At 43.0% G+C, this 255,932-nt stretch overlaps 1 protein-coding gene across 1 annotated transcript; it reads left to right on the forward strand.

Moving 5' to 3' along the window:
• Positions 1-1,101: 1,101 nt before the first annotated feature.
• TAF4 (TATA-box binding protein associated factor 4) lies at positions 1,102-158,251 on the forward strand. The gene is made up of 16 exons (XM_030213018.1): positions 1,102-1,339; positions 1,443-2,492; positions 92,356-92,510; positions 93,421-93,519; positions 96,325-96,444; positions 100,514-100,636; positions 110,335-110,424; positions 119,260-119,496; positions 120,059-120,206; positions 137,466-137,580; positions 137,836-138,005; positions 139,338-139,468; positions 145,786-145,911; positions 146,574-146,630; positions 147,641-147,760; positions 156,350-158,251. Exons 1-16 carry the CDS (start codon positions 1,102-1,104, stop codon positions 156,515-156,517), a joined length of 3,147 nt encoding a protein of 1,048 aa, XP_030068878.1. The 3' UTR covers positions 156,518-158,251.
• The last annotated feature ends 97,681 nt before the right edge of the window (positions 158,252-255,932 follow it).

Raw genomic sequence — 255,932 nt, forward strand, 5'->3', positions numbered from 1 at the left:
TTTTCTAACTGCTCCATTAAAGAATGAGCAATACTCAGACACACCGTTTCCCTGAGCCTTTCAGTTTTATCAAAGCTACCGCCCCCCCTCCTCCACACGCATACATGACATAACTGGGAAAAACTGTAAAATGAGAGACAAACCCTTAACGTAAAGGTAGAAGCCAAAAACTGCACTTGTACGTTCTGATACTTTACAGGATCTCAAGCTCTTTACACCTCTAATAGGCGCCAAAATTGCAAGAAAAGGTTTTCCCGAGTTTCTTTACAAACAGGAACAAAAACGCGAAGGCATTAAAAGTGCGGCACACCACAAGTTATATATCCACATTGCCTTTTCAATAATAAAAAAAAAAAAAAATCCAAAAACGAAACAAAAAGAAAAAAATAGTAGTTAGAAACCAGCTAGAACTGCACTACCTGCTGCAATATCCTGAAGCGTATTAGTATTTACCAGCAACAGAGCCAAGCTTCCTTCCCAGGGGGGAGGAATAGGAAAGGGGAAAAAAGGGGGAACACATGAGAATAAAAATATGTTGTCTCCATCACCTCTCTCCTAACCTTACCGTGGCACAAGACACTTGTCCCTAGATAAGCCCTGCATAATGTAGGAAGAGAAGAAAACAGCTGTAAGACAGAGAAAGATAAGAGGCTATTCCATCCACGATGCCCTATCCTGAAGAGCTGTGGGTCAGGAACAGTAGTAATCTCCTAGGCTAAGCAGTGAACACAACCCAGACCCAGCGGCAGACAGCCCAGGTGTGGCGCCCTCCGGACCCACAAGCGCAGCCATCTTAGGGTTCGGAAAGAACAAAAGACTCCCGCAGCAACACCCACACTCAGTCCCCGCAAGCTTGAACCTCTCCATTACAAGCCCCGTCCCATGCCCCATCCCAGTCCCACCACCATCCGCACTTCGTTCTCATGATGGAGCCCTCTGGCCGCCCGGGCTCCCCAATAAAGCTCGTAGCCATTTGCCCCCGCTTTAAAACGGAAGCGCCGGCCAATCAGTGGTGGCCGGAATCCCCCGTCGGCGTGATGTCACGGGACTGCGCATGCGCGCTGCCGTCGGGCCCGCCTCGGTGGAGCAGCGGGAGTAAAGATGGCGGCGGGTTCGGACCTGCTAGATGAGGTTTTCTTCAACACGGACGTGGACGAGAAAGTGGTGAGCGACTTGGTCGGCTCCCTGGAGTCCCAGCTAGCAGCCTCAGGCCATAACGCGCCGGAGCTTGGCAGGGCCCAAGGTGTTGCCAACCACGTCGCCGGCCCGGGGCTGGGAGGTAGCGCGAGCGTCCAGACGGAGAGCAAAATGGGACTTGCACAGGAGATGACAAAAGCAGGTAATGTGGGGAGGGGGGTCAGGACGGGGCGCGCGACAGGGCGCGAGGGGGGCCCTGGCTCTCACTAATGTGTTCCCCTCTCTCCCTTTTTCTCTGTCTGCAGCAGGGGCTGGAGTGCAAGCGGGGGTGATTAATAACAACGGCGGAGGTGGTGGCGGCAGGTCTCAGGCTTCAGCCCTGGATGGCACCGTGTCGGCCGGCACTGAAACGCCCGGGACCCTCGGCCAGAGCAAGTCGGTGGTGATCAGCGCCATGGCAACGAGCACCATGCCCAACCACGGCTCGGGTAATGGCAAGAGCGGCCCCGCCGCCCTGCAAACTTTGAATGGGAGTAACGTGCTGATGAACTCGCACCATGCAGGAAGTGCTTCTGCCGTTTTTCCCGGCGCTCACACCGCTCCTCCTGCTGTCACCCTGGTCAACAACGGGCCCGGCTCCGTGGCCAAAGGTAACGGGAACACTGCTCTGCCTTCTGGGGCTAGTACTGTCATCCAGACTTCTTTCCTGAGCACGCCGAATGTCTCCTGTACAGTCATCTCGTCCTCTTCGTCCTCCTCTTCATCATCCTCCTCACAGCCGGCGACGGGTGGACTGGGATCCGGACCCACGACCACTACCCCCACGACCACCACCACAACCACCTGCGCCATGGTCAGGCCGCACCTTCACCTCGGACCTGGTATCGCCACCCAGAATGGCAGCAATACTGTGATCAATTCCACCCTCAGTGTGCCCAGTCTGCCCTCTTGCGTGGGCTCAGGGGTTGCCCTGCAGACATCACTTCTGAACAGCCAGCCTGGGGTGGGTTTGTCTACTGCCTCCTCTACCCAGGTGATCAAATCCGAGTGTCCCAAAACCATCATCCAGGTGCCCCAGCAGCCAGGGCAGCCCAACCCAGGGAACATGGTGATTGGGCAAACTATGCAAACCGGGCTGCCCAGCGTTGGCCCAAATCTGGGTGGCATTCCTCCTCCTGGGACCCCAACTGGAATGGGCAAGAGCACTGCCAATACAGTGGCTTCAAGTTTGCCAAGAACTCCAAATGTGACCACAGGTTGTCTCCGAGCCACTATTACTCCTCCGGTTTTAGCACCTCGTTTGCCTCAGCCTCCCCAGAACCCTCCTAATATTCAGAACTTTCAGTTGCCACCAGGTGAGTAAATACATCAATAACAGTGTTTTTGCTGCCCTCATTGACTGGTGGTTGTTTGCTGAATATGACACATGTTTCCTATTTAAGATGTCCTGACACTTTATAACTGAATGTACCTGTTCTGAGCAATACTCGAGATCGAACCATGTTATAGCATCTGGACTTTAGAAACGTCTTGCAGTCATAATAGTGCTTAGGAAACGAAAACTAAACATAAGCAGGGGAAAGTTGGATGAGAGAATGTTGCTGTTAAAGGGGATATTTGTTTAGTTAACATATTGTGTTTTGAAGTATGTAAGTAACACTGACAGCTGGGTGGCCTAGCATAGCCTCTTTCCCTGTCCCTGCATGTCCTTGCCTTGAAAGGAAAACTACTTGGTAGCACAGTAATAGAAACTTTGAGTGGCTTTATTCTTCCCTTATGCAATAATTGGGTTTTGTTTTTGTTTTTTGGAAAACATTGTTTCTAAACTAAGAACAATTGAGGGAGTGCACAAGGTTTTCATTTAAAAGCCTCATCTGCGAGTAAACAACTTTAAGAAGACGTAGGGTTGTTAAAATACCATATGTGGTAAGAAATGGTTTTATAAATGATTCTTTCATGAATCTGTATGCTAAAGTGAAAACTTTTTTTATGTGATTGATGATTGTAGTGCAAAAACAAGGAATATAGTGGAATTAGAAAAGGTGCAGAGAAGGGCAACGAAAATGATAAAGGGGATGGGACAACTTCCCTGTGAGAAAAGGCTAAAGTGGCTGGGGCTCTTCAGCTTGGAGAAAAGACGGCTGAGGGGAGATATGATAGAGGTCTATAAAATAATGAGTGGAGTGGAACGGGTAGACGTGAAGCGTCTGTTTATGCTTTCCAAAAATACTAGGACTAGGGGGCATGCGATGAAGCTACAAAGTAGTAAATTTATAACGAATCGGAGAAAATGTTTCTTCACTCAACGTATAATTCAACTCTGGAATTCATTGCTAGAAAATGTGGTAAAGGCAGTTAGCTTAGCAGAGTTTTAAAAAAGGTTTGGACTGCTTCCTAAAGGAAAAGTCCATAGACCATTATTAAATTGGACTTGGGGAAAATATTTCTGGGATAAGCAGCATAAAATGTTTTGTACTTTTTCTGGGATCTTGCCAGGTATTTATGACCTGAGTTGGCCACTGTTGGAAACAGGATGCTGAGCTTGATGGACCTTTGGTCTGACCCAGTATAGCAATACTTATGTACTTATGCTCACTTTCTCCACTCTTTACTAAGCCGTGCACTAATGTCAACATACCTATTCACTTTGAATGGGCTGTATCGGCATTGCCGCGCAGCTTTAAGGAGGGTTTATTTTGAAAGGTTTAAATCTACTAATGCAAAATAAGTGATTTAGAAGAACATACACGTTGCCATACTGGGACCAGATGGAAGGTCCATCAGACCCAGTATCCTGTTTCTGACAGTGGCCAATCCAGGAGGTCACAAGTACCTGGCAGTATCTCAAAACAGTAAGGGCTCTGTTTACTAAGCCGTGCTGTAGGCGGGCTAACATTTTAGTGCACGGTAACTATCCTAGAAATAAGCAGTAGCTTTTAGACTTTTATTTTAGGAAATTATCTAAACCTTTTTAAAACCCTGCTAAGCTGACTGCTTTCACCACATTCTCTGGCAACGAGCTGCGGAGTTTAACACATTGAGTGAAAAAATTATTTTCTCCATTTTGTTTTAAATTTACTAATTAGTAACTTTGTTGCCTCTCCCTTAGTCCTAGTATTTTTGAAAAGAGTAAATGTCTACCCATTCCACTCCACTCACTATTTTGTAGACCTCTATCCTATCTCCCCTTAGCTGTCTCTTCTCCAAGCTGAAGACCCCTAGCTGTTTTAGCCTTTCCTCATAGGGAAGTCATCCCATCTCCTTTATCATTTTCATTGCCCCTTTCTAATTCTATTTTTTTTTTTTTGAGATGCATTGACCAGAATTGCAAACAGTATTTGAAGTGCTGTTCGCACCATGGAGCGAAACAAAGACTTTATAATATCATTTTTGTTTTCTATTCCTATCCTAATAATTCCTAACATTCTATTTGCTTTCTTAGCTGCTGCAAACTGATCAGAGGGTTTCAACTTATCAACGATAACACCTAGATCCCTTTCCTGGGCAATGACTCCTAATGTGGAACCTTGCATCATGTAGATATAGTTTGGGTTCCTCTTTCCCAAATGACTACCTTTGCACTTGCTCACGTTATACATCATCTGCCATTTGGATGCCCAGTCTCACAGTCTTATAAGCTCCTCTTGGGATTTAACAACTTTGTATAACTTTTTGTGTTATCAGCAAATTTTAATTACCTCACTAGTTATTTCCATCTCTAGCTCATTTATAAATATGTTAAAAAGCAGTGATCCCAGCACAGGCCTTAGGGGAATTCCACTATCTATCCTTCTCCATTGAGAATACTGACCATTTAACCCTACTCTCTGTTTTCTATCTTTTAACCAGTTTTTAATCCACTACCTCCTATCCCATGACTTTCTAATTTCCTCAAGACTTTCATGAGGTACTTTGCCAAATGCCTTTTGAAAATCCTTTATCCACGTTATCACCCCTTCAAAGAAATTTCCTGGATCACCTCTGAAAAAGTTTTAAAAAATTGTCGTTACATTGGCCTCCTGCCAATATTTTGGTACCTTGCTTGATTTTAAAGATAAATTACATATTACTAGCAATTTTTCTGCAAGTTCATTTTTCATTTCTATCAGTACTCTAGTATGTATACCATCCAGTCCAGGCGATTTGCTTCTCTTCAGTTGTCAGATTGCCCCATTACATCTTCCAGGTTTACAGAGATTTGTTTGATTCATCAGCATTGAGTATCATTTCTGGCACTGGTATCTCTCCCACATCTTCGTCCGTGAAAACTGAAGCAAAGAATTCATTTAATATCTGTACTATGGCCTTGTCTTCCCTGAGTGCCCCTTTTACCCCTTGATCATCTAGCGGTCCAACTGATTCTTTTACCTGCTTTTTGCTTCTAATATACCTAAAGTTTTTACTATGTGTTTTTGCCTCCAGTGCAATCTTTTAAAAATCTGTTTGCTTTCCTTATCAGTGCTTTGCATTTGACTTGCCATTTCTTATGCTGTTTTCTATTATTTTCACTCGGATCCTTCATCCATTTTCAAGGTTCAAGGTTGCATTTATTTGATTAATCGCCTAGTGCGGTGCCGTCAAAGTGATTTACATACATTAAAATCTAAATTACGTCAAAATACAGCGTGTTAGGATAATTACAATATAAACAGGAAACAGGGAGGAATAATCCAAATACAATAAAAACAATCCTACAGTATCTCACAAGATCCTAAGGCAAAGAAGTCTGACAATTAGAAAAAAGAAATCAGCTAATGAAAGCTGACTGAATCTGAAGGATTATTATTATTATTATTTTTTTAGCCCTAATAGTTCCTTCACCTCACTTTTTAACCATGCTGGCTATCATTTGGCCGCTGTCCTCCTTTTTTTAATACATGGAATATATTTGGTGTAGACCAGGGGTAGGTAACTCCAGTCCTCGAGAGCCGCAGGCAGGTCAGGTTTTCAGGATATCCACAATGAATATGCAGGAGATAGATTTGCAAGCACTGCCTCCATGGTATGCAAATCTATCTCCTGCATATTCATTGTGGATATCCTGAAAACCTGATCTGCATGTGCTCTTGAGAACCGGAGATGCCTACCCCTGGTCTAGACCTCCAGGATGGCATTTTTGAATAGCATCCATGCCTGATATAAGTTTTTGACCTTTGTAGCTGGTCCTCTTTGGCCATTCTTATTTTATCATAGGGGCTCATTTTCAAAGCACTTAGACTTACAAAGTTCCAAGGGTAAGTCTAAGTGCTTTGAAAATGAATACCATAGTGTCCTTTGAAAATGAAATGCTAATGTATTGGATTTCTTTTGTGTGCTTAATCCAGAGATTATATCAAATCTGATCGTTATGACCACTTGTTATCAAGTGTCCCAGGGCCATTAGCTCCTGTACCAGATTATGTACTCCACTAAGGACTAGGTCTAGAATCGCTCCCTCCTCATGTTAGTTCCTGAACCAGCTGCTCCATAAAGCAGTTCTTGATTTCATAAGGAACTTTACCTCCCTAGCATGCCCTATGTTATATTTACCCAGTCAATATCAGGGTAATTGAAATTGCCCATTATTACTGTGTTACCAAGTTTGTTTGCCTCCCTAATTTCTGATAACATTTCTGCATCTCTCTGTTCATTATGGCCAGGTGTTCGGTAGTATATTCCTATTATACTATCCCTTTACACATGGAATTTCTGTCTATAGGGATTCCAAGTTGTGTTTTATGTTCTGCAGAATTTTTAATCTATTCGATTCAAGGCTCTCATTAACGTATAATGCTATTTCTCCACCAATTCGATCCACCCTGTCACTGTGATATAACATGTACCCTGGTATGAGTGTGTCCCATTGGTTATCTAAAAAGATTTCAACAATGGATATATTTTCTTTTTAGTCAGATGTTTCATTTTGTGAAGGACAAATCATTTTCCTGAAGCATTTTGTGGTACAGTAAATATTTGGTGAGACAGTTTTATAATGTATTAACATAGTGCAGATAGCTTTTTAATCTAGCTTAAGATTTGAAGGCATATATGGATATTGGAAAGTTTCAGGCACAAAACATATGCAGCAGGTTTATTTTTTCAGTGAACCATAGAAAGAAGCTGATTCAGAGCCCAAATCTTCTGTTTACTAAGAACATTTACACTTTTTGTTCAAAGTTTGTAAAGTTGAGTTATTATCTACTTAAGTCATTCCTTGGCATATTATGATAATTGTGAGTTTTGTCATGGTTCCCCCTGTTTGTTTTCTTTTTCTTGTTTTCTTTTTACACTTTAATGAAATATAATTCATTACTAAGCATCACAATGAATGGATACTGTCCTTGGTGACAAGGGATGGAGGGGGTTTACAGAACCTGATGTTGCCTGTCTGAAACATTCAACATGATACATTTGCTGAATAAGGGAGGATGTTAATGTAAATATTCCACTTAAATTATATATTTAACTTGGTGCATTAAGTAAAATCACCCTTGACTTCAACTCTACAAGGTAAACAACAGTTTTTTTTTGTTCTGTTTTGTGTTTGTTGTTGTATTAAGGGTAGTGGTGTTTTAGTGTAGGTAATCAGGAGAATGCTAACCAAAGTGTCTGTTTTTTTAAAGCAAAGCTAATGTGATGTCTCCCACCCCTTCCCTCTGTTCTCTCTTCCTCAACCCACTTTTAGTTGAACTGAGCAGAAGGTGTATGTCTGTCATTGTGAAATCCACAGCATTAGTACACATAATTGTGAAGTGGCTTACGCTAGGATGTGAGAACCTGAAAATGTTTTTCATATTACAGCATAATTATTAAAAGGATATGATTTTAGTTAGGATCACTGTCAAACTTTATCACAGTACAATGACTGACGTCTGTTATAATCTTATAACAGGCCTCCAAGTACCTTTATAATGAATAATACAATACATATTCTTTTTTAATTTACTCAGCCTTTGAAGCATTTTAAAGAATATTGGAACCAATGTAGCAGTTTACTAAAACATGATTTTGTATCTGATTTTACTAATAATGATATATATAATAAATACTGAGGTTACATGTTGCAGAGAAAATTCCTAGTTCTTCTGTGGACGGGGCAGAGGATTGGTTGCTTGATTTGTAAAGTAGAAAGGTCAAGTTAACCAACTTCAAGGTTTGCCACACTCAGTCTTTTTCACTTTTCTTTGCTGATGTAAAGCACTAAAGTGTGATGCTCTATACCTGCAAATGGAGTTTGTACTGCATGCTTTCTAATCTGAGTCAGTAAGGTCTGGGTGCACCCCAGAGAAGAGGCCAATGCTCATCAAATTCTAAACCATTGAGGGACTACGTTATTTTTAAATCTCCGGTTTTCTCCACTTGTTTTAAATAGCTTTCCTAAAAAATTAAAAAAAAACTCCTCTCCCCCACCCCACACACCCCCACCAGCTAGATATACTTTCAGAGCAGAAAGGAAGTATCAGCCTCATGTGGGCATTGCTCTTTCTGCTGTTAAGGGATGCCACATTAGCAGCATCTGTCTTCCCTTCCTCCCTTGGGTTGGGCATTTGCCTCCGCAGTGTGCCCAATCCCAGTTGTCCTTGTTGGACAAAGAGCTCAAATGCTCTTCTGGCTTGAGCTCTGGGACTAGCCCAGAAGTAATGTATTACAGTTACTTTTTCCATATGCTTGTGTGTAGTTCTGTAGCTGAGCACTATTCACGCGTATAGTTAGTGGAAAGAGAAGCATTTCAACCTTGTCATGTTTTGAGTTGTCAAAGCTGTAGAGGCTTTTCTAAGGGAATAAGTGCAAATGTATAAATTAGTCTATCAACAACTGACCTGAAAATTCCTATGAATAATGGCTCTGATACTTTTGTTTAAGTTTTTATCGAAACATGTTCTGAATAATCTTTATAATTGTATTGCTTCACAAACATGTAAGGGAAAAGGATTTGGATTTATCTGATGTCTTTCCATAGTAGTTTAAGGTGAGTTACATTCAGTTACTGTAGGTATTTTCCTGACTACCGGAGGGCTTTCAATATCAATTTGTACCTGTAAACAGCCACCCCTGATGTAGGTGCCATAGCAGCTTTTTTAGCCCAGGATCTTCATTGTCTTTGTTATTCTTCCGAGGTAGTTATCAGTATGTGTTACAGCAACTTAACTGGGAAAAAAAATCTGTGCTAAAAGGACTGTCTTTCTGTGTAAATAGGTCTTGTTTTAGTAGACAGAAATACAATGTGAAACTGAATTCCTCCTTCTGGGTCTATGGGAGAGAGTGACTAGGAACAAGGATTGGAGATTATACTGCGGTTTGCAGGTGGACCATTCTGTAAGGGTATGGGATGGGGGATTTTGATGTTATAATTAGAGATGGAATGAAATATTGTGATCCTAAATTGTATCCTACACTCCAGTTTATCTTTGAGAATGATTTATTAGGTTTTGAATCAAGATGCGAATTAAAATGATCCTCAAATATTGTGAAATGTCAACAACTTCCTAACTGTATTGAGACCAACATAATTCCTTCATCCCACTGCTGTCCACATTGTTTGTGGATTTGCTGAGAAGACTGAAAATATATAATCTTATCTTAGTGTCAGGCACCTGTATGCAACCCTATTAGGGGTTTCTATGAGGATTTGTCTGATCGGACCTTGACCTCTACTTCTCTGTGCCTTTTTAATCCAGTATCTGAAGTCACTCAGCGAGTCATTATCCTCCATAGATCCTGTACCTAGCTGACTCATTTCTTACCCAACATTTATTTGTTATTCACGACCTGGTTAAAAGTAGTACCATCAACCTGGAAAGAAGCTAGGGTGGGCCGCTACTTAAGTCCAGCCTTTTCACTCTTCAGGCTATTGCAGTATTTCCATCTTGCTTTCTGTTACCAAGATCACAGAGGAAATAGTGGCAGATCAACTTATATACTTTCTGATTTAAAGCTAGTGGTTTTCATCCAAAAGAATCCAGTTTCAGATAAGTCTGAGAATTAAGCAGCTCTAGTTGCAATACATAGTGAGCTCTGGTGCTTCAATGATTCTTGAATGGATATTTTTTTATCCTATTGGATATGACTGTTGATTTTTTAAATCTTGTTTATCATACTCTTAATAAACAGACTGAATTTTGGTATTACTGGCCTAGTCCTACAATGGTTCCAGTTGTATGCATTGAATGTTTTTTGTATCCTTTTGTGAAACAAACTTTCTCCCCCCCCCCCCATTCTTTCCCCGTAAGAACATAAGAATAGCTATGTGGGGGCAAGACCTGTTGTTCATCTAGCCCAATATTCTGCTTAAAGCAGTGGCCAATCCAGGTTACAAGTACCTGGTAAAATCCCAAAAAGTAGCAAGATTCCATGCTTGTGATACCAGGGACAGCAGTGGCTTTCTCCATTTCTTTCTCAATAGCAGACTATAGACTTTCCTTCAGGAACTTGTCCAAACTCCAGCTCTTGTCTTTTCCTAGCTTTCCTGACTAACCTGATACAAGCTTTTGATATTGGTGTTCATGTGTACAGATGATATTCAGCTGGTATGTCCATATGACCCCAATGGATCACTTTCTGTCAGCAAGGATTACATTTAAGATTTAACCTTGGTCCATAAAATATTTAATACAGGGCTTCCAGACTTTCTATCGCAGTTTTTGATTCCTTAACCTCCATAATGTCTCTTCGGACAATCAGAATTCTTGTAATCCCTTTCTTTAGAGTTCAGTGTCTTGATACTTTCCAACAAGCTGTTTTTAGTGTGATAAGACTGTACTTTTGGAATGTTTTTCCCGTGCATCCTTCACTAACCCATTTAAAGAGTGCTTTGGAAAATTATCTTTTTCAAGAAATATGGTAACAAAGATCTGGGTTTTCTAGCCCATTGTAAACTGGAATGTTCTACTTCTTTGTCACCTTTTTATCAACCATCCATTTTCCCCTGTCCTTTCATCCACCCAGTTCTCATTGGATTGCTTTTGTGTTTTACTTATATATTTTGATATTTGTCAACATTTGTTTATTTCTGATCTGAAGAAGGGCTATCTTCGAAAGCTAATCAAAAATGTACTAAGTCCAGTAAAAAAAAGGTATCACCCTATTTTCTTTTATATGTTTTGTTTTTATTTCTATTTATTACCAATAAATATGGGAAACTTAAAAGTTCCAGTTTTCCATGACTACTTTAGCAGGGTACAGCTTCTGAAGAAGTTTAAGCCCAGATGTTTCTTCTTGTCCTCTGCTGTCTATCCATTTCTTAAAAGTGTCTTCCTGTATTCTCTTACCCTAAACATAGTTTTGTTTGAGATTATTTTAATATATTATAGAACTTGATCTCTGTTTTCCTCTTTTATCTCAGTTTTCTATACTTTTACAAATTGTAATCTGCTGAGTTGGAGTCTTGATCAGTAGTATATCAAAAAATAAATGAACTTGAACAGCAACTCTCCAAAACCTCAGGTTCTGTCTTGATGTGGCTTCTTCCTTGCTTTTATAAACTAAAACTTACACTGCAAAAATCTAACATTCTGAAGCAGTGTGGTTTTCCCTATTTATTCCAACAATAACTGATACCTTGCTTCTACACAGGGGACATTCAGCAACTGAGTATGTCCTGCAGTAAACCATTTTAAGCTGTGATAAGAGTACGCTAACTTAGTAAAAGAGCCTCTTAAGTTATTTGATTGTGTCTTGTCTCTCTATATGCTTATAAGTTATTATGAACTCGAGAACATCTCCCTCTGAAAGCAGAAAGTTTTACTATTTTCAGAGGGGAGATGTTCTGAAGTGAGCATATTAATATCCCCCTGTTTTTTAATAGTTTACGATATTTGATTTACCACCCTTCATATGACCAGAGTGGTTTACAATACAAAATTAAAACAGAAAGGAATGGAAGTAAAAGAAAAGACGATAATCAAAACATTCAACCCAGAAATTAGTTGATCTTTCATATAAGGAATGGCAGTGCTGGTTACTTTATTTTTATAAGTTATTATAAACACTCCCAGTCTTTGAGGGCCACAAGTGGCTCAGGATTTCAGGATATCCCTAACGAATATGCATGAAAGAGATGTGCATGCCTACTGTCTTCATTATATGTAAATCTCTGTCATATGTATTCGTTAGGGATATCCTGAAAATCTAGCCCTTGACGACTGGAAGTGAAAACTAAGGGCCTAGTTAGTTTTCACTTAATTATAGTTCCTATAATTATGGGTAGCATAACAGATTGTTCTAAATAAATATGAAGAAACTGAGGGCCAGATATCAAGAAAATTTTAAGACAGAATCCTCTGGGTGACCACTGACTCTACAGGAGACCCTTCTTCGTAGTCTCATAATTTAACTGTGACTTTTCTGTATTATCTGACATTTTAAATTCACTAAGAATGGCTAGACTGCCTAATGCTCCCATAAAAAAGTAGTATGCATTGATTCCTGAACTACCTGGTCTGTCTTTATCCAAAGTGGTACTGTGCATATCTTTACTCTTGCTTGCATTAATTGAGCAGCATAAAATTGTATTGTTTTGGGATCTTGCTGGTACTTGTGACCTTCATTGGCCACTGTTGGAAACAGGATGTTGGGCTTGATGGACCTTCGGTTTGTCCCAGTATGGCAGTACTTATATACTTATGAGTGGAAGATGGGGAATGAAGAAACACTTTATGATTGGGCTTGTTTTGGGGTTCTGGACATGGTGTGGATGGCATGATGGAGAAAATAAATATTACTTTTCAAGCAGGTCAATTAGTTAATGATCCATACATCTTGGGCAGTTTTCCTCAGACTGGTCCTTTTTCTCTTCCCTCACCATCAGCTTGCCACACAACTTTTCAGGGCATCCCTAAGTAATGTGTATGAGAGATTTGTGTATTGGAAAGAATACACGCATATTATATGTTTTGTATTTATATATTTGTATGTTTGTCTAGTATGTGTTTTTAATATGGTTGTTTTCATTAGATTTGTATTTGACTAAATTGGCAAACCAGTACAAACTTTAATTTTGTATATGTATTTAAAATATCATGCTTATTAAGGATTATTATCTAGAGAGGTCCATCTAGTGTGCTCAGTAAGATGGTTAGTATTGTTACCGCTGCATATTGCCACCACTGACCCCGCAGCACCTCCTCATGTCTGCATTTAGTCTGTCTTCTTCAATCCCACCTCCTCAAAATTCCTATATCTTGATTTTTGTCTTTCCAAAAGTTTGGAGGGAGTTTCTTAGTTTCCACATATAACTAGAACTTAATGTAAATGTTTTATATTTTGTCTTCTCATTTGCTGGAATGTGCAAAGCATATTACATCAGTAAAAACAAATAATTATTAAGTTAATGAGTGCAGCAGAGTCCCATTGCCTTAGCGTTCACACATGGTAAGCAACTTGTTTCCATGTGTACTTTTTTTTTTTTCCCATTGCTCCCATAGACCTTATATGACCCCAATGAGTTTGTTTACACTGTATATTAAGGGATTTAAAAAATATCAAGACACTTCTTCTTAACTGGATTCTGTACATGTTTTCTTTACTGGAGAATTTTCACATTTTCAGGGGCTTTTCTAATGAAACGTTATTTACTTTAATATGAAACTTTGAGGTCTCGTACTGATAGCTTGATAACTTTCTGGTAATATTTGGTCACCCATCTTGTTAAAAGTTTCAAGAGCTTTGTTCTTATGATGTGAAAATGATTTCCTGGAGTAATATCAGTCTAAGTGTCTGATATCATTAGACAATGGCTATTTCATAAACTTCACAAGAACGTATCCTGAACTTTGTGTCCTGTTTGTTGTCATCAGTCATGGAATGTACAGTCAGTAGACCGCTCTGTTGTCTGGCATGCCTCTCAACTTCTTAAATAGTGCTGCTTGATCTGACCAGCATGGCTGTTGTCTGGAGGTAGTCGCCTTGCCACCCCCCTTCAGCCTTCTCCACCTTTGCTCTCCCTGTTTATGATCATCTTCTATTTTCATGTTTAACCAAAATGTTAATCTCTTTTTCAGCTGTTACTTGGGAGAGGAGTTAAAAGATGTAGCCCTTAACTGAAGTTCCTTTACTCCATTTTCCCTCTGTTAAAAGTTCATATCGCACTTTATATTACAGATTATGCTGTAATATTAATGGTGGAAGGGAAGACAAAAGAGCATGAGAACTGCCATAATGGGTCACAATAAATGTCCATCAGGCTCACCGTGATGTTTGCAAACTAGAGAGCTGCATGGGAATGGGGATTGTGGGAATCATGCAGAACCTGTGGGAAACCCATGAGTATGATTCCCAAGTCCATGGGAATACCATAGGAGTGTACTCCAAATCTTTGGTGACACCAAAACAAGGCTTGGAATACACCGAGAAGCTATTGGAGCCACCTGAATGAGGCTTGGAAAATACTGAGAAGAAGCTATTGGAGCCCCAGTATGAGGCTTAGATTACACTGAGAGAGGCTATTGAAGCACCGGCTCGCTCCACTGCTGCTTAGAAATCAAGGCTTTGCCATTTTGCAGGTATAATACACGTTTGCTCTAAGCTATTTCATCAAAAATGTTGGTGTCAAAAGATTAATCTGAAATAGTTTGAACCTTTTAAGAATAATTGAATCTGCTCTAAAATATATTCCACATCTCTTAGTACTGAAAGTACCTGCGGGTATGAGTGGGAATGAAATGGATCTTAACTGGGTATGGGTGAAATTTCTGTGTCTATGCAACTCTATTCAAAATGTGAAACATCACAAGTTTTTGGCACATCTGAAAAAGTAACTAGTTTTCCATGAATAAATCCACATCGGATTTCCCCAGGTCTGCTTTAATAATGATTTACGGACTTTTCCTCCGGGAGCTTGGCCAATCCTCTCTTAATCCAAGTTATATAAACGGATTTTACCAAATTGTCTGACAGTATTGTGTGCTGAGTGAAAAACTGTTTTCCTCAGTTTGTTTTAATTCTGCTACTTAGTAACTTCATGTAGTATCCCTTAGTTTCTGTACTTTTTTGAAAGAGTCAATAACCCAGTGTTCTTCAGTGCAAGGGCTGGAGGCCAATGGCGGCTCCTGGAGCCTCTGTGGTGGCCCTCATCATTTTGGGGTTCCCCCCCCCCCCCCACTACTCTGCCTTTGTTTTCAAGGTTATGACAGAAAATGGAGGAGGGGGGGAGAGCCACTTGCATGAAGGACGAGGCATTTCTCAGTAGAAGAAGATAATGCATTTGGAAACGCCCACACCCTTGAGTTATACCTCCAAATGAAAAATTTGAAGGTGGCCTAGTGGAGATGTATGTCATTGACACACACTGGTTAGCATCACAGCCTTGCATGGAAAGAGTTGGTGGCTTTCAGTTCATTTGAATCCAAAGTGGCCTCAACTTAAGTAAATTAGCGAAGACCAGGGCATTTTCTGCAGCACTGTGAAGCGGCCACGGAACGTCAGCACTCGCATGGTCCACATGAGAACCTTGACCATCACTCATAGCTACCTCAGAGCCTCTTCATACCTCAGAACCCCCCCCCCCCCCCCCCGGTGTAAAAATCATATATATATATATATATTAGTGACATTTATATCCCACATTATCCCAAACAAGTTTTGAGTTCAATGTGGTTTACAATAAACAGTATAGGATGCATAAGAAAGTAATTTGTTGTAAGAATCCAATTTTACATTATAGTATCATAACATACTGGGATAGCTATGGATTCTTAACATTTAGAAAATCTATTATGAATGAGAAATTGTACATGAAGTAAAGAGAAACGTAACAGTAAATAGAGTAATAACCAATTCAGCTAATAATTGATTGTTTGAGATATGGTTGTTCTTTGTGAGGGTTTGGTTGAATAGGAATGGTTTGAGGATTTTGCGGAATCTAGTATATTCCTGTATATTATTTTGGGTGGTAAGGAGTTCCATCATTTAGTTCCTAGGTAAATGAAGTCTGCAGAGTGGACAGCTTTGTAGATCATTTATTTGCAATTTGGGAGGTGTAGTCTGAGATAGTTTCTTGCCTCATATTTATTGTTTCTTTGAGGTAAGTTGATTAATGGTACCATATAGTCTGGGAGCTGTACTATTTAGTATTTGAAAGATAAAGGTACATAATTTGAAAGTGATTCTTGTTTTGATGGGGAAACCAGTGTAATTTGATAAAGCGGAGAGAATTTGTATATGAACCTGGCTGCAGTGTTTTGAGCTGTTTGAAGTTTTTTCAACAGGTACTCCTTACAGCCAACATATATGGCATTATAATAATTGAATTGGGATAATGTTAATGATTGTACCAATAGTCTGAATGGGGTCTGATACTTTTTAGCTTCCAAAGAGACCTGAAAGATTTTGTGATTACTGAGGAAACTTGAGTATCAAATAAAATGTTGGTCTATAATTATACCTAGAATTTTCAGATTGTCAGTGGGGAATGAACTGCTTTCAATTGTGAAACTGTTGGTAATGACTATGAATTTAGTTTTTTCTTTTTTAGCTTTAGTTTGGTTTTGAGACCCAGGTTTCCATCCAATTTAAGCCAAGTTTTGCCTTTTGTAAGATGTCTCGAATGTTCTTTTTGAAGGTTATGTATATGGTAACATCGTCAGCATATATGAATGTTTTGAATACTGCTTTTTCTAGTCTGTTACCTAGTGGTGACATCATTACATTAAACAGAATGGAAGATATAATGGAGAGCCCTGAGGGACGCCACAGTCTGGTGACCAAGGAGAGGATAAGGTTCATTTCATTAAATCGGACTTGGGGAAAATCCACTGCTTATTTCTAGGATAAGCAGCATAAAATGCATTGTACTTTTTTTGGGATCTTGCTAGGTACTTGTGACCTGGATTGGCCACCTGTTGCAAACAGGATGCTGGGCTTGATGGACCTTCGGTCTGTCCTAGTATGGCAATACTAAGACCCCCTAAATGTCAAGATAACTATTTAAACTTCCAATATGTGAGAATTTAACTGTTTATGGGGTTGTTTAACCAAGCCAAGCTAAGATGTGGCTGGCACTGTTGTCAGCATATGGGTTTTCCCAAGCACTGTGGCCAATTTTAGCGCGGCAGTAAAATGACTGCATTTCCATATGTTTCTTTAATGGTCACACACTAATTTCCCAATGGCCATTACTGCGGGAGCCTATATTGATGCCTATTTTGTTGGTGCTAATAGCTCCCATGCTGACCCCACAGTAATTGGGCTGTGTGTAGCAATCTACCTGCGCTACCCGATTTAGTGCAGAGCACGCCACCCATAGTCATGCCTCCTGCTCTGAAAACTAAAAATGTTTCAGCATGGGATTAGTGCACTCTGATGGGCACACTACCATGGGATGCCTCAGTGTGTCCTGGGGCAGTGCTTTTTGCTATGTGGTAGGCACATGCTAAAGCCTACCATGGCTTAATGAAGGGCCCCTAAATGATAAATGCATGGAAGAGCTGCTTACAGTAATGAGGGGCTCACCTTTCCCTGGACTGGCCAATAGTAGTTCAGCCTAGCCACATATGTGCAACTGTAAGGATTCTGAGAAAGTGGAGTACCCTCATAGTTAAAGCAGCAAGCTGAGAATTAGGTAAACCAGAGTTCAAACCCTATGTCTCCCTTCTGTTTCAAAAGAATGGACAAATTATGTTCTTACCTGATAATTTTCTTTCCTTTAATCATACCAGACCAGTCCAGACTAATGGGTTATGTCCTTCTACCAGCGGAAGGAGACAGATAAAATAGTTCCAAGTAAACCGCCCTTTAAGGGTATCGTGCAGCCTGGAATGTTCAGTATTTCGAATAGCCAAGCAATGGTGCTCTGAAGTTTAGAAGAAAACACAGTTAATACCAAACAGGCAAACTCTTGGAGCCAATATGCAGAACCTCACTGTTCCTGCTTGGCCAAAGGCAACTGCAACCTCCCCTAACAGTAAAGTAAGCGGGAGGGAATGGTCCATACTGAGCTTGCTCAAGCACATAGAGATCTACCCCTGAATCCAGGGAAAGAACTCCGTGATGCCAAGTAACAGGAATCAAACAGAGCTGGCACAACAACAAGTGGCAGGAGATTGAATAGAGAAGATGAAGTAGGCAGTTCTATAGGACATCCGAGCGTATTGAAGCGTCGTGGAACAGCCATGGATACCTAAAGGGAACAACACTCTGACAGACTTTAGCCAGGGAGGGCATCTGGACTGGCCTGGTATGATTAAAGGAAAGAAAATTATCAGCTAAGAACATAATTTTTCCTTCCTTGTCATCTATACCAGACCAGTCCAGACTAATGGGATGTAGCAAAGCAGTTTCCCAAAGAGGGGGAGAGGGAGAAAAGAAGAATGCAGAAGGTTGAAAAATCAACAAAGCTATACACACAGCAAAAAACTGATCAGCAGGAAAGGATTTGAATATCCGAACCACCAGGCTACCAAAATGGAACAGAGTTAGACACTAGAAAAGGAACTGAAGCCGTAGGACGAAAAACAAACGTCCTGAGCAAAAGAAAAATTACTTACCCCTGTCTTGAGTCCAGTATGGTCGGATGAAGCGACCCTAACAAGTACTAGGAGTATGCAACCCCAAACAGTGTGTCACACTTCGTAGAAGAAAGGAAGAAAGGCCCAGGAGCCACCCAGCCCCGTGCCTAGTGAGAGAATCAAACTCTACAGAACAAGAAGAGACTCCAGAGTCGAGAGAACCAACTAACTGGAGCGCTAGTCTCCAGGAGAACCATGAAGAAAAGGGCAGCAGCATACCAGGGTACAACCGTAGAAAGAGTACTCCTTAACCAGCTTGCTCTGGACTTAGTGATGAAAGAACAGAGCCGATAGCACAAAAGGAGACAAAAAGAAAGACAGTCAAGAGCCACACTGTGGAGAAAAGACCCCCAAGGTGCCAAGTAGCCACAAAAGGAGCAGAGACTAATTCAAACTCCAGCAATGGAGAAGCTTCTCGCCAGCCACCAAGAGGCTACGGCAAGAAAAGGTGCCAAAGGAATGGTGGCTAACAGGAGACAAGACAGCCTTGTCTAGCAGTCTAAACTGCGGTATGCCACAACTGCTGAAAAGTTACTGTATCCAACCCGTAGAAAAAAAAGCTGGGGTTGACCAACAAGGTGAAACAGTGCCCAACAGGCAAAGGTGAAAATATGCTCCACAGAGACTGAATTGTGCTCAAGGGACAGAAAAGAAGCTGCACTCATCAGACAGGCAGAGAAGGATCCGTGCTCAACTAGAACAAACGGAGTTGCACTCAAAGCACACAAACTGAGCCACACACCACGGGCAGAGAAAGAGTTGCACACATCTAGCAAAGATAAAAATGCCCTGAACAAGCAGAGACGAAGCTGAGAGTTACAAACAGGATGAGCAGTGCCCCACTGAAAGAGCTGGATGTTAGAGGTACCTGCAAAACTGAAGCTGCGGTAGCAATGGAACTGTGTATAAAACGCAGACAAAGAGCTGCTTTCCACACACAAACAAGGAGCTGCGCTCCAGACGCCAGCAAGGAGCTGCACTCCACACGCCGACAAGGAGCTATGCTTCCTAAGCAGACATGAAGCTGTATAGCACCTGCAGTCACAGAGCTGTGCTCCACTTCACCCAATTTGAAGAGCTGTGGTAAACATACAGAGATGGAGCTACACTCAACAGTGTAGCGCGCTCTGCATGCAGACAGGGAGCTGTGTTCCATATACAAAGAGAGCTGCATGCCACACACAGGCAAGGAGCTGCGTTCCACAGGCAGACACAGACTGTGCCCCATGCTGAGACCTGCAGAGAAAGAACTACACTCAACATGTAGCGATGGAGCCACGCTCAACAAGCAAAATGCATAGATGGAGTCCCGGGGAACAGCCAGAGAAGAAGGTGCTGCCAGGAGGTCAACAGGAAAGGAGCACAACTTGTGGAAATGCAGACCTGGCGCTGCACTCCCCTGGCCCAGAGGGACTAAAACTACAAGAAGAGAAAGCCCCGTGCCCCAACAGTCACTTTCGGCCCTCAAGTGGTCTCTCAGCCACAATGACCGACCTCCTAGGCAACCGATACGGAGCAGCAGTCAACATAGAGAAAGAACTCCCGCCAAGAGGGAGGTAAGCAGCATGGAGCTGGAATCCTCAGACCATAGGGAGCAAAATGCAGCCGCAAGGCAGTGAGGAAAAAAACAACCCTCGCCAGGCCAGGAACAAAGAGGAAGCTGGCCACTAACACCAAACTGAGGAAAAAACATTTAAGGGGGAGTCAAACTCCAGATGCATAGCAATAGAACTGCGTCCCTTACAGAAACAGGAAGGAGTGCCAAATGTGCCAGGAGAGAGGCGCCTGAAACTAGAAAAGGCAAAATCCACCTGTGCGAGGCTAAAACTCCCGCCCAAAAGCAAGGAAGAGCTGTGGCAAACTAGTCCTAAAAAGGCACATTCCCGTAAAGAGACAATGAACTGAGTCCAAGCAAAAGACTGGCAAGAATGGCACTCCCGAGGGAACTCAGAAGAGGGATTTGAGCTAGTAGTTGCACACCAAGGGCAACTCGGACCCCCACCAGAAGGAAAGTACCCTGCAGACAAACCAGAGCAGACAGGGAGGGATCCATGGGGATGAGAGAACCAGAACCTTCCTAAGGAAGGGAGGAAAAACTGCTGCCAAAACAAGAATCAAATAGTAGGGGCGTCTCAAGCAAGATGCCAGAAGCAGCAGAGACCGGACGGTCTGAAAAAGAACTGACCAACAGCCGTGTAAGGCTGACAGGAATGAAAAAATAGCCCTGGATTAAAAAGACCAAGCCTGCAGCCAAACAGAGCCAGCAAGAGACTTCCCCCACTTTGGAAATGGCAGACTAAGACCTCCGAACCGCAAAGGTACAAGTTCCAGCAATGGGGCCGCCCTCTGAACCAGCCGCCGTCTAGGACCGTGAAGAGGAGAAAAACAACTGAATTTCGTGATCCAGGCACGAGCTGTGCCCCACAAAAAAAAAAAATCAAAGCAACTGGTACCAGCTCAGAAGGGTCCAAGATCAGAATCAGACGCCGGCCAGCGAAATTCAAAGAAACTTTGCAAGCGGCTCCCTAGAATACATTGCCAAAGGTGGGAAAATAAATCAGGTAACAGGCAAGAGAGAGAATGAAAAACAAAGTTGTTTCTTCTTTTTTTTTTTTTTTAAACAACCTTCTTCATTAGAGTCAGGAATTAAAAAAGGCTTACCTCAGAGGCAGAAAAGGATGGAAAAAACAAAGTTTCCTTTTTTTTTTCTTTTATAAACAACCTTCTTGATTAGTGACAGGAATAAATAAAGGCTTACCTGAGAGGCAGAAATTCAGATATACAGAAGAGAAGAACCCCACAGGGGAGAAAAGTTATTCCATGTCACAATTAACCATCACCCTGCTAGAAAGACAGCCAGGGGAGGAGGGGGAGGGAAAGAAACCAGAGTCACTGGATATCACCCAAGCTGGTAGATGAGGAACTCAGGACCACTGAGTATCATCTAAAACTAGCCCCAACACAGCTACCCGGACACCCCTGGCTCCACTGTCGCCAGAAGAATCTGGGACAGGAGCTACCAGCCAGCAATCCAGAGCAGCTGCACGATCCGTCCACCATCCGCTAGGAGACAGAGAAAATACTGAACATTCCAGGCTGCATGATACCCTTAAGGGGCGGTTTACTTGGAATTATTTTCTCTGTCTCCTTCCGCTGGTAGATGGACATAACCCATTAGTCTGGACTGGTCTGGTATAGATGACAAGGAAAAATTTGTATACACAGACACATAGGTGAGAGGAGCAATGGTATAATTTTATATATCTTGCCGCTATATTTCAAGGTATTCAAAGATAAACACGTTTTTATTCATAACTCCCCTTAATGTTTGTATCAACTTCAAGTATTTTGTACTTTTGTTGTTATTTATTTATTTATTTAGCTTTCAGCAATACCCATATTGAAAGTCTGTTACCACTAAGCTAACATATAGGGCAAAAAACTTAAAAAAAAATCTTTCAGTGAGATTGACAAAATATATCCTGAGGTTAGCTTCATGTTTTGGTACTTCACACACAGTGCTTGCTTTGGGGGGAAAGGACTATCTTATTCAATTACTCTTGAATCTGTCCCCTTTCACTTTCATCCTATGACTCCCAATGTCCAGAGCTTCTTTTCAGTCAAGATATGATAGAAACATTTAATCAATCACAGTTTTTTTTTAATGTATCTTTCTTTCACAGTGTACATATTTAGATGTTTGTCCCCATTGGCTTTATGATGAACACCGACCATTTTAGTAGTTACTGTCTTGATAGAGTCCATCAGATATGTCTTTGAGGGTGTGATCATCATAATTGTACACAGTGCTCCAAATGAAATCTCACCAATTGCATCTTTCATCTGCCGGATTTGACCGACCTTTGTGCACTTCATTAGCTCAGATTTTGCTAGAAGAGATTCCCAGGCATCCCTAGTGGCATATTACTTGAGTTATCTGAAGTTGTCTCACCCAGCCTACCCATTATGTCGCTTTTGGAGTTTATTCGTTATGGCCTTTGTTTGTTTGTTTTTTCTGCATTCTAAAGCACTGAATGTTCCAATGGAAATAGCATGTGAAGCCCTGGAGTGTGATCTACTCTATTTGTGTGTGTGTGTGTGTGTGTATGTAATAAACTGTATAAATATTATACAAATTTTGTTTGTGATTCTGTAGAGTATAGTGTTTCCTATTATGTGATTGGGCATAATGAATGGAGAAATTGGAATCTAACCTTTTTGGCTACATTTAATGAAGAACGTCGCCTTTTGTTGAAAATAAAGGCCATTCCATGTTTCCACCAGCACTGTATCCCCCAATCTGATAGATACATTGATAGGATAAAACTTGTCATTGGTAAACCAAACATTGCAATGATATAAGCAACATCAGAATACAGGGAAGGCAACACTATCAGCTGTTTTGGTGAGTGGCACTTTTCCCATGGGAAAGGAGAGACATTTTTATAGCATCTATCTGAGTGGATAAAATCGATATGTGTTCTATATGTGAGCAGTTTTATGCACATAGTTAGGAGGTGTTCTGTAGGCAGGGATAGGTCAGGGGGGGGTGCAATAGGGGAAGGGAATGGGACTTGATATACCACCTTTCAGTGGTTTTTGCAACTACATTCAAAGCAGTTTACATAGTATATACAGGTACTTATTTGTACCTGGGGCAGTTGAGGGTTAAGTGACTTACTAGGCTACTCCTCCACTCCGATAGCATTCACAGTTGGCAATTTTCAGAATTATACGTGACATTCCTAGAATATGTACCTGTAGTTTGTTATACGTGTATTTTTCCCCCCAAGGGGTAACAATCAAAAGGACACTATCCCTGTAGTTTTGATTTCATTATTGGTTCAAACTTCTGTTAAAAAGTAACCGCACAGTGTGCACCAATGTGGGCAGTTTGATACTTCCAAAATTCTTTACTATTTGCTTTAGATTATAAACCGCTTTGACATGCTTGCCAGGAAAGGTGGTATAGTAAATACAAATAAAACATAAGCATATTTAGAGATCAGCATTCAGCACCACTGAGCAGCAAAATTAACTAGTGTAGATATACCCAGGGCTTTTATTGAGGGGGTACTCGGGGATACTGAGTACCGGCACCTTTTCCAGTGTCTGCTAAAATTGACCCATGGACCACAAGTTTTAATGAAAGAGCTCAGGCTGAACACACCAATTCTGCCTTGTCATAGATTCTGTGACTGGTTGCAGGGGGCCAGGCTATTGTGGAGTGGGTCCCTCAGTGATCACCTCACACCTGGAGGGTGGCCTGGCGTTTGAGTACCGGCACCTTTTTTGTTAGAAAAATTGCACTGGATATACTTATCTTTGTGTGGATATTCAGTTATGTTTCAGGTGAAATTAACCGCATATCTGGTAAAACTTCAGAACAGACTCTGCCGGCACCCAGAATGAAATTTGGCTAAACTCAACAAGTGGTCTGAAAACTTCTCAAACTGAAACCCTGCTTCTTTGGAAAAAGTTAAATTTAACCAGTTAGTGAACAGGAATTTTATGTTCAGTGATTGATAGGAGTCTCTCCTGAAGTTACTCAGACAAACATTTGATTAATGGCCTATTGGATAATGTCTACTGCATTTAGATTCTGTAACATTGATTGATATCCATTTACATTTGTAAAGGAGAATATGAAGTCTATTGAGGGTCCTAAGACCCATTTCTTCTGTCCAACATAATTCTTTTGCATCGCTGTAGGCCCCAGTTGACCTGACCTTCCCTTCTTCTCTCCTTCCTAATTAAGGATCTTCTGTGCTGTTACGTTATTTGTTTCCCAGCAGCTCACGGAAAGGCCGTTCCATATATCCTTCACTCTTTCTGTGAACAAACATTTGCTAATTTGTCATAGTTTAGACACTACTTCTCCACCTCTAGAAAAAGAGCTTGAATGAAATAAAACTCTTGCTGTCTCTGCTCTTCTGGTATTACTACATTTTTCCAGAATTGATATGCCATCATTTTTTATAGCACCAATTATTATTATTATTATTATTATTATTTTTAACTAAAAGGTGGTTATTGCAGGAGAAAACTTGGCATATTTCTACTCCTGTTTCTACTCCTTCCCCTTTGCTTTACTACTTGCAAATTCTGTTAGTAATGGGGTGACCCTTTATTTTATCTGTTGGAGCACTCAAGGGGTAATACTTGTTTCTCTGCTTTTCTCACCAATAGCAATGCCCTGAATTTTACAGTTCTGCAGCATTTCCACTGTTCAAATTATGTCATTCTCCGAGGACAAGCAGGCTGCTTGTTCTCACTGATAGGGTGACGTCCACGGCAGCCCCTCCAATCGGAATCTTCACTAGCAAAGTCCTTTGCTAGCCCTCGCGCGCCCGCGCGCACCGCGCATGCGCGGCCGTCTTCCCGCCCGAAACCGGCTCGAGCCGGCCAGTCTTCTTTTGTCCGCACTCGGTACGGTCGTATTTTTCGCCGTGTCGAGCCCCGGAGAGTCGACCTCGCGCGTCCATATTGTTGAACGTGTTTTTTTTTTCTTCGGAAAAGCTTTTCTTGTACTCGGGAAGTGCTCCGGAACCCCTCCACCGGGTTTCGTTTCAATCCTCCCCGTATTTCCAGCTTTTGGCCCCGATAAGTTTTCTTTCATCGTCGGGGTAGGCCTCTTTTCGGCCTCGGTCGAGATTTTCTCCCTCTAAAGTTTTTGGTGCTCTTTTTCCGTCATTTCGGACTTTGATTTCGCCGGCGTGATTTCTCCGCCCATGACATCGAAGCCTTCCAGCGGCTTCAAGAAGTGCACCCAGTGCGCCCGGGTTATCTCGCTCACTGATCGACACTCGTCGTGTCTTCAGTGTCTGGGGGCCGAGCACCGCCCTCAGAACTGTAGTCTGTGTTCCCTGCTTCAAAGGCGGACTCAGGTAGCGAGATTAGCCCAGTGGAACGTTTTGTTCTCGGGCTCTTCGTCGGCATCGGCACCGGGATCTTCGAGTGCATCGACGTCGTCAGCGTCCAGACCATCTTCCTCGGCCGCCCTTGCATCGAGTGCATCGAGGCATCGGATAGCTGCATCGACGTCGGTGGTACCGGGACCTCGTCTGCTGATGTCGTCGGACGGTGGTGCATCGTCAGGAGTGCAGGTGAGGGCTGTCCATTCCCCTGCTGGTGGCGGTGAGCCTTCGGGTGGGTCTCCTCCCACCCTGAGGGCTCCTGCGGTACAGCCCCCCCGAGACCGACCTTCTTCGGCCTCGGCCCCGAGGAAGCGACGGATGGATTCTACGTCCTCCTCGTCGGTGCCGGGGAGCTCCGGTGACATGCTTCGGAAGAAGTCGAAGAAGCATCGACACCGGTCTCCTCCCCGCGTCGGCACCGAGAGCTCTGGGTCGCCGAGGGATTCGGCACCCAGCAGGCATCGGCACCGAGAGGACCGCTCACCCTCTGTCCAAGAGGTGTCGATGCGCTCCACTCTGGACAGCCCGGAACAGCCTCCTCGCCCGGAACAGGTCCTGACGTCGACGCTTGCATCGACCTCACAGCCTTTCTCTGCAGCCGCTCTAAACGAGAGCCTCCGGGCCGTTCTCCCAGAGATTCTGGGAGAGCTGTTGTGCCCTACCCCTCCGGTACCGGCGGTGCTTGCGCCTCCGGTACCGTCGAGCGTGGCGCCGGCTGGCCCATCGCCCAGGTTGAGGTCCCCGACGTCGGTACCGCGTGCGGTGCCGGCAGCGGCCACCTCCCAGGAAGGCTCCCCGACTACGTCGGCGGAGGGAGCTTCGCCGATGCGGGCGAGGGAGTCTACCTCTCGACGCCCCCATCGTGGACGTGGCTCCACTGAGTCGAGCAGGGCGAGGTTGCAGACACAGGTTCGTGAACTTGTGTCTGACACCGAGGGTGAGGCCTCGTGGGAGGAAGAGGAAGATCCTAGATATTTCTCTGACGAGGAGTCTGAGGGTCTTCCTTCTGATCTCACTCCCTCTCCTGAAAGACAGCTTTCTCCTCCCGAGAGTCTGTCTTTCGCTTCCTTTGTCCGGGAGATGTCTACGGCCATCCCCTTCCCGGTGGTTGTGGAGGACGAGCCCAGGGCTGAAATGTTTGAGCTCCTGGACTATCCTTCTCCACCTAAGGAAGCGTCCACTGTTCCCTTGCACCATGTCCTGAAAAAGACATTGCTTGCGAACTGGACCAAGCCATTAAGTAATCCCCACATTCCCAAGAAGATCGAGTCCCAGTACCGGATCCATGGGGACCCAGAGCTGATGCGCACTCAGTTGCCTCACGACTCTGGAGTTGTGGATTTGGCCCTAAAGAAGGCTAAGAGTTCTAGGGAACATGCTTCGGCGCCCCCGGGCAAGGACGCTAGAACCTTAGACTCCTTTGGGAGGAAGGCCTACCATTCCTCTATGCTCGTGTCCAAGATCCAGTCTTACCAGCTCTACACGAGCATACACATGCGGAACAATGTGCGGCAGTTGGCGGGCTTGGTTGATGCTCTTCCCCCTGAGCAGGCCAAGCCTTTTCAGGAGGTGGTCAGGCAGCTGAAGGCGTGCAGAAAATTCCTGGCCAGAGGAGTTTATGACACTTTTGATGTTGCGTCCAGGGCCGCTGCTCAAGGTGTGGTGATGCGCAGGCTCTCATGGCTGCGTGCCGCCGACCTGGAGAATAGAATCCAGCAGCGGATTGCGGACTCGCCTTGCCGTGCGGACAACATTTTTGGCGAAAAAGTCGAACAGGTGGTAGAGTCTCTCCACCAGCGGGACACCGCATTCGACAAATTCGCCCGCCGGCAGCCTTCAGCTTCTACCTCTACAGGTAGACGATTTTTCGGGGGAAGGAAGACTGTTCCCTACTCTTCTGGCAAGCGTAGGTACAATCCTCCTTCCCGACAGCCTGCGGCCCAGGCTAAGCCCCAGCGCGCTCGCTCTCGTCAGCAGCGTGCGACTCAGCAAGGCCCCGCGGCTCCCCAGCAAAAGCAAGGGGCGAGCTTTTGACTGGCTCCAGCAGAGCATAGCCGACATCCAAGTGTCCGTGCCGGGCGACCTGCCAGTCGGAGGGAGGTTGAAAGCTTTTCACCGAAGGTGGCCTCTCATAACCTCCGATCAGTGGGTTCTGCAAATAGTCCGGCAGGGGTACACCCTCAATTTGACCTCAAAACCTCCAAATTGTCCACCGGGAGCTCAGTCTTACAGCTTCCAGCACAAGAGGGTACTTGCAGAGGAACTCTCCGCCCTTCTCAGCGCCAATGCGGTCAAGCCTGTGCCATCCGGGCAAGAAGGGCTGGGATTCTATTCCAGGTACTTCCTTGTGGAAAAGAAAACAGGGGGGATGCGTCCCATCCTAGACCTAAGGGCCCTGAACAAATATCTCGTAAAAGAAAAGTTCAGGATGCTTTCCCTGGGCACCCTTCTCCCCATGATTCAGCAAAACGATTGGCTATGCTCTCTGGACTTGAAGGATGCCTACACACATATCCCGATACTGCCAGCTCACAGACAGTATCTGCGATTTCAGTTGGGCACACGCCACTTCCAGTACTGTGTGCTACCCTTTGGGCTCGCCTCTGCGCCCAGGGTGTTCACAAAGTGCCTAGCTGTGGTAGCAGCGGCACTTCGCAGGCTGGGAGTACACGTGTTCCCATATCTCGACGATTGGCTGGTAAAGAACACGTCCGAGGCAGGAGCCCTGCAGTCCATGCAGATGACTATTCGCCTTCTGGAGCTACTGGGGTTTGTGATAAATTACCCAAAGTCCCATCTTCTTCCAGTGCAGAACCTCGAATTCATAGGAGCCCTGCTGGATTCTCGGACGACTCGCGCCTATCTCCCAGAGACGAGAGCCAACAACTTGTTGTCCCTCGTCTCCCGGGTGCGGGCGTCTCAGCAGATCACAGCTCGGCAGATGTTGAGATTGCTGGGCCATATGGCCTCCACAGTTCATGTGACTCCCATGGCCCGCCTTCACATGAGATCTGCTCAATGGACCCTAGCCTCCCAGTGGTATCAGGCCGCTGGAGGTCTAGAGGACGTGATCCACCTGTCCACGAGTTTCTCGAATCCCTGTATTGGTGGACGATTTGGACCAATTTGACTCTGGGACGTCCCTTCCAAATTCCTCAGCCACAAAAAGTGCTGACCACGGATGCGTCTCTCCTGGGATGGGGAGCTCATGTCGATGGGCTTCACACCCAAGGAAGCTGGTCCCTCCAAGAACGCGATCTACAGATCAATCTTCTGGAGTTACGAGCGATCTGGAACGCTCTGAAGGCTTTCAGAGATCGGCTGTCCCACCAAATTATTCAAATTCAGACAGACAACCAGGTTGCCATGTACTATGTAAACAAGCAGGGGGGCACCGGATCTCGCCTCCTGTGTCAGGAAGCCGTCAGCATGTGGACCTGGGCTCGCCGGTACGGCATGGTGCTCCAAGCCACATATCTGGCAGGCGTAAACAACAGTCTGGCCGACAGGTTGAGCAGGATTATGCAACCTCACGAGTGGTCGCTCAGCTCCCGAGTGGTGCGCCAGATCTTCCAAGCGTGGGGCACCCCCTTGGTGGATCTCTTCACATCTCGAGCAAACCACAAAGTCCCTCAGTTCTGTTCCAGGCTTCAGGCCACCGGCAGACTGGCGTCGGATGCCTTCCTCCTCGATTGGGGGGAGGGCCTGCTGTATGCTTATCCTCCCATTCCTCTGGTGGGGAAGACTTTGTTGAAACTCAAGCAAGACCGAGGCACCATGATCCTGATTGCTCCTTTTTGGCCGCGTCAGATCTGGTTCCCTCTTCTTCTGGAGTTATCCTCCGAAGAACCGTGGAGATTGGAGTGTTTTCCGACCCTCATCACGCAGGACGAAGGGGCTCTTCTGCATCCCAACCTCCGGTCCCTGGCTCTCACGGCCTGGATGTTGAGGGCGTAGATTTTGCCTCTTTGGGTCTGCCAGAGGGTGTCTCCCGTATCTTGCTTGCTTCCAGGAAAGACTCCACTAAGAGAAGTTACTTCTTTCATTGGAGGAGGTTTGCCGTCTGGTGTGACAGCAAGGCCCTAGATCCTCGCTCTTGTCCTACACAGACCCTGCTTGAATACCTTCTGCACTTGTCTGAGTCTGGTCTTAAGACCAACTCCGTAAGGGTTCATCTTAGTGCAATCAGTGCATACCATTACCAAGTGGAAGGTAAGCCGATCTCAGGACAGCCTTTAGTTGTTTTGCTTCATGAGAGGTTTGCTTTTGTCAAAGCCCCCTGTCAAGCCTCCTACAGTGTCATGGGATCTCAATGTCGTTCTCACCCAGCTGATGAAACCTCCTTTTGAGCCACTGAATTCCTGCCATCTGAAGTACTTGACCTGGAAGGTCATTTTCTTGGTGGCAGTTACTTCAGCTCGTAGAGTCAGTGAGCTTCAGGCCCTGGTAGCCCAGGCCCCTTACACCAAATTTCATCATAACAGAGTAGTCCTCCGCACTCACCCTAAGTTCCTGCCAAAGGTCGTGTCGGAGTTCCATCTGAACCAGTCAATTGTCTTGCCAACATTCTTTCCCCGTCCTCATTCCTGCCCTGCTGAACGTCAGCTGCACACATTGGACTGCAAGAGAGCATTGGCCTTCTACCTGGAGCGGACACAGCCCCACAGACAGTCCGCCCAATTGTTTGTTTCTTTTGATCCCAATAGGAGGGGAGTGGCTGTAGGGAAACGCACCATATCCAATTGGCTAGCAGATTGCATTTCCTTCACTTACGCCCAGGCGGGGCTGGCTCTTGAGGGTCATGTCACGGCTCATAATGTTAGAGCCATGGCTGCGTCGGTAGCCCACTTGAAGTCAGCCTCCATTGAAGAAATTTGCAAAGCTGCGACGTGGGCTTCTGTCCACACATTCACATCCCATTACTGCCTGCAGCAGGATACCCGACGCGACAGTCGGTTCGGGCAGTCAGTTCTTCAGAACCTGTTTGGGCTTTAGGATCCAACTCCACCCCCCGAGGGCCCTGTTTGTTCTGTTCCAGGCTACACTCTCAGTTAGTTGGTAAATTTTTTTTTAGGTCAATTTCTGTTATGTCCTCGCCGTTGCGAGGCCCAATTGACCATGGTTGTTGTTTTGAGTGAGCCTGGGGGCTAGGGATACCCCATCAGTGAGAACAAGCAGCCTGCTTGTCCTCGGAGAAAGCGAATGCTACATACCTGTAGAAGGTATTCTCCGAGGACAGCAGGCTGATTGTTCTCACAAACCCGCCCGCCTCCCCTTTGGAGTTGTGTCTTCCCTTAAGAGTTTGTCTTGCTACATACTGGACTGGCCGGCTCGAGCCGGTTTCGGGCGGGAAGACGGCCGCGCATGCGCGCGAGGGCTAGCAAAGGACTTTGCTAGTGAAGATTCCAATTGGAGGGGCTGCCGTGGACGTCACCCTATCAGTGAGAACAATCAGCCTGCTGTCCTCGGAGAATACCTTCTACAGGTATGTAGCATTCGCTTTATATTGTTATTTAAATAACTTGCTGCATGTATTTGGAAAATGTTTAATTTACTATTTTGATATGCAACCTTCTTATTAAAGCAGCTTCTATTCGTAGATTGGATATCGTTCAGTTTTTTTTATTTTTATAAGTTTACAAATCAATATCAATCAACAGATTTACAATAAGAAATAAGATTATCAACTCAAATTGCATATCAGAAAAAGAAAACCAAAAATCACTACAGATACTTCCTATAAGCCTGCAATATATGTTTATTACATTTAGGTGGTCATTTTCAAAGGACATAGACTTACAAAGTTACAGAGGGCATCTTTTACTAAGATGCGCTCACGTTTTTAGCGCACGCTAAAATTGTGGGCGTGCTAAATGTTAATGCTTTGGCATCTCTAACGTTTAGCGTGCCCACAATTTTAGTGGGTGTCAAAAACCTGAGCGCGCCTTAGTAAAAGATGCCCATAGTGACCTATGTAACTTTGTAAGTCTGTGTGCTTTGAAAATGAGCCTCTTAGCTGCTGTATTTTCCAAAAGGCAATATACTGATTCTCAAGAACAAAATTTAAAAGGAGAACAAAAGAAAGGAACTCCAATTTGCCATATTCTTTTCTGTACTTTTTCTATCCAATCAGAATGTTATAACGCTTTAGAACCTGACAAAGCAGCAGCTTCCTGCCCTCCCCATCACATGTTAGTTATGTCCAGCCCAAAAGCCAATATAAAGAAATAAGCTATAAGATCAGATTTGAATTTTGCTAAAGGATGATTCTTTGTGAAATTTTCTTCCATTATCCATTCACAAACAGGGTGCCAGGAAAAAGAAAGCTGAGCATTTAGCTGAATTCAGATGAGCCCAAGATACCAACAGAATTGTAAGATACTTCCTTTGCTCCCAGACGGTGAACTATGTAGGAACATAAAGAATAAGAAGCACAGACTGGGAGGAAGGTACTCCAGAGTAGAAGACTTTGGTGGGAAGTTATCATTTAGGTTACTGTTAAGATGTGTTATTTTGCTGTTAACCCCAGTTATTGATAACTAGGTCTCATTGTTTAAAATGGGACCTGTGCAAAAATAGCTTGAATTAGTGGTAAAATAACATGTCTTAACGGTAGCCCATGTTGTTAACTTCCCCCTTTGTGAAGAGTTTCAGTATATTATTATGTCATAATGCCTCATTCCATCAGTGCTTATCAGTGATGTCACAATGACTTGATTTCTCTATTACTTAGCTCACTTATTACATACTAGTAAAAAAGGCCCGTTTCTGTATGAAATGAAACGGGCGCTAGCAAGGTTATCCCCCCCCCCCTCCCTCGCTCTCTCCCTCTGTCCCCTCCAAGTCCCACGGCCCCCTTTCCTCCCCTCCGATTTCCATGCCGTCCTCCCTCTCCTCTCCCACTCCCCTGCAACTCACCACTTTGTCCATAAGTTTCCAGGTGTTCTGTACGGGCCTGATTGTGTGTGCGGTTTTTTTTTTTTTTTTAACAGGTGGTGCATTCCCCTCCCCATCTCCCCTCCCCCTCTGAGTTCCAGGCCCCCTCCTTCTCTCCCTCCCTCTGTCACTCTCCTTCCCTCTGTCCATCCTCCGAGTTCCAGACCCCCCTCTTTCAGTCTCACACACGTCCTTGCGATACCTCCACCTGCGCCCCGCCCATCCCCCAATGTGCACGTCGCCAACCCCCCTCTGCTACCCTCCCCTCTCCCCCTCTTACCGGGTCCCGGCGGCAGCAGTGAAGAGGGAGCAGGCTCGGCGAGTCTGCTCCCTTCCCTTCTCTTCGCTGTCAGCTCTGACTCTGGTCCCGCCCTTGTGGAAACAGGAAATGAGGGCGGGACCAGAGTCAGAGCTGACAGCGAAGAAAAGGGAAGGCAGCAGACTCGGTGACCTGCTCGCCCTTCACTGGTGCCGCTGGGACCCCGGTAAGAGGAGGAGGAGGGGGGGGGGGGTGGTAGGTAGGTGGCGATTTCGGGAGGGCGGCAGTCTCGGTAGGTTTTCCATGAACATTCGATGAAGCTGCCTGGGCCCGTATTGCACAGCCAATCAGAAGCGAGGCACGGTCACAGGCAGCCTCATGGAACGTTCATAGAGCAAATTATTATATAGGATAGCAATAGTTTTGATATTAACATGGGGTATGGTTAAGATATATATTATTTTATTGTTAACACCAGTTTTTAGTAACTAGATATCATTGCATAAAATGGATCTGTGCTAAAATAGCACAAGTTAGTGGTAGCACATGATGATAACTTCCCCCCCCCCACCCCCCCCCCCCCCCCCCCCCCCCCCCCCCTTAGTGAGCAAAAATTTTATTTATTTGGATTTATTAACCACCTTTATGAAGAGATTCACCCAAGGCAGTGTGCAGCTTGACTTAAAACTTTCAATTTTATTAACTGTATAATAATAGTAAAATGACATAGTAACATAGTAGATAACAGCAGATAAAGACCTGTATATTCCATCCAGTCTGTTCAACAAGATAAACTCATAACATAAGGTATTATGTGATACTTCATATATATACCGTAGACGTTTGTCCGGCACTGGCCTTGTTCTCCAACTACTGAAGTTGTCTTCGAGGCTCCACTCCATCCCATCCAAATCTGTCCAGCCAAGATCAGGGCACATACTATAGAAGTCTGCGTGCTTTTATCATTTAGACCCACAAATGATAAGAGCACACAAATTCCCCTGAACAAGCCTTATGGTGAAACGAGAACCCCATTGGGAATTGTGAAGATAAGTGCTGCATAATATATTATTTTTACAGAATTGTTTTTTTCATAAATGTTTCACAAAGTATAAAGAATCATTATAAAAATTCAAATTGAGGTTTTTGGCCAGTGATTACAAGAGAGTCTGTTGTGACTATTATATTCTCAAATGGACAAAAGTCCGCAGACCATTTCTAAGGTCTTTTCCTCCTTTTATTTCCAAGAGTGATTTATTAATGCATGAGATATATTCATTCATTTTTTTTGTTTGAGTGTAATACTACTTTAGTTTTTGAATGAATCCCTCCTTTTGTTTTGTATTAAATTTTACCTGCCAAACTTTTTGACCATTCTTCTAATTTTTGGAGATCTCTTATCATTAATTCTCGTTGTTTCTACTTCCTATATTAACAGCAACCAAAGCCTAAGGTTTTGGAAGTGGGGGGGGGGGATCCTTTTTTCTTAAATTTCCTTGTAAGTACCTTGTCAGTCATGAGGATAATAGTTATGTTTTTTGGGGAATCCAGTTCAATTGCAAAGTTTTCTGGTGGATAAAGAAGATCAGGAAAATATTTAGTTTGTTAATGAAGACGTAAAAAGAATTGTTGTTAGCCTGCTCTGCTTCTTGTTTCTTATTTTACTTTGAATTTTGTTTACTCCACCAGTTGTTAATGGATGATCGCCGTAATGTGGGTAGATTTTTTTTTCCTTTGTAATATTTATTTTTCTTGATACATTTCTTTTTTGAATGTATATTTTAAATTGCAAATAAAATAAAAAAAAAATTTTTAATCTGCCCCAGTACCGACTCCCCCCCCCCCCCCCCAACTTCCCGAGGCACTCCACTGCTCACCTTCCTTTTCTCAGAGCAGATTCCATTTACTACCACCCTCTGCCGGTTTCCCATCCAGTTCACCATTTTGGGTCCTAAGTTCAGCCCTTTTGGCTTATTCATGAGTCTTCTGTGAGGAAATGTATCAAAGACTTTGCTGAAATCTAAGTAGATTACATCTAGTGCATGTCCTTTATTCAGTTGTTTGTTCACCCAGTCAAAGAAATCAATCAGATTCATTTGGCAGGATTTTCCTTTAGTAAAGCCACGTTGCCTCAATTCCTGAAACCCATTCAATTCTAGAAAGTTAACTATCTTTTCCTTCAGCAGCAACTCTATTATTTTTCTTACCACCGACTTGAGGCTTACTGACCTGTAGTTTCCCACTTTTTCCCTGTCTCCGTTTTTATGGACCATATCAGCTTGTTTCCAATCCCTTGGAACCCTCCCATCTGTAAAGATCTATTAAATCCTTAAGAGGTCTCACCAGGATTTCTCTGAGCTTCCTCAGTATCCTGGGATGTATCCCATCCGATCCCCATTGCTTTGTCCACTTTCAGATTTTCAAGGTGTTTATAATGCTTTCTTCCGTGAACACTCCATTCCCAGATATAGCCTCAGAAGCCGACTGTGGTCCTTCCCCAGCATTTTCTTCCATGAACACCAAAGAGAAGTATTTGTTTAGCATGTTTAGTACATTTTCTTTATCCTCGTTACTCTCCACATAGCTATTCTCAGCATCTTGTCTTTCAGTTCCATTCCTAGCTTTTCTCCTTTTCCTAATATATCTGAAAAAGGTCTTGCCACCTCTCTTTACATCTTAGCCATTTTTCTTCCCTTTGTGCTTTTGCTAGCTGTATTTCCCTTTTCTCTTCTTTGACTTTAACCCAGTAATCTTTTCCATGATACTCTTGTTGCATTCTTTCTTGAATGCAGCCTCTTTTGCCATTATTTGTTTCAGCCACTTTGTTTGGAGAATCATATAGGCTGCCTGGTTCTCTTGTTTTTGTTTACTTTCCTTGTATAAAGGTCTGTTGCCATATTTAAAGCAGCTTTCAACTTGGACCACTGCCCTTCCACTTCTCCTATGCCTACCCATGCCATCAGTTCTTGCAGGTATTCCCCCAATTTACCAAAACCAACATGTCTGAGATCCAGTGCATGTGCACTCCGCTTTTGCTCTTATATCAAACTATATTGTATGATGATTGCTATTGCTTAGGTGGGCACCCACCTGGACGTTGGAAGCACTTCCTCCATTTGTTTGCACTAGATTCCAGTGCCAATCCTTTCCTTGTGGGTTTTCAACTCCTTTTGTTTGAGCAAAGCACTTTGACAGGCATCCACAATTGCTCTGCTTCTTTCTGATTCTGCCGATGGGATGCTGAGCGGATTGCCTATGATGCTATTTATGTAAGGGTACCTTACAAGTGTGGAGTTTTCTGAAACACTCCGCTTTCATTCTTCCACAAGTTGTGAAGTTCACTGGTTTAACCTTTAGCGATCCCTGAGGAAGGTTCTGTGCTGAAACATGGCACATGTAGGGTCACCTGCGTCACCTTTGCAGAACCTTGTGGACTATTGCTTCTGAATTTTGGCAAATAAACGCTCCTAGAAGCGCTTACTCCTGGTTTGCCTGTGTCTTTTTGGAACAATTTTTTTCTCTTTCCACCTTTGTTTTGTTCCTTTGGATTTGCTGTGGAAGTTGTGTAGACCCTTTGTTTTGCTTGAACTAATATCCACATTCCAATCCACATCAGGCAAGTTGAAATCTCCCAGCAACAGCGCCACCCCTTTCATTCCAAGTTTATGGATATCTTTGATCAGATCCTTGTCTAGCTTCTCCATTTGTGCCGGAGGTCTGTAGATAATACCTGTTTGGATACAGGTTCCATCTTCTTTCTAGGATGAGTCATATAGCTGCTTCCTTTCCCCAGATTTCCTGCATGTCAGCTGCTCTGATACTATTTTTTTCATACAGTGTCACTCCTCCACTTCTTTGGCCCTCCCTATCCTTCATAAAAAGTTAAAAAGTTTATAGCCCGGTATGGTCACATCCCATTCATGGGAATCATTGAACCATGTCTTTGTAATAGCAACAATAGCCAAGTCTTCCTCAAACATCAGGGCTTGCAAAAATTGAACCTTTTTTACTTAGACTGAGATAATTTGTGCTCATTGCTTTCCATGTGTTAAGTGAGTTTAGATGGTTTTCTATATTAACATTAACCTTCCCCATTGCTGTCATGTTTTTCCAGGGGGGGTTGGGGGGGCGCTTTCTGACTTCCCTTGCTTCCTTTTGTCATCCCCACCGTCTAGTTTAAATGTCTAGAAACATACTGTCTCAATTTCTACCCAAGGAACTTTTTTTCTTGTCACAGAAAGATGTAGCCCATCATTACAGTACTGCTCCATCCTCCTATGTATCTAAAACTTTCCTTCTAAAGGAAAGAAAATTATCAGCAGGTAAGGCATAATTTTACCTTAAGTCTTGAAGTGAATTTCTCTAGTTTGGCCAGCAGGTGGTGCATATTTTATGTTAAAGCTGTTATAGAAAAGTGCATGCCCTCTTTTAGTTTCACTTAGTGGAGAAGTGAATCTGCAGTACTGTGAGCGGTGTACTTTTAAAAATTGTTAGCTGGGCTCTGATTGGCCTGGTGTTTGAAATTGCCCAGCAGTTGTTGCTGGCTGTTGCTTCAGTTTCAGCCCGGGAGAAGAGAGAGACAGATCTCTTTGCTAAGGCTCTGAACAGATATATGGTCTGATCTCCCCAGGTACTTTCTAGGAAGTAAGCAAATGTTTAGTTAATGTTATATTTGATCCATATTTCAGTTACCTGTTATTGTTTGCTGATTGCACATTTTTTTGTTCATTGTTCAATTTTAAGACGATAAACAATATTTAGTTTATTGCTTTTCTGTCTGTACTGATAAAGAATTCTGGTGGTTTGTGTGTTGGGTCTGTGAGTGCTTTCTGAGAACTGTGGGCCCCAGTAACCTATAAATCACTGGGGATAATTTGAGAGCGGGAGACTCGCCCAGAGGCGTTGGGAGGAGGGTGTTAGTATAGAGTACAAGCGGCAGGTGCAGGCAGACCTGAACTGTGCTGGGGGTAGACCCTCTAAGTGGCCATGGGGTAATCCCAGGCAGTGGCTAGGCGTTTTGTGACAAATGATTGATTTATTAGCTATCTCGACAGTTCTTTGTTGAGCTTGACATCCATCTGCAGGTGTCTCTCCTGATACTTTTGTGGTAACTGGTAGATAGTAAACCTTATTTAAAGGAGGAATAACCGTAGAGGAATGTTTTCAAAACATCCATTCCTTAGTGCACGCAGCAGGTAAATCCATGAACTGGTGGTAGGTTGTATCCATCTACCAGCAGGTGGAGATAGAGGTAACTAACTTAAGTGAGTGATACTGGACAACCAGCCCCTCCATAGGTCATCTCCAGCAGGTGGGGGACATCTTCTTACCAGCTCCAGAATTTGGGGCTTCTCCTGGGCTACTGTAGCCAGTTGGGGGTGACTGGCCGTCGGGGCCTTCCTCAGAGGCATACCTCTCTGGGGTCTTTGCCTCCCAGGTTGGGCTGCTAGTTGTAATCTTCCTCACCATTCAAAAAACAAAACAAAAAACAGCTAAAGAGTAAGGAGAAACAGCTTATATGTGCAGCTGGAAAAAAAAAGAAAAGAGGAGCTCGGTATTTCCAGCAGGATGCTGGTGTTATTCTACCTGTCTGGTCAACAGTTTTTAGCCTTGGAGGTTTGGTGTGCTGCGTGCGCCACATCCTGGGAGTACCTTCTTTATTTTCCCCCTTACCGTGGTGTGGGTGTCGGGATGGCAGCTGAGGTGGCGAAACTGTATTCCCGCTGTGGTAAGAAGAAGTCTGCTGCGGGGTTTTGTTTGGCGGGCTGTTCTAAGTCCTTACTGAATAATAGCACTCCCACCATGGAGACAGCCCTTTCCTGCACTGATGGCGCGAATGCGCGTGCCATTTTGTCTTTGGCTCCTGCCAGTCAGATGTTGGTGGTTTTGGAGCCCATTTGCGCAACAGCAGATATTTCAGATGGCTCTAGGGAACTCGTCCTCTCTCTTGGTGGTGGCTCAGGGGACCTTCCCGGGGTCTGAGAGCTCCAGGGAGCCGTTCTCCTTGGAGTTTGTCCTGCTACACCAGGCCTATATGTTTAAGAGAACTCTTTCTCTTAAACATATAGGCCTGGTGTAGCAGAAGGACAAACTGCAGGGTATCTCTGTGCCCGTAGGCAGCTCTATAGAGGGTATGGAGCAGGTAGGGAACTCAGCCCCTGAGGATCATGCTCAGAAGAGGAGGCGGCTTACCTCTTTTTCAGACGGGGTGTCGGGCCCCTTTGCCTTCTATAGCCACATTTTCGGGGGATTCCCTCCACCCCTCAAGGGTAGATGAGTTGGAGGAGGGTGAATTGGTGCAGGAGGAGTTCGATGATCCTACTGCTGTCTGAGTTTTCCATAAGGACGGGCTTCCGTCGCTTATATCTAATGCCTTGGCGGCTTTAAATATAGCTGATCCTGAGGCTCAAGCTGCCTCCATGAGACCATTCAGGAGCTGATTTCAGCTCAGTGGTTGGACCCTGAGGGGTCCCTCAAGGTGTCCAGGGTGATGTCTCGCCTTTATCCAGTAGTTTCTGACCAGGCAGGCAAGTTTGTTCTCCCTACCATGGATGCTTTGGTGATCGCGGTCACCAAGAACACTCCGAGTGGAAGGAGGTGTGGCTCTCAAGGACATGCAGGACCATCGCCTGGAAGCTTCTCTGAAGCGTACCTTTGAAGTGTCTGCATTGGCTCTCCAGGCCTCGATTTGTAGCTCTTATGCAGCCAGGGCTTGCCTTAGTTGGCTGCAACAGATTGAAGAACAAGACCCGGACGAGGGTTTGCGGCTGGAGTCTGTTGCCTCCCACATGGAATCAGGCTTAGCTTATCTAGCTGACTCCCTCCATGACCTGGTACAGACTTTGGCAAAGCAGATGGCGCTGGTGGTTTCTTCCTGCTGGTTGTTGTGGTTACGCCATTGGGCGGCGGACTTAGCTTCTAAGCAACGGCTCACTTGGTTGCCTTTTCAGGGCAAGCTTCTTTTTGGAGAAGATTTGGAAAATACTGTCAAGGATTTGGGTGACTCCAAAGGATAATTCCTCCCGGAAGATAGGGCTAGACCAGCTCTGCGGAGTGGATCTGCGTGACCTCACCTAAGGGAGGTTTGCCATTATCGCCCTGGTCGTCCTGCGAGTAACTTTCAGTGGGGCTGTTTCCAGCAGAGTCCTTCCTTTCAAGGAGATAAATGATCACTGGTCTCCGCTCGTCCAAGAATTACAGGTCGCTTTGCTCAGTGATGGGGCACCGGTCCACTCCTCAGTACATAGGATAGGGGTCGGTTGACTCTATTCTACGAACAGTGGTCCAAAATTACATCAGACTTATGGGTGTTGGATATTGTCGGAGACGATTACAAGCTAGAGTTCGCTTCGCCCATAAGAGATGCATTTTTGGAGTCCCGCTGTGCTTCCGCCTTCAAGCGAGTGGCAGTTGAGGCCACTCTGTTCTCCTTTTTGGATTTCGGGGCAGTGGTACCTGTTCCACCTCTCGAGATACGGACAGGAAGATATTCCATTTATTTTGTAGTGACTCGCAAAGGGGGCTCCTTTCGGCCTATCCTCAATCTGCGCAAGGTAAGCCAGTTCTTGAGAGTCTGGCATTTTTGCATGGAAATGCAGTCTATCATGGCAGTACATAAGTACATAAGTACATAAGTACATAAGTAGTGCCATACTGGGAAAGACCAAAGGTCCATCTAGCCCAGCATCCTGTCACCGACAGTGGCCAATCCAGGTCAAGGGCACCTGGCACGCTCCCCAAACGTAAAAACATTCCAGACAAGTTATACTGGGAGAGTATCTGATGGCATTGGATCTCAAGAAGTCATATCTTCATATCCCCATTTGGCCTCCACATCAACAGTTTCTGCGTTTTGCTATTGTGGACCATCATTTCCAGTTTTGGGCGCTGCCCTTTGGCTTCTCTATTGCTCTGTGGATGTTCTCTAAGGTCATGGTGGTAGTAGCAACATTCCTGTGGAAGGAAGAAATCGGAGTCCATCCCTACCTGGATGACTGGTTGATTCGAGCAGGCTCGGTACAGGAGAGGGTCACAGGGCTGTTGCAGTCTTTGGGTTGGGTTATCAACCTTCCCCAGAGTAATCTAGCTCCTTCTCAACAATTGAACTACCTGGGAGCTCACCAGCACAGCTCTGGGACCAGTCTTCCTGCTAGAGGTGTGGATGCAAAGCTCTGTTCTCAGATTTCCAATCTTCTGCAGTTGTTGAGTCCCCAGGCCTGGGACTACATTCATGTCTTGGGCTTCATGGCAGTGACCCTGTAGGTAGTACCGTGGGTCAGGGCTCACATGCAGCATCTTCAGTTCTCTCTTCTGAGCAGATGGTTGCTGGTCTTTTAGGATTATCGACAATGTCTGCCATGGCTTCCCCGGGCATGGTGCGGCTTCATGGTCCCTACTTGCGGAAGGGCATGTCTCTGGCGGTCCCGCAGTGGGTAGTTGTGGTCATGGATGCCAGTCTTTCTGGTTGGGGAACTCATTGTCTTCGCTGCTATGCACAGGGAACTTTGCTTTGGAAGCAGCTTGGCTGATCAGTTGCCTGGAACTTCGGGCAGTTATGAACACCTTGCAGGTGTTTCAGACCTTGTTGATGGGCAAGGAGGTTCATGTTATCCAAAAACACACAATGGCAGTAACTTATATCAATCGTCAGGGCAGAACTTGTAGCCCAGCTCTGGCAGCCGAGGCGGATCATCTCCGGTGGGCAGAAGCTCTCCTTCTATGTCTGTCAGCAATACACATTGCAGGACAGAGCAATGTGCATGCGAATTTTCTTAGCCGTCATACTCTGGAACCAACGGAATGGGAACTGTCTGCGGAGGCATTCCGGTTGATTTTCTGGAAATGGGGCACGCCATTGATGGACCTCATGGCAACCCAGGCGAATGCCAAGGTACCTGTCTTTCAGCAGATGAAAGGAGCCCGGGTCCGCAGGACTAGACGCTCTTCAGCCTTAGCCAGAGGACACTCCTCTGTACATTTTTTTTCCCTGAGGGCCTTGATCGGGTGGGCTCTGCTCAGAATCTGACAACACCCTGGTCGGGTCATTCTGGTGGCTCCAGATTGGCCCCAGCGCCCTTGGTATGTGTACTTAGTGCGGATTCGTGTGGAACCGTCCTGGGTCTTCCCGGGCTTCTTCATCAGGGGCTGGTTCAGTTAGAGGATCCCTGTCGCTATGGTCTTATGACCAGGCTCTTGCACAAGCACGTTTGAGGATGAAAGGCTATTCAGAGGTGATAACTACCTTGTTGCAGGCTCGCAAGCGGTCTACTTCAACAGTGTATGCCTGTGCTTGGCCAACCTTTGTTGCGTGGTGTGAGTCCTGCGCTTGGTCTCCTTTTCAGGTGTCGGTGGTTCAGCTCTTGGCTTTTTTGCAGGACGAGTTACAAAAATGGTTGGCGTATAATTTGCTTTGAGTTCAGGTTGCAACACTAGAGTGCTTTCGGGACTGAGTGTCGGGTATTTCCCTGGCTGCTCATCCGGATGTGGTGCAGTTCTTGCACTGGGCGCTTCATCTGTGCCCTCCTTTGCATTGGCCCTGTCCGACCTGGAACCTTAATTTAGTCCTCAGGGTGTTGCAGGGTCTGCCTTTTGAGCCTTTACATAAGGCTTAGGATAAGGACCTCACGTTGAAGGCAGTTATGTTGGTGGCTGTGGCGTCAGCTTGTAAGTTCTCTGAGATTCAAGTCTTGTGCTGCGATCCTTTCTTGCAGATTTTGGAAGTGGGGGTGACCTTCAGACTGTGCCTTCCTTTTTGCCGAAGGTCATCTCGGCTTTTCATCTTAATCAGCTTTTTTTTTTTTTTCCTTTCTGGAAGAGGATTATCCCTCGGATTTTGAGAAGCTTAGTTTTTTGGATGTACATTGAGTCCTCCGGTACTTGAGGATGTCTAATGATTTTCGTCAGACAGAATCTGTCTATTCTTCTTTTGGGTTCCCGCTGCAGTTATGTTGCTAGATGGATTAAGAAAGTGATTTCCTCTGCATATCTGTTGTGTAGCTGGGTAGTGCCGGAGGCATTGCATGCCCATTGTACTAGGGCGCAGTCTGCTTCATGGGCGGAGACCTCTGTTCTGGTCCCTGGATGAGATCTGTCGGGCTGCTACTTGGGCCTCGTTGCACACTGTTTGAGGCATTATATCTGACTGCCAGATCCGATGCTGCTTTTGGAGTGGTGGTGTTGGCTCGGAGGTGGAGGGTGATGGGTTTCTTCCCTGGCTAGGGACTGTTTTGTTACATCCCACCAGTTTCATGGGTTCGTCTGCTGCCTGCACTAAGGAAGTACAATTATGTCTTACCTGCTGATAATTTTCTTTCCTTTAGCCACAGCAGATGAATCCAGGATCCCTCCCTGGCTTACTGTTGCGATTCTTTCATCACTGTGTGTTTGTTGTTCCTTCCTGCTTAGATAAAATGCTCTGACATGTACATGGAGATATGGGCACAGTCTTGTGAATCAGACTAAGACTTTGAAATTCAGTTTGTTATAAATCATTAGTTCTGTTCAGACTGCTGTGGTTTCTTTTCGTTTGTGAGGAAGGTTTCTGGTTTGGTGTTGGGTTCTGCTTTGTGATGAGACAAAGCCCTTTGGTTGTGGGAGGGGCCAGGATTCGTAGTGCACTGGTCCCCCTTCACATGCCAGGACACCAACCGGGCACCCTAGGGGGCAATTTAAAAAAAACAAACAAACAAAAAAAAACATTAAAATACCTCCAAAACCCACTCCCCCCCCCAAAAACAAAACCCACTCCCCACAACTCTACACCATTACCATAGCACTTATGGGTGAAGGGGGGGGCACCTAGATGTGTGTGCAGTGGGTTTTGGGGGGGGGGGGTTGGAGGGCTCCCATTTACCAGCATAAGTGGAACAGGTAGGGGGGGATGGGCCTGGGTCCACCTGCCTGAAGTCCACTGCACCCACTAAAAACTGCTCCAGGGACCTGCATACTGCTGTCATGGAGCTGGGTATGACATTTCAGGCTGGCATAGAGGCTGGCAACAAAATGTTTTTAAAGTTTGTTTTTTTGATGTGAGGGGGTTATTGACTACTGGAGGAGTCAGGGGAGGTCATCCCTGATTCCCTTTGGTGGTCATCTGGGCAGTTTGGGCACTTTTTTGGGACTTGGACCTAAAAAAAAAGGGTAAAAAAAAAGCGAATCAAATTCTCGCTAGGGCCGCCCTTCTTTTTTCCATTATCGGCCGAGGGCGCCCGTCTCTTAAGCATGCCATGGCACGCCCCTGTCCCGCCTTCGCTACCCTTCCGACATGCCCCCGGGAACTTTGTTCGTCCCCGCGATGGACTGCAGTTGGGGGCGCCTAAAATCGGCTTTCGATTATACTGATTTGGGCGCCTGCGAGAGAAGGGCGGCCATCTCCCGATTTGGGTCGGAAGAGGGACGTCCTTCTCTTACGAAAATGAGCCTGATACTAACCTATGGAGGGGCTGGTCATCAAGTATCACTCACTTAAGTTAGTTATCTCTATCTCCACCTGCTGGTAAATGGATACAACCCACCACCAGTTCATGGATTCATCTGCTGTGGCTAAAGGAAAGAAAATTATCAGGTAAGACATAATTTTTCCTTAGGTATTTTTTTTTTAAGAAATCAATAGGAGACATTCCAGTAGATCTAGGAAAATTCAAAGCTTGAAGATTTAATCTTCTATTAAAGTTCTCAATTTGTTCAGTTCTTCGGTGAATCATTGCATTGTCCTTAATAGCAGCAATGGAACCTTTCAGCTCTTTAATTTCTGCCTTAGTCTGCTCTGAGGTACATAAATACTCTTGCTTAAAAGAGAAAGCATATTCACTTTTCTGAGAAGTAACTGGGCAAATTTCACCACCATAGCAGTCGGCACCTGTATAACCTTCCAGGTATTATCCAGGGTTACCACTGTTGGGGAGACAAAGTCTTGAGTGCTCCCAAATCCAACAATTGATGTGCACACCATTGGGTTTAGTACCGCCACCAGAGTTCCCCTTAGTTCATATTTCGTAAATGGTATTCGGAAGTCAGGTACCTGTTCACTTAAAAACCCACAGAATCGCTTGTGTTCAGTCAGTTTGTTGTGTTCTGCCCATTCCTAAGTTGCTGTTAGGCAGGCAGTCACTTTACGCACAGCTTTGGCTGCATCTAGTTCAATGGTTATGAATAGCTGGACATCATCGGCATAGATATAAAATTTTGAGTCCATCAACAGTGCTCCTTAATGGGTTTCAAAAGCTTCAGGAAAAAGATGTGTTTTTAAATTGTATTTTAGATTGGTTATAAGACAATTCTGCACAAAGTCCCAGAGGTAAAGAATTCCAGAGAGAAGGTGCTGAAAAAGAAAGCACTCAATCTTGTTGATTGTCCAACGTGCCTGTGAGGGCGAAGAAAGAACCAAACGGTGGTCATTCAGTGATGACAAAATCTACATAGGTGTATACGGTATGACAAGTTTAGACAGATAATCTGGAGAACCCATCCGTTATTTTTGGAAGGTCAATAACAAAATGAATTCTGAACCAAATAGGCAAGAGCAATCTTTCCTCACCAATCTATTAAATTTTTGAAGGGGTGAATAAACATGTGGATAAAGGTGAGCCGGATGATGTTGTGTATCTGAGTTTTCAAAAGGCGTTTGACAAAGCACCTCATGAAAGACTCCTGAGGAAATTAGAAAGTCGTGGGATAGGAGATAATGAGGCTTATTTTCAAAGCACTTAGCCTCCCAAAGTTCCATAGAAACCTATGGAACTTAGCCTCCCAAAGTGCTTTGAAAATATGCCTCAATGTCCTATTGCAGATTAAAAACTGGTTAAAATAGAGAAAAGAGAGAATAGGATTAAATAGTATTCTTAATGGAGAAGAGTAGATAGTGGGGTTCACCGGGGTCTGTGTTGGGACTTCTGCTTTTTGACATGTTTATAAATCATCTGGAGCTGGGAATAACTAGTGATTTGCTGATGACACAAAGTTATTCAAAGTTGTTAAATCGCAAGAGGATTGTGAAAAACTACAAGAGTACCTTACGAGACTGGGCATCCAAATGGCAGATGATGTTTAATATGAGCAAGTGCAAAGAGATGCATGTAGGAGAGAGGAACACATTATTTCTACGTGATGCAAGGTTCCACATTAGGAATCGCAGCCCAGGATAAGGATCTAGGTGTCGATGGTACATTGAAACCCTCTGCTCAGTGTGCAGTAGCAGCTAAGAAAGCAAATAGAATGTTAGGAATTACTAGGAAAGGAATGGAAAGCAAAAATGAGAATGTTGTAATGCCTTTGTATTGCTCCATAGTGCGACTGCACTTCAAATACTGTGTGCAATTCTGGTCACTGCATCTCAAAGATATAGTGGAAATAAAAAGGGTATAGAGAAGGGCAATGAAAATGATCAAGGGGATGGGATGACGTCCCTTGGAGGAAAGGCTAAAGTGGCTAGGGCTCTTCAGCTTAGAGAAGAGACGGCTGAGGGGAGATAATGCTAGAAGTCTATAAAATACCGAGTGGAGTGGCTCCAGTAGAGGTAAATTGCTTGTTTACTCTTTCCAAAAACTAGGACTAGGGAGCATGCAAATAAACTACTAAGTAGTAAATTTAAAACAAACTGGGGAAAATGTTTCTTCACTCAACATGTAATTTAAACTCTGGATTTTATTGGCAGATAATGTAGTACAAGCAGTTAGCAGGGTTTTAAAAAGGTTTGGATAATTTCCTAAAAGAAAAGTCCATAAGCCATTATTAAGATGGACTTGGGAAAATCCACTGCTAAAATCTGTTTTACAGTTCTGGGATTCTGCCAGGTAGTTGTGACCTGGATTGGCCATTGTTGGAAACAGGATATTGGGCTTGATGGACTTTTGGTCTGTCCCAGTATGACAACGCTTATGTTGTGTAACACTAGTACTGAGGCAGATCCCTTGTCATGGTTTCTGTGGAGATTGTCATGCGGGTACAAGGAACTGTCTCTATTCTGTACCCAGTTCTGAAACCAGATTTGACATGGGTCTAGCCAGTTTTCATTTAGCTACTAGTAAAAAAGGCCCGTTTCTGACACAAATGAAACGGGCGCTAGCAAGGTTTTCCTCGGAGTGTGTATGTTTGAGAGAGTGTATGCGAGAGTGACTGTATGTGAGAGAGAGAGTGAATGTGCGAGTGTGTGTGTGAGAGAGAGAGTGAGTCTGGGTGCGAGTGTGTCTGTGAGAGAGAGAGAGTGTGTGTGAGAGAGAGTGAATGTGCGAGTGTGTGTGTGAGAGAGAGAGTGAGTCTGGGTGCGAGTGTGTCTGTGAGAGAGAGAGTGTGTGTGAGAATGAGAGTGTGTGCAAGTGCATATGTGAGACACAGTGTGAGAGAGAGAGTGTGTTTCACACAGATACAGTGTGTGCGAGAGAGAGAGAGAGTGTGTGAGTGACTGTGTGACACAGAGAGTGAATGTGATACAGTGTGAGAGACAGTGTGTGAGAGTGAGAGAGAGAAAGACATTGACTGTGAGAGAGAGAGTGTGTGTGTGACAGAAATACCTCCCCCCCCTCTCTGGTGTCAGCCCCCCCCCTCCCTCCCTCTCTCTGGTGTCAGCCCCCCCCCCCCCCCCTATGGTATCTGAGAGTAACTGTGCAGGATGCAGAGCTCTGGCTGTGTTTCAAGGATCTGACCAATCCTATTTAATAGAATGCACCTCCAACATTCTGAAGCTTCAGAATGTTGGAGGTGCGTTTTATTATATAGGATTTGAGTTGAATGCACACTGTCTGTGAAAGGGACGTTTGAAACTGATCGGTAAATTTCAAGATTATCCTGGTAAAGGGAGCACTTTTTAGTGCTCTGGCTGTGCTTCAAGGATCTGACCAATCCTATTTAATAGAATGCACCTCCAACATTCTGAAGCTGAGAAACCTCGTGTGGTTGGTCACTTCTGCTTGTGACGAACCTGGAAGTACGTGATGTCAATTCAGGAGATGGATACAGAGAGCAGAAATGCCTCAGCCATGCAGTCAGCTTCAGAATGTTGGAGGTGCGTTTTATTATATAGGATTTGAGTTGAATGCACACCGTCTGTGAAAGGGACGTTTGAAACTGATCGGTAAATTTCAAGATTATCCTGGTAAAGGGAGCACTTTTTTGGTAGCGGGTGCACCACAGTCCTTTTTAGTGGTGGCAACTGCCCTGCCATAAGAGAAGAACTAACAATTTTAGTGGCCCCTTCATTAAGTCTTTTGCTCTCTAGTTGTACTGTCTTTGTTGTACAGAGATCAAGAGGGCAGGGTGTTGGCTGTAGGTGTTTCAAGATTATTTTGATTCCTTTATGATATGAAAAATATCCATATTTAAATTTTTGAAACCTCTAATTTTGAGACATTTTTCTGTGCAGTGCATCCAAATCTCAAGGGGACGTTTTGGAGGGGTGGGATTTGGGCATTCCAAAAACCTGGATTTTTTTTTCTGCCGTAATGGAACAAAGCAAAAACATCCAGGGCTAAAGGTTAGATGTTTTGGTCTAGATCTGTTCCAATCTTTCTTAAGTAACTAAGAGTTGCCCTAAATGACCAGATGACCACTGGAGAGATTATGGCATAACCTTCCCTTAATCCCCCAGTGGTCACTGACCCCTTCCCACCCCCAATGATGCGAAAGAACCAGTACATACCAGCCTCTGTGACAGCTTCAGATATTATGGCCAGTCCTATTAGAGCAACAAGCAGGTCCCTGGAGTAGCCTAGTGGTCAGTGCAGTGGACTGTAGAGAAGGGGACCCAGGCCCATATCCCACTCTAGCTGGGTATCCTTGTGGAAAGTGTGAGCCCTCCAAAAACCTGCTGTATCTACATACAGGTGATAGCAGGCATAAGAGCTATTGTAGTGGTGTACAGTTGGGTACAGTAGGTGGTGAGCTTTGGAGGGCTCCCCATACAATATAAGGAGATAACAGTGAGATGTGTACCTGGGACCTTTTATGTGAAAGTCCACTGCAGTGCCCTCTAGGGTGCCCCACTGCTCTACTGGGATGTCTGTGTGGCCAGTCTACTAAGAATGCTAGCATCTCATACATACCAATGGCTTGTCGAAGGAGCTTTGCACCATATTAAGATGATCATGTTTGGTCTGCCTATTGAATGTTTTTAATTTGAACCTGCAGAAGGAATCTCTTAAGAATGGTTTATCTGTTATATGGGAAAAATCGGTCAGTTTTGAGAAATTTTCAGTTATTTTCTTATTTGCTTGTTGGTTATCAATGTATAATTGTGATTTTTGGATGAAAACATATGGAACAGATTCAGCAGCAGTAAACACTCTTATGGTTCGTTCTGCATCTGCAGAATGGCAGAAAACTAGTTGCTTTCACTAGCAATAAAGCATCTGGAAAGATTTCTGTTGCCATGGTACAAAAAAAGAAAAGCCATTTCCTACAAGAAATTCTGTTTCCTTCCCTAATGAAGATTTAAGTTAGACCAGTGGAATATGTTGCAGCAAGCACTTGGGCAGTGAGCTGCTGTTCTGTTTACCTTTAACGCTACAGTTAAGAATAATCATGTGTATTGCTGGTAATGGTTGCTGAAACATAGAGCAGGTTAGTTGGACCTGTAATTGTACAATAAGGGTCAGGGAGCCATTATTTCTTATACGTGCTCAAAATGTAGTTGTCTATAGAAACCAACTTGTCTAGCAAGCATATCAACCTCCAAGTTTTAACCCAGGTCTAATACCAATACAGTGACTTATTGTAACATAGTAAATGATGACAGATAAAGACCCCACATAGTCCATCCAGTCCACCCAACAAGGTGGCCAGAGCGGCACAACAATGTTGCAAACTGGCTATCAAGGTGTTTTCCCCTCCCCCTTTGAGTTACACTCCTAGCATATGACATGTATAGAATACACAGCCCTGGATTAACCATTAAGCAAAATAAGCACATGCTTAGGGCACCACAGGATTCTCCCCCCCCCCCCCCCCCCCGCTATTATTCCCTTAACTCTTTTACTGCCGTCTGCCGCACCTATTAGCCAACATGAATTTCAGTGTTTTTCTAATCATTATAAATATACGTAATATTTCAGCACTTATTGAATCTTCATGTCTTGTCAGTTAAGCAATGGAAGGGCTGAGGGGCACCGTTGTTGGGCTGTGCTTAGGGCATCAATTAGCCTTAATCAGACCCTGAAAGTACGCATACTTGCAGCTTGATCTGTCCTTGTTCTTGGGTCACAGACCATAGAAGTCTGCCTGGCACCAGCCTTATTTCCCTTACTTGTTACAATACCAGTTTGAAGCGGATTTCAGAAGATTCAAACATAGGCATTCCTATGATGTCACAAAAACATACAAAGAAAACCCGCAATTGAGTAAAATTCCAAAATCTTTTCTCTTGAATAGTGATCATCTCTAGCTTTCACACCTGCATGACTTGGGCTAATCTAGACTTTTTCTGTGATAAAACAATAGCTGTTGGCTTTGCAGCCGCCTTCTTATTCTATCAAACGACAGGGTTCATTTGGTGGAGTCTGAGGCTAGAGTCTTGGGAGTGATTCTTGGCTCCTTGTCTTATGGCCCTCATTAATCAACTTTGGGGGAAAAAAAAACTCTGTATGAATTAAGACACTTGCGTTTGATAAGAGCTTTTTTTAAATCAAGATGCATTCGCCTTATTGGTTCAAATGATGCTACCTTACTTGGACTATTGCAGTGTCGTTTTTTTTTTTGTGCATTAGCTCTAAATATTCTAAGAAACTACAACATGTTCAAAACACTGGAGCCAGATTGATTTTTAAGCTTAGCAAATATAGTAATGTTTCATCATGCTTAATTAGACTACACTGGCCTCCTGTTAGGGAAAGAATTAATTTCAGAGCAGCATGTTTGCTCTTTCATATTCTTATATGGGTTTACTTCAGAGCTACTGATTAAAATACAGTTTCTTTTTTTGGATTTTCATTCCGTTTAAGAGACCAGTTGACCCTGTGGCCAATCTGTTTCAAAAATGTTCAATTTTTAATCTATGGCAATCTCATTATGGAATTATTTTCCTAAATGTTTTAAAACAGTGAAGAATTACTATTCAGGAAAAAAGTTAAAATGATTTTGTTCCCTGATAATACTACCAATTAAATTTGTTTTGCTTTTATATTTTCAGCTATTTACATTGATTTTGTAATTTGTTTTGTATCTTCTTAATAATTTTAGCTTTATTTTAATTTTAGCTTCATTGAACCCTGGAAAGGGGAGGTAGCGGTTAATATGAATTATTTTTTATTTGATTTGCAGAGATCTTGAACCATCCCCCTCTTTGGGTTGCTGTCTTTGACTTATTCACCTTTCACAGCAGTGTTCACCACATAAAGTAACCATTTTAATATGTAGACACCACTAATGGAAGGAATATGAAACTTTGTCCTGACTAAACTATATAGCAGCTTTCAATCGGCAGTAGCAATCTCAACAAAATACCAAAACATGAAATTCAATATCCAATCTAAACCTTCTAAATCCTGTTTAACAATAGATCTAGAAGGGTGACATGAGTGGCCTGTATTTATAGCAAAGTGCCAGCAATATAAAGTGTGTATCTTGCTTTAAAATAATGGGAGAAAATTGGAGAGAACTATTACTAGGTTTGAGCCTCATTAATTGAGAGAGGCTATGATAACAAAATATTCCTTTTATATAGAATACATAAACTGGGCACTGTGAATGTGGGAGAGGGAAGTCCTCCTTGCAAATGATCAGATCAGAGCAGAACCTTGCAGATACATGCACTGTTTAAGTTGACAGCAACACAACAGTGATTGAGGAAAGCTAGAATTCCACATGTGTTTTCATCTTTGTTCATCTTTCCTGTGAACCCAGTGAATGGCATGAATGCTTACCTGTTCTTTGATTTCTGCTACCATTTTTTGGATGTCTCCAAATGGGTTAGTTTTTCGGTCTTTAATTCATTGCTAATGCTCGTCTCAATACTTGCGTTGTTCCAAGGAGAGCCACCTCCTGGAGTTCATATGGTGTAATGCACACTTTGCCTAGATAATGTCACTTGTCCCCAGGGATGACAATCAAAACTATTTCTGCAACTAGTGCAGTGTTTTACCCATGAACACAAGCAGTTTGTTAAAGATAAAATTACAAGTGCTGTCTAGAACATATATGATTTTTTTTCTGTATCGATGGGAAGCATTCTGGAGGCTGCAGAGTGAAATATTACAAGTAGATATTGTCAAATTTGCATGCAGTACTTAAAAGAGTAAAATTAATGCAAATCATTGTAAAAGGAGATAATTTGATTACTGCTGCAGAATACGTTCTTTGTGACGTTTTTATTTAAAAGTCTACATATGATACCAACACAAAAAGTACTTTTTGCTGTTGACAGTGGGTGCTGATGACGCACAAGTGGCTCTCTTTCCAAAAATTGCAGGCGTATATATGTTTGATGTAGAACTTGTATACCTGCTTATTATTCGCCTTGAGCTTGGATTTAGTCAAGATATGTAATTAAATCTAAATCCAAGTTATGTGTTCTAAATTGGAGTGGCATTTGGAGTGTTCTGGTAATGGTGCTACGGGTTATATAAAGAATGGTGAAATTCAGCTACTCTCTCACAGGAGTATGTCTGCCTACTGTCCTTTTTGATGCTACTGAATCGCATTCTGTTTTCAGCTTTATGTGCAAAATTGACATAACTATCTCTACCTATGTGACATTTTTTTGACCAAGGCTTCAAGAGTCTGAAGGTGACTTTCAACATCTTGGTGGACTATGCCCTTAGGAATTGCACCCTTTTCTAAAGACATTTTTTTCTTCCCTACAACTCGAAGCAGCATTAAGTATATGTATATGCCTAGTTACGATTTTTAATGCACTACCTGTTGTAGCACAAAGAGCAGGGTTAGATGCATTAGAAAATCACAATTGCCTTTTTCTTTTTTTCCTGTTATTTATATCTGCAGAAGATACTTGGGAGTTGTGCTCGTTATGGCCCAGAATGTTCCTGTCAAAAATGGTGGGATAGTTCCATTAGTAAATCTGGAAGCATTTCTGCAACAGGGTAGAAGTGTACTACATGTATTTCCTCTGTAGCTGAAACATTTTTTGAAAGCTCAGTTGCCAATCTGAATTTGTAGGAGTTACGGTAAAAAATAAATTCTTAGCCTTTGAGATTTTTATGTCTTTGCTCTGCTTGGCTTTGACTGTTTGTCTCCTTATTCTGCTTTTCATTTTTAAGTTTTTGTCTTACTCCCAGCCTGTCTTTTTATCCCCTTTTACCGCTCATCTTTGATGCTCAGCCTTCTTCTGCCATTTCCTTTCTCCCATCTGGATCTGGATTGTATCCCTGCAGGTACCAGTGGTTCTTCCTGGACTGGCTTCTTTTCTGGCCATTGCGCGGAACTCTTCTCCTAGGTGCATTTGCTAATTTTTTGTTGTTGTTGTTACATTTGTACCCCGCCCTTTCCCACTCATGGCAGGCTCTATGCGGCGGGCAATGGAGGGTTAAGTGACTTGCTCAGAGTCACAAGGACCAAAGTCCACCACCCTAACCACTAGGCCACTCCTTCAGACAGTTATCTGGGTGAGTTAAGCCTGCTGTTTTATGGTCCTAACATATGTGCGAGTAGAAAAATCAGTGGCACCATTTTTATGTCTGGTATCGGAGTTATGCACTGCTGCTTTAACTTCATGCATTAGGGAGCCAATTTCAGTATCGGTCTCTAGGGAAGAATAGACCATAGAACAAAAGTAGCAGGTATTTTTCTTGATTACTTACCAATATAAGATCCAATTATTGATCTGAAAAATTTCACAATTTTTAGGTGTTTGCAAAATGTGAAAAGTTCAAACTTAAACCTGTGTTGTGTGACACCAGAGACATGGTCTATATAAATCCAAATCTGATACTGGCCAGCATTTTGCTGATGCTGCTTCAGAGACAATATTAAACTGGGGACAAAACTCACACTTTCCGATTTAAAATTTCAGTGTGTGACTGAAGTTTGAATTCTTCAGAATGTGTCCATTTTGTAGAGCAGGGGTGGACAATCTCTCAAGGGCCACAACCCAGTTGGGTTTTTAGGATTTCCCCAATGAATTTGCATGAGATCTGTTTGCGTACAAAGGAGGCAGTGCATGCAGATAGATCTCATTCATTTTAATTGGGGAAATGCTGAAAACATAACTGGACTGTGGCCTTGAGGACTGAGGTTGCCCACCCCTGTTTTAGAGCTTACAGAGCATTCCCCATTGAGACAGGACAATTGGAGAAGACATCTCTCATATGTATAGTGGGTGTTCTTTATGAATGGTTAATTTGGGTTTAAGTCCTCTGTTATGTTTTATGATTGACTGAGGACTTCAGTTACACATTTTATTTATGATATTTATATCTCACATTATCCAGAGTTCAGTATTGTCCTGATGCAGCTTGAAATGCTGGTCACCTTTGAATAGACCTTATTTCTGGTTTCATATAAATGTTAATTATTTGAGTGTAAGATAAGTTTTGAATTTTGCACATATCTGTGAAAACTCTTAATGATTAGGAGGTTTTCCAGACTAATGATTGGAGTTTACATTGGAAAGGGAAGAACAAGATTTGTTGATTTCTGAATTGCTCCATGGTCTTTTCTTTCCTTAAAGATAATACTGTAGGTTAGATCTTTTTATTTATTAAATTGCTGTATTTACAGCAGTGTTTTATTGTGTGGAGTTCTGAATTTATTATATTATGTGCATGCTTTGAAAATTATAAAACTAATTTTCTCACTAGAAATGACCTAATCCCTTCTTCCTTATTGTGTCTGCTCTGACCTTTTTAGTCTTTATTGCTACCTGGTCCATTCTTTGCCCATTCCCTCAGCATTTCCTGTTCTCCCTCACTGTTGAATTTCCTGCGCTTCTGATGTTGTTGATGTGGTTCTTTTCTTTAATTCTTCAAGCTTTGCTGTGTAAGGAAACTGTGTATTTCCCCATTTCATTTGTTGGACTATAGCAGGCAATAGAGTCTGTAGGCCATTATTTTTTTAGGATTTATTTGCTGCTTTTTTTTTTTTTTTTTTTTTTAAGGAATTCACTCAAGGTGATGTACAGCTAGACAGAGTGGGACGTTACCAGTGGTTTTCTGCTTCCATCCACTAATTCTGATATCAGATGCTGCCAAAGGTCAAATTCTCTCTTTCCATCTCTAATCGCTAGACTGAGAGTGGGGCATTACCAGTGGTTTCCTGCTTTGAGGCATGGGAAGCAAGCTCCGCCCACTAATTCTGACATCAGACTCTGCTGATATTTGAGACATTTTTACTGATTTTATTTCCAGAAATGCGGTTACCTATAGATCAGTGCTACTATTAGGGGATATTTACATTTAGATAAGAAAGATGATTACAAGATTGTGGTTTTTGAAAAATATTTTGGATTGATTTGGTTTAAGAAATTTGACCCTGGATAGATCACACAAAAGAGGTTAAAAAAAATCTAAAAAATGACCTATCTTAGTTCTTCAGATTATAATTTATCTGTTGATGTACCAGATCATTATCTAGTGGAATTTAAAATTAGGTGGCGGGAGATTGAGAAAAAGAAAATATACTCAGTTGAAAAAACACCAGAGGTAGGATTGATAAAGTTAGTTTCTGGAATAGAATGGATGATTTGATTTTTTTTATTTTTTTCAAGATGGTTGTAGGAAGATAATCTCTTATCTGAATGGAATGATAATAGCGAGTTAGTGTTGGATGAAATTTCTCCATTGAATATTAGGAGAGTTAGAATGAGGGAGTCAACCAAATGGTTTGATGAATTAAAATTACTAAAACAGGCTTCCAGAAAGCTGGAACGGATTTGGAGAAAAAAATCCTACGGATGAGAACAAAAAAACTTGGAGGCAGACAATTCATAACTTTAAATGGACTATTTCATTTAAAAGGAAGGAATATTATTCAAAGCTTATAGGTAAAGAAAGATTAGACGATAAGCAATTTTTTAAATATAGTCTGCAGATTGATGTAGATCATTTTATCTAGATCTGATAGTCTTCTTTATCCTCCGTCTAGTGCATTAGCTGCCTTTTCTAGGCGGTATTAGAACACAGGTCTCTGTTTCACGTATTCCTGAACTAGCATATCTCTGAGATTGTTGTTGATAGAAACTGGAGTAGCTTTGATGATGGTATAGATTGTACAGTCAAACACTATGCTAAATCTTTTTGCAGTCTTAATGTTTGTCCATTTAATTTAATGAGGAGTGCTTCTCTTGCATTTTATGTTTTTATCAGATTGGTTAAATCATTGCCTTAGTAAAGGTCTGTTTCCAGAATTATGTGGTACCATCCTAGGGTAGTTTTAATGCGTATTTTCAAAAATCCTAAGTGTAACTTGCCGTAGGTTGGGAATTATAGACCTGTTGCATGTATTCCATTACTGATAAAGATTATGGAGGGTTGGGTGGCGATGCAGCTGGAGGATTATCTGTCTAAATTTGACTTTCTACATTATTCATAATCTGAGTTTTGAAAGGGTCACAGTACAGAGACCATTTTGGGTGCCCTGATTACCCAAGGGAGACATATGTTAAGGTCAAAATTTAGTGGTTATTCAGTTTGATCTGTAGAGTGCCTTTGACCTCGTGGATCATTCTATCCTGATAGCTTTGTTGGACATTTTTCAGGATATCTGGTGCAATGATAAATTGGTTCGAGATTTTTAATGGGCAGGAATTAGAGTTAACATGCAGGGGGTGGCCTCTTGGATAGTTGAGTACCTGTTCGTGGGGTATCACAGGGCCCACCCCTCTCGCCTCTGCTGTTCAATGTCTTGCTACAACCATTAGGGAATCTCTTGGAGCAGCTGAAAATATATGTGTGTGTGTATATATATATAGGAGTAGAAGTTGATTGCTAATTGAGCATGGCAAATCAAGTCAGTAAGGTAATAAAACATTCATTTCAGCTATTAAGTTAAGATCGATTTGCAAAAATTTTGAATTGTTTCCTTTTTGACGTCTACTGTCCTTACTGCTTTTGAAAATGGATAGTTGTAATGTTGTATATGTGGAGTGCACTAACATTTTATTGAAAAGGCTGCAAACGATTCAGAATCTAGGGTTGGAGTGATTTTTTTTTTTTTTTGCCTTATGATTAGATGTTTCCTTGTCATCAAGCAGATGAAGCCATTACGTATGGGTTATGTCCATCAACCAGCAGGGGAGATAGAGAGCACTCAAACTTTCACAGTGCCCTCTTGGCCAGCTAGCTCCACTGCCTCTTCAGTATTCTCTATCTCCCTTAGCAGGGTGGCTGCAGCTTGTTCGAGCTCCAGAAAAATCTGCCGGGAGGTGGTTCCTGGCTTGCCAGTTGTTAACCGGGGTGTTGGAGGCTATAGCAGCTTCACTTTAAAGGCACATAGGTTAGCCCTTTCCCTGCCTTACCCATACCTCTGTGGATGTGGACATATTGCCTTGCTTTCCCTGTCCTTACCCACCAACAGTGGATGCAGGCATATAGGTTAGCCCTTTCCCTGCCTTTCCCACTCATCTGAGCCTCCGGAGTCTTCAATACCTCTGCTTTCCTCACAGCTTAAAAAAAAAAAAAAAAAAAGTTGCGTCGCGTTTTTAAACGCAGAGACGCTGGAACAGAGGTTTTTGACCTGATTTTCAGCAGGATCGTAGTTGTACACTAGATCCTTTGAGGTAAGAGTGTTTTCCAACTCCTCCGGGGTGGGCCCGCGATCGGGGCGATTTTGGCGCGAACCGCCATTTTGGATTTTACCACCGTTTTTTGGCGATGGCTGCGGACAATGTAAAGCGCTGTTCCACTTGTGGCAAGCGCAAATTAGCAGCAGGGCTCTGTAAATCGTGCTGTATTGGCGTAGGAGCCGGCCCGAGCATGGCGAGCGATGTTTCTTCCCGCTCTGAGCTGGCAGCGGGCGCCATTTTGCTTACACCGCATGGCGCAGCCTCCGTGGACACGGAGAGACCTGAGCCGGATGGGGCACCTCGAGATGAGGTTATTTCAGGAGTGGCTAGCACCGGACAGGATTTGGGTGCCCAGGGTGAGATTTTCTCCCCGGATTTTGTGCTTTTGCTGCATAAAGCATACATGATGAAAAGAGCCCTTCCTCAAGGGTCGCCTGAGGCTCCTCTGATTGCCCCCCCGATGGATTCTGGCCTGGGACTGCCCAGTGAGGCTTTTTTCCCGGATGCTTGGCCTAAAGATAAGCGCAGAAGGGTTAATTCCCCTTCAGATTGTGGTGCACCTTTTTCCCCCCGTGGTCGGGGTGTGAGGATTCGGAGAACTCTGACAGACGTTCTTGGTCTGAGGAACCAGAGTCAGGTGCGGATTTACCACAGGATCTGGATGATCCCTCCGCGGTGAGGATTTTCCACCGTGATGAGCTGCCAGCGCTTATTTCAGATACCCTGCAGGCCCTCTCGATTGAAGATCCTGACAGTGGCATGGCCTCATCGGGTAATCCCAGGATGGCTAGTACCAAGAAAGGTGCTCGGGCCTTCCCTTTGCATGACTCCATCCTAGAGCTTGTTTCGGCTGAGTGGGCTGACCCCGAGGGACCTTTGAGAGTTTCCAGGGCTATGGGGCAGTTATACCCTCTGCGTGAGGGACATATGGCTCGTTTTCAAATGCCTACAGTGGATGCCCTAGTCACTGCGGTGACAAAGAGAACTACCCTCCCTGTTGAAGGAGGTGTTGCCCTGAAGGACGTTCAAGACCGTAGGCTGGAAACAGCGTTGAAACGGTCCTTTGAAATTGCAGGTCTCACTGTTCGGGCATCTGCATGCAGCTGTAATGCTGTGAGAGTTTGCCTAGCTTGGCTGCAACAGGCAGTGGCTCAGCCCGGAGATGGAGTGGAGCCCTTCTTGGATGTGGCTCCACGGATGGAGGTGGCCTTGTCCTTTCTGGCTGATGCCCTTTATGACCTTGTCAGAGCTTCGGCTAAACAAATGGCAGTAGCAGTGGCGGCTCGCCATCGTCTGTGGCTACGACACTGGGCAGCGGACATGGCCTGTAAGCAAAGGTTGGTGAAGTTGCCTTTTCAAGGACTTCTCCTATTTGGTGAGGAGTTAGAGAAAATTGTGAAAGGCCTGGGTGATCCAAAACCCCAGCGCTTGCCCGAAGATAGGCAGAGGCCTTCCTCTAAGGACCAGGCGGTCCACTCCTCGTACAGACCTCGCTTCCGTGAAGCTAGAAGTTACCGCCCGGGGCGTTCTGCTGGGTTCACTTCACGTGCCCGTGGTCAGCAGAGGAACTCCTTTCGCTCGGAGAAGCGTTCCGCAGCCGGTGGCTCAAGACCAGGACTTCAGGGGCGACCCTCTCAATGATGGTGCGCCGGCCCTCTCCTCGATGCCTGTCATCGGAGGACGGCTTTCCCTCTTTGTCGAGGAGTGGGCCAAGATTTCCTCAGATCAGTGGGTTCTGGACTTGATCAGAGATGGATACAGAATAGAATTCAACGCCCCAGTAAGAGATGTGTTTGTGGAGTCCCGATGCGGTTCTGCCGTCAAACGGGCAACGGTGGAGGAGACTTTACAAGGTCTGATTCAGTTAGGGGCAGTGACCCCGGTGCCTCCCGCCGAGCAAGGCTGCGGCCGATACTCCATCTACTTTGTGGTGCCGCGAAAAGGTGGGTCCTTTCGCCCTTTTCTGGACTTAAAAGAAGTGAACAAGTCCCTGCGAGTGCGGCATTTCCACAAGGAATCCCTGCGCTCCGTCATAGCGGCGGTTCAGCCAGGAGAGTTTCTCACGTCTCTAGACCTGAAAGAAGCTTACTTGCACATACCGATTTGGCCCCCGCACCAGAAGTTTCTGAGGTTTGCGGTGTTGGGAAAACATTTCCAGTTCAGGGCCTTGCCTTTTGGCCTCGCCACAGCTCCCCGAACCTTTTCGAAGGTAATGGTGGTAGTAGCTGCTTTTCTCAGGCGAGAAGGTATCAGGGTTCACCCGTACCTAGACGACTGGCTCATCAGAGCAGACTCTGCAACAGAGAGCTTACAAGCTACAGCCAGAGTGGTCTCAGTACTGCAATCTCTAGGCTGGGTCGTCAATATGGCCAAAAGTCACCTGTCCCCTTCACAATCTCTAGAGTTTTTGGGGGCCAGGTTCGACACAGTCTCGGGCTATGTGTTCCTACCCGAGCTAAGGCGGTGCAAGCTTCAGAATCAGGTCCGTCTGCTCCTGAGGATGCCCCGCCCGCGAGCTTGGGACTTTGTCCAGCTGCTGGGATCGATGACAGCCACGATGGAAGTGGTACCCTGGGCGAGAGCACACCTGAGACCTCTACAGTATTCCCTACTCCGGAGATGGTCTCCTATTTCTCAGGATTCCCAATGCAGACTTACTTGGCTCCCTGCGGCCCGTCTCAGCATGGAGTGGTGGCTCTCGGACAGCATGCTGCGGCGAGGAATGCCGCTGACGCTCCCCGTTTGGTGCCTAGTGGTAACAGATGCCAGCCTGAAGGGCTGGGGCGCACACTGCAAGGGGAAGCATTCCCAGGGTGTATGGACACCCGAGGAGTCGGAGTGGTCCATCAACCGCCTAGAGTTGAAAGCGGTGTTTCAGGCGCTTCTGGAAGGATTGGCTGTCAGAGTGATGTCGGACAACACGACAACGGTGGCCTATATAAATCGACAAGGCGGAACAAGGTGCAGAGCACTAGCCGCGCAGGCCGAACTGATTTGCCACTGGGCCGAGCTGCATCTTCAGTGTCTGTCGGCAGCTCATATTGCAGGTCAGAGCAATGTGCAGGCCGATTATCTGAGCAGGCATCAGATCGATCCAGCAGAATGGAATCTGGCAGACAAAGTTTTCCTGCAGATCTGTGCCAAATGGGGCAAGCCCGTGATGGATCTAATGGCGACAAGTGCCAATACCAAAGTCCCGTGCTTCTTCAGCAGACGGAGAGATCCTCGCTCGGCAGGGTTGGATGCCTTGGCTCAACCCTGGCCTCCGGGTCTACTTTATGTGTTTCCCCCATGGCCCTTGATAGGGCGCCTGCTCTTGCGGATTCGGCTGCACCCAGGAGAAGTGGTCCTCATCGCCCCGGATTGGCCAAGGAGACCTTGGTATGCAGACCTCCGACAGATGCTCCTGGAGGCTCCTCTGCTGTTACCTCTGGTACCGAACCTGTTGACTCAGGGACCGGTAGCCATGGAGGACGCCGGCCTCTTTGGTCTTACGGCATGGCTATTGAGAGGGCGCAATTAAGGGATAAAGGTTATTCCAATAAAGTTATTTCCACTCTCCTGCAAGCCCGCAAGCGGTCCACTTCCGTGGCTTATGCCAGGATTTGGTGCCTGTTTGAGTCTTGGTGTGCTTCCAGAGCCATTGATCCAATGCAGGCTCCTGTCTCGCCGATTCTGGACTTTTTGCAGGAAGGTGTACAAAAAGGCTTGGCCTATAATTCCCTGCGGGTGCAGGTGGCAGCTTTGGCCTCCCTTCGTGGTAAGGTGGAAGGCGTGTCTTTGGCTGCTCACCCAGATGTGGCACGGTTTCTTAGAGGGGTGCTTCGGCTCCGACCTCCAGTGTGAGCACCCTGTCCAGCTTGGAATCTGGGGCTAGTTTTGAAAACCCTGCAGGCATCTCCTTTTGAGCCGCTTCGGCGAGCATCGGAGAAAGACTTGACACTGAAGGCCGTTTTTCTGGTGGCCATTACCTCGGCGAGACGGGTGTCAGAGCTCCAGGCGCTGTCCTGTAGAGACCCATTTCTGCAATTGTCAGAGTCCGGAGTCACGGTTCGGACCGTGCTTTCCTTTATGCCTAAGGTGGTTTCAGCCTTTCACTTAAACCAGCCTATTTTCTTGCCCTCTTTTTCAGAGGAAGAGTTTCCAGAATCTTTTGGGCAGCTGCACCTTTTGGATGTGCGCAGGACTCTGCTGCAGTATCTGCGAGTTACTAACTCTTTCAGGACTTCTGATCATCTGTTTGTTTTGCTATCCGGTTCTCGCAGAGGGTCTCCAGCGTCTAAAGCCACTATTGCCCGCTGGCTCAAAGAAACTATCTTTTCAGCTTATCTGCTGGCCGGCAGGGTTCCGCCTGTAGCCTTTAAGGCACATTCTACTAGAGCGATTTCTTCCTCTTGGGCTGAAACTGGAGCACTCTCTCTTCAAGAGATATGCAGTGCAGCAACATGGACTTCTAAGCTCTCCTTTGCCCGACATTACAGGCTGGATGTGGCTGCCAGGAGGGATGCGCATTTTGGTGCACAAGTGCTAGCGCGTGGTGTGGCTTGTTCCCACCCTATCTAGGGATTGCTTTGTTACATCCCATACGTAATGGCTTCATCTGCTTGATGACAAGGAAGGGAAAATTAGGTTCTTACCTTGGTAATTTTCTTTCCTTTAGTCATAGCAGATGAAGCCATGAGCCCTCCCTGTATGATTGTATGTATGCTGTGAATCTTTTTTTTTCAGGTTCTGTTCTAATTTCCTGAAGTTCCTTCCTTGGGAGAAAGTTGGAAAACAATCTTCAGGATTCATGTTCAGTTTAAATTTAGGAGGATGTGTTCATTCCCTCCAGCATGTTTTTTTGGAGAATGTGTTGATTCTCTCCAGGAGGCGCGTGTGTTCCCCTCCAGTTCTATAAATAGGAGGATGAGTTCATTCCCTCCAGTGTGTTGGGAGGATGTGTGATTCCCTCCAGGAGGCGCGTGTGTTCCTCTCCACTTATATAATAAGGAGGATGAGTTTATTCCCTCCAGGAGGATGTGCATTCCCTCCTTTATGAGTTCATGCCCTTGTGATGGGCCATCGTTCACTGTGAGGAAAGCTCTTGTGATTCCCATTGCGGTTTGCCATACTGCTTTGGAAGCTTCAAATACTGAAGAGGCAGTGGAGCTAGCTGGCCAAGAGGGCACTGTGAAAGTTTGAGTGCTCTCTATCTCCCCTGCTGGTTGATGGACATAACCCATACGTAATGGCTTCATCTGCTAAGACTAAAGGAAAGAAAATTACCAAGGTAAGAACCTAATTTTCCCATCTATCACTCCTTATTATAAATTACATTGGCTTCTGGTTACAGTGAGATGTTATTTTAAGCTGTGCACTATGGTCTATCAGACTTTGCAAGGAAATATCCCTTTTTATTGGGTAGTTTTTCTTTGTCAGCTGTCGAGGAGGCAAATAATCTCTCTTATTCCCCTCAGTTAAGTCGGTTAAGTATTTTAAACCGCTTCCTGCATCAATTCCATATCAAGCTGTGACAATATGGAATTCCCTTCCTTCATCTATGTGCTCTTTAATTTTCAGTTATTTCATAAACAACTTAAGGCCATTCTGTTCAAATATGTGAAATAATTTTTAGGTTTTGATTTATATCCTGTAAATTCCCAGATGTTTGTTTCTGGTACTCTTTTTGTGATCTGCAGGGAACTGAATAATATTGTGGAATAGAAACCCCAAATGTAATGTAAAGACATACGTAATAGACAATTACAACAGTAAAAATATTCAAATAATACAAAATATGGTGTAGTATTCTACATTACAATGTTAACACAATACGCAATAAAACATTTTAATAGCATATGATGTAAAAAAAAAGATGGAACATATAGATACATAAGACAGAGTAACAGGAGTTAAAAAATGAGGGGACTAATTTAAAGAAAGTTGTACATGAGGTCAGAAAGGTGCTTGAATATTATCTTAGCTAGGGTAGGCATGAATAAACATGTCCTGCTATAGTATGTGCAGCTGGTGTATATGACTAACAAGTTGGTTACGTCTTACATTAAAGGACTGGGTGAAGGGTAAGCAAAGCCTTTTAGGGAATGAATTCCAGAATGTGGGGGCTACTGTGGAGAAGGCTGTCTGATGGGTGTCACATCGCATGTTGTCCTTTGGAGAGGATTTGATTAGGAATACTCCTTGAAAGGACCTTAGTGACCTTGGAGGTGTGTAGAGGGAGATCCTGTTCAAGTATTCCAGGCCATTTCTTTTAAGGGCCTTGAAGATCATAAGTACATAAGTATTGCCATACTGGGAAAAGACCAAGGGTCCATCGAGCCCAGCATCCTGTCCACGACAGCGGCCAATCCAGGCCAAGGGCACCTGGCAAACTTCCCAAACTTCCCAAACGTACAAACATTCTATACATGTTATTCCTGGAATTGAGGATTTTTCCCAAGTCCATTTAGCAGCGGTTTATGGACTTGTCCTTTAGGAAACCGTCCAACCCCTTTTTAAACTCTGCTAAGCTTAACCGCCTTCACCACTTTCTCCGGCAACGAATTCCACAGTTTAATTATACGTTGGGTGAAGAAAAATTTTCTCCGATTTGTTTTAAATTTACTACACTGTAGTTTCATCGCATGCCCCCTAGTCCTAGTATTTTTGGAAAGCGTTAACAGACGCTTCACATCCACCTGTTCCACTCCACTCATTATTTTATATACCTCTATCATGTCTCCCCTGAGCCGTCTCTTCTCCAAGCTGAATAGCCGTAGCCTCCTTAATCTTTCTTCATAGGGAAGTCGTCCCATCCCCGCTATCATTTTAGTCGCCCTTCTCTGCACCCTTTCCAATTCTACTATATCTTTCTTGAGATGCGGCGACCAGAATTGAACACAATACTCAAGGTTCAGTCGCACCATGGAGCGATACAACGGCATTATAACATCCTCACACCTGTTTTCCATACCTTTCCTAATAATACCCAACATTCTATTCACTTTCCTAGCCGCAGCAGCACAGTGAGCAGAAGGTTTCAGTGTATTATCAACGACGACACCCAGATCCCTTTCTTGGTCCGTAACTCCTAACGTGGAACCTTGCATGACGTAGCTATAATTCGGGTTCTTTTTTCTCACATGCATCACCTTGCACTTGCTCACATTAAACGTCATCTGCCATTTAGCCGCCCAGTCTCCCAGTCTCGTAAGGTCCTTTTGTAATTTTTCACAATCCTGTCGCGATTTAGCAACTTTGAATAACTTTGTGTCATCAGCAAATTTAATTACCTCTCTAGTTATTCCCATCTCTAAATCATTTATAAATATATTAAAAAGCAGCAGTCCTAGCACAGACCCCTGAGGAACCCCACTAACTACCCTTCTCCATTGTGAATACTGCCCATTTAACCCCACTCTCTGTTTCCTATCCTTCAACCAGTTTTTTTTTTTTTTTTAATCCTTTATTTATACATTTTGCAAAATTGTACAAAGCCAGATTTAAACATCATTTGTCTCCAAAATACAACATTCTAACACGCATACATATTCTCCTTTTTTGATTCATTTTCCAAAAAATGTCTTCTGATATTTCACTTAGTATCCCCCCTCCCTTTCCCACCTTCCCCCCTCCCTCCCTTACTAATTATGTGGCGTTAGGATTCCACAGAGGTTTCCCTCCAGGCTGTGTAAGATTCCCAAGTCTTTAGGTACTTAGCCATACGTCCTGTCCTCATAGCTGTGAGTTTAGACATTAATTGAATGTACTCCAATTTTCCTAATACAGTTGATACGTCTGGCAAATTCGGCTTCCTCCATGCTGCTGCTAGTACTAATTTGCCCGCCACAAATGTTTGTATGGCAAATTGGTGTATATGCCGTGGTACCTTTGGCGGCCGAAGATGTAGCAAGCAATATTCCATTTTCTGTTGATATTGTATAGCAGTCACTGAGCTGATACAGTCTATGATGCTTGCCCAGTATCTTTGTGCATATATACATGACCACCAAATATGAAACATATCCCCATCTTCCCCACATTCTCGCCAACAACTTGCCGAGCTTGATCTGAACATTTTAGCCAAACGGGTGGGTGTATAGTACCAGCTATATAATATTTTATGGCCATTTTCCACCATCTTGCTGGACACCGATACCCGGAGCAAGGACTTAAATATCTGTGCCCATTGTGGGGGATCATATGTTGTTCCTATCGCTAGCTCCCATTTTTGTGTATAATGTTCTACCGGACATTTCTTTGCCAACAGAGCTCCATAGATTCTAGTGATACTCCCTCAACCACCCCCTCCCGTCATCCCTTTTTCCAGCTGTGTTTCTGTTAACTCCAGTTCCTCTCCCGCTGTTCGTTTAAGAAAGGTTTGCACTCTATAGTAATGAAAAGCCTGAAGCGGGGAAAGCCCATAGTCCTGACATAACTCCTGATATGTGGGGATCGTCTCTTCATTACACATTTGTCCCAATTCAAACAATCCCAATTCTTCCCAATCCTTATATATTCTATCGTATCTGCCCATGCCAAATTGGGGGGCAAATCTAAGGAAAGTGTGTTGAAAGTATGTGCGTTCTGGAAAGAACTGTTCCCTAATCTTGCTCCATACTGTCAAAGGCCACTGTAGGAGAGAGGGGCTTCCTCTAATTACCTCCCTAAGTGTACTCTTAGGCAGCCATAGAATTGCTCTGAGTGGGTACGGACTTAGCCAATGTTGTTCTATGCCCACCCATAACTTCTCTGTGCTCTGGTACCAATTAGCTAATAGTCTAAGATGAGCCGCGCAGTAATAATCATAAAATGATGGAACTCCCATACCCACTTTATCTCGGGGTTGATACATCGTTTCACGCCTCACCCTGGGTGGTCTTTTTCTCCAAATAAAGGAAAAGACTCTACCCTGCAAGCCCCGAAAGAAGCTATCTGGTATCTCTATTGGTAATGCCATAAACAGATAAAGCAATTTCGGAAGTATGACCATCTTAATAGCATTGATTCTGCCTACCCATGATATTGTCAATCCCTCCCATCTTTCTATTTCCTGAAATAGTTCTCGCACCTTCCCAGGGAAATTGTATTCAAATAGATCTTCTACCCGACGAGGTATATTTATCCCCAGATACCTAATATATTTTTTAGCCCATTTATAGGGGAATCGTTTTTTCAAAAAGGTTAAGATAGAGTTTGGTATATTTATGTCGAGTGCTTCAGATTTATCAAAGTTAATTTTAAAGCCCGACAGCTCACCATATTTTTGTATCTCTTCTCCTACCACCGGTAAGGCTACCCGAGGATCTTTTAATGTCAGCAAAATGTCATCTGCAAAGAGAAGTATCTTAGTTTCTATACCCCCTCCCCGAAGGCCCCTAATCTCTCCATGCTCTCGGATTTTAATAGCCAATGGTTCCATCACCAATGCGAATAGTAAGGGCGACAGTGCACACCCTTGTCTGGTGCCTCTGTGTAAAGAAAACGGGCACGTCAGCGTCCCATTGACGCGTACTGCTGCTAATGGGGTCTGGTAAATGAGATGTACCCACTCCATGAACTTCCCTTCTATGCCCATCTTTTTGAGCACACCAAAAAGAAAAGGCCAGCTGACTCTATCGAAGGCCTTTTCTGCGTCTAAAGATAATATACATAATTGGGAGTTAAGTATATGAGCCCCTTGGATCACCTGTAGTGTTCTCCGGATGTTATCGAACGTCTGACGGGTATGGACAAAGCCCGTCTGATCTTCATGTATAAGCTGTGGGAGAATTTTCTGGAGTCGTGTGGCCATGATCTTTGTAAATATTTTGTAGTCCACCCCTAATAAAGAAATGGGTCGATATGAGCTGCATAATTGGGGGTCTTTGCCTGGTTTATGTAGAACCGTAATTGTGGCCATATTCCATGTAGATGGCAAGCTCGTGTTTTTATCTAGTGAGTTAAACACTTGTAGTAACAGTGGGGCAAGTAGCTTTACATAGATTTTATAAAATTTGGGAGTAAACCCATCTGGTCCTGGGGCCTTATCTGGGGAGAGTGCTTGAATTGTCTGCTCCACCTCCTCTAATGTGATGGGTATGCCCAAGGTTTGCGCGGTCTGTTCTGATAACTTCGGGAGGTCTACACTCGCCAAGTATTCCCTTATTTCCTCTTCTCCACCTCCTTCCTCTGCCCTGTATAAGTTTTGATAATATCTTCTAAATGCCGATTCCAGGAACATCGGTTCCGAGTGCAACCCCCCCCTGCATCTCTAAGTCCCCCTATCATATTCCTATTGGTGTGTTGTGCTAATTTGTGGGCCAAAAGCCTGCTTGGTTTGTCGCCAAATTCAAAATACATTTGGCGTACTCTCTGTAATTTTTCCGCTATTTCGGCTAACTCGAGCTCCTGTAGCTGAGTACGCAGTTCATATGCCTGTCCCCTTAATTGTAACGGGTTTTGGGTTGTCCCCTCTTGCAGTTGTCTTTCTACTTGTGTTAACCTCGAACGTAGATCTTTGTCTTTCGCGCATCTTTCCTTCCAACATTTAGAACGCAACGCTATCAAATGACCTCGGATCACTGCTTTGAACCCTTCCCATATCATGGTCGGAGATACCTCCTCAGTATCATTAAATTGGATGTATTCCCGGATATGTTGCTCTATCTGTATTATGTTTGCTGGGTCCGACAACATAGCGTTATCCAAGCGCCATTGCCTCCTTGGCCCCGGCGGGCCCACCCCCCGGAGCCGCAAGAGCACCGGGGAATGGTCCGACCAGGTCCGCGGCAAAATAGAATGTTCTCCTATTGCTCCTAATAAGGATGAGTCTCCCAACCACATATCAATTCGGGATGCGGATTGATGTACTGTGGAAAAGTATGTATATGCCCTCTGGTTAGGATTGTCTCTCCGCCAGTAATCCTGTAGTTGCCAGTGGGTTATAAATTCATGAAATTGCCTTCTATCACTTTTTGCATAGTTTAACCTTTTTACTGTATTGTCTAATTGTGGGTTCAGTGTAAGATTAAAATCCCCTCCAATCAATAGGGACCCTTCAACGTATCTGGTGAGTATTTGGTCTAGTGCTTTAAAAAATTCCCCATGTTGTGAATTTGGGCCATATATATTCACTAAAGTATATGTTCGCCCCACCAGAGCAAAGACAATCAGCAAGTATCACCCCCCTTTATCCTTGATAACTTTTTTAATCTCCCATGGTTTCCCCCTACCAAATGCTATAAGGACACCTTTACTTTTCGTGTTATCTGTGCTCGAGGCAAAGTGCACAATAGGATATGCTTTGTGTGTGCATAGTCGCTCATATTTGGTTTTTAAATGGGTCTCCTGTATCAACCCTATGTCCACCCTGTAGCGCTGCAGTTCCTGGAACAACAGCTGTCTTTTCCTGGGTATGTTTAGCCCCCTGGCATTTAGCACCAAACACTTAATGTCCCCCATGCCTTTTAATATATATGAATCCTTTCTTTATCTTATAATCAGCCTGCATCCTAAGCCATGCTAAACTGTTTCTTCCCCACCCCCCACCCCCCATCCCCAATTCCCCTCTCCCTTCCCTTCTATAAGGTTTAGGCATCCCTTATACCTCCAAGGATGCCTAGTCTAGGAGGAAGGAACAACCTGTCTCAGTCCAGTCCCCCCACCGCAACAAGCAGCTTCTCAACTTTCTCTTATTGTCCTGAGCTGATTAACAGCTCACCATAATTAACCTTGAAACAACTCTTATTTAACATCCTATAACTTTACCAACAATAACGTCCTTGTTTCTTCAGGTAATTCTCGTTGCAGATTGTTGGCGCTGCAGTCTTCTCGGTCCCTTTCCAACCCGTTGCCATTTCGGTGGGGGTGGGTGCGATCCCAGCTTTGGTCTGGTGCTTGTGCCCGGCCCAGTCTCTGTGGTTGTTGTCTCTGGGAAAAGTTCTTGTGCTTCTATCAGTGATCTAATTTGATGCTGCTTCCCATCTTTATAAAATACCAGTGCAAAGGGATGCCTCCATCTGTATTGGATCTTAAGATCTCTGAGATGTCGTGTAAAGGGTTTCAAGTCTCCTCTCCGCTTTAGCGTCGCCGCCGCCAGATCTTGGTATATTTCGATATTATATGAGTCCCATTTAAATTCCTGTGTTTGGCGTGCTAGTTTCAGCACTTTTTCTTTTTGCTTATAGTTGGTAAAACAAGCAATAATATCTTTTGGTTTATTGTTGCGCATTGCTCCCAGTGCCCTATGCGCTCTTTCTATCTGGATAGACTCAGGCTCCACCGTTTCGCCATTCGCTGTGTACAAGTCCCGCACTATTTCCTGTACCACCTTCTCACAGTCCTGGTAGGTTGGGGTTTCAGGGAGGCCCCGAAATCTGAGATTGCTGCGGCGCCCCCTGTTTTCTAAGTCCTCTACCTTGTTCAGCAGCTGTTGTTGGTCGTTCTGCAGCCCCACGACCTGTTGGTCCAGCGACCCAAGAGCCTCACCTTGTGCCTCCACCTGCGCTTCTGTCTCTTCCAGACGTGTTCCCAGCTCTCTGATCTCTCCTCTCAAATCAGCCCCCATTGTCACCACCTCTGCCCTTAGGGCTTTGAGATCGGAGCTGATATTTTGTAACCACTGCTGCAGGCTCAGTTGATCTATCTCAAATGGCTCTGCCGCCGCTTGTTCCCCCAGCTGGCTGCCTTGGGATGGAGCGCTTCCCGCCTCCGTTGCGCTCTTCGTTTTCTTCGCGTCCGCCATCTTGTTTGTATGCTGCGATCCTGCTCCCTCGAATGCAAACCGGGATAAATCCACCCCCGTGGACGGCGGTTGCATGTGCGGATTCTCGTTGTGTTCGCTGTCTGGTGAGTTATATTTTTAACCCTCCAGCTTCGTTTAAATACGCTAATTTCGCCGTTGCCACCGCGGGGAGACCGGAGCTAATCTTTCAGGCGTCCATCTAGGTTGGTGACGTCACTTCCTCCCCCTTCAACCAGTTTTTAATCCACAATACAACATTTCCTCCTATCCTATGACCCTCCAATTTCCTCTGTAGCCTTTCATGAGGTACCTTGTCAAATGCCTTTTGGAAATCCAGATACACAATATCAACCGGTTCCCCTTTGTCCACATGTTTGTTTACTCCTTCAAAGAATTGAAGTAAATTGGTCAGGCAAGATTTCCCCACACAAAAGCCGTGCTGACTCGGTCTCATTAATCCATGTCCTTGGATGTGCTTTGTAATTTTGTTTTTAATAATAGCCTCTACCATTTTCCCTGGCACTGACGTCAGACTCACCGGTCTATAATTTCCTGGATCTCCCCTGGAGCCTTTTTAAAAAATCGGTGTTACATTGGCCACCCTCCAATCTTCCGGTACCACGCTCGATTTTAAGGATAAGTTGCATATCACTAACAGTAGCTCCGCAAGCTCATTTTTCAGTTCTATCAGTACTCTAGGATGAATACCATCCGGTCCAGGAGATTTGCTACTCTTCAGTTTGCTGAACTGCCCCATTACGTCCTCCAGGTTTACCATGAAGTCAGTAAGTTTCTCCGACTCGTCCGCTTGAAATACCATTTCCAACACCAGTATCCCACCCAAATCTTCCTCGGTGAAGACCGAAGCAAAGAATTCATTCAGTCTCTCTGCTACGTCTTTGTCTTCCTTGATCGCCCCTTTTACCCCTCGGTCATCCAGCGGCCCATTTAAAACATGGAGTTTTAAATTTAGCCCTATATTGTACTGGTAGCCAGTGAAGGTTTTGCAAAAATGGTGTGATATGGTCATATTACTTACCTTCTATTAATCTTGCTGCAGCACCCCAAATCAGTTGGAGTTGGTACAGACCCTTTGTAGTCAGACCAGTGTAGAGTGCTTTATAGTAATCCAGTCTTGATGTTGTTATGGCATGCACAACTGTGATAAGACATGCCTTCTCAATGTAAGGAGAGAGGCAGTGTAGCTGTTGCAAATGATAGAAGCAGCTCTTGAAGGTTGTTTGGATTTGGGGGCTCAGCCTAGGTGTTGTCTAGCTGTATTCCAAGGTTCCTGACTTGTGATTTGAGGGGGAGTTTGTATTTCCCAAAAGAAATTTTGATGTCTTGTATGAGCCCACTTGTGGTAGGGACCCATAAAAGCTTTATTTTACTTGGGTTTAGACAAAGTTTGTTCATCCCATTCTTGAATTGATGTTAGACAGGTAGTTAGTTTATTAATGTCTGTGGCTAAGTCAGGTTCAGCGGGTATGAGTAGCTGCACATCATCCGCATATATGTAGAACTGAGTGTCCATTGCCCAAATCAGCTTGGCTACTGGCTTGCGGTAGATATTGAATAGGCAACAGTATCTATCTTTGTGGTGTCCATGGTGGCAATGAGGTGTTTCCGAACAGTATGCCTGTCTGATAGGATCTGAACAAGCAAGTACTGTTCCGTTAATAACCTGTTTCTGCCAGTTGTACTAGTATTGCATCTAGCAGTACTAACACAGTGGCAAATCTCTTGTCTTTGTTTCTGTGAAGATCTAGTAGGGATACAAGGGCTGTTTCAGTTACATAGCTGGGTCTGAATTCAGATTGACATGGATCTAGCTAGTTTCTCTCTTTTTAGGCAATTTTTGCATTGAAGACACTGTTTTTCTATAGTTTTCCTAGAAATGGGATGTTAGATATGGTAACTTTAAAGTTTATCCTGGTCAGTGTGGTGCTTTTCTTTAGTAAAGGATGCCCCACTGCCCTTTTTAATGCTGTTAGTAGTTGCCCATTAGAAAGAGAAGCATTCACAATTTTTGTGGCACCTTCTATGAGGCCCTTGCTTGCCTGCTGCACTATTTTTGATGGGCTGGGGTCGAGGGAGTAGGTAGTTGGTCGAAGGTCTCTTCGGATTTTGTCATGGCCCTCCTCCTGTAATTGGGCTAAGAGTCCCATTTGTCTGTGTCAAGAGGGGGTGAGTTTGTGTTCTCCTGGTTAGCTGATTGAATACTGCCTGTAAATCCTGGTGGAAACTTTTAATTGGGTTGGCAAAGTATGCATCAAAATCATTGCAGTTCAGTTTTGACTGGGCAGTCTGATTCTGTTGTCTGTTGTGGGGGTTGCAATAGGCTGTTTACTATGCTGAACAGGTGCTTGGTTGAATTTGCAGCCTGTTCAATGCATTGAAAGAAATATTGTTTTTTTGGCTGTTAAGGCTTGATGGTACTTTGTCATGCTTTTCCTACAGTTTAGCCTGTCCTCATCCAGGCAATATTTATTTATGCCATCTCCTTACTAGTTTCTGTCTTTTGCACTCAAGGGTCTGAAGTTCTGGAGAAAATCAAGGTGATCATTTGGGAGTGGGGTATAATCTGTAAGGTCATTTTCTGTAAGGTCCTAGCTAAGTGTGTATTCCAAATAGCCTGTTCTGACACTGTAGTTGTCTTCATCTACATATGGACAATCCAAGGTCTCTAGGAAATTCTCAGCAGTCAGTTATCTGTTATCTCTGATCTCCTTCCAAACTCTGGGAGACGCCATTTGTTTCAGGTGGTCACTTAGGAAGACTTAATTAGAAAATGATCTGCCTTAATTAGAAAGTGGTCTATCCATGATAGGGGTATTATTTCAATACTGGTATTCTGGGATGTCAACCCCTTTGTCTAGTATGTGACCCTTTTTATAGGGTGGAGAATTGATCACTTGTGTGAATCCTAGTACTGTCTTTGTGTCTAGGAAGACAGTCATGGTGGTGTAGCGCTATAGAAATGCTAAATAGTAGTAGTAGTAGTAGTATCTGGGGTTATGTAGGTTGAAGTTTCCCATGATTACCATCCTAGGGTAATTCACAGTCACTTATGTAATCAGATCAAGGAGTTCTTGCACAGATGATGTGGTGTAATGAGATGCGTGGTATACCTTGAACAGCCAGATTGGTTTCGCTTCTTCTAGCTGGATTAAAAGATTCCAATTCATTTAGCTGGGGAATGACTATTCTATGCAGTTTCCACTTTTTTTTTCAACTTTAACTTCATTGAAAAATTTTACGTACATATATTGTTCCCTCTCTTTGTGGAGAGAGGAAACGGTAAAAATATTGGAACCACACAGGGAGTGGGGTCACTATAGCAGTGACAACCATCTTCCCTCCTTCTCAGAGTTCACATTCATTCTCTCTATAGTGCCCTGATACTCCCAAGGAACAGCAGACTTGAACCAGAGCCATATAAGAGCAACACAGCCTGAGCAATTTGTTGTATTCACCTCGATGCAGCCATATTGGTGAAATGTGGCCATGTCGGGACTTGTGCAATAAAGACTTTTGGACTTCTTTCCTCTCTGCTTTGGTCTGTTCTTATATTCTGCTGCAGACAACAAGAGCTTCTTCCAGTGTGTTGTGTTCAGATATCAAAGCCATAAGTATAGACACTTATTCAGACATTCACACGTACATAGGCATCCATACACAAATTTCAGAAGTAAACAACAACTTCTACAGAGTGCATCCAAAACTTAATTTTTATGTTTTATTCATAGTTGTTCAAAGCACAACATGTAGGTAGATAAGCTTTATACAGAACAAGAAAAAACAGTGAACCATCCAACATGACACAACATAAACACCCCAATTACCTTTCCCCTCCCTCCTATAAGCCCACCCGACTGTTTCTACCCACCAAAATAACACAACAGATATACAGATCAGTAGGCCCCAAAGTAGTACAAAACAAGTAGCCATAAACACAGTTTATACCAAATTGTTTAACCTCCTTAGGTTTTGCCTTTGGGATTAACAAGCAATACCATGTGCAGGTAGGGTCTGGATAAACAAATTAAAACAAAGTTTAAAGCAAATGCCCAAAGTATGTAGTACTTGGTAGCAATAATGAAACAGTGATATAATATTCACATAGCATGTAACCAACAGATTTATTTTCCACTGAACATAATTAACTTTGTATAAACTTGGTGGCTAATAGTGTGCTGCTTGCTACAGTATTTTGGCAGTGTATATTGTTTGCCTGCATAATAAAATCACACTCATCTATATACAAGCACACAGACGGGAGACAAATATTAAAAAAAAAAAAGAAAATTGCCTTTTACAGCCAAACAGACTTGAAGAAATAAATATGTACAACAGAACTGGAAAATGCTCCTCATTATTCAATACCTCTCTTTTTGAAACAGTAGTAATAATAATAATGATTTAAAAAACCCAAGTGCATTTTTGAAATATATACCACTGCATTTCACAAATCATAGTAACATAGTAGATGACGGCAGAAAAAGACCTGCACGGTCCATCTAGTCTGCCCACGATAAACTCATATGTGTATACCTTACCTTGATTTGTACCTGTCTTTTTCAGGGCACAGACCGTATAAGTCTGTCCAGCAGTATTTCCCGCCTCCCAACCACCAGTCCCGCCTTCCATCACTGGCTCCGGCACAGACCCCGTATAAGTCTGCCATCCCCCATCCTAGCCTCTCAACCACCAACCCCTCTTCCCCCCGCCACCCAATTTCAGCTAAGCTTCTGTGGATCCATTCCTTCTGCACAGGATTCCTTTATGCCTGTCCCACGCATGTTTGAATTCCGTTACCGTTTTCATCTCCACCACCTCCCGCGGGAGGGCATTCCAAGCGTTCACCACCCTCTCTGTGAAGAAATACTTCCTGACATCTTTCCTGAGTCTGCCCCCCTTCAATCTCATTTCATGTCCTCTCGTTCTACTGCCTTCCCATCTCCGGAAAAGATTCGTTTGCGGATTAATACCTTTCAAATATTTGAACGTCTGTATCATATCACCCCTGTTCCTCCTTTCCTCCAGAGTATACATGTTCAGGTCAGCAAGTCTCTCTTCATACATCTTGGAACGCAACTCCCATACCATCCTTGTAGCTTTTCTTTTCAAAAGGAGCAAGTTCCCATATACCATGTTTTTCTTTTGATGTAGGCACAGGAAAAAAAAAGATGTTAAATACAGGTTTCAACCTAATTTTTTTTTTTTAAACCTTGGTACTTAAAAATAGAAACTCTGAATGTTGAGTACCAGATTCTTATAACATGATGTCTGTTTTGGTGGCCCTTTACTAGGTGAAAAATCTCTGCACAAATATAACACCTGCTAGGGTGCTACAGCATCCCATTAACCAGCCCCTTCAGATGACGACACAATGATTACAATTTAGAGCTAATTGCTACTCTAACTGATGAAAGATTATTTCATTGTAATACTTCCTCTGTGTACACCCATATGCTGCACAAGCCTGCATGTTTCAAAATATGTTAGTCCAAATAAATGCTACCAACAATAAATGACAACGTGAGTGAAGGAGCTGATAGGTTTGTTTGCATTACTTTGTTTTGGGTGTATCAAGATCGCGGCTGCACGGGGGAGACAGTTTCATCTTTTTGACATCATGTCTTCTCTTGTTCTCAGTCTAACTTTCTTGGTATACAGCTTCGATGCCACCAACATAGAAAGTCCCAAGCACAAACCAGAATCTCCAAATATGGATACACTTCAAAAAGGTAAAAGCTTGACCTCACATATGATAAACAAACTTTTCTATATATATAATAATTGATTTTTTGGAGGGTTCTCAGAGTAATGACTCACCCAAAATGAGACTTAGTAAAGCAGTGTTACTGTCTCTACGGGTGGTTGAGCTTCTCAATCATTGAACCCCTCCGTGGTTGTGAGTACAGCTTTACATTTTCAATTAAGAAGCACTTCTTGTGCTGTGGGAAGCACAGAGCAGCATCAGGGCAGGGCACTTGCAGTTTTGGCTCAGAATTGACGGTTTCTGAGTTGGAGGTGATGGGGACTGTAGTTTCCCGCACAGGGAAAGTGCTGCCACATTTTTCAGGTCTCTCTCTCGGATGCAGCGCTGCCTGCGGCCATTTTGGAGAGCTGAAGATTTTTTTTTTTCCTGCCAAGCAGGACAGCCATGAACTGACTCAGCTGGCAGGTAATGTTACCATTTTCTCACCTAGGGCTGGGTCCTTGTTTGGCTGGTTTTCAGAGGGATTACATAGTGCAGGAGCCCTTCTCTCCTGAATTTATGCTTAAAGAACTCCTCAGCCTGCTGCTTCTCAGGCTGCATTTCTGGTGGTACAGGGGGATTCTTCAGTCAAGAGGGGAGAGTTGAGGCCATTTCTGAGGTGGACTATTTCTCCTCCTTTGCCTGGGCTGTTGGAAGGCAGTATTTCTGTAGCCTCTGTCTTCTTTTGAGAGGTCAAGTTTGAGAAGGAAGGGATGTTCGGATGCAATTATTACTACTTTATTGCAAGCTCAGAAACGCTCTACTTTGGTCACCTATGCCAGGGTTTGAAGAATGTTTGAGGTGTGGTATTCACAGTTGGTTATTTCACTACAGTAGACCACCTTGCCTTAGATCCTTGGCCTTCTTGCAGGAGGGCCTTTCAAAGGATCTGGCCTACAATTCTTATGGGTGCAAATGGCGGCCTTGACCTATAAAGTTGGTGTTTCAGGTGGTTATTTCTTCAGTGTGTCGCATTTACAAGTTCCGGGCCTTGTCCTGCAGAGATACCTTTGTCCGTTTTTTGGAGGCAGAGGTCATTCTTTGCATGGTGCCTTCATTTCTGCCCAAGGTGGTATCTTCATTTCATTTAAATTAGCCATTGTTTCTCCAGTCATTCTGGGAGGAGGATTATCCCAGGGAATTCCAATTGCTGTGTTATCTGGAAATTCATTGAGTGCTTATGAAGTACCTTCAGGTCACAAATGAGTTTCAACGCTTGGATCACCTGTATGTGCTCTTGGGAGGCCCCAATCACGGTACAACTGCTTCTAAGGCAGCCATAGCTCACTGGATCAGGGAGGCTATTGCCTTGACATGTGCTTGTGGGAAAATCTCCCCTACATTCTCTGTGGGCTCACTTCACCTGAGTGCAGTTGACTTCTTGGATAGAGTCTCATGTTTTTTTTTTCTCTGGAGGAAATCTGTCGATTGGCTACTTGGCCATCTTTGCACACGTTTCCCAAGCATTATCTGGTGGATGTTGCAGCACAAACTGAGGTGTAATTCAGGGCTTCAGTTCTTTCCACGGTGATTTCAGCATACCACCTTACTTAAGGACTGCTTTGCTACATCCCACAAGTCTCTGGATTTATCTGCCATAGATGACAAGGAAGGACAAACTATGCCTTACATGGTAATTTTCTTTCCTTTAATCACAGCAGAGAGCATATCTCATCCTGTCTGTTTCTTTGTTTTGGTTGTTGGTGTTCTTACTATTTTTTGGGATGTTATGGTTCATATGTTGGGTTTCATTTCTGTGAGGAGAGAGAAATGTTTCTTTACTTGTTCCTTCTGCTTTGTTATGAAAATTACTGACTGTCTAGGAAGCATATTGTCCTATAAGACAGAGTTATCGTTTATCATTTATTTCTTTACTATACCATCACTTATTGCATAGCAAACCAGAACTGTTTATACATTAAAAAAGTACAACATGCAACGTAGCTCAAGCTAGGAAATTCATTGTATGATAGGATAGCACAAACAGAACTGCCATACTGAAGATAGTAACAAAGACAATCATTGCATCAGTCTTACACAATTATCTAAAGTTTTATTCTTATGTAGTGTAAAGCATATTTCATACCTGTGTGGTTTTCTGTCTCATCTTAATGTTATATTTCAAAAGCAATTTTGTAAAAGTAAGTTTTCAGAGCTTTACAGAAAAGGTATGATTCTTCTACCCTAATTGATTTTGGAAAGGGAGTTCCACAGTGCAGGGGATAAAAAGAAAAAGGCTGAGGCACGTGTGGATTCCTATCTAGCCTTTGAGGTTGGAGGGATCACTAGTCTATTGCCTGTGAGTGAGCGGAGCGTTTGTGTCAGTGTGTATGAAATGGTAAGGTTCGCAAGGTAAGATGGGGTAGCTAAATGAAGTGCTGTATATGTCAGAGTGAGAACCTTGAATTTTACTCTAAAGTCTTTCAGAAGCCAGTGAAGATGACGTAGAAGAGGCTTGGCCCTGTTGTATTTTGAGACTCGACGGATCATACAACCGGCCATGTTCTGAATTGTTGGTAAACATTTTAAGTTAGTAATGCCTGCATACATAATATTACAGTAATCAAAACGCGTTGTAATGTAGGCATAGGGTAAGATACGTAAAGAGTCTTTATCAATAGAATTTGTGATAGAACGCAATTGTCGTAGGTGGTAAAAGGACTTTTTTTTTTTTACTACATCGGATATTTGATCATTGAAAGAGAGAGCAGAATCTATGATCACACCTATATATTTAAAAGATTGTACCGGAACTATTTGCCTGTCAAACAATGTAGGTATTAAGGATGGCACAGGGCTATGACCCGTTAACCCAGGATGTTATTGTCTTATCAGGGTTTAATATCAAATGATGTTTGGAGAGCCAACTAGCAACCTTGCTGAGACAGTCCTGAACTGGCTTTAAATCTATGTTCAATGGGTTTACATAATGAATCAAAAGGAAATCATCTGCATAGGAGTATGAGCTGATTCCCAAGGAATGAATGAGCAACGCCAATGGACTGACAAACAGATTAAACAGTAGTGGTGATAAGACTGAACCTTGTGGAACCCCACAAGAGATGGAGTGGGATTTTGAAATAGACAAATTCTGTACTACTTTAAAAGAACGATTGCTACAGGAAAGAGGAAAACCAATTGTAAATGGTGCCAGAGATACCCAGTACCCACAGATGTTTGAGTAGTAAGCTATGGTCAATCAGATCGAACGCCACAGATAGGTCGAGTGAGATAATCAGAGCAATATGACCTTGTTCAAGTCTCAAATGTAATTCACTTATGGCTGTTATTACTGTCTCTGTGCTATAGCCTCTCCTGAAACCTGACTGTCTAGGATGTATGTAGTGCATTTATAGATTCTGAGAATGATTGTAGCTGTGAGAACACAACAGTTTCCAATATCTTTGCCAAAAATGGAAGGTTGTAGACTGGATGATAGTTAATTGGAGAGAGAGGGCCGAGTGAGGGTTTCTTCAGATTAAGTTTAACCAGAACCTCTTTAAGAGCTTTCGGAGCAACTCCTTCTATAAGACTTTTTACTATCATTGAGTGTAGGTGGGCTGACAGATCCAGGGAGGGAATTTTAAGCCAATCTGAAGGTATGGGGTCTAGAGGACAATAAGTGACGGATAGGCTTATTTTTTGAAATGATGCGAAAGATGGGGGATCTAATGAGTGCCATGATCCAGAGAGATGTGATATGGATACATCATATAACTTATTTGTCGTACTAGAGAAATGGGTTTGTAGCTTGTCAACTTTTGATCTAAAGTTAGCTATAATCTCAGTCTGTGTGCTTTGTAGCTACCTTTGTCTCTGTCTCTGGTTTTGCTGTCATTTGTTTCGTAATGAAAAAGAGTTGCTTAGGTGAGTTAGTGGCTTTTTGAATTTGTTTGGAGAAGTAAGAAGTCTTAGCTATCCTAATCTAGGTTAGGAAATACCATTGGCATTGTTTACATTTACTTTTCAATTCTTAAGTTTTCCCTTTTTGCCATTGCCTTTCAGCTGTACGCACCTGTTTTTTTTACGTAGTTTTAAGCCAGGGTGATACCAGGGCTGGGACTGTTTCACCCGTGCTTTGATGGTTTTTATAGGGGCAGTGTTGTCCATGCTTGTGAAAGGGCATGATTCTAGACGTTGACCTGCTCCTCCAGTGGTTGATCATTAAACTCTGCAGGAAAGTTATCAGAAAGAGGGGACAAATTGAGAGGATCTAGACATCACAGGCATCTTGTCCAAATGGGAGAATGTGTGGCTGGCTGAGCTGGTTTGGAAAGTGATAATTTGAAATGAAGAAAATAGTGATCAGACCAGGAGACAGGCACTGTCAGGATTAGTACATTGGAGCAAGTTCGAGGAATTGGTCATTACTAGATCCAGGGTATGGCCTGGTGTATGGGTTTGCCCTTTCACATATTGCGTTACCCCAATATCTTGTAAGAACGTAGAAAATCTCAAGGAATGCGGTTTTGTGTAATCATCAAGATGGACGTTAAAATCTCCCCAGGTCAAGAGATTTGGAAACTTCAAGACAGCATCTGCTATTGATTTATATACATTCTACAAATCTTCCACTGTAGAGGAGGGGGCACAATAGAAGAGAAGAGTATGAAAAGTGGTGACTGAATTTATTTCTAATAGGAGACGTTCGGGGTAGGGGAGACTGTGAGCAGGAATTTCGTTTACTTTAAGGGTAGAGGAGTAGATATATGCTGCCCTCTTGTTTGCCAGCCTGAGAGGCGTAGCTTACTGAAATATATATAGGAGTACTTACGTTTTATGGATCAACAATTCGATAAGGTGAGAGAGAGCCGAATATCTTATGGTTGTGTCTTTTTTTTGATAGTGTACATGGAATTAGAACACGAGATCTGCAGAGTTTGGGAACTTTTTGATTTGGACGCCATCCCCATCATACCGGGATCTGAGAAACATCTGGTATCATAGATGGGGAAGTATGGGATGGCAAAAAAGCCCCGTAGTACAATACTGATAAGCAGATAAGAGTTATAAATAACCAACTAAGTTTCCTTACCGGCAAATTTGTGTTCCAGCTCATAGGTTGTAACCGTTGTATACCTACTTACTAAATATGTAACCAAAAACCCAGTTAGGATATGTAAAAGGTCAAACACCCCTTGTCGCTCACCCCAAGGAGCACACCTAAGGAGCAGGACCTGCTCCTCAGGCGCACACCGCAGTGGCACGAGCGCAGCTGGCAAACAGTTTTAAATAGTGGTGGGAACTTGCTTTGTTCCTGGGGAACGCTGGTGCGTTGGTGATGTGACCCCGATCGGAAACGGGACTTTGATTTTTCAGAAAACCACTCAGGTAACCTAAAAATGAGAATAGAAAGAGTAGCAATTTCACAAACATTGATATAGTCTAACAACATTCATAGTTCAATGCTTTCGATCTCCATCTGCTGGTAGATGCTGACAACCCATAAGTCTCTGGATTTGTTTGCTGTGATTTAAAGAGAGAAAATCAGTTAAGACATAATGAGGGGTATTTTTGATATGACGTCTAAATCTGGCTTTGGACATTTTGCAGAAAATGTCCAAAAATCCAGTAGCAAACATGGCCATTTTCAAAACAGAAAAAGGTCTACCTTTTTGTTTTGAAAATGGCCATTTGCTAATGTGCTCAGCGTGCCTATCTTTTTGGACTATTTTCGGGGGGGGGGAGGGGGAGGCCAAGTGAAAACACACAAAATCAAGCTATTGGGATGTACGAGAAGTCTGCATTCTTAGTGGACTGGCTACATAGACATCCCAGCAGAGCAGTGGGGCATCCTAGGAGGCAATGCAGTGAACTTCACATAAAAGGTCCCAGGTACAAATCTCACATTTTACCCCCTTATATTGTTTGGGGATCCTTCCAAAACCCATCAAACTACTACTGTACTCAACTGCCCTATAGGACTGGCTATAACATCTGAGGCTTTTATAGGGGCTGGTATGTACTGTTTGTTTTTCAATTTTGGGGGGAAGGAAGGGGTCAGTGACCACTGGAGGAGCAAGGGGTGGTTATGCCTCAATCCCTTCAGTGGTCATCTGATCATTAAGGGCACCTTTTTCTGACTTAGTCGTGATAAAAACAGGTATAGTCTAAAACATCTAAATTGTAACCCCGGATGTTTTTTTTTTTGTTTTGTTCCATTATGGCAGAAAACGTCCAAGTTATGGGAGCATCCAAATCACACTCTGAACATACCCCCTTTTGATTTGGATGCACTGCATAGAAAAACGTCTTTAAAATGTGTTTTGAAAATAGCAATTTGGACGTTGCTTCTTTTTGGACTTTTTTCTGTTTCAAAAATGAGCCCCAGTTTGTCCTTTTTAAACTGAGAATTGGGGAAGCCAGGAGGTTGCCATTGCAGTAAAATGAATCAGGTCCATGGGCAACTCTGACTGCAACATATCTCACACAGACCAGATGTAACATGTCCAGAAAGTCTGCAAAAAAGTGCATTCCCAACTTATATGATAGTGCCCACCTTCCCACATTCCCTCCAGCACTGCACAGCCTTAGTCAGTGAAAACCTGGAGAGAGGAGTACCACCTCAAATGAGCTGAATAGAAAATTTAAAAGTATTAGCATGAATCTCTGCCCACTCTTACATTAGAGTATTCAAAATCTTGTTCTCACTTAAGCATATAAAGCGACTTTGTCTGGTTTGCCCCCAAAAGCACATTGTAGAGCTTCATTTGCGAGGTCCCAAGCAAAAAGACTCCTCTATAGGTGTGAATCTCCATGTATCAAGGCCTAATTTGTGAGGAGTGCAGTAAGTGAGATGAAAAATAAGATTCTTTTGAGAGAATAGTGTATAAACTTTGTAATTGTCAGAAAGACTTAGTCCCTCCTTCAGAATGGTTTCCTATACAATATATGCCCGTTTGCTTTCATGCAATCATTATAGTGCCATCCCACTGGGGTGCATATAAAAGTGGGGACTTTGTTTCATGAGTAATCTGGGAATACGTGTGACTTGATAAATTCCTAGACCCCTGATGCATGCCAGTAGGGCTGAAACACGAGTTGTATCGGGTTTCCTTTGATGTTTTTGAAGATTGCTGCAATAAAGACTTCTTTTTTTTTTGGACACCATCTGCGAGTGGTTCCTTTTGTTTCTCTACTGTTTGATGCCTGGCATTTTCCTTCAGTGGAGTTCTTTTCTTCTGTTTGTGTTTGACTTGTACATATAAAAGAAGCAAACAAAGTGGGGACATCAGGGACAACCTTTTGTTGCCCACGAAATAGGATCGATCTTTCACAAACACTAAGGTGTTGCAAATATGGGGACGCTCTGCCCAGTATTTTAGGGTCCCAGATTAAGTTAGGCCAGTTGTTTGGGGGTGGGGGTGGGAGGGGAGGTAGTATGCTCCTCTCAGTTCAAACCCAGGAGGATCATACCACTCTTCAAGGACCTTTAGTTGTGATACTATATTTAATTTAGGCATTTGTAATCTGCTTAACCATCAAGTTCAAGGCAGAGGACAGTTGCGCATTATAAGCAAGTACTGTCTCTGTCCCTAGAGGGCTCACAATCTCTGTTTTTGTACATGAGGCAATAGAGGGTTAAGTAACTTGACTGGATCAAAGCCTATTGCACTAACCATTAGGCCACTCCTCCCCATTATTTCTAAGATCAGGAACACCCATCCCTTCCTGACCCTGTCTCCTCTGCAACTTATTCCTAGAGATTCTATGAGGGGCCTCTTCCAGATCTAGTTGAAAATTTTTCTCTGTCAATATAGTAGTTGAGATTTTTGGATCCTTGTTGGTAGATTTTGGCTTAAATAAAGAAATTTTGATAAGAGCATCATCTTAGCTATTCAGCCTAGCCACGAATGGTTTTGTGTGTGCCACCTATCCAGAGCAGCTGGCAATTGTGGAAGCAGCTTGCTGAAATTGAATGTATAAAAGAGGGTCACATGAGCAGATAATTTCACCCCAATTAAATTGGAGGTAATTTTTCACCCATCCAAATGGTAATTTGGTTTTAAGGAATCCAAAGTTCCAATCTGAATTGCTTAATGTAAATGTAAATCTGGACAGTGAACCATAGGTTTGCAGTTTTTGAAGAATGTGTAGAAGGGAAGAACAGGGATTTCCCACAGTAAGGAGGATGCCATCAGCAAAGTGATTTTGAATTCCTTGCCCCCTTATCCTAATACCCTTTATTCATTGGAATAAGCAGGTTCTTGTGACTGGTGGCTCCACAACAAGGGCAAACAGCAGTGGGGATAACAGGCACTCTTGATGTGTACCTCTGAACAGGCCAAATTTATCAGAGTAGCCTCAGTTCACTCTAATTGTCACTGTGGGAAAGGAATATAAAACTGAAAATCATTCTCTAAAATTTTTTTTTTTTTTTTTTTTTTAATGTCAGTGGTTAGAAGGGCTAGTGGCATTTTGTTAGTTTTAGCAAACCACATTATGTTGCGTGTTTGTTTCGCATTGCCCCCTATAGCTTTACCTGGAATGAACAACGCTTGCTCTTCCTCTCCAACTATAGATCCTATCACATCATTAAGCCTATTCACCAAAAGCTTGCTCAGCAGTTTCACATTCAGATTTAAAAGGGAAATTGTCTACGACGCCTCCTTGCCCTGCAACTGCCTTGAGCGGGACGGGGCTTTTCTCGGAACCCGGAAAGGGTTATTCCGAGGAGCTCAGAGGGGAGTCCAACTCTGCAAGGATATCTGCAGCTACAGGAGAGATGGAGGTGAGCCTGGGCAAGATCTGGCTGAAGTTATTGGAAATAGAAAAAACCCTGAGACAATCTTCGGATGAGGTAAAGACTTTGAATTTGAATGTACAGGAGGTGAAAGGCTCCCTAGACATGGCAAAACAAGATTTTTCTTCTAAGATTGAGGCCTTAGAGAGAGAGACAAAGCAAACTGAGGATTTTAAAATGGCTGTGGTAAAAGATAATATGGAAATCAGAAGAAAACTGGAACAAGTAGAGAATTTTAATAGGAGATTAAATCTCCGAATATTGAATTTTCCTAGAATATTGGGAGAAGCACCAAAAGATATGTTCCAGAGATATCTAAAAGAAAACTTAAATTTTCCCCAAGAAGTTTTTCCCCCTTTGAATAAGATTTATTACATACCAAGTACGATGAAAAAAGTTGGAACAGAGAACTCTATAGACTTACAAAATGTCACAGCCATTTTGGAGCAAACAATTGAAGAATCACCTGAAAGGGGGACGTTGATAATTTCCTTTGTATTCCAACAGGATTTAAATGTAGTAATGCGTCTTTACTTTAAATCAACTAACCGTGTTTTTGCTGGCCAAAAGATTTGGCTTTATCCGGATGTGACTAAATCTACACAAGAAAAACGAAAAAAGTTTCTCTCCATGAGGTCAAAAGTATTGGAATTGGGAGGTTCTTTCCTCCTGGCTTATCCCTGTAAATGTGTCATCAGGTTAAATCAAGTCAAATACATATATTATATGCCTGATCAGCTTCAGACTTTCCTAGACAATAAACAACGATAGAGTTGAGATATATATGGGACTAACGGAACCAAAATTTTTCATTTATATGTTATGATTGTGTTATCTTCACTAATTCCTACCCCCCCATTATTGGGGTCTAAGGAAGCCAATATTTTGTCTTTGTTTAGGACAATTTGCTTGATTATTATTTCCTCTGTACTAATTACTTAAAGGCTGTATTACACTTTTGCAGTATGATAATTTCTGTAATAAGTATATAAAAATTAATAAAAATTATGAAACAAAAGGGAAATTGGATAGTAGGACCACCGAGATGTGGGGTCCTTCCCTGCTTTAGGCAAGACTCTGATTCCTGCTTCTAACATGGAGGGAGGCAGTTGTAGGATAGAATTAAAAATATCTACCAGAATAGGGGCTAGATAACTTGCAAATCTTTTATAAAAATTAGAGGAGAAACCATCTAGTCCTGTGGGCTTTCCAGGTTTTAAGATGGCAATAGGTTCCTTGACATCTTGAAGTATCTGCTTTTCAAGAACTGCAATTTGGTCTCTGCTTAGGGGAGATAAGCTAATTCCAGATATCGATGAGTGTGAATAGGGTAAGGGGTGACCTCAGAGGAGTAGCTTCTGATAAAATTAAAGAAAGCAGTGACACAATTTTGTAGGATCTCAATTTAGATCCTTTCAGTGCTGAAACATGTATTTGCAACCTTTTAACTTTAAATTGGTATGCCAGAAGCTTATTTGCTTTATTGCCTTCCTCGAAAATTGCTCTTGTACTAAGTTGCATCTCATGGTGGATTTTATCTGCCCACAGGGCTTGCAATTGTTCTCTAAGGGATGCTAACTTGGCCTTCACTTTATGTGATGATGTACTATAGAGGCTCCATTCACAATGGGCTATTTCTTGCCTCAAGTTCAGATCTTGCTGCTGTTTTTGTTTCTTGAGCTTTGAGGCCCATTTAATAAGGTGACCCCTAGGATATGCTTTGAACCTGTCCCACACTGCCCCCATGGAAGTCTCCTGAGGCTTATTATGTAGAAAATATTTAGGGATTACATTGTTGAGGTCCGCCACAACCTCCTCGTTGTCAAGCAAGCTCTCATTAAGTTTCCAAAATGGCAAGGGTCTCTTACTGGATCTTAATGTGTAAGACACAAATACAGGAGCATGGTCTGACCAAACTATTGCCTCTATTCCCATCTTCTGAACTCCTGACTTGAGTAATTTATCTGAACAGGTAATCAGTCATCTGATATGAATCATGGGGAGAGGAATAGAATATGTTTTTGAGTGGTACAGGGATGTAAGAAGCTCCAAGTATCTATTAGGCTCATGAGGGTCACAAAGGATTTCAAAGCCATCCTATCTTGTCTATGATTTGACCTGTGTGGCAAGGCAGGCTTAACCTATGGACAAGGTGAGGCTCTTGTGCAAGGGCACCCGAGAACAAAGGGTGCCAAATACCTGAGCCTGCCCTATAGGTTAAGCTGGCTCAGAGCTTACCTACTACTACTACTACTTAACATTTCTAGAGCGCAGCGTTGTGGGTGCAGGGAATAAGAACAGCCGGGAACGCCGTCCGTCTCAGACCACCTTATCCCATCTACCTTTTAAAGGCAAATTTTCCCTCCCAAACACAGCATTTCACCTAACTCTACCCACATTAGCTCCGGTGTCGTGTTCTGCTCTGTCCCTCCTTTGACATAACTTCCTGTTGTGGGGTGCAGCAGAGGGAAGATGTAGGGGCTGATGCGGTAATGTTAGGTGAAACACTGTCGGTATTGAAGAGGGGGAAATTGCTGAGTAGTCCCGGGGGGGGGGGGGGGGGGGGGCAGGGTCCCTTGAGCCAGCCCTGTGCAGTTTTATCCAAGGAGAGGAATAGAGTGACATTAAAGTTCCCACCTATTATCCAGTGCCCTACTGTCAATGAGTAGAAAGATGAGAAGGAAGAACCTTGTGACCCAGGAAGTTCTATTAGCTTCTTAATCATATATAGAATAAAAACTGCTTAAACTGAGAAAACAAGCAATTTGCTAAATAGTGAGTGATAGCGCTAAGAGGTAAACGCATGAAAGTGAGAAATAGATCCGGTGTTTGCCATTGATCACAAAACTGCTTAACCGTGCTACTTAAACTTCCAGTAGATGGTGTTCAGGAACAAATAGCACCATGGCCTTCAAGAGAACACTTGAGCAGAGTTGCAAAACTCCGCCGATTCGTAAACAGAAGAAGGCCCAAGTGACAATACAGGCAATCATTTGATGGTACGCTGGTCTTTGCGGAGTTTCTTCTGTTGTGACCGAAGCCTGCCCTTGCTGGATGGACTCTTTGGCGAGTAGACATTTTAGTTAGTCATGAGTCATTCCTCTGGTTCTCACCATCCTAGAGATCTGAGCGCCTTCAGGGGCGGTCGTAGTGGCTGAAAAGAGCTTCATGTTCATTATAAATTGTAGTCCAAAGGGAAAAGTCCAGTGGTATTTCATTTGCTCATCTCGGAGCTTCTGTGTAACATCCCCCACATTGCTCAGGCACCAATGCCTACACAACATAGTTGGAGAGATATCATCAAAAATTGCTATATTGTATGTCTCCCAGATACGTATAATCACGTTTTCAGGCAACTAGGAGGATGGATTCTTTCAAGGTAGAGTTATGGTAACAAATGACAATATCTTACCACAGAACTTTTGTGCATATGCACTTGGCATGTTCCCACTTTTGGTTTAATAGCACTGTGCATAAAATTTGTATATGATTTGCTTTGAGTATCGATTTTTGCTATTTTTCACATTACTGTTGCGTTATTGAGCCATCTGTGTACAGGTTTAGTGCTTGGCTTTGAGCATCAGCCCCTGAGATAGAGAAGTGTTAACTATGCTGTCCCGTTTTATACTCTGGATGCTGGCATCCAAGTTTTCGGTGCCCATAAGACAGGGAATTTCCAGCATTTCTTAAAGCACTTTTCTAAACTGGGTAGCACTTCTGTGGCCAAGCTTCAAAGCGATTTCTGCAGGCAAAAAGCATTTTACCTGCACTAATTAGCTGTCTGAAAATGCCCAAACTTAGTGTGGTTAAATATAGATATACTGCAGACTTTCAGGTACATGAGAGGTTTAGGTTCAGTGGAGGAAAAGTACACATGTAGATGCATTTTAAAGTGTGTGCCTGTACTTTGCCAGTACAAATCGCAAGTGCAAATGACTTGCTGATACTTTGTACCTTTAGACCAAAAACAAGCAAGCAGAAGGGCCCCCTTAACAACAAAGCACAAATAACAAAAAGAAGAACAAAGAAGGGGGTAGACCAATGTGGTTCCAAAACAGCTGATTTATTAAAAAAAGACTCGGTGCAGATCTACGTTTCGGCGCCACATGTGCCTGCCTCGGGCATTCAGCAAATTATCTCAGCCACAGATGATGATTTTAAATGTAAGGGAGTCCAATAATGCAGCATTCTCGATTTTAGCACTTCGTTTGCTAGCGGTTTGGATGCTGCATTATTGGACTCCTTAGTCCTTACATTTACAATTATCTGTGGCTGAGATAATTTGCTTGACTCCTGAGACAGGCACATGTGAGTCCCCCCCCCCCCTTTTTTTTTTTTTTTAAATCAGCTGTTTTCTACTCCCTTATTTGTTCTTTCACTTTGAAAATTGGTTCAAAGCCAACGGATAAAAGATACATGCGATCTTTGTCACAGTGCAGTTTGAAAATCACACTCTGCATTTTTGCTGTTACCTAATCACAGTTGAATAAAGTAGTGCACACTAGTGATAGTGACCTGGCTGATGTCATTCATCGGCAATGTCACGGATTGCTTGACCCCCCCCCCCCCCTTAGGTTTCAATCACTATGCCTCCTTTCTCCCTCATACTTACCTTTTGCAGCTATTAGATGGGACCTCTATAAATTGCTGATGCTTGTAGTGAATATGCTAGAGGAGTTCTATCAGTTTAGGACTGCGTGTTGCAACTAGCACCTGATAGATGGAGGTACAGGAAAATATCTGCCGTGGAAAACACATGTTAAGCTTGCATTTTCACAAAGAAAGTATCCATGATATGTTTGTGAGCTTGGGTTCAAGTTAGTCAAACTTGAGGCGGTTAGAGCGACAGGCAGGGAAGCCAGGTTTCAAATCCTGCTGCTCTCACTGATGCGGCTTGTCACCTTGGGCAAGTTGCTTCAGGTACAGCTTTAAAATGTCAGCTCTCAGGGGAAGGGAAATAACTTGGGTTCCTAAATATGTAACTTTTGGTTTTGGAAAAAGTGCAAAGGATTACTTTGCTTGGAGCATTACTGCTTTGTGTCATTTATCAACTTTCAACGTCACAGTGATATCAGCACATCGTGGTCTGCCTCTGATAGGCATTCAGTGCTGACACTCGGAGTGTAGCAGAGGAGCTGTCAAGAACACCCCTCCTGAGGGAAGCACACTGGTAGCCTTCTCATACCATGTCACCTACAAGTTCCTTCTTCTTGTCTTTAAAATTCAGCCTGGGAGCGAACTTTCCTTTCTCGCTTGTCTCTTACATAGTAACATAGTAGATGACGGCAGAAAAAGACCTGCACGGTCCATCCAGTCTGCCCAACAAGATAAATTCATATGTGCTACTTTTTATTTGTACCTGTCCTCTTCAGGGCACAGACCGTATAAGTCTGGCCAGCACTATCCCCGCCTCCCAACCACCAGCCCCCGCCTCCCACCACCAGCTCGGGTGGATGTGAAGCGACTGTTCACGCTATCCAAAAATACTAGGACTAGAGGGCATGAGTTGAAGCTACAGTGTGGTAAATTTAAAACGAATCGGAGAAAATTTTTCTTCACCCAACGTGTAATTAGACTCTGGAATTCGTTGCCGGAGAACGTGGTACGGGCGGTTAGCGTGACGGAGTTTAAAAAGGGGTTAGATAGATTCCTAAAGGACAAGTCCATAGACCGCTATTAAATGGACTTGGAAAAATTCTGCATTTTTAGGTATAACTTGTCTGGAATGTTTTTACGTTTGGGGAGCGTGCCAGGTGCCCTTGACCTGGATTGGCCACTGTCGGTGACAGGATGCTGGGCTAGATGGACCTTTGGTCTTTCCCAGTATGGCACTACTTATGTACTTATGTACTTATGACCGTATAAGTCTGCCCAGCACTATCCCCGCTTCCCAACTACCAGTCCCACCTCCCACCACCAGCTCTGGCACAGACCGTATAAGTCTGCTCAGCACTATCTCTGCCTTCCAAGCACCAGCCCCGCCTCCCACCACCGGCTCTGGCACAGACCGTATAAGTCTGCCCAGCACTATCCACGCCTCCCACCACCGGCTCTGCCACCTAAACTCGGCTAAGCTCCCAAGGATACATTCCTTCTGAACAGGATTCCTTTATGTTTATCCCACGCATGTTTGAATTCTGTTACCGTTTTCATCTCCACCACCTCTTAACCCCTTACTGTCCTTCTAGAACACTAGGGTCCCCGCACCTTGTTGTTTTCTCCTTTCATAATATTGCTCACTCCTCCATCAGACGTACTGTCTTCTCGGTTCAGGGGCCAGAACTTGGAAACCAACTGCCGAGCCATCTCAGAGTACAATCCTCATTGCATCAGTTCATATCTGACCTGAGAACCTTTGTTTTTACTGAGGCGTATTTCTGAGACCACTTGTTTTGGGTCATGAACTCGGAGAGTACAACTGTCCTACTGCCCTGCTGTGTTTCCCTCTCCCCGCTCTCAGTATTGTAGTTCTTCCCTTCTTTGCATTCATGTCTTTGTTTTACTTCTCTCCTCTCTGTTTTAGTTTGTAAACTGCCCTGACATTTTTATAATGGGTGGGATAGTAAACCACTTAAACTTGAAACCTGAACATCCAGAAAACAGCTACTTTACCTATCTGAGGCTTGTCACTCAGTACCAGGCTTTTGAGTGTCCCCCACGAGAAGCAGCAGTGCAGAACCATGCTCCTGTATGGGCGTCTTACACTTTAGCATCCAGTGAGATTTGTGTCCTGCTTCTAATCTATCTCCCTTCCACCTTCCCTGGAACCTTTTAGCTTCTATTACAGATGGCTGTGTTTTGCCTGAGCTGTACTGGTTTGAGTTGTGTCTTTTTATGCTGTTTGTCTACAGCTGTCCTACTTTGTAATATGTTGATGTCCAGCACTGCCTAAATCTAGGTGGCTATCTAATAACAAATACCAAATGGGGACAGCTTTAGTCATGCCCTGCACCCATTTTATGTAAATGCTGCCTCATTTAGTACCAGGTACATACACACTGCAACACCCTGTTGCTTTTCCAACTGGGCAAAGAGTAGAATCCGCCCTACAGCTCTCGGATAACTACCTCATTTGCCTCCAGTGGGATCTGTATCCTTCCCTCACTTCCAAAACAGTAGAGGACAGTTCAAGCTTTAGAGCCATTTTCACTATTAATGTTTTGTTAAGGGGCTATTAATTTTAAAACATAAAAATTCATCCTCTTACATGAGGAAAAAACCTTCAATACTGGAAGACTGGCTTCGCTTTCCTTGGGTTTTATCTCACTAGGTTCCTGCTTTCATGGGAAACAAGCAGGAGCAGGCACTCTGTTGAAGGGAAGGTGGGAGTGAACTGCTTGAGTTGTAGCAGTGATAGAAGAGCAGCAGCTTGCTGTGATTTTGTGGCACAGAACAAATTCTGCTACAGTTGCTGTGCAGTCATGGCAAAGTTGAAAGACTTAATCATAATCAAAAATGTTTGTGCTTAAATTGGTGACCCTGACCAGTAAAATTACTAGAAATGCGTGAAAGATTTGTCTGTAATCATCATTTTGAAGTCAGCAAGGAAATTAATATTTGAGTGGAAAATGAAATTAGTTGAGCTGTAATAAATAGCATTTGGTTGTTTATGAATATGATTTTTAGCACTTTGTGGTGTGCTCATGCCATGCTCATTACTGGGGGAGAAGGATGGTACATTTTAGGAGAGGAGGATGTGTTTTTCCTGTGCTCTCTGCTTCCCTAACTCTCAGCTCTTTGCTTTTCTCACAGGTATGGTGCTGGTGCGCAGTGAGAATGGCCAGCTGTTAATGATCCCTCAGCAGACTTTAGCTCAGATGCAGGCACAGGCACAATCTCAGACCAGCATGGCTCCACGGCCTGCCACGCCAACCAGCGCTTCTCCTGTACACATCTCAACGGTGCAGGTCAGCTTCCCCTGCAGAAAGACTAATAGGACCTCTTCCAGTGCAGACCCCAGCTTTCAGACTGGGATGGATTGGGGATAGGGAAGGGTTTTGAGAGTGAGGTACAGTGACACCCTCGTTTTGAGATTCTGTGAATTTTATATTTTGTTTACTTTGTCCTAATCCATTTGCTAGTCATTAAAATTGTGTTCAAACGAAACTGTAACTCAAACTGGCTCCCTTTCCTCCTTTTTTGGTTACCATTTTGATTCTCTGGAAAGAAAGGATGGGATAAAAATGCTTATTACTTATATATATATTGTCCAGAAAAAACAGGTCCCTTACATAGTTTCAAAATACTTTGCAATTGTTTAAAAATTTAGTATGACCTTTGAAAATACGTTAGTATAATGTTTTTGTTTCTTAGTTAATTTATCATTTTTTTTCAAAATGTCCTCCTTCAATCTTGACACATTCACAAAGTCTTTGACGCCACTGAGCTGTTGGCTCAATGAATTCTGGAGTTTTATTAAGAACTCAACTGTTTTGCAAGCTTGATGCATTGGAGCTCTATTCTTTGTATTCAGAAATGTCTCTATTCCTTGTCATCAAGCAGATGAAGCCATTACGTATGGGTTATGTCCATCAACCAGCAGGGGAGATAGAGAGCACTCAAACTTTCACAGTGCCCTCTTGGCCAGCTAGCTCCACTGCCTCTTCAGTTTTCTCTATCTATTTCTGCTGCAGTAGGGCATTTTTGGGTTATTTGGAAAACTGTTGGGGGTCCCATTTTTTTCCGGACACCATGTATATCTGTTTCCTATTGCGTGTACTTTATGTTGGTGACTTCTGCCTTGAAATGAATTATTTTAATAGCATAAAAGTCAAAGTAATACTTGGATTATGTTTTTCATTGATAATTTATTTGCAGGCTTCTGGTGCACCTATAATTGCACGACAGGTGGCACCAACGATAATTAAGCAGGTGTCTCAGGCACAGACGACAGTACAGCGGCCCCCTGTAGTACAGGTGAGTGCATGTCATGTGTACATGGTAACACCACAAGATACAGAACAGCAAGGACAGACTCCAGCCAAATCGGGGTGTCTTTTTTTTTTTTTGTTCCCCCTATGAGACAATGAAACCTAGAAATGGAGCCATGCAAAAAGACAATAGACAAAATTCAACAGGCATGCATAGGGTAGTTGCATCAATATGCTGAAGATTTGTGTGAGCAATTTTGGGAATTTCATAGCCAAATCTTTACTTTTTAAAATCCTCTCCCATTGAAGAAGAGGTTAAATTTCAGGTATTTCTGAGATGCAGTTTATGGACAGATCTGGTTGGTTTGAATACCTAGCCCAGTTAACTGGATATTTGTGTCCTGCTAAAGTTATTTGGATATATTCAGCAGCATGTTGACCTGGATAAATTAACTTCATCACTCACAGTGCTACAGAAAATGGACCTTTGTAACAGAGGAAGGGAGATTGAATTCAGTTATATTAATTTGATATACTGCCTTTCATATGTATAAAAACATGCTTTCCAAAATATCAATATAGAATTAATTTAAATTGGCATTTACATTCCACATAATCCTAGTGAGGTCAAAGGTGATTACATTCATTTTCAACACGCTACAGTGAGTTATTTCATTTTATAGCCCTCTAAAGCTAACTGACAGTTCTTAGCAGATAGCAATCTGATAAATCAATTACAGTTTATCAAACAACCAGCATATGTCTGCTGCAGATTATATTTCAATATCCATGATCACGAATCTTCCCCCTCCCCAAGCAAGCAGCCAGTTCTTGTTGTTTTTTTATCATTCAAAAGGATATTTCTGAAATAGCCTGGATGTAAGCTTTTTCCTAAATAAAGTGGAGGAGTGGCCTAGTGGTTAGGGTGGTGGACTTTGGTCCTGGGGAACTGAGGAACTGAGTTCGATTCCCACTTCAGGCACAGGCAGCTCCTTGTGACTCTGGGCAAGTCACATAACCCTCCATTGCCCCATGTAAGCCGCATTGAGCCTGCCATGAGTGGGAAAGCGCGGGGTACAAATGTAACAAAAATAAAATAAATAAATCTCCTCTGAGCTCTGTGGGTAGGTTATTGCAGAGGTTAGGCACCTTATCCTTCAGTGTGTCCCTTCCCTAGTCATCTTCAGTCTACAATAATGTACTGAGGGGTGTTTTAATAATCTTGTTAGAATAAATCTCTACCAAATCTGCAGATATGGAAGAGTCATCCCGTTTAGTAATTTAAAAACTGTTAACATTACTTAATAACTGCCCTAGCCTACAGTGGTAGGTATTGTAGTTGAATTAGGAATGGAGTCACTCTTTCTCAACTCTTTCCCAAATTTTTCCTTTAAAGATCATTTTAGCTGTGGTCATTTGCAATACTTGAATTTTTGTTATTTTTATTTTTCTTTATTCGAGGCCTAGATCAACAAGTGGGCTAACCCATTTTTCACACCTGAGGTAGTTAGCCCAGTTGTCCATGTGGCCAATAGTGATAGCGCCTGTTCAGTCATGGGCTAAAATCTGTGAAATTTGTTGTCTTTTAGCTTAGTCCACTTGTCCATAGGTAAATATTGATTTCTGATGCATTAGATCCAAAAAGCCACAAATTGACAAAATTGAGGGCTAGTCCTCATGTGTTGTAAGACCATCCGAATAATGATAATCCAAAATGGAATGAAGTTACTGCTTGGATCAACAATCTAAGATCCTTCTGCATCAAATATCGTTCATCGTTTATTTATTTACTATACCATTACTTCTTACATTGCAAATCAGAATGGTTTACATCTTTAAAATATAAATGACATATAATAGTATCTTTAACATACAAATAACATACAACAATATTCTAACATAAAAGAAATGCATTTGTAATAGGACAGCTCTAACAGAAACGTCCATACCAAAGAAAACAAAACCAATTACATATATCACTCATACATATCATATCAAATAATGTTGCTACCTTAAAATAGTATATATTCCCTGTTCAAATAAACCACATTTCATTTCATGAGTGGTTGTCTCTAATAAATGACACTCGATTTCTCTTTATAAACAGCAAACACCTTCCTTAGTACAGTTGTCACCTGTATTTCTATGGTTAGGGTTGAACCGCGAATGATCCCAAGGTTTATCACACTTAACAGAAAGATTCTAGAAAGAAACCATGTAAAAAGTAACAAATAGAAACAAGACACAGGGATAACAAAACACGTTTGGAAAAAGTTAAGCAAGTCTTGTGGCAGCACAATGGGCAGTTATTGAGGCAGACTGGCTGCTCCATGTGGCCCTTTTCTTCCAGCATCTTCTTTGTTACTCTTTCATTGGTTAGTGAGAGAAATTGTATAACTAACTGACCCCTGTGGTTTCCAGTGTTTTGGTACTTATTGTTTCCCTGAAACACTTCATGATGTTTACTATGATGTTTACTAATGAATCCAGGTTCTGTTAGCTGCTGGAGCTCCTCTTTTTGTGGCATTTTCTGCCATCCAGTGCCGCTTGTTAGTACTGCAAGAACAGTTTGTAAAACTTTGAACAATTTTTTTTTTGTATCAGTAGAGACTTTTTTTTCTGTATTCTGTAACCTCCCTCTTCCCCCCCCCCCCACCCCCACCCAATCACTGTTGTTTGCCACCTTGATTGTAAACTAGTCAGGGTAGGAAAACTGTAATTGTCTGTGCCGCTTTTTCTGTTCCTCGTGAAACATGTCTGCTTCTGTCTTCTGATATCCAGTATTTTGTAATAAAGCAAATCAGTGCAGTAACTCAAACTTTCCGTTCTTTCTTGTTTGTGTCCTCTGCAGTCTCAGATTGTTCTGGGTAGTACAGCACAAACAACGGCACTGGGAACACCATCAGTGGTACAAACTGGAACTCAACAGAGACCTGTGCAAGGAGCAACGACACACTCCACTGCTGCCACAGTAAGATCACGTTTGCCTTGTCAATCTCCCTAATCTACCATCACTGCTGCCCTCTCAAGTCCCCCATGCTGCTCATTTCTTGTGTATTTGCTACAGTAAGTCCGGAGCATTGGTGTATAGCATCATATGTCTAAAACTTGACTTTATGAAAGCAGGATTCTAATTAAATGTGGCACAAGTGTGTATGTGGAGGAAAAAGCCTCGAAAGTATCAAAAACTTTCAAACTTAGCTTTAATGTCCTTTGGTAATCTTTGGTCTCAGTGTCTCTCTATAAACGTTGTCTGTGATCTACGGCGGCCAGCGTTTCAAATTCCTTCTGTGCCAGGATCACAGATTGCTGGCCAGATTGAGTGGAGAGCACTTGGTCTGTGATCCTGGCGCAGAAGGAATTCGAAACGCTGGCTGCCGTAGATCACAGACAAAGTTTATAGAAAGACACTGAGACCAAAGATTACCAAAGGACATTAAAGCTAAGTTTGAAAGTTTTTGATACTTTTATTCTTGAAATTAAACACCTGGAGGTTTTTTCAGCTGATGATGAGGAAGTCCAACTCCGACTAAAGTATCTGTTAGTATACAAGTATACAAGAGGAGTTTCTCGAGGCTTTTTCCTCCACATACACACTTGTGCCACATTTAATTAGAACCCTGCTTTCATTTTGATTATTCAATTTAACTTGTACAGTGGTTCAATCCCGATTACAATTTTTTAAAACTTGACTTTACCCATAATGTCAGGATAGTGGATATACTGGGGTAGGTGTTGTGTTTCATTTAGGTTTTTATTTGATAGTAATAAAGGGTTAGGTCAGGAATTCAGGTAGTTGCCGTATTTTCATGCATATAGGGGTAAATTCTATAAGTGGCACTTAAAAATCAGTGCTAAACTTTGATGCGCCAATTGCTATTCCATAAAGGGTATGCATCCGTTATAGACTAGTGCTTAGGGCATAAACCGGTAATTACGCCTGCTAAAATCTGGTATAAATGTTGGTGCCTAAATTAGGTGCGGTTCGGCTGAATTCTGCATTTACACGCATAAAATTTTGGAACGCCCACCCCCCCCCTCCAAATTTACGTGCAGATCATTATAGAATATGATCTGCATGTAAAGCCTAATTAAGGTAATTAATGGCAATAATTGGTTAACAGCCAATTATTGGCACTGATTGGCTTGTTAAGCAGTTAAGTAGTGTGCACAGAATTGGCTACGTGTGCTGATTTGCGCAGACAACTTTAGTTGCCATTTATAGAATCCGGGGATAACGTGTGTGTGAGGGTGCGCTAAACAGGTGTATTTTTACTAAGATGCACTAATTGCAAAATTAGCGCATTTGGTTTTTAAGGCTTTTTCTTTTTAGGATTTTTGCAGGTTTCATGCACTAAAAATGCCTGCAAGAACCCAAAAAGAAAAACCCTTAAAAACAAATGTGTTAGTTTGACAATTAGCGTGTCTTAGAAAAATAAACAGGTATACTGTGCATTATGCCACTTTATTTTTACATAGACTCACAATTTGCGCGTGTTATGTGTGCGGGTGTGTTATTTGTAGCCAGGAAATGCTGAAGGTTTTATTAAGTTAGAGTAGGAAAGGAAAGGTTTCGAATAGTGATTTTGTTTGTGAATCGCTTTGTTTTCATTAACATGTAGATGTATAAATGAGTGAGTTTCTTACAGGTCACTGAACTTGAAACAGATCTCTGAAGGGATGTCTTCATATTTTATGGGGCAGTTTTCAAAATTGTCCACAGAGGGCAAAGTCAATGAGTTTTTTTACTCTCAAGCTTTGCACCAGGCATCCTACAGAAAGTACACCTGTATTTTCACTTTGAAACTTGCTGTGGGAGAAAGCACCCATGAATGTTTGCACCTCCTTTTTCTGCAAGAGCTTTTTCAGTGGCACATAGCTGGCATAGATTTGAAAATGCAATCTGTTCATGTTCTTTCCCTCCCTTTCCTACCCCTTGGCACACCGCCTCTCAATGTAGCTGAAATTATGTACTGTAGAACAACTCAAACATTTAAGAGGGCAGTTTTCAGACAGCTAGTCCACAAGGGTAAATCATGCTAAAAGGGTACGTTTTAAAAGTCATTTTCAAAGGTAAAACAGTGTTTTATGTGCAGAAATAGGTGTTTATATGCATATCAGGAAGGTGGTTTTGTAGAACGCTGAGCAGAGGTGTTCCCAGGGCTGGGGAGGAATTAGCATTTATGCACGTAAAGCATCTGCACATATGCTCAAAATAAACTGGGAAATTTGTGCCTGTCGAAGAGCATAAATTCCCTGGGGTAATTTTCAAAGGGGAGGGACCTGCATATTTTTGGTTGTGAAACTTTGCCAGTACTTGGACAGGGAAAAGTACACACATACTATTTAGGCATAGAGAGGGTTGTAAAATTGTGCCCCCCCCCCACCCAAGTGTTTCTATCAGTATTGTTATTTTCACTGAGCCTCCCTGGTTACTTTTTTTTGTAGGTACTTCAGTCCTTTCACATGCCAGGCCAGTGTGTCCCTTATGATACATGTTTATGTTTTTGTTTATTGAGGAGCTTGATATACTGCCTTTCACTGCAAATCAAAGTGGTGCACAATAGAAAAATAAGAGGAACAGGAAAGGAACGCCAAATTTAATAGGACAGAGCAGGGCACAGTGGGCTTGCATTGAGGCAGACTGGCTGCTCCATATAGGACAGAGCTATGGTCTCTGGGGCCCCTTCAAACTATCAGTTGCCCCCCCCCCCCTTCCAGCATCTTTTTCTCTCTTCCCCGCCCCCCCTTTTTCAGCCCAGCACCTTAAAAGGTGAAGAACAAAAGGTTTTTTTTGTTTTTGTTTTTTTTTTACTCGACAGCTTTTTAATGTATTTGAAAGCTTCCCATATGTAAATATAAATATCATGAAATAAAATTGAATATCATTAAAACTGCTTAAACATTTTTGTAGCTGGTGGAAACAGCACTAATAAAGTTTGTATTTGGTGCTCCTTTTTCTACACTGTTCTATACAACACAGTAATATACGGCCAAATTTCAGTGAGGATATCCTTTTTATTGATGGGTTCATCTTAACTGTTGTTGTAATCTGCATTGGGAAGCCTGGTGTTATAAAGATTGGAAGTAAAATTAAACTCTCCTTTCATTGGAGCACATGGAATGACATCTTCACCTCATCTCTTTTGTACAAATGGATTATTCTGTTTTTTTGTACAAATGGATTATTCTGTTTTGAGCATGTTTCAGGGACAAGTGGTTTTCAGAAGTCAAAATAATAAAAATAAATATTTTCTTTCATGCAGATCTCTCATTTGCTTAAACATAACTAAGTGGGCTATAAGCCCCTAATGCAGTCCATTGGTTTTCTTATGTTTTATCCTTGAGATGACTTATACTCTGCCAACCCCCACCGCTGCTGCAGTAATGCTGCCATCCCCCTCCTGCATACTACAATCCCCCTCCCAAGAAGACCCTTTTCCGCTTTGCTCTTCTGTGCTGCAGGCGGTGCCACCGGGTTTTCAAAATGGCTGCTGAGACTTCAGCGGAAATCTTGGCAGCCATTTTTAAAATACAGTGGCAGCGCCCACGTCACAGAAGAGCAAAGCGGAGATGGAGGAGCAGCAGAGGGCAGGAAGGAGTGGGATTTTTTCCTGCAGTCGCAGAGGGCACTAAGCTACCAGGGCAGCCTTCAAGGATCAAGGTAGGTCTTCTTGGGAGGGCTGTAGTATAGCACAGGGTAAGCATGGTAGTTTCTGGTGCCCCTCTGCCATGCATACCCTGCTTACCGTGTTCTGCTGGCCCAGGGACAGAGGAAATGAAAGATTGTGCCATCTGTGTAGGAACAGTGAGCAATATACTCTAACTCTGCCACACCTCAGAACAAAGTTCCCCCAGTCGCAAGAAAGTTTGCATCAGCCAGACAGTAGCATCTTGCACTGACCTCAAATCCATCTAGCCTATCTCAGCTGTACTTTTTGAAGAGGATGGGGTCTTTGGAGTACCAGAGCCATTTCTTGAAACAATTTTTGTTCTTCATGAGAATGCCCAGAGTAAAAAGTGTGTGCTCTTTTAAACAGGAAACCATGGAAAATGTGAAGAAGTGCAAGAACTTTCTATCAACGTTAATCAAACTGGCTTCCTCTGGTAAACAGTCCTCGGAGACTGCAGCTAATGTGAAAGAACTTGTGCAGAACTTGCTGGTAAGAAATAGCACCAGCCACCAGGTTTGTGGCATGCTCATCTTTCTGGGTCAGTTCTGTATTTTGGAAGAGATTTGGGCCCATTCACGTGTAAGTGGATTTCTCTCAATGGTAAGAGTAATGCTGATAAACAGAAGCAGGTTACTATGGGGCTCATTTTCAAAGCACTAAGACTTACAGATTTCCATAGGTTACCATGTTACTTTGTAAGACTTTGAAAATATGCCTCATTGTGTTAGAATAGATTAGGTAAATTAGACATTTTAGGACAAAAGTTGACTAACCTCATGAATCATGGCAGGGAGTGCTGTTCTGCATAGAAATTCAAGTTTAGACCACTTGTTTGTCATGAAACACCAAGCATGTGATTTTTTTTAAAATTTAAATCTTACTTTGAACTAATTTTACCATTTGTACTTTGTGTGGCTGCTGCTTACAGATATCTGGATAAGTTAGTTAGATAATTTGGCTGAAAATACACTTAAAAATATCTGCCAGTATGCTGGCCTAAACTTAACTGGATAAGCCACTTGTTGAAATTATGACTGACTTAATATTTGTGTGGTTCTGCTTAGATAATTTATCAGGATAGTGTCTGAGTAATCATCAGTATTCACGCAAGTTTAAGTCCTGTACTTCTGATCCCTTTCTTTTCAGATCGTATAATGTTCACCCAGATATCAAGATGTCCATCTAAAAGTTATTAAAAAAAAACTCCCACTCCTCTTTACTTTATTTCTTATTAGTAGCATTCCCAAACCGAGTTCAGCTCGACTTACTTTAAGAGATCAAGTACATTGATACGTTTTAGACTCGACACATTTCAAAAAGAAAAACATTGTTACATTTTAGGGTCATAACGGTTGTCGTTGGGGGGGTATTGGGGTGCTGTACACATTATCCCTCATTCCCTAACACATATTTTCTGAATAGTTGAGTCTTCAACTGTTTATGGAAAATTCCGTACTCTGATATTGATCTTATTGTCACTGGTTTATCGATCCACCATTTTGCCGATAGATAGGATAAAGTTGTTACTGTCTTAAATCTGACACCTTTTCTTGATGGAAATACTAGGTCCAAAAGATTTCCTTTCTATTTTTTTTTTTTTTTTTTGTTACATTTGTAGCCTGCGCTTTCCCACTCATGGCAGGCTCAATGCGGCTTACATGGGGACAACGGAGGGTTAAGTGACTTGCCCAGAGTCACAAGGAGCTGCCTGTACCTGAAGTGGGAATCGAACTCAGTTCCTCAGTTCCCCAGGACCAAAGTCCACCACCCTAACCACTAGGCCACTCCTCCACTTTCATTCTCCTCAGTCTCTTTTCGGGTAGTAGTATCCAACGGTTTGGATATTTTGGTATTTTGCCACATTCAAATGAGTGTATCATGGTGCAGAGTTTAAAAATCCCCCTCACTTCAAACGGTAGCCAGTGTAATGTGATGTACAAGTGAGTTACTCTCTCGTGTTTTGATTTAGAAAAGATCAGGCTAGCTGCAATATTCTGTACTGCCTGTATCTTTTTTTCTAATTAATGTTGCAGAGCCTACATATAATACGTTGTAATAATCGATTTGTGCAAGAGTGAGATTGTACAAATAGTTAAAATTGTCTCAGCTTAATCAAGGACGTAGTCTCCTGAGGATTTTATTTTATTTTTTTTTAGTCCACTGAAGGCTTTCTTTGAACCATTTGCTGACATTGTTTATCCAAAGTTAGGTATCTGTCAAACGTTATCCCTTATCTCTAGTATTTTCAGTTCTTTTTCAATTTTCAGTGGTATTCCATTGAATTGTAGTTGTATGTATGACACATCCATGGTATGTGGTGTGATTACTAAAATCTTTGTTTTGCTACAATTCAGTTTAAAGTAGATATGATGCCCATTTGTCAACCAGTCAGACCATTCTTGACCAATATGTTAACATAATCTCTGTCTTTATGAAAGGGAAAATACAGTATTATGTCGTCTGTGTAGGAGAAGCAGTTAATTCCATTCCTCTTCGGGGGGCGTGTTAAAATGGCGGCCGTGAGTGTTTGCTAACGGTCCAAATTTTAGCTGCTGGCGTTTCTTTATTGTTTTCCTAATGCCACATACCAAAAGAAAGGGGCTGGTGAAAGTCCGACTGCCATCAGACAGAACCTCTTCCCCGTTCCAGCAGACGCTGGACCGATATGCAACACCCCGTTCTCTTACCGGAGTGGAGATCCCCGCTGAAGGGACCGATAAAGGAGAATCGGCCCTCTTGGGGAACGAAACATCTCTGTCTCCTCCGACTCCTAACCCTCCACCACGTCCCGCGTATTCAGGAGGCTAGGCGGGAAGCATAACAGATTCGGAAGTCGATGCTGTCTTAGCTTCCGCTGGCAGGGCCTCTAATCCAAACGCGGAGGAGAAGAAAATGGAAGCAAAGACTGCTCCCGTGGTGATCACTTTGGAGTCCATTTGGGGAGCCCTGCAATGTTTAACTACTGTGACTACTTCTACTGCTCAAGATATGACTCAATTGGTTAACAAGGTAGATATTTTGACGGCTTCAATAGACGAAATAAAAAAGGAAACAACGCAGCAAGTTACACAAATACAACTTGAGGTAAACACTTTAAATTCCTCTACTAATGCTATTATATCAGATGTGACATTGATTCGTAGAAAGTTGGAGCAAATTGAAAATCATAATCGCCGTTTAAATCTTAGAATTCTAAATTTCCCGATGGTTCCAGGTCTCAACCCGATGGAGCTCTTTAAAAATATTTAATGGAGATCGTACGTTTTCCTGAAGCAGCATTTCCCCCTTTGAATAAAATTTACTACTTGCCTTTACCTAAGCGAAATCGAGAAGAACAGGGGGACCCCCTGGCATATGATACAAACTCAGCAACATGATCAGACTTTAAATGATATTTCTGCCTTGCTAGAAGATTCGTTAAATGAAGTTACTCTGAGACAACGTTAATGGCTTCCTTCGTATTTGAGCAGGACTTAAATTCTGTATTAAAGTTGTACTTCAAAAATTCTACTAAAACTTTTTGTGGACACAGAATTTGGATTTATCCAGATGTCATAAAATCTACTCAGGATAGAAGGAGGAAATTTTTGGCTCTTCGAGAAGAAACAAATTCAATAGGAGCTAAGTTTCTACTAACATTTCCCTGCAAATGTATAATAAGATATCTGGACAATAAATATATTTTTTGGGAGCCGGAACAACTTAAAGCTTTCTTAGATTTAAAAAGAGCACCCAGTGGACCCAAGAAGTGAGAGAAGTTGGAAAATATAAAATGAGAGAATTAAACGGTCAGGCCAGTTACTGATAATTAGTTATTTGTGATAGTTCCTATTTTTTTAGGTTCTCCTTAACCTTTTGGAATACGCTCCCTATGTATCTTCCTTAGATTTATGGTTCTAATTAAGAGATGTACAAATCTTGTATTGATATTCATTTGATACTTTTTCCTCTTTGTGTTTCAATTTGCAAGTGAATTTTGTGTAACTTGTAAAGCATAAATAAAAATATAATAAAAAAAAAAATTCCATTCCTCTCCATATAGAAACCTGGGTGGACATCAGGACATTGAATAGGATTGGTGATAGGGGGATCCCTGTGGCACCCCAGTGTGTGCTGTCAAATGTATTGACAGGGTTCTGCCCCATTTCACACTGTAAGATCTGAGGGTGAGAAACCTCTTATCTGTTCCAAAACTGTGCCATTAATTCCTAGGGATTCTAAGATTTCCAGGAGTATCTTATGGTCTACTGTATCAAAAGCACTTTAGAGGTCAAATTGCATCAGTGCTATTTGATGGCCAGTACTTACAATTTTTCTGCATTCGTAAACCAAGGTACCTAGCAGTGTTTCTGTACTGTAGTTTTTTCTGAAAGCAGATTGGTTTTGATGTAATAGATTGTAGTGTTCCAGAAATTTTGTTAATTGTTCTGCGATTATACCTTGTAAGATTTTGACATGTAATGGGTATTGAAGCTACCGGTCTATAGTTGATGATAACATCTCCTAGGTCTCCTTTCTGATTTTTTGGGATGGGAAAAGTATTATTTTGACAAGTTGTCTTGGAAAAGAGCCTGTATTTAAGGATAAGTACATAAGTATTGCCATACTAGGACAGACCAAAGGTCCATCAAGCCCAGCATCCTGTTTCCAACAGTGGCCAATTCAGGTCACAAATACCTGGCAAGATCCCAAAAAAGTACAAAACATTTTATGCTGCTTATCCCAGAAATAAGCAGTGGAGTTTCCCCAAGTCTATTTTAATAATTGTCTATGGACCTTTCCTTTAGGAAGCCAGCCAAACCTTTTTTAAACCCTGCTATGCTAACTGCCTTTACCACAGTTTCTGGCAACGAATTCCAGAGTTTAATTACACGTTGAGTGAAGAAACATTTTCTCAAATTTGTTTTAAATGTACTGCTTTGTAGCTTCATTGAATACCCCCTAGTCCTAGTATTTTTGGAAAGAGTAAGCAGACTCTTCACATCTACCCTTTCCACTCCACTCATTATTTTATAGAACTCTATCATATCTCCCCTCAGCCATCTTTTCTCCAAGCTGAAGAGCCCTAGCTGCTCTAGCCTTTCCTCATAGGGAAGTTGTCCCATCCCCTTTATTATTTTCGTCGACCTTCTCTGCACCTTTTATCCATGTCATTCCTAGAGCAAGATAACTTTCTGAGGAGGTTTTCAGTAAATAGACTGGACAGTTATCTAATTCGCATTGGGACTTTGAGTATTTTAGCATTAAATTCTTGAATACCTTTGTCTCAATAGGTGAAAAGTATGACCAGTTTCTATCTAATGCACATTCTTTTTTTTTTTTTGTCTTATGACCTCTCCACTGGAGATAAATTCTTTGTAATCATTGAGATTTATTGCCTTCCTTTTTACTGTGTTTCTTACATTTTTGATTTTGTCCTCAGTGTTTCACTAAACAGTTTGCAGTGGGTAGTTTGATTGTTGTTTCTATTAATTCTTCTTGACTCATTAGGTGTTCCATTATCTGATATAGTTTTTTTTATATCTGGTCTACCTTTCCCTATTTTTTCAGAAAAGTACTCTTTGGCTACTTTTATTTTGAAATTTGTATACATTTACCATTTTTCTCCAGTCCTCTCTAGCTGTTTTACTGTGGAGTTTCCGCCATATTCTCTTCAGTTTCCTACAGGATTGTTTCAGTTTTAGTAAGCTTTCATTAAACTAATGTTCCTTACTCCTTTTTGTGACCTTATTCAGTTTTTTAGGGGCTATTTCATTTAGTGTTGACTCTATAAAGCTGTTCCACTGGGTGGTGGCTATTTGATAATCTGATTATTTCAGATTTTCTTCCACTTTGGACCAGAAGACTTCATTATCAATTTTTTGTGTACTTCTCTTCATTTCTATTTGGTTATCTTATTTTTTTTCCTAAGGGGGCTTCTTGCCAATATACTACTACATGTGATTGGTATGGTCAGACCAAATTAGGGGCAACTATCTATATTTGAGTCTCAGAATCTGTACTTCATGCTCAAAGTCTAGTTGGTGGCCTAGTTGATATGTTCCTTGGGCTGGAATTATCTTCATGTTTATATTTTAAAGTCCTTGGTGTTTTTGCATTCCCATCATCTAAATGAAGATTTATGTCACCTACAGTTAATTGCGCTCTGGGTTTTAGACTTTGAATCATCGTAAGTTCATAGAATTCTCCTTGTGGCTTCTTTCTACTTCCCTGGAAGGCAGTAGCTGTAATACAGTAAATTATAAGCTACCTAGTAGTGAAGTGTCTCTGCTCTTGTGTGATAATAATTCTGAGCAGGATGACTGATAACTCACCTCAATCTGAACGTTAAAACTTTTATACATTATTGCCACCCCGCCACCTCTTTTAGATGCATGAAATACATGTGTTATTTTATATCCTCCTGGTAAGAGGTCTTGTAGAACTGGATCCTCTCTTGATTGTAACCATGTTCCTGTCACAAACACCAATCCGGGTTGTTCAAGTTCCAGCCAATCCCCCACTACTATGGCCTTGTTGACCAAGGATCTTGCATTGAAGTAGTAGCAGGGAACTGCTATTTATTTTTTTTCCCTCGTGCCCTTTTTTTTAACGTTGGTCCTCTTCTATCTTTATTTGATAACTTAACCTCTATTGGACTGTTGTATTTCTTCAAGTTGGGTGATAGAAAGCTTATACTTCTAACATTCTCTCTCACAATTCTGCCATAATGGCAGACTCCAAAATTTAATTTCATAAATCCTTTTTAATATTGACTTCTATATATTTTTAAAATAAACTTGCAAGGGGCGTGTCAAGATGGTGACCTGAGTCTCGCTAGCTTACCGGGTTCAGGTGTTCTCTGGCGTTTCCTCTCTGCATTTCTTCTTCTCGATGCCTCATACCAAGAGAAAGGGGATGGTTAAAGGCAAACTGTCACTGGCCAGAACCTCTTCTCCAGTCCAGCAGACACTAGACCGGTACGCGACGAGTCGCCCACTGATTACCGGGGTAGCGAGCCCTGCTCAGAGCGCTGACTGAAGAGCGTCGGCCCTCTTGGGGTCGGAAACAACTCTATTGTCCCTGGAACTGAATCCACCACCATGTCCTGTGATGGCCCAGCTGAAGCGAAATCTGTTAACAGCAGGATCCGGGTTGGCGGTGCAGCGCCCAAATTCGCAGAGAAAGTAAATCAGGAGTTTGGAACTCCCGTGGTGGCCACATTGGAGTCCATTTGGAAGGCAATTCAAGATTTAACTGAAGCGGTAACAAAATCAGTACAAGATACCTCTTCTCTTGAGTAAGATGGACAATTTAACTGTATCTTTGGAAAGTGTTAAACAGGACTTAGCTAACCAAGTTTTACAGACACATCAGTGGTCAATAATTTAAAATCCACAATGGAAGTTTTGGTAAAAGATAAGACTTTGATCCATCGAAAAATAGAGCAAATTGAAAGCTATAATAAACGTTTGAATCTTCGTGTATTGAATTTTCCCAGAACTACAGGTATAACTCCGATGGATTTCTTCAAGAAATACCTGGTTGAAATTTTGACATTTCCTTCTTCAGCTGTTCCTCCTCTTAATAAGATTTGCTATCTTCCAATATCTTCTCAAACAGGAGTACAGCCTGTGGGTTCTGGAAATTTAGCTCAGATACATGAAATTGAACTTGGAATTCAAGATCTTTCTGTATTACTGGAGGATTCTTTGATGTTTCTAATCGAGGGACATTAATTGGCTCATTTGTATTTGAACAAGATCTTAATGCCGTAATGAGACTATATTTCAAGAATTCTCATATACCATTTTTTGGCCATAGAGTATGGATCTATCCGGATGTGACAAAGGCCACGCAGGACAGAAGGAAGTTGTTTTTGGCTCTTAGAGAGGAGATGAGGGCTTTGGGTGCATCATTTTTACTTGCATATCCATGTAAATGTCTAATCCGCTATTTGGGTATTAAGTATGTTTTTATTTTACCAGAACAATTGCGAAATTTTTTGGATATGAAGAAATTTTCTTGTGGACCAAGGGAAACAACTGATTAAAGCAAAAAAAAAAAAAAAGTGTGGGATTAATCAGGTTAAGCTATTTCTTATATATTTTTTCTACTTTATTTTGATCTCCTCATCTTTACACCACTCCCCCTAACCTTTTTGAGGTCTAAGGAAGAGAGCTGGTGATTATTTTCTTTATATTTCTTTTTTTCTTCTGTTATTTTTATTTTCTCTGCATTTCATTATTCAAGTGTCATTTGTAAAAAAAAAACTTTGTTCTAAATAAATAAACTTGCATTTCTTGGTAGCCTGTTTTTTTTTTTTTTAATGGAGCTATTTACTGATTGTTTTCAAGTTGTTACCTTTTACCTATTCAAATCACTGCAAAACAAAGCATGTGGTTGAACTTCACTGAGGCCCAGATGCACTAAACTTTAACGACCCTTTAATGAAGAAATTTTCAACCGTAGCATTCATTAAAGGCCATTTTCCGACGACGCTAGCAGCTAACGAAAACGGAATGCAAACGAGTAACTACCATTGCAATGTGGACAATTCGGGATGCACTAACCATACCGACGATTGCACCGAATCATTTACCGCGATATATTTAACGTGAGGTCAGAGCTGTCGTTAAGGCCTGAACTGTCATACAGACACACCGCTGCTCCCCCTGCAGCATAAAAATCCAAGCTGCTATGTTTGAAAATATAAGTGAGATTAACCAACAGAAACACGTGGCTCCCCGCTTCCCCCTGCATAAAATAGAAAATCAAAACAAAAATAAAAAAAGGATCGGGAAGTGGCAAAGGCGCTCGTCAGGAGCGTCCTGTATGGACGGCCTTGCCCCCCCCCCCCCCCCGTCCCCGCTGCTCCCCCCTTCCCCCTGCATTAAAAAAATCAAAATTTTAGCACCCCCGACCCCCTCCCTTCCTTTCTCTCTACTTTGTCCCACAGCTCCGTCTCCCGCCATCCTCCACCCCGTGCCCCGCCCCCTGAGGTCCTCGCTGCCGCTCCTACGTAGGTTACTTACGTCAGACGAGGGCGGGCCCAGGTCAGGAAAGGAGAGACATCCTGAAGACTCGGCGGCGATCAGATGTTCTTCTTGCCCGTGCAGCACCTTCACACAGAGGTGAGAGGCATTGCGCGGGCCCGGTAAGGCAGAGGGGGGGGGGGGGGGGGGAGCGGCGGCAATGACGACCTCAGGGGGTGGGGCCCGGGGGCGGAGGTTGGCGGGAGGCGGAGCTGTGGGAGAAAGAGTAGAGAGAAAGGAGGGGGGAGGGGCCGGGGCTGCTAAAATTTTGATTTTTTTTTGCTGCCGGGGGAAGGGGGGGGGGGGCGAGGACGCTCCTGACAAGCGTTTTTGCCCCCTCCCGATCCTTTTTTTTTTTTTTTTTTTAATCCTTCCGTGCACAATTCTAAACACTCTCACACAAGAGTCTCACGAGAGCCTTCACAACAGAAGCCATCCAGACAGGTGAGGTATTTCTTTGTGATCCAGTCATACTTTCCTGTAGGTTCCCGGACTGAACTTAGCATAACCAACCATTCAGTTTGTCAGGGACAGCTTCTCATCTCTCTTGGGGTTTCAATGCAACGTGTTTCTGTTTGGCTTTTTTTTTTTTTGGTTGTTTTGATGTTTGTGGCATGCGCAGAGCAGCCAGCATAATGCTTGGCAGCTCTGCGCATGCTTTAGGGGCCGATTACCGACAGGGATTACACCAGTTTAGCAAATCTTTAATGCATTGTACTTTACAATACCGCACCGAACATGTGCGATTTGGTTTTTTTTTGGTGCATTCTTCTTTTTTTCAAATTCGTTAAGGACCTTTACGTTTTAGATTCTTTTACGTTTGGTTGATGCATCTGGGCCTGAGAGAGGGTCATTTTCACTAGAGCCTGCAAGCTAAATTCAAATGGGGGTTTCTTTTCAATCAACATACTTTACACATGCAAGTCTTTGAAAAGCAGGCACTCTAACCTTGCCTCCTCACCCCTGTAAACATACTTTTCCTTACTGATGGCCCAGGAGAATTTTCAAATGGCCTTCCCCCTCCCCACAGATAAAAACCCCCTGATCAGTAGCAGAAATCTCTTTGAAAATTGAGTTCTTAAATTGATGTGCTGGAAGTGTAGGCCACAGTCTGTTGTTTATACAATGAGGGTACATGGGACTTTATTTAAGAAACTGTCATTTGTTTCACAGGATGGAAAAATTGAAGCAGAAGATTTTACCAGCAGGTTATATCGAGAGCTTAATTCTTCACCTCAACCTTACCTTGTGCCTTTCCTGAAGGTAATTATGCTTGTGTTATGCTTTTATTTTTCCTAGTGATATGTTCATTAAACCAGGACTACTGAGGCACTGTAAGACAAGCTGATTTCACACTGATATGATGATCAGTGTGAAACAGTGGCGTAGCCACAGGTGGGCCTGGGTGGGCCGGGGCCCACCCACTTAGGGTTCAGGCCCACCCAACAGTAGCACATGTTTAGTGTAGCTGGTAGGGATCCCAAGCTCTGCCAGCTGAAGACTTCTCCCTGATGGTAACGAAAGCGCTACTTTCCAAGATACCGGCACCTGCGCATGCTCAGTTTTCAGCACATGCCTGCTGCAGACTACCAAGGTGGAGAGAAGCATTTTCCCACCAGCTGAGATATTTTTTTGGTGCCCACCCACTTCTTGCCTAGGCCCACCCAAAATCTGCTGTCTGGCTACGCCCTTGGCGTGAAATCAGCTTGTCTTACACCGCCTTGGTAGTGTGCTTCTCTGAGGAAAACACCATTTTATTCATATCCTGCCTATATCACATTGGGTTCAAAACAGGTTACAAAAAAGTGTTAACAAATGCTGTTAAGAATGTATGTCTTCACTAGTTTGCAATAACATAATATATTAAAATATTTATGAAATGGAAAAGGTTTTTAAAGCTTTGTTAAAAAAATGTAAATAAGTTGGCTTTTTTTCTAGATTGGCATGTCATTCCAAAGTTTGCTTGATTTTAAAGATAAAAACATCTAAAAGTTGTTTCAAGTGAATATGCTTAGTGGGTAGGGTAACTCAGGATCAAAGAAGACTGAAGACATGAAGCGTGCCTAGTTATTGGATATATGCAGGAGAAGTAGAACATAAACCACCAATCAAGTGATTTTAAATTCACTGTGAGCTTTAATAGCCAATATAATTGAATCAATATTGATGTGGTCCAATCATACTTATGTGATCCATATATCAAGTTAGCTGTTATAGTTTTAACAGTTGTAATTTGGATCAGTGCTTAGAACAGTGGTTCCTAAACCTGGTCCTGGAGGCACCCCAGCCAGTCAGGTTTTCAGGATATCCACAATGAATATTCATGAAAGAGATGTGCATGCACTGTGTTCACTGCATGCAAATCTCTCTCATGAAAACGTATTGTGGATATCCAGAAAACGTGACAGGCTCGGGTGCCTCCAGGACCAGGTTTGGGAACCACTGGCTTAGAAGAAATCCCTGAATATAGAGAAGTACAAGCTGAGGCAAAATTAGCACTTGGTTCTCTCGGGATGCTTACTGCTCGGCCTGGGGGACTGCGCCGTGGTTTTGGCGGGCTCCAGGACTGATAGCTCTCCGTCAGCTGCCATCTTGGCTTGCCGACTTAAAGGCAGCCTGGACTTAGTGTTGCAGTTGGGCAATTCCCGTCCCATGGTTCGAGCTGGCCTTTGCTTTGCTCGCAGTAGCGCACAGTCAGCGCTTGCAAGAACGTTGGGTTCAGTTGGTTCAGCTCTCTAGCCCAGGTTCCCGCACTTCTCTCTGAGACTCACGGAAGGCTAGTTGGGGCACCTTTGCCTTCAGGCAGTTAAACCCCCCCCCCCAAAAAAAAAACTAGTAAAGTAAAAAAAAAAAAAATTTCACTAGTCCTATATACTAATTTGCACCGCCAATGTTCTACGTCTGGATGCCTTGGTTCGTAACACACTTCCCATTGGTCCGCCCTCGCGATGACATCAGAGGACGGATCAGGGGAAGGGAAGCCAGCACCAACCAGCCACAGAACGTTGGAGGTGAGTAGAGAATCGTGGGAGAATTGCCTCTCTCCCCCCCCCCCCCGAGTTCCATGCCCCCCTCCCCTCTGAGTTCCATGCCCCCCTCCCGTTCGAGTTCCAGGACCGCCTGCCCCCTCCCTCCCTCCCTCCCTCCCTCTCCTCCCCTCCCCCTCCCTCTCCTCTGAGTTCCAGACCCCCAAGCCTCCCTCTCTCTCTCTCTCTCTCTCCCCTCTCCTCCGAGTGCAAGCACGACCTGTCCTCCGCCTGCCCCTCGCCTTCCTGCATGCCAGCCAGAATTTAAAAATTCTTACCTCGGGGTCCGGCGTCAGCAGTGAAGGAGAGTGGCGCTTCAGCCTGCATTCCCTTCTGTCTCAGCATCGCCTCTGGTCCCGCCCTTCCAGAAACAGGAAATGAGGGTGGGACCAGAGGCAGAGCTGAGACAGAAGGGAAGGCAGTCTGAAGCGCCCGTGCCTGCTCCACTTCACTGTTGCCGCCGGACCACGAGGTAACAAGTTTTAAATTACAACCGGCACTTAGGAAGGCAAGGGGCAGGCGGACAGGTCGTGCTTGCACTCGGAGGGGGGAGAGAGAGAGAGGAAGGGAGGGAGGTGCGGGGGTCTGGAACTCGGACGAGAGGGGGGGCATGGAATGGGGAGGGAGGGGGGTCCTGGAGCTTGAAGGGGAGGGGGAGTCCTGGAACTCGAGAGGGAGGGGTCCTGGAGCTCGAAGGGGAGGGGGTGTCCTGGAACTCGGAGGGAGGGAGGTAGGGGAGCATAGAACTCGGAGGGGAGGGGGGGTTGGAACTCGGAGGAGAGAGAGGGAGGGAGGGAGGTAGGGAGGGGGGTATGGAACCTTGCTAGTGCCCGTTTCATTTCTATCAGAAATGGGCCTCTTTTACTAGTTGATAAATAAGCAACAGTTTTGTGGCTATGGTTTTGGGGGCCTGGCCTCTTTTTTTTTTTTTTTTTTTTTTTGTCTCCCGCCTCTTTCCAGGGGGATTCTTCTACTCCTTTCTGCCTTGCAGAGTGTATTCTTTCACCAGTTCTGACAGGGGCTGCCTGGCACTTGCGTCCTCTTTCTTGTGTTTTTGATTGGCATTCTCGCTGGTTTGGGCATGCACAGGTTGCCCTCTTGGCTTCGAGCACTGCGGCGGCCTTCCTGCCTAAAAGTGCACTTACCAATTTCGTCAAGATAAAAGGCAGAACAGCCGTCCTTACACCTTCTTACTGGCTTGTTGTATGGGAGTTCCCGTCATCTGTCTGAGCCGGACTGCGGGTTCCTTTCTTGGATTCACTGGTCTTCCAGGTTTGCCACATTCTCCTTCAGTTGCTGCCTTCTTCGCAGCATTGTGGCACTCTTCTTTGGTGCGTCACTGGTCTGGTCCAAGGCAGATCTCTCCAGGACCGGTTGAGGATAGCGAGCCTTGCTCTATTTCTGGATGGCAAGTCTTGCTCCATCTTGATGTTCAGCCTTGCTCCCTCTCAGGATGTCGCACCTCGCCCCGTCTCTGGATGTCAGACATGCTACACCTCTGCATGTCGATCCTTCCTCCGTCTCTGCATGTCAAACCTTTAACACATATACTTTTAGCAACAGGTGGAGTGAGGTGGTCCTGGAGGCAGGGATTGGAAGGAGCAAGCACCAGTGTGCAGAGTTGAATAACACACATTGTGTTGGGTAAAAGAACATAAGAAAAACCAGGCGAGTCAGACCGAGACCCCTGAGCCCACCATCGTGTCTCAAATCCAGGCAGTACTCGGCAAATCCCAAAAAGTAGATCTCTTTTCATAGCTTGGTAAGTAATAGATCTAGAATCACAAAGAAACTGTGATTTCCATTACAGATGTCACAAAATAAGAATAACAATCCACTTCTATTAAACAGTGTAATTATATACTTCAGTCAGTCCATTTCAGTTCTTATAAAACTCTTCAAATTCCTTATCGCAAAATCTTTTTTTTATCATGAAACATGAAAGGGAAGAAAAGCCTCAGAACCCAATCTATGACACAGATGTCTTCATAGACTTTAACTGGTTACCCCGGAGGTATGAAGACCTCCAATTCAGTGCTCAGTATATTTTTCTCACAATTTTCGTGCAGACTTATAAATCCAAAAAAGTAATTTTTAAAGATGAAAGCACTTATCTAAAAATCGTTACAATCTTTTGAGAGCACTGCTGAAAAGGTCCCACCAATGGTGGCCTGCGTTTCACATGAAATGCTGTTGTAGGGTATTCAGGACCAACTTAATCTGGAACAAATCCATACGGTAATTATCAGACTTGATTTTTAAAAACTAACACTGAAATACCACTATAAATCTAAGATCACTTTATCTGTGGCATTCCTGCTCATCAAAATCGCTGTCAAACATGGCCACCACCAGAACGTCCAGTTTTAAAGTCAGCCGATGATGTCATTGTGAATTATTTACGTCAAATTTTCCATATAGCACTGATGATGATAAATTTCCGAGCTCACTATGATTTCAGTGAAAATATTGCCATTCTATACGGGCATATAAACCATTCGGTTCTTCAGAAAGGAGCTTGAAAATCCATTCTTAAGAACATAAGAATAGCCATACTGGGTCAGACCAATGGTCCATCTAACCCAGTATCCTGCAGAAGCCCAATTAGTAGCAACATTTCATGCTACCAATCCTGGGGCGAGCAGCAGCTTCCTTCATGTCCATCTCAATAACAGTATGGACTTTTCCTCAAGGAACTTGTCCAAACCTTTTTTTTTAAACCCAGATACATTAAATGGTTTCCAAACCTGGTCCTGGAGGCACCCAGCCAGTCAGGTTTTCAGGATATCCACAATGAATGTTCATGAGAGAGATTTGCATGCAGTGGAGATAGTGCATGCATATCTCTCTCATGAATATTCATTGTGGGTATCTTGAAAACTTGACTGACTGGGGTGCCTCCAGGACCAGGTTTGGGAACCACAGTGCTAACTGCTTTTACCACATCCTCTTGATAAAAAGAATAGACAAATAGTTCACCCAAATACTCTTAATTTGATGACAGGTGAAAGATTATAAGCATTGAACATGAAAAGTGGAATCACTTATCTGCTTCTCTATCAGCTTATCGGACCCTAGTGCAGACATAATTGTGGTCCATGGCGGTATACACAGACCAGGATTATGTCTGCACTGGGGTCCGATGAGCTGACAGAGATGCAAGTGATTCCACTTTTCATGTTCAATGCTTATAGTCTTTCACCTGCTACTTCAAGAGCAACTAAACATTGAAGAGTTACAGTATAAGAAAAATAGAAAAGCAAAGAACAAAAAATAAAAACATAAAACAACTCAAGATCAACATTTGGAAGGAGAGGGTTTTTGTCAATGATTATGTGAACCACAAGAGGACATTACCTGTATGTTGGGTTGATTTAGAAACCCACACAAGCCCCTGTGATATGAGACTTTTTCTCCCTCTCTGATCAAATCAAGATCGAGTAATCCATTCATCAAATTAAGAGTATTTGGGTGAACTACTTGTCTATTCTTTTTATTTAAGCAGTCTGCTTGTTGCTGATAGACTAACGTCATGTTACCTTTGATTTAAGGTTTACCACATCCTCTGGCAGCAAGTTCTGGAGCTTAGCTATTCTTTGAGTGAAAAAATATTTCCTCTTATTTGTTTTAAAAGTATTTCCATGTAATTTCATTGAGTGTCCCCTGGACTTCGTACTTTTTGAAATTGATTCACTTCTACCGATTCTACACTATCTTGGACAAATTGGTCACAATAGTCTGCTTCTTCAAAAAATGTCTCTAATGTAGGCAAATCCTTTCTTTACCAGTGGTCTTAATATAAATATAGACAAGGGTTCTAGCAAGGATCCTTGGCTTGACACAGTAGGACGTCCTGAGGCTTATCTAATGTCTTGTGAATTTTAGGTAACAAATAATATATAAGCAGGGTCCGTGGATTCTGTAAATTACAAAAACTTAACTTCTTGTTTCGTCAAATAACCCTTGTCTTCTCCCTTCTGAATTAATTCATTGATTGCTCTTTGTAAACTGTCAGTAGAATCACTACTGAACCTCCTGATAGTCTGACACTGCAGATAACTCTCTTTGCACTTCATCATGCTCGATCCAATCTAAAACAATCACAGTGCCCTCCCACCTTGTCCGCTCTTCTAGTAATGATGTTATGGCTTCTAAGAGATAAAATAGCTTCATATTCATCCTTCTTGCTGTTATAAGAGTGACAAATCCATTTAGAAAAGGCCTAATTACAGTTACTAAGCACTTGTTGCTTATATACATTCAAAGATAATTCATTTGGGACAGAAGGCATCCATCTAGATCTGGTTCTCATAACTGACTGTATAGCAGATGTTTCATGTTGTGTAGAAAAAAACCTCCTTCAAATGTAAAGATTGAAAAAATGTTCCAGACCCTTGTTGGAAACTGCTTTAGATATCTTTCTGGAACAAAGGAGAGACCCTTCTGCGAAATAGATATTTCAGTCTTTGAAAGAATATGTTGCAATAAATTAATTACAACTAATTCTTCCTGATCTGGTGACTGGACAAGGCTGATTTTGATTGTCTTGTCTTTGCCTTTGAATTTTCTTTGTTCCTTCTTGCCTCAAGCCTGATTTTCTAAAAAAAAAAAAAAATATATCATTCAAACTCAAGAACTCTCTGAATTACCAGAGAATTCATTAAATCCTACTTTCTTCCTTTTGGACTTATTAACAAAATCAGGATTTAACCATGGTGGCTGCCTTGTAATTGTCTTCATCATGCTTATATATTTTGATTTTAAAATGTTGCAAATGTACTCAAAATTGTGTGATCTTTTTCTTTGTGTCTTCAGTTGCTCAGTAATCAGAACCATTAAATCAAGTGAACATTTATTGAGAATAGAAGCCCATTTGAAAATTGTGAGAATAATATATTGAGCATTGAATGGGAGGTTTTTATGCCTATGAGGTAACTCATTCCAGTCTGTGAGGAGGTCTGTGTCCCACATTGGGTTCTGAGGCTTTTCCTCCCTTTCATGTTTTGTGATAAAAAGATGTTGTGATGATTACTGTTTAAAGAGTTGGAATTTGAAGAATTTTATAAGAATTGAAATGGACTGACTGAAGTAGATAAGCAATAGCTCTCCCAAGTCTCTTCCTCCAAGACCTTGTCCAGAATTCTGCAGCCAGGTTGATTTCATCACGCTTTCCCTTTGTTGTTGGAATTGCACTGGTTGCCAGTTCAAGCAAGGATTGCTTTCAAAGCACTATGTCTGATTTTTAAATCTCCGAATGGTGTCTGTGCAGAAGATCTTTCACAATCTCTTAGAATTTTATAATCTAGGCCATGTCTCAGATTTGTAACTCATTCATTTTAACTTTACCTTTTGTTACACAAATTAGATTTAAAACTGTTTTCTCTCATTCATTTCATCTCCTTGCGGTTCGGCTTTGTAATCACCTTCCCATTGATCTTCATCTTTTGAGGCATTCTTTAACTTTTCGTTAGGCTTTAAAGTCTTATTTCTTTTCATTGTAATTAATTATTTTTTTATGTTATAGTTAAATTTTTGTTTGCTGTTTGTAATGCCTGATGGTTATATCAGTTTTTATTTTGTTGTATCCTGCCTCAAATCCTACTTGGAGAGTTGACGGTTTATAAGCCTCCATGTAATGTAAAAGCTTGTCCACATTTCTTTTGAAATTACCCATAGGGAAAGCAGGTACAAATCTTGGCAGATGATTTTTCTGTATAGGGTAGATTCACTTTCATTATTGATGTAAATGCCACAGGGTAAACTTTATCTGTAGGTATGCGGGACCACAGCCAGACTGAGTATTGCCATTGTAGAAGGCATTTTTCATTCTCTTTGCATTGTTACAAATTCTGCTGGTAAGTTTTACTCCAGATCTTGTGTGTTCATTCTAAAAATTGTCTTAGGAACATGCTGTTGCTTTCTTTTTCTAGTGAAAACACAGTCTTGGTTTGGAAACAAGACTGTGTGATACTGTAATTTCACTCTAATTCTGCTCCCAGGAATGCCTGTGGGTAAAAGAATGCACAGTATTCTACTGTGTGCACATTTCTGCCCACAAACAGAGTGGAGCTGAAAATTGCTGCCCTAAGCCCTTACTTACTTACTCCTGTCGTGATAAAGTAAATCAGGGCGCTGCTACATAGATTCTCATTAGATCCCCATGCAGGCCTCACACTGATTCACATATGAGCAACTGAAACTTGGCTATAATAAAATGCAAACATATAAACTATAACACATTTTAAAAAATGTGGTTCAGGTATAAACCCAAGGAAGAAGAAGCAAGATATAAAAAAGGTTGTACTTTGAGAATTTTAGCTAGTGCTGCCTCATGAAAAATGAACATACTTATATCACAAGTCAGAGTGACACTAGATGATTTTACATTTACACATTGAATCCCCCCCCCCCCACCCCCGTATCCTGTGAAAGAGAGAAGTCAGAATTTTGCTTACTAAAATCGATCAGTTCTTCATTAGTTCAAATAATTCAAACCTTGACAGCATTGAGGTTGCTTGCCAGAGTTAACCCCATGCTTTTGTACATTTAAATAGATAGGGTTTTCATATGACTGTGTAAAAAGTGCTAAGGATCCTTGGATTAGTGGATGCTATGAAAAATTACATAATTATGGGAGTGGAGGAGTAGCTTAATTAGTTCAGTGGGCTGAGAGCCTGGAGAATTGGGTTTGATTTCCACTGTGCCTCCTTATGATCATGGGCAAGTCTCTTAACCCTCCATTGCCCCAGGTACAAAGACTTAGATTGTGAGCCCACTAGGGACAGAGAAAGTACCTGTTCATGATAAGTAAACCCAGTGGTTCCCAAATCTGTCCTACCTCCACTGCTTGCAGATCTCTATCATGAATATTCATAGTGAATATCCTAAAAACCTGATTGGTTGGGGCGCCTCTAGGACAGGTTTGGGAGCCACTGTGTAGACTGCTTTGGTTATGTGACACAAAGGCATATATCAAATGCGTTAGCTTTTTGCATGTGCAAGATTGAAGGGCCTAGCATGATGTGGCTGCCTCTAACATAGCTATTCTCCCTTTTCTCTTTTCTTCCCTCAGAGGAGTTTACCTGCCCTGAGACAATTAACTCCAGACTCAGCAGCTTTTATTCAGCAGAGCCAGCAACAGCAGCCGTCCACGCAAGCCACGACCGCACTTACGGCGGTGATGCTAAGCGGCTCTATCCAGCGCACAGCGGGAAAAGCCACTGCCACTGTAACAAGTACTCTGCAGCAGCCTGTAATAAGTCTCTCTCAGCCTCCACAAGTTGGAAAACCAGGGCAGCCTACACCGCTGGTACGTAAGCCAAAGGCCTTTTATTATCTCTGTGGGGTTGTGTTTCTCCACAAATAAACTGTATTGGGATGGAAATAGATGGGTTTGCAGTGAATAGTTCTGTGCATCCCGGAACTTCCACAGCCCAAGGTAGGAGAAGCGAATTGGTCATTAAGTGAAATAAAAGACTGCCTTTTCTTTATGTTCTATTCCAGAGAAATCTATCCAAATGCTTTGATATTTATATGTAATATAAAGGGAAAACAAACTGATGATAACTGTTTATAATGGCATCAGTTAATTCCAAGTTTGAAGTGGACACTTTGGTGATGTCGACACCTGCTCACTGTTACCTGACTTGAAACACCAGCTTATTTCATACCAGTCGCTTTCATACTTTAAGTAACTGTTGACCTGAGCAGGATTTGAGCCAGTGATCCATGTGCTAAAAGTTCTACAGACCTGTGCGAGTGCCCTTATACTACCCAGTTTCTCCTCAGAGTATAGTAGTTGTAGAAAAGCTTCTAGAAATGTATCATTGTCATTTCTGCTATCATAATTGCTCCTTTCTGCTTTCCTACAGGTTATCCAACAGGCTCAGAAAGCAGGTACTATGGTTAGACCGCCGCAGGTCACACTGACGCAAACCCCCATGGTGGCACTGAGACAACCTCATAATCGTATTATGCTCACTACTTCTCAACAAATTCAATTAAATCAACTCCAAACAGGTAGTGTGGCTGTCCGGTAGTTTTGTTGTTATACTGTACAGAGAGATTTATTTTTGTATGGTCTTTGTTTTTGAAGGCCTCTGATAATTCAGTGGTTAGTACAGAAGAGGATCTGATGTTTTCTTTTAATGATTTGAATGTTTATTGGGGACTGTGTGCATACAAATTGTAAACACAAAATTTTACCCATCATCTTGAAATGCTGAAATTACTGTCCTATGCCGTGCATTGTGCAGTTCTCAGACATTGACACCCCTTCCCAGAACACACACTTTCAGACCTTGTATTTGTCTGAATTTTTGTTTTCTCTATTAATCTGTTAAATCCATTTAAATCGTTGTTATATTGTCATTGAATTTGGTAATTTTATTAGTTTTGTTTTCTTTTTTTGCACGGATAAGACTTTCACTTCCCAGAGAAGGTTAGAAAATTGACCTTATTCCTCCTTACCTCCAATGGGGCAAATTTATAACAGGGCAACTAGTTTGTGAAGGTGTATATATGCACACATTTTGTTATTTTATAAAAGGAACATAATTTATAAATATTATCCTGCCAGAAAAAAGTGCACACCGTTACACTTGCTCCAAGGCAGGTGTAAATAGCCCACCTAAGTTTGTACAGATATGTGCATAGTTTATAAAATATCCATTCAAGTTATAAGCCCACTTGTTGTTGTCTTTTATATCTGTGCGCCTCAGCGGTGTCACTCACTGAATCCACTTTCTATCAACAGCGAGATTTACAACACCCACCTCTTCATTGTCACCACAGATAAATTGTTTGATACTTATTCTTTTTGCCTACATTACATATCAGATTGTTTCCATATCTCACACACAATTATTGCTTATTCAATAATAATACTCATCTGAAGAAGCAAATTTTACTTGTCAGGGACTGGGCATCTGAAATGAGTCATGTTTTGCACAAGGCTGTTTCAAGGATGTCCCCTACAAATAAAGCAGAAAAATTACTCTGCTTTAAAAAACAAAAAAAAGCTTTCCAACGCGTCATAATACCCCCCCCCCCCCCCCCTTTTTATCTGTCTGATTGGATAGTTTATACGCTATATACGCACATATCTTGAAACTCTCCTTCGGATCTACTGTGCTCCAATAAATGTTAAATAGCACTCCAGCTGATCCGCATAGGGTTGAAGACTTGCGATGTGTGGTGTTGATTCAGCTGGCCCCTATGGAGTGGGGTGGTGATGTTAGTGCAATATTATTGGCCATTGAGCAGAAATATATATTTACATGGAATACGGTGGTTCCCCGAGGTCTCAACCTTGAGGTGGAATGGGTGTAATTAGGGGTTCGGACCAACAGCTGTGAATAGGGCTGCAGTATTATATAATTTCCGGTTCCGGTAGTGGCGATATTCAGATTTAGCAGTGTGATTCTGAGGGTGTCCGCCTGGGACGGTGTAAGCAGCTGCGAAGTGGGTTTAAGATTCATGTTTACTATGATAGCATGATTGCTTGGTTTAGTATAAAAATGTATTATTGATTGTTGAATTATTGTAGGATTGGGTTTTGAGAATGGTTCCTCCTGATGAAGAACACTTCGAAATGCGGTCTCGCATCGAGGAGCTTTGAGGAGCTAATGTGAATTTAAAGTGATGCCGATTGGGGTTCACTATGGTTGCCTATGGAAGCCCTTGCCTAGCCAGGAAGTGCCATTGAATAAGCTTGTTTTGCTTCGTCTTGCAAAATCCTCTATACTGTGCACGTAAGAGGGTGGGCAGGTTGAGCCCTTACTATTGACTTGTGATCAAGAAACTGGCTCAGCATATTTTGAAATAACCACAATTATGTGATAAGCGGATCAGCTGGAGTGCTATTTAACATTTATTGGAGCACAGTAGAAATACATTTCACTGAATTAACATTTATACATATGTATATATAGTGAAAAGATTGCTGTAATGTAATAGTTTTCTGCTGATAGTGGCTGAAAGATTGTGGGTTGCATGGCTTGTGTGAATGAGTTCCTAGGTCCCATTGGTGAGTAAAGTTTTATGGGTTTAAAGCAGTATTTAAATAAATGATATAAATTAATATACAAAATAACAGAGAGTACTGAGTTTGTTGCAAGTTAAATTTTACCTGCCAGACCTTTGACCATTCTTATAATTTTTGGAAATCTCTTCTCATGGTTTCTACTCCCTCCTGTTTATTTGCTCTAAAAGGCAATTTTTTCCTAACCCTTCAGCAATGTTTCTCATTTATGTCTGGTGTACCCCTCTCCCCACCACATTTTTTGCCAAATATTCTATTCCCGAATCAAATAAAACTTTTAATTCCTATTTTCAGGAGAATAGTGTTCAGGGTGGACTAGATGCGTCTGTGCCGAGCTCCTGCTTTACCTTTGATTTCCTGTTAATGTGTGGCTTCTTTGTTATATGGGGTGCAAGTGAGTATCCTGCACAGACTTTGACACCGGCGCAGGGCCTGATGGATAACTTTGTGCGCCTGGGAATGTCGTTACCTCTGGCATCTTGCTTCTAGTTTTGGGAGTGGAAGGAGGCTCATTGAACCAGTCACAGCATGAAGCTTCTTTGAGCCTGGAGTCCCAAATACAACAACAACAACAAACATTTCTAAAGCGCTACTAGGGTTACGCAGCGCTGTACAATTCAAACATTGAAAGGACAGTCCCTGCTCAAAGAGCTTACAATCTAAAAGACAAGAGAACAATCTAAAGACAAGTGAACAAGCTAGAGGACGAGTGAACAGTTAATCTGATAGGGTGGATGGATTGGGGCATTTTATATTTCTCGAGTGGTTAGGCGCCGAAGGCAGCATTGAAGAGGTGAGTTTTGAGCAGAGATTTGAAGATGGGTAGGGAGGGGGCTTGGCGTATGGGTAGAGGAAGATTGTTCCAGGCATAGGGTGAGGCAAGGCAGAATGCGCGGAGCCTGGAGTTGGCAGTGGTGGAGAAGGGTACTGAGAGAAGGGCTTTGTCCTGTGAGCGGAGGTTGCGGGCGGGAACATAGGGGGAGATGAGGGTGGAGAGGTAGTGAGGAGCCGCAGACTGAGTGCATTTGTAGGTAAGGAGGATGAGCTTGAATTGTATGCGATATCTGATCGGAAGCCAATGAAGTGATTTAAGGAGAGGGGTGATATGAGTATATCGGTTTTGGCGGAATATAAGACGTGCAGTAGCGTTCTGAACGGATAGAAGGGGGGATAGATGGCCGAGTGGGAGGCCGGTGAGGAGTAAGTTGCAGTAATCAAGGCGAGAGGTAATGAGAGCATGGACGAGAGTTCTGGTGGTATGCCCAGAGAGGAAAGGGCGAATTTTGCTGATGTTGAAGAGGAAGAAGCGACAGGTCTTGGCAGTCTGTTGGATATGCGCAGAGAAGGAGAGGGAGGAGTCGAAGATGACTCCGAGGTTGCAGGCAGATGGGACGGGGAGGATGAGGGTGTTATCAACAGAGATAGAGAGTGGAGGAAGAGGAGATGTGGGTTTAGGTGGAAAGACAAGGAGCTCGGTCTTGGACATGTTCAGCTTCAGGTGGCGGTTGGACATCCATGCCGCAATGTCAGATAAACAGGCCGATACCTTGGCTTGAGTCTCCGCGGTAATGTCAGTTGTGGAGAGGTATAGCTGGGTGTCATCAGCATAAAGATGATACTGAAAACCATGAGACGAGATCAGCGAGCCCAGGGAAGAGGTGTAGATTGAGAAGAGAAGGGGTCCAAGGACAGATCCCTTGGGAACTCCAACAGATAGTGGGATGGGAGTGGAGGAGGATCCATGGGAGTGTACCCTGAAGGTGCGGTGGGAGAGATAAGAGGAGAACCAGGAGAGGACAGGGCCTTGGAACCCAAAAGAGGACAGCGTGGCAAGAAGTAAATCATGATTGACAGTGTCAAACGCGGCAGAAAGATCGAGGAGGATGAGGATGGAGTAGTGACCTCTGGATTTGGCCAGGAGCAGGTCATTGCAATCTTTAGAGAGTGCCGTTTCAGTCGAGTGCAGAGGGCGAAAACCGGATTGAAGTGGATCGAGGATGGCATGAGAGGAGAGAAAATCAAGGCAGCGGCTATGAACAGCGCGCTCAAGTATTTTGGAAAGGAAGGGTAAAAGAGAGATGGGGCGGTAGTTAGAGGGGCAGGTAGGGTCAAGTGAAGGTTTTTTGAGGAGAAGTGTGACAACGGCATGCTTGAAGGTGTCAGGGACAGTTGCAGTGGAGAGAGAGAGGTTGAGGATGCGACTGATGGCGGGGGTGACAGTGTGGGAGATGGTGTTGAGTAGGTTGGTCGGGATGGGATCAGAGGAACAGGTGGTGCATTTCGAGGAGGAAAGAAGGCGGGAAGTTTCATCCTCGGTGATCTCAGGAAAAGAGGAGAAAGAGACCTGGGTAGGTTGGATGAGGGAGAGGGTTAAAGGGTGAAGAGGAGGTGGTGTCTTGGTCGTGAACTCAAGGTTGATCTTTTGCACTTTGTCGCGGAAATAGTCGGCCAGCGATTGAGGAGAGAGAGAAGGGGGAGTAGGAGCGGGGGGCACTTTTAGGAGGGAGTTAAGGGTGGTGAAGAGACGACGAGGGTTGGAGCTGAGAGAATTGGTCAATTGGGTGTAATAGTCCTGTTTTGCACGGAATAGGGAGGAGTGGAGGGAGGATAGCATGAATTTGTAGTGGAGGAAGTCTGAAAGGGTACGAGATTTCCTCCAGAGGCGCTCAGCGGATCGGGTGCAGGAGCGAAGGTAACGGATGCAAGGAGTCAGCCAGGGCTGTGGATTGGTGCGTTTTGTGGGACGGGAGATCGAAGGTGCGAGGGTATCCAAAGCAGAGGAGAGAGCGGTATTGTAAGCGGAGACCGCTTTGTCGACAGTTGCGGAGGACGTGATGGAGGGGAGGAGATTAGAGATAGTAGATGATAAGGTGGAGGGGTCAATAGCCTGGAGGTTCCTGGAGGTGGTGGTTAAAGTTGGACGGGGTGGAGGGGGGGGAGTGAAGAAGTGTGAATGTGATCAGGTGATGGTCGGAGAGAGGAAGAGCTGAGACGTGGAAATTGGAGGGTGAGCCGGAGGAGGAGAGGACGAGGTCAAGACATTGGCCGTCACGGTGAGTAGGGGTGGTGGAGCACAGCTGGAGGTTGAAGGAGGATGTTAGGGTGAGGAACTTAGAAGCATGGGGGTCGGATAGGTCATCAGCATGTACGTTAAAGTCTCCGAGAATGAGGGACAGAGATGAGGGGTCAAGAAAGACAGAGAGCCAAGCATCAAAGTCGGTAAGGAAGGAAGGGAAGGATTTATCAGGGGGCGGTAAATGACTGCCACTCTGAGTGGTAGTGGGTAGAATAGCCGGATGGAATGGGCTTCAAAGGATGAGAAGCAGTGAGACTGCGGAAGGTGGAGGGGTTGGAAACTACAGGAGGGTGAGAGTAGTAGCCCAACGCCTCCGCCACGGCCAACTGGGCGGGGCGTGTGGGAGAAGAGAGAGCCTCCATGGCAGAGGGCTGCAACTGAGGCAGAGTCTTCCGGGGAGATCCAGGTTTCGGTTAGGGCGAGCAGTTGAAGGGAGCGAGAGATAAAGAGATCGTGGGTGAGAGACAGTTTGTTGCAGACTGAGTGGGCATTCCACAAAGCGCATGAGAAGGGGAGGGAGGAGGGGGAAGGAGGGGAATAGAGACGAGATTGGAGACGTCCCGGGATCGTTCGCAGGGATAGGACGGGGACAGGTGAGGGGGACCTGGATTAGGGTTAATGTCTCCTGCGGATAGCAGGAGGAGGAGCAAGAGAGTGCGGAGGAGGGTGGGGGAGGTCGGGCGACGAAGGCGACGAAGACGGGGTGTACTTAGGAGGAAAGGGGATGGGTTAATGGCAGGAAGGAGGTGCCGAAGGTTGAGAGCTAGGAAGTAGGAGGGGGACAAGTGGGATGGTGAGGTGAGGGATGGAGGTGAATAGGGTATTGCGGTGGCGGGCAGGGTGGGAGGGCAGCGGGTAGTTCTAATGGTAGACAGTGGGAGTGGGGGGGAAAGAAGATTAGGAAGGGACAGGGCAAGGAAGAGAACATGGACAGGGGCCATAGGTGGTGACTGAGGTGTAACAGGTGACTGTATAGTGAATGAGGTGTTAAGCAGTTAACAGGTGTTAATGGGTGCCTATGTAATGATTGAGGTGTTAAGCAGATAGATAGGGCTTGACGATAGGTTTTGGGTTGGCGATTAGGTAAGTCAATGGCTGATAAGCTAGCAGGCAGGTAGGTAAGTCAATGGCTGAGAGGCTCGTAAGCAGGCAGGCAGGTTACTCGATTTGTTAACAGGCAGATGGAATGGAGCAAGCCGGAACAAGCTGAAGCAAATACCACCACTGCCGCTGAGTGGGATAGCACCTGAGTGGGATAGTCACTGAGTCATCTCTGGCAGGACATAGAGTAGTGCAGGCTCAAGCCCCATCAGTTGCAGTTTCCTTGGCACTGCAGGGAGCGGCTGTGGTCTCACAGCTGCATTCCTTATTTGGGGTGGAATCTGTTACTCGGGATCAGGTTGGAGTTGAAGTTTCCTTGAACTCTAAATCTTTGGATATTTCCTTAATTGTGAGAGAAAAAGACTACCTTGGTGGGACCCTCTACCTTTAATTTTGAATCATTGTGGGAAGGCATATCTCAGTTTGGAATGGCCTCTTTCCACTCATTTACAAACTATTAATGATTTTGCAGAAACATTACAAAATTCAGCTGGGCAGTCTCAGGAATTGGGTTCACTAAAACATCGAATGGATGTTGTGGAAGATTTGCTGAACGTTGTTCAACAACGTGGAGAACTCTAAAGATTCTGTGGAAATTGGAAAATGCAGTATGCAAGAAAAATCTTTGCGTTTTGAATTTTTCAAGAGGACCAAACTTTTCTCTGCAAGATCTGTTAAAATTTTTTTTTATTATGACTTTAAAAATTCCAGCTGAGAATATTCCTCCTATTGCAAGGGTGTTCTATCTCCCTTCAGCAACAACAACAACAAAAAAAAACAAGAAATTCTGAGAAACATTTGCAGTCTCCTCAGATGTCTGTGGACAAAGATCTGATTCTGGTTCCCAAACAACTGCAACACTGCTTGTAACGCTAGCACTTAAATCAGATAGAGACTGGCTTATGTGTATGTTTTTCAAGGGTAAAGACTGTGTGTATACATATTCCTGTATACGTATTTTTCCTGATGTATCTAAGACAACACAGAAAAGACATCAACGGTTTTTGTTGCTTCACCCTACGATTTAGCAATTAGCTGGTCTTTTTTTCCTTCCTTTTTTCTTGTAAATGTGTGATTAAAATTGGAGGTCAGAATTATATTTTTTTTGATCCACAACAATTGACAATGTTTGTTATGAATTGAATGTCTACTAATCTACAGTTCAGGGTCTGGAGCCAGCCTCACAAGTAGAGGATGTGCGATTTTTGAGAATTAGAAGGTGGCATTTCATTAGCTAGAGGACCTTATTCCCCCCACCCCCCCTTATTTATACATTTATTTCTGTTATCTCTGTACCCTGCTATATTGTGTACTAGTAGAGAAAGTGTGTTTGTCTTTTTATGTATTTATTATTTGTATTATTGATTGTGCAGTACTTTTTCTTTTGCAAGTCTATGCTTCTAGTGAATGTTTGTTTGAAATGTTATATATTTAAAAAAAAAAAAAAAAAAAAAAAAATATATATATATATATATATATATATATATATATATATATAGTGTTCAGGCGCCATCTACTGTTTTGAAGCTGTAGTGCCTGTAGATTTAAGCTTAGAGGTCCTTTTTACTAAGCTGCGGTAAAAAGTGGCCTGCAGTAGCGTAGGCACGTGTATTGGGCTTGCGTCAGGCCAGATTTTACCGCATCTACAAAAAATGGCGCTTTTTTAATGGAACGGGAAAAGGGCCTGCGGTAAAAAATGAAACCAGCGTACGCCCAAAACCTGCCTGAGCCCTTAACAGCACCCATTGATCTAGCGGTAAAGGCTCACGTTCTACACGTGCAGTGTCTGGTTGGCGTGCTCCAACACCTGATTACCACCTGAACCAGTGCGCATAGGAGGAAATAAATAAATAATTTATCAATGCGTTATGGACATACGCCAAATCTGAAATTACCGCCAGGAGGGTAGTCTCATTTGGGCACACTCTGCACATTCTTAGAGCCTACCGCGGCTTAGTAAAAGGGCCCCTAAATGAGAGAATGGTCACTTAAAGCTGCAATCCTCCCCACTAAGTAACTGGAAAAAAAAATCAGTGTTGGAAAAAATGTATCTGTACTGTCCCAGCAGTAGGCATTATAATAGGCAATGTACAGCAGATACAGTTTAACATAAAGCTAAAAATTTTGTTAACAGCATAGCAATATTAAAATAACCAAACATAAATACAATCAATGAGGTAAACTTGGAAATGTCAAATTGAATTCTAGATATAGGACTAATATGATAGTGCCAGAAATATTCACATTTAACAGCACTATAAAACAATCATGTAACAAATATAATAAATATCGTACAATCCCAAATCATACCATAATAAACAGCATGGAAGAACATTCAAATTATAGGTATAATACGATGTCTACATAATACCAGTTCAGCACTTAATAAGCACACATTTAATTCTTCTAACCTGTTTTTAATAAAGGAGCAAGGTTTCAATTCTTGACTGTTTTCCCTGTTCCATCTAGAATAAGGTCCAACACTTTTCAATAGAGTTGCTTTCCAAAATGTTTTCATATTGCACATTGGTTAGCAAATTCAAAATGTTAATCAAAATAAAATAAAACCACAGCTTCGGCTGTAGTATAAAATATTTATATATGACACCCCAGCAAGTGAACTGAAAGGCATTTTATCTTCTGGGTGCCTACAGTTAGCAGCGACTGAGGGCTCCATTGACAGACGGCTAGCACTTCTCATCTACTGTGAGAGATTGGCCTAAAAAAAAAAAAATGTCCAAACCATCCTCATTTTAGCTTAACTTGCTGCTGTGGTGTCAGAGTTCTTCAGAGAATGAATTATGCTTTCTAGGAGAATTTATAGCATTCACATGGTTTTCAAAATATTTGCAATCTAAGTCCACTCATCACAAAATTTTAAATTGTGTTCAGGTACTGGGTCTACACATAGAATCCTATTCAGCTTCTCCAAGAAATAGAACTTATAGAAAGCTTTAGTAAAGGTTGTATTGTGGGGTTCTGTTTATTAAATCAGTTTTGAACTTACTGCAACACACTTCAGTCTTTTCAGTGAGGTGTCATATCAACTCCAGGAAAGAAATGTAAAGTAGTCATGATGAGCTTTGCAGCCATGGATCTGTAAACCAGACAGCCCCACTGTTCACTTTCAGCCCAGCGCTCTCCTGTTACATGCCATAATTCAGTCCTATTGTTATATAAGCAAGCATGAGTTGATCATTGCTCCCACAGCTAGTAAATTGGGGTAAAAGAAGTATATAATGTTCCTTCCCACCTACTTAGTTCAATCTGTGTCATTTCTCTATTAACAAGTGAATCATTCCTTCACCCAAAAGAAACTCTAGAGAATCTCCTTTCAGAATAACTAACCACCAAAGAGATAGAGCATTCTGAAATCTATACAGTACATACATAACTTCACATTGGAATATGAATAAACCTTCATTGATGTACAATTCACATCTTGTATAAAGATGTCTAAATCTGTTTCTTAATCCATTTTCTGCGCTGGCATTTTGTTTGCAAGCTTCATCACCCTTTTGCATTTTACTAGAGCATCCTAAATTATGAAATGTGAATATGTTCAGAACCTTTAGGAATATACCTCCTCAATTTACTTATTCTGTCTTCTGCGTTCAGATGATTATTCAGTAGATCTCAAAGTATTTTAGGAAAATAGAAAAAGACTGTCACTCAGTCCAGAATTCTATTTTATTCCCAGCTTATATAGCCCGCTTATATCTACATGGAATCAGAGCGGGTTACAGTATTTATTGTAAAACCATAGACTAGTCAATTCCAAAATATTTGCTAAAATAAGTTTTTAAAGCTTTCCTAAATTGCAAATAATTAGGAATGCTCCTAATTTGAACTGGAATCAAATTAATATTTTACTAGACTGATAATTAAAGGAGCAATCATGATAACATTTGAAATGTACTCCATGAACAGTGGAAAATCCCAATTGTAAAGATGATGTAAAAGAGGAAGCTGATCTAACTACAGGAATGGACAATAACTGAACATGAGCAAGAGGACAATAAGCATTTATAATTTTAAATACCAAACATGCCACCTTAAACTCCACTCGTGTACCAATTGGCAACCAATGCAAATCTTTAAGCAGAGGAGTTACGTGATCATGCCTTTTACTCTTAAATATGAGCTTCGTAAAATTTGTAACCAATTAAACAATTTTAAATGCACACCTGTATACAACAAAGTACTGTAATCCATTTGAAACAAAATTAAAGCTTGAACAAGCGGCTAGGGCTCTTCAGCTTGGAGAAAAGATGGCTGAGGGGAGATACGATAGAGGTCTATAAAATGAGTGGAGTGGAAAGGGTAGATGTGAATTGCTTGTTTACTCTTTCCAAAAATACTAGAACTAGGGGGTACGCAATGAAGCTACAAAGCAGTAAACTAAAAACAAATTGGAGAAAATATTTCTTCACTCAATGTGTAATTAAACTCTGGAATTTGTTGCCTGAGAATGTGGTCAAAGCAGTTTATCAGGGTTTGAAAAAGGATTGGATAACTTCCTAAAGTCCATAAGCCATTATTAAGATGGACTTGGGGAAAAGCCACTGCTTATTTCTAGGATAAGCAGCATAAAATGTATTGTACTCTTTTGGGATCTTGGATTGGCCACTGTTGGAAACAGGATGCTGAGCTTGATGGACCTTCGGTCTGTCCCGGTATGTCTATGCTTATGTACTTATGTTAAGCAGATGGAAATGAACTAGAAAGAACAGAGACTTGATTGCCCTCAACTGATGCAATTTAAAGATCATTTTCTTGCTCAAATTATTTAACTGACGTTCCATTGTCAATTGAGAGTCTAATATAAATCCCAATACTTCAGACTAAATCTCATAATTGATTTGTTCACCAGACCTTAAAGTGATAGATTTGGGGATCTCTTGCAAAGAGTTATTAAAATACAACATCTTAGTTTTAGTAGTCTTAAGCTTCAATAAATTGCAAGACGTCCAAAAATGCACCTTTATCAATGTAATCCAGAATTTTATTTTGAGTTGCAAAACTATCAAGTATCCTTCCAGTTTTGCCTAATTCAGGTACATCTGCATGGGCCACTTGTTTGTCATCTTTTTCATCTATGATGCAAATGTTTTAGGAGGATCTTCACAATTACATCTGTTGTTTTGCTACTAAAATGTGAGAGACCAGTGGAAAGTCCCCCACTTTGACTTCATTCTTCAGAAGGGCTCTTTTCATTGCTAAGAAAAAAAATGTTTGTGTTAAGTTATTCCACATGCTAAGTCTTGGAACAGAGATAAGGTTCCCCTTCTGTATAAGCCAACCTTTGTCCTTGACTGCTTTCATAATATGTTTAGGTGTGTATCTTCAAATTTTATTAGTTGCTTGGGCTGTAGTCACTGCTAGGAACCACACCTCTTTCAGATTCAAAGAATTCAGTTGCAATTTTTCAGAGATTTCTATGGATAAACAAGGAAAGGCTTTGAAAACCACTTCCTCCCCAGGTGGGGTAAAGTATATACACTGTTCACAACATGCCTACTTTTCGTTCCAGGGACAGGGTTAGAGTAGATCCAGTAAAGGTATTTGCAGTTTTTGTTGTTAAATCTTTACCCAGTTTCCTTTGCACATGTGAGTATGCAGAGTAAAGGTTTCCTGTGGTGCTGGCCCATCACATGATTTTCAAAAGGGAACTCCATGAAGCATATGAAAATAGCCCTCTTAAAGACTTTAAGGTACTTACAAGAATGTCTTTCACTGGTTTCATTTTAGCTTCATTTTTTTTAACATAGTAACATAGTAGACGACGGCAGAAAAAGACCTGCACGGTCCATCCAGTCTGCCCAACAAGATAAATTCATATGTGCTACTTTTTATTTGTACCTGTCCTCTTCAGGGCACAGACCGTATAAGTCTGCCCAGCACTATCCCCGCCTCCCACTACCAGTCCTGCCTCCCAACACCAGCTCTGGCACAGACCGTATAAGTCTGCCCAGCACTATCTCTGCCTCCCAAGCACCAGCCCCGCCTCCCACCACCGGCTCTGGCACACACCATATAAGTCTGCCCAGCACTATCTCCGCCTCCCAAGCACCAGCCCCGCCTCCCACCACCGGCTCTGGCACAAACCGTATAAGTCTGCCCAGCACTGTCCCCGCCTCCCACCCACTAGCCCCGCCTCCCACCACCAGCTCTGCCACCTCTGGGATACTCTGGGATAACTCTCTGGGATACTGGTTATTCCAATATTTCTTCCTCACCAAGATTCCAAGTCATAAAACATGTAGTTGAGCACTTTCAACTTTTCAATTATAGGACACCATAATGCAGCAACATCTTTTAGAGGTTCATCTAAATCATTTTGAAGCTCTTTCAGTTCCATCTTGAAATCTGCTATGGCTATGCTTTGTAGAAGTCAATTTGTAGATCATTCCTTGTGACTGGTGGCTGATAGTAGGTTTATTTGAGGAAATCTCTGTGCTTTGAGGCATGAAATTCTGCCATCTTATATGTGCTTGCATTTACCACCTTTCAAAAACCTTATGCAAGAGTTAACATTTGCTATGGCTATTAAAGCCAACACAGTCTGTATGTTCCAGTGTTCACTCAAGTTATATGTTTCTGTTTATAAGAACATAGACTAGTCATACTGGGTCAGACTGATGATCCATCTAGCCCAGTATCCTGCTTCCAACAGTGGCCAATCCAGGTCCAGGCAGAAACCCAATTAGTAGCAACATTCCATGCTACCAATCCCAGGGCAAGCAGTGGCTTCCCCCATGTCCATCTCAGTAACATACTGTGTACTTATCCTCCAGGAACTCGTCCATTGCTTTTTTTAAACCTAGATACGCTAACTGCTGTTAGCACATCCTCCAGCAGCGAGTTCCAGAGCTTAACTATTCTTTGAATGAGAAAATATTTCCTCCGATTTGTTTTAAATGTATTTCCAAGTAATTTCATCGTGTGTCCTCTGGTCTTTGTACTTTTTGAAAGAGTGAAAATAGATTCACTTCTACCCATTCTACACCACTCAGGATTTTATAGACCTCAATCATATCCCCCCTCAGCCATCTCTTTTCCAAGCAGAAGAGCCCTAATCTCTTTAGCCTTACTTCATATGGGAAGAGTTCCGTCCCCTTTATCATTTTGGTCACTCTTCTTTGAATCTTTTCTAATTCCGCTATATTTTTTTTGAGGTAATGGCAACACAGAATTGAACACAGTACGCATGCTGAGGTTGCACCATGGAACGGTACAGAGGCAATATTAATATTCTTGGTCTTATTTTGCATCTCTTTCCTAATAATTCCTAGCATCCTGTTCGCTTTTTTGGCGGCCGCCGCCACACACCAGACAGAAGATTTCAGCATATTGTCTACAGTGACATTGACACCTAGATCTTTTTCTTGTGCTGACTCCTAAGTTGGACCCTAGCATCAGGTAGCTATGATTCGGATTATTCTTCCCAATGTGCATCACTTTGCATTTGTCCACATTAAATTTCATCTGCCATTTGAATGCCCACTCTTCCATTTTCCTAAGTTCTTCCTGCAATTTTTCACAATCTCCATAAATTTTGACAACTGAATATTTTTGTGTCATCTGCAAATGTAATCACCTTGCTCGTCATTCTGTTTTCCAGATCATTATAAATATGTTAAATAGCACCGATCCCAGTACAGATCCCTGCACCACTCCACTATTCACCCGCCTCCGTTGAGAAAAATGGCCATTTAACCCTATCCTCTGTTTCTGCCCAGTTACCAATTCCTAATCCACAGAAGGATATTGCCTCCTATCCCATGACTTTTTAATTTTCTCAGGAGTCCCTGGTGAGGAACGTTATCAAAAGCTTCCTAAAAATCTAGATAAACTACATCAACTGGCTCACCTTTATCCACACATCTATTTATGTCTGCAAAGAAATGAAGCAAATTGGTGAGGCAATTGGTTGAACCCATGCTGACTCTGTCCTATTAAATGATGTTTGTCTATGTGTTCTGTAATGTTATTCTTTATAATAGTTTACACTATTTTCCCCAACACTGAAGTCTGGCTTACCAGTCTGTAATCTCCCAGATCACCCCGGTACCCTTTTTAAAAATGGGTGTTAACATTGGCCACACTCCAATCTCCAGGTACTATGGATGATTTTAACAAGTTATAGATGACTAACAGATCAGCAATTTCATGTTTTGAGTTCTTTCAGTACCCTGGGGTTTATACCATCTGGTCCAGGTGATTTATCACCCTTTAACTTGTCAGTTTGGGTCGGTACATCTTTCAGGTGCACAGAGATTTCTTTCAGTTCATTTGCATTGTCACCCTTGAAAACCATATCTGGTACAAGTAGATCTCTTTCATCTTATTTATTTATTAAAGTCTTTTATATATCATACAATCCCAAAGTTCAAAGTGGTTTACAAATTTACAAACATAAAATTCAAATACATCTCATCATACTGTTATAAAACAAAGTGACAAATAATATACAATATAAAATCTTGGCTTCAGTTGCTATATCCGACTTGATCTCTTCCATCTTCTCAGCTCATTTCATTATCTTACCCATAAGTTTTTATAAAGAGAGAGGTCCTGATTTCTCTCTTAAACTGCTTAGTCTCCTGAATTTTCTTAAGTTTTAATGGTAGACTGTTCCATAATGTGTGACCCACTACTTAAAATAGGACTGCCTTGTATTCATTTGATCTTATAACTCAAACTGAAGGGCTATCTAAATTCAATTGTTGCATCAATCTCAAGGTTCTAGATGGTTGATACACATGTAGTTTTGCAGCTTAAATCTTAGAAACCGATCAGTTAACGTTTTAAAAACTAAAAGCAAAAGTTTAAACTTTACAATACTCAATTGGCAACTAGTCTATAGATTTTAATACTGGAGAGACATGTTCATATCTTCTTCCCTAAAGATTGAAGCAAAGAATTCATTCAGTTTCTCCGCTATGGCCTTATCCTCCCTGAGTGCCACTTTTGCTCCTTCATGGTCTAACAGTCCTATAGATTCCCTCACATACTTTATGCTTCTGATTTACCTGAAAAAGATGTGACTGAGTTTTTGTCTCCACGACAAATTTTTCTTTATGTTCTATCTTAACCTTCTTTGTCAGTGCTTTGCATCTAGCTTGACTCTGCTTATGTTGCCTCTTATTTTCTTCATTCTTTATTCTTTCCATTCTTTGAAGAATGCTTTTTGGCTCTAATAGCCTCTTTCTCTTCACATTTTAACCATGCTGGCTGTCATTTGCTCTTCTTTCCACCTTTAATAAGTGGAATACATCTGATCTGGGCTTTCTTGATGGTATTTAAACAACGTCTATGCCCAATTTAAAGTCCTAACCTTTGCAGCCAATCCTTTCAGGTTCTTTTTAGCCATTTTCCTTATTTTGTCATAGTCGCCCTTTTAAAAATTAAATACTGCTACAGTAGATTTCTTTAGTGACTTCACTCCAGAAAGCTCAAATTTGATCTTGTTACGATCACTGTTTCCCAGCAGATCCGTTACCTCTCGTACCATACTATGCATTCCACTAAGGACTAGATCTTGATTTTTGGATCAGTTGCTCCAAGAAGCAGTCATTTATTACATGTAAGAATTTTACCTCCCTAGCGCTCTCAGATGCAGCATTTATCCAGTCAATATTGGGGTAATTGAAATCATCAATTATTATAATGTTGCATAATTTGCCAGTTTTCCTTATTTCTGTGTGGTACGAGACAGGGCAGGAATTAATTTTAGTTTTGAACGTCTATAAAATGAACCTTTCCCAGTGTGACGGATCTGCAGGGCTTTCTGAATTACCTGCTAGAATTCATCCACACAAGTCTTCTCTTCCCACCACTAGCAAGCCAGCTTAATCAGTGTTCTTATGCTAGTTCTGGTTTGATTTGCCAGCTCTTTTTGGAGTGGATACCCATGTTAAAAAAAAAAAAACCCTGCCATGTTGCATGTCTTTCCTAGCAGATGCCCCCGTCTCCAACCCTAGGAGATGTGAGCTTGAAAGCATCATAGATGCTTCAGTGCCTCAGTTTCAGGGGACATGGCATGCCAACCTCTGCCCTGTTGTTTCATAACTGTAAGCTGTCTAATAATGAGGCACTTCCTGATTTCTGTGTAATGTAACACAAAGAGCATAATTTTCTAAACCATTTTGTATGTGAAGCATGTTTTATATATGGAACATGGCTCTTCTACAGTTGTGAGGGGGTACACGTACGTGAAGAGTGCGTGCTTCTTTGTAATCTGTACAGAGGTGTTTCTGGGGGTGTAGTTTGGGCAAAGCTAGGGCAGAGCTGTGACGCACATTGCATTTTATAAAATACAAAAATACATGTATAAGGTACATGTACACATTTGCATCTTTTTGGAGCAGGTATAAATCTCTGCACCACTGGAGGGCATTGTAGGAGCCTGTTTTATGCAAACGCATATCGTCTGCATAAAACAGGGGTCTTTGTCCAATGCTTCCGTAGGAGCCTTGTTATAAAATTACCCTTTTACATAGTTGTGTGTAAATGCTGTTGCATTCAGTGGACGTTGTACATAGTGGTTTTCACATGATTTAAGTGGCTAGTGTTGTTTTCTCTTTGATTTTTCTATGTAAAATTACATTGACATTTAGGTTAAACCCCATCAGCCACAATTCAAAATTTGCCAATAGTGAGCTCACAATTAAACAATTACAGCAGTTAGGAGAAAAGACTTCAGACCGTCCATTGCCCTTAATAATATTTCTTACTAAATGGACTGAGACTTGTGGGGGGATTTTTGACCAATGTTTACAGTTCTTGGCCCGTTTAGTTAAAAAAAAAAAAAAAAATTAGTCTGTGGATAGTCTGAGGTCTTTTCTCCTCACTGTTGTAATTGTTTAATTGTGAGCACAATATTGGCAAACTGTGTGTTGTGGTGATGTGGTTTATCATAGATTTGCCTCACTTGTATTAATTTTTCTCATCCAAAGATAGGTTAAGCCACTTTAGCATTGTAGGTACTTGACAGCTTTTTCTAACGTTTTCTGGGTGTGGTACATATAAATTTTTGGTTTGGTTTTTATTACAGTCCCAGTGGTAAAACCAGCAGTATTACCTGGAACCAAAACGCTTTCTGCCGTTTCATCACAAGTAGCCGCTGTGCAGAAGAATAAGTTGAAAGAACAGGGGGGAGGTTCTTTTAGGTAAGGAATAAAGCCTGACAAACCTGTTTGCAGGGCAATTTTAGAAGGGTATTTCCACTGGCAAAACAGTATTTCATGCATAGAAATAGGCTTGATAAAACTGCTCTCCTTCCTTCAGTTGGCAATAGGGGGAAAACTAGAGTCATAAATGAGTTCTGTGCTTCAGACTTTCCTATCCACATGGTAATAGATAATTTGGCTACCCAAGAAATCCTGATGAATTGTAACCACCATTTTGTATTTTTACCTTCTTAGGGATGACGACGATATTAACGATGTGGCATCAATGGCAGGTGTCAACCTATCAGAAGAAAGTGCACGGATATTAGCAACAAACTCTGAATTAGTTGGCACATTAACAAGGTCGTGTAAAGACGAGACTTTTCTGCTGCCAGCCTTGTTGCAGCGAAGAATATTAGAAATAGGTACATATAAAGCTCTGCTTTTTGCAAGTTGTGTTCTGAAAAGAACATGAAATCCCTGCAGGAATCAGATACTGGCAGGTCAGGGCCGCTTTAGAGTAGCAGGACTGTATAGTTCACATGAGAAATTCACACTAGCTTGTTTGGTCCTTGCATATAAAATATTGTAGTTCTTGTCTTGTGCCTGGTCACCTCTTGTAAATGTTTAATTTCTGCATTTGAAGTGTATTTTCATTAGTGTCATCTTGCTTGGCATTCTTAGTAATGTTTCAGAATACAGGCGTAAAGAGAGGGTAAAAAGTTGGCAATTTGAAAAGCTGCCATTGTTATAATTGTACTGCAGTACCCTTACCTGGTCTTTATTTATAATGTCAGAGTCCAAAACCTGTTAAGTTCATTTTTTTCAAAATGAGTTCATAATGGAAGCAAACATCCTTTATAGATAGTCATAGGATGTGTGAAATTTGGACTAAAGGCATGCATTTATTCATAAAGGTGTATGCTATTCACTGAAACAAAATATTGTTCTGTGGGATAGAATTCTTGAAAGTAAACTTGCATTTATCCAGAAAATAGCTTTTTGTACTTACCAGGTTTTGGAACTCATGTCTTCAATTATTACCATTCAGAGTGGCTTCCTCAGTCTCGTTCTTTTCTCTTAAAAGTATTGTTTGAACTTTCAGAGGGGGGCAGTTGCTGATGGCCCTCGCTAAAATTTAGTGTGTTCAAGTGCAAGACTTCCTATGTTTGGCCTTTGTAAAATGAGAGTTTATAAAAAGTGAAGCTACTTACCTGTGGCGAGTATTCTCCAAGGATAGCAGGCTTTATGTTCTCAGGATTGGTGTCACCCACTTGTGAGAATATAGATGCCTGCTTGTCCTCGGGAGAGGGGGGGGAAGAGCGAAGATGCTTACCTGTAGCAGGTATTCTCCGAGGACAGCAAGCTTTATATTCTCACAAGTGGGTGCGAAGCGGATTGGCGTCACCCGCTTGTGAGTATATATAAGCCTGCTTGTCCTCGGAGAATGTAACTGCTTCCTGAGACTGTTGATGCCATTATCACAGTCCCCAGCATTTGGTTTGTCCATTCAGTTTGTGTGTTCTTACCCAGGGAAGACAGATGGTGAAAATGGAGCAAAATGAATAATTGGTGCAAAATGCCAGGTTTCTGCTGCCAGGCCGTTTCTGTAACTCCAGGGCAAAGTTTTAGATTTTGGCAGTGTGACCTGTTGCGACAGGTGTCACTGGCCCGGATGAAGAATCATAAGCTAAACTTACCATTTATGTCTTATGTGAAAAGCCCTTTACTGAGGATCTTTCATCCTGTTACCTTAGGTAAAAAGCACGGGATTACAGAAATTCATCCAGACGTCATCAGTTACGTGTCGCATGCAACACAACAACGATTACAAAACTTAGTAGAAAAAGTATCAGAAACCGCCCAGCAGAAGAACATTTCTTTTAAGGTAACCAGGTCTTTGAATATGTATTTTCATTTTGCTGTGTAGATATGAAGTAGAAGGTTTGTTTATACCTTTTACTGTATCTCTGGATAGATCACTGGCTCATTGGTATTAACAACTATAGAGCTGGTTGCATTTCTCTGGTATCTCCCATGCAGTATTTCATTGACAGCATTGCTGTGTGGCATCTGAGACCTGGCATCGATTGGTGGTCATGCATGTTGGCTGCACAGCATCTTCCCTCATGAGCTGTCCTTTTTAACTGGGTGCAGCTTGCAGAATCTTGTTGCTAGACATTCAACTTTTCTTTTCCACTTGCAGATCTTTTTGGAATTCAGGAGGGGGGGGGGGGGGGGGGCAGAGCATAGTGCTGTGAAAAATCAACTGACCATTCCTTACTGCTCCTGTGCTGCAAACTTTAGAGCACCTACGCTGGGTTTGTTTTAAGTCAGCTACTCAATGTATCACTATTTCTCCAGTGTCCCAAAATAGGAAATATTTTACAGGAAAGGTTTTGCCTAATGGTGGTTAAGCGACTGATAGGTACAGACACCTAATTGCATTATAGCATTTTCTTTTATTGAGTATTTGTGGCAGATGTTAAGATCATGTGCATCTGGAAGGGAGGAGGGATGACCACAGTGAGCAAAGTGTTATCTCAAGTTCATAGGTATATGGAGGGGATGATGCAAGAAATGGGTAGACTCTGGGTCAAGTTTGGTTGTTGTGTGTTGAGGGGGGGGGGGGCTGTTAGTAAGGGAAGGGTTTATATGTTCTACTTCTGTGACATGATTGGTAAACTGATTGATTTACTTTGTAAAGCTCTGTTGGAAATTTTTAAAAAAATAGTGTTTAAAAAAAATCATATGCATCGGTTTTCTCCCTTTTTAAAGGTGACCTTTAGTCTCTTCAGAAACCAAGCAGGAACTTGGAGGCATAGCAGGATTAGCTTGTTCTTCTGCAGTAGTGACTGTGAAGATTTAATGGGTTTTTTTTTTGTTTTTTGCGTAAGCTTTAACAGTCTGCAGCTTTTTTTGTGACCTCCATGAAAAACATGAGAGAAAAAAGACAATGGGGGAGGGGACAGTTTTATGCGTATGCCTTGTAGCGCTATAGAAATGCTAAATAGTAGTAGTAGTATGCACAGGCTTGAGCAGAAAAAAATTGTATCTGTACATATGCTGGAATGTTGTTCTGTGCCTAAACGTTGGCATTGCAAACATTTTATGTAGAGAAATTCTTCTGATGCTGATATTTATATACAGAATAACATTCTAAAACATGCACATATGAATGCTGATTACATCTTTGCTCTGATTTGCGCACACCCTTGTATATATGTGTCTGGTATGCTCGCCTTAAAGCAGTGATGGCGAACCTTTCAGAGACCGAGTGCCCAAACAGCAACCCAAAATCTAATTATTTATCGTGAAGTGCCGGTACTCATTATGGGCGGGGTCACCACATATGACTCCACCCCTATGATAGCCACACCCCCTTACACCAGCCATGGCGCATATAAATAGACATCATTGAAAATATTATACTAGTATAGGAGAAAAAAAATAACATGATTTTCTTTCATTATAAATCATTTCTGTAAGTTGTTACAGCTCCAGTATACCCAGTGCAAAATAAGACAGCAGATGTAAATTCTCAAATTGGACATATTCCAAACACTAAAATGAAAATAAAATGATTTTTTCTACCTTTGTTGTCTGGTGATTTTGTTTTTCTATCCATATTGGTCCTAGTCGCTGATTCTGCTGCTCTCTATCTGTTCTCTTAACTCCGTTTCCAGGGCTTCCTTTCCATTTATTTCTTTACTTTCCTCCTTTCTTCTTCATTTCTTGCCTCCATTTATTTCTTTACTTTCCTCCTTATTTCATTTCTTGCCCTCCATCCATGTCCAGCAACCCCCCTCTCCCCTCTAGCCACAAATGTCCAGCCCACCCTCCTCTCCCCTCCAGCCACCCTCCTCTCCAGTCATCCATGTCCAGCCACCCTCCTCTCCCCCCTGCCCTCCCTCCCACCTAGCATCAGGCCGCCAGCCCTCCCATCAAGCACCAGGCCTCCCTCCCTCCCACCCAGCGGCACCCAACACCAGGCCTCCCTCCCTCCCTCCGTCCCAGCACCCAGCGTCAGGCCTCCCTCCCACCCAGCAGCACCCAGCGTCAGGCCTACCTCCCACCCAGCACCAGGCCGACCTCCCTCCCTCCCACCAAGCACCACGTCGCTTGCCCTTGCTCCCTCCCTTTTCCAAACAAGCATTAGCCTGCCCATCCTCCCTCCCTCCCAGTACCAGGGCCCCCTCCACCTCCTCTGAAATTGAAAAAACGTACCGGGTTAAGGCAGCGTCGGCAGCGGCAACGAAAAGCGTAGTCTTCACTCGGCGCGCTTCCCTTCTATCTCGCTCTCAAGAGCTTGAGAGCGAGACAGAAGGGAAGCGCGCCGAGTGAAGACTATGCTTTTTGTTGCCGCTGCCGACGCTGCCTTAACCCGGTACGTTTTTTCAATTTCAGAGGAGGAGGAAGGGGGGTGGTGCTGGGAGGGAGGGAGGACGGGCGGGCTGATGCTTGTTTGGAAGAGGGAGGGGGCGTGGTGCTTGGTGGGAGGGAGGGAGGACGGCCTGGTACTCAGAGGGAGGGAGAGTGGGCAGAGCGGACCAGCGACTGGCGCGTGTGCCAAGGGAGAGGGCTCTGCGTGCCCTCTCTGGCACACGTGCCATAGGTTCGCCATCACCGCCCTAAAGCATGTTAAATTTGCATATAATTTGCTTACTGCATCAGTGAGCAAAAATTGGGCATTACATTTGCGTTAGAAGCTGTGTGCTTGGCTGTCAGCCTATAGGTCTAACTCGAGCTTCCTGCATTGTCCCCTTTACATAGGATCCTTAACTCCTAGCATCCTATCCGCACATAGCTTGCAAAGCTGGACATTTCTCCTCAGTGTAGCTCCTATGGTGCAATTTTATGTAATTGTGCCCAGTTTCTGAGTTAGAGTTGTGTAAACGTAGCTCCCCTTTAATGCATCATTGCCATGATTTCAGTCATGCTTTATGTATTTGTAGTAAGTTGGAACTGTATGTAAAAGGTCAAAGTTGTATGCTATATCATAGGTTTATTAACTGGCAGGCTTTAGCCATTGTGTCTTTTCGTCACCGTAATAGGCCCTCATAAGTTTCTTAGCTGTAGCTATAAGTTACTTAGATGCTGGTGTTCTGCATTAATTAATAGAAAGCCAGTGTACACATTTTAGTTTTTTAGAAACATACAGGCAGCTACTTCTAGGGCAGTTATTCTGTAAACTTCCAAAGGTGAATGAGGAAAGGAAAATTGTTTTCTCTAAGGTCAGAGGATTGGGGAGAGAGGAGTGTTTTGAATATACATCCATGATAGTTTCTGGACTTGCAGTTCAATGCTTTCATCAATATACAATACCCTTTCCCTAGAAGTAGGAATGTTAAGACTGCAGTAGAATGAATGTTTGTTTTTGACCTGAAATTTAAGAGTATGTACTTAATCCTTTCAGCTGACTTTGGGCCGGGTGTATTAAACACCTTTGCTTAGACTCAAAATGAGAAACTATTTAATACGTCAGACCTCCAGCTGCCTTTCAGTTTTAGCTGCATTCCTGGTGTTGTCTTCTTACCAATGGACCCAGATTCTGTGGTTGGCACTTGCCTGCACTGCTTTATGTAATGCCTTGTGAAAAAAAAAAAAAAAACTTCAAACCCTTGTACATTCTTCATATTCTGCTGTCTAAAAAAATGTAATTCAATGTGCATTAAAGTATGAGTTTGTTTCATAGGACTACACAACATACTTTATACTTTTAAATATGAAAGAACAACTATGGAAGTATTCAAAAAGTAATTAAGAAGGCAAACTATATTGGTTGCATAAATCGGCAAATTCAGATTAGCTCAGTTTTCAGAAATTGCCTTAACAAGGTCCATATGTTAGAGCACTCCAGTGTCCAGTCACAGAACCTGAGCTGATTCAGTTACTCTTGGATGAAGAATCAAACCATTGCTGTTATGTGAGATGAATTTGAGGCAACAATCTAAGGGGTCCTTTTACAAAGACGTGCTAAAAAATGGCTTGCGATAGTGTAAGCATGGGCTTTTGAGCGCGCGCCTGTAAAAAAGGCCTTTTTAATTTTTTGTCGAAAATGGACACGAGGCAAAATGAAAATTGCCACGCGTCCATTTTGGGTCTGAGACCTTACCACCAGCCATTGACCTAGCGGTAAAGACTCGCGTGGTAACCGGGTGGTAATGACCTACGTGCACCAAATGCCACTTGTCGCGCATCCATTACGTGCGCCCAAAAATAACAAATATTTTTCTGACACGCGCATCGGACGCGCGCAAAAAATGAAATTACCGCAAGAGCCACGTGGTAACTCCATTTTGGCATGTGTTGGGCACGCATAGACGCTTACGTGACTTAGTTAAAGCACCCCTTAATGTGCTGAACATGGAACTGCCAAAAGAACTCCAGAATAAAGTTATCCAAAGTTACAGGTTGGGTTAAACTATATAAGAAAATTTCAGTGTGTTTGAATATCCCTTGTCAGGTCCATACAACTTCACTGGCTTCCCATTCAGGTCAGGATTTACTTTTATCTTCCACTTACAAGGTCTTGCATGGTTGAGTTTCAGTTTATTTAGTAGGACTATGTGCCTAGCTGTTCCTTGCTTTCTACAGATGAAATTAGGTAACATTTACCTTCGCCCTCTGCTCCTTCCCCAGGGTTTTAAGTGCTACATATGTAAAGAAAATAAGTAACAGCTCCTAAGGTCTGGAATTATCTTCTAAAAATACTTAGAGCTGCTCCAACTTATTTTCCTTTCAATGGGGTAAAAACTTGACACTTTCATCAATTTTTATCTGCTTAGTTATTGTTTGTCACTACTGTGTTTGGTTATTTTACTATTATATTTATTTGGTTTATGTATCTTTTAATCTGAATATGTTTAGATTTTGATTAACTTTATAATTTTATTTTAAAATTATACTATTATATGCTTTAAATCTGCTCTGCTTTGATTCACCTTGAACTTGAGGACCAGGTGGGCTAGAAAAGTTAAAGTGGAAATAGTTTGGCTTTACCAAGACACTGCCTCAATCAGGCTGATCCTCCAAGGTTAAGGAAACCACTGAGGAAGGGTCACTGTGAGCCCTAAGAACCACAGAGGTTTTTTTTGACTGAGACTGCGCAAAATATGGACTGTTTATTTTCAAAATTACTCCACAAACATGGCTTGCATGGAATGGGTGGCAAGAAGGAAGCCACTGCTAAAGCAAAACCATATATGACTTACCCTGCAGTGTTTGGAAAGAAACCCTCAGGGGACACGGCATGCAGTGGAGTGTTTAAAGCAAGCTAGAATTTTTTGGTCTCTGTGTTGAGGATTATGGGTGGCATAAAACAAACTCAGTACATTACCTAGTGAAAATCCTGCTCCAGTCTACTGTAGAACAGGGACTGGGGAGAAGATTCACTTTTCAGTAGGACAGTGATCCTAAGTACAAAGCAAAAATAGCCTAAACAAGAAGGAAAAAATGAATGTCCTCAAGTGTTGCAGTCAAAACCCAAGACCTGATTTCAATAGTAAATCTGTGGCAAGATCTGAAGAATACAGTCTTAGTCATAAATAAAAGATGCCCAACCAGTCTGAAGAAGCTTGAGCTATTCTGACAATAAGAACAGGCAAAAAAATGCACTGTCTCTTTGTGTAAAGTGGGTAGACACATCCTGAACAACTCATGGCTTTTATTGCTACAAATGGGGCTTCCACCATGTACTGAGTCCAGGATATCAAGATTTATGCAATCAAGACCTGCTGATTTCTTGCCCTTAATTTAATTGTACTTTCATGTTGAAAGTATAGAGTATGTTGTGTAGTTCAGTGAAACAAATGCTTATTTATTAGGACATATAAACTGCCTTTTTGAAGAAATTCATTCAAGGCAGTGTACCCCAAGAATAAGTCACACAGGCTTGCTGTAAGGCATTTTAAATTGTATTTTCTAGACAGCAAAATGTGAAAACCTTTGCAAGGCATTGTAGATTCGCCCACAAGTTCATCTTGTCAGAACAATACAAACAAACAAACAAACAGTGCTTGGTTAAATAATGTACGATGCTACTAATATGTGGACCACAAACCGTTCTTTGAGACGTGTTCCCGTTAATGCAAATACCAATTTAAGTAGAACCTGGTTATTAGAAGGGGGTAAAGGCTATTTTAGGATAACAGTTACTCACTTAGCTTCATGCTCTGAGTTAATAGCTTTTTCTGATGTCTGCAGGATGACGAAAGATATGAACAAGCAACTGATGTTCGAGCGCAGCTCAAATTCTTTGAACAACTTGACCAAATAGAAAAACAAAGGAAAGATGAACAAGAGCGGGAAATTTTAATGCGGGCAGCGAGGGCAAGTATCTCTCACTTTTTTTTTTTTTTTTAAAGACTAATTGCCTGCGTAGTTTAACATTTAGTGTTAAAATGTATACAGTACGTTTTATTCATCTCGCAAAGTAGAATTTGAGAAGGGAGATTTGTGCCTGCCATATTGAAGAGTTTCCTTCCATGTTGGGCTTAACATGTGATCGGCTAAATGCATTGGTTTAATGTGTAATAGGTAGGGCATGGATTTGCTGGCTTACACAGCCTTATGTTTGTACCTGAGGCAGTGGTGGGTTAAGTTACTTGCCCAGGGTCACAAGGAGTTTCAGTGAAATTTGAACTTCGGCTTCCATAGTTCTCTCAACCCACTGCTCTAACCACTAGGCTACTTCTCCCTTCTTTACCATCTTGGCCTTATTTTATGGGTGCCTTGATATTTTAAAAGTGTCACAGTTGGTTTTCTTTTTTTTTTCTTCTTTTATTTTCTGTATTTTTGATGGTGTTATTAAAATAAAAATGAAGGTTTGGTATGCTCTTTCCCCATGACTGGTGTGGAACTCATATTCGTAACCTGTAGCTGCTGTTAAGTTGTGCATGTGTGTGGGAAGAGCGAACATTTACAAGATAATAAATAAGATGTGTTGTACTTCAATCCCTATAAGTTGTTAATTTTTCCTATCTCCAAAATAGTCTCGATCTAGACAAGAAGATCCAGAGCAGCTGAGGTTGAAACAGAAAGCCAAGGAGGTATGTGCTACCTGTTCTCATTTCCTAAAGTCAAAATGTTAAAGTCCTTGGGTTGGGGGGGAGGGAGCCGTTTACTTGGCTCCATTAGCTGTTTAGCTTGGCTTTAAGCATGTGCCTTCTTGTAAGTGTACACTAACATCCAGGTTAGAGCTAATGCGGAAAATACCATGTTGGAGTGTGGATTATGCCTTACAGTTAATGCAGAGGTCATCACTGCACTTTAATTATTAGTACAGCAGGTAATGCAGAGCAGTTAACACCGCTTCAAGAGACCTAACGTAACTGCATTGTGCATTATCTGTCACGCACACTGAGAATAATTCTAGAATGGCACACCGAACAGGTTCTGGTGGTTATGATGCCTAAGCCTACTTTTCTTTCTAAAATACTAATGCAAGTGGCCGAAAATCATTTAGCTTTAAAACTTCCACTAAAGGCCTGGCTTTTCAAAAGGGCGTTGTCCCCTGATTAAGTCTGTTTAGTTGTTTCATTCTGTGTATTATTTTCCACTCCCATCCTGGACCCCCTCCCCCTCTCTCCTTCTTTACTTAAGATCATATGAATTGATATGATTGTTTAAGTTTTCCTATCAAATTCTGTAGTGCCTTTTCTGACTTTTTATGTATGTATTGCTTTTGATTTGTAAGCTGCTGTGATCTACCAGTTAGGTTTGGCAGTATATCAAGTACTAATAAACCACTTATAGCAGCCCTGTAGCTAGTATAAATGCCTGCACCTAGTTATGTGCTAGGATTCATGCAAATTATTGTAGTCTATAATTTACATGCATACTTAACGCACGTAAATGACTAAATACTGCCAAAATCAAGCCTTCTTGCTGCCTACAAGTTGGTGGCTCCTTATCCAATTAACCTCTTCTTGTACATGTTAATTTTGGCTATTACTGCAAGGTAAGAACAAAATCTTAGCATGGTTCAATAAGTAGAGACCTTGGAGAGGAACAGTTGTGGTTTACCTTTTTTTTTTCCCCCCCCTTTAATATTACTCAGATGCAGCAACAAGAATTAGCACAAATGAGGCAGCGGGATGCTAACCTAACTGCATTAGCTGCAATAGGTCCTCGAAGGAAAAGAAAAGTGGACTCTCCGGGACCCGGATCAGGAACAGAGGTATGGACCAATATTAAGCCCTATGAGACAGAGCGATGACGTTAGCCCATTCTTGTGTACATAGTCTTTCTGTTCCTGTTGTCTGTGTTATACAGCTGGTGGGGTGATACCTTACTGAATTATCCATTTATATTTTCCTTCTCTTTCTGAAACTTATGAAAAATCTACAGTAAATAGAGAATAGTTCCTTTCTTTACATCCAGTCCTCAGTGGCTGCTAGCAGATTTGCACACCTACTCTCTCCATTGTATGCAGACCTCTCTAATACATATTCAGGAAGGGTATCCTGAAAACCTAACCTGTTAGTGGCCTTTGACCTGACGGAAAGAGCAAGGGAATGGGCAGTTTTTGATCGGTTAAATGAATTAGGTCTATTCAAAGCAGAATAGCACCTTGAAAAGTTTTCAGATACATTAAGAAAATTTGCAACAGCTGATCAATTGTTTCCAATTTTCACCGACTAAAGGACAAGAAATAATGAACTTGAATAACAGCAAAGGAGGATTAGGTTAGATATTAGGAAGAGCTTTTTGAGTATAAAGATTATTCTCCGAGGACAAGCAGGCTGCTTGTTATCACTGATGGGTGACGTCCACGGCAGCCCCTCCAATCGGAATCTTCACTAGCAAAGGCCTTTGCTAGTCCTCGCGTGCCAATGCGCACCGCGCATGCGCGGCCGTCTTCCCGCCCGAAACCGGCTTGTGCCGGCCAGTCTTCTTTTCTCCGCGCTCGGTACGGTTGTGCTTTACCGTTCGTGCCCCGAAAAGTCGGCCTCGCGCGTCGTTTTTCGACTGCTTTCTGTGAGAAATCCCAGAAATTATTTGGATTAACCACTTTTGGTTTTTCCTCCCTCTACTTCGAGTTTTTTCGCCCCGTTAAGTTTTCTTTCGTCGTCGGGGTAGGCCTTACTTAGGCCCCGGTCGAAATTTTCTTTTTTTTTTTCTGTGCCAAATTTCGCCATTTCGTCTTTCGATTTCGCCGGCGTGATTTTTCCGTCCATGACATCGAAGCCTTCCAGCGGCTTCAAGAAGTGCACCCAGTGCGCCCGGGTAATCTCGCTCACTGACAGGCACGCGTCGGGTCTTCAGTGTCTGGGGGCTGGGCACCGCCCTCAGGCCTGTAGTCTGTGTTCCCTTTTGCAAAGGCGGACTCAGGTAGCGAGGTTAGCCCAGTGGAACATTTTGTTCTCGGGCTCTTCGTCGGCATCAGCACCGGGGGTATCGAGTGCATCGACGTCTTCAGCGTCCAGACCTTCAACCTCGGCGGCCAGTACATCGAGTGCATCGGCCCTCTGCATCGGCGCCGAGACATCGGACAGCTGCATCGACGTCGGTGGTACCGGGACCTCGTCTGCTGATGTCGTCGGACGGTGGTGCTTCGTCTGGAGTGCAGGTGAGGGCTGTCCATTCCCCTGCTGGTGGCGGTGAGCCTTCGGGTGGGTCTCCCCCTACCCTGAGGGCTCCTGCGGTACAGCCCCCCCGAGACCGACCTTCTTCGATCTCGGCCCCGAGGAAGCGACGGCTGGATTCTACGTCCTCCTCGTCGGTACCGGGAAGCTCCGGTGACATGCTTCGTCCCAAGAAGTCGAAGAAGCATCGTCACCGGTCCCCTTCCCATGTCGGTACCGAGAGCTCTGGGTCGCCGAAGGAGTCGGCACCCAGCAGGCATCGGCACCGAGAGGACCGCTCACCCTCTGTTCAGGAGATGTCGATGCGCTCCACTTTGGACAGCCCGGAACAGCCTCCACGCCCGGAACAGGTTCTGACGTCGACGCCTGCATCGACCTCCATGCCTTTCTCTGCAGCCGCTCTGAACGAGAGCCTCCGGGCCGTTCTCCCAGAGATTCTGGGAGAGCTGCTGCGCCCTACCCCTCCGGTACCGGCGGTGCTTGCGCCACCGGTACCGTCGAGCGTGGCGCCGGCTGGCCCATCGCCCGAGGTGAGGTCTCCGGCGTCGGTGCCGCGTGCGGTACCGGCTGCCGTCGCCTCCCAGGAAGGCTCCCCGACTACGTCGGTGGAGGGAGCTTCGCCGATGCGGGCGAGGGAGTCTACCTCTCGACGCCCCCATCGTGGACGTGGCTCCAAGGAGTCGAGTCGGGCACGGTTGCAGACACAGGTCCGTGAACTTGTGTCTGACACCGAGGGTGAGGCGTCGTGAGAAGAGGAAGAGGACCCCAGATATTTCTCTGACGAGGAGTCTGAGGGTCTTCCTTCCGATCCCACTCCCTCTCCTGAAAGACAGCTTTCCCCTCCTGAGAGTCTGTCTTTTGCTTCCTTTGTCCGGGAGATGTCTACGGCCATCCCCTTCCCGGTGGTTGTGGAGGACGAGCCCAGGGCTGAAATGTTTGAGCTCCTGGACTATCCTTCTCCACCTAAGGAAGCGTCCACTGTTCCCTTGCACCATGTCCTAAAAAAGACATTGCTTGTGAACTGGACCAAGCCTTTAACTAATCCCCACATCCCCAAGAAGATCGAGTCCCAGTACCGGATCCATGGGGACCCAGATCTGATGCGCACTCAGTTGCCTCATGATTCTGGAGTTGTGGATCTGGCCCTAAAGAAGGCTAAGAGTTCTAGGGAGCATGCTTCGGCGCCCCCGGGCAAGGACTCTAGAACCTTAGACTCCTTTGGGAGGAAGGCCTACCATTCTTCTATGCTCGTGGCCAAAATTCAGTCTTACCAGCTCTACACGAGCATACACATGCGGAACAATGTGCGGCAGTTGGCGGGCTTGGTTGATGCGCTCCCCCCGGAGCAAGCCAAGCCATTTCAGGAGGTGGTCAGGCAGCTGAAGGCGTGCAGAAAATTCCTGGCCAGAGGGGTGTACGACACCTTTGATGTTGCGTCCAGGGCCGCTGCTCAAGGTGTGGTGATGCGCAGGCTCTCATGGCTGCGTGCCTCCGACCTGGAGAATAGAATCCAGCAGCGGATTGCGGACTCGCCTTGCCATGCGGATAACATTTTTGGAGAGAAAGTCGAACAGGTGGTAGAGCAGCTCCACCAGCGGGACACCGCATTCGACAAGTTCTCCCGCCGGCAGCCTTCAGCCTCTACCTCTACAGGTAGAAGATTTTTTGGGGGAAGGAAGACTGTTCCCTACTCTTCTGGCAAGCGTAGGTACAATCCTGCTTCTCGACAGCCTGCGGCCCAGGCTAAGCCCCAGCGCGCTCGCTCTCGTCAGCAGCGTGCGCCTCAGCAAGGCCCCTCGGCTCCCCAGCAAAAGCAAGGGACGGGCTTTTGACTGGCTCCAGCAGAGCATAGCCGACATCCAAGTGTCAGTGCCGGGCGACCTGCCAGTCGGAGGGAGGTTGAAAGCTTTTCACCAAAGGTGGCCTCTCATAACCTCCGATCAGTGGGTTCCCCAAATAGTCCGGCAAGGATACACCCTCAATTTGGCCTCAAAACCTCCAAATTGTCCACCGGGAGCTCAGTCTTACAGCTTCCAGCACAAGCAGGTACTTGCAGAGGAACTCTCCGCCCTTCTCAGCGCCAATGCGGTCGAGCCCGTGCCATCCGGGCAAGAAGGGTTGGGATTCTATTCCAGGTACTTCCTTGTGGAAAAGAAAACAGGGGGGATGCGTCCCATCCTAGACCTAAGGGCCCTGAACAAATATCTGGTCAAAGAAAAGTTCAGGATGCTTTCCCTGGGCACCCTCCTTCCCATGATTCAGGAGAACGATTGGCTATGCTCTCTGGACTTGAAGGATGCCTACACGCACATCCCGATACTGCCAGCTCACAGACAGTATCTGCGATTTCAGCTGGGCACACGTCACTTCCAGTACTGTGTGCTACCCTTTGGGCTCGCCTCTGCGCCCAGGGTGTTCACAAAGTGCTTGGCTGTAGTAGCAGCGGCACTTCGCAGGCTGGGGGTGCACGTGTTCCCATATCTCGACGATTGGCTGGTGAAGAACACATCCGAGGCAGGAGCCCTGCAGTCCATGCAGATGACTATTCGCCTCCTGGAGCTACTGGGGTTTGTGATAAATTATCCAAAGTCCCATCTTCTCCCAGTGCAGAGACTCGAATTCATAAGAGCTCTGCTGGATTCTCGGACGGCTCGCGTCTATCTCCCAGAGACGAGAGCCAACAACTTGTTGTCCCTCGTCTCGCGGGTGCGAGCGTCCCAGCAGATCACAGCTCGGCAGATGTTGAGATTGCTAGGCCACATGGCCTCCACAGTCCATGTGACTCCCATGGCCCGCCTTCACATGAGATCTGCTCAATGGACCCTAGCTTCCCAGTGGTTCCAGGCTGCTGGGGATCTAGAAGATGTAATCCACCTGTCCACGAGTTTTCTCGAATCCCTGTATTGGTGGACGATTTGGTCCAATTTGACTCTGGGACGTCCTTTCCAAATTCCTCAGCCACAAAAAGTGCTGACTACGGATGCGTCTCTCCTGGGGTGGGGAGCTCATGTCGATGGGCTTCACACCCAAGGAAGCTGGTCCCTCCAGGAACGCGATCTGCAGATCAATCTTCTGGAGCTGCGAGCGATCTGGAACGCTCTGAAGGCTTTCAGAGATCGGCTGTCCCACCAAATTATCCAAATTCAGACAGACAACCAGGTTGCCATGTACTACGTCAACAAGCAGGGGGGCACCGGATCTCGCCCCCTGTGTCAGGAAGCCGTCAGCATGTGGCTCTGGGCTCGCCGTCACGGCATGGTGCTCCAAGCCACATATCTGGCAGGTGTAAACAACAGTCTGGCCGACAGGTTGAGCAGGATTATGCAACCTCACGAGTGGTCGCTCAATTCCCGTGTAGTGCGACAGATCTTCCAGGTGTGGGGCACCCCCTTGGTAGACCTCTTCGCATCTCGAGCCAACCACAAAGTCCCTCAGTTCTGTTCCAGGCTTCAGGCCCACGGCAGACTGGCATCGGATGCCTTCCTCCTGGATTGGGGGGAGGGTCTGCTGTATGCTTATCCTCCCATACCTCTGGTGGGGAAGACTTTGTTGAAACTCAAGCAAGACCGAGGCACCATGATTCTGATTGCTCCTTTTTGGCCGCATCAGATCTGGTTCCCTCTTCTTCTGGAGTTGTCCTCCGAAGAACCGTGGAGATTGGAGTGTTTTCCGACCCTCATCACGCAGGACGAAGGGGCGCTTCTGCATCCCAGCCTCCGGTCCCTGGCTCTCACGGCCTGGATGTTGAGAGTGTAGACTTTGCCTCTTTGGGTCTGTCAGAGGGTGTCTCCCGTATCTTGCTTGCTTCCAGGAAAGATTCCACCAAGAGGAGTTACTTCTTTCTGTGGAGGAGGTTTGCCGTCTGGTGTGACAGCAAGGCCCTAGATCCTCGCTCTTGTCCTACACAGACCCTGCTTGAATACCTTCTGCACCTGTCTGAGTCTGGTCTCAAGACCAACTCTGTAAGGGTTCACCTTAGTGCAATCAGTGCATACCATTACCGTGTGGAAGGTAAGCCGATCTCAGGACAGCCTTTAGTTGTTCGCTTCATGAGAGGTTTGCTTTTGTCAAAGCCCCCTGTCAAGCCTCCTACAGTGTCATGGGATCTCAATGTCGTTCTCACCCAGCTGATGAAACCTCCTTTTGAGCCACTGAATTCCTGCCATCTGAAGTACTTGACCTGGAAGGTCATTTTCTTGGTGGCAGTTACTTCAGCTCGTAGAGTCAGTGAGCTTCAGGCCCTGGTAGCCCAGGCCCCTTACACCAAATTTCATCATAACAGAGTAGTCCTCCGCACTCACCCTAAGTTCTTGCCAAAGGTCGTGTCGGAGTTCCATCTGAACCAGTCAATTGTCTTGCCAACATTCTTTCCCCGTCCTCATTCCTGCCCTGCTGAACGTCAGCTGCACACATTGGACTGCAAGAGAGCATTGGCCTTCTACCTGGAGCGGACACAGCCCAACAGACAGTCCGCCCAATTGTTTGTTTCTTTTGATCCCAATAGGAGGGAAGTGGCTGTGGGGAAACGCACCATATCCAATTGGCTAGCAGATTGCATTTCCTTCACTTACGCCCAGGCTGGGCTGGCTCTTGAGGGTCATGTCACGGCTCATAATGTTAGAGCCATGGCAGCGTCGGTAGCCCACTTGAAGTCAGCCACCATTGAAGAGATCTGCAAAGCTGCGACGTGGTCATCTGTCCACACATTCACATCTCATTACTGCCTACAGCAGGATACCCGACGCGACAGTCGGTTCGGGCAGTCAGTTCTTCAGAACCTGTTTGGGCTTTAGGATCCAACTCCACCCCCCGAGGGCCCTGTTTGTTCTGTTCTAGGCTGCACTCTCAGTTAGTTGGTAAATTTTTTAGGTCAATCTCAGTTATGTCCTCGCCGTTGCGAGGCCCAATTGACCATGGTTGTTGTTTTGAGTGAGCCTGGGGGCTAGGGATACCCCATCAGTGAGAACAAGCAGCCTGCTTGTCCTCGGAGAAAGCGAATGCTACATACCTGTAGAAGGTATTCTCCGAGGACAGCAGGCTGATTGTTCTCGCAAACCCGCCCGCCTCCCCTTTGGAGTTGTGTCTTCCCTTGTCTTTGTTTTGCTATATATGAGACTGGCCGGCACAAGCCGGTTTCGGGCGGGAAGACGGCCGCGCATGCGCTGTGCGCATTGGCGCGCGAGGACTAGCAAAGGCCTTTGCTAGTGAAGATTCCAATTGGAGGGGCTGCCGTGGACGTCACCCATCAGTGAGAACAATCAGCCTGCTGTCCTCGGAGAATACCTTCTACAGGTATGTAGCATTCGCTTCAAGTACTGGAACAAGTTGTCTAGGGTAGTAGCATTGGTGGTTTTTAAGAGCAGATTAGACCAGTGTTTCCCAATCTTTTTGTGCCTGTGACCCCCATGATTGCACCCAAATAAAATTTTGTGACCCCCCCCCCCCCCCTGGAGGTCCAGAATAATGGTGTTCCTTTGCATGCCCACCTAGGTGATGACCTCCTTTACCTTTTTCACACAAAAAAAATTCCAAACAAGCCTCTCCAAGCTTTTAGCTGGCTACTGAAGCCTCCTTTAGCCTCCTCCATCCACAGGTCTTCAAGTAGCAGGATCAATCCCCAGTCGCTTTTGCCCCACCAGTGCTGTTTTCTTAAAATGGTTTTCTGTCCACCAGTGCCAGTATGAAAAGCCATATTGAAAGGGCAGAAGTGACTGGGAAGGATTCTTCTGCTCCTTGATGAGATGCGGAGAGGCTTGGAGATGTTGACGAGAGGTTGAGATGGCAATTAGCTTTTGCTTTTTATTTTATTTATTCAAAATGAAACAGGAAAGAAAAGAAAAATGAAATAATTATTTTCAGTTCACACCCCTAATAGATGCTTGGATGGTCTGTACGACTTCAGCATTGTACGGTGTGTGTGATTATAGGCAGTCATATGCTGTGTGGGCATGCAGGAATATTATGTGCCTATAGGCAGCAGCACGTGAAGTGGTCTTGTAAGAAAATGTTACAATCAAAAATCTTGGTGGTCCAAAGCAGCAGGACTTAGCTTCCAGTATTTTGGCTAGTCCACATTGCTGATGCTGATTGTAGGCATTTTCAATACCTGTATATGGCAGCCGGATTTCAAAAGGAATTCACATCCATTCTTTCCCTTATGAAGATTCACTTGTTGCAAAGCATGCCCATATTAACGTACTTTTATAAGAGGACACCTACATGGGCATTATTTTATAAGGACAAGCAGGTGCCTCCTTGTCTTTATAAAATGCTTGAGCACATGGCAGCAGGTGTGGTCACTAGTGTAAATGAACATGTGTGCTTTATACACGTACGTACGTACGAAGATCAAAGTATTTCATAATGTACACACGTGCTAATTCAGCTTGCACTTTCTCCAGGCTCTTGCTCCTGTGCACACTCACTGGCAAGTGCACACTATCGTGTCAATGCCATGTATTTTTACTCCAGTCAATATTTTAAAAGAGGTCATTTACGCACAAGAATGACTTGATAAAATTAGCTTTTGGAAGTGCTGTGCGCACTCTTATCTGCTGTTTGTGTGGGTGGCTGCATGGGGGGAAAAGTAGCATGTTCATTTGAAAACTTAATAGCTATACACTGCTTTCTTTCCTTCAGTCTAAACCAGCCCCAGAACCTTCTCATTTTAACTTGGCTAACAGTGCACACAGGCTGTCAGAGGGGTAGATGACGACAGTTGTCAGTCGGGCCATTTCACCTGGGTAAATGGCTGACAGTTGTTTTTCAGCCTTCATACCAGTTTTGTTTGTGGCTCACTATTCCAGTCTTCTTCTGATTTCGTTGCCACTAATGTTTGTTAGACTTATTTCACACACGGCTTGGTTGAAGGGAAATATCAATTCACTAAATTCGGGTTTCTTTGAATGTTTCATAATGTATTTATGACCCTGCAGTAGGTTCAGAGATGACACAGATTATGTTCACAGGAATCTGTGGACCTTAATAAGTCTAAATACCCTGGTTGTAGCACCAACTCTTACGGAGAAACTTGTCCATTTCACATGGCCTTTTCTTTCTGCTGTTGAATAAATATAACTGGTCGCCCAGTGTTGAAAAGGCTGTTTGTTCTACTCTCATATATTTACACAGATGCACTGAAGTCGTAACTCATGTGGTTTTTTTGCTTCTCTAATTTCCAGGCATCTGGTACAAGCACGACAGTCCCAGGCAGCTCTGGAACGGGAACCGGCAGACAGTTCACGCGGCAAAGGATAACGCGGGTCAACCTCAGGGACCTCATATTTTGTTTAGAAAATGAACGAGAGACAAGCCATTCGTTATTGCTATACAAAGCATTCCTCAAATAAAATCGGAAGAGATCAAGGTATTTTTGACAGACGCCTGGGGACGTTTTTATATACCTGCAGACTCTGCCTTTTTGTAGTAAGCAGATGGAATATCGTTTAAAAACAAACCAACCAACCTCTTTACACGGAACAGTTTTATATTCCTTGTTTCTAAATAATTTCTCTTCAGTCCGAATGATACACGCACAGTGTGCTTCTGGTACCACATGAATACTTTGCAAAAGGCCTGTGGATAAGATTTTGGAAAAAAAAATTTTAAAGAGGATATTTAAATCTTAACTCACCTCCTGAGCGTGTGGCCTTCCTGCCAACAAGCCATATATAAAGACTGACAGAAATGTTTAGCAAATAAATATCCATTTGTAGCAGTTGCATCTTCTATTGTGCATTTTTCTTAGTTCAGATTTACCTAACTAAAGGCTCCTTTTCACAAAACTGCGCTAATGGATTTAGCATGCACTAATGATTAGCTTGTGCTATAAGCTAAGAAGCCCATCGGTATAAAATGGGCTTCTTAGCATTAGCACATGCTAATCATTAGCATGTGCTAAATCCGTTAGCACATGTTAGTAAAAGAACCCCTAAATTTGTTACCCAATTTTGTCAGCATCATATGACCTCATTTAGCTTTATTTGTGTTTTTTTTTTCTTTTTTTGCAATCAGTTGGCAGTGCAAACTGACTTCCATAAATAATATTTATCTGCGTTCCTGAACAACATTAAAATTCTAGAGGAAAATAATTTGATTTTAGCAACATGGTCTCAGATTTGGGGGTTTTGTTTTGTTTTCGTTGTTGTTTGTTTGGTTTTTTTTTTTTTTTTTTTTAAATTAATGATCTTTACTGCTTTTTTTGAAGCCCACTTTTGGAAACCCAGAAAGTGGGCAACTTTTGAATGTGTTAGCACCTGTAAAAAAGGAAAGGAGAATTTCTGCTTTATTTGCTATCATTTGTAAAGTTGTACAGTTCAAACACATACAGATGAAAAATTGAGAAATCTTTTCAGCATAAATATATTTTAACTTGCACTGTGTTTTATTATTATTATTATTATGATTATTATTATTATTATTTTCTCTTTTTTTTTTTTTTTTTTGTAGTTAAAGTGAAGTCTTAGGCATAAATAAAATCCCAGGGCACCCCGTCCAAAGCTTTTCCTGTGCGTTGTCTCACCAGTGTGTGCTGACTTGCCCAATGCAGCACGGGAAATGTTTTGAATATGGGCTTGAAATTGAAAGGAGTAATCAGAAGACAGGTTTTTTCTGTGTGAATCAAGTGTTGACAAACAAAAGTGGCTGGTGTCTTTTGTCAGTAATTGTACAGAATATTTGGCACATAACATAAAAATTGCTTTGTAAACCATAATTATTTTGCTAGAAGACTGTATGCAAGATGCGGGCCGATTATAAAGATACCCACTCAAAGTCCCTTCTTTGTACCTATTTTTTTATTAGAAAATATACTAATTTGTTCTTTATATTTTCAGAGGTTATTGTATGAAATTGTCTATTGATAGTACTTTTCTGACTGTAAATACCTTGGCTTTCTCTGTGTGAACTCTCATGTCTAGATTTGAACTTTTCTGGCCTGTAAAATGGAAGGCTGATCAGTATTTTTATCAACATCTGACAAACTGTTACACCTTTTATTTTCACTATTAGGAAATCCTGTCTCTCCATTTTTTTTCATGTAAATTTTGCACAGTTGTTAATATGTAAATATTTTACTTTAAAAAATGAAGTTTTTAATTGCTATTGTTTTATATAGGATTGAAAAAAAATTAACTCCTTTATTAAAAACAAATTTATCTGTAGTTGGTCTACGGTCTATTTTTACTAAGTTCGCTGCTTCTCTCTATCAGCGAATCTTATAACCAAGAACAGATCATAGAGCCAATTTAAATTAACATATGAAAAGGAAATTGTACTCGGTATGGGCCGGGCAGTGATCTGAATATTTTTATATGAGACATCTTGAATTATTTGGTACAGCTTTCTGAGTCTTGGTTGTAGGACACTTTGAATCTGAACTAGAAAATGACACAGAGACGGGGACCCGCTGTAACCATGGGGATGGGGACAGACTTTGTCCCTGTGTCATTCTCTACTTTGATGCCTATTAATGAACTGGACTGTTATTTATGTTTAAGTGATGCAGACAACAATATTTTGATTTTTGGGGAAAAACAAGCAAACAGGATGGCCACAACTGGCAAAATTTGCATGGGGAATCCTGTACATTCCTGCTACCAGCACATCTTTCAAGAAGACATCTTCTATTGCCGGAAGGACTGTGGAAGATAGAAGAGCTAGACTGAATCCTGAGATTGTTGATGACTTATTCATCCACAGATTAAATAATAACAGTGCTTCATAATGGCATATTTCTCCCCCGTTAGGGCATACACAACAGGTTGTATTTTGTACCCCTTGGCATTTAACAGGGTGGATTAGGATTCCTTGGGGTAGTAGAAATCAGCTATTGTTGGAGTTGGAAGGGTAGAGGGTGGTAGTTGTTTGGGGGGGCGTGGTTATTATAGTTGCTCATTGTTATTATTGTCTTCTGTTTGTGACTTATAAACAACAAAGTGGGCAAAAAACACAAATGTCCCACGAATAATCACAGGAGCAAAAAAGGAGTGGTAACAGAACCAGGCTCTTCAAGGACCAACAGGAAACAAGCAAATTTCAAAATTGAATTTTGAAATTTGCTTGTTTCCTGTTGGCCCTTGAAGAGCCTGGTTCTGTTACCACTCCTTTTTTGCTCCTGTGACTTAAAAACAACAGTTGCACAGCATATTCCTTTTTATACTTTAATAAAAAGATTTAAATATAAAATCATAAGTATTCAAGGCTTCTGCAGATGAGGACAGAACCCGCGGGATGGGATTAAACTCTGCAGAACTTGTTGAAAATCACATAAAGGGATAAGGGGACGCAGCTTACTAATCAAGTGCAACTTGAAAAAAGATGTCCTTACTAGAGCTCGAATCTCAACTGAAAGACAATGCTGTGTCAAAAAATACCCCAAGATGTTTTACCACAATCTTAAATGGTACCGGACACTTCCAGCTCGGAAGGGAGAGGAGAATCATTAGATACTAACAAAATTTCAGTTTTAGACATATGACAGTTGATCGATTCTCAAGCATCCAATGATTCAGCTCATCCAAAATCATTTTCAATCGGCCGAGCATGGCAGGGATCTGAACCAGGACCGGTGTTATTTAACATATTTATAAAGGATCTGGAAATCAGAACAAGCGAGGTAATTTAAATGATCTTATTATTCATAATTGCGTCAGCTGTAAGTTGTGTTCCTTGCCAATTTGATGTCACCTTCCACATTAACACAGCAGATGATGTCCACTGACTGCTAAGGTGATGGTGGCAGGGGATCAGCAGAGCTGACAGCTGTGTGACTTCTCAGCGAACCACCTTGCTCGGAGGAGGGGATGCTCCGTCCCAGGTGGCAACTATGGTAGGTACGCCATGCACATATCCTTCAGCTCAGCAATGTACAGTTTTGGAATTCATTTGTTTGTAGAAGTTAACTGGGTTCTATGCCTAGTTATAGAAGGCATAGATATAATTAGCTACTTTCAGTGCCCAGCCCAGTCCAAACTCCTCCTCCACTACGTTTTTTCTTTTAATTTAATATTTAAGGAATTCCTCATTTAGGAACAACTATGGTGATAGGAGATGCATGTTGAACCTACAGACCTGTTGTACAGGGATTCAGCAGACTTACACATGAAGGTCCACCACCACATCCCTCCCCAAATCCTAGATCCACTATCCTCATTCTTCCAAACTACATGCCATGGAACAAAAGCTGCAAACACATGACTGGCTTAGGAATGAGTACAACTATTGGAACCCTGGCCAGGATATAGCCTTCATTTGAACATCATTGATGTAGTGTATCTAGATTTTCAGAAAGCTTTTGACAAAGTTCCTCATGGAGTGCCACAGGGATCTGTACTGAGACCGGTGCTATTTGACATATTTATAAATGATCTGGAAATCGGAGCAAATGAGGTGATTAAATTTGCAGATGACACAACTATTCAAAATTATTAAAATAAATGTGGACTGTGAAAAATTGCTGGAAGACCTTAGGAAATTGGAAGCCAACATGGATTTAGTGAAGAGAAATCGTTCCTCACCAATTACATTTCTTTGAAGGGGTGAACAAATGTGGATAAAGGTGAGCCAGTTGATATTGTGTCTGGATTTTCAAAAGGCGTTTGACATAGTATCTCATGAAAGACTCCAGAGGAAATTGGAGAGCCATGGGATAGGAGGTAATGTCCTATTGTGGATTAAAAACTGGTTAAAAGATAGAAAACATAGAGTAGGGTTAAATGGTCAGTATTCTCAATGGAGAAGGGTAGTTAGTGGGGTTCCATAGGGGTCTGTGCTAGGACAGCTGCTTTTTAACATATTTATAAATGACCTAGAGATGGGAGTATCTAGTGAGGTAATTAAATTTGCTGACAACGCAAAGATATTCAGAGTTGTTAAATCACAAGAGGATTATGAAAAATTACAAGAGGACCTTACAAGACTGGGAGACTGGGCATGTAAATGGCAGATGACATGTCAGCAAGTGCAAAGTGATGCATGTGGTAAAGAGAAACCCGAATTATAGCTACGTAATGCAAGATTCCACGTTAGGAGTCACCCACCAAGAAAGGGATCTAGGTGTTGTCATTGATGATACATTGAAACCTTCTGCTCAGTGTGCTGTGGCGGCTAAGAAAGCAAATAGAATGTTAGATATTATTAGGAAAGGAATGGAAAACGAAAATGAGGACATTATAATGCTTTTGTATCGCTCCATGGTGAGACCGCACCTCGAATATTGTGTTCAATTTTGGCCACCACAACTCAAAAAAGATATAGTGGAATTAGAAAAGGTGCAGAGAAGGGTGAGGAAAAGGATGAAGGAGATGGAACGACTTCCCTATGAGGAAAGACTAAAGTGGCTAGGGCTCTTCAGCTTGGAGAAAAAATAGCTGAGGGGGAGATATGATAGAGGTCTATAAAATAATGAATGGAGTGGAAAAAGTAGATGTGAAGCATCTGTTTACTCTTTCCAAAAATACTAGGACTAGGCGGCATTTGATGAAGCTACAAATTTAAAACGAATTGGAGAAGATTTTTCTTCACTCAACGTGTAATTAGTCTGTGGAATTCATTGCCAGAGAATATGGTAAAGGTGGTTGGCTTAGTGGGGTTTAGGAAGCCATCCAAACCTTTTTTAAAGGAAAAGTCCATAGACCATTATTAAAATGGACTTGGGGAAAATCCACTGCTTATTTCTGGGATATGCAGCATAAAATGTGTCATACCTTTTGGGGGGATCTTGCCAGGTATTTGTGACCTAGATTGGCCACTGTTGGAAACAGGATTCTGGGCTTGATGGACCTTTGGTCTGTCCCAGTATGGCAATAATTATGTACATCTAAATGGCACTCAGGGAGGACAAGGTCATAGCGGAGAAACTGAATGAACTCTTTCTTCCGGTCTTTATGGAAGAAGATGTAAGAGATCTACCTGTACCAGAAATGGTTTTCAGGGTGAAGATGCAGAGAAACTGAAAGAAATCTGTGAAACCTGGAAGATGTACTGAGCCAAATCATCAAATTAAAGAGTAATAAATCACCTGGACCGATTGGCATACATCCAAGGGTACTCAAAGAACTCAAGCATGAAATTTCTGATCTGCTGTAAATACTCCCCTAACAAGGCTCATATATGGTTTTAACCTCCACCTTAACCATATATCATATAGAAATCATTCATATGTTTTTTATGTTTTTTATCGCCTCAGCAGTGCACATGACCAACTTCACTCTTTTATTGGACATTCAACAGCACCCAAATCCTCACTGGCGATAGTATTTTATTAAACTGTTTTTTCATTTACTTATTTAACTGTTCATTTTACTTTTTAATCTCTAAGTTACTTATAAGCAATACTTAACTTGCACTGAACGGTCAGACCAGGGGTTCAACAATGCCCGACATGCATGTTTCGCCCTGAAAGGCTGTGTCAAGGGCTCCCCCTTAGCCGTTCTTAGTACCAGCCTCGCAATGTTTTCTTTCTGGATTTAAAACAAATAGGAGGAAATATTTTTTCACGCAAAAATTAGTTAAGCTCCGAAACTTGTTGCCAGAGGAAGTGGTAACAGCAGTTGGAGTATCTGTGTTTGAAAAAGGTTTGGATAAGTTCCTGAAGGAGACGTCTATAGTGTACTATTGAGATAGACATGAGGAAGCCACTGCTTGTCCTGGGATTGGTAGCATGGAAGTCATTACTATTTGGGTTTCTGCCAGGTACTGAGCTAGATGGACCATTGGTCTGACCCAGTATGGCTATTGTGTTCTTATTGTTAAAAATATGAGTGGAGGCGTGGCCTAGTGGGTAGAGCACCGGTCTTGTCATCCAGAGGTGACCAGTTCAAATCCCACTGCTGTTCCTTGTGACCATGGGCAAGTCACTTAACTCTCCATTGCCTCAGGTACAAACTTAGATTGTGAGCCCCTCCAGGGACAGGGAAATACCCAGTGTACCTGAATGTGTAACTCACCTTGAGCTACTAAAATAATGATAGTGATGAAAAATGAGGTGGCAGACCTGACACATTGGATCAAAGCTGTGTGAAGCCAGGAGGCACAACTAGAGTTCTGCAGAAAACTGGGAAGATCAATGCCTGAATGCATATAGACATTCAACAATGACAATAATTATCGCTGCAAATGCTGACAGGCAATGGAAAATCTTCTATAGACAATGCTGAAAGCTGGGTTTTATGATTTGTATAACCTGTATTCAGACAAAGTAATAATTGTAAACTTTTGCCTATGACTATATATCTTTATAAACGAATGGGGCAATATCTTACTCTAAACCCATCAGGTCAATAGTCCTAAGCATGCGTGCTCTATATGGATGAATGCTTGGTTGATGTAAGAGGAACAATGAAAAACTTGCCCTGTAGCTTTAAGCCTAATGACCCAGTGGAAAAAAAAAATTACAGTGCATTACATTACATGTTTAACTGAACCGTTTTTAATGCACAAGAAAAAAGTGCTCCTCCCTCTCCCCCCCCCCCCCCCCCCCACCAAGCTTTCCTTGTGCCTCAGAACCTTAGCTGACTACAATTTCAGCTGAAGCACAGTATGTGGGAGGTATAAAATGCCACAATTTCACTGTCCCCTGAGATCTAGGATCTGCAGAAATGCCAGGTCTGTGCTGGCCTGAGTCACTGCTATCTCCCAGAATCTGTAGAAGAAGGTGGGGAAGAACAATTAGAACTTAATGTAGTACAAATACAGAAGTTTAATATATTTACAGATGTATAATTATACTAGTAAAAAAGGCCCGTTTCTGAAGGAAATGAAACGGGCGCTAGGAAAATGATGATGTAATTGCAATTATCTTCTTAAAGGCTCCATTACCAAAAATCAGGGTATATAATGAGTAATATTGTGTTTTTTAGAAAATTTTATGTATAGTATTTTAAAAAAAATAGACAGTAAGCAGAATGTAAATAACTTTAATTGCAAACATAATGTTTTAGATTTTTAAAATTTCTTTATAAACAATATTTTTTGTGTAAACTTTGTCACAATGAGGGAAAAGCTTTCCTTGTTCCAGACCATCTATAACTTTAACAATTGCATCAGAAGACTTACAAACTCGTGAAAATGCAAAATACAGTTGTCCATGTGTAAACGCTGGTTCTGGTAGGAAAATGACAACTTTTTCAAATGTTTGTCCTTGTGACTTATTAATTGTCATTGCAAAAGCCAATTTCACAGGAAATTGTTTTCTATATAATGTAAATGGGAGGTCAGTGTTAGATGGTGCTAGTTCAATACGTGGGATAAAAACAGTACTGCCTGCAGTTGACCCAGTAATTACTTGACTAATAATGAAACGGGTGCTAGCAAGGTTATCCTCTGAGAGTGTGTGTGTGTGTGAGAGAGAGAGAGAGTGTGTGTGTGTGAGAGAGAGAGAGAGAGTGTATGTGTGTGTGTGAGAGAGAGAGAGCATGTGTGTGTGTGTGTGTGTATGAGAATGTGTGTGTGTGAGAGAGTCGTCCGAGTTCCAGGCCCCCCTACCTCCCTCTCCTCTCCTCCGAGTTCCAGACCCCCACGCCTCCCTCCCTCTCTCCTCTCCTGCCCCCTCTCCCCCCAACAAATCAGCCTCTCCTGCCCCTTCTGTCCCCCAACAAATCAGCCTCTCTTGCCCGCCTCCTCCCCCTGGTACCTGGTCGGCGACATTCTCGGCGGCCCCCCATCAAGTCACTCTTGGGGGGCATGGCGGCCATCGGGGTGCTCCACTCAGCACCAAGGGCCGTGCATGCAATCACGCTCCCCAGCGTCCCGTGTGCTGCCGCTGCCAAGTAACAACAGTCCCGACCAACAAATCAGCCTCTCTTGCCCTCCTCCTCCTCCCCCTGGTACCTGGTCGGCGACGTCCTCAGTGACCCCCATCAACTTGCTCTTGGGGGGGGGGGGCAAGGCGGCCATCGGGGTGCTCCACTCAGCACCAATGGCTGCGCGCACACATAAGCATGCTCCCCAGCATCCCCTGTGCTGCCACTGCCACGTAACGAGTACCAACCAGTCAGCAACCTACAGCTCAACACGTCAAAGCCCAGCGCGCGCGCGCGCCTCAGCCACGCCTCCTGTGTCAGCCGCTCAATGGGGCGGAGTTGTGTGATGTAGGGGGGGGGGGTGACGTCAGGCAAGCAGGCTTCTACTGCGGTAGAGTGAAGTCAGGAGATTTATTTATTTATTTGCTGCATTTGTATCCCACATTTTACCACCTATTTATTTATTTATTTATTGCATTTGTATCCCACATTTTCCCACCTTTTTGCGGGCTCAGTGTGGCTTACAATAAGATATGAATAATGGAAAAACATTTGTTACAACTTGGTTATGGATTACATTGTACAGAGTTATGCGAGACATTCAAATATCATTAGGAATATAACAATGGGACATCAACATAGAAACATTGGAAGGAGACAATGGGAAGCTAAAAGGGCAGTGTTAGACACAAAGACTTATGGTGTACATAGTTCCATGAATAAATGTATGATTGACTGGATTACGGGATGAGGGATCAGAAGTGGATGTATGTTGCATTGATGAACAGTGAGTATGGACTCCATGTGTTTTGGCTCTTTCCGTAAGTTTTTTCAAACAGGTGAGTCTTCAGTAGTTTACGGAAGGAAGCTTGTTCGTTAATCATTCTTAGGTTGCGCGGTAGTGTATTCCAAGACTGCGTGCTCATGTGGGAAAAGGTTGACGCTTGTAGCGTCTTGTATTTCAGGCCCTTGCAAGTAGGGAAGTGGAGGTTGAGGTGTGTTTGGGATGATCTTTTAGCGTTTCTGGGTGGTAGGTCTATTAAATCAGACATGTACGCTGGGGCTTCGCCGTAAATGATCTTATGGACTAATGTGCAAACTTTAAAAGTAACGCGTTCCTTAAGTGGAAGCCAATGTAATTTCTCTCGTAGTGGTTTTGCCCTTTCATATCTTGGTTTTCCGAAGATGAGCCTGGCTGCTGTGTTCTGGGCTGTTTGAAGTTTCCTCAGTATTTGCTCTTTGCAGCCTGCGTATAGTGAGTTGCAGTAATCCAGATGGCTGAGGACGAGGGATTGCACTAGGCTGCGGAAGACGAATCTTGGGAAGAATGGTCTTATCCTTTTCAATTTCCACATGCAGTAGAACATCTTCTTGGTTATGTTGTTTGCGTGGGTTTCGAGTGTTAGGTGGCGGTCGATAGTGACTCCAAGGATTTTTAGCGTTTCTGAGATTGGGAGGTTTAGGTTTGGTGTGTTTATCGCGTTGAATTCCTTTGTATTGTATTAGGAAGTGAGTATCAGGCATTGGGTTTTTTCTACGTTTAATTTCAGGCGAAATGCATCTGCCCATGTGTTCATGATGTGTAGACTTTGATTGATTTCGTTGGAGATTTCTTTGGTGTCTTGTTTGAATGGGATGTATATTGTCACATCATCGGCGTATATATATATGGGTTGAGGTTATGGTTTGATAGGAGTTTTGCTAAAGGGATCATCATTAGTTGGAATATAGTTGGTGAGAGAGGTGATCCTTGTGGGACTCCATTCAGGTGTCCATGCCTTGGATGTGGTTGAATTTGATGTGACTTGATACGAACGCAGGGTTAGGAACCCCTTGAACCAGTTCAGGACATTTCCTCCTATGCCAAAGTATTCAAGTATGTGTAATAGGATTCCATGGTCAACCATGTCGAAGGCGCTTGACATGTCAAATTGTAGGAGGAGTATATTGTTGCCAGTTGCAATTATTTGTTTGAATTTGGTCATAAGGGTGACTAATACTGTTTCTGTGCTATGATTCGAACGGAATCCTGATTGGGCATCATGCAGTATTGAATGTTTGTTTAGATAGTTTGTGAGTTGTTTAGTTACCATACCTTCGGTTATCTTGGTTATTAGTGGTATGGATGCTATTGGCCTGTAGTTGGTTATTTCGCTCGTGTTTTTCTTTGTATCTTTAGGAATTGGGGTGAGTAAGATTTTTCCTTTTTCTTTTGGGAAGAGTCCATTTTGTAGCATGTAGTTTATATGGTTTGTTAGGTCTATTATGAATTGTTGAAGAGCAGATTTCATGAGGCTATTTGGGCATATGTCTAGTTTGCAGTTGGATGTGGCATATCTTTTGAGAGTTTTAGAGATGAGGTCTTCTGACAGTAGTTCAAATTCGGTCCAGGTTCTGTCTGCTGGGTGTGTTCCTTCTTCTGGATCTAGACAGTCTAGAAGAGTGGTGTATTCTATAGGGCTGGCGGGTATTTTGTGTCGTAATAGTATAACTTTCTCCTTGAAGTATTTCGCAAGGTTGTCGACACTTGGTATATCTTTGCCGTTGGTTGCAGGCTCAGTGTGGAAACTGCAATATAGCTTCACTATCTTGAAGTGACTGCCTACCCTAGAGTGGGTCAGTACAGGAGTCCAAACCTGCCCTTATTTATATTTCATTTTTTCGTTGATGTAAGTAGCAATAATATAAAACACAAAATACAATAGAACATATCCTCATTAATCTAGAGTCTCTCCTACCCTCCCCACCTCTCCCAAAACCACCCATACATGATTAGGATGGAAAGAGCTGTTAAGTTTAGTAACTGACTACGAGCTATTAGAAACGGCGTGTTCCAAAGTGGAGTCCAGAGCCACTGAAATTTAAGTCCCTTGACTGAAGAGAGATGTCTTGAACCGCCAGCCGCTGCATCGCATTAGCACAATCATCTGTACACACCACTGATGAAGGGAGGGGACTATTGGGGGGGGGGGGGGCAAGCTACTCCAGCAGAATGACTCTTTTGGCTACAATAGTTGACCAAGATACAAACAAGCCCTGGGGCACAGGTAAAGTCAGATGGGAGCAATCAAAAAGAAACATGGGGTCCATATGCCAGGCCACTTGCCAAAGCTGAGAAACTTGTCTCAAGAGTGTAATCAGAGGGCAGGTCGAAAACATGTGCCTCAGTGTTACTCCCAGCATGCCATATTTCAAACAGGAACCTGTGGAGGACAGACCCATGTGAAATGTCTGTCGAGGAGCTACGTAAAGCCGAAGGGCAAACTTTTATTGTAATTCCCATTGAGAAAAGGTTGTAGAGCTGCTGCGTAGAGACAGAACATGAGCTTTAAAATGGGACACAGATACTAAGATAGAAAGAGCTGTACTCCAGAGGGTGGCTAATTTACATAAGTACATAAGCACCGCCATACTGGGAAAAGACCAAGGGTCCTTCAAGCCCAGCATCCTGTCTCCGACAGCGGCCAATCCAGGCTTCAAGAACCCGGCAACCCCCCCCCCCCCCCCCCATTTTTTAAAAAATAATGTTCAATGGACTTTTCCCTCAGGAATCTGTCCAAACCCTCTTTAAATTCCGTAAGGCCAGCTGTTGCCACTACATTCTCCGGCAACGAGTTCCAGAGTCTTAACTACATGCTGAGTAAAGAAAAGCTTTCTCCTATTTGTTTTAAATCTACCATATTCTAGCTTCATCTTGTGTCCCCTGGTTTTGTTGTTGTTTGAAAGTGTAAACAAACGCTTCACATCTGTCCGCTCTAATTCGCTCATTATCTTGTAGACTTCTATCATATCACCCCTCAGCCGCCTTTTCTCCAAGCTGAAGAGCCCTAACCTTCTCAGCCTTTCCTCACAGGGAAGTCGTTCCATTCCCTTTATCATTTTCGTCGCCCTTCTCTGCACCTTTTCCAATTCCTTTATATCTTTTTTGAGATGCGGCGACCAGAATTGGACACAATACTCGAGTGTAATTGTTCTGTCAAAGTATCTCTAAGGTGTCAGTGGTGAAAGGAAAGTGGTACCTTTTGCTGCAGACCCAGAGTATATGCAGCGGTAAGCTCCTCTTGTACATCTTCTATTAAATATTAAAGACATGATTCAGGACAAGGATCTTGGATCCGAGTGTGTGAACTGTGTAGCAGTGCTGATGGGAATGTATGAGAGTTCAGTGCACATTGAGTATGGCAAAAATGGTGACAGAAGCTCTTCAGACAAGGGACTTACACATATAAATTGCCTTAAAAGATGCCAGTATGGAGATATGGAGGAGTGGCCTAGTGGTTAGGGCACCAGTCTTCACATCCAGAGGTGACCAGTTCACATCCCACTGCTGCTCCTTGTGATCTTGGGCAAGTCACTGAACTCTCCATTGCCTCAGGTACAAACTTAGATTGTGAGCCCTCCAGGCAGGGACAGAGAAATACCCAGTGTACCTGGATGTAACTCACCTTGAGCTAAAACTGAAAAAAGTGTGAGCAAAATCCAAATAAATAAAAACATCAGCTCCACATTGCTACAGCAATCCTTAGTTTGTATTTTAAGGAGATAAGGGAAGGTATCAGGAGCTAACTGACTCAGGAATTTAGAGGGAAAAAAAACTAGCTGGACAGGACAAAGAATCAGAATAAAAAATGGGAAAGATTATTCTGGAAAATGGGAAGAATGAAAACTGGTTGAGAGATGATAAGTGAAAAGGAATAGATAGGCAGATGAGAAGGAGGGGATGGATAGCTGGGTAAAAAAAAGTATAAATGTGAGAACGCCTTAGCCCCTGTGGAAGGATCTGGTGGGCCTCTGGGGAGCCAGGTGTCTGCTAGGTCTTCCCAATTCTAATCTCTTCTCTTTATTTTTATTCACTCCAAAAAGTAGTCAACAGGCATAAGCAAAAGCAGAGTGCAAGCAGCTACTAATACATAGAAAAGCGAAGTTGCTCAATTGACAACCGGTTGTATGAGAATCATTTGAGTATGTTTTAAGCCGACGCAGAGGTGGTGTGAAGAAGTTAAATCTCACAAGTGAGTATACGCTTGAGCTGTGCTATGGTGGTATAGGGAGTAGATACAGTCACAAATGAGAGGGTATAACAGCATACAAATAAATAAGAACAAAAAAAGCAACACTGTGCCACCAAGAAAGAGATAATTACCATCCTTTATTGAGAGCGAGACCCGACACGGGCCGTGTTTCGGCGCACAAGCGCCTGCCTCAGGGGTCAGGATGTATATTCACAATCTAGATTAATAATGAAATTCAAACAGTCTAAGACAAATACCATCGACTGCTGATTGTACGTTGCATCGAGCCAGACACTGTAAGGTTAAAAAAAAACCGCCAAAGTTGCTGTAAGGTTAAAAAAATATTGTGCTCTTACCAATGGAGGTAGCGATTCTACTGGCATCTATAATACTTCAAATATTTATGTTCCATAGCTAAAGCAGAAATCAATGGGAATCTTGGAAATTTAGAAATCTTAAATTATTCTTCCTAAGCAGGTTCTCTAAATATTCTACTTTACAGTAGGCCAATATTCAGACTGCGGGAATTAGCCCCGTTAACTCCTGTGATTGACGCTAATGCCAGATATTCAGTGCAGGGCCATTTCTGGTGATCGGCATTGAATATTACTACTACTACTACTATTTAACATTTCTAAAGCGCTACCAGGGTTGCGCAGCGCTGTACAATTAACAAAGAAGGACAGTCCCTGCTCAAAGGAGCTTACAATCTAAAGGACAAAAAGTCAATCAAGATTGAGGCAGTCTAGATTTCCTGGATAGAGGTACAATGGTTAGGTGCCGAAAGCGACATTGAAGAGTTGGGCTTTGAGCAAGGATTTGAAGATGGGTAGGGAGGGGGCTTGGCGTATGGGCTCAGGGAGTTTATTCCAAGCATAGGGTGAGGTGAGGCAGAAAGGGCGGAGTCTGGAGTTGGCGGTAGTGGAGAAGGGTACTGAGAGGAGGGATTTGTCCTGTGAGCGGAGGTTACGGGTAGGAGCGTAAGGGGAGATGAGGGTATAGAGGTAGTGAGGGGCTGCAGATTGAGTGCATTTGTAGGTTAGTAGGAGAAGCTTGAACTGTATGCGGTACCTGATCGGAAGCCAGTGAAGTGACTTGAGGAGAGGGGTGATATGAGCATATTGGTCCAGGCAGAAGATAAGACACGCAGCAGAGTTTTGAATGGATTGAAGGGGGGATAGATAGTTAAGTGGGAGGCCAGTGAGGAGTAGGTTGCAGTAGTCAAGGCGAGAGGTAATGAGAGAGTGGATAAGAGAATATCCGATTTATTTTTGGCCAGTTTGAACTTAACCAGCCAAGCCAATATTTGGCACTGGCCAGTTAAATTCAAACCAGCCAAAGACATACTACTACTAATCATTTCTTTAGCACTACTAGATGTATGCAGTGCTATACATATTATATGCAGGTACTTTCTCTGTACCTGGGGCAATGGAGGGTTAAGTGACTTGCCCAAGGTCACAAGGAACTGAACAGTGAGAATTGAACCCAGGTTGCCAGGATCAAAGCCCGCTGCACTAACCATTAGGCCACTCCTCCCTACTATACATGTAGCCAATGATGGCTGCCAAACCCATGCTAAAAATCATCAGATACACAGTTATATCACACGATATAACTGACTAGCCACTAGCTGCTAACCAGTTATATTCAGCAGGAGATAGCTGGGGCTATCTCCTGTTGAATATCGCTGGAAAGCCGGCTATGTATCATTTAACTAGCCAGGTGCCGTTCCTGGCCGGTTAAATGGTTTTAAATATTGGGGGGGGGGGGGGGGGGGGGGGGTTGGTGTTTAATAAATGCCAATCTTCCCTCATGAAGAGCCTGTGCCTTAGTCTCTACTATCTCCAACCTACTGCATTGGTCACTCAGGGGCCCTTTTACAAAGACGCCTAAGGGCTTACACGCATCCAGCATGCGCGCCAAATCAGCATTACCGCCCAGCTACCACATGCCCTAGGCAGTAATTCTGAATTTGGCACTCATCGAAAACATGCGGTAGAAAATATTTTCTACCATGTGGCGCTTAACCTTGTGGTAAACAACAGTGGACGAGCGCTGCATGCCTACCCCCCTGAGTAGCGTGTGAGACCTTATCGCTAAGTCAATGGGTGGCGGTAAGGTCTCAGGCCGAAAATGGATGCACATTGGTTTTTGTTTTGCCACACATCCATTTTCTGGCTTCTTTAAAAAAAAAAAAAAAAAAAAAAAAAAAAAAGCCCTTTTCCCAGGACGTAGCAAAAACTGGTCCAGCGCACACCCAAAAGACACGCTTGCACTGCCGCAGGCCACTTTTTGCCGTTGCTTAGTAAAAGGGCCCCTCAAGTTCTGAGGTTGTTCCGATGAGACTTGAAAAATTCCATCAACATCATCCACCAGTTTGGAAACCACAGTTGATAGAGATGAACTCACCCCCTGCACAGCATCCTAGAAAGATTTATTTATTTATTTTATTTATTACATTTGTATCCCACATTTTCACACCTATTTGCAGGCTCAATGTGGCTTACATAGTACCGTAAAGGCATTCGCCAATTCCGGTATGAACAAATACAGTAATGTCGTGGTAGAATAAGGTTCGTGTCACTGTGGTTGGTCTTTGTAACGCCTGCAGACCAAGCTGAGCCTTCCCTCGATTTTCTCCTCCTTCAGCTTGACCTTCTCCAATCGATGATCTGGATGCAGAAACACCACATCTCTCACTTCTTACAGGGGGAGGATGTTGACGCGGTGAGCCCCTTCAACAGGACAGGCTTCAATCGACTCTCCTTGTCGTCAGACAAGCGTATTCCAATTCCATGGCTCGTACTTCTGGGTTGTGCAGAAGCTGCTCTCGCTTCTGGCTGAAATATACCCTTTCACTGCTGTACGCCGAAGCCTGCGTGACTGAAGCAGATTCTACCATCGCAGAGGGAGCAGACCGAAAGATGTAAGTTGCATCATTGCTAGGGTCTGACCTGAATCAGGAGTGTAAACCCTGCTTTTCCCTTTCTCTTTCCCATAATAAATGGAGTTAGAGTTTGCAAAAGAAGCAGTCGCAATAGAGCACTAATGGAGCTGCTCACTCAAACATCTCTGCTGACCACCCTCTTGGTTCTCGTCCACAGGTCTGATAGCTGTATGTACAAATGGTGTCAACTCTGTGTTAGCCAGTTAGCACATGTTAAGTATAACACACTAGGTAATTTACACTTCCACACCCATGACACAACCCCTCCCAAAAATATTTTTAAAAAATCAGTAACGTGTAGGTTGCCATGCAGCAGTGTTTTTTTTTTTTGCCTGTGTGTGCATGGTAACTGTGCATTATACCCTTTAGTAAAAGGGCCCCTAAGTTACTAAAAATGAAGCGAAATGGTGATTTTAGGGAAAGAAAGAAACAAAATATAAAGGTTTCACCCATTTTTCACTTCATAACTGCTGTTTTGAAAGGAGAACCAGGCCAGTTCTATTTTAGTGGACTAACACGGCTACCACACCTCTTTATTTTAGTATAAAAACCTTATCAAACTCGCACTCCGTGGAAATTCCCATTCTTTGACAGTAGAGGGCTCCATTACCCCATGCAATGAATGTAACAGTGCTTCAGCTTCTGGAATTGTGCACATGCATTTTTCATTCAGCCTTTGTTAGGAAAAGTGGGTGGGAAGCTTTAAGCAGTGGTGTAGTGGCTGATTCTTCATGCATATGTATGAAATATGTACATTGCAGACATAGACCCTTCCTCAAGAATAAAACCTGTTAAAAGAAGATTAGTTGGACAAACATAAGATTTGTATAAAGTTAATAATGTTTTAAGATGCAAGTATGACCCCTGTTCAATTTTAAGAAGTAGTAAACCAATAGGATGTACTTTCCCTGTTGGGTACCTGCATAACATTGTCTGTGTTTTCAATGGTTATATGTGTATCTTATATCTAAGAAAAATTGATCCAAAATATACTTTTCTTTCTTTAAATTAAGTGATTATTTTTTTTATCCCTTACTTGCTGTTATAGTCATAGAAGATAGCTTTTCAAAATGATTGGGGTATTGAACCTACTGAACGCAGCAAAGTAGTGGGCTAAGCACCCAGAGCAATGGCAAACTACTCCTGAATCATGCCAAGAAAACCATGACGGGGGGTCCCTTCATTGTGTGGTCTCCAGGATTAAATCTGACTCAAGGGTACATCAGGATTTAGAAGCACACATGGAGCCAGCACCTATGAATATGGAATGCTTTCCCTTCCCAGCTGTGTTCAGCTGCAATTAGTAGGAATATGGAAAAAATTAATTTAAGGAATTATGAGCCCAATTTTACCCAGAACGTGGAGACTGGAATTTAGACATCCAATCTGGGACCTACTCCATTCCGGAGGTATTACAGAAAAGGTTCTGCATTTCTGAAATATCTGCAGGAATGCAGGTGTATTTGTTAGCAAGCACAGTGGGGGAAGTTATTTCACCAATATGCACGTGGATAAAATGAACAGCACAGTCCTGGCACCTTCCATGTAGAAATAATGATTGCACAGCTTCCACATTTAAGAGGTACTGATGCCCCATTATAGAAATCTACAAAGGAAAATGTTGCCAATTAAGTAGTGAGGCTTTAATTTGCTTTTATTTTGGAGACAGAAACAACAATAGGGAATATCACTTAATCCATCGTGTAAAGCCTCGACCAAAAGAAGCACTTTAAAAAAAAAAAAATCCATGCACATCTCTAAGCCAGTGTAAATCAAACAGGAAAATTTTCCCTATACATATGTAGTCCCTTTGCCAAATGGGAGATATACATGAACATTTTTGTCCCATCCAAGCCCCACCCCAACCACACCTCCACCATGACCCTTTGAAATATCTGTGTGATGTGGCTCTCCTGGTGTAACTAGTGGCTTTCTGAAATCACCATTATACATTTGTGCAACCTAAATTTTTAAATGCCACTATTTACATGTGGAGAAGTAAGGGCCCATGTTTTATAGTAATAAACTGATGACTATCGACATTTATTTGTCTTTTCTGTGTGTCTCAATGAGATTGCAAGCTCCATAGAACTATAACACACTCTCGGTGGTAGGCATCTGTACTATGCTGCATATACCTAGTTATGCTATAGAAATGTTTAATAGTAGTGATATTCACAGTAGTGCTATAGACATATTGAATAGTAGTGATATTTGCAGTAGTATTATATAAATGTTTAATATAAGTGATATTTATAGTAGTGCTATAGAAATGTTTAATGTAATAATATTCAGAGAAGTTCTATAGATATGTTTAATAGTAGTGACATTCACAGTAGTTCTATATACATGTTTAATACTGGTGATAAAGGTGCCCTTAAGATCACCACGAGAAGTTTTCATTAGGTATTTAACTGAGATTTTGAAGTTACCAAAAGATTCTTTACCACCTAAGGTGCAAGTATATTACTTGCCACCATCTAAGAAGAAGCCAGTTAATGAAATACAGTCTGATATGGGATCAGTAGCTTTAAATGTTTCTGAAAACATCTGATACAGATCTGAAAGAACTTACAAGGCTGATGGTGACTTTTGCTTTAAAAACTGATAGTGACCTGGTTCTACAGCTTTTCTTTAAAGATGAGAGAGACTTATTTATGGACATTAAGATATAAGGATGCACCTAGATGTCTCGAGGTAGACCCAAGAACACAGAAGACACTTCTTGCTGATGAGACCTGCAGTTCTCTAATTAGGAGCTATTTTTCTGTTTAAAATTTCCTTGCAAATGTATTGTAAAGTATAGGTACTTTCAGGCTGCTAATAAGAAGGTTGGATCTGAACAGGATCAGCCATCTTTGGAGTCAGTATAATATCGTTAGAAATGCTCATATTAGCCCTCTCCTCAAGTCACTTCATTGGCTCCCTATCCATTTCCGCATACAGTTCAAACTCCTCTTATTGACTTACAAGTGCATTCACTCTGCAGCTCCTCAGTACCTCTCTACTCTTACTTCTCCCTACATTTCTCCCCAGGAACTCCGTTCACTGGGTAAATCTCTCTTATCTGCATCCTTTTCCTCCACCGCTAACTCCAGACTTCCTTTTATCTTGCTGCACCATATACCTGGAATAGACTTCCTGAGCTGGTACGTCAAACTCCATCTCTGGCTGTCTTCAAATCTAGGCTAAAAGCCCACCTTTTTGATGCTGCTTGTAACTCATAGCCCTTACTCACTTGTTCAGTACCCATGTTTTATCATTCCCACCTTAGTAATTCCCTTATCTCTTATTTGTCCTGTTCGTCCTAATTAGATTGTAAGCTCTGTCGAGCAGGGACTGTCTCTTTATGTCCAGAGTACAGCGCTGCGTACATCTAGTAGCACTATATAAATTATAAGTAGTAGTAGTAAATGTTTATGATAGTGCAAAGCAGAAGCAGGAAGATACCCTCTGCAGAAATCCAAACACAGAAACCAAAGCAGGAGTAGAGAATGACAGAACGACCAAATCCACCAGGGAGATGTATTTCAAAGTGGATTTATTAAAGCAACAAAACAAGAGGACCTGACATGGGCTGTGTTTTGAGGGACGTAGCAGCTTGACTCAGGGGTCACTATGCACAACTTAGGACACTGAGGGGCTCAATTTCAAATGAGAAAAACATCCAAATTGGTATCTTGAAAACCAATTTTTAGACGTTTTTCTATGAAGTCTGTCAGAAGTGTGTTCAAATCACAAGGGGAGTGTCAGGGGCATGTTAAGGATGGGAACTGGGCAATCATAACACTTGGATGTTTTTTTAGCCATAATGGAAGAAAACAAAACTGTCCAGGACTAAAACTAAGATGCTAGACCTGTTTTTTTTTAACGAATAAGGCACAAAAAGGTGCTTTAAATAACCACTGGAGGAAATCAGGGATGACCTCTCCTTACTCCCCCAGTGGTCACTAACAACCTCCCACCCCCAGCCTCAGACATTATACTTAGGGTTACCATATGGCTCCAGAAAAAGGAGGACACATTGATCCAGTCCGGGTTTTGCTTCCATTGAAAGCAATGGAAATAAAACCCAGACTGGCTCAATCTGTCCTCCTTTTTCTGGAGCCATATGGTAACCCTAGTTATACTCAAGTCCATTGGAACAGCATGCAGGCCCCCGGAGAAAACTGTGAGCCCTCCAAAACTCACCAGAAACCCACTGTACCCACATATAAAGGTGTCCTCTTCATCCATAAGGGGTATGGTAGTGGTGTAGAGTTAGGGGTAGTGGGTTTTGTGGGGGGCTCAACAGACAAGATAAGGGAGCAATGGTGAGATGTGTAGTTGGGTGTCACGTCTGGTCGTGACCACCCTCAGACTTACCTTATTTCTGGGGGTCAGCATATGTGCTGGCTTCTGTTTGTTTCTGTGTTAGTTTTGTCTCTGTCTCTGTGTGCTGACTGCTTCACTAGATCTCACCTGTGTGGGCTATGCCTCTCTGAGGAGCCAGCATCTAAGATGGCTCCTGCTTGTCCTTCCTGTGTGTTCACTTCCTATGTGTTCCAAGCCTCTCCTTGGTGTGAGTGTGTTCCCTACTCCTGTCCTGCAGTAGGTGACATCATCAGTGAGGGCCTTCATAAGGAAGTGCTGTACTGGCATTCATGGCCTTTGCATAGAGTGTTATGCTAAAAGGTCGTCAGGTTAGTGAGTGCACTGTTGCGCTGCTACTTAGCCTTTCTCTGGGGCTCTGGCCCATCTGCTATTTGTGTCTGTGGACTGCCAGTCCTTCTGTGTGGGTGCTGCCCTTCTGCTTTGTGTCTGTGGACTGCTAGTCCTTCCGTGTGGGCTATTGCCATTCTGCTTATTGTGCCTGTGGACTGCTAGTCCTTCTTTTGCCTTGCTCTGTGTTTGGAGTCTGAAGCTTCAGCCATTTTGTCCCTGTCTGTGTTTGGAGCTGCTGAAGCTTCAGCCAAGACTCTGCTATCCCTGGTTTATTCCTTTGTCTGCTGCCTGCCCTAGACTCGGTTAGCTCCTGGTTTATTCTATTGTCTGCTGCCTGTCCAAAGACTCTGTTAGCTCCTGGTTTATTCCTCTGTCTGCTGCCTGCCCAAAGACTCTATTAGCTCCTGATTTATTCATTTGCCTGCTGCCCGCCCAAAGACTCTGTTAGCTCCTGGTTTACTCTTCTGCCTGCTGCTTGCCCAACGACTCTGTTAGCTCCTGGTTTATTCTTCTGCCTGCTGCCTGACCAAATACTCTGTTAGCTCCAGGTTTTCTCCATTGTCTGCTGCCAGCCCCAAGACTCTGCTAGCTCCTGGTTACTTCCTCTGCCTGTTTCTGCCCAGCTTGCTTGTATCTCCTGAGTCCTGTTTCTGCCAAGCTCGCTTGTATCTCCTGAGTCCTGTTTCTGCCAAGCTCGCTTGTATCTCCTGAGTCCTGTTTCTGCCAAGCTCGCTTGTATCTCCTAAGTCCTGTTTCTGCCAAGCTTGCTTGAATCTCCTGAGTCCTGTCTTTTGCCCAGCTAGTGTGTATTTCCTGAATCCTGTCTTTGCCTAGCTAGTGTGTATATCCTGAGTGTATATCCTGAATCCTGTCTCTGCCTAGCTAGTGTGTATATCCTGAATCCTGTCTCTGCCTAGCTAGTGTGTATAGCCTGAGTGTATATCCTAGCCCCTGCTCCTGCCTAGCCTTTGTGTACGGCTTGTCTCCTTAGTCTGTCTTGTGTTTCTGGCTTAGTGGCTGCGTGCAGCTTTCAGTCCTAGTCTAGTTCCATGCCTAGCCTCCCTCGTGTATCCCAGACCCAGGGTGGGTCCTCTGGATCTTCAGTTCCTGCCTTGTCCTGCAAGTCCTGCCGGCCACCTGCACTCAGGAGCTCAACTCCTGAGGAACGGTGGCCAAGTGCAGGTGAAGCTGTTCCTGTTCTAGTTGCCTGCCTCAGTTACTACTCCAGTCCAGAGTTCCAGTCCTGCTCTTCCTTGTATCCAGTTCCAGGGTGGTCTTGCCTGCTGCTGCCGCTCCTCAGCAGTGGTCCAAGGGCTCACGAATTCCGGTTCTGCCTCGAGGACCCGACACTGGGAGCATTTTATGAAGTCTACTGCAGTGCCTCCTAGGGTGTCCTATGCTTTCCTGGAATGCCTGGAGGACCAGTCTACTAAAAATGCTAGCTCCTCCTACATCCCATTGGCTTGATTTTGTGCATTTTGCAGTTGGACATTTTTTTTTCTTGAAAATGGACCAAAAAACAAAACATCCAGATCACAAAACAGTGTTCAAAACAGTATTTTTGAAAAAAGATAGATGTTTTTCTTTTTTGAAAATGACCTCCTTTCCTATTCAGATTTTGGACACTTTTTTTGCAAAACGTCCAAAGTCAGACTTAGACGTCATATCGAAAATGGTCCTCTGAGACAACTAAAGAGCGATGTTTGGTGCAGAAGACAAAGCCAATCAAAGCAGCAGCCTCCACAGCGCTGCAGTGTGGATGGTAACACACTGTGGACAATTCATAGCCTGGCTTAATGCTGACCTGTGAATTGTCCATGGTATGTTACCGTTCACACTGCAGTGCTGTGAAGGCTGCTGCTTTTAATGGCTTTGTCTTCTGCACCAGACATTGCTCTTAGTTGTAGTGGAGGCGTATTTTCAAAGCACTTAGACTTAAGTTCCATAGTTACAGAGGGAGGAGTGGCCTAATGGTTAGTGCAGCGGGCTTTGATCCTGGCTACCAGGGTTAATTCCCACTGCATCTCCTTGTGTCCTTGGGCAAGTCACTTAACTCTCCATTGCCCCAGGTACAGAAACAGATTGTGAGCCCTCTAGCAATAGAGAAAGTACCTGCATATAATGTATACAGTGCTGTGTATGTCTAGTAGTGCTATAGAAATAATTAGTAGTAAGTGCCTTGAAAATGAACCCCTAAGTTGTGCATAGTGACTCCTGAGGCAGGAGGCCGTGTCTACCAAAACACAGCCCATATTGGGTCCTCTTGCTTTGGTGCTTTAATAAAACCACTTTGAACTTCATCTCCCTGGTGGAGTTGGTCATCATATCATCCTCTACTCCTGCTTTGGCTAATGCTAATGATATTCATAGAAGTGCTACAGATGTGTTTAGTAGTAAGAGACATTCACAGCAGTATTAGAAATGTTTAATGCTAGTGATATTTATAGAAATGTTTAATAGTAGGTGATATTTGTAGTAGTGCTATAGAAATATTTAGTAGTAGAGATATTCATAGTAGTGTTATAGAAATGATTAATGCTAGTAATATTCTCAGTAATGCCATAGAAATATTTAATTCTAGTGATATTCTCAGTAGTGCTATAGAAATGTTTAATAGTAGTGATATTTATAGTGGTATAGAAACTGTTAATGATAGTTTTATTTGTAGTAGTGGTATAGAATTGTATAATAGTAGCATATGAGGAAAGGCTAAAGCGGCTAGGGCTCTTCATCTTGGAGAAAAGGCGGCTGAGGGGAGATATGATAGAGGTCTATAAAATAATGAGTGGAGTTGAATGGGTAGATGTGAAGCATCTGTTCACCTTTTCTAAAAATACTAGGACTAGGGGGCATGTGATGAAGCTACAATGTAGTAAATTTTAAACGAATTGGAGAAAATGTTTCTTCACTCAACGTGTAATTAAACTCTGGAATTCGTTGCCAGAGAATGTGGTAAAGGCGGTTAGCTTAGCGGAGTTAAAAAAAAAAAAAAAAAAAAAAGGTTTGGACGGCTTCCTAAAGGAAAGTTAATGTAACATCTGTACACGCAAGGGACATAAGATTTCTTGATGAAATCAAGGACAGCTTCATGGAACAGCTAGTTCAGGAGCCGACAAGAGAAGGAAAAATACTAGACTTAGTCCTTAGTGGTGCTCATGATCTAGTGCAGGGGGTAACGATATGAGGGCCGCTTGATAACAGTGATCATAATATGATCGGTTTTGATATTGGCATTGAAGGAAGTGAAACTAGGAAATCAAGTACGCTAGCGTTTAACTATAGAAAAGGTGATTACGACAAAATGAGAAAAATGGTGAAAAAAAGACTGAAAGGAGCAGCTCGCAGAGTAAAAAACTTGCATCAGGCGTGGATGCTGTTTAAAAACACCATCCTGGAGGTTCAGGACAAATATATTCCACGTATTAGAAAAAAGGGAAAAAAGACTAAACGTCAGCCGGCGTGGCTAAACAGTAAGATAAAGGAAATCATTAGAGCCAAAAAACAATCCTTCAGAAAGTGGAGAAGAGAACCAACTGAAAGTAACAGGATAGATCATAAGGAATGCCAAGCCAAATGCAAAGCGGAGATAAGGAGGGCAAAAAAGGACTTTGAGAAGAAATTAGCGTTGGAAGCAAAAATACATAGTAAAAATTTTTTTAGATACATTAAAAGCAGGAAACCGGCCAAAGAGTCGGTTGGGCCGCTGGACGAAAATGGTGTTAAAGGGGCGATCAAGGAGGACAAAGCCGTAGCGGAGAAATTAAATGAATTCTTTGCTTCGGTCTTCACCGAGGAGGATTTGGGGGGGACACCGGTGCCGGAAAGAATATTTGAAGCGGGGGAGTCGGAGAAACTAAACAAATTCTCTGTAACCTTGGAGGATGTAATGGGTCAGTTCAGCAAGCTGAAGAGTAGTAAATCACCGGGACCTGATGGTATTCATCCCAGAGTATTAATAGAACTAAAAAATGAACTTGCGGAGCTACTGTTAGAAATATGCAATCTGTCCCTAAAATCGAGTGTAGTACCGGAAGACTGGAGGGTAGCCAATGTTACTCCGATTTTTAAGAAGGGTTCCAGAGGAGATCCTGGAAATTATAGACCGGGGAGTCTGACGTCGGTGCCGGGCAAGATGGTGGAGGCTATTATTAAGAATAAAATTGCAGAGCATATACAAAAACATGGACTGATGAGACAAAGTCAGCACGGATTTAGTGAAGGGAAGTCTTGCCTCACCAATCTAATGCATTTTTTTGAGGGGGTAAGCAAACATGTGGACAATGGGGAGCCGGTTGACATTGTATATCTGGATTTTCAGAAGGCGTTTGACAAAGTGCCGCACGAAAGACTCCTGAAGAAATTGCAGAGTCATGGAATCGGAGGTAGGGTATTATTATGGATTAAGAACTGGTTGAAAGATAGGAAGCAGAGAGTAGGATTGTGTGGCCAGTATTCTCAGTGGAGGAGGGTAGTTAGTGGGGTCCCGCAGGGGTCTGTGCTGGGTCCGTTGCTTTTTAATGTATTTATAAATGACCTAGAGATGGGAATAACTAGTGAGGTAATTAAATTCGCCGATGACACAAAATTATTCAGGGTCGTCAAGTCGCAGGAGGAATGTGAACGATTACAGGAGGACCTTGCGAGACTGGGAGAATGGGCGTGCAAGTGGCAGATGAAGTTCAATGTTGACAAGTGCAAAGTGATGCATGTGGGTAAGAGGAACCCGAATTATAGCTACGTCTTGCAAGGTTCCGCGTTAGGAGTTACGGATCAAGAAAGGGATCTGGGTGTCGTCGTCGATGATACGCTGAAACCTTCTGCTCAGTGTGCTGCTGCGGCTAGGAAAGCGAATAGAATGTTGGGTGTTATTAGGAAGGGTATGGAGTCCAGGTGTGCGGATGTTATAATGCCGTTGTATCGCTCCATGGTGCGACCACACCTGGAGTATTGTGTTCAGTACTGGTCTCTGTATCTCAAAAAAGATATAGTAGAATTGGAAAAGGTACAGCGAAGGGCGACGAAAATGATAGTGGGGATGGGACGACTTTCCTATGAAGAGAGGCTGAGAAGGCTAGGGCTTTTCAGCTTGGAGAAGAGACGGCTGAGGGGAGATATGATAGAAGTGTATAAAATAATGAGTGGAATGGATCGGGTGGATGTGAAGCGACTGTTCACGCTATCCAAAAATACTAGGACTAGAGGGCATGAGTTGAAGCTACAGTGTGGTAAATTTAAAACGAATCGGAGAAAATTTTTCTTCACCCAACGTGTAATTAGACTCTGGAATTCGTTGCCGGAGAACGTGGTACGGGCGGTTAGCTTGACGGAGTTTAAAAAGGGGTTAGATAGATTCCTAAAGGACAAGTCCATAGACCGCTATTAAATGGACTTGGAAAAATTCCGCATTTTTAGGTATAACTTGTCTGGAATGTTTTTACGTTTGGGGAGCGTGCCAGGTGCCCTTGACCTGGATTGGCCACTGTCGGTGACAGGATGCTGGGCTAGATGGACCTTTGGTCTTTCCCAGTATGGCACTACTTATGTACTTATGTACTTATGACCGTCATTAAATGGACTTGGAGAAAATCCACTATTTCTGGGATAAGCAGTATAAAATGTTTTGTACTTTTTGGGATCTTGTCGGGTATTTGTGACCTGGATTGGCCACTGTTGGAAACAGGATGCTGGGCTCGATGGATCTTTGGCCTTTCCCAGTATGGCAATAATTATGTACTTATGAACAAGGGCAGGCTTGAAACTAGGTCAAATCAGAGCCACACAACAGGTGCAGGTAGGGGTCCTGTTCCATTTGCAGGTGGGGGAAACGTCAAACATAAAACTAGTCTGTAAACATAGCAATATCCTTGGCTGGTTTGCTCCTGCAGGGCCACAGCATACCTTACTCTCTCCCAGACCAGTAGTACACTTTGCTTGTCTCTGGTGTAGTTCCCCAGAGTTATCAGTATAGTTTCTAGCCTTAAGTGTGACCAGTAACTAGCTGGGTCGAAATTACCAATCTGCAAGGCTCCAAGTTGAACTTGAAGCAATAGTAGTGTAGAGTGGAGGAGTGGCCTAGTGGTTAGGGTGGTGGACTTTGGTCCTGAGGAACTGAGTTCGATTCCCTGCACAGGCAGCTCCTTGTGACTCTGGGCAAGTCACTTAACCCTCCATTGCCCGCCGCATTGAGCCGGCCAAGAGTGGGAAAGCGCGGGGTACAAATGTAACAAAAAAAAAAAAAATAGAGGGCCACAGATGAAACTACAAGGCAGAGTATTTAGTAGTAGAGAGATTTATAGTAGTGTTACAGAAATATTTAATGCTAATGATATTTGTAGTAGTACTGTAGAAATGTTGAATAGTGGTATTAATAGTAGTGTTATAGAATTCTGTAATAGCAGGTAATTTTCATAGTAGTACTATAGAAATATTTAGTAGTAGAGAGATTCAGTGATATTCTCTGTAGTGCTATAGAAACATTTAGTAGTGGTTTTAAGCTGGTATCACCCAGTGTCTTCTAGCTGATAGGTTTTGAGTCTGGAAGAAAGGGTAAAACAGTCATGATGCAGTCCTTTAAGCTTCCTTTAAAGTGCCCCCTCTCCAGTTGTGTCCTGTTTTTTCGTAAGGGCTGGAGGGTACCTGATACCAAATGCTTAGGGTACATAATACCTTTGCACCAGCCCTGGGTGGTGTTTTCTCATTCAATAGTTTTCTGTATTGGAGTGCCAAAGCAGGGCAACAGCTGCTGACTGCTGATTACTGACTCCTGGCTACCCTGCCTGTACCTTGGCAAGATTATGGAAAGTGGGTGATTTCAAATGGAGATTAGATGAGTTGTTAAGCCCTAAAGCACTTCATTTTCCAATGAATAACACACATTAAGAAGCTGTTGTGGAGTTCAGCGATCTTTGATCAGAGCATGCATTTATTTCTCTAATAAAATCTTCCTAGAGGGTGACTCGGTTTAGCAGCTGCCTCTCAGCTGAGCTCTAACTTATTCCAGGGCAACCTAGTTCTCAAACAGGCAGTTATCCCCTTGCCCCTGGAAGATGAAGGCCAGGAGTCTGTCTGGTGAAGCAAGGGAATTCAACCAGCTTTTCTGGAGTTACTTCTCACTCCCCTCACTGCTGAAGTTCGTGAAATGTGCAGTTTACAGCACTAACTGGATGGCAATTCGACATGCAAAGCATTGCACAATCAGTGCCAGTAGATTACTAGGTCTCTCCTTGGCTATATTCTGTCTAGTATCTCCTTTTCTCTTAACTCCTTTTTATTGTAAACCACCGTGTTGCCTATGCTGACGCTAACATGCAGTATATCAAATGGCATTAATAAAATAAATGCTAAAAGCTGCTTCAGCCATGTCCCCATCCTGCTGATCGAAATTCGATCTCCGCTTCTTCACCAGCTGAAGGTTCTCATATGCCTTTCATATCACCATGCTGATAGGCGACTCCGAGGGCAAGCTTGGGTGGAATTTAACCATAAAGAGGGTCATTTTATATCCAGGTGACTAGTTTAAGGTAGCAAACTTGTATTTATTTAGATTTTGCTCACACCTTTTTCAGTAGTAGCTCAAGGTGAGTTATATTCAGATACACTGGATATTTCTGTGTCCCAGGAGGGCTCACAATCTAAGTTTGTACCTAAGGCAATGGAGGGTTAAGTGACTTGCCCAAGTTCACAAGGAGCAGCAGCGTTTTTGAACCAACCACCTCTAGATTGCAAGGCCGGTGCTCTAACCACTAGGCCACTCCTGCCTGTTTGAAGGAATTCACTCAGGGGGTCTTTTACAAAGGCACACTAGCGTTTTTAGTGCATTCTAATGATTAGGGCATACTAAATGCTAGAGGCACCCATAGGAATAAGCAGGTAACTTCCAGTCAGCTAAAAGCTCAAAGCAGGAAAACCACTTTCATATCTACAGTGGGGGAAATAAGTATTTGATCCCTTGCTGATTTTGTAAGTTTGCCCACTGACAAAGACATGAGCAGCCCATAATTGAAGGGTAGGTTATTGGTAACAGTGAGAGATAGCACATCACAAATTAAATCCGGAAAATCACATTGTGGAAAGTATATGAATTTATTTGCATTCTGCAGAGGGAAATAAGTATTTAATCCCTCTGGCAAACAAGACCTAATACTTGGTGGCAAAACCCTTGTTGGCAAGCACAGCGGTCAGACGTCTTCTGTAGTTGATGATGAGGTTTGCACACATGTCAGGAGGAATTTTGGTCCACTCCTCTTTGCAGATCATCTCTAAATCATTAAGAGTTCTGGGCTGTCGCTTGGCAACTCGCAGCTTCAGCTCCCTCCATAAGTTTTCAATGGGATTAAGGTCTGGTGACTGGCTAGGCCACTCCATGACCCTAATGTGCTTCTTCCTGAGCCACTCCTTTGTTGCCTTGGCTGTATGTTTTGGGTCATTGTCGTGCTGGAAGACCCAGCCACGACCCATTTTTAAGGCCCTGGCGGAGGGAAGGAGGTTGTCACTCAGAATTGTACGGTACATGGCCCCATCCATTCTCCCATTGATGCGGTGAAGTAGTCCTGTGCCCTTAGCAGAGAAACACCCCCAAAACATAACATTTCCACCTCCATGCTTGACAGTGGGGACGGTGTTCTTTGGGTCATAGGCAGCATTTCTCTTCCTCCAAACACGGCGAGTTGAGTTCATGCCAAAGAGCTCAATTTTTGTCTCATCTGACCACAGCACCTTCTCCCAATCACTCTCGGCATCATCCAGGTGTTCACTGGCAAACTTCAGCCGGGCCGTCACATGTGCCTTCCGGAGCAGGGGGACCTTGCGGGCACTGCAGGATTGCAATCCGTTATGTCGTAATGTGTTACCAATGGTTTTCGTGGTGACAGTGGTCCCAGCTGCCTTGAGATCATTGACAAGTTCCCCCCTTGTAGTTGTAGGCTGATTTCTAACCTTCCTCATGATCAAGGATACCCCACGAGGTGAGATTTTGCGTGGAGCCCCAGATCTTTGTCGATTGACAGTCATTTTGTACTTCTTCCATTTTCTTACTATGGCACCAACAGTTGTCTCCTTCTCGCCCAGCGTCTTACTGATGGTTTTGTAGCCCATTCCAGCCTTGTGCAGGTGTATGATCTTGTCCCTGACATCCTTAGACAGCTCCTTGCTCTTGGCCATTTTGTAGAGGTTAGAGTCTGACTGATTCACTGAGTCTGTGGACAGGTGTCTTTCATACAGGTGACCATTGCCGACAGCTGTCTGTCATGCAGGTAACGAGTTGATTTGGAGCATCTACCTGGTCTGTAGGGGCCAGATCTCTTACTGGTTGGTGGGGGATCAAATACTTATTTCCCTCTGCAGAATGCAAATAAATTCATATACTTTCCACAATGTGATTTTCCGGATTTAATTTGTGATGTGCTATCTCTCACTGTTACCAATAACCTACCCTTCAATTATGGGCTGCTCATGTCTTTGTCAGTGGGCAAACTTACAAAATCAGCAAGGGATCAAATACTTATTTCCCCCACTGTATATATGAACACAAGTTTATGTTTATTAGGACTTTCTATACCACCTTACTTAACTCGCAGATTGAAGCGGTAAACAGACTAAAAACAACCAGGGCCGGCTTAACTTATGGACCAGATGACACTCTGGCCCAGGGCACTGGAGATAAAAGGCACCAAATGCCTGAGCCTGTGATGTCACTGGCCCTATAGGTTAAGCTGGCCCAGAGCTTACCTTGCAGTGTTGCATGTGCAAGGAAAAAAGAAGAGCCGGCAACCTCCTTCCTCATTCTTTCTGAGGCCACCTCCCCCCCCCCCCCCCCCCCGTCTACCTTTAAAGACAGTTTTCGTCTCCCAAACACAGATAGCATTTTACTTAATGCTACCCACATCAGCCCAGGCCTCTCCTTTGCCATAATTTCCTGTTTCCACAGGGACGCAACAGAGGGAAGACACAGGGGCTGATGGTGAAATGCTGTTGATATTCAGAAGGGGGTCTTTAAAGGTAGACTGAGGGGGGATGACCTGGGGAGTTGCCAATGGGAGGGCGCCAAACCAAAAGTTGACTCACGGTGCCATGGTCCCTTGAGCCAACCTTGAAAACAACAATAATAAAACAGAAAAAGAATACAATTTAGATAAGAAAGGCAGTTTCACTCACTCAAGAAAAGCATATATACCATGGGAAGAGATGGATAGGAGCAAAATGGGTTAAAAAAGGAAGGAAATTTATGAAGGGATGAGGAAGGGAAAAGAAAATAGTAAAATAATAATAGCAGGGTAAGCCACTGGTGAGCTCCAAGCCACCTAATTGAGGTCAAATGCATAGCTGGCTATCCGTATGAGGACACAATCCCTTACCAGTACCTTTGCTATGTGATCAGTTCCTAGTGTTTTACACCCCAAATTCAGCTCTGTCCTGGAAGCACGCTCCTTTGAGTTGTTTGCTCTGTGTCCTAATTGCCTGTGAGTGGACAACCTAAGTGCTCTTAGAACTACATCTCCAAGACAGCTTTGCTTTTGAGCAGAGGTTCTCAACCCAGTCCTTGGGACATACCTAGCTAGTAAGGTTTTCAGGATTCCCACCATGAATATGCATGAGATACATTTGCATATAATGGAGGTAGGGCATGCAAATGTATCTCATGCATATTCATCACGGGTGTCTTGAAAACCTGATTGGCTAGGTGTGTCCCAAGGATTGGGTTGAGATCCTCTGCTTTAGGGTGACCTCACATCCTTTGTGGTTTCTGGTACACTCTTTTTACCCTCTTCTAGTGACAGTCTGCTGTAATTCCAGTGATGGGGTTTCCAGTCCATCATGATTACATATGGAATTTCTTTGGAATAGTCTGAGCACTTTGAAATACTCTGGTCATTAGTTTCTGACTTGTGAAGAACCACTACTTTTATCCATGCTACTTAAATGCTTTATGGTCACACAGCTCTGAAAACATCACGGGGAAGGTGTTTTGAGTTGATGGCATGACTACCGATCACATTTCAGTCTGTCTCCTGTAAGCTACTTGCAGCCTAGGCACCACTGCATTCAATATATTGAGGCTCTATCTTTCTGGAAGGTTTAGTTTTGGCTGTAATCTTGTTTGCAAGCTGATCAATGTGTTTACAGAAGGAGAGAATGTAATCAAGTATTATAGGAGATACTTAGCAGACAGATGTGACAGGATTCACTATGAGGTTCCTACAAATTGTACTGTGGAGAACTCCTACCTGTATTTGTTTAGCTTTATCTCACACCTTTTTCAGTAGTGAGTTACATTTAGATACTGTAGGTATTTCCCTGTCCCTGGACATCTTACAATCTAAGTCAAGGAGCAGCAGCAGGATTTGAACCCTGGTTGTCAGCCTGGTATTCTAACTACTAGGCTACTCCTCCTCTCTATAATCTTAGTTTGGGGTGGGCATTGGGGGGGGGGGGGGGGAGAAGTGTCCCCTTAAATGTCACAGGTGCTAATATTGAATTGGTCTCTGTCCATCACTACCAATATTTTATTTATTTATTTATTTATTGCATTTGTATCCCACGTTTTCCCACCTCTTTGCAGGCTCAATATGGCTTACAATACATCATGCATACTGGAAATAAGAAGAGAATATACATTTGGTTTTACAGAAGGATTTTGGGTTACATGGTCGTGAAATACAAGATAGTGGTATTGCAGAAGACATTATCAGACATTAGAAATACAAGATAGTGGTATAGCAGAAGACATTATAAGACATTAGACGCGTTACGACGTTTCTGGGTATATTTGGAGATTTTTACATGTGTTGATCTTTGTGGTATATCTTGTCAAAGAGATGAGTCTTCAGTAGTTTATGGAAGTTGGCCAGTTCATAGGTCGCTTTCAGATTGCGTGGTAGCACGTTCCAGAGTTGCGTGCTCATATAGGAGAAGGTAGATGCGTGCATTAATTTGTATTTCAGACCTTTGCAGTTGGGAAAATGAAGATTAAGGAATGTTCGAGAAGATCTTTTTGCATTCCTGGGTGGACTTCCTTGTCCTTTGTACCCTCAAAGTAAGCAGGCAAACTACACTATGATTGAGCCCCTATTGGAAGGAGGTGGGGCTCATTTTTGAAAGAGAAAAAATTCCAAAAAGTGTCATAAATCTGCATTTGGATGTTTTTCTCACAAAAACATCCAAATTGGTATTTTCAAAACCAGGAAAGGTCTGCCTTTTTAGGGATGATACCAAGGTTTGTAACAGAGTAGACACTCCAGAGGGAGTGGAAAACACGAAAAAGGATCTGCAGAAATTAGAAGAATGGTTTAATGTTCTTGCAATTAAAATTCAATGCAAAGAAGTGCAAAATGATGCACTTAGGGAGTAGAAATCCAACGGAGATATATGTACTAGGTGGTGAGTCTGATATGCACAGACAGGGAGAGAGATCACTGCCTTCAGATCCTCAGATACTATCACTCCATCTGAAGATCTGAAGGCAGTGAAATAGTGTGACAAGGCGGTGGCCATAGTCAGAAGGATGCTAGGTTGTATAGAGAGAGGCGTAACCATCAGAAGGAAGGAGGTCTTGATGCTCCTGTATCAGTCGTTGGTGAGGCCCCATGTGGAGTATTGTGTTCAGGTTTGGAGGTTGTATCTTGCTAAAGATGTAAGAAGACTTGAAGTGGTCCAGAGGAAGGCGACAAGACTGATATGGGGCTTGCGCCAAAGGACATATGAGAAGAGACTGGAAGACCTGGATATGATACTTGAAAGATATTAATATAGAAACAAATATTTTCCAGAGAAGGGAAAGTGGTATAGCTAGAGGACATGAATTAAGGTTGTGGAGTGGTAGACTTAGGAGCAATGTCAGAAAAATCTTTTTCACGGAGAGGGTGATAAGATGCCTGGAATAACCTCCCGAGGGAGGTGGTAGAAAAAAAAAAGCCATGGGATGAACATGGAGGATCTCTAATTAGAAAATGAATGATATAAAAAACAAGACTTAAAGAGTTGCATATGTGGTGCTTAGATGGTGACTCTGGCTGCATCAGCTAAGGCTGGGCTGGGATGTATGGTCTGAGTCCCGCATATGGCAATCTGGTTTAGGGTGGGCTGGAGAGAGCTTCAACAGAAACTCCAGTGGTTTGGAACATGAGGGCATCTCTTAGGGGGGAAATTATTAACATGGGTTACTTTTAAGTCAGGTTGTTTTAGCATAACTTGTGGTAAAATAACCCAACTTAACAGATAGGAGTGTACTACTGTCCACCTGGCCAGGATGAACAGACAGGTGCAGAAATGTTATCAGAAATTAGGGAGGCTAACAAACTGGGTAATACAATAATAATGGATGATTTCAATTACCCCAATATTGACTGGGTATGCTAGGGAGGTAAAGTTCCTTGATAAAATCAAGGACTGCTTTATGGAGCAGCTGGTTCAGAAATCAACTAGAGGGGCAACAATTCTAGACCTAGATCTTAGTGAAGTGCATGATCTGATGCAGGAGGTATTGGTGCTGGGCCATTTGATAACAGTAATTATAACATGATCAGATTTAATTATAATCTCTGGAGTAAGTATACAAAAGAAATCCAATATGTTAGCATTTAATTTTCAAAAAGCAGTCTATGATAAATAGAGAAGAATGGTTAAAAAATAAAACAACTTAGAGGAGCAGCAGCAAGGGTCAAAAATTTACATCTGACGTGGATGCTATTCAAACCATCCTGGAAGCCCAGACCAGATATATTCCATGCATTAAAAGAAGAAGAAGGAAGGCCAAATGACAGCTGGCATGGTTATAGAGTGAGCTGAAGGAAGCTAGTAGAACTAATATAAAATCCTTCAAAAACTGGAAGAAGGATCCGACTGAAAATAATAGGAAAGAGCATAAAGAATGGCAAGTCAAATGCAAAGCGCTGATAAGGAAAGCAAAGAGGGACTTTGAAAAGAAGATTGATTTAGAGGCAGAAACCCATGTAGTAAAAACTTTTGAGAATATATTAGAAGCAAGAAGCCAGTAAAAGAATCAGTTGGACTGCTAGATGGCTGAGGAATAAAAGGGGCACTCAGGGAAGACAAGGCCATAGAGGAGAGATTAAATGAATTCTTTGCTTTGGTCTTCACTGAGACAGATGTGGGGGAGCTACCAGTACCAAAAATGGTATTCAGTGCTGATGAGTGAGAGAAACTGAAACAAATCTCTGTAAACCTGGAAGATGTAATGGGGCAATTTGACAAACTGAAGAGCTGCCAATCACCTGGACTGAATGGTATATATATCCCTGAAAAATGAACTTGAAAGCTGCTGTTAGTAATATGTAATTTATTGTTAAAATCAAGTATGGTACCGGAAGATTGGAGGGTGGCCAATGTAACGCCTGTTTTTAAAAAGTGTTGCAGGTGTGATCTGTGAAATTATAGACCAGTGAGCCTGATGTTGGTGCCAGGCAAAATGGTTGAGACTATTATAAAGAACGAAATTACAGAGCATAAAGGCATTGATTAATGAGACAAAGGCAACATGGATTTAGTCAAGGGGAAATCTTGCCTCATCAATCTACTACATTTCTTTGAAGGGGTGAATAAATGTGTGGATAAAGTTGAGATGGTCAATAATTGTGTACCTGGATTTTCAAAAGGCATTTGACAAAGTACCTCATGCGTGATCCCTGAGGAAATTAGAAAGTCATGGGATAGTAGGTAATGTATTGTGGATTAAAAACTGGCTAAAAGAAAACAGAAAGTATGGCTAAATGGTCAGTATTCTCGATGGAGAAGGGTAGATAGTGGGGTTCCCCAGGGGGAGTCTGTGCTGGGACTGCTGATTTTTAGCATATTTATAAATGATCTAGATATGGGAATAGCTAGTGAGGTAATTAAATTTGGTGATGATACAATGTTATTCAAAGTTGTTAAATCACAAGAGGATTGTGAAAAATTGCAAGAGGACCTTCCAAGACTGGGAGATTGGGCATCCAAATGGCAGATGATGTTTAATGTGATCAGGTACAAAGTGATGCCTAGTGGAGGAGTGGCCTAGTGGTTAGGGTGGTGGACTTTGGTCCTGGGGAACTGAGGAACTGAGTTCGATTCCCACACAGGCAGCTCCTTGTGACTCTGGGCAAGTCACTTAACCCTCCATTGCCCCAGGTACAAATAAGTACCTGTATACAATATGTAAAAGCCGTATTGAGCCTGCCATGAGTGGGAAAGCGCGGGGTACAAATGTAACAAAAATAAAATAAAATAAAATGCATATGAGAAAGAGGAACCCAAATTATATCTAAGTGATACAAAGTATCACATTAGAATTCACCGCCTAGGAAAAGGATCTAGATGTTGTCGTTGATGATACGTTGAAACCCTGCTCAGTGTGCAGCAGCAGCAGCTAAGGAAATAGAATGTTAGGAATCATTAGGAAAGGGATGGAAAACAAAATTGGGAATGTTATAATGCCTTTGTATCACTTCACGGTGTGACTGTACCTCAAATACTGTGTGCAATTCTGGTCACCACAGCTCAAAAAAGATGTAGCAGAATTAGAAAAGGTACAAAGAAGAGAGTCAAAAATGATAAAAGGGGAAGAGATGACTTCCCTATAAGGGAAGGCTAAAATAGCTAGGGCACTTCAGCTTGGAGAAGAGACAGCTGAGGGAGATATGATAGGGGTCTATAAAATACTGAGTGGAGTGGAATGGGTAGACATGAATTGCTTGTTTACCCTTTCCAAAAATACTAGAACTAGGGGGCATAAAATGAAGATACTGAGTAGTAAAGTTAAAACAAACCAGAGAAAATATTTCTTCACTCAACATACATAGTAACATAGTAAATGATGGCAGATAAAGACCTTTATGGTCCATCCAGTCTGCCCAACAAGATAAACTCATTTTACATGGTATGTGATACTTTATATGTATACCTGAGTTTGATTTGTCCTTGCTATTCTCAGGGCACAGACCGTAGAAGTCTGCCCAGCACTCTTAGTTCTGAATAGAGAATGACACGGGGACAAAGTTTGTCCCTATTCCTGCCCCATCCCCACAGGTTATGTCTCCGTCCCCGCCCCGTCCTTGAAGGCCCTGTCTCCATCCACGCCCCATCCCCGCAGGTACTGTCCCCCGTCCCCTCCCCACATGGGCTCTGTCCTCATCTGCAGAAGCCTCAATCAATTTTGATTTTATATTTAAATCTTTTTATTAAAGTATAAAAAGGAACAATATGCTATGCAACTAGTTGTATAAATTACAAATAGAAAACAATAATAACAGCGAGCAGCTATAATATCCATCATCACCACCACCCTCTACCCTTCCAACCCCAACAATAGCTGATTTCTACTATCCCAAGGAATCCTAATCCACCCTGTTAAAATGTCCAGGGGTACAAAATACAACCCGTTCTGTATGCCCTAGAGGGGAGAAATATGCCCCATGAAGCACCATTATGATTTTTTAATCTGTGGATGAATAAGAAGTCATCAACAATCTAAGGATTCAGTCTAGCTCTCCTGTTTTCCACAGTCCTTCCTGCAATAGAAGATGTCTTCTTAGAAGATGTGCTGGTAGCAGGATGTACAGGATCCCCCATGCAAATTTTGCTAGTTGTGGCCAACATGTTTGCTAGTTTTTCCAAAAAATCTAAATATTGTTGTCTGCATCACTCAAACATAAATAACAGTCCAGTTCATTAATAGGCTTCAGAGTAGAAAATGACACAAGGACAAAGTTTGTCCCCGTCCTCGTGGGCTCTGTCCCTATCCCCATGGTTACTGCGGGTCCCCGTCCCCGTGTCATTCTCTAGTTCTGAAGCTAACGTCAAACCCCTTAAAATTTATACTCAAGCCCATTCATATCTATTCAGTCACGGAGTAGACCTTAGAAGTCTGCCCAGCACTGGTTTTGCTTCCCAATTACTGGCATTGATTACATGTAATTATGTGTAATTAAACTCTGGAATTACATGTAATTAAACTCTGGAATTCATTGCCAGAAAATGTGGTAAAATCAGTTAGCTTAGCAGGGCTTAAAAAAAGTTTAGATAATTTCCTAAAAGAAAAGTCCATAAAACATTTATTTATTTATTTATTTTATTTATTTTTGACATTTGTATCCCACTTTATCTCGAACAAGCTCAGGTTCAATGTGACTTACCTTCAAGAAAAACATCAAAAATATATTACAGACAGATAATTAATTCTAACATTTTATCATATTAGGAATAATTGTATGTTTGTCATAAAGCTAGGCTAGACTGTTGGTTATGTTGAAACATATAAGAGAGGCGGCAACATTAGTTTATAGTCTTTTGTAAGATATGTTCTTAATAGAAAAACCTTTAGTAATTTATGGAACCTTAGAAAATCTAAGTATTTTAATTGCCTGGGTAGATAATTCCGAAGTTTGGTACTCTGATATGTGAAGCCTGCAACAAGGATTGATTTGTAAGAAAGACCTTTGCAGTTTGGATACAGGAGCATGAGGTGTTCTCTTGATATTTTTACTGTATTACGTGAAGAGGGGTTGGTGGTTGAGAGGCTAGGATGGGGGAGGGCAGACTTATACGGGGTCTGTGCCGGAGCCGGTGATGGGAGGCGGGAAATACTGCTGGACAGACTTATACGGTCTGTGCCCTGAAAAAGACAGGTACAAATCAAGGTAAGGTATACACATATGAGTTTATCGTGGGCAGACTAGATGGACCGTGCAGGTCTTTTTCTGCCATCATCTACTATGTTACTATGTTGCATGTGAGTGATAAACCCTATATGATTTAGTAAACAGTCATGCATATTTTAAAGGTGATCCTGGCATTTATAGGAAGCCAGTGAAGTGTTAACAAGAGAGGGGAAGCCTTCTCAAAGTGAGGAGCATTGCATATAAGCCGGGTAGCGTTATTTTGTGCCGTTTGTAATTTTTTAAGGAGTGCATATATGGCATTACAATAATCAAATTTGGATAGTACAAAGTGTGGAGCTTGGGATGAAAGGACGCAATCTTTTTAACTTCCATAGTGTATGGAAGATGTTCGAGACTACCTTTGAGATCTGAGCTTCAAATGACAAATGCTGGTCAATGGTGATACCCAGGATTTTCATCATTGATCTAAGGCATATAATGTCAATAATGAAGTTTTTTAAGGAAATGGGTTGCTATTAAGATGGGCTTGGGAAAATCCACTTCTTATTTTTAGGATAAACAGCATAAAATCTGTTTTACTGTTCTGGGATCTTGCCAGGTATTTGTGACTTGGATTGTCCACTTGTTGGAAACAGGACCTGGGCTTGATGAACCTTCAGTCTGTCCAGTATGGCAACACTTATGTTCTTATCCTGTTAGCATGCAATCAGTGATGCGAGCTACCAGGGTGCCAAAGCCACCAGTACCCCGTAACAAATCTATATTGCTCAGTTGTATGAATCTCAAAATTATATAACTATATGGGAAACGGGATCGCATTTACCAGATTTGCAATTGGGTTTTAGAGGCATAAGATTGAAAGTAGTGTTATCTTTGAGAAATCATTTCCAAATGGAAGAGGCAAGGGCAAAGGCATCCCATCATCTTTCTTTCTGCAGTAACAATATCAAGGAATGTCTAAATGCTGCTCAGAAAGAAAGCTCCAGTCTAATTGCATAGAGATTTTCTGCCATGCTTCAGACAGATGGGGAGCTTTGACTTGGATGTACCTAGGCAGATGTTTGTTGAAAACAAAACATTTAGCTTGTCTAGTTTTGCCTCAGGTTAAATCAGAAAGAGAGAAAGAAAAACCCTGGTGTTGTAGATTTATCAGCAAACTGTGTATGGCATCTCAAAGGGCTTCAAACACCAGGAAAAGAAATTAGGAAAGGTTTGGAAGGTTACAGGGGAAAAAGAGCCCACAGGCTTCCACCATTAGTCTAATCTATTCTTTCCTATGATAATGTGGTACTTTTGAATCTCTTTGCAAGTGAAACAGAAAGAGGCTGATGCAGAGAGAGTACTTCACTGGCAACAGCTGGTTTCCACCTGGGTAACTGATAGCTAATCATACTTAGTAGGGGAAGAGGACATGAGAGATTTAGCACAACCAACCTCTTAAAGGAGGTCAAAGGTGACAAAGAGGAAAAGTGGGCATGCTAAAGAACAAAGAGTATAAAATACTGAAGCAACAGCCTGGAATTCAAAAGGAAGGGCCACAGAAAGATCCAGGCTTACATCTAAACTCTGAATTCATGAATGCTCAGTTTAAATGCATCTCTTATAGTAGGTCCTGATGGGCAGATGGGTGGACCCAGTGGTTCTTATCAGTTGATATCTTCTATGTTTCTTTAGCATTGGGAATACATTAGAGTGACTGTGTAAATCCTCTTCAATGTTGTATATCAAGAAATTGTAGTTGATAACTATTTTTACTTGATCTCCTTAAAACATTATGTCTAGCTGTCAAAAGTTTTATACTCCTTTATTTTTATTTTATTAGGATTTATTTACCGCCTTTTTGAAGGAATTCACTCAAGGCGGTGTACAGTAAGAATAGATCAAACATGAGCAATAGACAATTACAGCAGTAAAAATATTCAAAAACAATACAAAGTATGTTACAATGTCAACACAATACGTAATAGAACATTATAATTGATAGCGAAAGGTAAAGCAAAGATGTAACACATAGGTAAGAAAGTAGGAAGAGTTAGAAAGTAAGGTGATTGATTTAAAGAAAGTTGCACATGAGGTCAGAGAAATGGTTAAATATTATCTCAGCTAGGGTAGGAGTAAATAGACATGTCCTGCTGCAGTATATGCAGCCTGAGTCACTCCTTGTATGTGTGAGTGAGACTAACTAACAAGTTAGTTACTTCTTCCATTAAAGGCCTAGTTGAAGAGCCAAGCTTTCACCTGCTTCCTGAAGTAGAGATAGTCTTGTATTAAGTGCAGCCTTTTGGGCAGTGCATTCCAGAGTGTGGGGGGCTACTCCAGAGAAGGCTCGCTTGCGGGTATCACATCGTATAATGTCTTTTGGAGAGGGTGTGGTTAATGAAAGCCCTTGGGAGGACCTTAGTGTCCTTGGTGGTGTGTGGAACATCATCCTATTTTTCAGGTACTCCCATTTCCTTTCAGGGCCTTGAGGATCAGATATAGAGTTTTAAATTTAGCCCTGTATTGTATTGGTAGCCAATGAAGTTTTTGCAAAAATGGTGTGATATGGTCACATCGCTTGCAGCCTTCTATGAGTGTTGCTGCTGCAATCTGAATCAACTGGAGCTGGTGCAGGCCCTTTGTAGTCAGACCATTGTATAGTGCATTGCAGTAATCCAGTCTTGATATTATCATGGCATGTACAACTGGGATAAGATTTACCTTCTTGATGTAAGGAGAGAGGCAGCGTACTTGTCACAAATAGTAAAGCAGCTCTTGAAGGTTGCTTGGATTTGGGGAATCAGAGTAAGTATTGAATCTAACTGTATACCAAGGTTCCTGACTTGTGATTTGAGGGGGAGTTCATACTTCCCAAAAGGGATTTTGATGTCAGGTATGTATCCACTTGTGTTAGGGACCCAGAGAAGCTCGGTTTTATTTGGGTTCAGGCAAAGTTTGTTGTGTTTAGCCCATTCTTGAATTGATGTTAGACAAGGCAGTGGGTAAGTCAGGTTCAATGGGTATGAGTAGGTGCACATCATCCGCATAGATGTAGAACTGAGTGTCCATTGACCAAATCAGCTCAGCTCGTGGATTGAGGTAGATATTGAACAGAATAGGTGACACTATTGATCCTTGTGGTACCCCACAGGTCAGTGTCCATGGTAGTGATGAGTTTCTGCCAAACATTATGGATTGTTGCCTGTCTGATAGGTAGGATATGAACCAAGCAAGTACTGTTCCATTGATACCTGTTTCTGTCAGTCGTGCTAGCATGATATCTTGAGATTAGAAAGCTTTCAAGAGCACTATTTTATTTTGATGCATGAGATGTTGCAGCTCCATTTCAGGATCTTTAATTGAATGACGAATACAACAAGTGGATTTTTTGATCACAAAAGACTCCTGATGCAGGCCTTGTAGGCCAAAACACAGCTGTGTTGTCTTGTTCATCAAATAAATAGTGATTTTTTTTTTTTTATCTGGAGTGTCATCCGTTTTTTTAAGTCATTTTTGCTGTTTTGTTCCACTATCTATATACTTGCAAAGATTTGTTTTTTCGCATTGTTCCTCTCCCACACACCACTGGGATACTTGCATGATGTTTGGGCCCAATGCACATTTTTGTGTCAAACTAGTTAGGCAAAATTTCACTGGATGGCACTACTGTCCACTCTGTGGAGTTCAATCTTACTAGTTGGCAAATGCAGGGTTAAGGCTTTAAATATTCTGAAAGAAACAGACCTTTTTAAAGTTGTAAATTCAGACCAGGCCTGTGAGATCAAAGGCTTCTAGCAACAGAGGAAAACAAATAGCTGTACTTAGCACTTCTGTGTGAATTGCTTTGTAGAGGGGATTGATGATATTTACTACTACTACTACTTATCACTTCTATAGTGCTACTACTACTTATCACTTCTATAGTGCTACAAAGCAGCACTGTACACCATACATGAAAAGATAGTCCCTGCTCAAAGAGCTCACAATCTAAAGATGGAATGTTGATAGTGGAATAGCAACATTCCATGTAGAACCTCAAATAGTAGCAACAGAATCTCCAATAGTAGCAACATTCCATGTAGAATCTGAAGTAATAGCAACATTCCAGAATCTCCAATAGTAACAACATCCCATGTTCCACTGCACTAACCACTAGGCTACTCCTCCACTAGCAACATTCCATGTAGAAGCCTGCCCTTGCAGATCAGCAATGCGGCCGCGCAGGCTTCTGTTTCTGTGAGTCTGACATCCTGCACGTAGGCTTCTACATTACTACTACTACTACTTATCACTTCTATAGCGCAACAAGGCATACATAGCACTGTACACCATATATGAAAAGACAGTCCCTGCTCTAAGAGCTCACAATCTAAATAGGACAGACAGACAGAACAAGAGGTAAGGGAATTAAAGAAGTGGGGATAAAAGGGTACAGGGCAAGTGAGTAGTGGTTAGGAGTCAAAAGCAGCGTTAAAGAGGTGGGCTTTTAGCCTGGATTTGAAAACGGCCAAAGACGGGGCTAGACGTACAGGCTTGGGAAGTCTATTCCAGGCGTGAGGTGCAGCGAGATAAAAGGAACGGAGTCTGGAATTAGCAGTAGAGGAGAAGGGGACAGACAAGAGAGATGTATCCACAGAGCGGAGTACCCGAGGGGGGGTACTAAATGCCTTTAGTATTAAGGAATCTAACAGATTCAGAGTTTTAGAAATAGATTGTACAGTTAAGAACAGAGGAAGTGCCATATTGGGTCAGACCTAAGATCTATGAAGCCCAGGATCCTCTTTCTAACAGTGACCAGTCCAAGTCACAAGAATCTGGCAGGACCTCAAAATGAATTAAGGTTCTATGCTAAGCTGTGGCTTTCTCCAAGTCTACCTTAATAATAATTTATGGATTTTTTTTCTCCAGGAATTTATCCAATCCTTTTTTAAACCCAGCTATACTAACTGCTTTTACCACAGCCTCTGGCAAGAATTCCAGAGGTTAATTGTGCATTGAGTGAAAAAATATTTTCACTTACTTGTTTAATGTGCTATTTAGTGTTCTCTAGTCTTTGTACTTTGTAAACAATTTATTTGCATTTACCTGTTCCATTGTATTCATGAATTTAGCCCTTTGTCATATTTCTCCTCAGCTATCTCTTTTCCAAGATGAAAAGCCTTTCCTCATAGCCATTCCATCTCCTTCAGCAGTTTGGTCATCCTTCTCTGTACCTTTTCTAGGTCTTCTATATGTTTATTGCGCTGTGGTGACTAGAATTACACACAGTATTCAAGGTATGGTTGCACCATGGATTGATATGGAGGCATTATGATATTCTCTGTTTTATGCTTTATTTATCTAATATAATTTGTACCTTCAACGTTCCATGGTTGACTGGCTGTCTGGGTTCGTAACATCCTGACGTCAGCAAGCCTCCAGCATTCCCTTCCCTCTCACTGTCCCGCCCTCACGTAAAGACGAAATGACATCAGAGGGCGGAACAGTGAGAGGGAAGGGAACGCTGGAGGCGAGCTGACGTCAGGATGTTACGAACGCAAGCAAGACAAGTGAAAGCAACGGAATGCTGGACATGGAGGGGAGGACAGAATCAAGGGATATCGAGGGGAGGGGAGGTCAGGGCAGAGGAGAATTGACATGGATGGGAGGAGAGGAGAGAATCGTGGGACACAGATGGGAGGGCAGGGCATAGGAGAATTGCTGGACTTGGAGGGGATGGGAGGGGAGGGGAGGGGAGAATCGTGGGACACAAAAGGGAGGGCAGGGCAGAGGAGAATCGCTGGACAAGGAGGGGGGAGGCAAGGGCAGAGGGGAAGCGATGGACATGGATGGGATGGGAGGAAAGGAGAGAATCACGGGACACTGAGGAGAGGGCAGGGTAGAGGACATGGAGGGGAGGCCAGAATTGCAGGATAAGGAGGGGAGGGCAGGGCACAGGAGAATCGCTGGACATGGAGGGGAGGCCAGAATCACGGGACACCGAGGGGAGGGCAGTGCAGAGAAGAATCACTGGACATGGAGGGAAGGCCAGACTCGCGGGACATGGAGGGGACGGCAGGGCAGAGGGAGGATTGCTGGAAATGGAGGGGAGGCCAGAATCACAGGATATGGAAGGGAGTACCACAAGGATCACCGCTATCACTGATCGTATTCAACCTAATGATGCTTTCCAAGGTGATGATATGTTTTGAGTTTGGTTTCCATGCTGTTTTGAACCACACTACTCGTTCCCTCCATCTTGCCACTGCTTCCTCCATGTTTTTCAGCCATAGTGCTTTATCCCTCCATTGGCACACTGAAGGAGGAAGTTGGTGTTTCCAATGGCGTTCAATGACCAACCATGCTGCCAGCAGGAGGTATGTAGCCACATCATTCTGTTGTAAACAAGTCCCCTCATCTACCCCTCAATAGTCCAATAGCACAGACTCTATTTGAAGGGCAGCTTGCCACCAGTGAGTGATTGTATTTGTCTATGTACTGCTCTCCAAAAAGGCTTTATAAGGGGGAAGTCCCACCAAACATGATTGAATGTTCCCTACTCAAAACATCCTCTCCAGCATGAGTCTGGCATATTGCTATTGCATGCATGTATAACTGTTGGGGTAACATAGCTTTGAATCATAATTTTATATTGTGTATTTAAATGTCGTAGACAATGTGAGCTCTTGGATTGGGTAGCCCAAATTTCTCACCATCTCTGCTGTGATACTACTAGACCTGATTGTTTCCTACTTTGTTACGTATAGAGGGTTTGTCCTCCCCTTGTTTAACTAGTGTTTCTATGAGTATCTAGTATAATTCTGCTATCATCCCCCTTCCCCCTTGCCAAGTGTACATGCAATCTTCTAACATAACATTCTGACTTGTATCCTTCTCCTACCTTTCAGTTCTAAGCGGGTCACAAAAACTAAGAAACCAGATTAGTCCTCTGGGAATAACATAAACCAAAGTATAAAACAAAAAGAATTACAAATCAATCCCTCAAAATAAATGTCTTAAATAAAAATGTCTTAATCTTCCTTCTGAACAAAACGTAGGATTGAGAAGGTGAAAATTTCCATCTAAATCCTTCCAAAGTCTGGCGGTTTGAAATGCTAGGGATTTTTCAAAAAGCATTAATCACCTTTTTACCCTTGACAGAAGGAAAGGTGAAGAAATTAGCATTACCAAATCTCCAGGCTCTAGATACAGCAACATAGCAGAAATGAGGGAAGAAGTAATTAGGAACCAGGCCATGAAAAAGAACCCTAGCCTCTACTGGAAACCAATGAAGCTTAACATAGAATGGTGAGACAAAATTACCATCGTTCCATGACAATATCTATAGGCAAAGGCATAAGGTCAATTAGTGCTATAAGATTCCCGACAAAATAAGTCTAAGCGAGCCCAAGTCTTTAAGACAGATTTAACTCTATGATGCTTATTGGCAAGGAGTGCTTCATATTTTCTGATCACACAGACGTAACTCCACCATTCATTATAATTTAGATTCACATTATTTTTCCAATTTGAAACAATTAAGTGCAAAGCGACAGCTAACAGTGTATTGAACAATTTCTTATCTGACTCTAGAAGAGAGATATTAGGAGCAGAGGCTGGCAAAATCACAACTTCATATGAGACACTATCTTATTTGGATAATCCAAAAATGAAACTTATCATCATGTTTTGCATGGTCTGAAGTCTCTTCAGCAACCCCTTAGCACAATCCAAATATACTGAGATACAGTAATCAAGGTATGATAGTAACAGTGTGTTTGTTAAGCGCTCAAATTGATTAAATATTTTCGATTACTACGCAAATTCCTCATCAAAAAGAAGCATTTCATAACTAGTGTATTGACCTATGTTTCTATAGAGATGGAGCTATCAACTTGAATACCCAGAATCTTAGTAACAGTGGAAGGATTATATTCAACTTGATTAATATTAATAGTTTTAGGAATACACTCTGGCTCGGTATCAAAACACAAAAAAATTCTTTTATCAGTGTTGAATTTTAACTTGTAGTAGCACATCCATTTATCCAACAAATCTATACAGTAGTGAACTTCGTAAAGATCAATGTCAAGAACAGAATGTGGTGGGATCAATACAGAGGTATCATGAGCATAAATGTAATAAAGAAAACCATTAATTTCTAACAATGAGCTAAGAGATCGCAAAAAAACACACTAAACAATACAGGAGGAAGAGGGGATCCCTGTGGCACTCCACATAGGCTGTTCTATTGAAAAGATAGATCATTATTTGGTTCAACCCTATATGATCTTCTGGTCAAAACACCATTAAACCAATTTTGAACATTCCCTGCAATTCCCACTAAGAGAAAATATGATCCACTAAATCAAAAGCCGTTGACAGATCACACTGAAGCAACAAGGCATTCTTTCCTTCACTCAAAAGTACCCTAATGTGATCTAAAAGAGAAATCAGAACTATTTTAGTTCTGAAAAGAGCACAAAATCATAACTGTGATGCATGGAGAATATCTCGCAAATCAAGATATTGGACTAACTGTAGTGTTGCCAATCCTTCCATCATCTTAGTGATAAAAGAGATTGAATTAACAGGCCTATAGTTAAACACTAAGGGGCCCTTTTATATATATTTTAAATCATTTTTATTAAACCACCTAAAACAATCAGCGCCAATAAAATAACAGCGTTTGTAAAGGGTTGGCGTGCGGCAACAGGGTTGCCATGCACCAATCCAGAACTACTGCAGGAGCCCGGCAGTAGTTCCCAACCCCAGTGTGTGCCATTTCCAGCTCTACAAAAATATTTTCTATTTTGTAGTGCCAGTGCTTACCTGTCAGTAATTGGGCAGCACTGCACACTGCCTGGTTATCACCGGGTTAGTACAGGAGACCTTACCACCAGTTTCCCCTGAAATGGCTGTGCGGCAAGTGGTTCACTTACCGCATGGCCATTTCTTTTTGAGAAAAAAAGACAGCCTTTTAGCCACTGTGGTAAAAGGACCCCTAAGTTTTTGGGTTGTTTCTGATGTTTTGGTATAGGTGTTATAGTTATTTTACCAAGAGGGGCATAATCGAAAGGGACGCCCAAGTTTTGCTGAGGACGTCCTCACAAAACGTCCTGGTGGAGGGGCGGGGAAACCTGTATTATCAAAACAAGATGGGCGTCCATCTTTCGTTTCGATAATACAGTCAGGGATGCCCAAATCTTGAAATTTAGGTTGTCCCTAGAGATGCTCGTCCCTAGACTTGGTCGTTTCTGGTTTTCGGCGATAATGGAAACTAAGGATGCCCATCTCAGAAACGACCAAATGCAAGCCTTATGGTCGTGGGAGGAGCCAGCATTCGTAGTGCACTGGTCCCCCTGACATGCCAGGACACCAACCGGGCACCCTAGGGGGCACTGCAGTGGACTTCAGAAATTGCTCCTAGGAACATAGCTCCCTTACCTTGTGTGCTGAACCCCCCAAAACCCACTCAAAACTCACTACCCACCACTGTACACCACTACCATAGCCCTTACGGGTGAAGGGAGGCACCTAGATTTGGGTACAGTGGGTTTCTGGTGGGTTTTGGAGGGCTCACATTTACCACCATTAGTGTAACAGGTGGGAGGGGGATGGGCCTGGATCTGCCTGCCTGAAGTGCACTGCACCCACTAAAATGGCTCCAGGGACCTGCATACTGCTGTGATGGACCTGAGTATGACATTTGAGGCTGGCATAGAAACTGGCGTGAAATATTTTTAAAGATGGTTTTTTGAGGGTGGGAGGGGGTTAGTGACCACTGGGGGAGTAAGGGGAGGTGATCCCTGATTCTCTCCGGTGGTCATCTGGTCAGTTCAGGCACCTTTTTGTGGCTTGGTGGTAAGAAAAACAGGATCAGGTAAAGTCATCCAAGTGCTCATCAGGGACACCCTTTTTTTTCCATTATGGGTCGAGGACGCCCATGTTTTAGGCACGCCCCAGTCCCACCTTCACTACGCCTCTGACATGCCCCTGTGAACTTTGGTCGTCCCCGCGACGGAAAGCAGTTGGGGATGCCCAAAATTGGCTTTCGATTATGCCGATTTGGGCGACCCTGTGAAAAGGACGCCCATCTTCCGATTTGTGTTGAAAGATGGGCGTCTTTCTCTTTCGAAAATAAGCCTGCAAGTCTACCAGGGAAATTACCTGAAGATAGTTGCAACTCAATTCAAGATAATAACATAGAACTCTGGTGCAGCTAATTGCATAAGATAAGCACCGAACATACAGTAAGAGGAAACAAATTTCTTAAATAATTTTGAAAAATCATTCCATCCAATAGAACAAAACTCACTCCAGGTCTGAACAACAAGTATTCACTCCCTTGGGGAACATTCAAAAGATAAGTCAGAGGTATTTCCCCATTTTCTCTCATCCACTGGAATCTTTCCCTATATCCTTCTGAACCAAATCTTTTATTATACAAGATGTGTTGTAAGGGTCAATGCTACTCATGTGGACCCCTTTCCACTGTGTTGTAATCACTGGCCCTTAAAGGGCATGGTGCTGCCATCTCATCGGCAGTTTGCCTTTTGGATAGAAAGGTAGAGCTGCAAGGGGGGTGTGTGTTAGGGCTTTGCACTCCATCCTACCTAGTGTTGATCTGGCAATTCTGCATACCAATAGAGGGCTGTCCTTATCTGCATGGCTTGTTACTATCTGTAAACATTGTAGTACTGCTAGTCCTCCCCTGTCTCTTGGTAATTTGAGTACTCTTAAGGCCATGCGTGGTCTCTTGCCCTTCCATATGAATTTTACCAACATAGTGCCCAATTGTGAGAAAAAGGAAGTGAACATCTGTATCCCGGTGGTTTGAAGATGATTTGTGCTCTGATTAACTGATTGCTTGATCATGCCTTGAGACAGCTGATGATAACGAAACTCTGGCCACATTTGGTGTGATTGACTTTATATACACGTTTGAATCTTCAACTGAATCAAAAGCTAAGTGTTAGCTTTTGATTCAGTTGAAGATTCAATCATGTATATAAAGTCAATCCATCCAAAATTGTGAACAAAAACAAAACAAACCTCTTAGCTGTGTGGATAGCGGCTGAATACTACCTCTATACATATAGTTACATTTTTTGCTCTCTCATTCGCATTTCAAAAAAGATGTAGTGGAATTAGAAAAGGTGCAGAGAAGGGCGATGAAAATTATAAAGGGGATGGGACGACTTTCCTATGAGGAAAGGCTAAAGTGGCTAGGGCTCTTCAGCCTGGAGAAAAGAAGGTTGAGGAGAGATATGATAAAGGTCTATAAAATAATGAGTGGAGTGGAATGGGTAGACGTGAAGCGTCTGTTTACGCTTTCCAAAAATGCTAGGACTAGGGGACATGCGATGAAGCTACAAAGTAGTAAATTTAAAATGAATCGTAAGAAAAGTTTTCTTCACTCAACGTGTAATTCAACTCTGGAATTCGTTGACAGAAAATGTGGTAAAGGCGGTTAGCTTAGCAGAGTTTTAAAAAGGTTTGGCCGGCTTCCTAAAGGAGAAGTCCGTGGACCATTATTAAATTGGACTTGGGGAAAATATTCCTCGATAAGCAGCATAAAATGTTTTGTAATTTTTTGGGGAATCTTGCCAGCCATTTGTGACCTGAATTGGCCACTGTTGGAAGCAGGATGCTGAGCTTGATGGACCTTTGGTCTGTCCCAGTATGGCAATACTTATGTACTCTGCCCTGTCATCCTGGATAGTGCTGAAGCAGTTAGAGGGATTTTCATCAGCACTATCTAGATAATGCCATTGAAAAGCCACAGATTGCAGATTTAGTGGCAGCTGCTAAACATGGAAGTCTGGTTAAATGTCAAGCCCACACTTTTTAACAAGATTTGTGATTTTTCAGTTTTTCCAGGGTCTTGTTAATTCAATGGAGGAAAAGAATTTCAATAACTCTTTTCAATAACTTTTTCATGTGATTTAAACAGGAATAAGTTTTTAACTGTGAAAAGGGAGCAAATCTTTTCTCTGTTCAAGGACTTTGCAGACAAATAGCCTTTTATATGTCCCTGTCCAAGAGATGATAGTATGTGATGACAATGAGCCATTGGCTTCTAGGTGAATACTGCAAATTCTTTGACTCAAATGCTTATAGCCTGCTTATATCTGCTGAGAACTTTGAAGCTTCTATACAGTGATGAAAGTCCTACTGAAGAGTGAGTCTTTTGGGATTTCATAACGTTGACTTTTTTTTTCTTTTTATAACTTCCAGATCATTTGTGGGTGGAAAGAACTTTTTATAAGGTGCTCTGGCACTAGAAATCACTTGAGTAAGGAACTGCATTTTTTTTTTTTTGCAACATTGCCTTTAATTCAACTGGCATCTCTAGAGTCTGAAGGTCACTTTACAGTTCTTGCAGCAAGAAGGATGATGTCTAAGCTCTGATGCACTCCCATGGCATGGGCAGTACTTGGCAAAGAAAGTTGAGCAGTCACTGCCAGATACATTGAAGGGGAGGCCTTGTACTCTGACATCTCACTTGAGGGATAACAGTATTGTTTATCCTCTCCACACCAGAAATGGGTTATGCAGCCAGAGTGCAGAAATGTGCTGGTCAGCCATTCATCCTGGGCATTTCTGTGTGTATGTTTCATGAGACCCTAAATTATAAAATGCTCCAGGAAGATGATTGGATGACGTGCTCAGTATAAATCCAGGCTTTTACTATTAATGGTTTAATAGCTGCGTCCCTCGTAAACAATCTACCCTAAGTAAGAGCACTACACATTAGGAGAAACATAGGGGAACAGATTTGTTTTCTGAGTAGGGTGATATATTTCAGATCATGAGAGGTTAACTCAGGCTGGAGGTTGCTTCTCCTGATCTTCTAGAATTAGTAAAAGCTGTACACACAGGACAACTGATACATTCCTTTGTCATTGTAATTGGATTGTCATATTACTCGTTACAGAAGAAAAACTTCCTAATGGGGAACTAATTAGCAGCTCTTTTTTTTTTTTTTATCTGTGATGGGATAGCCCTATGGCAAGTTCCTTTAGTCTTGTGCAGTGGGACATTAGTAGGTGTTCTTTGATACCACAGTCAAATCTGGAACTCTTACTCATTATTCCCAGCATGTTCTTGGCTGTGGGATCATGTTTATTATGAACAGACAAAATGGGTCAGACTCAAGGTAAAGAAAAGGGGAGATCGGTGTATTTAAGCAGGGACAGAAGGCTGTAGCTTAAGGACAAGAAACACTACATCCTATTTCCCTAGGGACAGGGAGGGGTCCCATTAGAAATGTGGCAAGATCCCAAAACAGTACAGTACATTTTTTGTTGTTTATTCTAGAAATAAGCAGTGGATTTTCCCCAAGACCATTTTAATAATGGTCTATGGACTTTTCCTTTAGGAAGCAGTCCAAACTTTTTTTAAACCCCACTAAGCTAACCACTTTTACCACATTCTTTGGCAACAAATTCCAGAGTTTAATTACACATTGAGTGAAGACATATTTTCTCTGATTTGTTTTAAATTTACTACTTTCTAGCTTCATTGTGTGCCCCCTAGTCCTAATATTTTTGGGAAGAGTAAACAAGCGATTCGCGTCTTCCGTTTTTGCTCCACTCATTATTTTATAGACCTCTATTATATCTCCCTTCAGCCGTCTATCAGCAACTCATTGCCTGATGCATGGTCCAGCTGCTGCCTTGAACATTCCAGTAGTGTCTGACATGTTGTCACAAGTCTGAAGTATAAACTCTGCTCAGTTGTGGATTTCTTCAAAGCACAACTTCTAATGAATGTGCTTGCAGGAGACTAACTTCTAATGAATATGTTTGCAGAAGACTGAAAAAAAGAGGTGGGGTGGAGGTCCACCTTCCACCTTAGCTACAATGGGCAGAAGGAGGAATGCTTAGATAAAGGTTCTAAGTTAGTGACCTGGCGGAAAAATCATGACTTGGTTTTATTTCTCATAGATAGAGGACCTGTCCAAGGTACTGAATTGTGTGCTTTTCAACCAAAGGAATGAACTTACAGGCCTAAAACAACGCTTTGTGCTGATTTGCACTAATATGAAGTGTCACATACTAAGACAGTCCTGTTTTTTTCTTTTCTTTTCTTGGACCAATACAATTAGTAAAATACCACACCTGCAGGTTACAAGTCTGAGGCCCATTAGTCACCTGATACTCTGTTCAATACTGAAGAGGCAGGTGGACAGACATCACAATACCCATCAATCACCATATTTATTTATTGCATTTGTATCCCACATGTCCCCACCATATGGTAGGTTCAATGTGGCTTACGTATTGCTAAAAAGCGCTTACAAAAGAAATTTAGATGTTTGGCGTATAATTCAGATGTACAATGATCGCTTAGGTTAGATTAGTATAGTAAGATTGGCATTTTGCAAGAGAGGGTTAGTGTCATTTTTTTCTATTTCTTGGCATTTCATGATGTTTGGAGGTTTATGATTTGGCAGATTCTGGGGGAAGGACTTCTTGAAAAGATATGTTTTTAGGTTTGTTCCTGAATTGTAAGTAGTTTTCAGTGAATTTTGTCTTTCAGTAGTGAGTTCTTAAGGTGTATGCCTATAAATGAGAAGCTGGCAGCGTAAGATGATTTGTATTTTATACCCTTGCAGTTGGGATAGTGAAGGGTTAGGTAAGATCTTGCTGTTCTTTTCACGTTTCTTAATGGAAGATTGATTAAATCAGTCATGTAAGCCGGAGCAAGTCCGTAGATGATTTTGTGGACTATTGTGCATATTTTGAAGGTTATATGAGCATTAATTGGAAGCCAATGTAGATTTCTTAGAAGGGGTTTCGCGCTTTCGAAGCGTGTTTTTCCAAAGATGAGTCTGGCTGCCGTGTTTTGTGTTGTCTGTAATTTTCTTATGATTTGGTCTTTGCAGCCCGCGTAAATACTATTGCAATAGTCTACATGGGCTAGCACCATGGTTTGGATCATGTTGCGAAAAGTATCCCTGGGGAAGTAAGGTTTTATACATGTGTTAAGCTAGCTGCCTTGGCAACGACTGACAGGTGTAATGTATTTGCTAAGTTCTATTCTCCTTTTCTAGAAATAGTTCCCTCAGAACATGCTTGACTTATATTGATAGGGTTTAATCTTGTATTGTTGCTACCTATGTTGCACCTATTGTGTAGTGGCACTGTCAGTGCTGTTGCTGCTCAAGGTGCACCTGTTCTGTGCTGTGGCTTTATGCATGTGCATATATGTGTAGGAGGAGGAGGAGTAGCCTAGTGGTCTGGGAACCAGGGAAGTCCAGTTCAAAGTCAACTGCTGTTCCTTGGAATCTTGGACAAGTAATTTATCGCTCCAATACCTTAGTACAAACAGATTTTGAGCCCTCCAGGGATAGGGAAATACATGGTAAATCACCTTGAGCTTCATAAAGACTCACCTTTTTAAGAAGGCATATCCCACAGATCTGACATAAATACCGAATAATGTAATATGGCAATTTAATCAGGAAACGGCCAGTACTCAACCCTGACACATCATCACTCCCTAGCATTTTGATTGAGATGAACCACCCCAACCTATTTACTATATTTCTTTACTGTATTTGTCACTGTAACAGTAGCCCAACATTGTATTTGTTCACTCCGGAGTCTGTAGCCACCTCTCCGAAACTATGTAAGCCACTTTGAGCCTACTAATAAGTGGGAAAAGGTGGGATACAAAAGTAACAAATAAATAAATTGAAAAAGGCAGGAGCCAAATTCAAATAAACACACCAGCCCATGATGTATCTTTTCTATATTGGGGCAGTGTGTGTGTGTGTGTGTGTGTGTGTGTGTGTGTGTGTGTGTGTGTATAGTTTGCAGTGCCACAGCCCATGGTGCACCCGCTCCATAATGTTTGTGTGTTGTTCACTTTATTGCTGCCCAGGCTATGCCTGGTCTGTCTACAGCTGGATAATTTAGGGTTTCTTTTTCAAAGTTGTGCTAGTGATTCCAACATGGCAAATGAGAGGAAGCCCATAGGAATTGAATGGGCTTCCTCTCATTTACCGCACATCAATCGCTAGTGCAGCTTTGTAAAAGAGGCCCTTAGCTTCTGGTGCATTGGTCTGACCCTCCTTTTTTTTTTTTTTTAGAGCTAAATAACTAGAAATTGAAGATAAAGAACAAAAAAACCCATGAGATATTTGTAGCATAAGATGGATCTGGTGTGACGGACAGACGCCAGAGGGTGGTGGTTAATGGAATTCGCTCGGATGAGGGAAAGGTGAGTAGTGGAGTGCCTCAGGGATCGGTGCTGGGGCTGATTCTGTTCAATATATTTCTGAGTGACATTGCTGAAGGGTTAGAAGGTAAAGTTTGCCTTTTTGCAGATGATACTAAGATTTGTAACAGAGTGGACACCCGGGAGGGAGTGGAAAACATGAAAAGGATCTGCAGAAGCTAGAAGAATGATCTAAGGTTTGGTAATTTAAAATTTAATGCGAAGAAATGCAAAGTGATGCACTTAGGGAGTAGAAATCCACGGGAGACATATGTGTTAGGCGGTGAGAGTCTGATATGTACGGACGGGGAGAGGGATCTTGGGGTGATAGTATCTGAGGATCTGAAGGCAACGAAACAGTGTGACAAGGTGGTGGCCATAGTTAGAAGGTTGTTAGGCTGTATAGAGAGAGGTGTGACCAGCAGAAGAAAAAAGGTTTTAATGCTCCTGTATAAGTCATTGGTGAGGCCCCACCTATTGTGTTCAGTTTTGGAGGCCGTATCTTGCTAAGGATGTAAAAAGAATTGAAGCGGTGCAAAGAAAAGCTACGAGAATGGTATGGGATTTGTGTTACAAGACGTATGAGTAGAGACTTGCTGACCTGAACAAGTATACCCTGGAGGAAAGGAGAAACAGGGGTGATATGATACAGACGTTCAAATATTTGAAAGGTATTAATCCGCAAATGAACCTTTTCCGGAGATGGGAAGGCAGTAGAACTAGAGGACATGAAATGAGATTGAGGGGGGGGGGGGGGGCAGACTCAAGAAAAATGTCATGAAGTATTTTTTCATGGCGAGAGTGGTGAATACTTGGAATGCCCCCCTGCAGGAGGTGGTGGAGATGAAAACGGTAACGTAATTCAAAAATGTGTGGGATAAACAAAGGAATCCTGTTCAGAAGAAAGGGATCCTCAGAAGCTTAGCGGAGATTGGGTGGCAAAGCCGGTGGTGGGAGGCGGGACTAGTGCTGGGCAGACTTCTACAGTCTGTGCCCTGAAAATGACAGATACAAATCAAGGTCAGGTATACACATAAAGTAGCACATATGAGTTTATCTTGATGGGCAGACTGGATTGACCGTACAGGTTTTTCTCTGCCGTCATCTACTATGTTGCTGTGTTACACGTTACTATGTACTCCATTACTTTTTCAATAGGGTCCTTCCTCCAATGTTTTCCTTGAACTAATCAAATGAGTCTTCATTTGCATAACAACACTGATGCAAAGCATTTGTCAAGAATAGTGCCAGGAGATATGGAGGGGAAAAATGCTCTATGGAAAAATGCAAATTCTTGCAGCTGACACTTTTCTCACATATCTTGTCTAACTAACCATTCTGGGTGCCTGTCTGTAGCACCATTCTAAGAAATGGAACTGCACATTTTATTCATTTATTGCAAGGTGGGAAGTTGAACAGGTTTCTGCTGTGTGTTATGTACAAATAGGTACAATAGATGGTATCTGCTGATAAACACAGGTGAAATGTTTTTATTCCACTTCTTAGCTCTGTTTTTTTTTTAAAAGCTTGTTAAATGTTGCTGGGAAAGATCAGAAGCTCAGGAGAAGGGTGCAGAAAGGAAAAAAAAAAAACCAACAACAAACAAAGCCAAAGAGGGATAGTGTTTAATATGTATTTTTTCAGTCTGACAGTTGTTTGCCAGTGGATGGGAAGTCATTTGGGAATTTCATTTAGCAGTACTGGCAGTGGAGCAATTAGCACAGGGAGAGGAGGAGGGAGAAAGATAGCAGCCATGGAAGGGAGGAAGAAGGGGGAGACCGAGCATTCCCAAAGTAGAAAATGAATATGGCCATGGGAAACCCTGTAGAATACATTTACCCCTGGATTATATAAATGGCATCCAAATTTGCATGCGATCCTGAAATGCACATGAAAATAAACTAGACGATAAGCTGTTAACATGCAATAATTAGCTGTTAACAAGCAATTATTGATGTTAATTGGCACTAGTTTGGATTTGCTTGGCTGTGCACATTTCTATAAAGATCAATCCAAAAGGGCGCATGGGTAGGTAACACATTCTCAGAAGATGTGCACAGTGTTACAGGATTTCTGGGGATCCATGTCCAACTTGCATGTCAGGATTTACACCAGGTTTCTGTAGCAGCAAAACATGCACTATAAAGCACTATCCCCTGGATTCTATATAATGTGCCCAGAGATTGGCGCCAAAATTGGCATGGATTTTATAACAATGCGTGCATCTTAAGCTTAACAAGCAATAATGAGCACTAATTGGCACTGATTAGAATTTAAACGCAGAACTCGCTAAGTGCATTCTGTAATGAAGTGTGCTGAACTTCTAATGTGCGCAGGCAAAAATGGGCATGGTTATGGGCATTTCATGGGCATTCTAAAATTTACTAAACAGCACAAACAGTGGTGGTGGAGGTAAATTTTCTATATCGAATACCAACAACAAAAACCTCCACTCCAAAGAGCCAGGAAAAGTGAAAGTCTAGTAATTAAAGGTTTATGGGAGGAAAAAGCCTCAAGGAGCTCTTGATCAATGGATCTACAGAGCTATAGATGATCCTGTGGGCCTAATTCTTGGTCACAAAAGGATTCGTTCTTCATCATAGGCAAAAAATCTTCCCAATACCTTATATTATTGACTGATGGGGAAAAACTCCCTTTTGATCCATATCTAAACAATGAAAATAGTACCCAAATAATGGCACTGCTTGCTGCTCAGCTCTAATGATGATGTCAAAGCCCAAAAACTCAAAAATAGACAAGAGTGTCACTTAGCTTTCATATGATTGCGTTGGAGGCAAAAACACATAGTAAAACTTTTTTTTAGGTATATTAAAAGCAGGAAGCTGGCAAAAGAATTGGTTGGACTGCTAGATGACCGAGGAGTAAAAGGGGTGATCAGGGAAGACAAAACCGTAGTGGAGAGATTAAATGAATTCTTTGCTTCGGTCTTCACCGAGGAAGATTTGAATGGGATACAGGTGCCGGAAATGGTATTCGAAGCTGACGAGTCGGAGAAATGTTACTATTTTCTTTATTATTGATTAATTATTAATTCTATCTTATTCTCAATACCAATTGCTGTTCAATTGTTATTTCTATCTTGCTCTTAATTGCAAAATTGTACTTCTTTGCATTGTAACTTTATTACAATATTATTGTAAGCCACTTTGAGCCCGCAATCAGTGGGAAAATGTGGGATACAAATGTGATAAATAAATAAATAAATTCTCTGTAAGCCTGGAGGATGTAATGGGGCAGTTCTACAAACTGAAGAGTAGCAAATCTCCTGGACTGGATGGTATTCATCCCAGAGTACTGATAGAACTGAAAAATAATATTGTGGAGCTATTGTTAGATATATGTAATTTATCCTTAAAATCGAGCATGGTACCGGAAGATTGGAGGGTGGCCAATGTAACGCCGATTTTTTAAAAAGGTTCCAGAGGAGATCCGGGAAATTATAGACCGGTGAGTCTGATGTCGGTGCTGGGCAAAATGGTAGAGACTATTATTAAGAACAAAATTGCAGAGCATATTCAAAAGCAAGGATTAATGAGACATGGAGGGGCATTTTTGATCGGGGACGCCCATCTCTAAGGGCGCTCATCTTTGAGGATGGCGCTGTGAAGGAGTGGGGCCAACTATTTTTGAAAGGGGGTCCTTTTACTAAGGCACACTGAAAAATGGCCCGCGCTAGTGTAGGCGCATGTTTTGGACACGCGCAGGTCCATTTTTCAGCGCGCCTGTAAAAAAGGTCTTTTTGGGGGGGGGGGGGTCTGAAAATGGATGCGTAGCAAAATAAAAATTGGCATGTGCCCATTTTGGGTCTGAGACCTTACTGCCACCCATTGACTTAGCGGTGAGGTCTCACGCGTTAACCAGGCGGTAATCGCCAGCACGTGTACACTGCTGATTACTGCCCAGTTAGCTCTGCATTACAGAAAATAAAAAAATATTTTCCGATGCACGAATCGGACGCATGTAAAAAATAGAATTACTGCCCGGGCCATGCAGTAGCCAGGCGGTAGTTCCAAATTGACGTACATTGGACGCATATAGGTGCCTACGCACCTTAGTAAATAGGCCTTAGGACCCTTGCCTTTGTATAAACCATCTCCACCTGTGCTCTGCAAAATCTGGACATAATCTAAGCTTTCCAAATGAGATAAAAGTGTCCAAGAATTTCTCACATTTAATGGAGTCTTAAAACATTCATTATCATTAAGGCAACATACAGCAGTGGGAGCTCAAGATGAGTTACATTCAGGTGCAGTGAGCATTTCTCTCTTTACAGAGGGCTTACAACCTAATTTTGTACCTCAGAGAATGGAGGGTTATGGGACTTTCCCAAGGTCATAAGGTTCTTAGCTTTCTGTTCTAACCACTAGGAACTCCTCTACAAGTTCCATCTCCTGTGTGCTTGGACTTCATGATCCAAGAGGGAGAGGAAGTGAATCTCAGTAGAAACTTGAGCTGGAGTAATTAGGGTAACATGGGGCATGAACATCTTCCTTTCAGAAAGCAATTTTTTAACAATAGTCTGACGTCTTCCTTTTAGAGAAGATTCTCCATGTATAGTGCTGTGTTTGGGTAGCTGAAGTTGGCTTGGCCCAAACAACCTCCCAGAAGTGTATTCAAGCAATATTTAAAAAAAAAAAAATGCTTATGTGCAGAAATGATCTTTCTCAAGGAGGATCACACACAGCGGCACTACTGATATCCAAACTCTAGAGAGGAAGCCAGACCATAGAACTAATCCCATTTTATCATATTCTGGCTCAGAGGATTATAACGAACGCCTTGGCCACCACTCATTGGATGCCAGGAGACCATGATGGATGTAATGGGACAGGTCGTAAAGCTAAGACAGCTAACTGTGCATTGCCATCAGCTTCCACGCTATAGATTATTTGTTTTAGAAAAATGTGTTTTTTGTTCTTGCAAAGGTGGTTTGGGCTGATATGAGCTTTTCTGCCTATAATGGATGAATCTGATTAATATGCAGATGAAAGGCATGGAGACTTTAAAGCCCAATGTTTGATCAGTGTGTCGTGACTCCATCTGCTATACAGGGTGATACGTGAAGCCTCAATGCAAATCCTGTGGGGGTTTTGATGTGCCAACATGAAAGATTTGTGACAAATCAGAGACCTATAAATGTAACAAAAGGTAGCTGGAACCAGCCAGCTCTGCTGTTACAGTTTGTCACAAATTCTTCTGAGGTTGAAGTGGGGAAGATGGCGTACTCTAAGGGGCTGGGCTACTAAAATGTGATGATTTTGATCAGGTACTATGCTGAAATTATCACATGGGGTGGAGTGGGGGGAGGGGAGTGTCTGTATCATGCTATATAAGAAGATGGTAATGTCCAGAAATGTTGCATGATATTTTTATCGTGTCAGCACACAGTATCATAGTCACCACAGGATAACTACTGTGCACTAAAAATAACTGTATTTTTGATCAAATGAAACCCACAAATTATACCAGCTGTTTAAAAAGGAGAAAAATTGGATCTTTATGGCAACTCACTGTAAGCTCTGTGAGAAAACATGACCCTACTGGTTCATGTTTTGGGAGAACTGCTACTGATTGTGAATAATGAGTGCTTATTGTTGGTATATGTACACTGTTTTGCTTATCCGTGTCATCTGGAAAGTGTGAAATTCTTCAGTGATAAATGCTTAGTACATAGGGTGAAATGTTTATTGCATTTTAATATACTGTATCGCTCCCTGAATGGCAAAAAGGCAGACCTTTATCTGCAGTGATATCAATTCGGCAAAAGAAAATTCTTTTTTTTTTTTTTTTGGCTTTACAGAATAAAAAGAAGGTGAAAGGGTTAGACCAGGAAGATAAAAGAGCAAATTCTGTATAAGAGACATCTCAAACTGGCAGATACTTAGGGAAGCTAGGGACAACACTTAATCCAGTAACATTTCAGCAAGGCTTATTTTTGTATTTAAGTAGATTTAGCATATACCTTTTCATTAATAGCATTGGGGGGGGGGGGGGGGGGGAGCTACATTTAGATACAGTAGGGGTGCCCTTCCCCAGAGAGCTTATAGTCTAAGGGCCTTGGTGAATAATGTGCATTAATGAGTTAACATGCATTAATTTGAGTTCATAAGTATTAAATAGGATTGGGTTGGGTCCCAGATTTGCAGAGCACAGGTGGAGATGGTTCATGCAAAGGTGAGGATCTTAGACTTTTACAAAACTAACATTGTCCAGATAGAGGAGCACTTCAGTGAATCATAGAAGAATCAAGAAGAAACAGAACAACTGGAAAAACTGAAAAGAGATGGTGTTAGGGCAATGAAGCTTTTTGTTAGGAAAGTAATTCAAGGAACGAGGAGAATTAGGTAAATCACCTGGATCACATTCAATGTGTATCCACATGGAGTAGTTTCCAAGATACTACTCCTTTGGAAATACAGAAGTGTTTAGGCTAGACGGAGTCAGCAGCTGACATCCTGATTGCATCCCTGTTCATGTATTGGCTTTATTAGGGGAACAGCATTATTTAATGTGCTAGATCATTAATACTCATTAGTCAACAAGGCCATGATCCCCCAAATTTTTACAGATTAAATCCCCTAAGAGGCTCACACCAAAGCATAGGAAAACAGTCACCAATGCCTGCCCTCACCGCTCCCCGCTTTTACTCGGACTCACCGATATGTTTTTTTTCTCACTATGGTACTACAGGCTGCATGGGCTTCTTTCTCCTTTCAAAAGAAGCTGAAAACTGGTAATTTAGGGCCCTGTTTACTAAGCCATGTTATAGGTGCATTAGCGTCTTTAATGAGCATTAACCATGCATGTGCCTACAATATCCCTATAGGCACCTACACGGTTAACATGTGCGCTAATTGTAGGCGCATTAAAAACACTAATGCACCTTAGTAAACTTCTCTTACTGACATATAAGTGCATTCACTCTACCGCTCCCCAGTAGCTCTCCACTCTTGTCTCTACCTACACCCCCCCTCGGGTACTCCACTCTGTGGATAAATCTCTCTTGTCTGTCCCCTTCTCCTCTACTGCTAATTCCAGACTCCGTTCCTTTTATCTCACTGCACCTCACGCCTGGAATAGACTTCCCGAGCTTGTATGTCTAGCCCCATCTTTGGCCGTTTTCAAATCCAGACTAAAAGCCCACCTCTTTAACGTTGCTTTTGACTCCTAACCACTACTCACTTGCCCTGTCCCTTTATCCCTACCTCTCTTTAATTCCCTTACCTCTTAATTGTTCTGTCTGTTTTGTCTGTCCTATTTAGATTGTAAGCTCTTTGAGCAGGGACTGTCTTTTTCTTGTTTGGTGTACAGTGCTGGTTATGCCTTGTAGCGCTATAGAAGTGATAAGTAGTAGTAGTAAACAGGCCCTTAATGTAAAGAATACACAAGAAATCTTCTCCTCAAAACCCGAATACCATCCCTGACCTGGTGGAGTGTTTTCATGTTAAGGCCAGCGTTAGTTTCTGCACTGTCTTCTGAGAACTGGAATGAAGACATAATCACTTTGATATGAATTAATTTCAATGCATTTAAATACAATTTGTGCTGATCTTCAGTGCACAGATTAGCAAGCGTGCTGGGGGGTTTTGTGTATGTTGTATACATTTAACATGTGCACAGTTCTAGCACATGAGCATCCGGGTCTTAGACTGTCAGCCCTCTAGGGACTGAAAAATACTCTACTTGAATGTACACTGCATCAAGAGATTGCAGGTGGTATATAAGAAATTAACTAACTAATTAAATATCTTCCACACAGACAGATTTTGGTGTTCTTGTTCTGATCTGGAGCCTATATTTGAATTTCACCATCCCTAAGGAAATTGCCCCTCTTAATTAATTTTTTATACACTATCTTAAGTACAAGAGTTTTGTATCACACTTGTGATACCTTTGGCACTAGAGCAGACCCTTCTAGTTTCCATATCCCTCCAGCCCTCTTTTATTCTACGTTGTTGGTGTCTGTGGATCAGTAGCTACTGTTGGGGGGGTTGGGAGAAGGCCATGGCCCATGGGCACCAGCCTAGGCGTAAAAAAAAGTATGTGTCCTTTGTGATGTGGCGTGAATCTGGCCCCCTGCGCTGGAGACACAGGGTAGATCATGTACTCTGTGCATTCAGTAGAGCCAGATGTCCACATCTATTGGGTACTTAAAACCTGATAGAACCGAATTGTAAACTTAGACCCTGATGCTTAGAAGCAAATGCGGGCGCTAGAAGCCACTAGCACCCATATTTGCTAGCGCCAAATGCTCAGAGCCGATGAGTGCATGAACCAATGAGCTCACTGGCTCACAGCACAATGGCATGCAAATGCATGCTGAAGAGGTGATTCCCTATTCCTCCCCAGTGCTCAGAGGACAGCGTGCCAAACAAGGGCACTCTTTCCGCTGTCAACCCTATGCCATATTGGAGCTGGTGTTAGGGTGCCTGAGGAGGCAGGGGAAGTATTTTTGCCTGGAAGGAGGAAGCCAAAGTTGACTGAAATCTGTTCAAAGCTAGCCCGAAAACCACCATAAGGTGCCTTATCAACCCGCTGTGTCTGCTGCCGGTTTTGGTTCTTGGGTTCTGTGCTTCTGGCTTGGGCTGCAGCCAGGTCCTCTCGGGGTGGGGGGGAGGGGAATTGTTTTTCTCATCTTTATCAATAGAAATCAAACAAAATAAAACATGGAAAAGAAAATAAGATGATACCTTTTTTATTGGACATAACTTATGTCCAATAAAAAAGGTATCATCTTATTTTCTTTTCCATGTTTTATTTTGTTTGATTTCTATTGATAACCTTAAGAGTGGACTAACACGGCTACCACACTCCTCTACTTTTTCTCATCTGAATTTCTTACCTTGCTATGGTAGATTTTCCTGGGCCTGGAAGCCCTCGGAAGACATAGAGGCGGGGCGAGTGGACAGGGGAGCTCGAGGTTGCCACTTTGGACCCCGCAGGCTGAGGCCTTCCCTCCCCCCCCCCCCCCCCCCGAAGGAATGTAGGAGGCTTTCATCTATGGTCACTCTGCTTAGGCAGGAAAAGTGCATGTGCCAGGTACAATCTTCCTCCTGAACTCCCTAATGCTCAGCGCTAACATCGTGCCTATATTAGCATCTCATTAGTGTTGAGCATTAGCGAATTGTTCTGCCACGCTGTTTCAGTGCTATTTCTCTGGTGCTGTTCAGTACAGCACCAGAGTTTCCAGCATCGGGCCCTTAGAGTCAGAGAGAAGATTAGGTGAAACATTAGTGGATTCATCTCCACATTTCTTATGAGATGCCTGTTTTGTAAAATGTTTACTTGTTCTGTAAAGTCTTGTTAACCAAAGTGTACACTGTCATGTGACAGGAAGTACAGTAGAAATTTTCATTATGCTAACCGTGTGTTAATCAGTGCGTATTTCCTAGTAAAAAAGGTGCCAGTACTCAAATGCTAGGCCACTCTTCGGGGGTGGGGTGATCACTGAAAGATCCATCCCACAATAGCCAAGCCCCCTGCAACCGGTCACAGAATGCATGACAAGGCAGAATTGGTGTGTAGAGCCTCAGCTCTTTCATTAAAACTTGGGGTCCATGGGTCAATTTTAGCAGACAACAGAAAAGGTGCCGGTACTCAATACCCCCAAGTACCCCCTCAAAAAAAGCCCTGGTGATAATAAAGGAAGATGTGGCATGAGAAGTGTATGTACAGCTGGGGTATGAAGAGGAGACTGAAACATTTTCAAAGAACCTTGAGATGGGATTATGAGCAAAAGAGGAAGAGGAAAGATCAGAGAGCCACATGTAGGATTACTAGAGGATGAAGGGAAAGGAGCAGAGTCATGAAAGCAACATAAACCTAAAGCTTAAATTGTACTCAGTACTGAATAAGGAGACAGTGGAGGCAGCCAAGTAGTAATGAAGTAGGTGACTGAAAGCCATGGAAGTGAATGAGAGTCATAAGGGCTCAGTGTAGAAGACTGACGATCCCTTGCAATAACCCTGTTGTTTATCAAGTAACTGTTTAGCCGTCTGTGTGACCAGGGCTCCCTGTCTCATATGATACTGCGGCTGCAGGAAAGGCTGCAAAATCCAGCCCTTTGCACAGAATTGTCCAGTTCCTGCAAGGTCACTGCAAGGGATTCAGGCAGGTAGCAGTAGACTGACGGCAGCTTTTAGTTTCCTTCTGACTCCCACACTGACTGGTGGTAAGAGGAGAAAAACAGTGGGCACTGGTACCACATTCTCCCCCTCTTATGCCTTGGGCCCTTGTAGTCTAAAGCATCAGGCCCAGTGTAACAGGGAGGACACAGTTTGGTACAATGCGGCTTTCATTCTCTTGTCAATGTTTCCCTCTCCTGATTCTAATCCTCTTCCTTCCCTTCCTTTCACTCTCCTTCCTCTGGTCCTTGATTTCCCCCTACTGTTCTCTCCTGTCTGAAATCCCTTCTCCGTTTCCCCCTCGTCTGATATCCCATCTCCTCAATCACTTTTCTTTCTAATATTCATTATCACCCTCCTCTGAAAAAGGACCAAAATATTAACTGGACAGGAAAGAAACATCACAAAGTGGCTCTGTTTTAAAAAAGCAAAATTAAATTCTCTTTCCCCTCAACCCCCGCCTGATATTCAGCGGTCAGTGTTTGTTTTAAACGCTGATCGTTGCCAGCTAAATTATCTCCTAATATTCAGTGCCAGGCAGGGGTGTGCTGGTAAATTTTTAACAATAGGCTCTTTCTCCGGACATAGCCAGCTCTGCAGTTGGATGGGCCAGGGGCGGCCGGGGGGGGGGGGGGGGGGAGAAAGAAACACTTCCTCTCTCTCCTCCCTCTCTTCGTGCGGGCACGCTAGGCATACCTTTGCTGGCAGCCAATAAATGGACTGCCACCATTCCCAAGGTCTAGCTCTGAGCAGCATGCTGGAACTTCTCTCATATGCTCGAGAAGTCCCAGCCTGCTGCCCAGAGCTGGAAACAAGGAGCGGGGAGCAGCAGTAATCTATTTACTTTATTTATTTATTGCATTTGTATCCCACATTTTCCCACCTATTTGCGGGTTCAGTGTGGCTTACAATACATTGTGGCTGGCAGGGCTCAGTATCCCCACTAGCAAAGTAAAAGAGAATTCAGCAGGGGGCCCAAGCCCACATTTTGGGAGCCAGTTGTTAAAGTAGCCATGGAGGGCCCTACTGTAACAACCGGCTCCCAAAATTCTTAAAAACTTAACCGGCTCTTGCGAGCCTGTGAGAGCCTGCTCCAGCACACCACTGGTGCCAGGCCATGTGTGGGCACTGACGCTGAATATTGGGTGGATAATTTTGGGTGGGCTGGGCACCAGAACCTTTGCGGGCCTGGTTTGATATTCAGCCACAACCTGCATAAGAGTTATGTGGCTCCTGCTGAATATCGGGCTGGGGGTTACATTACTTTTTTTTCTTTGTTTAAAAAAAGAGCTCCTGACTCTCCTCCTACCCCAGACAATGCCTCCTCTTTCCCTCCTCCCAGCCCTCAGTAAGAAGCACCCCTTAGAATGCCTCTATTCCCCACTCTCAAGTTAGGCCCCCCTGGACCTACCTGTTGCTCTGGTCAGGATGCAGCTCCCTTGCGCCTGCCCCTTGCGGTGGCTTTCCAAAATGGCTGCCATGATCTGTTGTGGCAGCTTGCAGTACTTCGTGTAGCTAAATTAATCCTAAATTAATCTGCTTAGCTATGTAGGTGCTGGCACTGAATATTGTTGGCACCTGCATAACCTCGGGCTCCTCCCTAGTGCCACCCCCAGCGCCACCCCTTGACCTGCCCACTTTTTGTTTGGGCAGTCTGGGGACTGTCCGGTTAAGTGTTGCTGATATTCCCACATGGGCACTGAGAAATGATTTAAGTGGGCAGATGAGGCTTGACTATCAGCCCCCCCCCCCTATGTTTCTACACTAAACTATGCATTTATTTTAATGTATCTCCTCAGAATTTTGGAAACTTTGCCGCAGAATTCTCCAGCTCTCATGTGGAATGTATTCTTGAACTGCTGCAGGAAACGAGGTGCTGTGGGTGTGACCTGCTTCAAGGAAAGGATGGCAATGGATGAGTAAAACTTCAGATAATAGATTAAGTCGGGGTCTGACTACACAAGTTGAACAGAAGCTAAAAGTTTCAAAGAATGTGTAGGAGAGAAAGAAGGTATGATCCACGACAACGCTAACATTACAGGCTAGGTGAGGGAAGCGGATGTTAAAGGCAGGACATCTGGGTCAATTCTGTACCTGGGCACCAGGAGATTTGGGTTCAGACCTCCATATTAAGGTCAGCAGAGCTCAGGCATACTGTGTAGGTGATGTGATCAAGCTCTATTTAGGGGTAGGCAAATTGTTGGGGGAGGTGGAGGTGGTAGGAAAACAGCCGCTATTGACTGTGGTGATCACCACTGGTGCAAAGAGTAATGCTAAGGGTGAATCTCAGGGAAGACATCCCACTTCCATTCCTTAACCAGCAGGGGACATTGTTGATCAGATGTGTCATTAAGGGAATGGGGAAGTATGCTGGTGTTAGCATGTACTTGTCACTTGAATAAGCCAATCAACAGCAGAGTCAGATGTGGAGTGCAGACCACCAGGTAGATGTGAGTGGACATGTATTGACAATTTCTTCCATTGTCTGGTTGACTTCCTAGGGGCAGATGGAATCACTTCTGAAGCCCCAGAACATTTGTTACATTTCAAGTAACATCAACAATGATTTCTACTTCTTTTTCTAATGTGATGTTGAGGATGGAAGATGATGAGAAGGGTTTTTTTTTTTTTTTTTTACTTTAAAAGAAAGGGAAAGTAGTAGCAGAAATGTGAGAAGGTTAATAGAGAAAACAAAGTACCTATGACATCTCCATTCATATTAAACAGTATATAAAGGATGGTCAAAGATCAGGTAACTAATTATTTTTAATATGCTTATGATTTTATATTTTTGGTTGTTTTGATTTTACATTTTGTGTCATGAGTTTTTTGTCTTTAGCAGGGTATTAAGTATGTAATATGTTATTGTCTCAAACATTTTCGTATTGGGTGGATAAATAATTTTAATTAAATAAATATGGTAATAAGACAAGTAAAACCTTCAGGTAGAGTTGGTGGTGGATGTGTTGAGGACTGTTTGATATTTCTCACAGTGAAGCTCAGAGAGGTTTGCTCTGCATGTGAGTGGCTGGCTGGCAACCTTCTAACAGATCAATATGTTTGATTTACCACCTGCAGGCATAGCATCTCTTTCTTATTAGAGTTTTGCATTGTGTACTTTAATTAAGGTCGCCTAACAGGCAGAAAACCACTTAAAGACTGATGTTTTCCCACTAGCAGATGACCTGATTAGGGACTTACTAATCACATCTACACCACTGTAACCACAATGGCTCAGCATGAGAAGACCGAAGCTGTGCAGACAACCATTATCGAAATGTAATGAGGACAGGGGCAGATTTTGTGACTTGCCTGGTTGCTCAGGGAAAAGTGACACTTCCCTCGTAAGCCCTCTATGATTTATGACACCATCTAAGCAAGAGGCAAAATGGCTCATCATGCCAAGGGTCCAAGGCAGAAATAGGGGCCTCAGTGCCCACCATTGGGCTGTATTTCCTCAGCTTCAGACAAACTTGAGACCCTTTGTACTCTGGGGACCCAAGGCAATTGCTTGCTTCCCCCCTACCCCCAACACTGGCCCCGCCCAAGCTTACCAATGAGAAATAGGATTGCACTAACCTTTTCCACAATATCCCCGTGCAGCATCCATTTAATTATTTCCATCAACAGTGAAGTTTCTTGATTATTTTGGAGATGCTGGGTGATCAGGAGTAGTGAAGGAAAAATTCTAGACCTAGTCCTTGGTGGAGTGCATGATCTGGTGTGGGAGGTAATGGCGCTGGGGCCGCTTGATAACAGTGATCATAATATCAGATTTGATATTAGCTTTTGAGTAAGTATAAACAGGGTAATCCAATATATTAGCATTTAACTTTCAAAAAGGAGACTATGATAAAATGAGAAGAACAGTGAAAAAAAACTTAGAGGAGCAGCTGCGAGGGTCAAAAATTTACATCAGGCGTGGATGCGGTTCAAAAATATCATCCTGGAAGCCCAGGCCAAATACATTCCGTGTATTAAAAAAGGAGGGAGGAAGACCAAACTACAGCCAGCATGGTTAAAAGTGAGGTGAAGGAAGCTATTACAGGTAAAAGTAAATCCTTCAGAAAATGGAAGAAAGAACCGACTGAAAATAATTAGAAACAGCATAAGGAATGTCAAGTCCAATGCAAAGTGCTGATAAGGAAGGCAAAAAGGGACTTTGAAAAAAAGATTGCGTTGGAGGCAAAAACACATAGTAAAATCTCTATAAACCTAGAGGATGTAATGGGGCAATTTAACAAATTGAAGAGTAGCAAATCTCCTGGACCAAATGGTATTCATCCCAGAGTATTGATAGAATTGAAAAATGAATGGGCGTAACTATTGTTACTAATATGTAATTTAGCTTTAAAATCGAGTGTGGTACCGGAAGATTGGAGGGCAGCCCATGTAACGCCGATATTTAAAAAAGGTTCCAGAGGGAATCCGGGAAATTATAGACTGGTGAGCCTGACATCAGTGCCGGGCAAAATGGTAGAAACTATTGTGGATTAAAAACTGGTTAAAAGATAGAAAACAGAGAGTAGGGTTAAATGGCCAGTATTCTCAATGGAGAAGGGTAGATAGTGGACTTCCCCAGGGGTCCGGTGCTTTTTAACATATTTATAAATGATATAGAAATGGGAGTAACTAGTGAGGTAATTAAATTTGCTGATGACACAAAGTTATTTAAAGTTGTTAAAGCACAAGAGGATTGTGAAAAATTACAAGAGGACCTTACGAGACTGGTCATCTAAATGGCAGATGACATTTAATGTGAGCAAGTGCAAAGTGATGCATGTGGGACCAAGGAACTCGAATTATAGCTACAGAATGAAAGGTACCACGTTAGGAGTCACCGACCAAGAAAGGGATCTCGGCGTCGTTGTTGTTGATACATTGAAACCCTCTGCTCAGTGTGCTGCGGCAGCTAAGAAAGCAAATAGAATGTTAGGTATTATTAGGAAAGGAATGGAAAACAAAAGTGAGGACGTTATAATGCCTTTGTATCTTTCCATGGTGCGACCGTACCTCGAATATTGTGTTCAATTCTGGTCACCACATCTCAAAAAAGATATAGTGGAATTAGAAAAGGTACAGAGAAGGGCGACGAAAATGATAAAGGGGATGGGACAACTTCCCTATGAGGAAAGGCTGAAGCATCTAGGGCTCTTCAGCTTGGAGAAAAGATGGCTGAGGGGAGATATGATAGAGGTTTATAAAATAATGAGTGGAGTGGAACGGGTAGACCTGAATCGTTTGTTTACTCTTTCAAAAAATACTAGGACTAGGGGGCATGCGATGAAGCTACAAAGCAGTAAATTTAATACAAATCGGAGAAAATGTTTCTTCACTCAACGTGTAATTAAACTCTGGAATTCGTTGCCAGAGAATATGGTAAAGGCGGTTAGCTTAGCAGGGTTTAAAAAACGTTTGGACGGCTTCCTAAAGGAAAAGTCCATAGATCATTATTAAATTGACTTGGGGAAAATGCACTGCTTATTTCTGGGATAAGCAGCATAAAATGTGTTGAACTTTTTTTTGGGATCTTGCCAGGTATTTGTGACCTGGATTGGCCACTGTTGGAAACGTTTGAACTGTCCCAGTGTGGCAATACTTACGAACTTATGAAAAGTGCAGACAATGTGGATTTAAACATGTATTTGATTTTTTTGTTACAGGTACACAGTATCCTGAGGCAGGACCTTGTGCTATTCTCAATCCCACCTTCAATATATGTGGCACAAGAGCTCCTCCGATTGTCCTCTTCATAAATGATATTAGATCATGTAAGACAGAAGTAACTCTTATTATGAGGAGTCTCTTTCTGCTGGTATTGTTCCAGATGTTTAAAACATGCTCTAATTAGACAGTTGTTGAGGAAGGAGGGTTTGTATGTTTCTTTGGCTTCCAACAATCTTCCTTGTCTAATTAGCCAGCCATCACCAAGGTGCTCGAAAAGTGTGTGTTGAATGAGCTAAATGAGTTTGTAGGTGATGAAGATGACTTGCACAAGGGGCAGAGTGGTTTTCAGAGTTACCGTACTACTGACGCCACGTGGGTGGCTGACTCGAATAATTTGCGGGTTCAACTTGAAAAGAAGCAAGAGTCTTTGCTGATGTTATTTGATGTCACCTGAGCTTGGGTTATAGATAACATCTTGCTGTATCACCTTAGGTGTGGTCTTGGATCAGTTTCAATCATTTCTTGAGGGAAACATGCAGAAGATCATCCTGGGGCAGCCTCCACCTGCCTTTTACTGGGAGATCTGAAATACTTCTATCTTCTTTTTCAGAACACAGCAGGGGCATGTTGAGGAATGAAATATATTTGTGAGTGTTTGCTGAGTTGGAAGGATTGGCTCACATCTTTGTTAAATAAACAGATCCCACACAGATGAGAACATTGATGTGCTCAAGTTTGCTCCATTCTTATGCATAAGAGCAGCAACTGTGCCCATGAGTCTCCTATTTCTTCAGGCTGTACCCATTAATCCAGGGGTGGGCACCCATGGTCCTCAAGGGGTTTCAAGATTTCCACAATTGTTTATTCATGAGATCTATTTGCATACAATGGAAGTAGTACATGCAAATCAATCACACGCATATTCATTGTAGCGATCTTGAAAACCTGACTGGGTTGTGGCCCTTTAGCACCATATTTTCCCACCCCTGTATTAATCAGACTGCAGTCCTCCAGTTTAGGGATCAGAGCTAGATTAGGACTTGCACTTAAGTGAATAGATGCACACTGCAAATGGGAAACTGGAGAGCAGGTTTCAATCCAGCCTCCACACTCGCTGTCAGGCCATGAGAATGCTGCTCACATTGTCATCCTAAATAGCATTTTCCCAGGCACTAGCAGCAGGAGAGTTGAGGATTCCTCTTGGGTACTATTTAACACAGCAGCTGGAATAAAATGGTTGATGCTGTATTGGCCCTAGGAAAGATCAGGTGCTTTGGAAGTTGCTATTCTTTATTCAACTGACCAAACACATTATATGTAGCTAAAATTGAATAATAGCTTCCAGGGTCTCATAAAATCAGAATTATATATTTCACAGTCACTGCTCACTCTATAGTGAATCCTCTCCATGTCTGTTAGGAAGCCACTTGACTGCTAAAACCATTTATCAAATGTGGCAAAACACTGGCCCTCCCCCCTCCCCCCTTATCTCATGGGAGTTTCCCAGGTTTTAAGACAATCACCCCCTTTTGTACCTGTGCATTCTTCCCATGAAAGTAGAAAACAGTATTTTTGATTCCTAGCTCTCATTTGCTCCACAAGGGGCTCATTTTCAACGCACTTAGGGGTCCTTTTACTAAAGGGTTGGAGTGTGGAAACAGGCTTGCTGTGTGCCAGTCCGGAACAATTGCTGGGCTACCATAGGAGCCCGGTGGTAGTTCCCCCCCCCCCCCCCCCCCCAGTGCACGCCAATTCCCGTGCTGCAAAAATATTTTCTATTTTTGTACTGCCAATGCTTACTTGGCAGTAATTGGGCAGTGCCACACACTGTCTGGTTTCCGCCAGGTTAGCAAGGGAGCCCTTATCACCACCTCAATGGGTGGCGGTAAGTGCTTCCCCCGAAATGGCCACATGGCAAGTAGTTCACTTACTGCATGGCCATTTCTTTTCCAGAAAAAGAGACAGCCTTTTACCCACTGTGGTAAAAGGGGGCCTCAGCGCACGTCAAAAACATGTGCTGACACTAACGCAGGCCCCCTTTAACCACAGCGTAGTAAAAGGGACTCTCAGGCGTACAAAGTTCCATGGGTTACTATTGGGCTCATTTTCGAAAGAGAAGGGCGCCCATCTTTCGACACAAATCGGGAGATGGACGTCCTTCTCCCAGGGTTGCCCAAATCAGCATAATCGAAAGCCGATCTTGGGCACCCTCAACTGCTTTCCGTCGCGGGGATGACCAAAGTTCAAGGGGGTGTGTCGGAAGCATAGCGAAGGCGGGACTGGTGCGTGCTTAACACATGGGCGTCCTCGGCCGATAATGGAAAAAAGAAGGGCGTCCCTGACGAGCACTTGGCCGACTTTACTTGGTCCATTTTTTCTTGCGACCAAGCCTCAAAAAGGTGCCCGAACTGACCAGAAGACCACCGGAAGGATTCAGGGATGACCTCCCCTTACTCCCCCAGTTGTCACTAACCCCCTCCCACCCTAAAAAAAACTTTAAAAATAGAGAGAATTGGGGATCACTTCCCCTTACTCCCCCAGTTGTCACTAACCCACTCCCACCCTAAAAAAAAACTTTAAATATATTTTTTGCCAGCCTCAAATGTTATACCCAGCTCCCTGACAGCAGTATGCAGGTCCCTGGAGCAGTTTTAGTGGGTACTGCAGTGCACTTCAGGCAGAGGGACCCAGGCCCATCCCCCCCTACCTGTTACACTTGTGGTGGTAAATGTGAGCCCTTCAAAACCCACCAGAAACCCACTGTACCCACATGTAGGTGCCCCTCTTCACCCCTTAGGGCTAAAGTAGTGGGTTTTGGGGGGCTCAGCACCCAAGGTAAGGGAGCTATGCAGCTGGGAGCAATTTGTGAAGTCCACTGCAGTGCCCCCTAGGGTACCCAGTTGGTGTCCTGGCATGTGAGGGGGACCAGTGCAGTACGAGTGCTGGCTCCTCCCATGACCAAAGGGCTTGGATTTGGTCGTTTCTGAGATGAGCGTCCTCGGTTTCCATTATCGCCGAAAACCGGGGACGACCATTTCTAAGGTCGACCTAAATGTTAAGATTTGGGCATCCCCGACCGTATTATCGAAACGAAAGATGGACACCCATCTTGTTTCGATAATACGGTTTTCCCCGCCCCTTCGCCGGGACGTCCTGCGAGGAGGTCCTCAGGAAAACTTGGGCGCCCTGTTCGATTATGCCCTCCACGTAACTTTGTAAGTTGAAGTGCTTTGAAAATATGCCTCTATGTCTCCTTAGTATGGAAATCTATTTTTTTGTTTGTTTGTTAGTTTTGCAAAATCTGGTCTTTCTTTGACCATGATGCATTCCACTCATTCATCTTGTCTCTCCTTATGACAAGGCTTGACTACTGCAATATTATTTATTTATGTGCTCTCAAATCAACTTTCAAAAAACTTCAGACATTACAAAATACTGCCATTCACCTCCTTTGCAATTTATGAAAAACAGATCATGTTACCTCAGTTCTAAAGCAACACCATTTGCTCCCTGTTGAATACTGTATAAAGTTTAAAGTCCTGTTGTTAGCCTTTAGAGCATTTCATTCTGGTAATCCCCCTTATCTATTTTCCCTTACTATCCTGTTTTCCCCTACCCATGTTCTTAGGTCACCAAACGACCACTGCATGGTCTTACCTGGGCCCTGAGTGGCTCAATTGGAAAGTACTAGACACGGTGCTTTTATTTATACGGCTCCAAGCTTATGGAATTCCCTGTGTTTAATGATTCAAGGAGAACTATCTTTAAAACATTTTAAATCTGCAGTTAAAACATGGCTTTTTCAGCAAATATGTGGCACCTGACATGACTGGCCTTGGCTGATTCGGTCTTCTCTTCTGAAATGTGTTTGTCTACCTCTCGTTGGACTGATTATATGCTCTTGCTATCCATTAATGTAGTTCTTTTTTTTTTAATTATTATTATGTTTTTATTAGTCTGTAAACTGCTTTGTCCTTCTAAGTCAGTCTGCTAAGTCAGTAAAAATGGTATAGCAAGTCTTCAACAAATAACCAAATAAAACAAAACACTCAACAAAAGAGAAACAGCAGGTCTGAGTGTGTTCCTGGAATGTCTATATAGTGAGGGCTGCAGAACAGGCCTCTATATCCAGCTCAAATTGTTTCATTATAGAATGAAAACTTAAATATGTAACTCTAGAGGGAAAGAAGTGATGCCCATAATGGAACAAAAGAAAGCAGCAGGATGCAGGCTGAATTTGGCTGCTGCTGCACTCTCTTCATGACTATTCTTCTGAAATGTCTTCTCATTTTTTACACGGGACGATTCTTTGCTATGTTCTATTGCTCATTTGCTGGGTCTGATTTACTGTTCACTGTTCACTATATGCAATGCAGATATTAGGAAAGGCTAAAGCTTAAGAGATGCAGGATTAATTTCCAGGCACATCAGCTTTTAAAATTATTATTATTATAGTTAGGATTTATTTACAGCCTTTTTGAAGGAGTTCACTCAAGGCGGTGTACAGCAAGAATAGATCAAACATGAGCAATAGGCAATTACAGCAGTAAAAATATTCAAGTAACAATACAAAGTATGGCATGGTATACTAGCAATGTCAACACAATACATATAGAGCATTATAATTGGTAGTGAAGGGTAAGGCAAAGTTGTAACATATAGATAGGTAAGAAAGTAGGAAGAATTAGGAAGTAAGGTGACTGATTTGAAGAAAGTTGCACATGAGGTCAGAGAGATAGTTAAATATCTCAGCTAGGGTAGGAGTGGATAAACATGTCCCGCTGCAGTATGTGCAGCCCGAGTCAATCCTTGTGTGTGTGAGTGAGACTAACAAGTTAGTTACTTCTTCCATTAAAGGCTTGGTTGAAGAGCAAGCTTTCACCTGCTTCCTGAAGTAGAGATAGTCTTGTATTAAGCGGAGTGCATTCCAGAGTGTGGGGGCTACTCTGGAGAAGACTCGCTTGTGGGTATCACATCATGTAATGTCTTTTGGAGAGGGTGTGGTTAGTGATAGTCCTTGAGAGGACCTTAGTGTCCTTGGCAATGTGAAGAAGATCATCCTATTCTTCAGGTACTTGTGGCCATTAAAGGAAGGGCCTTGAAGATCAGACATAGAGTTTCAAATTTAGCCCTGTATTGTACTGTTAGCCAATGAAGTTTTTGCAAAAATAGTGTGATGTGGTCACATCGCTTGCAACCTTCTATGAGTGCTGCTGCAGCATTCTGAATCAACTGGAGCTGGTGTAGGCCATTTGTAATCAGACCGTTGTATAGTGCAGGGGCGTAGCCAGACAGCAGATTTTGGGTGGGCCTAGTCAAGAAGTGGGTGGGCACCAAGTGTTCCCCCCCCCCCCCAATGCAATGAGGCTAGTATCAGCAGCTTAGGAAGCTTAGGCTGCTGAAGTGGAGAGTAGTGTTTTCAGCACCATCAGGGGGAGGTCTTCAGCTGGTTGAGCTTGGGATCCCCACTAGCTAGCACTAAATATGTATTGCTGTTGGGTGGGCCTGAGCCCTAAGTGGATGGGCCCCGGCCCACCCAGGCCCACCTGTGGCTACGCCACTGGTATAGTGCATTGTAGTAATCCAGTCTTGATGTTATCATGGCATGCACAACCGGGATAAGATTTACCTTCTCGATGTAAAGGAGAGAGGCAGCGTAGCTGTCACAAATAGTAGAAGCAGCTCTTGAAGGTTGCTTGGATGTGGGAATCAGATTAAGTGTTGAATCTAACTGTATTCCAAGGCTCCTGACTTGTGATTTCAAGTTAACCGGGCATGGGCCGATGTTTAGACTTGCTAACTCAATGGATAAAGCTAGGACAGTTTTTTCTGACCTAACTTTATGCACTTACTTAGCCGCATAGCTGGTTAGTAGTGATAGTCTGCTAAGCCGGTGTTTCCCAAGTCCAGTCCTGGAGTACCCCCTTGCCAGTCAGGTTTTCAGGATATCTGCATCCATAGGATGACCAGCAGTCTGTTGTGATTGATTACATATATCTGTTCACCAAGAATTGCAGCCAGCTTCAGCTTCATTTCCGCTTCAAAGTGATCCAACTCATCACTGTTCAGTTTGACTGTAGACCAGTAACCAATTCAACAAACACAGGCAACTCCACTGTTCTCATAGGCTGTAATCACTGAACAGCAAAACTTATGATGAGATGATCCGCTATTTGCATGACAAGGTTTACAGTAGCAAAACCCTGTTCCATTTGGTTTACCAAGGAATCATCATTTCCATCTTGCTCCCGCTTTCAATTTTTACTTTTAACTGCCAGTATAACTGAGTAAACGTAGAAAAAAATTGGTGACGTTATTATTTCAGTAAAAGTAACAAATGTTTCCTGTATTTTTTAACATTTGTTTACAACTAAAAGAGGCAAAACTTTTACTTGAGGACAGTAACTAATTATGGGGCCCTTTTACAGAGTGGCAGTAGGCCCAATGCGGACTTACCGCTTGCTGTTCCAGGACTATCGCCGACCCAACGCAGATGCCGGTGGTAGTACTGCCCCGAGCACATGCCATTTCAAGGTTAAAAGAAAACACCTGGAAATGGCTTGTACGGTGCTAACCTAGCGGTAATTGGGCATTGCCGCATGCTGCCCATTTACCGCCGGGTTAGCACAGGAGCCCTCATCGCCACTTCAGTGGGTGGCAGTAAGGGCTCCCTGCTGCATGGCCATGCGGTAAGAGTTCTGTTACTGCATGGCCATGTGTATCTGGGAACTTTTTTACCTGCTGCAGTAAAAAGCATCCTGGTGCGTGGGAAAAATGGCTCCCACCGCTAGCGCAGGGACCTTTTCCCCACAGCTTGGTAAAAGGACCCCTATATGTGCTTAGTTATATACAAAACTGCAGGTTGGGGAGAGGAGACAGTTTGGGAGAACAATCTTTATTTTAGTTTCACAAGTTGCTCTGACTGTACCAGAGATCACACCCAACATGCCCTGGCTTCATTGGAGAGTTAATCCTCCATCTTGGCCAGAATGCAGCCATTTTTCTTGTGACTCTCACACTGAAGTGTTAATTTACCAAACTGGATCCTGCTTAAAAAATAGTGGGGGAAAGCACTGATTTTTTTTTCCAACAAAATTTTAGGTCGCTCCAGAGCATGTCCATGAGTGTGGCCACATTGACAACTGACCGTTTCTCATAAAATACTTAGATACCTTCAGTTGACTCCTTCATCTACAGAAAAACAGGCCTATGATTGTGAGAGCTGCCAGCAGTGAGAGAAGGAACAAGGATGTGACCACTGAGAAAGGAAAATTTCAGGGCAAGAGTTTGAAGCAGGAACCAGAGAGACTGATGGGGAGTAACAGTTGCATTTTCAGAAAACTTCCTGTATGTGGGCGCAAGACAAAATGATCATCCTTTATTCCAGCAGTTAGGGCCCAGGATGTGAGTTTTCAGTAAACATTTTAAGCAGGCCATGAGGTCACATCCCATCTCTGAGCAGTCACATTGGAGTGTTTGTCCCTTTGGAAGTGATGGATGACATCACCAGGTCATTCTGACAGCTACATCCCCACCAAAGCAGCTGGCATCTGCTAGACAAGGTGCTAACTCAACACCTTTGTTTCAGTCAGAGCCACTCCTATTTAGTGCAAAAATAGTTTGCAACAGTTGTTTGTAGATACAGACTTGTCACATGCTGCAAATGAGGGGAAGGGTTTTCTTTATAATCTCTTGCACTTTAGAGAAATCTTTCCCCTTTCCCTGGGCTGGTGAGGATAAAGACTTTATTTGATGGACCTTCCTTCCAGTCTTATTTTGCAGCTGGTTTGACGTGACCTGCATGTCAGAATGCACTAATGTATTGAAATGGAGCATAAAGAAGACACGGGTTAGTTTGCTTGGTAATGGGATGGCACAGCTCGGGGCTCCATTTTTCCACTCCTCTGCTTGCTTTTCTGGAATCCCTCTGAGTGATGCTGCCCATGCGAATCGATCAGGTGAAATGTTATCAGAGGAACAGACTGCAGGCAGCCCCTGTTTTTCTGCTTTTCTGCTTCATGCCCCCTCCCACCCCTGATAACACTGTACCAGAGTGATGTCTGCTCCACTAGTCAGTTGGGAGACATATCCAGTTCATGGCTGGCTGAAAGGGTCAATGTTAGAGGACTATCTTCAGAATGAAGAGATGGACAATTTTTAAAACCATTTACCTACATCAACAGCTGTTTGCCAGGGTGCAGCGACATAGCTGAAAATCGCCCTTCTCAGCCCAGGTAAAAAGAACTGTGGGCTTGGGCTTCCAAAGAGTGACGAGATGCTCCTGGGTGTGTATAGCAGGGGAAGAGCCTAGCCTGAGTACATGACATTTCCACATTATCCTGGCCACCCGCCCAACAAGCAGATGCAAACTTTATGCTACTTTCCAACAACTATGTACATCTGTGCTTTTTGTTAAAAAAACATTTAGCACTGATATTTGGAATTTTCCCCCTTTGATAACAATTTTCAAAAGGATTGAACTGAGTAGCTGCTTGGCTAGAATTGCCTGGTTGAAAATAGCTACTGAAAACACACACACACTTTTAGCCAGTTTGGGGAGGGGAAGAGGAAAGTAAAGAGTACTCATGCATTTGGTTTTTCAAAGGTCCATTATGGTATTTTGCCCCTCTGCAGCTGCCCAAACAGGAGCCAAGTGTGCAGGAACATTGTATCCACAAAGCATAGGTGCAATCTTCAGAAGGAATCTGCCTGTGGCTTTCCCTTTGAAAGCTGGCTGTAGGTTCCATGGATAGGAACATAGTAGCATAGCAGGTGACGGCAGATAAAGATCTGTACGGTTCATCCAGTCTGCCCAACAAGATAAACACATTACATAAGGCATGATGTGATACCACATAGAAGTATTTTTGGATACATAGGTGTGGTAGCCGTGTTAGTCCACTTTTAAAGGTAATCAATAGAAATAAAATAAAACATGGAAAAGAAAATAAGATACCTTTTTTATTGGACATAACTTAATATATTTCTTGATTAGCTTTCGAAGGTTGCCCTTCTTCGTCAGATCGGAAATAAGCAAATGTGGTAGATGACAGTATATAAAAGTGAAACATCAAAGCATTTCAGTGACAGTCTAACAGGGTGGGGGTGGATAGGAGATATGCATGGGAACATCAAAGCATTTCAGTGATAGTCTAACAGTCTAACACCTATCCACCCCCATCCTGTTAGACTGTCACTGAAATGCTTTGATGTTTCACTTATATATACTGTCATCTACCACATTTGCTTATTTCCGATCTGACGAAGAATGGCAACCTTCAAAAGCTAATCAAGAAATGTATTAAGTTATGTCCAATAAAAAAGGTATCATCTTATTTTCTTTTCCATGTTTTATTTTATTTCTATTGGATACATAGGGAAAGGAATAGCTATCTGGAAGTAGTAAGTGATAATGCCTCTGTATAAACCTCTGGTGAGACCTCATTTAGGGGCATAAAGCAGCGGTAAGCTCAACGCAGGCTTATCACACGCTACTCTGGAGCTACCACTGGCCCAATGTGGCAGCCGGCAGCAATGTTCCCTCCAAGTGGACCGCATGAGCGATTGCTCATACATTTTAGGAGCGTCACTCACAGATTTTACATGGTTGCTAACAAAAATGTTTTTTTTTTTTTTTTGTGCTATACCCAGAAATGCATTGCTAATACTGGTGCTCAAAAAATTGTTGCTCACACAAAAAGAAAATTTGCACACTCCTTAGAGGAAACATTGGCCAGCGGTGGTTCCAGCCCCAGTGCGCTCCATTTCCCTCACTGAGGGAAATAGTGCTCTATTTTTCAGCGTGGCGCTAACCTGGTGGTAATTGAGCAGCACTGCATGCTACCTAGTTAGGGCGGGAGCCCTTAACGCCACCTCAATGGGTGGCATTAAATGCTCCCCCCTCCCATGGCCACATGGTAAGTGAAATCTTACTGCATTGCCATGCCATTTTTTGGCCTTTTTACCTACTGTGGTAAAAAGAGCAACAGCAAGCAGCAAAAATAGCCCCTGCCGCTAGCACAGGGCCCTTTTTACCACAGCATAGTAAAAGGATCTCTTAAAGTATTGTTATAATTCTGGAGACTAAACCTTCCAAAGGATATAAACAGGATGGAGTCGGTCCAGAGGGCAGCTACTAAGATGGTCCTTGTCAAAAAGCATATGGAGAAACATTTAAAGATCTCAATATGTGTACTTTGGAAGAAAGACGGAAGAGGGGAGATAAGATGGAAACATTTAAATACCTCTGTAGCATAAATGCACAGGAGGAGAATCTCTTTCAATTGAAAGGAAGCTCTGGCATGAGGAGGCACAGGATGAAGGTGAAAGGGGACAGACTCGGGAATAACCAAAGAAATACGTCTTCACGGAAAGCATGGTGGATGCACGGAATAGACTCCCAGTAGACCTGGTGGAGACGAAGACTGTATCTGAATCCAAGAAAGCTTGGAAATACTTCTTCACGGAAAGCATGGTGGATGCACGGAATTGCCTCCCAGTGGACGTGGTGGAGACGAAGACTGTATCTGAATCCAAGAAAGCTTGGAAATACTTCTTCACGGAAAGCATGGTGGATGCACGGAATAGTCTCCCAGTGGACGTGGTGGAGACGAAGACTGTATCTGAATCCAAGAAAGCTTGGGATAAATACATAGGATCTCTGAGGGATAGGAAGAAATAGTGAATAGTACGGATGGGCAGATTGGATGGGCCACATGGTCTTTATCTGTTGTAATTTTTCTATGTTTCTATATGGTGCCCTATCCCAGGATGCTTTACAATATATTACATACACCTTCAATGAGTCCCTGCCCCAGAGAATTTACATGCTCTCAGCTATCCACTTAGATTATATATTGTATCATTTTATACCTGTTGTGTTAATGCTTTATGTATGATTGTTCTGCCCAGAGTTTTTGCTCCATTTCTGTACTCAGTGCATTTATTCTTGATTTTGGATGCATTATTCTTCTGCATAATGTATGCAATCTGCTTTCTGTCTTTACCCTAGGAAAAGGAATCATATCAAATGTGAATATAACTAAAATGAGTTGCCTCAGGTCACAGTGAGTTTCAGCAGCAGAAACTGGATTTGAATTCAGGTCTCCTGTTCTCAGCTTGTTAGTTTAATGACAAGGCCACCCATTTTCCCTTATATGCAAATTCTCTGACAGTCTAGGCTGGGAGCTTCATATAAATTGAACATTATTATAATAGCACGGTGTGGTATTGTTACTTACAAGGCAGTGCATAGTTGTAAGCTATCACAGGATATTTTAGAGCACCACTCAGTGCTTCAGTAGCGAAGACACTGGGAATAATTAATCCCTGCTCTTATCTGAACACTTAAATATCATTCCAGGTGCGCTAGAATTTACCAAGGATCACTAATAAGCCACTTCACAGTGCATTCCAAATTCAGCAGCATCTGGAGGAGCGTGCCCTTCACCAGGTGAGTTTATCCCTCATCCAGCGAGCTCATGATCATTTCACTTTAGAGAATAAACCCTGCTTGACCTGTGTTATTAATATAAGTATAAGTGGTTCCATTTGCTTTTCTTTGCAGCTGTTCACCACTGTACAAGTGGCCCAAGTCTTGATGAAACTGAGACTTTCTTGGCTACAGTAAACAGTTCTTTTAAAGTTGTGGCTATGCTTGTGAGCGATGAGCCTTGATCTCTTCTTGTAGAATAAATACCAGCTGATGTCCTCAGTGGTGTCATTAGAAATTCTCAGGCTCTTCACATGTTGCTCTGTATGTGTCTCCAGAGTATTCATCTGTAAATTCTACACAAGAACACTCTGCTGCTCATGGGGCTCTGAGGAGACCTGTACTGTTGAACGCTGGTCTCACATAAGACAGGGCACCAGAGGGGTGTGATTTGCAATAACACAGGTCTGAGCACATCATTTCTGCTACTGACATGGCAAGCGACAGGCGTGGGGCGCTTTAATGTAGCGATGGTGCTCAGAACTGCTTTTTAAATTCTTTTGGGCTGAATTACCTGATTAGCTTATGCAATTCCATAAAATCCAGCTGGTTTTCTGTTACTAGCTAGATTAACTTTGATGGAGGGGTGGGGTGCTGGCTGTGGTATGTGGTATACAGAAAAAGTGAAGGAAAAAGAAACTTTAAAAGAAAAAAAAAAAAAAAGGGGAGAGAAATTAGAATAAGAGGAAAATTAACTGTGCTTTCAGAACATCAACCATGACTGATGAATAGCTGAATTAAAAAAAAAAATAAGTAAAAAGCTTATGGTGAAAGAGGTTTTACATTTTCTTATTAAACTTGCCTCTTAAAGAGGTAATATTAAACAACAATGGGAATAGAGAAGATCCCTGCTTTGTGCCCCTGAAAATAGGGACGTCACCGACAGAACCCTATTCACTATACCCATGCAAGTGGTGAGTTATACAACAGGCCAACCATCTTAATGAACTGCATACCCAATCCAAACCACTCCAATACCTTAAACATATAAGCCCACTCTATCTGATCAAAAGCCTTTTCCGCAACCCAGTGACGATGCAACCAGCAAATCAGGCAAACTAGGGGCAAGAGAAATAATATTCCAAGAGGTACGTGAGTTATCCATTGAATACCTCCCCCCTAATAAACTCACTCTGACCCCCCATGCACCTGGAAAGCCTCACAGAAAGAATCTTTGCATAAACTTTACAATCCACATTAATTAAGGAAACAGGCCTATAAGTCTCAACTTTAGAGTGATCGTGCCCAGGCTTCGGGATCATCACAATCCATGACAGGCCAAAGGACATTTTACTTCCAGTTCCATCCAACAAAGCCTGATAGTACTGCTCCAAATAAGGAATCAACAAACCTTGAAACACCTAAAAAAAAGAAAAATTCTACTGTCAGCCCATCTGGACCAGGCACCTTTCCCCTGGAAGAGCTTTAAGGGCCTCCTGAATCTCACCCTCACATATTGGAGCCCCAAGCCTCATATTCTGCTGTTCTATAAGCACTGGGTGTGGCAGCTGCTTCAAGAACTCATCTATATTCATTCTAGAAAAATCATTTTCTGAAATATACAGATTCTCATAAAATCTGCAGAACATGTACCCCCCCCCCCCCCCCGATCTATCCACCACCTGAGGCACTCTCCCTCTACACTTCTGCCCTTTCAAATATTGATCCAATTGTTCTCAGAATGATACAATGACCTATGTATAAAGATAGAATGCCCCACCTCCTTACTTGGCAGAATATTGTAAGTATATTTAACCTTTTGCAGCCTAGTGTATACATCAACCAAAATGCCCCCACACAACTCTGCTCAAGCTGTCATATTTCTTCCTTCAGGCCACCCAACTCCCTCCTCCTCTCCCTAGCCTTCCCAGTAACATAAATATTATACCAAACACATGGATCAGAATCAACCAACAGATTATGAGTAAAATAATCAGTAGTTACAGAAATTAACTCAGAAAAAGCCACATCCTGCAACAATGCAGCACTGAAACACGAGACAGGCCTTGGTGCACGAGAGAAAACGCCTTCCACATGCATAGATACTGCTGCGTGATCTGAGACTACAATTCCATGTACAGTACAATCCTGCAAAAGGGGCAAGAGAGAAACTAAAAAAAAAAAAAATCTATTTGAGAGTAAGAGTGATGGTCAGGGGAGTAAAAAGTAAAACCCCTTTCTGCAGGATGCAGCACTCACTAAGTATCGACCAACCCCAGCTGTTCCATTATAGAGGCAACGACTCTGCTGGACTTAGTCTGCCGCCTACAACATGCTGACTGCCTGTCCAAAATAATATCCTGTATCTAGTTAAAATCCTCTCCCATTATTATGTAATCAGCTGTAATCCCCATAACCCACTTGGCCAATTTTTTTTTTTTTTTAAATAAGGTGAATCCACATTTGGAGCATAAACATTAACCATTGCAAGAGTAGCCCCTGTATCTTACACTGTAAAGAGACCCAGCGTCCCTCCCTGTCAGATGCATGTGAAAGTACATCATGCTGCAGTTGCTTCTGCACCAGAACCAACACCCCATTGCATTTATTGACAGCTGGAGAAAAAGCAATTGCCCATAAAAATTATCTCCAAATCCTTTGTAGTCCTTATACGACAGGTGAGTCTCCTGTAAATAGACACAATCAGCATCCAACTGCTTCATGTATATAAGTAATTTCTTTGTCTTCAGTGGATTATTCAGCCCCTTTACACTTAGACTGAGCAACTTCATACCACAAACTATCTCCCAACAAACTCATCACAAACATCTTGCACACCCCCATACTGGACTCCGAAACCACTAGCCAACCACCCAATACAAGACTTATGCCCTGCCCACCCCACAAAGCTTCCTACACCACTAAACCTCCCCCTGTACTCCTCCCTTCCATGTGCAAACATAGCGCAAGCCTACTGTGCACTAGTAAACTGACCCAAATGACCTCCCAAACTAGAAACAAGAGCTTCTGGCCTCCAGCACAAATATCCACAGGCAACATCTCTCACACACTCACTCCTCAGAATGTCCACACTGCATAAAATTCCAAAGTAACACTCAACCTCTCAGTCACTCACACAATCCAAACATCCCAGAGATTCTAAACTGCCACACATTCAAACCCCACAGCCCCCAGAACCTTACAAACACACAAAATGCAGCAAAATAAGTTAAAAGAAGAAAGTCCAGCAGCCACTTTGCTCCACATGTGGCAATCACTGTCTGGATGGGAACATCTGTAAGAAGCTGGAAAGCAGTGGGCAAAACTGAATGAAGCTATTGTAAGGGCAACAAACCTTTTTGTAAGGAAAGTAAATAAAAGAAAGAGGTCACTGTCCTGCTTATAATCGAAATAGAAAAATGCCTATATTGTGACCCAAATCGGGAGATAGACGTTTATCTCACAAAAACGAATAAAGCGGTATAATCGAAAGCTGAATTTGTACGTTTTCAACTGCACTCCATTGTGGATGCGGACAAAGTTGATAGGGGTGTGTCGAAGGCGGAACTGGGGCGTGGTAATCGGGCGATCAGAGATGGGCGCCTTTCGCCGATAATGGAAAAAAAAATGCGTTTTTAGCGAGAATTTAGGGCACTTTTCCTGGACCCTGTTTTTCCACGAATATGGCCCCAAAAAGTGCCCTAAATGACCAGATGACCACTGGAGGGAATCGGGGATGACCTCCCCTGACTCCCCCAGTGGTCACAAACCCCCTCCCACCACAAAATATGCCGTTTCACAACTTTTTATTTTCACCCTCAAATGTCATACCCACCTCCCTGGCAGCAGTATGCAGGTCACTGGAGCAGTTATTAGGGGGTGCAGTGGACTTCAGGCAGGTGGACCCAGGCCCATCCCCCCCCCCCCACCTGTTACACTTGTGCTGGTAAATGGGAGCTCTCCAAACTGCCCCCCAAACCCACTGTACCCACATGTGGGTGCCCCCCTTCACCCCTTAGGGCTATAGTAATGGTGTAGACCTGTGGGCAGTGGGTTTTGAGGGGGATTTGGGGGGCTCAACACTCAAGGGAAGGGTGCTATGCACCTGGGAGCTGTTTTACCTTTTTTTTTTTTTTTTTTTTTGTAAAAGTGCCCCCTAGGGTGCCCGGTTGGTGTCCTGGCATGTGAGGGGGACCAGTGCACTACGAATCCTGGCCCCTCCCACGAATAAATGTCTTGGAGTTATTCGTTTTTGAGCTGGGCGCTTTCGGTTTCCATTATCGCTGAAAAACAAAAACGCCCAGCTCAAAAAAAGATAAACATCCATGTTTTTCGAAAATACGGTTCGGTCCACCCCTTCACGGACCCGTTCTCGAAGATAAACGCCCATGGAGATAGACGTTTCCATTCGATTATGCCCCTTTTTGATTCTCAAAAGTAGCAGTTGAAAAGGTAAGGAAAAAAGAGGTTAACCTTTATAAACTACAAGTGATCGCAAAAAAAGGAAGACAGGTTACAATATCTGGAAAAGTGAAGAGAAACTGGCAAAGTAGTCAGGAAAACAAAGATGCAAATGGAAGAAAAAAAAAATAGCCAATACAATAAAATAGGGAGGGGGGGGGGGACAAGACTTTTTTTTTTTACGTATATTAGTGATAGGAGGAAGTGAAAAATTGGAATTGTGAGAGTCAAAGGTGAAGGAGAGGAATATGTAGAAGCTGATAGAGATAAGGCGGAATTGCTTAACAGATATTTCTATTCTGTGTTCACAACTGAAGGGCCGGGAGCAGGACCACAGAAGACAAACACAAATAGGAATGGAGTTGTAGTCCCTGAACAACTTTCAGAGAACTGTGTTTATGAAGAGCTGGATAAAATAAAGGTAGACAAAGCGATGGGGCCAAATGGCATACATCCGAGGATACTGAAGGAACTTAGGGAAGATTTAGTGGCTCCGCTGGCTGACCTTTTCAGTGCTTCTCTAGAGTCTGGAGTGGTCCTGGAGGATTGGAGAAGAGCAGATGTGGTCCCTTTCCACAAAAGCAGAAGTAAGAAGAGGCTAGGAACTACAGGCCAGTAAGTCTGACTTCTGTGGTAAGTAAATTAATGGAAATGCTTTTAAAACAGAGAATAGTAAAGTTTTTGGAATCCTTGAGGCAATATGGTTTCACTAGAGGCAGGTCTTTGAGAGATCTGATTAATTTCTTTGACTGGGTGACCAGAGAGTTGGATCGAGGGAGAGCGCTAGATGTGGTGTATTTAGATTTTAGCAAACCCTTTGACACGGTTCTGCATTGACGACTAATAAATAAACTGAATGCCCTCAGTATAGGCCCTAAAGTGACTGACTAGGTTAGGAACTGGTTGAGAGGAAGGTTTCTGCCAGGTATTTGTGATCTGGATTGGCCACCTTTGGAAAAAGGTTACTAGGCTGGATGAAACATTGATCGACCCAGTATGGCTATTCTTCTGTTCTTATGGCAAAGGGTAGTGGTAGATGGAGCTCATTCTGGGGAAAAGGATGTTACCAGTGGTATGCCACAAGGTTTGGTTCTTGGGCCGGTTTTTTAAAACATTTTTGTAAATGATATTGCTGAAGGGCTGTCTGATAAGATTTGCCTCTTTGCAGATGATACCAAAATCTGCAGTAGGGTAAACACCCTTGATGGTGTGGATAACATGAGGAAGGACTTAGCAAAACTAGAGGAATGGTCTGGATATCATGGGGAAGGACTTAGCAAAACTAGAGGAATGGTCTTGAATTTGACAGCTAAGATTTAATACTAAAAAATGCAGTCAGGCATTTGGGCTTCACAAACCTGAGGGAATGGTACAATTTAAGGGGTGAAGAACTTTTGTGCATGAAAGAGGAGCGGCACTTGGGTATGATCATATGTGATGAACATAAGGAAGCCAAACGTAGAAAAGGCGACAGCGAAATCTAGGATGATGATTGGGTGCATAGGGAGAGGAATGGCCAGTAAGAAAAAGGAGGTGATGATGCCCCTGTATAAGACTTTGGTGAGGCCTCATGTAGAATATTGTGTACAATTCTGGAGACTGCACCTTCAAAAAGATATAAACAGGATGGAGTTGGTCCAGAGGGCGGCTACTATAATGGTTAGTGGTCTTTGTCATAAAGTGTATGGGGACAGACTTAAAGATCTCAATATGTATAGTTTGGGAGAAAGGTGGGAAAGGGAAGATGTGCTAGAGATATTTAAATACCAATGTGGAATAAATGCACAGGAGACAAGTCTCTAGAATGACAGGATGAAGGTGAAAAGGGACAGACTCGGAAGTAACCTGAGGAAATACTTTTTCACGGAAAGGGTGGTGAATTTATGGAACGGCCTTGCGGTGGAATTGGTGAAGATGAAAACAGTATCTAAATTCAAGAAAGCTTGGGACAAGTACACAGGATCTCTAAGGGAGTGAGGGAGAGTTGATGGCATGGATGGGCAGACTGGATAGTCCACAAGGTCTTTATCTGACTACATTTTTCTATGTTCTATGTCTTGGGCCAGTGTCCTGAGGCTGTTGGGTCTGATATTCAGAATAGTTGTAGATATTTTGAAGAATTTGCCATGGCATTTCTTTGCTTTTGGCTCTTTTCTGTGTAAACGTGCCAAAAAGCTTGTGGAAAAACTATTAATTAGTCAGGAACAATGTGTTTCTTTCTTCAGTGTAGTTGTGCCAGTGCGATACTGAAAGTGTATCTTTGGCTCCGTATGCAGAAATCCTTCACAAAATGGTAGCACTTAGAACAGCAAGGCCAGCCAAAACATAAGTAATTCAGTTGGGAGCTAAAGCAAGCAAGATTTGTATGTATCCCCTTTTTGTTTTGTTTTATCATTGAATTTTGTTCAGTACAAGAAGAAATGCTTTTCTGTTTCTCTTTTTTTCAGTCTCCCACTGATGCTCTAAATTAGAAAGCCTTTACCTCTTTCTAAAATCAAGTAAATCCAGGGGTGATTTCCAAGTATAGGTCCTACACATACTAGAGCCTCATTATGGGGCCCTTTTACAGAGTGGTGGTAAGCCCAAAGCTGGCTTGCCGCTCGCTATTCCGAGACTACTGTCAGCCAAATGCAGCTGCCGGCAGTAGTTCCGGGTTGAGTGTGCACCATTTCCAGGGGGGAAAAACCCTCCAGGTTACCATGGGAGCCCATACTGCCACCTGACCATTTTGTTTTGGGGGCTTTTTACCTGCTGTGGTAAAAGGGCCCTGGTACGTGGGAAAAACGGCCCCCACTGCTACCGCAGGGCCCTTTTTCTCGCAGCTTGGTAAAAGGGCCCCTCACCTCATGTGCTCATTTAAAGAAAAGAATTGATAGCTGCAGTCACAAGATTATCTTATTAAGGCAATGCTAGTGTGAGTTTTTTCTAAGATTCTTTATAATTTTCCTTTTAACTGTGTGAACTCTTACTATCTTGAAGCTACATCTATTGGAGATTTCCCAGAAATTTTGGGTAGATTTATTTATTTAGATTTTGCTCACACCGTTTTCAGTAGTAGCTCAAGGTGAGTTACATTCAGGTACTCTGGATATTTTTCTGTTCCAGGAGGGCTCACAATCTAAGTTTGTACCTGAGGCAATGGAGGGTTAAGTGACTTGCACAAGATCACAAGGAGCAGCAGTGAGATTTGAACCAGCTACCTCTGGATTGCAAGACCAGTGCTCTAACCACTAGGCCACTCCTCCACTCTGGGTCTGCAGAAATCTGTGTTGCATTTCTCTGGATTTTGCTGTTCCATGCAGGTAACCCTCCCATTCCTTTGCTTACAATCATAGATAAAAGTACAGAAATGGTATAACCTCCATGAAGTGGCACTACTTGCATCTCAACCCTAATCCCTTACACGGCACACTAGGTGGTTTTTATCTGCAGTCATATTTCATTTTAGCTGCTGAATGTTTAAAGATTTGATGAAACTGGGGTTGTTGAATTTTCTTCGCATGCCATATTAAGGTGTCCACACATCCTGAAGTATGTGAGACTGTGGAATATACCTCTTTCTGGTTATCAGTCAGGAAGCCTTTGCCAAGAAGAAACATAAACTTTTGCTACCAAATGCCAAAATGACCCTTATGGTTATACAGTTATCTTGAAACCCAAACATTTCCTATTTTGGAAGGATGTGTTATGATTGGGGTCTGAACCCCTCTCAAACTTACCTCTTTCCTGGGGGTCAGCTTCTTAGCTGGCTTCTGTTTCTTTTCTCTTTCCTTTCTGAGCTGGCTCTGTCTCTCTGTGCTGGCAGCTTCCAGCAGCATGGGGTTAATTGTCTCACTTCACTACAGCTGTGTGTGTGTTGCCTGAGTTGCTCTAACTCTCTTTGGGTGTACTGGCTTCAAGTGTTTCACGGTTTTGCATTGGTGTGGGTTGGGCCTCTCTGGGTCAGTGTGCTTTTGCCTAGGTCTAGGGAGTGTGACATCATCAGGGAGGGCCTTGATAAGGAAGTGGTGTTGTTTCCTTCAGGGCCTTTGCAACAGTGGTGTTTGCTGTAGGTAGGGTGGTGCAGTTTGCACTTCTGACATTGTGTCTAGGGTCCCTGCTTGCTTTTGCTAAGGTCCAGGTTAGTGTTAGTGCAGTGTGCACTGGTGTCTATGTGTTTAGCTTTCCTGCTTTTCCCTTTGGTTCCCCTGCTTTTCCCTCTTGGTTTTGGAAGCATTGCTATGTGTAGGGCTTTGGAAGCTCTGTTGCTGATAGAAGTACTTCTGTTGCAGGAATTGGGATAGGAATTTGTGATGCTTCAGGAGTCAGACAGCACACACCAGAATGAGAGAGAAATCTTCTTTATTTGCCAGCAAACAAAGCAGGACATCAGTTCTAGCTCTCTTCTCCTCTCTTAGCTCTTTGTGTCTTTCTCTCAGCTCTCTGTGTCTTTGTCTCAGCTGCTTCTCTTCTTATGCTGTCTCTCCTGTTGTCTTCCAGCTTTCTTCCTTTCTTCTGAGCTCCTTCTGACGTAAACTGCTTCTGCTCCTACTTAAATAGGGTCCTAAGCCCTCCTCCTAGCCTAGCCCCCTTTACTCCCAATTGGTTTAAGGAATAGATTGGTCACCTTGCCTCAACCAATCATTACTTTTGAAATATCAGTTACATAGGTTTGGTATTCCTCAAACTGACCCAGTCCTACACTTAGCTTATAATTAATCAAGGAGACGAGAGCTAACTAGCCCTGACCTCGTTCACCTATCAGCTTATATATTAAACCAGCCAGAACTGCAGATAAGTCTAACCACATGTTGATCTCCTCAACTGCAGTCTTAAACAGCAGACAAAGAGTAATACAGAATTTAACAGACATTCTACATTTAACTACACAGAGTAAACATATTCTAAATATCAAAAACTTGTAAATACTAATCTATTGCCTCTCTCTAAACAGTATTTCTTCTAAGCATTTTAAACTAATCCTAAACAAACAGCCTGCTATATACCGGCTCATAATAGAATACATGTGTTTGCTTAGCAATCCATCCCTCACAAGGTTGAAAGAAATTCCTGTGTCTGACCTTTCTAACCCAGCCCAGCAAATGTAAATAACTTAAACCAGATAACATTCCTTCACTTGCTAGCAGAACTGAGAATTTAAAATAATATCTGAGCACCTTTAAACAAAATTAACCCTTCATATGATTTCTCAGAATTATTCAATTTCTTTTGCTCACTGCCTCATTCCCCCCTTTGAGACTAAAATCAGCTTATGCAGAGATAAGTCTCACAACTCAGACTCTGGAGATTATAGTGGTCCTAACTAGGAATAACATTTTCTTTCTTCCTAATCTAAAACAAATACAGCAAACTAATTAAGCAGTAATATTTCAACAGTCTGTGCTAATCACAGATTACTCTCATATAATGTTCTCAGTCTTTGAGTTCTTATACCAGTTGGGATAGACCCTCAACTGACAAGGATCAAGCTTTCAAATTCCAAGAAAGCCAGAATCAGGCAAGAAAGAGTCTCAGTATGAAGCCGGAGTTCAGCCGCTCCTGCAGTATGCAGTTGACCCTTCTTTTCAGCTAGTAGATTCTTTGATTCGGGTCAGGCGCAACTTCAATGGCTCCGCTGGATCTCTTTCTGCTCTCCACTGTTTAGGCTCCGTCTGATCCGTGCTGGGCTCAGTCTGGTCAGCAGACTTAATTCGAGACCAATGGACCCATGGAGTTATCCCTGCGACCTTCACAGCTGTAGGGGTAGAAAGCAAAACAGTAAAAGGTCCTTTCCATCGGGGCCCCAAAGGCTGGAGCCTCCAGTCTTTCACCCAAACTCTATCCCCTGGCAGGAAGGAATGTACCTGAGCCTGGAAGGGGACAGGGTTTATTTCTCTCACATAAGACTGAAGCTCAGAAATTATCTTACCCAGGAGGGCTACCTGCTCCTGCACCTGGGCAGACCCTAAAATCCCTATGTCTCCCTTAATTCCCTGTAAAATGGCTGGGGGCTTCCCATACACAATTTCAAAGGGAGAGAGGGCTGTTCCTTTAGTTGGAGTGCATCGGAGACGGAAAAGGGCTAGTGGCAGTGCCTGTGGCCATTTCAATTGGGTTTCCTGACAAATCTTTGCTAGGCTATTTTTCAAGGTTCTGTTTGCCCGCTCAACCTGCCCTGAACTCTGGGGACGATAGGCACAATGCAATTTCCAGGTAATGCGCAAAGCGCGGGACAGGGCCTGAAGTGTAGCTTCAACAAAGGCGGGACCATTATCTGAACCTACGGCAAGAGGCAGTCCATACCTGGGGATGACATCCCTAAGGAGGGCTCGAGCTACTTCTGTGGCTTTCTCAGTGACTGTAGGATATGCTTCCACCCACCCAGAAAAGGTACAGACCATGACTAAGAGGTATCGGAACCTACCACTCCTGGGCATTTCTGTGAAGTCTATAACTAGGGACTCAAAGGGTGTTAGTCCTCTAAACTGAACTCCTGGTGGAATACGGGGTCCCTGACGAGCATTATTCTGGGCACAGAGAGTACATCGGGCAGAGGCAGTGGCAACCAGACTATCCAATCCTTCCAGCACCACTACTCGATTGAGTAGGCGGGCTAGTGCTGTTTTCCCTAAGTGTGATAGGTCATGAGCTTGAGACACTACAGGCCAAGCTAGGTGGCGTGGCACCAGAACTCTGGTATCAGGGAGATGTAACCAGCCATCAGGTCTCCTTACTGCACCTTCTTCTTGAGCCCATTTCTCTTCCATTTGGGTATACATAGGTGTCCATTCTTGCAATCGAATTTGGAACAGGGGGGTCACAGTACTTGCTGGGGGTCCTCGAGCAGCTTCCTTGGCCACCCGATCAGCATGACGGTTCCCTCGGGCCACTGGAGTATCTATTCTTTGGTGTCCCCTGCAATGAATGACAGCTACCTTCTTAGGGGCCCACACAGCCTCTAGCAACTGAAGTATTTCAGGTCCATACTTAACAGGTTGGCCTGCAGCATTTATGAGTCCCTTTTCCTTATACAAAGCTCCATGAGCATGTAGAGTTGTGAAGGCATATTTGGAATCAGTATAAATGTTGGTTACCAGTCCTGCTGCTAACTCCAGAGCTCGTATGAGGGCCACAAGTTCTGCTTTCTGAGCTGAAGTTCCTTGGGGCAGGGCTCTTGCTTCTATCACCTTGTCTTCTGTCACCACAGCATAGCCTGCCAGTCGCTTGGAGTTCTCCACATAACTGCTTCCATCTGTGAAATAAATTACATCTGGGTCCCTCCATGGAACATCTTTAAGATCTGGTCGACTGGAATACACTTCATCCATGGTTTGGATACAGTCATGATCCGGTGGTCCCTCAGATGCTGGCAAAAGAGTGGCGGGATTGAATGTAGCCACTGTTTCCAGGTGTATCCGTGGATTCTCACACAAACTAGCTTGGTACTTAACCATGCGGTTATTTGTAAACCAGTGGTTGCCCTTATACTCCATGAGGGTGAGAACTGCATGGGGGACTTTAACAACCAGTTCTTGCCCCAAGGTCAACTTATCAGCTTCCTGGACCAGTAAGGCTGTTGCTGCAATGGCCCTCATGCAGGCTGGCCATCCTTTAGCCACTCCATCCAGCTGTTTAGACAGGTATGCAACAGGCCTCTGCCAGGATCCCATCATCTGGGTCAGCACACCCAGAGCAACCCCCTGTCTCTCATGGACATACAATGAGAAAGGTTTCTCCACATCAGGAAGGCCTAACGCAGGGGCTTGGAGTAGGGCTTTCTTTATGGCAATGAAGGATTGTTGAGCAGTAGATCCCCATTCAAATGGTTCCTTTTCACCCCCCTTTGTGGCTTGGTATAGGGGTTTCGCCATCAATGCAAAATTTGGAATCCAAATTCTGCAGAATCCGGCTGCTCCCAGAAATTCCCTAACTTCCCTTCTGGACTTGGGTTGGGGAATTGCAGCTACTGCTTGCTTCCTACTAGCATCCAATCTCCGACTTCCCTGGGAAATGCAAAAGCCCAGATACTTCACTTCTGACTGACAAAGTTGGGCCTTTGAGCGTGAGACCTTATAGCCTGCATCCAAGAGTAGCTCCAGCAATTCTCTGGTAGCCTCAAAACACTCTTCCTGAGTCACTGCTGCAATCAGGAGATCATCTACATACTGAAGTAAAACTCGCCTGGAAGGCTCAGATTTAAAAGTCTTAAGGTCTTGTCCTAGGGCTGTCCCAAAAATAGTGGGGGAATTCTTGAACCCCTGTGGCAGGCGGGTCCATGTATACTGAAGCTTCCTTCCTGTTACTGGGTTTTCCCATTGAAAGGCAAAAAGCAATTGACTGGCGGGGGCCACCCGAATACAAAAGAAGGCATCTTTTAAATCTAGTGTTGTGAAATGGGTAGCTCCAGAAGGTATCAATCCTAGCAGGACATATGGATTAGGCACTACAGGGTGTAATGAAATAGTGGATTTGTTAACCACTCGTAAGTCTTGGACTGGCCGGTAATCCTCAGTCCCTGGCTTCTGAACTGGCAATAGTGGCGTATTCCATGGAGACTGGCAAGGTCGAATAATTCCATGGGATAACAGACGATTCAAATGTGCTTGAATCCCTTCCAGAGCCTTTCTGGGAATTGGGTATTGGCGAAGATGGATTGGCCGGGCACTTGGAAGTAAGTCTACATGTACAGGAGGAATATTTCGGGCCAACCCTGGGGAATTATCTTCTGCCCACACCCCACTGACCTGAAAGCTGTCTGCCAGGGGTAGGTCAACTTGGCCCTGCGACTGATGCAGCCGCCATTCTTCTTCAAGAGGGCAACAGAAACTCAGTATACCCTTAGGGCTGGATGTTGGGGGCCGAAAGGAGACTGAAGTCTGGCCATCAGAGTCAAAGGAAATTTGGGCCCTAAGCTTGGACAGCAGGTCTCGACCTAACAAAGGGATTGGACAGTCTGGCATATACAGGAATTCATGAGTGACTATGTGTGAGCCCAATTGGCATCTACGGGTTGTCAGGAAGGGCCTCCGGTTCTGCACCCCCGTGGCACCCACCACTCGGACAGTTTTTCCAGACACAGGCGCTAATCGCTCCGTCACAACAGAATGTTCCGCTCCTGTATCAATCATGAATGGAATTGAGCGGCTCCCTATAGTTAACTTGACCATAGGTTCCTGGGAGCCCAGTTTGTAGGAACCCGGTCTGTCCTATTCGTCCCATTCTGCCATCTCGGCTATCCCGATGATGTCAGATTCAGGAGGCTCATATCTTCCCTCTCGAACTCGGCCTCGGCTTCCTCGATCTCCTGGTCCCCTTCTCAGTCCCTGGCGCCTCTGGGGGCATTCATCTTTCCAGTGCCCTCTTTCCTTACAATAGGCACACTGATCCCTCTCCAATCTTGGTCTGGGATTCTCCCCCCTTGGCCGGGATTGATTGAAGGAATCTCGGAGCCTGGCTGGTGGTCCGGGGTCCCACTTTGGCTTCCCATTAGCTAGAGGTCGACCTCGATTAAGAGTGGAATTAGTAATGGCTGCCGCTAAAAGGTCGGCCTTCTTCTGCATCTTCCGGTCAGCCTCTCGGCGCACCTCCTGATCTCTATTAATGAAAACCTTGGTTGCGATCTCAATTAGCTGGGTGGTATTCATCCCTGCGAATCCCTCCTGACGCTGCAACTTCTTCCGGATATCTGGCATACTCTGGGCCACCAATGCGCTATTCACCATTCTCTGGTTTTCTTGGGCTTCAGGGTCAAATGGGGTGTATGTTCTGTAGGCTTCAATTAGTCGCTCTAGAAAGGCCCCAGGGGATTCAGTTGCCCCTTGGAGAATTTCAGAGACCTTTGCCAGATTAATGGGCCTCTTTATGCCTTTCCTCATACCTTCCAGTAAGTCCCGGCAATAGCCAGACAACAGTTCATAGTGCTGCCCATCATTTGGATCCCAATCTGGAGCTGCGCGAGGAAACCGAGCTCTAACCCATCCCTCTGGGTCCTGTATCCCCCCGGGGACACGCTCTCGCGTGATGGCCTCAGCATTTTGCAAAATCTTCCGCCTCTCCTCAGTTGTGAAGAGGGTCAGGAGAAGTTGTTGACAATCAGTCCAGGTTGGGTTATGGGTGGCCATAATGCTAGTCACTAGGTCCACCACCGCCTGAGGCTTTTTAGTATAAGAGGGATAATGCGTCTTCCAATTCAGAAGATCGGTGGTTGTGAAGGGTACATACTGATAGGCCTGTGCCTGTATAACCTGACCCTGATTATTAGGATCCGGTCGAGTGGTAGTTACCTGACGAAGTGGCAGAACTCTCGAGGAGGTGGGAATGGAACCTGAGGTAGAGCTAGGAGCTACCCTCCTATCATGCTCAAAGGTAATTGCAGCAGGTCTAACCCATTCAGTGGAGGTGTGTTGAACCCCTGAGGGATGGGGAGGGGTACTCATAGACTGAGAGGTGGTCACAGGTGAATCAGTCCATTGAAAGGGATGCCGGGCCCCTGATGAGTGGGTAGGGGTATTAGAAGGAGAGGCTGGGCTGTCGGGAGTTGAGGAGTCAGGGAGTGGAACCCAAAACGGGTCTTCAGAGGTTAACAGGAGAGGATTTGGCACAGAAGGGTAGAGGCCAGGTGAAAAGTCCAACCTAGGGTGTGGCAGGTTTGGCACAGGAGGGGAAGAACTATCCGGAGAAGCCTGTGCTGGAGAGGCTTGGGCTGGGTGGCGTGGATCTCTGGGGGCGGCACGGAACCCCAACAATGGGCCATAAGGTGGCGGCTCAAGGTCTGAGGGGTCATCAGAGAGTATGGGTTTCTCAGACAGGGTAGGGGCGGAGGCCACCGATTGGGTGGTAGGCTTCCTAGGGCTCTTTCCCTCTTCTAGTTTAGATTTTCTAATCTTTCTTTGAACACGGCCTAACATGAATTTTACTGGGGATCCCATATAAGTTTTCAACCAAGAGGGAGGGTCAGTCACAAGGCTGTCCCAGGAATCTATATAAGGGAGTTGTTCAGAATATTCTGGTCCTCCTACTACTATGCTGTAGACCTTCCGGATTACTTCAATATCTAAGCTGCCACTAGGGGGCCACCCCACTCCCATAGATGGCCACTCAACTTCACACAAGGTTCTTAAAGTACCTGAGCTTAAAGTCTGTCCATAGTCATTAATTAAAAATCCTTTTTTGAAATTTCTAAGCATACAATCTAGGGGGGTAGCAATTGTTCTAGATGATGTCCCACCCATAATGCTTACAGTTACAACACACAAAGAGGGAAGGAGTTTTTGAGAATGCAGTAAGAGGTCTGCACTCTTCTAACATTCAAGCATCACACATCCCATACAGAAAATCCCACCCAACAATTTCAAATTTCTCAGATACAGATAAGCTCAAGCGTTTTCGCTTCTAGTCCCCGCGACTAGAAGGTACTAGGGCCTTTGCTGAGAATTGATCAGATTCTCCTTCCCTCTTTCTTGAGGGGCTGGTTTACAACTTCCTAGCTAGGATTACAATACAAAATACAGAATACATACCCGGCAAATGTTCTCCAGTCAGTTGGGTGCTGGGATTAATGCAGGATTTATCCCACCGCTGCCACCAAGAATTGTTGCAGGAATTGGGATAGGAATTTGTGATGCTTCAGGAGTCAGACAGCACACACCAGAATGAGAGAGAAATCTTCTTTATTTGCCAGCAAACAAAGCAGGACATCAGTTCTAGCTCTCTTCTCCTCTCTTAGCTCTTTGTGTCTTTCTCTCAGCTCTCTGTGTCTTTGTCTCAGCTGCTTCTCTTCTTATGCTGTCTCTCCTGTTGTCTTCCAGCTTTCTTCCTTTCTTCTGAGCTCCTTCTGACGTAAACTGCTTCTGCTCCTACTTAAATAGGGTCCTAAGCCCTCCTCCTAGCCTAGCCCCCTTTACTCCCAATTGGTTTAAGGAATAGATTGGTCACCTTGCCTCAACCAATCATTACTTTTGAAATATCAGTTACATAGGTTTGGTATTCCTCAAACTGACCCAGTCCTACACTTAGCTTATAATTAATCAAGGAGACGAGAGCTAACTAGCCCTGACCTCGTTCACCTATCAGCTTATATATTAAACCAGCCAGAACTGCAGATAAGTCTAACCACATGTTGATCTCCTCAACTGCAGTCTTAAACAGCAGACAAAGAGTAATACAGAATTTAACACATTCTACATTTAACTACACAGAGTAAACATATTCTAAATATCAAAAACTTGTAAATACTAATCTATTGCCTCTCTCTAAACAGTATTTCTTCTAAGCATTTTAAACTAATCCTAAACAAACAGCCTGCTATATACCGGCTCATAATAGAATACATGTGTTTGCTTAGCAATCCATCCCTCACAAGGTTGAAAGAAATTCCTGTGTCTGACCTTTCTAACCCAGCCCAGCAAATGTAAATAACTTAAACCAGATAACATTCCTTCACTTGCTAGCAGAACTGAGAATTTAAAATAATATCTGAGCACCTTTAAACAAAATTAACCCTTCATATGATTTCTCAGAATTATTCAATTTCTTTTGCTCACTGCCTCACTTCAGGGTTTGGTGTTGTTAGAAACACTGCAGAGTTTGCTGTTAGAAGTACTTCTGGTGTTTGTGCTATTGGGAGCATTGCAGTCTTTGCTGTTGGTGTTTGGTGATTTAGAATCACTTTTGGCTTATGTGTTGGCTTCCCTGCTTTTTCCTTGTGGCTCCCCTGTCTTCCCTTTTAGTGCTGGGAGCTCTTCTGGTTGCTTGCCAGAGTAGTGCTTAGGAAGCACCTTGTTAGTTGTATCTAGCTTGCTAGAGCAGTGCTTAGGTAGCTGGTTAGTTCTGTGTTTAGCTTATTAGTGTAAAGCTCTGCTTGTAGCTTGGTGCTTAGT

This window comes from Microcaecilia unicolor, chromosome 8 (genome assembly GCF_901765095.1).
Source record: "Microcaecilia unicolor chromosome 8, aMicUni1.1, whole genome shotgun sequence".
NCBI lineage: Eukaryota > Metazoa > Chordata > Amphibia > Gymnophiona > Siphonopidae > Microcaecilia > Microcaecilia unicolor.

Coding starts and splice junctions, on each gene's coding strand:
- TAF4 (XM_030213018.1), top strand. CDS start 1,102: ATGGCGGCGGGTTCGGACCTGCTAGATGAGGTTTTCTTCAACACGGAC. Junction 93,520..96,324: donor AGCGGCCCCCTGTAGTACAG/GTGAGTGCATGT, acceptor TGTCCTCTGCAG/TCTCAGATTGTTCTGGGTAG. Junction 120,207..137,465: donor ATTAAATCAACTCCAAACAG/GTAGTGTGGCTG, acceptor TTTTTATTACAG/TCCCAGTGGTAAAACCAGCA.